Genomic DNA, 288358 nt, shown 5'->3' on the forward strand with positions numbered 1-288358 from the left:
CCAAATCAAATCTTTTTATAATTATGACTGACCTTGTAGCTGGCTGGCTTTGTTCAAAGCTTAAAACCATTTTTTTCATAAACATCAGTGTAGAAAATAAATGGGAAATCCACTTCAAAGCCCTTGAAAGGTGGATGGTCACTGTTGCACTTTAGGAAACAGAAATTATAGACTATAAAAGGACATCATCGCCATAGAAGCACTTTGCCATTCCCCTATTTTTGTGTCAAAGAGCAACATTCTGTCAAAGCTGCTAACGCACAACGTATCCTTTGGTGACAGTCCCGTGAAGAACCAGGTTAATGTAAAGGACCTCTGTGAGGTTTCTTATGATAGATTAATCTTTTGAAAGTGTATATCAAGACTTAAGATACAAAAACTTCTAAGTCAGTCTGACTATTTCGGTGTCACATGATCTGGTTTGCATCTTTTCATTAGAGGTGCTGTAGTGGCTTTTCCTGACAAATGCTAGTGGCATTTAGAGTTAATTGGTGATGTTTGAATGAAAAGCATCTGATTACTGTATACTTCCACTTGATATTTTTTTCTGATTTTTGACAGAGGTGGAGTTCAGAGGATTTTACATCTGAAGTCTTTATATTGTAATCTAACCCTACATCGTTATCTAAACCTCTCCAAGTAGTTTTTGGGAACCTAAACAGCCAGTGAAAGCTGGAGAAATGGGAATTTACAGCAAGTGTGGTTTATTCTCTAATCATACTATCACCGAGGCTACAATGGAGACATTCTCTGTTACTGGAATAGGATAAGCACCTTTTCATATCATCCAACACAATTTCAGAGTGTTTTGCATTTGATTAATCTGATAAAATATTTTATTTAATGATTTTTGTGATACCCGAAGAAGGGCACCAGTCTGATGTTCAGGTTTTCACTACATCAAAAGGTTTTCTTCTTCTTTTTCTTCCACTTGTCTCTTTCCCCAGGGCAATTTGGTCATTAAGGTGAACTAAAGGAGATGCAGACTATAAAGTCTTTGTGGCAGTGTTGACAGGGAGAATCTTTATGACAAAACAAGGTTTATATCTGCATAATAAAACACAATCTTCTCGTCCTGAATTCCTAAGAACAAAAATTAGAAAACCGAGAAAAACAACTAGCATGTTGGAATAATGTACATTTAACCATAAGATGTAAACATCTGTTAAAAAACAACCATCTCAGCTATCTGATGAACTTTTAAATGATTAAAATCATTCCTGTTTTTAATCATCCGAAGCTTAATGGCATGAATTCATCATCTCTGTCATTGTCTGTCCTTCCAGATGTGCTGTAGCTGTGCTTTGATGATAACTTTGTGGGATTAAAATAAATCTTTAAATTGTCTGTAATTTCTGGCAACTTGAATCAATCTAAATAACACAAAAACGAATCTCATTCAGCAGCCAAATGGCATAATAAGCCAGATGTGGAAAAAGTATTCAGACCTAGTAAAATGTAGTAAAAAAAGTTTAACATAGTTCATCACAAAAATCTAGTTACCTCATGGCCATAACCATAAGATAACTGAGGTTTGAACCTTGGTACATTTTTAATTAGTTTTAAAACAAGACAGTACAAAGGGACACAAATGTGTGACATTGAAGCTGGTTTGATTTGGACATGACACAAAAGGAATAATTAGTTGTTTTGCTCACAAGCAGTGAATCAGAGGCACAGTAAGGCCAGAGCTCTTAAGTAAGTAAGGTTTTCTCTTGTGCAATTTTCATTAAGTATCTAAGTAAATGAACAATTTTATATTTAGTTTTATTTCATGCGCTATATTTTATATACACAATACTTCTGCAAAAAAAAAAAAGCTAAACTGTACAAAATGAAGTGTTTCACCATTTACAAAATTTGGTTTCAATTTTATTCCAATGTCTTCACGTGTAGCCTTTGCAACTGCTTATTGAAGCAGAGATGGCAAAGGGAGAAAAAAAAAAAGCTTGACTTCACTCATTTCTAAATCTTAGTTACAGCACCGGCAAGAGCTGAAATGTATATGTAAGAAGAAAAAAGCAAGGTAAAATACACATGTGGAATGAAAAAATTGCACATAAAAATTACAACCCAAGAAGAAACCTCCAGAACTGAAAAAAATGTGTGAGTGCCCAATTGTAGCTGGCTCCAAGTGAGTGAGACACACATTGCAAAAATGCCGAACTTTACCAAAAACAGAACAACAACTGTAGTTCAGTAAGGACAGATCATTAGAAAGAATGAACATGATTGATGAACAGAATATAGATAGGTGTTTGGCGGTTAGACCCTGATGGCCCGTTTCGGCAGAATAGAACCCCAGCTGTGAAAGGGATTAGAGCAGGACCCCCCTGGAGCCTAGACGCTGGTGGTGGAGATGAAGGTGGCTTGAACGGAACTTGAGTTATGAGAGGAGGAGATGGGGAGGAGGTGGGTTGCAAAACAGAGTCTGCAAAGGAGACAGATGCGCAGTGAGATTTAAAGTACGCGGCATGAATGCTGATTGGCCTGGAGAAAGCCGGAAGAAGGTGATTGGACTAGACCAGTGATGACACAAACAGCTTAACAGCGTTGGAAAGTGGCTTAGGCTTCATTAGGTTAATAACTGATAGTAGAAACTAGCAGGCTGCTAGACCCAACCTTGACCAACTCAAACTTTTGAAGTGGACCATGAGCTGGTGATGGCTTGTTGGTGTCTTTTGGAGAATTTTTAAGATAATTACCTGAAAAATAATAAGTGTGTCCAAAAACCATTGAAGTGAAGTCTATGTACTTTTTGTGCGTTTGCATCAATAAGTATTTATTTGAAGTTGTGCAATAGATACAGCTTGCCAATCAAGCTGGTTAATGTTAGTTGATAATTTTCTTGTCCAACTGTGCTCACTTCTGACGAGCATGGTTGTGGCAGAAATGCTACAAGCTTGTAAATATACTCTGTGATACAAATACACGTACACTTACATACATTATGTAAATGTAGTACATTAGCATACATCTGGCTTGTGATCTGAAAATGTAAGGATCTGGCTGAGAGCTTCATACTCTCCGATGCATCCAGTCTGCCTTTTTTAATAAAAATCATTCTTGTTCATATTTTAGTAAATCTCGAGTTTCATCAACTTTTCTTTTCTTCACTTTTAAAGTAGATCACGAACCAGCAGGCAACGAACCATTTTCTTCTTCTTCTGTTCTTTATAGCAAAATCTTCATATCATTCTGTGTTTTCTCTTTTGCTTTTCTCTCTTTTCCTCCATCTTCCCTCGGTTTGGTTAAATGTATTCCCATGATGAGGTCTGCAGCTTCAAATGCGCTGACTTCAGCATCTGATCTGAGTGCAGCTCTTGTGATCAGGCAGGATTTTTACTTGTCAGGATCGCCTACTGCTACAGTACTCTTTCTTTCTACCCCCTCTTATTTATATCACATCCTCTTTCTTCTCTCTCTCAGCATCATTTCCTTTCATTCTGAAGCAGCTCGCCTGCAGTCTGTTCTGTCTGCCTCTTCTTTGGCTTTATTAATACTTCTGAGTATTATAACACGAGCTTCAAACTTTTCAAGATGGCTAAGCCTTTCGGAAAATTGCCCAACTTAAATTTAGTGGTATAAAGAGCATATGTGAAACTGACTATAGAACTGATAACTCCTGTTTTTATCTTATGTTTTAATTCGGACAGTACTGTATTTTCATACCAAACAAAAGAGACAAATAAATAATCATATTTTCTTCTTTCAAGGGTTAAAAATAAAATTAGTTTAAGTTAATACATTCAATAATTTCCATGTTTTAATAATTTGGGCTACAACATAATCAGCTCAGTCATGCATTAGTCTAACTCAGACATTTAAAGAATTATGAATGACTCCACAGAGGATAAAGTGGGAGACATTGGCCTGTGTAACCCAGATCTATGTGGACATGACAAAAGCTAAGTGGTTGGACTGTCACCTCATATTAGGAATCACTATCACTTGCCACCACAATGCTTTCATGTGGCGATCACATATTCTCCATCTTGGCCTTGTGTTCCAGTTTCCTCCCAGTCTCACAGGCATACAAGACAACTGGAGATCCAGAATGACTTTGAATATCAATGTTTCCCATATTCCAAATGGTTTGTTCAAACTGGAGTCCTTCTCTCACGCACTGGTTGCTTGAGAAATAAGCAGATACTATATAAGCTTCACTGCACCTCAGGACTTAACAAAGCTGAGCAAAAATTAGCTGTCGACCCCCCACCTACCACCATCTGTCACTGCAAAACCATGTATGCCGTATACTCACCAATGAATATCAAGTTCTTAACCTTGCTAACGTGTCCATATGGTGTTTTTGTATGTGGCAGAAGACATGTATTGAACAAAATAAGTAGCGAAAATCCCGGTTAGGCATTTTACCTTTGAAATGCTGTGTAGACCAGTGATGGTTGTTTCACAATCAAAGTCTTCAGAAATGCACACGCTACAAGAGGCACATCACAGGTAAGGGAATTAGAAACAATATGTAGAAACTGTGGCAGGATATCTAGGGTTCAAAAGTAAAATAACAAACAGAGCAAATTATAGGGCATGAAAAGGAACCAAACAAAAGAAACAAGCATGAGACAGGAGGGACCGGCACGGAGAAGAAGACAAAAGCACAAAGACTCTGGAAAAATGGTATCTATAGCTAAAAATGTAGAATGGTGTGAAACATTTGCTGGGTGTGTCAGAAGCATAACCATTCACCAGTAATGTGTATATACACATGCCACTGTAGTGAAAAGACAATAACATATGCACAATGCTGCCACAGACAGCAGTTACTCTCGGGTAATAACTGGGTGTCATTGATGCTGTTTAAAAAAATGTTTTGCTTTCTTTATTGGGGCTGAGCACAGCTGAGACTATCAGCACTCCAGGGAGAAGAGTAATAAGACACAGGTAAACTTAATTAGAGAACAAAGACAGCAGGGAAATTGAGGGGGGGGTAGTGTGGGGCGTGGGGGTACACAAAGAAATAACCTTCAAAATAAAACAAGTACTTGAAAGAAGGACAAAGAAAAACTGACACAAAAAAGACCCAGATGAGAGAGTTAGAAAAAAATATTGAAAAGAAAAATCACTCAGGGACATAAAAGGCAAGGCAAAAAAAGAAGAAGAATAAAAACTAAGGATTGTGATGGAGACCGTGACACAGAGCCCAAGGAACCGACTCCATCAGCTTGCACAGGGAAATTTTTGTCATGATCGGGAACAAGCTTTATCAGGCATTGTTAGCTGTTTGATAATGTAATCAATGTTATCTGTTACACTTACATTTTGAACCTTAAAGATAGCTGAAAATAAAATAGAGACCATTCTCACACATCAACTAGAATACAAATGAGGGGCATTTGCTCAACTTCTTTTTCATGTATGGCTGAAGTACTCCAGCATTAAATCTTGCCAGTAAGTGAGTAGTTTTACAGAGTAAAGACATCCCATTTCCATATTCTTAGTCATGCATACTCAGTTTTGCAAAGGTGCAAAGGTACGTCTACACCATTTTCATGGAAAGAACTTCTTAATGTGCACTTTTGTATAACAGACACGTTTTTAGATGTTAGTTTATTCACTGCAGTGAGGAAGCACAGATTCTACTGTGTTTAAACAATGCATAGCTTGTCTTTATTTGAGGTCATTTGATTGGACATGCTTCTGCAGGAATGCACATCAAGCCAACAGTCTGCGAGCACAAAGTAAACTAAAATAATCCACCTCTTCAGGCCAGATTTTAATGCAGATTGTAGATGAATGAAATCATCAAACTAATTCAAATGCAGCAAACATGGGGCTTTTTGGTGCCCACAGTGCACTTTTCTCATTTTCCCAGTTGGAACAAACTCTTGCCTCCACACAGCGATAGGCAGAGGAACTGTAAAAGCATCCTGAAAAGGATGGTTCAGTATTCTTTTTTGTTAGCAACATACTTTTACTTAACAGCTACAGCCTTGATTCTTGTTGCTGGGCCATTTGACAGTTCCATTTTGAGACTGCTGCTCAGGTGAACAAAACAGTGTGATGAATGTTACCTGACATTAAATGTTATTTTGGGCAATTTGTTCAGGGAATGGACTTCTATAATCTTCAAAAACTCTATGAAAATGTGCTTGTTTACTTCAGGAACCATAGATTCACCTCTGAGTAAGAATAAATGCTGCTAGAGAACACATCAAGATTTTTAGCATATAAGGAAATCATAATGGTCATAACGGCCATTTGATTTTTGTCCAGAATTAACGGGACATGGACTCCAAATAGTCTCTGTGTACTTCTCTGTAAACATCTTCGCGAGGACCAGAAATTAGTATGTCACCATACTTGTGGGGACCAACAGTCACCTGTGGGGACCAAATGCTGGGCCTCACAAATTTTAAGTCATTTATGAGGCTCAAAATGTGGTTTTAGGGTTTGGTGTGTGTGTGTGTAGGTGTGTGTGTGTTAGAGAGAGTCAAAATCAGAAGGCCATTTTAGTCTGGAGAATCTTTTTTATGTTTTTTTTTGCTTTGAATAGGATTTTAATCTCCAAACCTGCACTTATTCCCAAAATCTCAAATGATCCTCCAGACTGAGGGCAGCTTGTATAATGCAGTATAAGCTTTGGGAAATCAATAACATATTTTAAAAACTAAGCCTCTTCTACTGTGTGGGATACTTTCTAAAAAGCTTTGATTTACAAACAATCCCCTGAAGGCAGCTGCTGATGTAATGTAAACCTACACAACTTTTAGGGATTAACATTGCAAACTGTAATATAAATTATGATTTTTTTTAAATAAATGGAATAAATAACATCATTTTAAACAGACAGTGATCTTAACAAAATGCTGTGACAATTAAAATGCAGCTAATGTGTGACCACCACTGATTCCCACTGGTAGGAAGCAGAGATTTTTTTTTCCAAATTGATAACTGCACATCCAAGGTGTATTTGGTCTGTTTATAAGTAATTAAAAAATAAAAATGTAAACAAAGAAACTGTGAATATTTGAAATTAAACAAGAAAAGCAAAAGGTATCATGCCGACTAGTGGTTAAGCACAGACATAAGGACTGGTCAGCAACATCCAGCTTCTAGGGAGAATTGTTTTTTTTTTTGGTGATTGGTTGCTGGAGGTTGTTGGTAGTCACCAAGCAATAGTGAAACTTCACTACCACTCAGTACATGCAAAGTATGGGTGGCATGCATGCAAGCAACCAAAGCAACCAAGTTTTGTTCGCAAGGTTTGCAGTCCAGCAACCAATTTTACAGTCCTCAAATAATCCAAAACAATTCAACTCAAGATTTGCATAATCCTCTGAAGGGTTTATTGTATGATTTATGCCTGTTATGCATTATCTGCACTAAATTTTGCTAAATGGAGAAGCATTAAGCTGACTTCATGATGCAGGATGCATAATACAAATTTGGATTTAGAAAGCCCAGCCATAATAGCATTCTCCATCTGTAGACCAGAAAACAAAGCACAGACTCATGAGACCAGGAGGAAAACAGCCTACAAACTATACTCTGGTGTTGGTGAAATGAAGCCAGTAAGAGAAAGATGGAATGTCTGAGATGAATCTCCTGGAGGAAATGCTGGTGTTGGGCTCTGCAATAACAAATACATTGGTTTATGGGAACATGAAAGAGAAGAGTTAAGGTCAGATGTGCTGCTGCCAGAATTTGTAAACGTAAAGACTTTGACAGCCTGGAAGAGCAGGAGTGATTGGGAATAGCTGAAATAAATTGGAGGGATTCACTTGTAAAGGAGTAACAGTCAAACTTAAGAAAAAACTATATTCTTCATTGAACTTTCCTTCTCTCGATTTTAGTGCCATGTTCAGTGGGTGCATTTATACATTTCTGATAAAATAACAGTTTTACATCTTTTGTGTGGTTTTGTGTGTGTGTAAGAGAAATGAAAGGCTACTGACCAACTGTAAAACTGTGATTCATCCTAAAACATATTTTTTATGGTCCTGATCTATTTAAATTAAATATTATGCTGCAGACTAAAGTACATTCACAGTAATTGAATGCATTTTATGGCACAAGGCACAAGCCAGATAATGTCGTTCTCCTCCGCCCACAGCTGGCAGAGTAACAATATTCAGTTTTTAAACATAACCTCCCCCTTTACTCTGAGCATGTTCCAGAAAGCACTGTACGAATTAAGCATAATTTTGTGTATGCACTGAATGTTTCTGTTTTTATGCCCAAATAAGCTTGTTCTACATAACTGCCTTTAGTTTTGCACTTATAATGCACGCTCACTGTTTGTAAACTGTTCTGCACAAGCTCATTCTCAGCTTTTAGTTTCTGTATTTTTCGTAAAGATGATCAGAGAGCAATATTGTCTTTGTTTTCTATCCCATTTACATCTACATATAACCACATGTACAAATCACAGCTCTGTAAAGGCCAATGAACCTATTTCAGTATCGCCAAACGTGACACTTGTGAAGTTGCCTACATTAAAATAAATAAAAATTGCGTGATTGAACAAACGTAGAAGTCTGTGTCGTTTTAGGAGTGAAAAATCTCAAGTGGCTTGCTTCTAAAGACTGTCCCCTGTGAAACTTTATGTTTAAAATAGCGCTCTGCTATGACCCAACCTAATTTTTAGCCCTGCTGATGCCATTTAGAGATCCTATCTAAAGATATTTTCAGGGCATTTTCTATCCATAAAATGATTCACAGTGTTTCATATTTGCAGAAAACAGCATGCTGGTCCAGAAAACAACACAGCATGAGATCACTTAAAAAAGGAAAATGGAGAAGCTGATTTTGTAACTGTCTCAACATGTTATGGGACTGAGTATAAAAAGCGTGCAGACACGTATCCTATGTCACGTCAGTGATCATTTTACGCTTTTCTCATGTTGTTAAAAAGAAAACCGTTACATGTTTTGTGTCAGGTTTAGTGTGTCATTCATCAAGACTACATGGCGTGAAATGACGTATGAAAAGCCAAAAATGAGTAGTGATAACCCTACAAAAGGATTTGTCACTTGCAACTACACAAATAAATATTTGGGAGAAACATAATAACACCCAGGTTTGTATTTTTTTATATAATACTTGCAATAGTCTTGAGTCTTGAGCCACCCCCCATTTTTTTTTTTTACATTTTGGCAGGAAAACGGAAATAGTGTCATGGTTCGGGTGAGTGCGGGGTTTTTCCACTCTGCTGGGCTCCACCTTCAGGCAGAGACTCCAATCAGCTTTCACACCTGATTCCAATCAAGTCACCAGCATATAAGACCGGCACTCACAACAGACCTCTGCCAGATTTACTGCTGACTCACATTAGTGCTAGGCAGCCAAGCCCTTGTGAGAGCCCTTAACAATTGCATTTCTCCTCACCTGTGTTTTCTTTGTCATAGGACCCACCTGGCAGTCACGCTTCCCAAGCTGAACTACTCACATCTCCGCCTGGACGCTGGTTCTGTCATCTGGTTGCTTCCTTTTCATCATAAGACTCCACCTGCCTGCCTCCCTGCCAAGTCCCTTGCTCCAAATATGTTCTGGACCCTCTCTGGACACTCTTCACCCGGACCCCCTTGGACACCCCCTCCTCGCATGACACTTTCACCTGCAACGCGTAAGCCCTAACCACCACAGTCTAATCCTTCGGCTATGATTCACTAGACTGCCACTGACTGCTTGTCTTCTCTCATTATAGTGACTGTGTACCTCCATCCAAGCCGCTGCCCCTTTTTCCATTCCCAGGATCCGTCCATGAAATCTTGCACCTAGTCATACCACTCAGTCAGAGTTTCATGTTCATAGTTTGGCCTCATAGTTCTCAGTTCATAGCTTCCACAGTTCATAGCACTCTCCGTTCATAGCATTCATAGTTTCCTGTTTTGTAAGTTAACTAGGCACTGTAAATAAAGCACTGTGTTCACGCCCGTTTTGCCTCCCACTGTGTCTGCATTTGAGTCCACACCCACAGCCTGGCCCTCTCGGCCGTAACAAATAGATGCAAAAATATGTGGAAATACAGCATATCTATCAATCAATCAAGGCTTTATTCACCACATGCAGGTTGCTCTGCAGTGAAATAGGAACCCCCCCCCGACCTTACACACACAACACAGACATCACATGGGGATACAGGTCGGAGATCGGCATATGAGACAAAAACAGAGTTTGTACAGTCTAATGAGCCAGTATTTGGTATGACCATCTTTATTCTTTAGAAATCCTTTTAGAAAAGCTTTCTTGTCATTTCTTTAAGTAGTCTTCAGGAATAGTTCTCCAGGCTTCTTGAAGGACTTTCAAAACTGTTCTCTGGATGATGATGATGATGATAACACTGCAGTTTTTGCTTAAATTCATCCACAATTTTTTGCAGGTTTTGTCTTTAACTTTCATCAACCTGAAATACCTGACTTCCAAATAAATTAGTGTAAGGAGCAAATATAAGAGTGAAACTTATTTATTCTCACAAAATTATTAGTTACATAATCTAAAGGAAAAATTATTTTTATTACTAATGCAAAGTTACAGTAAATTTTTGCGTATTTCATGAATGAAAAATACAAATTACAGTTTTTAACTATTTGATTCCAATGTAAAACAATCAAATTCACCACAATAAACATCAGAGATATAATCTCTCCCATGTTCCAGGTTTGCTCCTGCACCTCCTGCGTGTAGGTTATGTCCGAAACACCTCCTCTAGGAAGCATTCCTGTTGGTACAACCTCAACTGTCTACTTTCGATGAAGCAGCTCTGACTCCCTTCCGAAAAACCACCTTTTAACAGGTATCACGGTTTCAACGGTAGCGCGTTTTCATGAGCAGCGCAGTTTCACAGGCAGCACGGTTTCAAGGGTAGCGCAGTTTTCCACACCTGTCACACTGCGCTGCTTGACATAACACTGCACTGTTTATGAAGGGGTATGTTGTTCGTGAACTGACCATGTGAGATCCTCGTGTAGAGTGAATACACGAGAGTTCAGTATACACCCCTGACGTAACACCACGCAGCCATTTGCGAAGGCTGCATGACCTTACACCGAGCCACACCAGTCGAAAACCAGTCACACAGGTCACACAGGTCACACCGCGCTGTCATCACACCCGTCACATCAGTTGCACCGTGCTCCTGTCACATCCGGATTTCACCTTTGGTGATAAAACACACCACTGTAGTATTGTCGGCAAACTTCATTAATGAAATCTGTAACCGGATGGTCGCCGGTTCGATCCCCGGGCTCTCTGTCCTGGTCGTTGTGTCCGTCGGCAAGACACTTTACCCTACCGCCTACTGGTGCTGGCCAGAGGGGCCGATGGCGCGATATGGCAGCCTCGCTTCTGTCAGTCTGCCCCAGGGCAGCTGTGGCTACAACTGTAGCTGCCTCCACCAGTGAGTGAATGAATAGTGGCACTGTAAAGTGCTTTGGGTGCCTTGAAAAGCGCTATATAAATCCAATCCATTATTATCATTAGAAGTCCACTATCATCTCTTCTGTTTTTGTGACATTGAGGGTGATATGGTTCTCTTAGCAATAAAGTTTAAAGGCACTGAGATCCTCCTTCACAATAAAATAAGAGATACTAGTGGCCGTGCAGTCGTAGGTGCAGAGTGAGGACAGGAGCGAGCTCAGTATACACCCCTCACGTAACAACGCGCTGCCATCTGCAAAGGCTGCGTAACATCACACCAGTGACATCGGATACACAGGTCACACCTCGCTGCGGTCATACCCGTCACACTGCGCTGCGTGACGTAACACTGTGCTGTCTATGAAGGTGTATGCTGTTTGTGTGAACTGACCATGACTGGCAGCGCGGTTTAAGGGAGAACAGACGCTTTTTGAGGAAAACAAATTTCTAGTGCTTGTGTTCACAATCTACTTACAACATACAAATTTGACTCGTGCTTCGCTCGAGGCATGTTGGCGTATGACAGGAGGGGCAAACAGTTGCTACCTTCCTGTCTTAGTTCCCATAGCAAAGGTAACACCTTTTTCAAGTAGGTTCTGGACAGTCACATCAACCGGTGGGGTTTTCCTCACTCTTGGAAGTCTCATTGCTGCTCAGTTTGGGGCTTTCACTGTAGTATAATGTTACGATTCGGTGTTGTCAGTGTTTTGTTTTAGGCGTGATGGTTGTGTTTCCTGCTTTACTTTGAAAGTCTGTCTTATCTCAGTGTGTTTAGTTTACGCTTCCTTGTCTCGTCAGTTCTGATTTGCCCCAGTTGTGTTTCCCTCCTGTTGTCCATTCCGTGATTGTCATGGTCGCGATCTTCCCCCCCCGGTTGTAAATAGTTTGGTGTTGTGATGTAAATAAATGTCTTATTTTGCTTTGATGTAAATAGTTGTCGATACTTGCGTTTTGGGATTTTTTTGTGGAGACCCGTAGTAGTTTTTTTTTGTTTTGTTTTTTTTTCCTTATTTTTATTTTTTCTGTGTTGCACGCCGGTTGCCTAGGCCGGGGTGTAACATAATGGGGGCTCGTCCGGGATCCGCTGGAGGGTCCGAGGGACCGCTCCAGCCTTCGTCTGCCTTCGCTGGAGGGTCCGAGGGACCGCTCCAGCCTTCGTTTGTCTTCGCTGGAGGGTCCGAGAGACCGCTTCAGCCTTCCATCTTCGCTGGAGGGTCCGAGGGACCGCTTCAGCCTTCCGTCGTCGCTGGAGGGTCCGAGGGACCGCTCCAGCCTTCGTTTGTCTTCGCTGGAGGGTCCGAGGGACCGCTCCAGCCTTCATTTGTCTTCGCTGGAGGGTCCGAGAGACTGCTTCAGCCTTCCATCTTCGCTGGAGGGTCCGAGGGACCGCTTCAGCATTCCGTCTGTCTCCGCTGGAGGGTCCGAGGGACCGCTCCAGCCTTCCGTCTGTCTTCGCTGGAGGGTCCGAGGGACCGCTCCAGCCTCCGTCTACCTTCGCTGGAGGGTCCAAGGGACCGCTCCAGCCTTCGTCGTCTTCGCTGGAGGGTCCGAGGGACCGCTCCAGCCTTCGTTTGTCTTTGCTGGAGGGTCCGAGGGACCGCTCCAGCCTTCGTCCGTCTTCGCTGGAGGGTCCGAGGGACCGCTCCAGCCTTCGTCCGCCTTCGCTGGAGGGTCCGAGGGACCGCTCCAGCCTTCCGTTTCCACTGGAGGATCCAAGGGGCCCGTCCAGCCATCAGCGTCGCCTGCAGAACAGCAGCCGGTGCCGTATGCGCTGGGCATATACAAGACGTATAGAAGTTCAGAATACACCTTTGACGTAACACCACTCTGCCGTCTGCGAAGGCAGAATGGTGCTACACCGCAACATAGCATTCACACCGGTCACACCAGTTGCACCTTGCTGCTGTCTGCGAAGGTTGTATGACGCCACATCAGTCACACAGATTAGAAACGCGCTGCCGTCACACCCGTCACGCTGCCCGTCACACCGTGCTGCCTGCACGTTTTAACTGGCAGCTCGGTTTAATGGGTATCACAGTTTCATGGGTATCACGGTTTCACGGGTAGCGCCGTTTTACGGGTAGCGCGGTTTCACGGGCAGCGCGGTTTCACGGGCAGCACGGTTTCACGGGCAGCGCGGTTTCATGGGCAGCATGGTTTCACGGGTACCACACTGTCATGGGTAGCGCGGTTTGTCAAACCCGTCAAACTGCGCTGTCTATGAAGGGGTATTGTCAAAGGAGCTTGCAAAGAAAAGCGTCTGGACTTCTTTAAGTTACTTGAAGACGTTTCACCTCTCATCCGAGAAGCTTCTTCAGTTCTAAGGTCAAATGGTGGAGAGTCCCAGATATAAACCTAGTGGGAGTATCCCCCCACAGAGGGACAAAAGGACCCCCTGATGATCCTCTAATCGCCTGAGCCAAGGTGTGAAACTGGGTGTGGGTCCCAATCCGCCAGAGTTTCGAGTGAGTTCATTGTGAAACCTGGCCCCACCTTATCATGCGAATTCCTGAGGTCAGATGGCCCGGGATGTGAGTGGGCGTTAAGGCGTCTGGGGAGGGAACTCAAAACTGGATTATAGATGGCAGAGAGTTGAACCACCGCCTCTGTTCAAAGATGGTCGCTCACAGTGGACATAGATGGCTTCTTTCATTCCTCTTTCAAACCATTTGTCCTCTCTGTCCAAAATGTGAACATTGGCATCCTCGAAAGAGTGTCCTTTATCCTTAAGATGCAGATGGACTGCTGAGTCTTGTCCTGTGGAGGTGGCTCTTCTATGTTGTGCCATGCGCTTGTGAAGTGGCTGTTTGGTTTCTCCAATGTAGAGGTCTGGGCATTCCTCGCTGCACTGTACAGCATACACCACATTGTTAAGTCTGTGTTTTGGCGTTTTTTTCTTTCGGGTGAACCAGTTTTTGTCTGAGCGTGTTGCTGGGTCTGAAATGAACCGGGATGTCATGCTTGGAGAAAACCCTCCTGAGTTTTTCTGATACACCGGCTACATAGGGGATGACAATGTTGTGGTGTCTGATCTTCTTTTCTGTGCCTCTTTGCTGACTTTAAGAACGCCCATTTAGGATAGCCGCACGTTTTGAGTGCTTCCTTTACATGTGTGTGTTCCTTCTTTTTTCCTTCAGGCTTAGAGGGAACATGTTCTGCCCGGTGGTGTAGGGTCCTAATTACTCCAAGTTTGTGTTCCAGAGGGTGATGGGAGTCAAACAGGAGGTACTGGTCCGTGTGTGTGGGCTTCCGGTAAACTTCGATGTTGAGGTTGCCATTCTCTTCAATGTGCACAGCGCAGTCCAGGAAAGGCAAACAGTCGTCCTTTGTGTCTTCCCTGGTGAACTTGATGTTTTTATCCACAGCGTTAATGTGCGCAGTGAAGGATTCCACTTCTTGTGTCTTGATTTTGACCCAGGTGTTGTCTATATATCTGTACCAGTGGCTGGGTATTCTTCTTTTGAAAGAGCCAAGAGCCTTCCTTTCCACTTCCTCCATGTAAAGGTTGGCTACAATAGGTGACACGGGGGAGCCCATGGCACAGCCATGTTTTTGTCCGTAAAAGCCTTCGTTGTATTTGAAGTATGTGGTGGTGAGGCAGAGGTCTAACAGTGTGCAAATCTGATCGGGTGTGAAGTTGGTCCTGTCTTCCAAGGAGCTGTCTTCTTGTAGTCATTTTCTGACGGTCTCCACTGCCTCCGTGGTGGGTATGCAAGTGAAGAGAGAGACTACATCAAAGGACACCATGGTTTCATCTGGATCCAGGGTAAGTTTCTGGACCTTGTCAGTGAAGTCGGTGGAGTTCTTGATGTGGTGTGGGGTGTTCCCCACGAGAGGAGCAAGGATGGTAGCATGAAGGGGTATGTTGTTCGTGTGAACTGACCATGTGAGATCCTCCGCCAGATGTACAGCTAGGAAACGGAAGCTGTTCAATCTTTCAACAGCAGCGCTGTTGATGGTGATCGGGGTTATGGTTTACTACACCTCTAGAAGTCCACTATCATCTCTTCTGTTTTTGTGACATTGAGGGTGAGATGGTACACCCCTGACATAACACCGCACTGCCGTCTGCTAAGGCTGAATGACTTAACACCGCGCCACCTTCTGTGAAGGCTGCGTGACTTCGCACCGGTCACACCGCACTGCCGTCACACCGGTCGCACTGTCCGTCACACCCATCACACCGTGCTGCCTGCGCGGTTTGACTGGCAGCGCGGTTTAAGGGAGAACAGACGCTTTTTGAGGAAAACAAATTTCTAGTGCTTGTGTTCACAATCTACATACAACATACAAATTTGACTCGTGCTTTGCTCGAGGCATGTTGGCGTATGACAGGAGGGGCAAACAGTTGCTACCTTCCTGTCTTAGTTCCCATAGCAAAGGTAACACCTTTTTCAAGTAGGTGTTGGACAGTCACATCAACCGGTGGGGTTTTCCTCACTCTTGGAAGTCTCATTGCTGCTCAGTTTGGGGCTTTCACTGTAGTATAAGCTCTGTCTTTCATGTGTAGCATAAACCCAGAGGTCTCAGGTAGATGTAGTGAAGTCTCCAAAGTTTGGATAACTTCCAAGCTGGGAAGCTTCCTATCAACATGACAAATAGAGTCTGGGCATTCCTCGCTGCACTTTACAGCATACACCACATTGTTAAGTCTGTGTTTTGGCGTTTTGTCTTTCGGGTGAACCAGTTTTTGTCTGAGCGTGTTGCTTGGTCTGAAATGCACCGGGATGTCATGCTTGGAGAAAACCCTCCTGAGTTTTTCTGATACACCGGCTACATAGGGGATGACAATGTTGTTGCGTCTGTCCTTCTTATCCTCCCTCGCTGGTGTCTGATCTTCTTTTCTGTGCCTCTTTGCTGACTTTAAGAACGCCCATTTAGGATAGCCGCACGTTTTGAGTGCTTCCTTTACATGTGTGTGTTCCTTCTTTTTTCCTTCAGGCTTAGAGGGAACATGTTCTGCCCGGTGGTGTAGGGTCCTAATTACTCCAAGTTTGTGTTCCAGAGGGTGATGGGAGTCAAACAGGAGGTACTGGTCCGTGTGTGTGGGCTTCCGGTAAACTTCGATGTTGAGGTTGCCATTCTCTTCAATGTGCACAGCGCAGTCCAGGAAAGGCAAACAGTCGTCCTTTGTGTCTTCCCTGGTGAACTTGATGTTTTTATCCACAGCGTTAATGTGCGCAGTGAAGGATTCCACTTCTTGTGTCTTGATTTTGACCCAGGTGTTGTCTATATATCTGTACCAGTGGCTGGGTATTCTTCCTTTGAAAGAGCCAAGAGTGTTCCTTTCCACTTCCTCCATGTAAAGGTTGGCTACAATAGGTGACACGGGGGAGCCCATGGCACAGCCTTGTTTTTGTCCGTAAAAGCCTTCGTTGTATTTGAAGTATGTGGTGGTGAGGCAGAGGTCTAACAGTGTGCAAATCTGATCGGGTGTGAAGTTGGTCCTGTCTTCCAAGGAGCTGTCTTCTTGTAGTCGTTTTCTGACAGTCTCCACTGCCTCCGTGGTGGGTATGCAAGTGAAGAGAGAGACTACATCAAAGGACACCATGGTTTCATCTGGATCCAGGGTAAGTTTCTGGACCTTGTCAGTGAAGTCGGTGGAGTTCTTGATGTGGTGTGGGGTGTTCCCCACGAGAGGAGCAAGGATGGTAGCATGAAGGGGTATGTTGTTCGTGTGAACTGACCATGTGAGATCCTCCGCCAGATGTACAGCTAGGAAATGGAAGCTGTTCAATCTTTCCACTGCAGCGCCATTGATGGTGATCGGGGTTATGGTTTACTACACCTCTAGAAGTCCACTATCATCTCTTCTGTTTTTGTGAGGGTGATTGAGGGTGAGATGGTACACCCCTGACATAACACCGCACTGCCGTCTGCTAAGGCTGAATGACTTAACACCGCGCCACCTTCTGTGAAGGCTGCGTGACTTCACACCGGTCACACCGCACTGCCGTCACACCGGTCGCACCCTTCATACCACTCAGCCTGACGTAACAATAGAATAGAATAGAATAGAATTCAACTTTATTGTCATTGCACATGCACAGGTACAGGGCAACGAAATGCAGTTTGCATCCATCCAGAAGTGCTTTAGTGATATAGATATATTACAATATATATTAGCAATAATATAGATATGTGAGTATATTACAGAAATGGGTCTATTATGGTATGTTATAATGTACACGGTATGAAGTATGTTGTGAATATTCTATAACTATAAGTATGTACAGGCTGTAGTGAGTACAAGCTATGTACAGGCTATGAACAGGATATAAATATGAAAAACTATACAGAATATGAAATAAATAACTTTACAGAATCTGAGATATACAGCTATACAGAAATGGGAACTATGCAAGTTGTAAACAGTTGTAGGATTAAAGATTATCGAATGTACAGAATGATTATTTACACAGAGCTATACAGTAGTGCAGTTAAGATAAGTGAGGGTGTAGATAGTTTCTACAGAGGCTATATAAAGTGCTAGTGGTTGTGAGTGGTGGTTCAGTCCATGTTATTATTGTGTGTTTGAGGGTACAGTTGTCCATTGTGGGTGTGTGTATGTTCAGTCCATGAGTTTAACGTGGGTCAGATGTCAGGAGGCAGAGTTCAGGAGTCTGACAGCTGTGGGGAAGAAGCTGTTCCGGTACCTGGTGGTCTTAGTCCGGAGGCTCCTGTGGCGCCTCCCAGAGGGCAGGAGGGTGAAGAGTCCATGTGATGGGTGACTGGGGTCTTTGATGATTTTCCCAGCCCTTTTCAGACACCGCTTCCTGTAGATGTCTTTTATGGCAGGAAGTGGTGCTCCGGCGATGCGCTGGGCAGTTTTCATGACCCTCTGCAACGCCTTCCGGTCCGAGGCAGAGCAGTTCCCGTACCAGACTGTTATACAGTTGGTCAGGATGCTCTCGATGGTGCAGCGATAGAAGTTCACCAGGATGTCTGAGGACAGGTGGTTCTTCCTCAGAGTCCTCAAGAAGAAGAGGCGCTGGTGAGCCTTCTTGACCAGCTTGGAGCAGTTGGTCATCCAGGTGAGATCCTCGGAGATGTGGACTCCCAGGAACTTGAAGCTCCTCACACGCTCCACAGCCGTCCCCTTAATGTGGATGGGTGGATGTGGGTCAGCATTCCTCCTGTAGTCCACGATGAGCTCCTTGGTCTTCTCGGTGTTAGCAGCAGGTTGTTTGTGTCGCACCACTCAGCCAGACGATCCACCTCCTCCCTGTAGGCGGCCTCATCGTTGTCACTGATGAGGCCAATCACCGTGGTGTCATCTGCAAACTTAATGATGGTGTTGGAACCATCAGCAGGTCTGCAGTCGTGGGTGAAGAGGGAGTAGAGGAAAGGGCTCATCACACAGCCTTGTGGTACACCGGTGTTCATCGTGATTGTAGATGAGCAGCGGTTATCCAGCTGGACATGTTGGGGGCGGTTGGTCAGGAAGTCCAGTAACCATTTGCAGATGAGGGAATTGATGCCCAGGTCTGTCAGTTTCCTGATGAGTTGTGAGGGGTGGATTGTATTGAACGCTGAACTGAAGTCTATAAACAGTATTTTGGCGTAGGTGTTGTTGTTGTCCAGGTGTGAGAGGACAGAGTGCAGTGCGATGGAGACTGCATCCTCTGTGCTCCTGTTCTGGCGGTATGCGAATTGGTGGGGGTCCAGGGTGGGGGGGAGACAGGATTTGAAGTGTGCTAGGACCAGCTGCTCTAAGCACTTAGTGATGATGGGGGTGAGTGCTACTGGGTGGTAATCATTGAGGCAAGATGGGTTGGAGTTTTTGGGTATTGGGACGATGGAGGTGTATTTGAAGCAGGCCGGTACCACAGCGTGGGCCAAGGACAGATTGAATATGTCTGTGAGCACTCCTGCAAGCTCCCCAGAACACGCTCTGAGAACACGCCCGGGGATGCCATCAGGGCCTGCAGCCTTGTGGACATTGATCCTGCTCAGCACCGCTCCTACATCGGTGGGGGAGAGAGTCAGAGGTTGGTGGTCTGGCGTCATGTCTGCTTTGGTTGTGGTTGTGGGGTTCCCTCGCTCAAAACGAGCATAAAAGTTGTTGAGCTCGTTGAGGAAGGAGACATCAGAGGATGCGGGGGAGGGTTTGGTGGTCCTGTAGTCTGTAATGGTCTGGAGTCCTTGCCACATGCGTCGGGGGTTGGAGTTGGAGAAGTGTTCTTCTACCTTCTTTTTGTAATGGTGTTTGGCTTTTTTGATGCCCTTCTTTAGATTAGCCCTGGCTGTGCTGTAGGCGTGTGCATCTCCTGACCTAAAGGCAGTGTTGCGGGCCTTCAGGAGGAGACGAACATCCCGGTTCATCCAAGGCTTCTGGTTGGGGTACATGGTGATCCGTTTCTGGGTGGTGACACTGTCTGTGGTTTCGGAGATGTAATCCAGTACAGATGAGGCGTACTGGTCCAGGTCTGTGTGGGTGAACGTATTCCAGTCTGTGTTTTTAAATCTGTCCTGGAGCACTGCGTCTGTCCCCTCTGGCCACACTTTAATTGTCCTCACAGCAGGTTTCACACGTTGGATGAGTGGTGAATACCTAGGTGTGAGGAACAGAGAGAGATGGTCCGATTGTCCAATGTGGGGGAGGGGTGTGGCTTTGTAGGCTCCAGCCAGGTTGGAATACACATGGTCTAAAGTCTTGTCTCCTCTGGTGTGGCAGGAGACATGTTGGTGGAATCTGGGGAGGATTGTCTTTAAGTTGGTGTGGTTGAAGTCGCCAGCAACAATAAAAGCAGCCTCGGGGTGTTTATTCTGGTGTTTGTTAATGGCTGCAGAAAGTTCTTTCATGGCCAACCTAGCATTAGCGTCGGGGTGTATATACACGGCAGTGAGTATGATCGAAGTGAGTTCTCTGGGGAGATAATAAGGTCTGCATTTGACCATTAAAAACTCCGCATTAGGTGAGCAGTGACTCTCAGTAGTAGTGGAGTTCATGCACCAAGCATTGTTAATATAAATGCACAAACCTCCACCTCTGGTCTTGCCGGAGTCATCTGCTAGCCTGTCGGCTCGGTGTGTGTGGCGTCCTGCTAACTCGATAGCATTGTCCGGGCAGCTGTTGTTCAGCCATGTTTCGGTGAAAAACATGACATTTGAGTCCATAATCCGTCTGTTGTTAGTGATGGAGAGCCGTATCTCATCCATTTTGTTGGCCCAAGATGGCGGCGCGTGAACAACGCGAGGCTCAGTGTCTCTCCAGAATCTGCTATTTAGCGGTTTTTTATCTACTTTTAACCGGATTATTCGTCCAGAATTGCTGTGCATTGCTGACCTACAGCAGACAAGAGCTTCTGGACATCTGGACTCACAACTCCAACAGTTTTATCGCCGATCTCCGACTCATCCCAGAAATCTCCAGAACACCGGAGGCTGCCCACTCTCCCCGGCCGGACGGAAGTGCACGCAGACGGCGCCGAGATCGTAAACAAAGGCGAGGTAGGCGCGGAGGGCTACGGGCTAAGCTAAAGCTAACACCACACCGGCTGCCTTTACCCAGTATTTTTCTCGCCAATGTCCGTTCTCTGGCAAACAAAACAAGGTGTTACACCGCAACATAGCATTCACACCGGTCACCCAGTTCACACTGCGCTGCCTCACACCCGTCACACCAGTTGCACCTTGCTGCTGTCTGCGAAGGTTTTATGATGCCACATCAGTCACACAGATTAGAAACGCGCTGCCATCACACCCATCACGCTGTCCGTCACACCGGTCACACCGTGCTGCCTGCACGTTTTAACTGGCAGCTTGGTTTAACGGGTATCACAGTTTCATGCGCGGTTAGCGCGGTTTAACGGGTAGCGCGGTTTAACGGGCAGCGCGGTTTAACGGGTAGCGCGGTTTCATGGGTAGCGCGGTTTCACGTGCAGCATGGTTTCACGGGTACCACACTGTCATGGGTAGCGCGGTTTGTCACACCCGTCAAACTGCGCTGTCTATGAAGGGGTATGTTGTTCGTGTGAACTGACCACGTGAGATCCTCCGCCAGATGTACAGCTAGGAAACGGAAGCTGTTCAATCTTTCCACAGCAGCGCTGTTGATGGTGATCGGGGTTATGCTTTACTACACCTCTAGAAGTCCACTATTATCTCTTCTGTTTTTGTGACATTGAGGGTGAGATGGTACACCCCTGACATAACACCGCACTGCCGTCTGCTAAGGCTGAATGACTTAACACCGCGCCACCTTCTGTGAAGGCTGCGTGACTTCGCACCGGTCACACCGCACTGCCGTCACACCGGTCGCACCCTTCATACCACTCAGCCTGACGTAACAAGGTGCTGCTGTCTGCGAAGGTTGCATGACGTCACATCTGTCATACAGATTAGAAACACCCTGCCATCACACCCGTCACACTGTCCGTCACACCCATCACACCGTGCTGCCTGTGCGGTTTGACTGGCAGCGCGGTTTAAGGGAGAACAGACGCTTTTTGAGGAAAACAAATTTCTAGTGCTTGTGTTCACAATCTACATACAACATACAAATTTGACTCGTGCTTCGCTCGAGGCATGTTGGCGTATGACAGGAGGGGCAAACAGTTGCTACCTTCCTGTCTTAGTTCCCATAGCAAAGGTAACACCTTTTTCAAGTAGGTGTTGGACAGTCACATCAGCCGGTGGGGTTTTCCTCACTCTTGGAATTCTCATTGCTGCTCAGTTTGGGGCTTTCACTGTAGTATAAGCTCTCTCTTTTATGTGTAGCATAAACCCAGAGGTCTCAGGTAGATGTATTGAAGTCTCCAAAGTTTGGATAACTTCCAAGCTGGGAAGCTTCCTATCAACATGACAAATAGAGTCTGGGCATTCCTCGCTGCACTTTACAGCATACACCACATTGTTAAGTCTGTGTTTTGGCGTTTTGTCTTTCGGGTGAACCAGTTTTTGTCTGAGTGTGTTGCTGGGTCTGAAATGCACCGGGATGTCATGCTTGGAGAAAACCCTCCTGAGTTTTTCTGATACACCGGCTATATAGGGGATGACAATGTTGTTGCGTCTGTCCTTCTTATCCTCCCTCGCTGGTGTCTGATCTTCTTTTCTGTGCCTCTTTGCTGACTTTAAGAACGCCCATTTAGGATAGCCGCACGTTTTGAGTGCTTCCTTTACATGTGTGTGTTCCTTCTTTTTGCCTTCAGGCTTAGAGGGAACATGTTCTGCCCGGTGGTGTAGGGTCCTAATTACTCCAAGTTTGTGTTCCAGAGGGTGATGGGAGTCAAACAGGAGGTACTCGTCCGTGTGTGTGGGCTTCCGGTAAACTTCGATGTTGAGGTTGCCATTCTCTTCAATGTGCACAGCGCAGTCCAGGAAAGGCAAACAGTCGTCCTTTGTGTCTTCCCTGGTGAACTTAATGTTTTTATCCACAGCGTTAATGTGCGCAGTGAAGGATTCCACTTCTTGTGTCTTGATTTTGACCCAGGTGTTGTCTATATATCTGTACCAGTGGCTGGGTATTCTTCCTTTGAAAGAGCCAAGAGCCTTCCTTTCCACTTCCTCCATGTAAAGGTTGGCTACAATAGGTGACACGGGGGAGCCCATGGCACAGCCTTGTTTTTGTCCGTAAAAGCCTTCGTTGTATTTGAAGTATGTGGTGGTGAGGCAGAGGTCTAACAGTGTGCAAATCTGATCGGGTGTGAAGTTGGTCCTGTCTTCCAAGGAGCTGTCTTCTTGTAGTCGTTTTCTGACGGTCTCCACTGCCTCCGTGGTGGGTATGCAAGTGAAGAGAGAGACTACATCAAAGGACACCATGGTTTCATCTGGATCCAGGGTAAGTTTCTGGACCTTGTCAGTGAAGTCGGTGGAGTTCTTGATGTGGTGTGGGGTGTTCCCCACGAGAGGAGCAAGGATGGTAGCATGAAGGGGTATGTTGTTCGTGTGAACTGACCATGTGAGATCCTCCGCCAGATGTACAGCTAGGAAACGGAAGCTGTTCAATCTTTCCACTGCAGCGCCATTGATGGTGATCGGGTATGTGCTTTACTACACCTCTAGAAGGTCATGGGCGACCGTGGCTCATGGGGTTGAGAAGCGCATCTGTAACCGGAAGGTCGCCGGTTCGATCCCTGGCCTCTCTGTCCTGGTTGTTGTGTCCTTGGGCAGACAATTTACAGTGCTGGTGGTGCTAGCGCAATATGGCAGCCTCGCTTCTGTCAGTCTGCCCCAGGGCAGCTGTGGCTACAACTGTAGCTACCTCCACCAGTGTGTGAATGCAAGAGTGAATGAATAGTGGCATTGTAAAGTGCTTTGGGTGCCTTGAAAAGCGCTATACAAATCCAATCCATTATTATTATCATTAGAAGTCCACTATCATCTCTTCTGTTTTTGTGACATTGAGGGTGAGATGGTTCTCTTAGCAATAAAGTTTAAAGGCACTGAGATCCTCCTTCACAATAAAATAAGAGATACTAGTGGCCGTGCAGTCGTAGGTGTAGAGTGAGGACAGGAGAGAGTTTAGTATACGGCCCTGACGTAACACCGCGCTGCCCTCTGCTAAAGCTGCGTGACTTCGCACTGGTCACACCGCACTGCCGTCACACCGGTCTCACTCTTGGAAGTCTCATTGCTGCTCAGTTTGGGGCTTTCACTGTAGTATAAGCTCTCTCTTTCATGTGTAGCATAACCCCAGAGGTCTCAGGTAGATCTAGTGAAGTCTCCAAAGTTTGGATAACTTCCAAGCTGGGAAGCTTCCTATCGACATGACAAATAGAGTCTTTATTCTTAAAGATGACTGACAGTGGCCCTACTCCCTTTGATGCTGTATGATACCCGAATTTAGATACCCATGGTAAACATGACCGAATAAATAGTTCCATTAATGAAAACTGCACAGGTCAAACTGGATGCTTTTAACAGGGGTCCCCTATGATGAAAAAACATTTGTATTTTTAAAAACACTTATTAAAGTAGAAATAGAAAACAATGATGTGAGACCATTAGGAAATTGAATGAAAAAGTAGGATGCAGGACAAGGGTTCAAACCTCACGTACGGAGTATTTCTTCTGGTTTTTGTTTTACCTGTACGCTCCTATCTTTGCATCTTGTTTTTCTTTTGCTATTGCCTTCAGCTGCCATCATTTGTAACTCGCCAGTCGTGAGTAAGAACTACAGATTACAGGCTGACGATTAATGAAACAATGGAGAACATTTCTTACACAGTGTGAGATAGTTCTTCATTGTGCTCTTTCCCAATAAACCACAAAGACACTCAGAAAGCACAAAAGGCTGTCTGGAGGGTAAAGAACAAGCCACTGTATTTCCTCCCCGCAGGCTGCTCAATACAATGTGTAATGGAAGATCAGAGTCTGGAGCCTGCTGGGGGATTACTGCAACCTCTGGCTGAACCACACACAAACAAATGAGCTTGAGGAATTATGTGCAACCAAAATCTCTATTTTGGAAAGGCAAAATCTATGTTTTCCTTTACATGTGGTATGTGTAATTATGGACTTTTAATTTCGTGTAAATCCAGGTTAAGCTTGGAAAACTGTAAAGAGTGGTTTATATTGTTTTGATAAGTGTTTTAAAAATATTTTCAATATATTAAAGTCAATTAAGTGATTTTTGTGGGTAATTTGGAATTCATGCCCCTTTTATACATAATGTAAGGTAGTTTTCTTTTGAGTTAAAGGAAAATAGTCTCATTAATTGACATCTAACTGGAAATGGAGATTCTCTAACATGTGTTAGGTTTATTAAATGCCATCAATTGTTGAATGAATACCTACCAACAGCCTTAAAAGAGTGCAGAGGACGCTTTAATAGAAAGACTTCATTATGTGATTTTTTTGAGCCGGTCTTATGTCAACTTGGCAACAAAAAAAAAGAAAGAAAAATAGCCCTGTCCTGCATCTGTACTCAACTCTTACCCTTATGATTCCTGAAAACACAACACAGCTTTTTTGGCAGAATAAATTTTTGTCCTTTTTTTTGTCCTTTCTCCTTTTTAGGACTAATTAGCATTACTGTGTCAGACGGATACATCAAGAGACTGACAAACAAATCCTTGGAATGCAGATCCTCAGATTGAGAGGAAAACTTTGTTTACAGAGGAAATCAGTTAGACGAGAATATTGTTTTGTCTCAACACAGTTTGAAGGACTACATGATTTATGTAAAGCAGCAATCACCATGCAGTGTGGAGTGCCAAATTCTCGACCCGGTGTGGTTGTGACCTTTCATGCTAATCCGCAGCTCTTCATTACAAACAAAAAGACTTGCATCTAAACAAGACGGACTGATTTCCATATGCAACACTTAACCATTTATCATTTAATTGTGATCTGACTATTCTTCATCGGTGGAAATGAATAGAGGCTCTCAGGAAGCCCGGCAAAGTCAAGAGAATTCCTTTACATAATCAAATATGCTAATTATAAGAAAAGTGGATGAATCTGCAGCAATACACGAGCCCTGGATTAGTGCTGCAGAACAATAGGCTGAGGATGCCAGAGTTTACTAGTGTTTGGTTGACACTTACTGAAACAAGCCATTCTGTTCTTTCTGCAAATGTTTGCATCTGCATGAGTTGCTGTTTTCTTTAATGACATGAGGAGGAAATCAGTCCAAACTGGTCCCCAAAGAGTAAAAACATTTTAACTGGGAAATGCTCTAAGGAAATGTCCATAGGGATTCAACATGTTGAAAGCTGTAGGAAATCACTATTTTGAGTAGAGTAGAGCAAATATGTTGCTGAAGAATAAATTTTATTCATGTGTGACTTGACCTTGTATGGGAGAAAAACAGAGGTATTAGCAAATATTTGCTTCACAATAGGGATCGTTTATGTTTTGATGTTAATGCATAAATCTTTCATTGACATTCCTAGATGGCTCAACGGATAATGTGCAGATTCAATTATTTTCAAACCTCTTGAAATAAAGCTGTAGTTAAACAAAAACTGATGTATTTGTTTGATTATTTAAACGTCACTAAAGTGCCAATAATATTCATTTCATTTTTGATGACTGTACTGTTACTATGTTACTATGGATTCTCCTACTTGACATGACCCAGGTTTCATGAGGTCAGAAAGATCAGCATGTGTACAAGAAGTTGCAGAGATACCTCAGTTTTTCATGTCTGCATAGGAAATTTCTTACATTTGTTGCACAGTGAAAGCAAAAGTAAATTGATGTGTATTAAAAGGGAAATTTGATAACCGTAAAAAAATCTCACAGTATGTAATGTCAAAAAGAGCTTTTAAGGCATTTTGAGTATCTGGTAAGTATAGGTCTTTGGTGTCTCCACGCAATCTCCAACTAGGAGGATATGTCTAGATAGATGCAGAACCCCCTGTAGTTATTATACAGTATATCTATCTCAGAAATATTACTGGAAAGAAGGACATTTCGAATACTCACTTAGTTTCCTTTCACAACAATTAAGCAGAAAACAATAGGTAGCTGGATGGATTGATGGATGACATGATGTTTGACACAAGCCGGTCTTCCAATTCTTTTGTGCCATGTCCCCCTTCTCCACTCCCCGGTGGCCTGCATTGTGTTTAACGATCCAGCCCCAAGTACGTGCACACGCTTTTGAAGAGCATTTTTGCAGAGGACAATAAGGTTCACAACTTTATGTATTTTGTGGCTTAATTGGGGCCGTCTTGGCGACACTGTCCTCTCACATTGATTATAGATTTCTTAATTACTTAACACAATGATTTTCACAGAGGCAGCTTTGAGAAAACATTGGAGTTAACGATCACACCGAGCCCAAGTGAACTGTGCCTGGGACACCCTCTGCAAGTCGACCAGAGCAAGGTACACTGGGCATGGTACACAGCAATCACAGCACAGTCAAAGGAAATGGACTTTTGGGGGTCAAACGTGCTCAGGCATAGTATGGCTCGCCTAGTGTGAGTAGATCCTTAATCACTTAGTCACATATTGACAGAAGTGGTTTCAGATTTTACCATTTAAACAGCCCGAGCTGTAAATGCCTTTAAGCCACATTCCTTTTCTCTTTGGAGATTTTAAATCATTAATATCACATTATTTGTGATGAGTCTTTAGTTCGCTCTCTGACCTTATTTGTGTTGTTTATGTATGCTTGTTGTGTAGTTGTCAGACTGTGAATGTTTTCAAGCCTCTGTTGATTTTATTCGTCTGTTGCACACATAAATGTGGCTATTTTCTCTGTTATTTTTCATTTTATGTGACCAATGTGCAAAAAGAAATGCAAAACCCATGTCACCATTAATACTGCTCCAAGAGCAAATCTCCCTCCTCGTGCATTGTATCAATAAATACACACAAAAATGAATAAAGGACATTTTGTGCAAAATACGTTTTGCTCATCCAAGAATGTCCTCTGAAGGAAACATTTGCAAACATGATAATGAATCAGCTCTGTAACACATATTTACACGCAGACATTAGGGCACAGAGGTCAATTTAATAGTCCTCTAAATTGCCACAGGGCACACTTTGTTTTTCCATTTTCCTCTCCAAAAGCGCTTTTCTATTCAAGCCCACTGTGGTGGAGAAGCGATCGCAGCTATTCTTCTTATTTCTTATCAATATTCACAAGTTCCCTGACCTTTAAATACAGAAAATAACCCAATGAGAATAATGATGACTAACTGCAAACGTTTCAGTAATTAATGAAAATTACCAGAGAATCCATAGTTAATGAGGAAGAGCGAGAAAACTCTTGATATGTGACTAAAACTGGAAAGAGAAACCTTATCTGTGGAAAATGAACTTTTTGAGAAAACATGTCTCAGTTTTGAAATTTTGAATGTAAAATGCAAGGTTCCCGATTCTGTGTAAGAGCATGAAGAGTCTTCTTCTGTATGTTAAATCCCATAAATGACACCATAAAATATAATTCTTACTTCCTGAGACCCTTTCTCCTCATACAGGAACATTACATTTTGGCTTTTATGCATTTTATACTGTATTAGTACATGGCCATGTTACAGTATCGTTTGGTCTTTTCATGCTGTTGGGTATAATAGATTTCAATAAAGGTAGTTTTTATTTGTATGCTAAAAATTGGTCGTTTTTAGTCCATTGCTAATGTATTTGTCAAACTTTCAGCGTTTATGAACATAGTTAAAAGTTGCCTTCATGACACTGAGGCAGTAGGATTCTTTCATAAGGTGCTGTCGGTGCAAAAAGGCTAAAAACTGGTTTCTAGACCTGTTGCTAGGTTATTGATGGGCAGTGTGATGATCATTATATATCATGCATAAATCAATTTGGGTGGTTATAAATATGGAAAAAAGATGTTTTATAAATTATTGTAGGTGCATAAATCCTAAAAATGGGTTATTTTAGCTTTTTCCTAGGTGGTCACGAGGCAACATGATGTCATAATATCTTATTGATTTCCACATCTTCAGAGACCAAGGATGTACCTGTGCGCCAGTTGCTCAGTTCCTGATGTTCAAACCAGACCCATTGGTGAATTTTGTCCATCTTTTATATACAGTATATGCACGTTACACATACAAATGCAAATACTACAGAAAACTCAGTGCAAGGTGGTAAAATGAAAATATAAGTTAAATGCAGTAATTAAATTTAAGGAAGGACATCACATAAACTATACGTTGGTGTAGCAAAGAGCAGAAAAATCATATAGATACAGTCAGGGGGCAGAGCTTCCAATGATGTGTGCGGCCATTCAAACCCTCCTGTTTTACATTTCTTTTCATTTGTGTCAAGAGTTGCCCCAATTTATTTTTGTCCTCTTGTTGGCAGGATTTGTTGCCTTCACAGACAGCTGAGCTGAATCCCAACTAATTAGGAAGACAACAACAGCAAAAATTACACAGAGGTGAAGAGAATTAAACCAGGAGAAGTTTGATTTGATATTGTTTCACCCAAAATGAACTCTTGTTTACGGGAATGTCAGAGAAGGTAAAATATATATATAATAAAAAAAACTAGAACCAGCTGAGTAATCTAGATGGATTTACAGAAAACAGGGAGGCCCTGCAGAATGATTTTCAATAAGAAGGAGATGGATGAATATGGTGAATGGCAATCGGCTGCTGGAGCCATTTGTTTCGAATCCTTTCTGTGAAATTAAATCCTCAACTGATTATAAGAGAATGGTATTACATGGATGAGGAGGCAGAGATAGAAATATGAAACAATTCCGAATGTAGAGGAGCACAAGTGTTTTCTCTTACCCAACGAAAATAATGCTCCATGCTGATGCCACTGAGCAGAATTGGCTCTCGCTGATAGGAATCATCCAAGAAATGGCTTTCATGATTGCAGCTAATGTTTGCATTCAGCTGTTTGCCAGTTTGAAAATATTCCCCGCTGCTCGTTTATGCATTTGTTGGAATCAAGTTTAAGTTCTTTTTAGATAAAATGTACCTGCATTCTGGATACTTGAAATCTGGACCATGGTTGTTTTTTTGGCTTACAGAAAACACAAATTGAACACTAAAAGCTGCTGTAATTGCTTTCTTATCAATGAAATCTGGTGTTATTTTGACAAAGTTCCCAACAGACTAGCAATTTAAAGACAGCCTTCTTGCTCTCCTTCTGTGGCAATGCTGGCAGCATCTTAGAACTCCAAATCCTGACCAGGAGGTGTGTGTACATAGATGGTATTCAGTGTTAATCTGATTAGAGTGAGGAGATAGGGATGCCTGGACTATATGTCATCTGAGAACAACATCACCGCTATTGATTAACTGAGCAAACATCAGATGGAGACACCAAACATTTACACGGAGATACACACACATACACACAAACATAGCTTCTCTGCGCTATGGCAGATGGTGGTCAGATAGACTCACATACAGTATATGGGTTCATTTTCCTGTGTATTTCCTGCCAAGCCAATGCTGTCTGTCCACTCTAGCAACAGGCTGTTGGTGATAATGCATTGGATCTGAGATAGATGTCTCTCAACAACCATCTCATTCATGATAGAGCGAAAATTATAACCCTAGGCAGCTGTTACAGGAAATGGTGCTAAGGGTGAGTGTCTTAAATCCATACTAGGCCTTAAACATGCCAAAGAACTGCCAATATCTCATCAAATATTGATGATCTATTAACATATTTTAGAGGCATTGTGCCAGCAAAACTCATATCAGCTCGTTTTCTGTTTAAAACGGCATCACTTTGGAGAGGGGAAGCATCCATCTGTTATGCTGAGTGGAGCCATGTGTGTTTGGACTAAGTTTTGTTTGTGTAAACACCGCAATGCTTATTTGTCCCTGAGAGCTGTGAGAGAGAGCAACGACTGGGATTACTGACGAGAAAACACAAATAATAGGAAGTAATCTGTCAAGTGGGGAACAAAGTCCTGCCCCGAGGGCTAAATGTCCTGACTCCGTATGCTTTATGCGAGTAACAATTAGGATTCATATCCCCTCGTAATTACCAACTGTTGTTGACTCCCAGACAGTACATGGCTTCAAAGCCGTTCCAGACGATTTGAAATGTGTGCTGATGAGAGGGGTTGATATTACCCACACTGCATAAGTTTCTACAGTCCATAACTTTTTAGCTGCATTATGGTGTGTTTTCATAGGCAGTGTTTTGGTGCTGGCAGGGTCTATTTTCTGTGCAAATTCTATGAAGTTCTGCAGCAACAACACAGAAAGTCTGCAGAACAAAGTGCCCTCAGCATGCAGCTTTTCCCCCTGTTGTACTCACGGTGCTTTCAGCTGAAAATAGTTCAACTCATTTCTCCCTAACAGACTAATAGCAAACAAGAGTGGGTGAAATTTATGACATAAACACTGCAGCCATCCTGTTGTCATACACAACCCAGTTATTTTATTTAGCACTGGATTTTTAAAACCTAGCATAATTTTTAAACCTATTTGTAACAAGCACTTGAGGAGGACTCAGAAAATGAAGCAATACTCACTCTACTTTTTCTCTTTCTATTATTTTTAATCATTTTTAAATTAGTGTTTTATTTTTTTTTATTTAAATGATAAGCAGAGGATAATGCTTCCTGACTGCAGGCAGCAGGCAACTGGTGGGCCTCAATGAGACATAGGCACAGGTGATACTAATTAAGAACAACACAAAGGAAGTACAAAAAATGCAAAAACAGTAGATGTTGAACAACAAAATGAAGAATGAAGTACTGTAACTTCACAAGAAACAAACTAACACAAATCTAGACTTAAGAAGAAGAAACATGAAGATACCAAGGACGCTAGACTGAAAAAATGAATGACCTGACAGACTATAATCAAACAGAATGCCAAATAAACAAGAACTGAAAGTCCAAAACACAAAAGTCAGGCTCCAAAACCAAAGGCTATGACACTAATTCGTGGGCTATGATAGTCAAAGTTCTTTCTTTCTTTCTTTCTTTCTTTCTTTAAAAAAAATAAGCTAGAACCCGATGCGGACCAAGTCATTTTTGAAGTCTCAAGTAGTCTCAAGTCATCCTAAGTCAAAGCAGTTCGTTGTCAGCAAGTCAGAGTCGAGTCTCAGTCATTGTAAAAGTCTTCAGTCACAAAAATTTGAATCAAGTCCTTTCGAGTCTTTAAAAAAACAACAACGAAAAAAGCATGTTGCAGTTATGCTAAATGTAAATATTAGACCATGTAATTTTTAAATCTGTGTTTTTCTCAACACATGACAAAATAGTGAACTTAGAAAATATACACAAATTGTGAAATTGCACCTCTTTAAAATGCAGCTCAATTAAACCTAGCTCCAAGAATAATTTTCACCGACAGTTCTGAGATAAGCTGCATGTTATTCTTGGATGCGGTTGTAGGACCGGCTTTAAAATCGCATGACAAAAATATCATACACATTAAAAAAAACTGCATCACCAACGTAGCCTGGACAACATTTGCTAGTTAGATGAAGTCAGCTATCTCATCGTAGCATATTTATATGCATATTTATAATTATACGGTTCTTGGAATGAGTGCACACACTCATGAAGTTTAGTAACTTCAGGTCACTGCAACAAGCCCAGGTACAGTTTACCGACGGATGGGTGCAGGACCTTGAAATGCACCGTGTAGAAAGTAAAGACCATCGTACGTATCATAAGTTTACCAGTCTCACAAATCGTCGTCATAAATACACATTCGTTAACCGTTTATTAATAGGACCTTTGAGCTCAACGGTAATTAATTAGTAGTGGAAATAATTTCTGGTAGCATCACACAAATGTAGCAGTGACAATAATATTGTATGCTGTAATCGCACTGGACAATTAGTGATACAAAAAACCTGTTTTATCCTGTGAATAAAAGTATATGTTTTTGTCAATGTACCATAATAACAGAAGCGAAACACAATATTGTGTCAGGACAATTCACTATTTATGCACAATAAATAAAGGAGCATAGCGCGACAATTTCTGTTCAGCGCCAGACTTGCTTGTAACCTATATCACCAATTATGTTAAGAAAATGACGCATTAACTACAACAGCAGACTGACCTTTGTGGAATGCTTGAGCAGACTAACCTGTGAGCTGGAGTGTTCTGTGACGTTATATTTGGTCTTTGAATGGCTGCAATCCAGTCGCCTTTGTTACTTCGGAAACATGGCTGAACAATTTCTCTTCAACGACGTAATCCGATAACAACCGATCTCTTTACCCGTCAGCTTCCCGTAGCTGTCATGCGACCGGCTATTGCAGTTAATAATACAACAGCTTCTTGACATTTTTGTGTTTCTTTTTATCGCTGTGTGACTGATTTCAATTGAAAGCCTGCGTGCGCTAGTACCGCTTGCCACGAGTTCCCAGAATCCTTTGCGGTTCTACCCGTGAATGACGTCACATTTTCAATCTCTATATAATATGCATGTTAAATTTTATATTTGGGGTAAAATATCAAGTCTTTCCAAGTAAACCGGTTCAAGTCCAATTCAAGTCCCAGGTCATTGGTGTTAAAGTCCAAGTCAAGTCACAAGTCTTAGAACATTTTTTCAAGTCAAGTCTAAAGTCATAAAATTAATGACTCGAGTCTGACTCGAGTCCAAGTCATGTGACTCGAGTCAGTCCTTAACCGTAGCTTGAAGAGATCACTGGGGAGCAAGAAGGCAGAGAGGCAAGGCAGACTTTAGGCCAAGTAGCAGGTGGACAGGCTGGATTGGTCAGCACATGAGGAGGTATGTGGAGTACAAGAAGGTTAGTACACTGGAAAGGATAAATAGAAAACTAATAACTGATGTGACAGTGATTCCACTACCTGTAAGGTTACCCAGCACAAGCACTAAATTAGACTTAATGCAAACCAATTTTCATATTTGTGCTTACATACCATATAAACAACATAAACACAGACTAATAAATGGCCCAGTGGATTTGCAGTAGCTTTGTCGATCAAGCTGCCCCAACACTGCTCCCTAAACAGCTCTGTCCCACCTCTGCAGGTGAGCATAAATAACACCGCTACAGCAACTGGAGTTGAGCCTCAAGGAAAACGCCACTACGACTATCAGAATAATCTGGGAAAGAGCAGAGTGACAGGTGGAAGAAAATACTTAAAAACTGCAGGCAGGTGATTAGTTGATGCTCACCTGGTGCACTAGCTAGTGATCTTGTGGTAAGAAGACAGGCCTCAAGAATCCACCACTCGATGGATTACAGTGATTTTTTTTAAACAAAAACCTTCCAATAAAATTCAATAACTGCCGATGTTTGAGTGCATTTGAAGGAAAATATTAAAAACAGATACTTTTTAGTAATGCAGCCTTGAGATTTTGGGGTTATTTTGATTCCAAAACATGTCTTCTTTCAAAGTAATTTGAGTAAAAGTCCCAAATCCAAATGTAGATATTTCGACAAACTGATACAAGAGTGTATTCAATTATATGTTTTCTTTTTTTTACCACATTGTTTTATAACATAGAGTTTCAAAGGATTTGTGACACTGAAGTTATCTTCTTAATTCAAGTAGTCAGCTTGGGAAGTCTCATAGTGATGTCTAATACCCAACTATGATATTTCCCCCTTTAGAAAGCCAGATTGTTGGTTTTACTATTACGATTACAAATGAAAAATTTCAGCTATTTTAAAATGTACCCAGTGGTCATTCAAATGAGCCTCAGATGTAATTTGCTTTCAGCCATAACTAGCATGCCAACACAACACTTTATGTTCTCAAGGTTTGTTTATCGATGACGTTAAAAAATTCCCCGTCAGGGGTATTTGAGTAAGGTAAAGAATTGTAATTGGAGTGCTAACTAGAAGTGCTGAAAAGTGCCCCCGGGAATAGCCAGGGCTTTGGTACAGGAAAGAAAAACTCAGAAATAAAAAATAAAGGTTAGAGTGCAAGGGGATTGAAACTCTTAAGAGTCCAAAGGGAATTCTGATTGCACGCGAGCATTTAAAAACCATTAGGAAAAGGGCAAATGGCACTTTATTTTTGTCTTTACCTGCATAGATGTAATATTGCTGCTGACTCACTTTTTTCAGGTACAGGAGCAGAGACACTGCTTCTTTAATGTTCATATTGCTGAATTTGTGACAAAAAAAAAAATGAGGATATCAAATAAAGTTTTAATGATTTCTCCTTTTCTGTGTCAGCTAAGATGGATGTGCTGTAGATAAAGAAGTGGTGGATAGAGCCAGGCCTGAATGGAAGACTGGCTATCAGATAGAGATTCACTTTCTTCTCTAAGGGAGGGGAAGTGGCCATTAGTCAGGGAAGTAATCTAATCAATGTTGTTGTGCACAACAGTGCAGACAGCTGCAGCGCATCACTGAACACTATTATTCTTAGTCATGTTCTCATTGAAAGAAAAAAATGCTGGCCCACGATGCCCCAAATCTCCTTTCGTCCCTGTGTGCGGGTCCTGCGGAGGCTGCTGGAAGCTGGTTACATCCCAAACTGTACACGAAAAAAAGTGAGGAGGAAGGTGAGAACCGGCTCTCAACTCGAGGAGCCAGACAGACTTTTAATATCATAGGGTTTTAATGCATATGAAACATTAATATAAATGAGGGAGGTAGCAGTATATTATCAGCATCCACTCCTGCACAGATTGTATTCAGCCTCGCTTTCCTGCTGTGCTAGTTTATGTTCCAGTGCCCTGCGCATGTGGTGATAATCTCTGACCAGGCTGCAGGAAAGATAGGTGAGATGAAAGAGGAGAAGAGTGGAGAGCGGTGCTTTGATGGCCAACTGCCACGAGTTCAGAGAGGGTCAGACCGCAGCACACTTCATAAACTTTTGGAGCCACGAAGCCGGAGGGAGTATGAGAATTAGACAATAAAGTTTAGTGGCAAAAGGTGTAAATAGTTCATCTGAATTCTCACATTTAATGGAATACATCATCAGCTATTATAGTCTCTAGTTTCTTCCTTGAACACCTTTCTGCCTTTTATTTGCTTTTTCTGTTACATTTATGTAGAAGGGAAAAAAGCTCCATTATTTAATGCAGACAATATAACCAAAGTTACAAATAACAAGGTCAGTGTGTGTTCATGTAAGTCAAAAAAATCATGCTTCAGCTTCCACCTGTTACCCAAACCAATCATAAGAAGGTTGTCTTCACCTGTTTATGCTTTTTTTGTCATTACATCTAATTAGTTGTACAACATATTTTTATGCTATTTAAATTTTTGTACAGGTGCTACAGATTGTTGTACACTGAGGTTGTTTGTGGTTATCTGACCCGTATGTGTTCAGGTGGATTTCAGAACCACCAGAGTTTTAGGGAATCTTGAAACTGTGAAGCTGTACATGTCATGTCTGTATGTGTTAGAGTTAAAGGGGGACCTTGACACTGTCAGGAGAACTGTCTGTGTTCCCACCACATTTGCCCAGCTTCCTGCAGAGAAAGGCACCTGCTGGTCTTTGAAGGGTAAACAGTGAAATAGTACAACAACGTAGGAGTGATAACCCATGGTGCACAGCAAGAAGGTTCCTGGTTCACATGCCAGCTGGGGCCTTTCTGTGGGGAGTTTATATATTCGCCCTGTCCCTACTTGGGCTTACTTCATTGTATTGCGGTCTGCTACCACAGTTCAAGACCATAGATGTTGGTTACACTGGCCACGGATGTGAGGAAGATGCAGTGCTTGAAGTGTATAGAAAAAGTGCCATATGAATGTATGATTCAAATGTGACTTGAAGTTAAATGTTGTTTGAGTGTTATATAAATTTGAATCCAGTACACTTGCCCCTAAAAGCATCATGAATGTAACAACATAATATAAAATGAAACAAATTAGAATCCAATTATTCTAAGCTACCTGAGATTGAACTAAAAAAACTATAACTAAACTGGGGAAAACTGAACTAAACACAAAGAACACAGAACATGTTAGCTGGACATGGAGAAAACCTGAAACCTGAATATCAAAACATAAAGCATGGAGAACAGACAACCTAACAAAGAGTGAATGACAACTCACACCATAAATGTGCAAGAGGGTGACAAGGAAAAAGGAAACGCACGGGGAACACGGCTGGGGCGAATAAACATAATGACACAGGAGGAAACAAAACTGAACGCACTGAACACAGGATGCAAACTACCAAAATAAAACAGGAAACACGCAGACTAAGACACACGGACTTGACACTGGGACCAGCGGAGAAAAGGACACAGGAACATGGAAGCTAAAGTGGGAGACGAAAACAATGACATGACTGGAAGCCGAGAAGAAGGGAATAAGAGACACAGAGGGAAGAGAGGGAGCGAAAGAGAGAGAGGGAAGGCAAGGGACATGGACAGAAAGGGAGGGAGATATGACAGGCTGGGGAGAACATACATGAATGCACATGACAGACAGGGGAGACATGGAATGAGACACAAAGAGGGGAACATGTTAACTGAAAGAGGAGATGAGACATCGACAAGAAAAAATGGAAACAGACTAACAACTAAACATTGAAGCAAAACCGGGACTAAACTCAATACTAAATAATAGAAAACTAAAACTCAAAGAAATCACAAAACACCATGAACTCAAAATGCTGGTACAAATGACCCAGAACCATAACAGGATAGACTAGTTCACAATAACGTTTTTTGTATTTGAATTAATATTTATAATTATATATAGTAGTTAAGAGGGTTGTTTTAAGTTAAAGCAATGGAGACAGTGTTTAATAATTGTAATATTGTACCTGGTTACTTAATAAAATTATTATATTATTATATTATAAATATAGAGATTCTTGGCCCAGGTCAAAACTGACCCAAACCACTCTTTGAAAAATGAAATATGAACACTGTGTAACGCTTCAAGGGAGAGAAGCTAAAAAAGAGAGAAGATAAAATAAAAAATGTTTCATACGGTGGCTGAACTGTGCGACTGCACAAGGCAGAGGTTTAAAAAGACAGATTATTTAGAACTGTGAATCAAGCAAAGCTATGCTAATAGAGTACAGAAATGAAAAAAAAGAGCTGGAAAATATCTTAATAGCACTTTTAAATGGAATGTAGCATTTTTAAATTTTATTTTATACTGTGTTTATTATTTCAAATATTGTTTCTGCTTTAAAAGCAAAAACTGACTATGTATAAGGTTTTCATTCTTAATACATTTCATGGGTAGAATAAAATTGAAATTGCCACTGAAGATCTGTGGTTTTAATATGGCAACAAGCCAGTTCCACCTATCAGCCCATATACTTAGATAGCTCACTGGCTGCACACACCAGCCTGATCTTTATCACAGTTTCGGCTCTCACCCGGTTGAATGATCTTTTTGATAAACAATTCATTTGAAATGTGTGCTGCTCTAAATTTCTCTGAGCTCTGCAATATCACTGAAAGCACATTTATAGGAAGAGTAAATCATCTGGGGCTCTATTATAAAAGCATATTCCGCCATTGATTTGGTGCCCGCTGAGCCTGGGCCGTGTTAATGGCACACCAATTTCTTATCCTTCACAGTGCACTTGGCCTGATGAAAAGGTCATCCTCACTATCGTGAGCAGGGATGCAGCATGTGACTGACAGCAATTGATGTTAACAATGGCAGTACCTGTTTACAACACCCCTGTTGTCTATAAAGGATGGACTTTGCCGCTGTGATGTCACCCACTGTGTCATGAAGTCCTGTTATGAAGCCCGGAGCTGATGTTAAACACAATCTTGCTGTTTTAAATAGCTAACTACGATACAACTGGAAGTCAGCTGTTACCAGAAGAGAAGAGATGCCTCCTGCTGGCCTTTAAACAGAATGTAGTTCGAAGCTCACAGTCCACTGAAAATTCTCTAGAAGGTGTCTTTAAGGAATAATCCACTGTTTTTTTTTTTCTTAAAGGGAAGGGGGTTGTCTGTGATTGCCACTTTGAGGCACTACTATAGGGTAAAGTTTGTGAGCCCATGGGGTCCCAGTTGGGACTCTTTTTTTCTATAAAGCTGTTGGCCTTGACTGTTGCAAAAGCTTAAGCTTGAGCAACTTTTAGCCAGTAAGAGGGCTGTTCACATTGGTTACTTTGAAGTTGAAACTACTTCAAAGGCAGTGCTTCATTTTCGTGGGTTCTTTTTGAACGATCAGGCAGATCAAGTAAAGCAAAAGCGATACAGACACACATATACATAAAGAGAGAGATTCACGTCCTGGAAAAACAGGGAGCACAATCGAATCAAAGGTAGCAAAGTTTTCTAGCCACAGTCTGGTTAACAACAATAAAATATGAAACTCCTAAAAGCCTTATTAATGAAAGAGAATAAACCCGTGAAATTGACTTGAAAGTGCCATGGATCTTTTGCATTCAGTACAGTAGTAAAATGTTCAGCCTTTTTTAGCAAGTAAAACAAAACTGGCCGGTTCTCGTGTCATTGACAGGAGTGTTCACAGTTGGAGCAACTCCTTCAAATGCAGGCCACCGACAGCCATGTAGACCCATGGCTCTACATGCCACAACCCATTCCCGCTGGATATTTCCTCACGGTCCACTTGACCCACGCTGGAATTACTGCCACTGTGCGTTCAACTCTGACGCTTGCTCAAATAAAATGCTTCTCCACAGCTCTCTTTGCTTTTGTCGTCTTTTTTTTTCACCGCCTTTAAAAGTTTGGCTTTGAATGTGTTGCTCTTTGATTTGGTTAAGTATTCAAGCATTAAAAACAGTCCAAAAAAAGCATGCAAAATAAAATCAAACTCTAAAACAAATAACACTGCCCAAAAATTGCTAGTGAGGGTGATATTAGGGATATCAGATATTAACTTTGACTATGTGATGAAGCCACATCATATCTAGCCAGCTATAAAAATAACATTTTACACCCACAGAAACTATCCAGCTCTGTGAGTCTTTTTGTATTTGGTGCTGCACATAAAGTCGTGATTTTCAAATGGATTTTAGAAACAAGAAATCTGAAAATAATACAGAAGAATAAACCAAACAGGACAGCATTAAAAACAAGGTTTAAATGAAATAGAAGCTGCTACTTGGGACTTGACTCCAAGTGATTCAGAATATTACAGAGACAAAATCAGAAGGTATAAGACTCAGATATAAGCCAGTAAAGCATTGCTACAAGAGCTTCTATCTTGGAAAACAAAGTAAACTTGAAAGCTCTCAAGAAAGGGAATGTGATTGAGGCTAATGCTCCTGATGGTGCTCAGTGATGCAATGAGCTTGTTCACAGTGCTGTCATTGACAGAAGCGATCAAATCATTTTCTCGACTAATGGGTACTTCCCCTCCCTAAGGAGAAAATGGGAGCATGGCTAATGCATGTGCAGTTTCTATTGCCAGGGACGCGACTTTGATCTGTTAAATTTATTCAAACAGGACAACTGTCTGGTGATAATCATGAAATGGCCTTAGAATGAATATCCATCAATGTAAAACCTAATCAAAGTGATGAAAATGTTCTATTCATTGAAACAGGCCTGTACAAAAGTGTTGGCATAATAATTTAATTGTAACTGATCTGTATGCGAAGAAGATTTGTAGTGTCTTTATTCGTTAGATAAGTGCCATGTGTGCATTTTCCCATTAAAATGGTCGTTTTTAATGGACAACAATCTTTACTTCTTTCTCTTTGCTACATATTCGTATAAAATTTTAAATCGACTGATTAATTTCAGAAAGGAAAAAAGAAAGGAAATTCATTCAATCCCAAATTTACTGAAGTCTAAGCATGCAGTGTTTTTATATCACAAGTGGATCACATTTAGAGTTGGAGTATGTTGGGGCTCAGTACTGGTGAGGCACTTGAGGATTCCTGAATGGCCGCTTTGCTGTTCACCCTGGAACAGAAGGGGTAATTATACTTTGCACGTCTCTGGAGAATTTATCTGAGTCACAGACGGCTGCTGAAGTAGTTTTACTGAAGCTGTAGCATGGAGAATCGTCAAAGGACAGAATGCATCATTTGCTGTTATTTTTAAAGGAGAAAACATGACAATTTCATATCTAAAATGTTTGTTGCAGAAACTAATCCGGCTTTAATAATGTGAGGTCATAGTTCATTGAGATGTTCATGTTTTATGAAGAAAAAATGGGAAGAAAGGTCAGTTGATCAGCCAGTAACAATACAGTTAGCAGTACCTTTACACATTCCACATGAGTGCCTCATCAGTCTATGATAAAAAGAATAGAAAATGATATTTTAATGGTATTTGCAGACTGGAGAGTGACTGCTGAAGGTTGCTGGTTGTCACTAGATGAAAATGTTGGACCAAAAAGCTGCTTGTGGTTGCTTTGGTCTATTCTATTCTTATTACTGTGTGTAACAAGTGTAACAAGCTGCATTACCCTTTTCACGCATATTCATAAATTACTTCATTTCATGCACTATAGCCTGTCTACCTTGCATATAAAGCTATGGCCAATACAGAGTCACCAGTTGACCTAACATAACACATAACACGAGGATAACGTGCAAACGTCACACATAAACACCCCCTGATAACCAGGAGATTTGGATTTAAAGGAACCTTCTTGTTGAATGTGTTACTATCAAGCTTTTTACATAGTAACAACACACTTATACAGAAGTTACAAGTTATAACAACTTCAGTACTAAGGTGTATCATTTCTTGTGAAACACAGAAAGAGCATACATTTTATAACAAACTATTTCAATATTGCTTATAGCATCTGTATAGCTGCATCAGTCTCATCCAAGCTTGTCCACACTGGTTACATTTATATTTCTGTTTTTCTGGCACATGACATCTCCATAATCCTGCCAACAAAACTCTGATGGGCTCAGCTGCTTTTCCAGCTGCAGAACCAGCTCACAATGAGCCCATTGGAATTTTTCTATTTTTTTAAATCGATGAAATCATTTTAGATGTGGATGACAATTCAGAGATCTGACACCACCGTATTAATTTGTGACCCTTTTCTATGAAGCTTTTTCCCCTTCATTCAGGGCCTGATTGGAATTCACGAGATTTGATTTCCAGCTACTAGACACCTGAAATGTTCAAATCATCTGAGCAAGCTGTGCTTTGTTCTGCAGCAGTATCCAAGAGCTGCTCAGACGCAGAAGAAAAAGAAGCCTGAAGCTCAACTCTCACCTCCAAAATATTGTAGTATGAATTTCAGTATTAATATTGCATGTGTTTTGGTTTTTAGTTTGGAGAAAATCTGTATATTGGCTAATAGTCATGTTGAGAACCTTCATACAGTAGCAGCTAATTTTCTTCAGCACATTCATTGTTCTGAAGGATTGAGGCCTTTTCTTGACCTACCAAACAGCATTTCTTCTCAAAATCCCTCGGCAGAGTCTTTTAATTAGAGGTCATGACAGCTAAAATTATTTACTGTAATAGACTGCATATTTTTAACTTTAATTCTGCTTATTTTCCAGTCACAGCAGTATCCAAGCGCCTCATATTTTGGATTACCTCTCCGTAGAGCAGATTGTTGATAAATATATAAATATCCACTTTTTTAAAAACAAGCCTCTACCAGAATTATAAAGTCTAACATCTATTAAAAACTTTTTTTAACATGGACTTTGATGTGCTTTAGTAGATCTAAGAGCAAGCAGAGCCTATCCTGTGGAGTGATGAGAAAGTGAGGAACACCAGATTAAATGGGCTCAGGGTTCAGCCTGAGGGTACTGTGGTGCTCATTGGTCACTGTCATCCACTAAGTCTTCTTTCTCTTTACTGCCTTTTGTTTAGTGCATTTGGCCCCAGGGATCTGTCTGGCAGACAGAATGATTCTGAAATGCTGTGATGAATGTGATGCCACATGATCTTCAGTAAGGCTGGTTACCAAATCTTTTTTTTTTTTTTAATTTCCTTTGATTAGGAGACATTGATGGGAATTTAAAGGCTCCATTCAGACAAAGATACAAAGCAACTTCCCAGGATTGAAATAAGATCTATTCGTGTTCTATGTGTATCTTATCAAAAGAGAGAAAATGTTGGACAGGAAAAGTGGTTGGATGACAGAGATGTTAGTCCACTTGTTACCTAGCTGGAAGTTGTGGAAAGGCAGCTGTAAAAATCTTTTAAATGTGTCATGTTAAAGTGCAGATCTCTACTACACAGCTGTAAAGAGAGCATAAATTTGACCTGTATTACTTGCAGCAAAACTAGTTTTTGATTGTGAACATATAGAAAAATGCCAGAAGCTTCATTTCAAAATGTTGCATATACAAAAAGCAAGTGGGAAAGATCCCTCCCCATGCAAAATTTGGAACCTAAAACTTTGACAGGACAATGCGTGCATCACTATGGAGGCCTTGCATAATCCACGTGTTCAAACATCTTGAAGATGGGGGAAGCTGGTGAGTTGTCAAATCTCTTTGGAGCAGATCAAAGAGTGTTTTTAGGAGAACAATCTCATAGCATCTGTAAGGCATAATAGGGGAATGTAGTGTTTTGGTCTTGCATTGCTGCCTCGGGGAAAGGGAAGTTTGCAGTCACCGATCCAACAATGAATTCTTCTTCAGCAAATGAGCGAATGGAGAAAATGTGAGGCCATCTGTCTAAAGTTGAACTGGAAAATGATCCCACAAATGAAAGCTGTGGGAAGGCCTTGTCAAATGCTTGATTTCTGAAATGTTGTGATAGGGTTTAACACAGGCAACACATCCAAGAAAGCCTTCTTGCATTCTTTTATATATGAGGCCTAGGATCTACATACTTTTACGTCTTACATCTGTTGATAATTTGCTGAATAAATTACTGGGAAGGTTATTTTTTTCTTAGTGGTGCTGTCTAACATATTATAAAGAGCAACTACATCTGTCAGTTCACTAGATTTGTTATTTGGAGCACTTTAAATTCTAAAGAAAAGTTTTGGTCTTGGTTAAATTATCACAAAAACAAAAAATCAAAATGTTAAAATGTTAAAATGCCAACTTACACCTTTCCTGCCCTGACTGAATGTTATAAATAAAAAGCACATGCAACACACTGTATCAGACATCAGACAGCCTGGCTAATGTCCAATCCAACAGTACAGAAGTTCAGGGCTCTAGTGCATGTGTGAAAAAAGGCTACTGAGACATTTCTGCTGAGTATTATGTAAGTGCACATTGTAACAGCTTTAAAGTATATAAATCGTAGTGACATTTGGAGCTGCTAAGGTTTTTTGGCTGGAGTATGATGTTTAAATACATCTTTGCTTTCTTCTACATGATGCACAACTGTGGGAGGGAAGCTATGTGGAGTGACTTTCCTGAGCTTCTAGCTTAGCTTAGCTCCCACATGAGGCCATTTAATAATCAGAAGGCTGGTGGTTTGAGCCTTGCCCGCTTCAGTCTCCAGTGCTGCCCAGTTTTGGGCAAGATACTGAAACCAAGTTGCTTTCTGATGCGTTCACTGGAGTATGAAGTATGAAATGTTAGCTAGAAAGCACTTACAGTAGGTGTAGCAAAATGTACTTGTGTGAATGAGGCAAGTTCAGTAGAGTATATACAAACCAGTCCATTTACCACTGGTGTGTCACACGGTTTATAGCAATAGTGAGATGGTCTTGGATTCAAATGTACAGACTAAGTGCCATTTTTCAACATGTGCATTTATTTTAGTGAAGATATATAATTCAACCAATCGTTGGTGGCTAAAACTAACCAGCAAGTGAAAGCAAAATATATGCACATGTTTATTATGTAAATTTTTACACTAGTTTCAGTAGTTTTAGTTCTAGCAGAGGAGGAAGTTGCTATTTTTCCTTGATTTTTCCTAGAGACAAATAGCCTAAGCTGATATTAGCAGATTCACCAACAGCATAAATATATGTAAAATCACATAAAACTTTCCAGCATTCAAAAACAAAGTGCAAAAAGTCCCAACAAACTAGTCTCCTGGCTGACAAAGTGCCTTAATCCAGGTCACAAATGCGAACTGTGTTACTCTTTAAAAGAGTATTATCTCTCAGATTCCAGTATTGCTACAACAGGTGCATAAAGGTACCAGTGCCATAGGACACCCTGTGTCTATCTGTATGATGCCAACATCATCTGACAGAGCTGCAGTCATTGATGCCCTGGGATGTGAACTGGATATTGGTGAAAAAATAAATCTAAATAGATAGATTTTTATAAGAAATGAACAGAACTTGATTTGAATCTAATTGTCATGCATGCATGTGTTTTCATAAATCCTCATTTAATGAACAATTGGGTCAAGCTAACATTCTGAATTTAACAATTGTTAGAGGCGTTGAGGGAAAATAAAAATGAAAAAGTCTGTGGTAATGAGTTAATAACTAAAAAAAAGAATGAGGCTGGAGACTTTCCCCCCAAGAATATGCCTGTTTATCTGTTATAGCCTTATGTACTCTTACGTATTCACAACCTGTCCAGAGTATTTCCCTGACTTCGCCCATTACATACTGGGACAGCCTCCAGCCCTACAGCACCGTGAAAAAAGGATTAGAGGAAATAAATGTGCTCTCCCGCACGCGCCTGTATGAGGATGTGAGTAGGGTCTGAAAGATCAGAGAGTGACATCAAATTCATTGAGTTGCTTTTCTGTCAGGCTCTAAACAGTCTTCTCTCAGCATCCCACTGTGTTATTAGAAGCAGTCAGAAAGACAGAGAGGAAGGAAATAGGAAAGCACTATAACTCAAATTGCCACCCAGAGAATGCATCTCAAAACGAACGTGATCAGATAGAGGGAGGACATTACCATTTCTATTACAGCTATTTTGCCTCCAGCAAAGCAGTCCATCGTCCGTCTCTGTGGAAATAATCTTTTTTTTTTTTTACCATTAAAAAGGATGCTTTGTCAAAGCTTTGTAAAAAAAAAAAAATGAAATACATTTCTAATTCATAGAAAATGTGTGATTTTCAAGAAGTTGTTTGCATGGATGTTTTTGTCTCTGCGGCAAAAAATGAGTCAGAGATGCAGCGGTGAAACCAACAGTGAATGGGAGGTCCACCTCAGTCTTATGCTCCATTAGCAGTCAGTGTGTAATAGCACGGGTGGACATGTGTTCAGTACAGATAACAGAGACGTGGCTGAGACTGTGACAGAGAGAGACAGCCCTAACAGACTGGCCCTGATGTTCCAGCACCAGCGACATGTCTGCCTCAGTCTCACCCACTCTCTCCCTCTCCCTTTGAGAGCATTTTGAAAAACCTGTAGGTACAACAGAGCCAAAGAGAAAGATGGAGAAAGAGCAAGGAGAACTCTCTGGCCTGAAAATTATCTGGCTATATTGCAATTATTAAGGCAGACTCTGACTAATTGATTTGCAGATCTTTACCTCATTCAACTCAGAGCAGCTTCTGGGACTACTGGAATATGCAGACTGTACTGGAGCCTTTGCTGCTCCTTTATTCATACTGAGTCATATTCACATTACATATCTGTTGTGCCATTGCTTTTGACAACACGCCCACATGGACACACTTAAACAAATTTGGGGTTGAAATATTTATAGTGTGGATATTAAATCAGGAAAATCATAAAATTGAAAACACAGGTTCATTGGAGGGGCAAATACATAGATAATTTGCAATTCAGATTTTTATTTTTATTGCTGAATAAACTGTATTCATAAGATGTTCCCACATCCACTCAGTTCATTCTGTATGAAAAGAAAATGTGGCCTACACTGTAGACAGTGCAAAAAAAGAAAAAAGAGCTAATCTAGGTGGATACAAAAGGTGTCACACCAGGTTTTAAGCAACAAAGACCACTTATATTTTTCCAGAATTTAATTGGAATCTATTATTCTAACAAAAAAAAACGAATAATCAGTAAGGATAGAGTAAAATAGGAGGCCAACTTCCTTGCAAGCAAGAAAAATCTGTGGTTACCTGGTAACTGTACTGATTTTTTATGTATTTGACAGTTGACTGCAGGTAGCTGTGGTTGCCCAGAGGTCAAGCATGCAACATTAGGTGGACACATTTCAATCAGAAGGCCATTGCGCAGGTCGCCTGGTGGGTTGCAACCTGTTTCCAAAGAAATGAGGACTTGGACTGTCTGCAATCACTGCCAGATTTGCAAAGGTTGTTAAATAATTGCAGCGATATAAACACAGACAGCTTGCTAACACAGTGCAGTCAATGTCAGCCTGCACTGATGAGTGCAACTTTTTTGTGAAGAGTCTCTTTAAAGTACAGGACTCAACTTAACTGGTTAAGTTGGTTCACCAGGGCTGGTGAGCGCAGGTGTCTTTTTGCTGTTAAATTGTTGTCCTGCAGCAACTGCGTCACTATTTGTGGGGAAGTTTGTTTCAAATATGTGAAGTTTTGGGTGGATTCTAATACTAAGTACTTCATGTAAAATTCTGTTATATGTGAATTTGTGTGCATACAGACAGCAACAGGTTTGTGATTGTGATTTACATGCAACTGGAACCTGTTCAATTGCAACTGAGAGCAAACTGAGTGTCTGACAGTCGTTCGATCACCTTCGATACTTCAAAGCCATTTCGAGTACATCAGCTGACTGCTAGTAGTTGTAGACTTGATCTCTAGCCTTGAAGTAACTATTTCAAAGGCAACAACACTGCAAGCTTGTTGCACAAAATCAAAATAATTTTGGTCTTGCCACGGTCACCAACTGCTGTTTTTCCTTGTGTGACTGTAAAATGCTTGCTGTTAATCCTGCTGAGAATCAGCAACATGACGTGTGCCACTTCACAGTTCTCATCTTTTTGTTTGCCAGTCCATATGGTTGTGTATCAGTGGCTCTTAACATGTGAAGCTCTAGCCCATGAGCAACCACGCTGATAGTTGCCAAGACAATGTAAAGAGCCAAAAGCAGCATCAAGTGTGGGAAGAAAAACTAATGAGGCACAGATATTTTTTTCAGGAAATGATGGACCAAACTAGGAGGAAGAAGTAGGGAACATTTTGATTTTTAAAAAGTTATTTTTTTCCAAAGAAAATGAAATAGTAAACAAACCTCGTTAATAGTGTTTTGTGCATTTACTGAACATGTGTTATTTTTTACAAGGCCTGCTACTGACATTAGTCTGTTGGTGAGTTAAATAGTGGTCAGCATCAGACTATTTTATTTTTTATCCCATAAATAGTGTTTAAATACATCTGACCTGATTTCCTGATAACCTGATTGCTTTTTAAGTGTAATGCCGTTAAGGAGAAGACATAATTCCTCAAACTTTCATTAAGGAGATCAGGGTTCAACTATTTTCTCACTTAGCTTTGTTGTATTTCACATTAAACGTTCATTTTCTTTTAAGTTTATTTTTCTCTTGCTGCTTGGCTGGGTTTAGACACCAAATCTACCTGATTAAGTTTAGGAAAAGATCACTGACTGATCTAATGGAGACCGTCATCATGGCCGCCTTTTTGCTCTTTTTATAGGGTTGCAGGGTGCTCACTAATGCCCTGTTTGATATGTGATTGAATACAGAAAAAGTGGTGAAAGCAGAAAAGCAAGAACATAAATGGCAAAGAGATACTGACAAATGTCACAAACAGCAGTGATCTGGAGATACAATCAGTTTCTCATCAAAAATACCAGAGGTTATGGTTTAATTGTATGAGCAAACTCATTCTTGGGGGACAGTGCTCGCTATATATAATCTATTACTGAAATTAAACTTCATTATATTAAAGCACAAAACAATTGCTCACAAGGTATAACTAGATATGCACCTACCATTGCAATAATAATGGGTGTTTAGTCACTGATTGCCTGTGGCGATTTTCTCACTGAACCTGACAAGAAGATTACCCTGTAAAATTGCTCTCATTAATGGCAAATTATCCATTTAAAGCCCCGTGGCACAAAGTTTTTGCCCTCTCAGTCATAATTCTATTTTCTGCAAAAGTAACCAGCTGAACCGTTTTTCACTTTTCAGGAAGGGTGCATGCTTCATAAAAAAGGTGATTTTTCTGTCCATATTTATTGTGGCTGTATGTCAGAAGGAGATCAAAACAACTGGTGAACACTTTTTCCAGGAACCTTGGCAGGCAGTTGGCTTTTTGTGAGACACTTTGAGATCTCAGATACCATCCATAAATGCACTGCTCTCTGCTGCTCCATGAAAAATTCTATGTTGATGCCATCCATAAAATCCACTGTACAAAAAAAATCCAGACTTTAAAGTTTCTAGTTTTGAGGTTATATAGGAACAAAGGAATTCTTGGGAAAATGCACATTTGTTATTTTACAAACATGTGACAACCATTGGCATTTTAAACTTTCAAAGCCTTCTCCTAGGCTGATCTAAAATAATACTCTTTTGTTGCTCTTTGCACATGTAAGACATATATTCAATTATTTATTTATCTTAGAAACCACTGTTCTATAAAAGACTTTTCTATCTGCTTTATCAGGATGTCTTAAAAACTCCCTGAAAAACCTTCAGTTGACCCAAAATACTGCAGGAACAGTACTGACAGGGACTAGGAAGAGCATAGTTCTCCTATGTTGGCTTCTCTTCATTGGCTCCCTGTTGAATCCACAATCAAATGCAAAAATCCTTCTCATCTCTTATAAAGTCTTGAATAATCAGTCCCCTTCTTATCTTAAATTCCTCATAGTACCGTATCATCCCAATAGATCACTTCGTTCTCACATTAGGTTTACTTGTGGCTCCTTAGTTAGAGTATTTAAAAGTAGAATGGGAGACAGAGTCTTCAGCTTCTAAGTCGCTGTTCTGTGGAACCTGCTCCTGGTTTGGATTTGGGAGACATTTTGGTTAAGATTAGGCTTAAAACTTTCATTTTTGATAAAGTGTATAGTTAAGGCTGGAACAGGCTGGAACAGGCAACACTAAATCCTCCCTTAGTTATCCTGCAATAGACCTATTGCAGGATAACTGCTGGGGGCTGTATAAACAGGAAACGCTCCTGTTTATACAGGAAACACTCAGTGTATAAACAGTATGTGTCTATACAACACCCTACGTTTAATCATTAGTTATTATTAATGTCTACCTCTGTTCCACAGTGTGTCTTTGTAGGGTCCTTACCTAGCAATCTAAAGCGCCTTCAGGTGACTGCAGTTGTGATTTGGAAATATAAAAATAATATTCAACTAAATTGAATTAATCTGCTTTCTTTTTCAACAGCCTGATATTTTCTTGGAAACTGATAAGCTATTCTCATACTGTGAGGGCAATAAACTCACCTATGATTTACATTTGTGATGTACATGAGTAAAAGCTACATTAGTTCTACAGTTTACCTGGGTTTCTGTTTACCCATCCCTTTTGTTTGCCTTTTGTTCTTCACTGCAAACACAAGCAGTGAGCCAAGAAAGGTTTTCACAGAGATGGAACACCTAGCAGGTGCACAAATGAAGACTCATGAGACTGTTTCATGTAGATGTTTTTTTTTTTTTTTTTTATTATACCAAATAAACCAGGAGATTAATTCGTTCTGTAAAGAATCACTGCGTTGGAGTTCATACAAAGAGACAAACAGAATGAGATGAGGCAACCGCTTAATCACTCCAATGATTTTCTTTAAATGCTCTTATTTAGTCATTCAAGGCAGGAACATACGCAGGTCTTCTGACTGAGCTTGTGCAGTACGTCTCTTCTGCAGAGCAACACCGAGATGCTGCATGGAAACTGACCAAGACACCTGCAGGTGGATTTTTTAATTTTTAATTTTTTTGCTATGAGAGCTTTGACTGCTTCTCAGTGACCAGCAGATGTTATTCAGAGCTGTCCAGACCCCTATCATTCAGTACAGTCTATGTATGGATTCAGTATATTCATCTGAAAAATGTAAAATAAATGGTGATAAGACATGTAGATTGGTGAATTCTTTGATATGTGGGTTATAATTGGCAATAAAGTTTTGTATGTTTACCAAAGCATGCTTTTTGTATCCTGTTTTTGTCACCATTAAGGATCTATCCAGACAATCAAATTACTTTTACCACTAATTAACACTTTTAAATATGATCAATTTAGCTTTCTTAATAGGTTTAAGTACCCCAGGCTTTTGAGGTGGCTGTAATTAAACATAATTGCACCGTAGCTAATTATAGACCAATTTCCAAACTGCCTTTTACGTTTTAAAAAGAACATAACAATTGTAGTAAATCAGTTAAGTTATCATCTGATGAGAAGTTGTTTATTTGAAGAAATGTAGTCAGGATTTAGTGGTCATCATATCATATTATTTACATATTAACATTAGTAAAAGATACTAATGATCTTATGGCTTCTGGTAATGGATTTGTTTCTTTGCTTAGTTCTGTTCAGACACCAGTGAAACACTGAGTACCACTCATTACAACATTTTACCTCAAAGACTAGAATACACAAATAGCCTCACATTTGATGCTGGAATACTTTGATATACAGAGAAGTATATGTTCGACTGCAAGGCGCTCAGGTCCAGTGGCTGCAAAACCAGTCCAAATCATCACCATCACCTTCCTTGACAATTGGTATAATGTGTTGAGCTGATATGCTGGGTTTAGTTTTTACTAAATGTGGTGCTGTGCATTATGGCCAAACATCTCCACTTTAATATTGTCTGCCCAGAGGACATTGTTCCACAAGTCTCTGGGTTTGTTCAGGTGCAACTTTGCAAAGCTAGCAGTGTGCTGCCATGTTCTTTTTAGAGAGAAGAGGGTTTCTCCTGGCAACCCTTCCAAATAAGCCATACTCGTTCAGTCTCTTTCTAATTGTACTGTCAAGAACTTTAACATTTAACATGCTGAGGCCTGTAGGACCTCAGATGCTTTTATAGAGATGATACACTTACTGATAACTAGAACATCAAGCAATTTGGAGCTCTAAAGACTCAATGAGTCTTGAGAGTCTTAAGAGAATCCTTCACAAACATCAAAACTGCCATTTTTGAAAATGGTGGCAAAAAATCAACCTTGAGCTATAGACCAAGGAACAAATCTGCTATTACCTTGGCATCTTCCACTGCTATGTTGTGTTTGTGTTGCATACATACAAATGATGTCATGTGGCTTTCAGTCACATGCTATAACAACCCCATGCACACTGGGGTGGTGTTCAATTGAAATGGAAGACTACCAAAAACCGATTTGATTTAAGTCAAGTTGGTCCAAGTGTGTGCAAATGGAAAAGAGGCATAAGTGTCATCTATCAGCCATCAGGCCCCTCTCCTGTAGAGCCAGCACCCAGTTTGGAATCAGGGAGCAGACCACAACCGTCTCCACTTTTAAAATTAGGGTTACATTTAACTTTTTGTTAAAGCTTATAGTTACCACAATGTAAACTGCCAAAGTATCTAAATATAATCAAAATAAATTGAATGTAATCCATGCTGAAAATGATAATGGGCACTGAATAACTGACCATTGTTCATTTTAATGCCACTTATCAAGAAGTTTAATTGATTACCTTTTTGTAACGGTTGATGTATTGCTCTAACTAAATTGTTCCCATTGAGGTTTCTTCCTGTTATATTCAATATAAGTTACACAATGAAATGTGTCAGTTTAATCAAGGGCTGCTAATCTACTTTATGTTCATCACCACTTCAAATCTAATTAGACGTTTGTAAAGAAACTAGCAATCTCAACATTGCATAATACAGGTTTGTGTTCTGTTTTTTTTTTCTTTTTTTTAAATATATATTTAGGATTTCTAGCAGACTGCATTAATACTTTGTTCTTAATGCAATGTAAAATTGCAAGGTTAACCTTTTTTTGCATGTTATTTCAGAATCTTGGGACATGGAAAAGCACTTAAAATTAAAGTGTTGTTCAGTCAGGTATTGTGATTCATAACAGTTTTTTTTCTCCAGCTATTTTCACTTTGTGAGGCGCACAGTGACGCCCCGGCTGTTAAATTCCTAATTTTATCTGAAATGCTGAATCAGTGAACATAACAGTATTAAATCAGATTCACAGTTTAGCTCATAATTCAGTTCATGAACAATGAGCAAGAAAATAAAAGGTGGTGAGATAATTAATGCCATTCACATATACACAAGTGCTTTTTGATGGTGTGTCTGATTAGAATATGCATTAAACATTTTCTGTAAAGCTGTTGCTCACACAACAAGCACGAGATTTTTCAATGTTTCTCTTGTAACTCTGTCTGCTTCATACATTTCTCCTTTCAACACTTTACTCACATAGGTTCAAGGACCAACCCTAAGCAAGCTGGCAACCGGGGTTGCAAGCTAAAAATATGCATTCCTCCACCGGTTGATGAATGGTTACTGGAATTTGTTGGCAGACACTAGGAGAAATTGGAAAACTGAAAACTAGAGATGTGTTGTTTGGATTTTTCTTGGTCATTCCCAATGTTTTTCTTCTTTTTCTTTTTTTAAAGTGTGACCATACTAATGCCGTTTTCTTGACAACTCCAATTATCTTTCTAAGAACTCATGGTGTGTTGAAGCATAAAAAAGTCATTTCTTCAATGCAAAACATTATTTTCATATTAAAATAAATAAATGCATTTTAAAGGTTGCAGTTTCTCCCAGACTGCAGTAAGTTACAGGATCTTTGTTCATACAGACAGCTGAAAATGAAACACCCTGCTAAGTACACATAATTCAATGGAAAGGAGTAACTGTACATCCACCTTTACTTGAAATATTTTACCTTTAAAACAAAAACATATAACAACATAAATGTCAGGTACTTGGATTATTTTCTATATATACACAATTTTAGCAGATAACAGGACACGGACTTTGTTTCTCTTTTTACTCATCTCCATAATTTTCCTTGTGAATGCCTCAAAACTTTGACTCCTCTTACTAAGACTCATATGTTTGTTAGCTTCTTTAATCAGAATTAAACCCTTTTTTAAGAATTAATTTAATTATTGGATTCTGATTAGATTTGTTGTTATGAACGTTTGTGAGCACTGTCACTAACTACATGATATCATGTGGCTGTAATTGTGTGTCGAACTATTTGACTATGCCACTGTGTGCAAGTTGGGCATGTATGAAACTGAGACCTTTCTGGGAAGACAAATCTGCATAAATTCAAAACCAAGTAGAACTGCAGATAATGTCACGGTTTGCCAGGGCAAGCCGTGGGGATGTGGGGGAAAAGGAGGACCCAGAACGCTGGACTCTTCACTGCAAGCGGTGCGTTTATTTACAGTGCGAAAATGACAATAAATCCCCGTGCTCTCCCTTTACTCCCGTGCCGTGGCTTCTTCCCAAAAAGTCCCTGTTTAGTGCTCTCTGCTCCTGTGTCTCTGCACTCCCCGTGCTCACTGCTCTCTCTCGTCCCACACTCATTCTGAGGAAAACAATAGAGACAGCCGTTAAAACACTTAAACCCAGCAGACATACACTCACTGACTTTTAAACTAAACTAGAAGACTGCCGTGAAGTCTAACGCAATAATCCCGTGTCGGTGGAAGCTCCATCACTCTCCTAAATAGCTCCCCCGATGAGCCCAGATCAGCAGCAGGTGTGTGGCAAGGACTTCGGGTGGGGCCAGTCCCCTAGCAGGGCCACACCCACCACGCCTGAAGGTGGCTGTGACTTGGCCACAGAAAACAGCTACACATCACGTGCACACACACACCTGCCTACATACAAATGTGTACAGAGAATAGTAGCAGTGCAGATGACACACACACCAAATAACAATAATAATAATAATAATAGTCCACACTGCTCACGGACCCCGAGTCCCCAGAGCCGGGTCCGTGACAGATAATAGGTAAAAAACTAGACATTTAGAGATTAATGTTTGGCTGTTGCACTTTATCTTCTTTGTGGCAATGTTGTAACTATAGCAAGATCAGCTAACACTACATTGTAAAGTAATATCTCAATACCACTTTTGGATGGTACCAGCACAATGCAGAGTAACATACATGCAGGCAGGTGCAGCAGGTGGTCACCTAAACCTGCTATTAGGTAATTATCAGCTTATTCAATTTTAGCCCTTCCGTCCTGCTGAAGAGAAGTAATGGGTGGTGTGTGTTCAATTTAGAACAACAACAAGATTTCACATCAGCTGGCAGAGCCGGTGGTGGAGGTAAAATTGTTTTGATTCTCAGCCGTGACAATAATTTAAAAAACTAAAAACACCACTACTATTATGTACCCTGTTACAACGGGGTTTTTTTTATACTTTGGTATTCGTGTATATCTTGGGTTATGACAAAAAACATATATCCATATCGGTTAAATCTAAATATACATGCGCTTCAAATGAAAGTGCTTTCAAGGGGATTAAGATTTCTGAAAAGGCTAGCCAATTCACGCGCTTTAAAACATAAAAAAGCTTACACGGTCTTAAGATGCATGGACGTATGTTTGCACAATGGAATAAACCACCGTACACGTCCCTTATCCAGATGGAAGGATTTAAACGTATGGGAAGAAAATGAAACAAAACATGGGGAAGACATTTATGTCAGTGTTGGAGACGGCTGATAGGATAGGATTTCTGGATGGAGAGCCTGCTGGCACAAATGCAAGTGATGAACAGGTGTAGGGAAGACAGGACAAAGAAATGGAATTATTTTGCTTATGAATAAGAATAGGTTATTTTCTTTTAGATGTAAGCTGTCAGCGTTATTTCTTTCATGGCACATGGGAAGACTTCTTGATGTTTAATTAGACTCTCACAGGGCTCCTGTTTTCATCATGTACTCTTCTCTTCCGATGTTTTATTTCCAACTTTTTTCAGCAATTTATGTGGTAAGATTGGTTCTAATGTGTGGTCGGGACTAAAGTGTGCGTGAAGCATATTAGCATTCAGTGTGGCACACAGTGCTGTCTCATCAGCTTGTCAAACTAAATTACAGGTGCAGAATACACAGTGAATCATTCATCACCTCACTCTGTCCTCCCTAGTCTCCAACTGCTTCCTCTTTGTTTAGCCACGGTGCTCCATTGGAGATTCATCCAATCAATGTAATTGTGGATGATTGTTTGACTCAATCCAGTGGCTCCTTACAATCACAGCTATGATCAATGGCCGTTGCTCTCGTCTTCCTGCTGTCACGCTGAAGGATTATCCAGGCACGGTACAACAAGAGAAATTGTTTTGTGTGAAGACTTATCTGATTATTTCTGAGGGATTAAGCATTTTTATACCTGCAGGCAGCAGTCCATCCCTGCGGTGTGTTACTTCCGTTACATTTTCTTTGTTATGCAATGACTCGGCCACATAGTAACACGACATACACAAAAATGCTGAATGACACCAGAAGTTAAAATGTCTCCACTGTATTTTCATTCAGGATTGTTTCAGCTTCATAAAAGGAACCTTTCTTTTACAAAAGTGTGAATTAAATGTTACGTTTGTCTGTTTAGCTTAACTACTTTTTAATGATTCGGTCTTGTACAGTTGGTGACAGAGCTCAGAAACAAAAGATCTGACTGCTCGGCATCACTAAAAACTTTAGATACATGTAGCTTTGTAATAATCACCAGGAGTTGGGCTATTTATGGGCAAGTGATTGTGATCAATGAAAGTTTGAATTCCTCTGAATTTAAAAAAAATGGACTTTAGAAAGTCCATCGTATTTCTAGTTTAGGGCTGTGACTAAAATCCGCATATTTCTTTGTTAAATGATAAAAGAAAACAAGTCTGTGTCTGCCACAGCGATCATGTCTGATTTATTGGATGTTGTATTTCCAAATCTTCTCATTAGATTCTTTAATAAAGATGAACTTTGATGTTGCAGACAGCAACATAGGCACGACTGTGTCTGAATCCCCCTCCAGTATCCTGACAGCCTGTTAATCCTCGCTCATATCAGCTTCTTCTGAAATCGCAGCTTAGTTTTCATCAAGCTGGACCCGTCGATGATAATGAGCTTGGCATTTTCACACGGCTTGTAGTACCATACTGTAAGACTGAGAGACTCGTTTCTACTGTAAGTAAAATATTGGAAAATACAGATCTTATCCACATTTTGAATCAGTGGCAACTATAAATTTAGACCTCTCTACTGGATTTGCAAACTGCTAATGGATTGAGTAACCAGCAATGAAAACATCTATTAATCTAAGGGGAGATAAGTAATTGCAGCTATTTTTGGAGCATATTGAAATGTCAGGATATAATGCATCTGGCTGTGTCTGTGCATCGTTCCCGCTCTGCCTCTATTCTCGCCTTCTGAATGCTGCTCTTAGATAATGAAACTCAACATGTAGTATATAAGTGCAATTTGTCTCTGTATTTCCAGCCAGAGCAGTGTGTGTCAGCCCGCGCCTCTGCCATGGTGCTGAGCAGTAGCAATGGCCTAAGCTGTGCTGATAGATGGCATGGCTGCAGGCTGCCAGGCGCTGGTGCTCGCCTCAGCTCCCATCGACGCAACGAGACCCTTTAGCCCAGGGGTATGACTTAGAATGCAGCTATTAGAGCAGTGTAGAAGATTTCCCAAGCTCATTATAGTCAAGTGTTGGGCACACATGCACGCAGACACATAGGCAGCTTCACGAATGTGCACACAAACACAGTAGTCGCTCAGAATGCAGGTCCATGAGCAGCGAGAACAAGATTCACTGGAGCATTGAAAAAAAAAAAGAAAGAAAGGAGCTAAAAGCATGAGATTGGGCTTTGTCACTGCAGTCTGTTTGGAAAGATTTGCAGGAAATTGCTTGTATTTTACACTAAAACTGAGAGGGTGAAACAATTTTACAATTTTAGAATGGCAGCATCATTATAGACAAGGCACACATCTTCAGCAGATTTACTCCTCAGGCAGGAGGTGCTTTAGGACTATAACAGGTGCACTATCAAATTCTGTGCATGTTAATTTTGTTTGCTTCCTGCAGTGGCATTCGCAGCATCGTTTGCATTCACTTAAGTAGAAAAATTTGTCAGTGCTGAAAAACAAGACAGTATTGCTCTAGGTCCTTTTACCAAAAGTTATGTAGGTCAGTATCAAGCTTCTAGCCAAGGCTGGGTCTAATGTCTTTGTAATGATACACAGTCACTGTGAAAAGAAAGTACACTCCCAGTCAATTCCAAGGTTTTATGTTTCTGGACAAATTCATCTGGGCCTTACTAAATGTAAACTTATTTAAAATGCAAACATGTATGAACAGCAACATGACAGATTACATGAAGTTATTGTATTGATGTAAAAAAGACTAAACCAAAGGCAAAATTAGTGTGTGAAAAAAAAGGGACATTGTGTGATTCAAGAGCTCTTTTAAACACTTTGGTCTCATATGTCTCATAAGGACATATTCCAGAACTAGTACATTTGCAGTTGCATTTACCTATATATAAGAGCCCGTAAGCACCAGATTATTTGTACATAAAGCCCTATAATGAAAAGAGGGCATACTTTTTACCATGACTGTACCAGCTGCTTATTTTGCTATCTTTTGAAATTGTGGTTTGTTGACCTGTGTTAAACCGGGCTTCACCAACGATTATCATGCCATATTTAAAACAGGTAAACTGCAATACTTGTGAACATATGCCTTAGGGACATATTATGAATACATATTTATAAATGTCACCAGAGAATGGCCTGGAAGCACAGGAGCACAGAGCAATTAAGGGTTTAGTGTCTTCCTCAAGGAGACTGAGAAGACTTGACACTCACAAGGGAATGAGGGACCGCCTTTAACACTAAGCTTGTCCCAGTTATAGCCATTACCAGAAAAAAAAAAATCCAACATGGTGATGCTGTACAGTGTTCACTGCCTATTTTGTAGGCATCGTTGTTCTATTACTAATATAATGTTTTTGTTTTGGGGTTTGGTTTCTGTTGTACAGGGAAAAAAAGAAACATGGCAACACACGCTAACATGTATACATACCAGGCCATCAAAAAACAGCAGAGCAGCAAAATTAGCGACTAGCTAATAAGCACATTTCAAAGGACAGTTATTTGAAAGTGTTTTGGAGATTAAAACAAGCACCCATTTTTTTTCAATTCATCCAATTCACGGTTGGAGGGGCTATCCAAGCTGTCACAAGGCAAGATAAGGGGCACACCCTGGAAAGGTTACCAATCTATTACAGAAGTAATAATACTGAAAGAGAAAACCATCATGCTCATATTCAGACCTATGGCCAATTTAGACCTATGGCATATATCATTTTTCAACAAGCATGTCTTTGAACTGAAGGAAGTAGCCATAGTGAACCCACACAGACACAGGGAGAACATGTAATCTGCCCCCACTCAGCCAGTGGGTTCAACCACAGCCCTCTTGCTGTGAAATGACAGTGCTAACCTCTGCACTACTGTGCTGCCCTGGCCAGAAATTCCTATAGCAAAAATGTCCTCCAAAATTCCTCCATTCTGCAGCTGCTTGCTAAAGTGTTGCCCATATCAACTCTATAAGCTAGTAACATGTTGGCCTAAGGGAACCACAAACAACTGTAGCATTTAGTGTTGAAAGTCAGACTTATTTGCTGCCGTGGATGGTGCACATTCAGTTTTTAAACTCCAACCATCGAACATCAAGGCAACAGTTCCAAATCATAATTAGTTATAACTATTTATTTATTTATAGGTAAGGTTACTCTAACATGAAAGGAAGAGATGATTTTACTAGCAAATTATTAACCAGCTCACACAAAAATGTGGTGCTACACCCACTGTCTTAGAGGCAATCATAATCTGCACTGGGCAACAGCTGGTTGATAAGCAAAGGTCATCAGCTTGTTTAGCACACCTGGAGCAATATTTGAACCTGAAAACACAGTGCAACGTTTTGTTGTGGTTACTGGTTTGAATGACGTATTTGAAACAAACTACAGTAGTGTGCAGCAGGCAGCGGACTTTGAAGTACATTGGCTAAGCGGCAGTGCACACAACCATTGAGCACACAACCTTTGGCGTAACACTACATCAAGGTGCTCCACATAAAACCATTTTTGTTTAAGCATTTCACTATGTTTGCCCTTTGCAGTACGCTGGAGTTGCAGTACGAAAACAATGGTTAGTGGCACAGTCAAAAATTCACATTAAATTCTCCTATTTCATGAATCTGAATTTCCTAGATTTAAAGCAGAAATTCAGATATTCTCCCCAGATATTGACATAATTGCTGCAGGATGGCAACTTGACTGCAAAATGACCTAGGCACTTGGATACATTGCTTTCATATGAGAACATTTTATTTTGTATATTTAATTCATTGTGGTTGTAAGGCAATTGTTTTCTAGCACTGATGTGGGACAGTACTCCAATTTAGTTTATTCCATTGTATAGAAGTATCATTCAGCAATGGCAATAAAGAGTTTAAGAGTTTCAGAATTAGTACATCCAGTTGTCAACCTGTTGAGTTGAGTCCCCTATTGCAAAGAGACACTGTCACCTGATTCTTGGATATTGAGGATAAGAACAAACCAACACTGGCCCAGAAGAGTTCAGTCAAACGATGATTTTATTGAAGACACGCGTGGGAAGATGTATACTGTAACACATCAGCGTAGATCTCCGCTAAAAAGCACACTTCAAAATGGTTTTAATATGTCAGGGTTCAGCCCCTTCTCGCGTCAGCAAAGAGTATAACATGCATAAGTTACAGTTAATGACAGTTAGACAAATTTCCGTTATCAGCAACATTTTACCGTACATGGTTGTTTGTTTCAACCGTCTCACCCTCCAGATGTTTCCTGTTGACTTGTCCAGTTCATACCTATTTTTTTTAACACCTTTTCATCAACTGTTGCTATGCAGGCACAAATGCAGTTTTAAGCAGAATGTATTCCTGGCCTTTGGCCTAGACTATCTTCTATAATTATTTGTGTTTTTAAGCATGTATGCATTAACCTTCTACTGCTCGAAGTCACTTACACAATATATCGTCGGGACCGTCACGCCAGACGAAGCTTAAGACCTTAAATGGACTGAGCATCAGCTCTCCATGGGCACAATTTGTGTATATAAAATAACTACAACTACATCTTTAATAAAACTTTTAATAAAATGTCAGTAATGCAAGCCATGTTTAGCAAGAATATATTTTCTTTTATTCCCACAACACATCACAAACAAGTTTTGCTCATCGGCGCAAACTGACACAGATCGATTGCAATATGTTGGCAATCTGAGTTTATAAATTAGATGTGAATTATTTGCAGACCTTTGCCAATCTGGGAGTGACTGCTGTTAATCAGAGTTGGACCATGATTGTTTGGAGACTGGTTGCCAAAGCACAGCAGGTTTAGCTGAATCACTAAATCCCCGCTGCTGTTAGTCCAAACCTAGTTTGGACATTAAATCTGAGTCAGATTTCACTGTTGGGACAAATCTTATGTTAGTGTTGACACATTGTGGAAAATACACAAATCAAGCAAAGTGAGGAATCTGTCATAAAGTTGCTTGCTACCTCAAATGTGTAGATTATTCCTTGACCCATCTCCAAGCTGTCACTCAACCCTTTGTTGACTTTTCCTACAGTAATGAGAAACACTCAGCCATGGCCACCCAGTGAGTCCAGTTAGCGTTTTGATTTATTGAAATCCATTGCTGGCCAGTGCTGAGTCACCAGCTCTGTGCTGAAAGCTAGACTGATACTTCACAGTTCCTTCCACTGCTTTCTTTCTGCTTAGTATCATCACACTGTCTGACATTTTTCTCTGGCCCTCCTATAGAAGAGAGTATAATCATTCAACCAGTAAAGCCACAAATGAAAGAAGACACTCAAGTTGGGCACATGATGTATGAACCTCAAACTGCTACCCATAGAAATCTATTGCTTTTACACACATACCGTACCTATTCTGTCAGTCGGCCAGTCTCCCATCATTTAAAAATATTATATTTAATGAAAAGCAAAGATTTGCTTGTCTTATTTTTTTTTAGTCATACACTGCCATCACTTTTAAATGTTATGCAAATGGAGGTTGAGTATAGACTAAACCTGTCTACTATGAATCATATTCATTTGAAGTGCAATGCAAGCTTTGCGAACGACTGTTTTGACCTGTGTAGGATGTACACTGTCTTATGACAGCTGGGATAAACAAAACCTCCACTCATGACCCTGAACTGGATATGCGTAAGAAGATGGATGGATGGATGGATAGATGTTGAATTGCATGTTTATAATTCAATAGCTTTATATACATATACAACATACAGGCATAGAGTGTGTTGATATATATTATTTAAATGTTTCATCGTGTTTTGAAAGTGTCATCCATCTAAAATTCTGTCCTATCATTTGTGGTCATGAATAAAACAATATTCTGGAAATAAACCATACAACAACAGTCTTTGAAGTCTCCATTTCTGACATATTTCACTTACCACACTGACTCTGACTGAAAGCACTGATAAGTCTGTCATTTAGACTAAAGCATCCCACTGGTGAGCACAGTTGTCTCAAGGAAAAGTATATAAAAATTATTTGCGACTGAAAACCTTTTTTTAATAATTATTCAAACTCTATCTCCAATCCAATTACTTTCATGTTCTACATTTCCTAAGACTGCAATTTGTTTGGTGTTTTAAGTCTTAATAGCTGCACTGGTGAGACTGATAGTCCCATTTTGTTGTTGCTGCAGGAATAAAAGCATGATTATTTTCATAGCTTATCTTTTCTTGTCTGTTTTGATTCAATTTTCACCACAGTACAAGTCCTGGCAAAGACTTATACGTTTTTAAGCCTTATCAGGGCTTCCCTTCAGTCCTTCTAGGCCTTTGTAGAAAAATCTCTCTTCACTTGCCGCTTCTACGCGTTCCATCTTCTTTTAGCTTGCATCTCTGGAATTCTGATGATAATCACTTAAACCGGCGGTTCTCAAACTGCAGGGTGAACCCCGCTATAGGGCTCAGAGCCACTGCAGGCAGGGCATGGGTGACAAGGAGGAAAATGTTTTTCTTCTTCTAAAGTGGTGAATGCCAAAAAAGTTTGAGAACCACTGACTTGAACACGTCTGTACTCTTGCAATACCTAAACACCCTATTTTCCAGTGTCCAAGGTCTGTTTAATGCAGACCTTTGACATGAATATCAACACGTTAATAAATGTGTTTAGTCAAGATATTTTAAAGCTCTCATTTACTATAAATGATCCCAGGCAATTATTCACTGTTGCATATGGGACAATGAGCAGTCCGTAATCAAGCAGCTCAGAGAAACTCTTTGTGATTGATCGCAAGTTGTCATTAATGGCAAAATAATAAAGCCTCAGAATGCCACAGGGATATCTGATATGCCATCAAATTGAAGTAATTTAATTTAATTATGCATCTTCTTAACAAGGAAATCTATGAGTTTTATTGAGTTTTGTTGAATTACACCACTGAAAATTATTAAAGTTGAAACCATGCTCAGCTGAAATTTGCAAAAGTGTTATGGTCAGAGGAAGCAAAGAAAAAAAGAAATATATGTGGAGGAGCAAAGATGAGGCTTTAAAACATAAGAAGATCTGTATTTGTACATTTCCTGTCATGCATCTTAAGGCTGCTAGTGTACTCTTTGCGTCACTTCCACTTTTCCATGCTGTCAAACTGAGGACTGCCATCATTACTGTAGTTCAACCGGTCTTCTATGAGCCAATCAACCTCTGTTCGGTTGACTTTTATATGCTGTCATTCTGCCGCTACGATTCATGTTGATACAATCTTCCTCATCCCCATCTTCTCGTCTCCCTGATCTCTCAGATCCCCTCCCAAGCATCTCTAACACCACCAGGGAATTCCATCTTAATTCCAATCATTGCTGAATGTGGTTCTGGTGTGAACCACACACTTTTTTAATTCTGGTGGCTGCAGATTTCCCAGCTCCTCTCCATATTGACATTGTACTGGTTTGAGTAATCGGGTGCTTCAATGTTTGTCTCAATTTCTAGTGTGACGTTGCTCCTAACATTGTTTCTCTCTTTGCCTCTCAGTGATTCTCTAAGTCGGCTGACGCTCTTTCCCTGAAGCAATAGTTCTCTGGAATCCAAAGCTGATATGTTACTGTGGAATGAAGAATTGTGTTTCCACTTATGGCTTCCTTACTTCCTGGAAAAAAACCTCTAGCATGCTTCTCCCTCTCACTCCACCTGCTTTGCAAAAAGACTCAAGTAAGAAGTCAAATCAAAATCACAGCACAATATCCCTTGGTGCAACTCTGGTCAAAACTAATTTATTTCTCCTCTCTGGCAACACCATTCCTGCTCAGTGAATAGACACTCACCTGAGATTCTCCCTGCTCCTATTTCTCCCCCTGCTGATTTAAATTCCAGTAAAATAAACTTCTTTTTTTTTTTAAACTGAACACTGTGATCTCTGTCTTGTTAGAGTGTCTTTTCAAAAAGTTACCATTATTGGTCATGACTATGGTACACACAGACAGAGACACAGGAGATGTACCCACATATTTGATTTGGTGCATATTTTACACTGAATGCCCTTTCTCATGCATTCATCCAGGCTCAAGACCACCACTGGGAGCATGTACACTAGCTTGTGATGCCTTGAGGCTTTGTTTGTGTCTCCCCCTTTCTCAAATTGGGGAACTTCTTCATGTAAGGTGAATGTATGTAAACCACTATACACTGGAGTTACATTACCTGATTTACTTTTATTATCTAAGGCATAAAAATAAATTTTGCGCTGAAACAAATGCTTGTAATTAAGCTGACAAAATCTGATTTAATGACATGCAATTTTATATCGGCTGTTATAGTTTTTCTGTTTTAATTGGATTAGTACATACACCACTGCCCAATATATTTTGGGTAGGCTAAACAGTGGAAATGGAGACACAGAAAAGGGATTGTATCAGCAGCCATATTTGTTATGCTATAACTTGTTAATTAATAGCAGCATATTTTTAATTAGCTTATTGGTGGATGCAGGTTCAGTTTTTGTTTTTAATGTTGAAGACTTAATTAAGTACGGCCAGAAACTGGACAATCTAAAAGTGTGTTAAATGCTGCACCATTTTTGGTTGGTGTCATGTCTGATAAAAGACAAAGCTACTCTGTTCAAGTTTAAATACTGCGCAAGTAAACATAATTACCTGAATTGAGCCTGAATATGTTTTAGGATAGATAATAATGTCTTGTCATATGAATTTGCCATTTCCATTGAAACTGCAGGTTCAGTGGACAGTAATTACAGAACAAAGCTAAAAGAAAGCAAAATTAAACAAGTTATTTTTTTAAATTAAACTGAATTTAGCTCAATTACACTGTAAATAATCCATAAAAAAGTTGAAGTGTTTATGTGGTATTTTCACTGTCCTACCAGACACTCTATAATGAGCATCGGACATTTAAGGAAAGCCTTGGTTTTCCAAGAAAAAAATTCAACGGAAATGACAGAGAGTTTACACAAAGTTCAGCATGCACCTCATCATCGTGACTTGACAAATAACTGAGGCACAACAGGGGGTATGTCAGGAAGAAGTGCACAGAGGAATACAAAGCAGGCTCGGAGCAAAGATTTGTGAAAGGAAAGAGGTAGAAGGAAATCTACTTCAGTTACGCCGAGAAAGGTCAACTGTTGTGATGACAGATTGCTAAACATGCAATGAGAGAGAACATTATTAATAATCCATAGGCTGATAGACTGAACAATCATGAACACTAATTGTTAAAAATAAAACATACTTTGTGATTTTATTATTTATTACATTATCTGTTCTTTCTAGGTGATTCCCTTGCTATGAAATACAACACTACCAGTTATTTTGACTCAACTTGTTAGAAAGAAATAGGTTATTGCAGTGTTTTATGGATGGGCTGGTTTGATATTATTCAGTGTGACCAGTACTTCCTCTCACTGGACTATGTAGTCTGCTCAAATTCATTCATTCACAGCTCTCTTAAATTCCCACCACAACATTTCAGTCAGGTTAAGGTAGGGATTTTGACGACTTTCGACCACTGAAACACATTGATTCTTTTCTTTTTCCACTATTCTGTGTGCTTGGGGTCATTGTCCTTTTGCATGATCCAGTTTTGGCCACACTTTAGCTGTTGCAAAGACGTCCTCACATTTGACTCCAGAATATTTTGGTATACAGAGGAGTTTGTGATCAAGCCAATGACTGCAAGGCGCCCAAGCCCTGTGGCTGCAAAGCAAGGCCAAATTATCACCCCTTCACCACCTTGTGTAACAGCTGGTATAAAGTATTTGTGCTGATATGCTGTGTTTGGTTTTCACCAAACTGGTGCTGTGCATTATGGTCAGTGTTCTTTGTAGAGATAAGAGACTTTCTTCTGGCAACTCTTCCAAACAAGCCATGTCTGTTCAATCCTTTTCTAACTGTGCAGTTATAAACTTTAACATTTAAATGGTAACTGAGGCCTGTAGAGTCTGAGATGTAGCTCTTGGATTGGTTTGCAATTTCTCTGAGCATTGCAGTGTCAGATCATGGGGTAAATCTGCTGGGACATCCACTCCTGGGAAGACTGTGGCATTGTGTTTAAAAAACAACTGAATGCTCCAGGCCTGCAAACTGCCAAAACTTTTGCTTTTAAATACGTGATAACGTTAATCAAGTCCATTTGAATAATAGCAGTTGGCTGCATCTTACTCTCTTAATTCCTATGGAACAAATAAGGGAGTTTGTAGTTTTTCACAACATCTTTTTCACATGATTGTAGTTTTTTCTCAGTTTTGATTCTTTTCACTGCCACAACTGCACAACAAACTTTATAAAGTTTTTTGCTGTTGATCTTTTTTAGTCATGTTGTTTTCTTTCCCCTATGATTCAATCGATCATATCCCTGGAGTATACTGACATCCAAAGCATGTTAAATACCTCACATTTACACAAAGGGTTTACACTTACATAATTATATTTCAACTAACTTCAATCACTTTCTCTACTATGACACAAAAACCCACACAAATGCAAAGGAGTTACGGGCATCTGATGAATTTGTACATTTCAGATCATATTCCAATAAGCTGCTAATTAATTAGTCTCGTATGTCATATTATTGCTATGCTGTGGGACCAGGCAAAATCTTCACATTTGTTAATTAGTTTTGTTTGGAAGCATTTCTTGCAACAGTTTACAAAAAAGTTGGCTAATTGGAAGAAAAATGATGATATTGCTGTCTTTATCCCTGTCCTCATTCCTGCCTGGAGAACTGTGCATGTGAGTTGTCAGTGATACCAATGGGTAGTTTTGTATTGTAAATATTGTAATATCTTCAGCTTAGCATCCCAAACTGCACAAGAATGCTAAAACAAACTGGAAACAATGATATCACAATTACCCACCTGGGTGATAATAGGTTAAACATTTAGGAGGAAATGATGAACTGCAGTATTGATACATTTTACACATGAAAGTACATCTCAAGGGACTTTCATGCTTTGAAGTATGAACATGTATATTAATGGTGACAGGATAGCTCTACTTCTTGGATGTCCCTTTGTGAATGAGCATGTGAAATAAAGATGAATATATATATATATATATATATATATATATATGTGTGTGTGTGTGTGTGTGTGTGTGTGTGTATACCATTCATGTTAAAAGTAGCCAAAGTGAGTAAACAGGCGAATGCTGCAGTTTTCTGGCGACTTTAGAAAGTACCGCGTGGAGCTAAACTGTTAGCCTTCATTAGCTCTAGTTGTTATCAACTGCCTGGAAGTTCATCTCAATCTGCTTCCAGAAGTAAGAGCCCTGCATTTTCCGACCGAGAGACACCATGCCATTGTCTTCGGCCGTGATGCACTGAGATCGGTCAGGTTTTTTTTGTATGCTGAATTATTCCTGAGGTGGATTCCTCCAGTGAATTAGATGGCGAGCCTTCCCACCTGGACTTAGAGAAACTGAGATTCGCTTCTTTTCCACTTGATGATCTGCTGCACCTTGTGGTGTGGTAGGACTGTATCACTCACACTTTCACACACAGCTGGTTATACATGAGACCACTGACTGACATTCTCTCACCCCTATTTTCTTTCACACCCTGGGAATTTTTTGGACTTTACCCCTTGGACGTTTTATTTGGGACTTTGAAAAATAAGCTGTTATGTAGAACATTCTCCACATGTGAAAGGAATGTGAGATTTTCATTTGAATGTATATTGGATTTGTGTAATCTGTTTCTATAAAAGTTAAGGAGTCAGGTTACTAGGGTGCACCCAGCAATGAAACCCAACTTTGAAACCAAACATTGAAAACCAAAAGTAACACTTGGCCAAGTCATTATCTTAGTAGTTTATGTGTTTTACTTTTCTTTCATTTTTTGTAAGTTTCCTTTTCCACAGTTTTAAAGTGCCTTAACCTGTGCTTGTCAACCTTAAGGTTTATTTCTCTAAAGTCGGCTGGTTCTTTTGAGGTACATTCTTGTCTCTGTGTCTCATTTAAACACACCCCTGTGCTCCTATAGTCGAACCTATTGGCCCATTTATATATTCTTTTCAACAATTCCCCTTACTGTGTTACATGATGCAGTTTTGAGATGCATCCATAGAGTTACACTTGCATCAAAAACTGATGTGAAGCACTCAGTAATTACCGCATAATCAGCACTTATGTAATCAGGTCAATATACAGTGGCCTACATATAAGGCTATGTGAAAAAAGTACACTCAGTCTTTAAACTAAGTACACTCTTATTGCTTCCATGGTAATTAAGAAGGCAAATGGCAGGCATCTGCTGCTAATCAAACGAACATGAATAATTGATCATCAGTAAGTGTGACAACCTCTATAAAAGCAGTTTCCTGGTCTTGAGTACAAGGCAAACAGAGAAAGAAAAACATTCATTCATTCAAATCACTCATAATACATGTCTTTGGTCTCTTGATTACACTCTGTTGTTAACATAGACACAGACAGCTGGAGACCTGATGGTTGAGTAGTCATTCGTTTATACTTTTTTAACTTCTTTGATGTCCACTTGAAGTTCACCACTTGGCAGGCATGCATAGTTGGTGCATTAGAGCCTAAAGTAATTTTTCCACAAACAAGTCAATGTAGTCACAAGATAAGATTTATATTTTGAATATGTTATGAAAGTTTTAACACAATATATATATTTTTTAATTATTAATTAGGATTTTGTACCTTTTTGGTACGAGATGATTTGATATTATACCTTCTTGTCCAATAGTTATTTCAGTTCTTCTCTGTCATTGTCTTACAGGGTATTATGAGTAAAATAGCTTCAGAGTAAAATGTAAAGCAGTGGAATAGGTGTTAGTCTACAGTGACAAAAGTTCTGTGAGCTAATAACTCATCTGCCATGTCGATGTCAGGAGGTTGATTAAAAATAGAGAAACTGTTGCCCAGAGAGATCAGTGAATGACACTCCAGAAGAAATCAAGGTAAATAACTGGATGAAGAGCATTAGAGCATTTATAGCGTATCTTTTTACTTTTAGGTGAATAACTAACATGTTGACATAGGCACAGATAAAATAAATGAATTGATAAAAATAAAACCACAGCAACAGAGACATGCTGTTACTGGCTAAAGGATGTCGACCTTAAAAAGTTTTTAAATGTGTTCTTCTTTCATGGTTGTGTTGCTTTGATCTTTGCTCTGACATTTTCCTTAATGCTCTATGTCATATTACCCTCAGGCAACAATTCGAAATGTGCCCCTTAAAATTGTTTTTTATTTATGCATTTTTTTGTTTATTTACTTTTTAAATTTCATATGACACATTTGGGATTCAAGCAAATAAGAAGTAGAAGAGGGTCTGACCTTTGACCTTGGAGTTCAGCAATTGTTTCAGTAACCAAAACTACACAGGCCACAGGGCCAACAACTGCTAAACATAAACTGACATAAATATATTAGCAAAATAAAAGTGCATGAATGTGTAAAAATGTAAAGATGATTTGGTCATTTAGACTGATTTTAATTTCTGGATGTAAGGTACCAGGATACAACAGTATTCTAAAAGTCAAATGACTCAAATGTAATATTCTCCTCGTGCATGTGCGAACACACACATATACATACACCCACATGCAGTTATTTGCTTGTTGAACTTGATGTTTGTTAAAATAAAATTAAAACGTGAAATACATTTTTACTACTACAGGAGTATTTAGGCAAGGCAAGTTTATTTATATAGCACAATTAAACAACAAGGTGATTCAAAGTGCTTTACAGAGACATTAAACACAAAAACAAATAAAAAGCATGATTTAAAATTGATTAAAAAAAACTGATAAAATCAGAACAGTAGATAAAATCAGTAGTTAAAATTTAAGTTTTGAAATGTTAACTAGTAATGATTTCATGAACTTCTTCACAAATAAAATTTTTATCATTAGAGGAAAAATTACCAATAATCATCCCACAGATGTAATATTATCTACAGCTACTCTTAGTACCATTGATGTTAAGTTAGACTCTTTTTCTCCAATTGATCTTTCTGAGTTAACTTCAATAATTACTTCCTCCAAACCATCAACGTGTCTTTTAGACCCCATTCCTACAAAACTGCTCAAAGAAGTCCTGCCATTAATTAATTCTTCGATCTTAAATATGATCAACCTATCTCTAATAATCGGCTATGTACCACAGGCCTTCAAGCTGGCTGTAGTTAAACCTTTACTCAAAAAGCCATCTCTAGACCCAGCAGTCTTAGCTAATTATAGGCCAATCTCCAACCTTCCTTTCATATCAAAAATCCTTGAAAGAGTAGTTGTCAAACAGCTAACAGATCATCTGCAGAGGAATGGTTTATTTGAAGAGTTTCAGTCAGGTTTCAGAGTTCATCACAGCACAGAAACAGCTTTAGTGAAGGTTACAAATGATCTTCTTATGGCCTCTGACAGTGGACTCATCTCTGTGCTTGTCCTGCTAGACCTTAGTGCAGCGTTCGATACTGTTGACCATAATATCCTATTAGAGCGATTAGAACATGCTGTAGGTATTACAGGTACTGTGCTGCAGTGGTTTGTATCATATCTATCTAATAGACTCCAATTTGTGCATGTAAATGGAGAGTCCTCTTCACACACTGAGGTTAATTATGGAGTTCCACAGGATTCAGTGCTAGGACCAATTCTGTTTACATTATACATGCTTCCCTTAGGCAGCATCATTAGAAGACATAGCATACATTTTCACTGCTATGCAGATGACACCCAGCTCTATCTGTCCATGAAGCCAGATAACACACACCAATTAGTTAAACTGCAGGAATGTCTTAAAGACATAAAGACCTGGATGGCCGCTAACGTTTTGCTTCTTAATTCAGATAAAACTGAGGTTATTGTACTCGGCCCTGAAAAGCTTAGAAATATGGTATCTAACCAGATTCTTACTCTGGATGGCATTACCTTGGCCTCCAGTAACGCTGTGAGGAACCTTGGAGTCATTTTTGACCAAGACATGTCCTTCAACGCACATATTAAACAAATATGTAAGACTGCGTTCTTCCATTTGCGCAACATCTCTAAAATTAGAAATATCCTGTCTCAGAGTGACGCTGAAAAACTAGTTCATGCATTTATTACTTCCAGGCTGGACTACTGTAATTCATTATTATCAGGATGTCCAAAAAACTCACTGAAAAGCCTTCAGCTAATCCAAAATGCTGCAGCAAGAGTGCTGACAGGGACTAGAAAGAGAGAGCATATTTCTCCTGTTTTGGCTTCCCTTCATTGGCTTCTTGTTAAATCCAGAATTGAATTCAAAATCCTGCTCCTCACATACAAGGTCTTAAATAATCAGGCCCCATCATATCTTAATGACCTTGTAGTACCATATCACCCTATTAGAGCACTTCGCTCTCGCTCTGCAGGCCTACTTGTTGTTCCTAGAGTATTTAAAAGTAGAATGGGAGGGAGAGGCTTCAGTTTTCAGGCCCCTCTTCTGTGGAACCAGCTTCCAGTTTGGATTCGGGAGACAGACACTATCTCTACTTTTAAGATTAGGCTTAAAACTTTCCTTTTTGCTAAAGCATATAGTTAGGGCTGGACCAGGTGACCCTGAATCCTCCCTTAGTTATGCTGCAATAGACGTAGGCTGCCGGGGGATTCCCATGATGCATTGAGTTTTTCCTTTCCAGTCACCTTTCTCACTCACTATGTATTAATAGACCTCTCTGCATTGAATCATATCTGTTATTAACCTCTGTCTCTCTTCCACAGCATGTCTTTTATCCTGTCTTCCTTCTCTCACCCCAACCGGTCGCAGCAGATGGCCGCCCCTCCCTGAGCCTGGTTCTGCCGGAGGTTTCTTCCTGTTAAAAGGGTGTTTTTCCTTCCCACTGTCGCCAAAGTGCTTGCTCATAGGGGGTCATATGATTGTTGGGTTTTTCTCTGTATCTATGAAGCGCCTTGAGGCGACTTTTGTTGTGATTTGGCACTATATAAATAAAATTGAATTGAATTGAATTGAAATTTAAGCTTAAAAGTGTGGATTTGGTGTTTTATTCAAATGCAGCTGAGAATAGGTGAGTCTTCAACCTGGATTTAAATAAACTGAGTGTTTCAGCTGATTTGAGGCTTTCTGGGAGTTTGTTTTCCCAGGGAGGGGTTACCTGCCCCTCCCTTCCTTCCCTCCCCATCTCCAGCTGCCTCCCTCTTCCCGCTCCTCCACAACCACCCACACATGCAGGGCCTTGGAGTAGGGGTATGTCACCAGGGTGCAGAGGAGGCTACCCCCCCCTCTGTCCCCTTCTGGCTGCCTCTGCCTCAATTTTATCCCACAACTTAGACATTCACATTATTCACACTCTCATTACACATACATATAGGATCTTGGGGGTGGGCACAATCACAGAGTCCAAATTACCATCAGGGTGTATACCTCACCCCTGACGTCGTTGCCCACCTCTCAATTTTAAATACACTTAGTCATTGAGGGCTAGCAGGAGGGACTATGCGCTTACCTGCTGCTCCTTGGCAGGTAGCTCCATGCCCTCCTGGGTTTTAATTGCACCTTAGAACACATATGCATCAACACTACAATGAGCGGGTGGAGGGAGGTTTGGAGTCTTCTCCCACCCCCATTCTCTGCGGCCTGCTGGAGCGGGAGGGCTAGTAGGAGGAGTTGGCCGTCCGACTGCGGTCTGGGGTGTGGGGCCTCCCTGCTGCTGCGGAGTCGGGGTGGTCTGCCTCTCCCCACCGCAGGGAAAAGGGTAACACCACCTGGGTCTGGGTGCAATTCCCCCCTCCAGGGGCAAGGGTACCTAGACCCGGTTCGTAGAGTACGCTTGGGGAGTGTGATTGTGTGTACAGCGTCTCTTTATGTCTGTCTCCACGTTGGTTGAGTGTGGAGTGAGTGCATATGAGAGCATGAGGGTGGGAATGGATGTTTGTGTCTGTGTGTGCCTGTATGTCTGTGTCTATATGTCAGGTTGGGTATCAGACGCCACCTCTCTGGGGACACCTCAGGCCCTCCAAGGTATGGAGGCCTATCTCCACCCACCACCACTTCCCCTGCCGGTGGCGGACTCCCTCAGGTGTCGGTGTGTTGGTGGTTCTTTGTGTCTGGGGGTGGGCGTCCGGGTACACACCGGCTCACTCCTTGGCGGCCGCTTGTCGGGGCCTGGGGCCTGGGGCTCGCTCGGGCCCCTTTGGAGATGGGGTGCCCCCGGCCTCTCGGCCTGGGGCTCGGTCACTCAGGCACAGCTGGGGGCCGGCGGAGCTCACGGGCGCGTCACTGCAACTCCCCCTGGCTTCTGCTCCGCGGCTGCTGGGCGAGCCCTCATCTGGGACTCTCCTCAGCTCTTACTGGAACAGTGGCGCGGCTGCCCCTCTGTTGGTCTTCCATGGTCTCTTGTGTTCTGGGGGCCTCTGGATGTCTGGAGTTTTGATCTCCTCCATACCCGCTTCACACCCTGGAGGACGGGGCTGTGGCCCCCCCACACTCCCTAGCAGATCATTACATGGAGAAACCTTTGGAATGCAAGCATGCTGATCCACACAGGTATGCACACAGGTGTACACATGGGTATTCACAGACGCGGACTAAAGCTTTCTTGGCTGCTGCCTCAAAGCACACTGTGCGCTGTCTATCTTGCGTGCTGCACAATATCGTTTATTATTTAGTATCTACTGATATCTATGACTAGCTAGTTTATTGTGATGGTGCTTTGTTTTCTCTATTATTATGTTGCTCTTTGTTGTTTGCTGTCTCCTCTGTTTGTTTGTTTTTTTTGTTTGTTTTTTTTTTTCTCCATACAGGTGACCCAGGAGTTTTTTTTTTTTTTTTTTTTTTTTTTCTCTCTCTTCCCCCCCCTTCTCACCATCTCTTCTCCCCTTTGGTTTTCTTTCTTTCTCTCCCCCTCTTTCTCTCATTCATTCCCCCTGTCCTATTTATTAAAAAAATAAATAAATTAAAAATTAAAAAAAATTAAAAAAAAAAAAAAAAAAAATGACAAAGGATGAACTGAAGCTCTGCCATCACGTAATGTCGCATACTGCTGTTTCTGATGTCATTTATAAAAAAAAAAAAAAAAAAAAAAAAAAAAAAAAAAAAAAAAAAAGGGAGTTTTTCCTTCCCACTGTCGCCAAAGTGCTTGCTCATAGGGGGTCATATGATTGTTGGGTTTTTCTCTGTATCTATGAAGCGCCTTGAGGCGACTTTTGTTGTGATTTGGCGCTATATAAATAAAATTGAATTGAATTGAATTGAAATTTAAGCTTAAAAGTGTGGATTTGGTGTTTTATTCAAATGCAGCTGAGAATAGGTGAGTCTTCAACCTGGATTTAAATAAACTGAGTGTTTCAGCTGATTTGAGGCTTTCTGGGAGTTTGTTCCAGATATATGGAGCATAAAATCTGAATGCAGCTTCTCCGTGTCTGGTTCTGACTCTGGGAACTGAAAAAAAACTGGATCTAGATGACCTGAGGGATCTGGAAGGTTCATACTGGGTCAGGAGGTCACTGATGTATTTTGGTCCTAATCCATTCAGAGCTTTATAGACCAGCATCAGAACTTTAAAGTCTATCCTCTGATGGACAGGCAGCCAGTGTAAAGACCTCAGAGCTGGACTGATGTGGCCCACTTTTTTGGTCTTGGTGAGGACTCAAGCAGCAGAGTTCTGAATGAGCTGTAGTTGTCTGACTGATTTTTTAGGTAGACCTGTAAAGATGCTGTTACAGTAATCAAGCCTACTAAAGATGAATGCATGGACTAGTTTTTCCAGGTCCTGTTGAGACATCAGATCTTTTATCCTTGAAATATTCTTGAGGTGATAGTAAGCTGATTTTGTTATTGTCTTAATGTGTTTTTCTAAGTTTAGGTCTGCATCCATCACTACACCCAAATTTCTCGCCTGGTTTGTGGTTTTTAGGTGTATAGATTGAAGTACTCTGGTGACCTGTAATCATTTCTCTTTGGCACCAAAGACTATTACTTCAGTTTTGTTTTTGTTTAGCTGGAGAAAATTGTGGCACAACCAGTCATTAATTTCCTCAATGCATTTACCAAGAGCCTGTACAGGGCCTCGGTCTCCTGGTGACATTGTGATATATACTTGTGTGTCATCTGCATAGCTATGATAGTTTATTTTGTTGTTCTTTATGATCTGTGCCAGTGGGAGCATGTAAATGTTAAACAGAGGGGGTCCCAAGATGGAACCTTGGGGAACTCCACATGTGATACTCATCTGCTCAGATGTGAAGTTACCTATTGATACAAAGTATTTCCTGTTTTCTAAGTATGTTTTGAACCAGTTTAGTACAGTTCCTGAAAGACCTGCCCAGTTCTCCAGTCGTTTGAGTAATATGTTGTGGTCAAATGTATCAAATGCTGCACTGAGATCCAGTAAAACTAAGACTGACATTTTTCCACTGTCTGTATTCAGACACATGTCATTAAACACTTTGGTCAGAGCGGTTTCAGTGCTGTGGTTCTGTCTAAAATTACAGAAAACAAATTGTTGCCTTGAGGCAACAAACCAGTTTCTGGCACGGTGGGTCAAATTTCTTGACTGCTATATCAACTGGAACCCCCAATCACCCAAAAACACACATATATATATATATATAGAGAAGCTTCTCGGATGAGAGGTGAAACGTCTTCAAGCAACTAAAAGAAGTCCAGACGCTTTTCTTTGCAAGCTCCTTTGACTACGATGACCTGGATGACTGAGAACCTTCACAGACACTTGTAGATCACCAGTTTCCGATACTCACACCAGCCCATCTGGCACCAACAAACATGTCCAGGTCAAAGCATCTGAAGCCACATTCCTTCCCCACTCTGATGCAGGTCAAATTGACCACGTTAGCATGTCTGCCATTTGATTGGATGATATGTTAACCTTGTGAGAGGAAGTCAAGACGAAACTGTCTTTGGAAGAATCAGAATCAGACAGCATACTCTATTAATTTGTGAGTATACACATATATATGGTATTCTGTAAGTGATTGTGTGCTCACAGATTTGTTTGTCAATCATGGCCAATAATAAACTGAACCTTGTTGAGAACCATTATTAATGATTGTAGGAGCCATTCTTGGGTTAATACCTTATGTGGTCACTGGAGGTCACCTTTTTGTTTTGATTATATAATGTAAAGGTATTTAAGGTAGACGCACGTAATCGGCGTCAGGTGTGTCATTAAGAAGGCAAACAGTTTGTGACCGTTGCGCTGTTATGCTAAGTCGATACAGAATAAAGACCAAAAAGGACAAGATACTTACTGCTGGATTTATTGGACTGTTAACTTAATTCATGCATACCAGTGACATCGCGTCACCCCCGTTAACGACCACCTCAGTGGCTTCAAGCGTAGGCTTAGCCTCTACAATAGAGTCACAAACTGCTTTTCTTTGGGGAAAAGTTTGTGCCAACTTTGCCGCGGTGTTTTTGGGGACTCGGCGCAAACAGGACAATTAAAGTCTGAGTGATCGATCGCCGCGGAGAGCTGAATGCCGTTTGGAAAAAGTTACCATGGAGGGTTCACGAGGAGCGGACAGCTGGACTAGCGGTCTGTCAGCTGATGACGTGGAATGCTTGGCGATTGTTCCGTGGATGTTGGAAAGGACTCAGAATTCTTCATCGGAATCAGTACGGCACCCAACGCAAGGTATGAATAACACTACTAATAAATGGCCATTTATAAAAGTGTGCACACTTATTTAAGAAGACATAATTCCAATGCATTGGTGGTCAACCCAAATAAAACTGATTTTTATAAACAAACTTTCGCATGTGCGCATAAACCCTCAATACTTGATAAATATTTGAGTTTTGGAACATTTGAACTATGGACACAAATAAAGCTGCTGACAGGCCCCCGGAGCCTGCTGCAGAATCAGCTGTGCAAAGTAGCCACGCCAGCAAGGCTGGGACACATCCAGAAAAGGAAAAACGAGTGGTGAAATTGACTGCTAAGGCACTTGCAGAGAGACTAGACAGACTGCAACGTGATAGAAAAGCTAAATCTTGTGGGCAAAAGAACTCACTTCCTGTTACAAACAATGGGTCAAGAAAAGGTCGTCTCTGCCCACTCACTTACTGGTCTTGAAGTTTCTGGTTTAGGCAGCAATGCCTTCTATGAACTTCCAGAAATCCTAACACAGGAAAGGATGCCTGTCACCACGGATAACTTTGTAAAGGAAGAAGATCTGATCAGGTGGCCATATCTGTCAAAGGTTCAAATTCCCCACATAATGGCTAATGTGGACCTGTTGATTGGATGCAACACTCCCAAGTTATTGGAACCATGGGAGGTCATTCATAGCCAGGGGAATGGCCCATATGCTATAAGAACAGCATTGGGTTGGGTCATAAATGGGCCCATGGAAGATGGTAAAAGCAACTTGGACAGCGAGCACCCACCAACAGTTGTAAATAGGATATCTGTTTGTAAGCTGGAGGAAACGTTGAAAAGTCAATATAACTATGACTTTAATGAAAGGGTTACAGAGGAAAAGGGTTTGTCAAGGGAGGACCTTAAGTTCATGAAGATCATGGAAAAATCTGCAACAATGGAAGATGGACACTACTGTTTGAAGTTACCTTTTAAAAAGGATAACATAAAGATGCCAAACAATTTCTCCATAGTTAAACAAAGATTGCAAAGTCTACAACGAAAACTTCTCAACAATGAACAATTGCATAAAGAATATAAAAACTTTATGGACGAGATGATAGGTAATGGATATGCAGAGCAAATACCTTCACAGCAGCTGTCTTGCGAAAATGGAAAGAAGTGGTACATTCCTCATCACGCAGTTTACCATCCCAGAAAACGATCTATAAGAATTGTATTTGACTGTGGGGCATCATTCCAGGGGACATCATTAAACAAGCAGCTCTTACAAGGTCCTAATCTCACAAGCACATTGCTTGGGGTTTTGCTTAGATTTCGACAGGATCCAGTCGCATTTATGGGTGACATAAAGGCAATGTTTTATCAAGTTAAGGTTGCCAAAGAGGACAGAGACTTTCTGCGTTTTTTATGGTGGCCAGATGGAGATCTGAGCAAGGACATAATTGAGTTTCGCATGACTGTTCATCTGTTCGGTGCAGTATCTTCCCCGAGCTGCGCCAGTTTTGCTTTGAGAAAAACAGCTGAGGACAATCAAACTGAATTCCTAGACAAGGTATGTGAAACGCTAAAAGACAACTTCTATGTGGACGACTGTTTAAAGAGTGTGGCCTCCACCTCAGATGCTGTTGATTTGGTCAAAGATCTTTCAGCACTCTGTCAAAGGGGAGGATTTACACTGACCAAGTGGGTCAGTAACAATCGCACCCTGTTGCAAAGTATCTCTGAGGAGCAAAGGGCTAAAGACTTGAAAGAATTAAATCTTGACAGAGGCAAACTTCCGGTAGAAAGAGCTCTGGGCTTGCAGTGGTGTGTGGAAACTGATACATTCAACTTGAAAATGGATGTTCCTCAAAAATCCTGTACTAGGCGTGGAATTTTATCAATATCAGGTTCCATTTACGATCCATTGGGATTTCTTGCACCAGTCCTGCTGCCTGCCAAAGGAATGCAGTAGGAGCTTTGCAAAAGGAAACTGGGATGGGATGAACCAATACCCCAAACCATGTTGCAAAGGTGGAAAGGTTGGCTCAGTGATTTGCAAATGCTTTCCCATTTCAAGGTTAAAAGGTGTATACAACCAAGAGAGTTTGGACCTCTCTCACATGCACAGCTACACCATTTTTCAGATGCTGGTGAATCTGGATATGGAACCGTGTCATATCTGCGCATGCAAGACAATAGGAAATCCATCCACGTAGCATTCTTGATGGGCAAGGCAAGAGTAACACCTCTAAAACCTGTCACTATTCCACGTCTGGAACTTACAGCAACTGTAGTTGCCGTCCGAGTGGATCTCATGTTAAGGGCTCATTTAAGAATGAATCTCGAGCAATCTATATTTTGGACAGATAGTACATCTGTACTCAAATATATAATGAATGAGGATAAACGATTCCTTACCTTTGTGGCAAACAGAGTCTCATTCATTACAACTGCAACTAAACAATCACAATGGAGATATGTAAGCTCAAAGGAAAATCCAGCAGATGATGCTACAAGAGGGCTCAAGGCTGGGAACGTTGTTCATAGCAGCCGCTGGATCGAAGGACCAAGCTTTCTGCAGAAGCCAGAAAGTGATTGGCCAACCAATTTAATGGAATGCTCCTTAGAACCAGAGGACCCTGAAGTCAAAGGTGAGGCCACAGTAAATGTTACTCAAGTAAAAGACTTGCTTGATGCTACATGTCAATTGATGGTGTACTTCTCAGACTGGAGAAGGCTCAAGGTTGCTGTTGCTTGGTTCCTTAGACTGAAGGCAATCCTTCGTTCAATGAGAGATAAGAAAAGAAGACCGCAACCTTACTCAGATAACCCAATTTGTAAAGGTACTACAAAGGAGAAAGTAAAGAAAACGCAACTGTACAGACTATCTTCAAAGGATCTTCTGGAAGATGAGCTTGCCATTATTAGATTTTACCAGCAACAAAGATTTGGAGAGGAGATTGCTACGTTGTCAAATGGGAAAGGTTCTGTGAGCAGGCACAGCTCAATTTATAGATTAGATCCTTATCTTGACGATGAAGGCCTCTTAAGAGTTGGGGGACAACTGACAAAGGGCTCCTTACCAGAAGAAATAAAGCATCCCTTTGTTCTTGCAAAGGATCAACATGTAGCAAGTCTCATCCTAAAGCACATTCATCAACAGCTTGGTCATAGCGGTCGTAACCACACCTTATCCACACTAAGGAGAAAATACTGGATCACAAAGGCCAACTCAGCTGTAAGGAAGGTTATCGCAGAATGTAATTTTTGCAGAAAATATCATGGAAAAGCCTTGGAGCAAAAGATGGCAAATTTACTCAAGGAAAGAATTTTGCCAGATAACCCACCATTCACCAATGTCGGAGTTGATTACTTTGGACCTATTGAAGTGAAAAGAGGACGAGGTACAGCTAAACGCTATGGAGTCATTTTCACCTGTTTAGCCAGCCGAGCAGTGCACTTGGAAGTGGTTAGCTCTCTAAGCACAGATGCCTGCATTAATGCTTTGCGCCGTTTTGTGAGTCGAAGAGGTCAAGTCGCTCACATCCAATCGGACAATGGAACCAACTTTGTCGGAGCAGACGGAGAGTTAAGGGAGGCTCTTGAATTGCTGAAACATACCCAAATAGCGGATGCTTTGCGACACATTGGAATAAGATGGAGTTTTAATCTGCCTGGAGCATCACATCATGTATTAGTGGCTCCTTATTTTCTTTGTGATTAGAATTGCCATGTCTGATAGCCATTGCAATTAGGGGCCAGGGTGTAGGAGCCATTCTTGGGTTAATACCTTATGTGGTCACTAGAGGTCACCTTTTTGTTTTGATTATGTAATGTAAAGGTATTTAAGGTAGACGCACGTAATCGGCGTCAGGTGTGTCATTAAGAAGGCAAACAGTTTGTGACCGTTGCGCTGTTATGCTAAGTCGATACAGAATAAAGACCAAAAAGGACAAGATACATACTGCTGGATTTATTGGACTGTTAACTTAATTCATGCATACCAGTGACATCGCGTCACCCCCCGTTAACGACCACCTCAGTGGCTTCAAGCGTAGGCTTAGCCTCTACAATGATATTTAGTTAAAAATGTAATTTGATTCGTTTAGACGTTTTTCCCCTGGTTTATAACTGCGTTAATGAAGAGCCTGAGGTAGCACCGGTATAATCATCACATTTATGATTATTAATTGCATGAATAATTCATAGTTGACTTTTTAAATTGCTTTGGTGAAATTGCTCCCATAAACCACAAATTTAAAAAAATGCTTCAGAATTTTTTTAAGGATTCAAATGGGTGACCTGAACTTAACCTGAGCTCTGCAAACAAAGAAGAAGAAAAAAACCGAGTGCTCCCATCGAGTTCCCACAATCTGTTTACATATTATTTTGCATTTGTTATTACTTTCATTATTTTTATCATGAAATTAACTCTAAATTTAAGGAATAGCTGCTTTGAACCCTCCAAAAATGTAATATGTAGATTGATAGAATTGGAGGCAGTGGGTGCCATATTTTGATGAATGTCATTACACACTCTGCGCACTAATGAGAAAAACTACTCCCCCAATAGGATTCAACTGTGGTTTTGAAAACTGATAAGATTTTCCCTTTCCAGAGCTAGAAGTACTAACTTCATGCAGTGCTACAAGACCAAGTGAACTGTATCCAAGTCACAAGGTTTTCAAATAAATCATCCATCCATAAACAAACAAAATAAAAATAAAGACAAAAATATTATTTTTTACCATCACTATTTGAAGTCTTTATAAATCATCTAACTGAAACACAAACTGCATTAATACTATTCTTGTTTATATAGATTTCTTCCTTTAGATAGTGCAGTTTGTGAAATTAAAAATCCTGTTAGTGCAGTCTGATCCTCCAGGTCTGCATGGCCTTGCAGCAAAACTGCAGCATTATGGGCTGTGCATTTTAAAGCCAAAAGGTTTGAGGCAGAAAGCTGGGGCTGGAAGCTGCTCAACTAGCTGCAAGCATCACATGCCAAAGACATCAGAAAGCCATTCACTACCACTGAGAGGTTCCACGGGAAGAAACAATAGTGGGCAAACAGACTCTCTTGCCCTCTGCTTTGTGCAAGATTTGTATAAGGCCAGCCTGCATGACTGCCAGAGTATTACTGGCCATTGGAAAGCTTTTTTTCCATCACTATCAGCTTTTGCAGAATCTGATTAAGAAGGATTTACATTTCTTCTACTGTGACCAGGAGTCATTCCCCTGGGTACACCTGTACGCCTAAACCACAGACCCTCTGGTTTTGATGAAGGAAGACAGTATGTAACCTGGAAATAGGTCTTTGAGCACACAAACAAGCGCAGCATATCCAGCACACATTTCCCCATTTTTTTTGCTGGTTCACCTTTTTCTCTTTCCATTTCTGCACCCAAGTAAAGCATACTTTAAAATCAGGAAAAACTGTGTATATAGAAATGGTAGAACAAAATGTTAAACGTGTGAATGCTCTGTAAGCACTGAAAATTTAATAGTAATATGACTGAATGTTTTGGGATATCTGCACTGTATCATAGCTCTTCTGATGTGAAATCATTATCCATCCATTCATTCATTCTTCTGTTTATCCGATTCAGGGTTGCAGTCTGGACTAGAGCCTTTTTCACGGGTGTCATAGGGGAAGAGGCGGGGTAAACGCTGGACAGGTGACCAGTATATTGTACGGTTAACACAGAGACACAGAAAGGCTTTCACACACACATTTAGACCTAGAGCCAATTTAGAATTTGCATTTACCTAACATGCATATCTTTGAACTGTGGGAGGAAGCAGGGGTACCTGAAGAGAGAACATAGTAACCCCACACAGAGAGGTGGATGTTCTTTCTGTCAGGTGACAGTGCTGACCACATATAACCAAACTTTTACACATTATCTATATTAGCATTATAATGGCAAGGTGAAGTCCATCATTCTACAATGAAAAAGACTATTCGCAGATAGAAAATATTGAAGACAGTTGGCAACCATCACAGGAATGGCTATCCCAGCAAATTCGTCTAAGCACAGCAGCAAATCTACAACAAAATAACTGAAACGGAAAAGACTCATGGTTTTGCAGTGTCCCAGCCAAAGTCCAGACCTAAACCTGACTGAAATGCTGTGACAGGACCTTGAAAGGGCTGTGCATGAATAAACGCCAGCAAACGTCCCTGAAACGAAGCAACAATGTAAAGAAGTGTGAGCCAATCTTTCTCCACAGTGACATGAGAAATTGAAAGTCATACAGAAAATGGTCACTCCAAGTTATTGCTGCTAAAGGTGCTTCTACAAGCTACTGAATCATGGGCTCTACTTTTTTTTTTTACACACTACTTCGTCTTTTTCGCAAAGTATAAAATGCTATTTGATGTTCATCTGAAGTTGGACCTGGTAAGGACTACATCTTTTTCAATCATGTAATGAGCTGTAAAACCTAGGCTAGACTTCAGTTTATTTTATTTGAATATTATTTTATTTTTACCATGACTCTAGATTTGAGTTTCTAGTGTCTAAAAACAGATTCCACACAGGTCCCTGAATCCCAGATTCAATTACTGTTTTTGGTAATGAAGGCGAAAATACATCGAAGTCTTTGGCCATAATAAACTTGCATTAGGTAGCATTACGTAAGACATTTAGCCGTTTGAATAGAGATGTGGTAGTTGTTGAAAATCCTCTCTTCACCTACATAGATTTTACATTAAAATATGCAAAGGACAGTTATTTTTTATTTCATTGAAATTTTATCTATTTAATGTTACAATAAGTAGAACAAATGTGTTTTTTCTTTTGAAAATGAGGATTTTTCAGAGTAACTGTTGTTAATAAACTATAATCAAAACAGACTTTAGGCATTTGTGAACAATAGGCAAGAAAATTGAAAAGTTATGTTAAGTTTATTTTAAACAACTTCCAGTGTTCTCAGACAATTTTAGAGACTTCCTGCAGTTGACAGTCCATTTAATTTTTCACTGTAGAAGTGTAAAAAAAACACAACTTAAGATTTTAGATGGTTTGCTACACAAACATAAAGCAAATATAAATGTTGCTAAGCTAAAACAAGACATTTAGTCCAGGCCACCCAATTCTATAGTGATACTGTACAACATTTACATATAGAGGAAGACATGAGTTTAAATGGATTCTTAAAAAGAAAAACAATAACAGACTTGTTTGTAACTCCACTCAACTGTGAAATTAAGAGTAAGCACTCTAATGAAGGAGTTTTGTTTCCAAATTTAGATTATGGCTACAACATGTTTACCACGATGACTCCCTTCATCAAATTCAGTTCTATCCATAGAAACTAAACTTTCAACATAACACAATTTATCAGAACAGATGAGAATAGCCTTTGAAAGCTTTTTAATTACTTCTTGGGGTGTTATGTTTTACCTGCCATTTGCAAAAAATAAAATTAATCTGAGAAAAAATATATCCAGAGAAACTACTAGCGACTGTTTATATAGCGCCAGTCACAGCAGCCTTGGAGCATCAAGTGCCTTGAGGCACTTGATGCTCCAAGGTAAAGACCCTGCAGTATTCTGGAGAAAACCCCAAAAATCAGATGAACCGATGAGCTGACATTTTGCAATGGCAGGAAGAAAAACTCTCATTTAAGAGGAAGAAACCTCCTTCAGAACTGGGATCAGGGAATGACATCTGTTACGACTGTTTGGGTGATGAGGGGAAAGAGAAAAGGAGGAAAAAAGAGAGAGCATAGGGAGACAGGGCAAAAAAATAGACTAATTAAGAGAGAAGATAAAATTTAATGACATGATGCAATGGTGTATAAACAGTTCGGGGTTGAAAAGAGGTGAGTGGGTCATTTGACCGAGCATTTTGAGTTTTTTATGTTTTGGTTTATTTTCTGATGCTCTTGTGCTTTGTTGATTATTATTAGAATTCTATGTTTCTGTTTATTCGTGTTCAGGGATTAGTTCTTAGGTTTTGTGTATCATGTTTAGTGTAGGTTCAGTTCTGTGTCTGGTCTGCATCTTTGTGTAGTGGTTCTTGTTTCCTGTTTTATTGTGACGGTCTGTGTCTCATGTGAGTGTATTCAGTTTACCTCCCTTGTCTTGTCTTGTTAATTACTTCCAGCTGTGTTTCCCACCTGTGTGTAATCTCCCTGTGTTCTTCTGCGTGTATTTAAGTCGTGTCTTCTTACGTTGTAGTCGCTGGTCCGTCCGTCTTCCTGTGCCTCCATTTATCCTTCGTGCTCAGGTTTGCTGTTCAGTAGTTTAGTTTGTCCCAGTATAGTTTAGCTTTTGTTCGGTTTTGCTGTTTTTCACCTTGTACTTTATTTTCAATAAACCTCCTTTACATCTCAGCGAGTGTCTGCATTTGGATCCTTTATTTTTCCCCACACGGCTCATCCCACTCGCCATGACAGGAGAAGACTTGCTCAGTGCATCACATGAAGTCCTCCGGCAGTCTGAGCCTACAGCAGCCTAACAAAGGGACGATTCAGGATCACCTGATCCTGCCTTAACTATCATAAAGCGAAGTTTAGACTCTAATCTTAAAACTAGAAATGGTGTCTGTCTTCTGAATGCAAGCTGGGAGCTGAGTTTATTCTGTCTTACTGTCAGGGCACAATCTCCAACTCCTGTTGCCAGCTGAGTTAATTTGTCCTTTTTTGGCTAATAGAGAGGCATCAGCACTAAGAAAGACTTATACAGACGTCTTTAATATATCTAATTCAAAGACATCCAAGACGGGTTTTTTTTTCCTTACATAAAAGCAACATAGAAATGGGAAACACGCTGAGAATGAATATCAATTCATTCTGTCCATTTCACAAAATGACCTAAAAAGTCTTGGAGACAAATTGACAATTTTTCTCCACATCCAATGCCGACAGATAATGATGGTGGCCATTACATAATCTCACTTTGTGCCATGTGTTCAGTTGCACGTAGCAGCGCTTTTTCCATCAGTATATGTTTATCATGTGTTCTCATCTAAAAGTTGCTCTTTGGAAATTAAAAAAAATGGCCCATGCATATTTTGGAGTCCTGGGGCTGATCCAGGACTTGCTGGAAAGATTATATATCTCATCTGACCTGGGACATAAGAAAAAGGAAGTCTGGAATACCCTGATTTGCTTGTTGCCACCACGTCCCGATCATTGTAGGAAATGGATTTATTGGAATACTGGGAAAAAAACCATCAGGGTAGCAAAATAACTGAGACATAAGAAGGTAAGGAAGAAAACAAAGCTTCGGGGATTTAAAAGGGCACCCAGTTAAGTTTTAGACCACTGGTTGCACCTGGTGTCACATTATTCCAGTTTATCATTATGGTGCTTTATTTTTAGGTAGTGCTTATGTGCCAAGAAAGAGCACTACGTGTGCAAAAACAGAGGCAACTGCTCACTCGTAAAACTGCTTACTGGGAAAATTGGCTTTGCAGGTGTATTTTAATAAGAAAGTACATTAATCATGTGCGTTAAAACCTTAAGTATACAAAATTTAATTTTGATAAATAGTAATGTATTTAAGTAAGCCTTTTTTTCTTTGCAAAGAAATTTGCAACTTTGGCCGGGAACTTTAAGAAAAAAAAAAGTTGTCATTTTGAGAAATCTGGTGACCAGCTCTGCACAAATAACCACATTAAAATCCAGTTAAGTCATACCACTTTAGCCACATGCAATTTAGTCCCCACAGTCACAGTTAGGCTAATTTCATGCTCCTGTGATTGTACAAAGTTGTGAAATGGTTTAACATGTGCAACAAAACCTCCAGTGAGATGACCATAATTACAAATCCAAAACAAGCCTGTCCCCACCTGTATCATATCTCCACCATAAGCTCCAATGAGCAATTGACGAACGTCATGGAGAAAGGTTGCACAGACAAACAGTAACGCTGCATGAAAATAAATTAACTGTCATGTACTTATGTTAATTAACTACCAAAAGGGTACCCGCAACACACAGCACAATAAACCTGCCCCACGGTGCTCCTGGCCGTGTAGTGGCCTGGGGAATCCTTCCACTTCATAGTGTAAAGGTCATCCTGTCTCAGTCTCTCTGGGTGCAGTCGCACTGAAAAGGAAATGTCCCTGCACGATGTGACAATTAATCTGACAGCTGTTAACAAGGTTAATACATCGTGTGTGTGCATTCTTTCAGAAGGACCTCTCGTCTTCATCTTCTTTCTTCTTCCACTTCTACCTTCAGGATTTGCTGGTCTGGAGCTGCGACACTGCTCACTTACCTTTTCAAAGTCAATTATTTTGTTCATCAGAATGCAACGACGTGAGTTATTTTTTCCAGCTCCTTGTCGCAACATTCTCTCAAGATGTCTCTTTCACTAAACTTAATTGGAAGCGTAAATGCTTTTTAAGATGGCAGCACACTGTCAGAAAATTGGCAAACTCCAGTTTAGTGCTAAAGTGTCCATGAGTGTCTTTGCGTGTCTGACAGCTATTTGACTGTCTGTGAGCGTCCAAACCTTTGACCTGCCAGTTCATACTTTTGTTTACCTCCCTTGACAAGACATCAGATTGAGTCTTACTTAAAAGGCGAAAAACAGTGTGAATAAAAATATATTATTTCAACGCCAGACAACACAGAGGAGTGCTTTGTTTTGCATCAGAATTAAAACAACTGTTGCCTTTTATTTTGATGAGAATGACTTTGACGATTCAAGTCTAGTGCATATAGGAAGAGAGAACAAATGAGCAAGGAGACAAACAGCCCAGCACAGTCGGTCCACAGGGGCGTTAGTAAAGCATCTTGGTTTCTCTTATAGAATATCAAACAGAGTTTGGGATGAGTGGGGAAACTATCATTTGACTCTAGTTAAAGCAATGGCAAGTCCTCAAAACTAAAGTTTAATTCCGGGAGAAATTATACAACTTAAATTATTATTATTATTTTTAATCTTTGTATTATCATCATAATTGCTATGATTGTGGCTGTGCTTGATAAAAGATAATGATAAGTTTTCACATACCACCTCTGTTGTGCAGGTTAGAAAATTATACAGGTGTTTGTGGCTTCCAAATACACTTATCTTTTTGTCTGTACAATGACCACAAAGGGAGAAATGTGTTCATTACAGAGTAGTAACTCGGTTTTAAGCAATCCAGGAAAGACATCATATAGCTTGTTCCCACATATGCAGTAGTTCACTCCATAAACTGTAAACTGACAATGAAAACTGTGCATTTTGAAGGAAAAACCCGAGAACAGATGATAAAGAGATAACATATTCATGACACAGATCTATTGCAAATAGTAAAAGTAAACCCCTGAAGTGAATAGGACAAAATATTTTAACTCTAAAAGACATTACTGTGCAAAGGTCTTCAGCCACCCCTCATTCTATACTTGTGAAATATATTATGTGAAATAAGTACAGCCATTTATTAAAACATAAAAATAACAATTGAAATTCAGTATATAAGTAATGACCGAGAATATATACCCATATATTTGGCATGACTATCTTTATTCTTCAACACAGACAAAACTTTCTTAGACTAGTGTTCTTGTTCTTTCTCTAAGTAGCCTTCAGTTATAGTTATTCAGACTTCTTGAAGGTAACTCAGTGTCAATGTGTATGCCTAGAGACTCTAAAGAAAGGCCCAATAAAAAAGAAGTTAACATGTCTCAAGCTTTTATTGAACACAATGAGTGAAACATTTCTGGAAGGGACACTAGTTTGCTTGTGTGTTTGCTTGGAGGTCACAGGAGGGAGGGCAGGCAGGTGTTCTACTGAAGGTTTCCAATGAGAATGAACCAGTTCAGGTAGCATCTCCACCCAAATGTGGGACCATGCCTGCCCAAGCTAGCCTCAGACAGATGTTACAGAAGCAGAGAAACTGAAGATCTATCTTGGATGTTCCCTGCCTTTTATTCTGTTTTCTGTCAAGATGACACACTGCTTCATTAATGTTGATGGCCGGGGGACACCAATTCATGACTGATAGTGTGTGTTTGTTTGTGATCAAACTGGGATGATAGCCAGCTGCAGACCATTTCTGGGGCTTCAGTGAACAGTAGATGGATCAACTGAGGGGCCAGATGCATCTCTTCGGTCCTGTCGTTCATTTCTTAAGGTCATGACTTTCAGATACTGTTCATCTGCAGTAGATTGGGCTTTTTAGGCTGCCACTTTTGCCTTTGTCCCCCCACTATGACCAGTTTCCTCATATTTTTTAAGATCACATAATTATTGTTATTATTTTATTTCGTTTTGAAATATATTGTATTTTTATAACAGGTTGCTGGTAACAAAGCACCTAAAAATACAGTTACAAATTAGTTATTTGAAGAAAATGGTCAGGTACAAAGATTGAACTGATAATGAGTAAAGAAACAATTTCCTAAAAATAAAGGGGAAAAAGATGTGACCAAATGCTGCAAAAAAAGAGTTTGAAATTTGTACTGATTCTAATATCAGCTGCATTTTTTTAAACTTCCCTGTTCAGTGTATGAGTACAGCTACATAGTATAGACACGCTCTCTAAAGCTCTTCCACATAAGAATAAAATAAGCATCCCACTGTTCTATAACTGTGTCTCATTATAAAAAGAACATCATCTTGTTATAATGAGTTGCTTTTATCACAAGACTATAAGCACTGGATCTCATAAGCCAGTGCTGAATGTTAGAAGAACAAAGATAGCGGAACATGCTGTCCCGTAAAGAATAGTGCAGCTCTCAAATTTCACTTTGCTCCTCTCTCTGATAGTCATTTGTAGTATCTGCATACAAATGACAATCCCATTAAAAATTATATTGCTTAGAGAGAGCACAGTTTCTTTGTGTGCTAGGTCTGAAAGGGATAAAAACCTGACTTGTTAATTAGTGTTCTCTTTCTGATTTGTGTTGAATTGTAATTGAACCTCATGGTAGAACTATAAAATGCAGCACACCATATGGGGGAAATGTGCCAGTCAGGCTTGTTGCCTGACTTAGTTGTTCCTTAAAAAAATCTGAATTTGTTAAAGTTAATTTAGCAAATACTTTTCATATGTTAACCTAAAGGGAAATGTTTCAACTCTACTGAAACACACCCATAAACTCAAAGACAGTCAGCTAGCTTGAAAACAGAGCAGTCAAAGCAGACGCCACTATCCAGCCACTGTAATTTATATAGCACCATTTCACAACAACAGGTAACTCAAGCCACTTTGTATCACAAGGTAAAGAGCCTATGACATTAGAGAGAAAGCCCCACCAATCAGATTTTCCCTCATGAGAAGGACATGGCGACAGTGGGAAGAAAGAACTCCCTTTTAATAGGAAGAGGCCAACCTCTGGTAGAACAAAGCTCAGTGAGGGGCAGCCATCTGCTGTGATTAGTTGGTGGTAAGGGGATAGAGAATAGGGGGATATTTTATTCTTTATTATTTCTTTATTACTTTTTAGCACAACAGCTGCCAATTACCTTGTGTTATACTGAAGAGAAGGGAAGCATCACTATAACCAGCATCTCCAAAACTGGTCAACTCACACAAAATACAATTTAAAAATAATCTGGATGGATGAACATCACTACAGACCAGACGGAAATGTGTAAATTAGATTCAGGGGGGTGTGCTGTTTTAAACATAGATTCAACAAATCTGCATGTTTTCTTTTATTATTCTATTTTTTGATGGGCAAATAACTTCTATTTTCTCTTACACCTTCTTAATAAAATCTATCTTGTAATGTAAAGTATGCACAGTTGGAAATGTTGGTCAAGTTTGCATTAGAAAGTCTTCTAATACACCTCTCATGTGATTGTAGGAGTGCGATCTCTAGCTTACAGGCTTGCCTTGTTCCCTGCTAATCTGAATATGTGAAAGTTTTTTAAGTCCTCTGCAAAAATCCCAACCCCACCAGAAACTATAAAAACTACCATAGGTCACTGAATTTGTAGCAGAAAAAGTGGTAATTTGGGTAAGATTTCATACAAAACGCCAGTTAACCTTCTGCTGTAGATCGTAAAATCTAAATGGTAAGACTTAGATGGTGCTGAAGGGTGATGGGTCTCAGTGTAGCTGTAGAAGTGTCAAAAATAAGGATGCTCTGCAGAGTGACTACTATAACATGTCAGTAAGCCTGCCTTCTGTCTCAACAAGGTGATGTGGATCCGTCATCTTGGAGAGAATGAAGCCATTGAGGTTGATACAATTAATGCACTGGTTAACATTTCACTGAGTGACCCAGCCCACACACATACATTTTCAGCCTTTAAAACATGCACAATGGTGGAAAAAAAGCATTTCCTGTAGTGATTTTACTAAACCCATATTCTAAGGCTGTTATTGGCAAACACAGGCAATGTGAAAAGGCTTTCAAGAATATTATTCATTTTGACTTATTTGATATAATCCTTCCACCTCAAGCTGTAGATTTGTAAATGTAACCCATTTATGGTAATGAGCATTAAATCCCCTTACAGTTATGTGTGCATACTCCATTTATTTTTGATTAAAATATCCCACATAATTTCTGCCTACTTCTTGACAAAATGGTAATTAAAGAATACAATTCCTTTTATAAAGGAAATTAATTCAGTCTATAGTTTTTGTGTATTGCCACAGAAATGCACAAACGAGCTACCGCCACGTATTGGAGTGGACCTCAGCTGCGTGAGGCAGGGATAGGTATCCTATGACTATATTATAGAAAGTTCATTCTATTTAACACAAAAATAGGGCAGGGAACTGAAAAAGCTGTGTTTTGTTTTCGTCTTGAAATATACTGTACATCCAGTCACATAGGGCATTTTTGTAATTTATTACATAGAGGGGATGTGGATTTTGGGCAATAAATGTTTCCTAACACAAGAGGTGGCTGTGAAACTGGATCCAACAAAAAAAAAAGAGAGAGAGAGAGAAAAAATCACAGCCTCATTTTCAATGTTGCTGCATGTTGCACACATCCTATAAATAATGTACTAACAAATATTGATTAATGTACCTCAAGAAGAACCACAAGGCCCAAAAGCCCCGATGTTTTGAGCTTTGCCTCTGACTGAATGTTTATGGCCTGAGGCGATGTGTGGTCCTTGCACTGTACTTTACTAATGGGGATTTCATTCTGGGCAATGAATTATGATTCTGCTTAGCTTCATTTCTTATTTAATTTGCAAATCTACCAACTGCAAATGCATCAGCATGTAAATGAATCCAGGCTACCATGGAATCAAACTTGAAAATGCGTGTTTTTGTTGAGCCTCTGGCCAAAATAGACCCCTCTCATGTCAAAAGGTTGGTATGATTGATAGTTCTTGTTCCAGATATTCATGAAGGTCGTGCCTCGCAAGTGTCTTTGAGATGCGACAGCATTGTGGATAATATCACGATCCAGAAACCTGCGAGTGCATTATAGTAAACATGACAGTATCTCCACTGTTTATGGTCACATATGCGTAAATCATGTGGAGTGAGGCATGAGCCGTATATTTTCCACAGCAGGCATTAAAAGTTGTGCACCATTAAAGTGGGAGAAAAGGGGTGATTTTGAGCCAAATGACTGGTAATAACCTCATGTCAATAGCAATGTCATGCATTAGTCATAGTTTATTATAGAGTGTGGTATTGGATTAGAAGGAATTAGACTGGCTGTGGTTTAATTGGTCCATTTTCTTGTCACCCGTGCTCTGCCCACATGTTGGAAGCTATCTGGATCTATTTACTGCCTAATTCTTAAATCCGACCTGTGCATCTTAGTGAATCACCTAGTTTACAGTGAATTAGGTCATGAGCACCCCCAGGCATTGATAATTATGGTGTGACATGCCCTGCACAGCAACACGCTGACCGTCACTTTTACTTTAAAGGCCCAACAACCAATATGCTATGACACTGTTGACATATCACACCAAATGAAGAAAAAAAAAAGAAAAAAGGGGAAAAACACAGTGTTTTACAGTATTCTTCCAAAACGACTTAAGAGGCTCTGATGTCCAAATGGAAGAAGAGGTGAAAACACTCTGCGATAAAGGTGCTAGAATTTGCTCTAAGGAAAGTTTGATCACCGTTCTTAGACACCCAATATATCCTTTAGACACTGTAAAGGATTTTACACTGTGCCTCCCAAAGGCTTGGATGTTATCTGAAAAGTGAATTACATTAGACAGTGCTTAAGGTGGAAACAGTGCACCAACCACAGTTGTGATGAATGAATGGTGACAGTTGTCTCCAGCCCTGTGTGTTGCATGAACTTGTACTGAATTTCGTCTGACAACTGCAGTCAGACACTAATGCATCAATAACACATTATTACTTTCCTGTCTGGCACAATCAGCAATAACCTACATTTCTCAGGTGTATTTATTCAACAAATGAGAGAAAGAGAGAGAGAGAGTGGGTGTCTGCAGGATGTCATGTAGGTACGATAAATCCAAATAGCATGAAAACCAATCTTAAGAGTCACCTGTTTGTCTACTTGGCTTCTTGATCTTAAAAAACACGAGTAAACGGCTAAAAATATAGAATTAATCCATGCAGTGTCTCTCTCAATATCATACTTAAACAGGAAGTACTACAGACATCAACTACACGATGAAGGCAACCCAGTTTCGGCTCCATGTACAGTCTTTATACAGCTGTTTGCCCCAAATATGCTATACTCAGTCAGTTTCAGGACCATGGACAGGGCTTAGAGACATTAAAAGAGTATAATTTCAAAACCCATTCATCTATACCGCTTTAGGACCATAGACAGAGATGAATTATATTAAGGACACTGCTGAATCTAATATCACTCATTCATTCACTCAGTCTATATATACCCTGTAGTCACTCAGAAGCCATCATTTGTGTCCGAATGTGCAATGCTTCACTATCCAGTTGACTATCCAAGAAAATATATACATTTTTAAAAATGATGCGAGATAATGGATTTGATTAGGATTTGTTCAAATTCTGTGTTTAATTTAAAATCAAAAACCAACAATGAATTTCAGTTTCTGTTTTGGTGCAGCAGACATTTTTTTATTTTTCCTCAATATGTACTTGCTTTCAGCAACAGCAACATGGCTGCGTATTATTGAGACCACAGCCACAAATCATGTACTCTGTTTAGAAGACTTTCCATTATACACTGTGTCTGTCTAAGAATTTCTTACTCTATATAGGGAGTGTGGTAAAACTGCTGTGCTGAGCTAAAAAAGCAGTATACAATCCATACTCTGTAACAAAGACCTGCTTTATTTTTTTAATATGGTTGGTGATGGTGTTGTGTGTTTGACAGTTGTCTTAGTCACAGTTCACGAGCATAGGCAGTCTAAACCAGGCTTTGGGCTACATAATGTATAAGATGACAAAATCATTGGAACGAGTACAAACACCATTGTTTTGCTTCAGCAACACACACAAACACACACAAACACACACACACACACACGGCTTGAAAAAAAGGCTCTTCTATCATTTCTTTGTCCAAGAAGTGTTCCCTTTCTTATTTTCAATCACACAACCAGGGGTGTGCAATACTGAATGCACAGTTAAGGCTCTGTGCCATACTATACTTTAGTTGCATGCATGATAAATTATACTTGCTATAATAAAGAAAAAGAAATCTTGTTCACACGTGTTTTACCCCAATTCTCCAAAACGTAGAAACATCTATTTATCTATAGTAGTGCACAGCTGAAGATAATAAATGCTTTAAATTGGCTTAATATCTACAACACTCAAAGTTCCAGCACCGTGGACGGGTCTTGGTGATATTACAGTTCAAGTATAATGCATTATTTTTGTTTGCCGGTCCCGGGTGTATTACATCGTGCTGAGCACCAGGGACACATCTGCTCTCGCCAATTTCAGCACCATGGTCAGCGCTGGTTTCCCGTTAACGGTGTGTTGTTCGGTGTGCTGCACTTTCACAGTTTAAGCACTGAGAACAGGGCTGCATGCTATTGCGATGCAGCTTTACGTTGACCCCCACCCCCCTCGCTGTAATAACACACACCCCTGTTCATTCTCCCCCAGTAAGAAAAACCGTGCTCTTTATCCCAGCCAGTGCTTGCAGTGAATGAAATGAAAGCATGCCTGGATCGTGACGTGGCGCTGACACCGCGTGAGCTCTGCATCTTTAAAACAGAAGGACAAAAAGCAGAAAAAAAGAAACCGAAAGAAAAACAGACAAGCTGCTCAGTCATAACTGTGGGATGATAAGGACTACCTCTTTTTACTTTTGGAGAGAGTCGAGCCGTTAGGAGAGCATTCAGCATCAGCTGTTCAACACTGGTCTCTCATTGCTGGAAGTCGGGGCTGAATCAGTCACATGACAGAACTGGAGGCAGAGATCTAGAGAAAAGGCACAGCATTTCGGCTAGCACCGCCATACTGTATTTTGAGCCATATCACATTTTTATTGCAACATTTTACTCCCGCTCGGTGAGTACATTTCCAATGGCTTTTTTGTAAGCATTTTTTGTCTTTTTAATTGCCCCCCCTTTTTTTGTTATTTTTCCTCCTTTTGCTGATGGTTGAATTGAGCATTGACATGGTGGTTTTGAGCGTTTTTCCACATCCAGGCTTCAAGTTTTTAGCATGCAGTTATTCTGATCGAGAGTGCCAAGAGGGTAAACGGGTGCGTTATCGGGATTGAGAAAGCCTTTACTTGCTTGCAGTTTTGTTTCGAGGGTCGAAACCAAGCAGGTTTTGTCAGTATTGAGATTTTTCGAACATTTATTGGTGGTTTTGAAACATTTTTAATTTTTTTCTCTTTTTTTTTCTTTTTTGTTTCTGTCGACTTTTGCTGTTGCTATGCTTTGGTTTGCATTTTGCAGTGTTGTTTGTTGCCTTCGAGTTTTGTGATTTTGATGTCTCGGTGAAATCACCACCGATCCGATCCTTGCTTTTACTTTGCTCCTCTTTTCTTTATGGAAAAAAAGAGGGGGAATCATTTTTAAAGCCCGATGACATTTTAACGTGCTACTTTTCTTGCAGCTGAGCTCACAGGTTTGTGGTTTTTGTTTTTGGTTTTTTGTGTTCCTCTCTTTTTCCGATTTCATTATACTTTTGCTGGTGGCAGTGTCAAGTATTTTTTGGATGTTATTTTTTTGACTAGATGATGCTGGGTGGACGAGGGGAGTTTTGATTCTTGGGGGAGTTCAATGCGTTCTTGTTTTCAACGAGGATGAACAGACATTTTCCCTCTTGCAGGTATATAACGTGAGCGGATGAGTGACACGCTTCTGTATTTACAATAAAGAATGAGGTGACAGAAATATGCACCTGTGGCTGACGTGTTATTTTGTAAGGGCTGCTCAAATTGTTGATTAGAAAAGGCATTCTTCATCAATGTTACCTGAAGGTTACCTGCTGTGATCGATCTGTACCTAATGCTTCATAAAATAAAATGCAAAAAAAATCTAATGTCGTGGTCAATAATTCAAGAACACGGATTGGAAATCACACGCAGTTCGTTCGAACAGTGTTTTCTTTGTCGTGAGTTCAACAATCTTCACGCCGTTCAAGCTGAAGACTAAATGTAAGTAGATACAGCCAAGGACGGATACACTGCAATAAATGCAAGTATCGAAAGTCTATCCATATATCGATTTGGAGGAGCGGAAATAACAAAATTCCTTTACTGCAGCAGACGCTTCTTTAAACTGCAGCTGGCTACCAACTTGAGGGAAATAATTAGGTTACATTTTCCATTGCAGTATGTCATGGGCAAATATCTTCCCACACTTAAGTGCCCCTCTTAGTCCTTCACAAACTCAAATCCGCTTTTTGTGGGCCTGGATGCATAAATACTTTTTTTCTAATCTGATTTTGCAGGAAATGAACTAAAAGAGGACTTAGAGTGAAATAATCCTTTCAAGAGGTAGTTTAACCTCAGATTATTAGTGCTGCAGGAAATGCAAAAATAAAAGCGAAAACAGATATCATGGAGTCTTAGAAAAGAGCAAGGCTTGCAATCAGTTACTGGAATTATTTGCTCTGTGTGTGTGTGTGTGTGTGTGTGGGTTCATAGCCAAAAAGTCATGGTACTCAGCAGAAATCCACCATCTCTACTTGACTTACTCTTCACTTTTTCCCGGGCTGATCTAAATCATTTCTGCCTTTGGAGTTTCCATTTTTAAAGAAAGGAGTCAAGCTTGTGCATCAGATCTCATCAGTTTGCTCCATTTAACTCATATGTGTTCAGTTTAACAGAACAGAGGTTTCGTCGGCATAATACTGCAGGCCAATAAAACACAGGGGAGTGGACCATTAAGTCTGAGTGTAGACTGTTAAGTCCCGGTGTCATTAAACAGGCTTGCATAGTTGATCAGAATCCAAATAATTTAATGTGGTGAAATGAAACATTAATAACTACTGGATGAAAAACGCAGTTGGTAAACTAGGATTGTTAAGAAGGCAAACTGACTAGAGCAATTAAGATGAAACATGTTGCAGAGAATTGAAAGGCTGTTATTAAGTATTGATTTCTCTGTCTTCAGTTAGATCTATGCAGACCATAAAGGAGATGTAGATAAAGAGCATGAGGAGATTTTAATGGGGTCCAATTTGCGAGCCAATTTAGAAACGGCTTTAAGAGTCTAGGAAGAGAGTAAGTGTTTGCTTGTAGACACATAGTAAATATATTATAGGCTATGGTGTTGGAGTAGGTGTGAATTTGCCACAGAGTCTGTCAGTGATTGAAAAAGAAGAATTACAATTGAATCCAACAATTAGATTCAGATACAAGTAATCAGTGTACCGTCAGTTCTTGCACTGCAGCCACGATTTAATTACATTTTCCTTCAAAAATTTCTAAAAGTCACTGAACTCATTTAAGCCATGAACACATTAAACTCTTACACCGAGTAATTAGGTGAAAGAATGACTTTAATTTTCAAGGCCTGTATTTTAGCCTGAAGCCAGGGCATTTCACATGTGTCTAGATAATATTTTCAGTAACTTCTTCAAGGTGTCACACTGTCCTCCAGTTTATCTATGCAGAATTACACACAAGTCCATTTTTAGCTGCATAAAATAGCTGTCTTATGTAAACGTTCCAAAGAAATTGTCTTCATTATCTTCGGTGCACAAAGGTTTTAATCAGCCCACTCCCTCAAAATCAATCCATCTGTTGGCTTTCAAACCTCAAACCACAACATCACAAGACATCAACATGTCTTCACGCCCTGAGTTGAGAGTTGTTTCTGCCACGCCGCCACAGTGTGAGCTCCACAGACATCTCTCCTGCTAAGCATTATGATAGTTTCTATTACGTCCTGCAGTGTTGTGTCTGCGCTCCAGGCAGGTTTTCTGTTATCTGGGCCAAGCCAGAACCGCACAGGAGTCTCACAGAGAAGTATGATAGCTAATGTGTGGTTATATCTCTGCTACCATGAATAAAACATCACGCAAGAGTCAGCTATGTGCACTAAGCATGTGCTTAACTAGGGGATGCATGAAAGTGAATGCAGGTTTGGTGGTGGTGGTGGTGTGTGTGTGTGCAGATATATGTTGCTTTAGTATCATCTTTCAATAGAAGAAACAATAAGCAACATTAAAGGAGGACAAAACCCGAGCAGACTGAGACGTTTTATGTTTTGCCCTTTAAAGTGTTGAAAAGGGACCATGAAACAAGTTTTATCATTTTCAAGAAGCAGCAGTAGCTCTTTACTTAAATTATGTTTTTTTAACCATAAAGGCACTCATATAGTATGACTTGCCACTGTCTGAAAATATGGCAGCTACAAAGCTGGTCTGAATTTTGCTCTCATCTTAACATTTTTTTTTTTTTGCCAGTCAGTGAAGCTCTCAATTAATCTCTGCATTGTTTTAATTGGATTTCCACATGTCATTACTCACATAGGAAAGAGTTTGGTTGCTGTTTTCCATCTTTATAAATCAATCTAGAAAATGAGCCTGACAGAAATAGTTATTGTCTTTCTGATAATTATTGTACTATAACAATAAATAATGATTTGCTCCATTCAAGTAGATACAAAAAATCCCGTTTCTCCTTCTTGACTAATAAGCATACGGCAAAGAGCACCACTCCTTACCGCATTAGTGTAATGTTATTTTGACAGCGTGATTAAGTGTGAGCAATACCTTAATTCTTCTTAGGCTTTACCACAAAGAAGAAAGGCCAGTTTTTATGTTACCTGAAAGAAAAAATGTCTGCAAGGCAAACTTGTGCAAGTCACAAGTTAGATTTTTTTTTAGTAACCGCATGGTTGTAAAGGCAACTCGCAGAAGTGCATCCATATTATTATCAACTCAAAGCGTCTTTCATCTGCATTTTGGCAGCTAGTCAACCATATCAACATAACATGAAGTACCAAAGTGAAAAGAGTGTTTTACGATGTGTTTTATTTCTTTCAATGAGGCATTCGCTTCCTTCTCCCCTCCTTTTAACAGATAAACAGCTTACCTTTGCCATGACTCATTCTACTGAGACTACTGTTAAGTACTTTACTGTCCTTTTCTGAGCTGTTAATTTGATAAGTGAGGGGATCTTGCACTTCATATTCTGGGCAATTAAACCCATATCTGAAGAATAGGGTCAGGCTGAATGACTTTCCAGTGTCTATTATGGGAACCATCTGAGTTACTGTGCATCACTGAAATCAGACTTCTGCACCGACATGCTGAGACCTGATTGTAACTTTAAAATTTCATATGAAAGCAAAGTTTTGTTTTAGTTACATGTAACTGACATTCGGTCTTGAGGGCGTGCGCTCTTTTAACTTGATGCTTATGAAGACAATGGGATCAGTCGCAAAACAGTGATATTTTTTTCCTTTGATTAAATACACGAAACTAGACATAGACTGAGACTTGGTGTGTGTTTCGGATTTGTAAAGCGAATTGAATTTTTCTATTTTTAGGGAGGAAATAAGTTTAGAGCTGTGGGATTAGGACAAACCTCACAAAAGGACATGGAGCTAAGATGGTGTAAAGGTCAGTGTTTGGAAGATCCGCTCATGAGGAAAGTACAGTTTATACTGCTTTCCCAGCGCTGTCCAGTTATTGATCCAGCCTACATGATTGCTTATAGGTCACATGAGGTCAAGCTTAAAAATTCAGTACAATTTTCTAATTAGTATGTGTTAAATTCCATTCGGCAGGAGTATCACGTAAGAGCAAAACATTCAAAATTAGGCTTTAAATTAGATATGGATGAAGCATTGCTGCTTCTAATATACATAAGTATTACCGGTATGTCTTTAGACGAAAATGTCACAGAGTTTCCTGCAGCAGCATCTTCTCCCCCACCCCCTCCTAATTAAACTGTAATTTCAGAAAATTGTTGGTCTCATTGTAGATACATAAGCCTGTTTCATCACACTTAACTTTTTGGCATTTTAATACATGTTTTTCACATCAGTGTGCCAAACATCATCATTAAAATTTAACCCTCAGGCAGAAGGATGACCGAGCCAAGGATGATTAGTCTGTGCTTCTTTTCTGGAAATAACAGAAGGTCTCAGTTTGGATACATATAGAATTATGGAAATGTGGCTGGAATATTTTGGCAGGACACGCAAAAAAAAGAACAATACACATGACCTCAATCTGCACATACACAAATTTAGACATACATTTGTAAAGAAAGAGCAGGAGAAGGAATCTGATACATAAAGTTTCACCTATTTTTTGGTCCTTTTAAGAGCAGGCAGTTTAAGAGGAGCAAGATTTTAGCTTTTATTTCTTGCTTGTGTGCATTTATTATACTTTCATTATGCAGAAATTCTTCTCTTCAGCCCTCCTGATAACCTGCTTCCCCTGATCGGGCTAGCCAATCCACATCAAGTTGAGTAGTATCAAACTAGAACAGTGGCACAGGAAAAGACAAGCTGATCAAATATTTAGAAAAGCGCTCAACGTTTCTCTGTCCTACGAAGATGAAGTATTTTCTTTACCTCTCTGAAACATTAAAAAAAAGCAGAAAACACTGCAGATTAAATAAACATAAGACTCTCCCAAAATGCCACTATAAAATATTAAAAGCAGCATTAAAAAGATAAACACAGAAATACCAGAGACTAAGGGCTCCCAGGTCAATTTATAGAGGTTAAAATCAAAATGCATAGTGAAATTCAAAGACTTGAGTTGCCATAGGCAACATCTAAGGCTCAACTAATTGATTTATCATTAGTATGCAAAAGCAAGTGCTTTCTTGCAATCTAAAGATGACCTGGGCATGAAAATATTAAGCGTAGGAACATTATGCATGGGAAACATCTAACTGGGAAGAACTTCTTTTTCCTACTGTATAAGCAGTGGAGCATTGCCCACGGCAATGAATTCAAAGAGCGGCATAGTTTACTGGTAAGAGTGAATCTTGGAAAAGCTGTTTCAGTTAAGAGACGAGGTTATAAAGTTGACAACTTGATCCATGAGTTCTGGCATGTCTAAGTGACTGTGTGCTCTTTGATGCTGAGTGCGTGACAGAAAAATAAACAAATGAAAAGCAACAAAAAAAAAAAGAGGCAGAGGAGTGGTATGAACCCTTCCAAAGCAGGTGGCAGAGCCCTCCAGATGCTGCAGAGAAGCAACGATGCAGATAATGTCTTGCCTAGATTACCTCAGGGACTCCGATTACAGTGGAGAGTCCTCATCTGGGTCAGCTCTGAGCTGGTTCTGCAGGGATCAGCTGTTCTCGCTGTTGTCCTGCTGGCCTCAGCTGTCTCTCACCTGCTTGTGACCAGTCGCGGATGTATTGGCAGTCTAAACACAACAGAGTCGACATACATGATACGTTGCACTGTGCCGTACCTACACTGTCACGACAGGCTTATTTGCACTGAATATTATTTTGATAAGGTCTGCATGAAACTTTTTCTTTTTTTTTTAATTGATCTAATTGAATTAATCAATTCACTGTTGTCATCTCTGGGAACTTTCAATTGTAAGGGAAAGATTTTACCATAACAGTGCAATAATAGTAGAATAGCTGGAAATAGGAGGGTGAAAAATCTCCCTCTTACAAAGAAGAAATCTCCAGGAGTGGGGATCTCAGGGACCAATTGGGGTAAGCAGAAAGTGAAGAGAGAAAAGAAGAGCATAGAGAGACAACAAAAAATATAACATATGCATGGATAAATTGGTGAACAGGCCTTCAGAGCACAATCCCTAGGGGCAAGCGGTCAGAGCTCTCCTGGGGCTAAAGTGTTGGTTTGAAGGAATTTTTCTTGGGATGTCAATCAAATAACTTTAAAGAGACTGAAAATGGACAAAAAAGAATCGCAAATAACTGCAAAGAGGCATAAATCAACCATAAATAATCCAAAAAGACAGAAAGAAATTGCAAACCAACCTCAAAGAGACACAAAACAACCAAAGAGGAACAGAATTATAACAAAAAGACACAAACTGACCACGGAGACGCAAAACCACTACAAAGACAGACAAATTAACAGGAAAAAAACAACCACAAATAACTCAAAGCATTCTGCATTTCTTTCATTTTGGATGTCTTCATCTTATGTTTTGAGGCACTGGGGGCCTTTTCGCATGCCTCGGGGCACATTGACAAGGGAGGGAGGGAGTTCCAAACAGGAGTCAGAGGTTTCAAATCTTTGAAGTTTATATCCAAATATAGAATAGACAGTGAAAAACTGTGATCACTTTATACAACAGGCACTAAAGGGTAGAGAAAAATAAAATGATCATAAAGTGATTATACTTTTTCTGTGATTTGTTGCTCTGACAACAAATCTTCATCTTTGCTTTTGCAGCTTGTTTTTTTAAATTTGGTCAGATACACTCTTGCATAGGGCATAGCACAGCTCATTCACTCAAACCAATTAATTTTTTTAATGTTTATCAAATTATTGGCTTATATATTCTAATATACTCATTTGTGTCTTTTGCAGACAATAATGAACAATGCATGTGTTTGAAAAAAAAAAAAAAGGAATCTGTAGTTTTACATAAGTTGCTAATAGACTCTACAACCATCATATGTAGTTCAAGATTTTCAATTTAGAGATATAAATTTAAGGCTAGATAATTTTTAAGTGAGGCAATAATGCAGATCTACACAAGAGTTGAAAGTCAGCTTTGAAAAATGGGTTGCAAATGCTCACGTACGGTTTACCCTTCAAATGTATGTATGCACAAATGTGTGTATGCCCTCTATAAGAGAAAGAATGTACACGGGAATTCCAGATAGATATTTTCGAGGAGATATAAACTGAAAAAGAGAAAAGAAAGAGAGATATTCCAACATAGAGGCATCTTGACTCACATAGTCGTGGGGATCATGACCTCAATTTTCAGTGTGTGCCACTAGGAAAGCACAGGTGCACTCAAGAAGAGATGGCTAGCTAGCTAGCTAGCTATTGAGTTTGTGTACCCCTGAGGGCAAAAACATGTCCACCGAGCAAACCTTTTATGTTTCTCTCAACAAACGGTTCAGTCAGAGGTATCAGGGGGACTGCTGGTGATGGTGAAAATGTATGATTGCTCCACATTCAAAGTCTGATTCAGGCTGACAGATAATTCTTAACTGACAACAACACATGGACAGACTTGGGGCTTTTTACACGTAAGCACTCACATTGTTATTTAAAGGATGTTAAGTTATGCAGAACTTTTACTAACTAGGAGAAGCAAAAGGGAAGAAATGCAGAAATCAGCTTGGTTTCATTGCAAAGAATAGCTGTCATCGTGAGCCCCGCCCATGAGTGATAATCCCACGCGCACATGTCCCTGCAAATATGCATCCTGAACACAACTGCATCCTCTTCGGATTGAGGTTAACTAAAAAAAAAATTTAAAAAAACACAAACACATCTGTCTTCCTAAAATGTTGCCCTATTCACTGATGGGTTTATGATTAAAAATAGAACTGCTGTCATTTAATTCCCCACTTAGCCACAAAAACAAAAAAAGCAATCATCTCCTGAAACATTAATGGCCCGTTGACATCTTGCAGCGAGCCAGAGTCTATCAGGTATCGTGTGTAAATAAGGCTTCATTCTTCATATTGATTTTCTCCCCAGGTTTTGACATCAGAGGAAATCAAGAAGCACATTGCTGTATGTTCTCTGCAATAACAGCAGTTATTATAGCCATTACTTCCTTTTCCATCCATTTTCTCTAATATACACCCTGCGCCTACATCCATCAGTGTGCAAAGATGTGGTTTGGATATTTGTCTTGATGGAAAGGTAAATGAAATCTTCAGTCGAATAGCCTGCTCTGGCATTATTAGTGGATATAAATGTGCTTACTTACAAATTCCGCTGTTTCGTAAGAGTAACACGATTCTCTGGATTATATTTACGTCCCATTTGCTGCCCAGTTAGTGTTTTACTGCACAGGAAACGATAGCATATAGCAATGTGGAAAAACCAAAAGAGAACGTTTAAAGCCCCATCAAGAGACTTTAAAGTGCATTTGCATGTCCTGTAAGCCAGTGCTTCTCAACTTTTAAAGCAAAGTCTACTTGTGACACATCATCCATCCCTAATCAGCAAGATGCTTTAAAAATAATGCCTTGATTATACTCTGTTGTGAATACAGACATGGACAACTGAAGACAGGATAACAGAATAGTCATTCTTGTTATAATTTTTTGAAGTCTGCTACCTGGGCCGCATGTGTAGTTGGTGCATTGTGATATAAATTCTTTGCAGACTGGTCCATGCAGTCAAAAAAAGACAGGCAGGTATGTGGACTACTATTAAATTTACATTGCTGTGACCTGAGCGAACTCTAGCAGACTCTAGTGGACAAGGTTTAAGTCATTCAAAATTTGTTTTAATCAAAGTTGATGTTGTCTGAATAACAGATAATAAAGAAATCAGAGGGATTTTAAGATCTATTTATTTTAAATTTTTTGTTGGGCAAGTGTATTTTCTTGGTTTGGTGCCCTGGATGCAGGGCTACCAGCACTAAATTCAGAATAACTGTCATAAACTACAGAAAAGTTTCCTTTTTTGTTCATAAGCACAGCCAGAAAACCCCACTTGTGAGGGCCTGTACAACATTTAAATTCTCAGGGCTTGTCTGACAGACCCCATCGCCCCTGGCATTTTGCCCTGTACCAGCCCACCACAATCGATAACATGCCACCCATGTTTGTGCTCCCCTGAATATGCATGCCATCCAGGCCACCCTTTAAAAGCACTAAAGGTGTGTATTGAATAAGAGAAGACTAAGATTTAGATAAAGGAAACGTTTTTTGAAAGTGACTCTGCTAATACCTGTACAGTACTGAGAGAATTTTAAAAGAAGTGATGATCTGTCTGTAATAAACAATTGATCAGATAATTGTTCTTTTCAGGTTGAAGTACAGTATGTTTCACTAACTCATAGCATTTCCTGCTTGGGTAAGTCCTTAAAAAGCAGGAAAAAAAATAAAGTGAATAAACTGTCAACATAAAAGTCAAATAAAAATGCGGGGGACTTGTTTGATAAATCCATAAAAAAGTGGTGCGATCATGTCAGAGAGTCACACTGACATGACAATGTATGTAAAGACAATGCACAAATAGTTGTTTAGGGAATAAATAAAGACAAGAATGTCTCAATTTTACTCCCATATAATGTCCATCACTGCCACACAAAATCTTGCGTCCTAAGAGGTTTTTTTCATATCCCAAAACATCACTGGGAACAGCAAGCTGCCAGCTGGCCCACTGCTAATGCTGATAAATGGTGGTTAACAAAATTGTGGCATCCTTTTTACACTAGCAAGTGCTTACTAATTGTCTTAGCCACTTTGAACAGTGTGTTAGCTAGCATACTCTGACATCCACACAAACACATTATGACCAGAAAACTACTTATTTGCAAAAGTGGCAAGCTAGCCAAATTGAAGTTGTGGAGAGAGTGCATATTTGGTTGTACTGTTATGTAATTAACACAACTTTGCAAAAACCAGCCACTTCGTTCACCAATAGAGCTTAAGCTTAAATTTTCTGACACTCCAGACAAGTATCACCCTGCTAATCATCCTAGTCTCATCTCTCCTGACATACAGTGTTGTTGATCCAGGCAGACAGCCCATTACCTTCTGCTTTACTTAACCCCCTCTAAGTTCTCCGTTTCTCTGTCCTTCTAACTGTGTACAGCACCACTGCCAGCACCTCCCTAGTCTTATCCATTTTGGCACTCTGACATTTTTGTTGACAGCTGTGTTGGCCCGAAAAGTCACGTTAGGCCCACTGGGGGAGTTCCAGTATGCCAGATGGCCAGTCGAGCACAGGTAAAAGGTGATAACAGAGAGTAAAAACAAGCCAGAATAATATCATGTCCTGTCCTTACTCCTCTGTCTTTCTTTTCTCTCTCCGCCTATCACAAATTGCAAATAGATAAACTGTTTGATGGTATACTGGCTGTTCTAAGCTAGTAACAAATTGAATGTAGAATTATAGAAAAAAGAAAACAGCGTGTGCGTGACAAGTGGCTCGCTGCCACAACAGAAGCAGCGAGCAATGCAGATGCTTGCTGTTGAAAAATGGGTTAGGGTCTCGGGCCCTCAAACAGCAGGCTGCTTTTCTTAGTTTGTAATGCAGCCCTATCTTTTAGCATGGTTGTACTGTGGGAATACTGATCATTTAAATGGATAGCTTATCATCTTCTGAAATACTCTTGAAGTATGGGATGCAGACTTTGCTATTTTAGATTAAGATTAAAAGTTCAGCAGAATGCCGGCTCATTTCTCCATCAAATATAGGACCGTGGTTCTCAGCTAGCTGCCAGTTAGCATTCTTTAGCATAGTTAGCATAAATACTAAAAATAGGTGATAAGAGTCACTCTAAAGCACTAACTAATTATATCGTTTGAGAACTAGGGGTTTACTGGGTGTTTTTAGCTGGGCTAACTTGTGTATATTCAGGGGTTAAAATGAGTGGGAGTTCCAGAACCTTTCAGTTGCTCAGTAATTAAACCTAATCAAAATTTTAATGCATAATTTTATCAAGCAGCCTGGCTTTGCTTCCAGGTTAGGCCACAGAGAAATGAATATCACCCCTGGTCCTGTCCACATGTACAGACGTCAGAAAAGTTGCCATGTTGTACTTCACTACCTACTGCTACAATAAGCATAAACAAAGTTACCATTTCTGTGAATGGCAGATAATTTCAAACTCGACACACAAAACTGCATCTGTGCAGTTTGGATTATAGTCTGTCTGCTAGCTAAGTGTCCAGTCACTGTATTTCCTAAGAGGGGGGAAAAATGTGTGAACGATCTAAAATAGACAGAACATTAAAGGAAAATGAGAGATAATGACTACTCGGCAAGTGACATTAGCTAGAGGGGGAAAACTTACATGTCATGTCCAAATAAATGTTACTTTATTATTAAAATATCAGATTCTGGATCTGCATGTAATAATTTGCTGAAGTTATTTGGTTATTTGTGAATTGTGTCTTTCACAACAAATTGAATTATATTTTTTGTTGGAATATTATACTAGTATGCAAATTCATGCTGAGCTGAGTAGCAGTATTATGGTACAATCTACAGTGCTGCATTGTGTTGCACTCGTGAAACGTAGTATGATAGCTCTGTGGTGTCCATGCTGACTGTTTGATAATTCTGCAACCTGTATAGATGCTAGTAAACGTATGAGCAAAAGATTTGCTAAAATACTTTCTTAGGGGGCAAAGTAGCATTTTGTAGCACCTTCTTTATGTCCTGTTTACCATTGGCGTTAAAGGTAATTGTTATTTAAAAATAACTGTCTAAATAAATACCTAGAGACATTTAAGAGGACTTGCTCTAAGGCAGGTATGGTTCTAGGAGGAGTTTGCCAGTCATCATTTTTGGATCTAAACTGATGATGCTCTTTAGTATGACTTACCAAATTCTACCTTTATAGTAGTAATAGTTCATATAACATACAACAATCTGACTGAAGAGCAGTAAACCTCTAGAGCAGCAGCATCTGGTCAAAGGCTGTCCATAAAGAAAATGGGACATCAATTTATTTTGTGACTTATTTCTAAGAGAGTCATTTCCCTGCACTGCACCCAATCTCAGCGCACTCAAGTAGCCAAATTCCACTTTATCCCCTGGGTGTTGTGATTTTGTGCTAAGCTAAGCGAAGTGTATGTGACAGACAAACATCAGCGGCATCAATCCTTTTTCTATTTAATGCAAAAAGAAAAATAAGAAGCAAATGTTATTACCCCACAGAGATAACTCTTAATTTTAGAGTCCCCGTGGAAGCAGGATTGCTTCTTGCAAAGTGGTGTTGAACATAGCCTGCTTGTAATTCAACTAAAATCTTTCAGATCATTTCAAGTCAAACCTTTCTCCCAAAAAAAATCCAGTGAACCGGCAAGTCAGATATTTACTTACTGGAAGTTACATGATATGATTATTAGGAAGTCACAATATTAGCTGAAGTCTAAAATGCCTTCTGCACTATCTTTCAGTTTTACTCCAAAACTGACACAGCGGCTTTTCAAAATTTTTGTGACCAGATGGCTAAACTAGAAGAAAAAGGTTCTGTGTATTATTTTATCCTTTTTTTTCCCCCATCTTTTTAGACCCATGGGGAGCTAACTGCAAGGAAAATCAATTTCTGTCATTCTCCAGCGAGTCTGCAGATGACAGTGAATAAATTTGTCGGGGGTAGATGTAAAGTTGTTGCAAGCCACAGGAACTCGACAGCTCTGTAATGCAGGTAGTTGCAGCTCCTGCAAGACAAACTAGTTGAATGAAGTGGGACATCTGGATTTTGCATTATTTTTGCTATACTCTAAAGACACCTGTCAGTGACATCGTCAGGGAATACAAACATAATTAAGTAATCAAACAGACACATTACATATGTAAATTACATTAATTGCAGAAATGGGCTTAAAATATTCATTCAAATTAGCCCCATCATTTAGGCAGGGATCTCTTCCTGGTGAGTGTAATCATTGAACTAATTAGGTCAGTCAATGCAAGTTGAAACATTTCGAAAAGCAATTTCACTTTCCAATTAATTATAGGCTCAGAGATTGAAAGCAATATGGAAATCTGTGGAGCAATAGCAAGGATAGAAATAACCCTTCAGAAAATCATCATCATGAGACCAGACTTATAGAAACGGGCCGACAGACTGAGAAATTTCACTGTGCAGCTTGAGCCTGAACTGTTATTATTTTTCATGGTTTATGGGTCTGAATGTGTATTTGCCGAGATGACTTGTCTGTATGGATTTTGGAAGTATCTCAGCAAGACAATTCAGTGCTGTAGAGCTGAATAGCGTTAGATGAAAGTGGAACACTCATTCACCTTTCTAGTACAAAGCAAACCACTTTGGAGAGTTCATAACCGGCTGCAGAGTGCGTGGCTTTTTCAGAAACACACAAAACAAATATCCACCCTGGTCTGAACAGTTCCATTCGACAGTCTTATTTGTTTTGTTATGGCACTTTTATTTAATTCAGAAGCAACAATATAATTGCACTCTATTCTAATTCTTTTTATAGTCCTGAGTGAAACAGCATTCATGGCAGCCATAAACACGAGGATTGCAGGGAATTGTTCTCCAATCTGCTCCTACAAACAGGGAGTGCATGACGCGGTGGACAAAAATATTGGTCCACCTACACATTACACCTACAGCAGCTGGCCAGCCATGGAGACCCAACAGGGTGATCTCCCAGTGCACAGCTTTTGAGTTGATGTTAATGCCAGAGGAGTTTTGGAGCTCAGCAGTTATTGAGTCAGGAGAGGATTGGCGAGTGTTACGCACCACGTGCCTCAGCACTCGGCGACTCCACTGTGTAACTTCACTGGGTCTGACACTTTGCGGCTGACTTGCTGTGGTTACTAAACACTTCTATTTTGCAAGAGTATCACTTACAGTTTACGGTGGGATGTCTAGGAGGGAAGACATTTTTTCAGCTGACTTGTTGGGAATTCTTTCACAGTCACCATGTCACAGATCATGTGCTTGATTTTATACAACTGTGGCAATGAAACTGAAAAAAACCCGAATTCAAAGATTAAGAAGCGTGGAATGTTTTTGTCCAAGCCTCAGAACAATGAAGACAATACAAAAGGTGCATAAGCTGTGATTTCTTTAGTGGATAATTGAGGTTAAAATCTCCCAATTAAAAGAATAAAAAACATTTACAACCTGATTTTAATATATATATATATATATATATATATATATATATATATATATATATATATATATATATATATATATATATATATATATATATATATATATATATATATATATAAAATTAATAGTTTCCCCCTTAATAATTCCACCCAGTGACGTGTTTTACAACTCCTCTACTTGGATACAGGATTCAGTCGGTGTTGCCATGTTTAAGCAGTGTAAATGAGGCTCTACAAAGGGAGTACGTTTTATTTCTTTTATTCAGTATTCAAGTATGTTCATTATTGCTTAACCCTCATTAAGATACTAAAAAAGTGTTGTATAAAGGAAATGCTGCAAGTGTTAGTATGCCATAATGGAGCTGTAGTAACCCAGTGTTTCTTCTAGAGCTTTAAAAGTTTTCAGGTATTATTTACATTCTGTACAAGACTGGGGAGAAACCACAAGGTTATACTATTTAAATCCCAAACTACATTTGCTACATTGTATGGAGTTTTATTTTGAAATCCCCTCATTAGTCATCATTAGTGAGTCTTTTGCCTCGTAAAGGTAGCAATAGTGTCAAAAAGCACATCGCCACGTGATTTTCTAAGCTGTGGTACAAAAATGTTTTCCATTTGTAGCATCAGCAGATGAGGATGCTAAACTTTTGCTTAAGACATGTTTGCATATGGCATGCAGCCTGTCTCTTTAAGGGTTGTATAATGATATAATATGAATATTTGACTTTTTAAGATCATTTTTGAAACAAATCACCTGGAAACTTTAATAGTTTACGCTCCTGGAGTTAAAGATCAAGATACCTCTAACTAGTTACATTCATTTTAGCCAGCAAACATGACAACAGTTGAAGAGATGAAAAGCTGGCTTGTTTGCGTTTGTGTGAAATTGAATAACCATTGTTTCAAGAAATAAAATATAAAATATTTTTGAGTGACAAATCTTTCACCATTACCTGGTGCGATGCTAAATTCAAAAGGCTGGCATGCAAATCAATAGCGAGCAAATTTCTTTCTCTTTTTTTCTTCAAGATAAAAATATTGACGTATGACTTTTTGCTATTTTGTAAAATTATAAGCTACATAACTTAGCTTTTTACGAGTGCAGCCCAAACTGTGTGCAGCTTGTTCTTGTACACCTAAAACAAGACAGATGATGAGACTACAGCATGTGATAGGACATGCCCTCGGAGGTCCCCTGCACCTCTTTTGCCCTTCGTTTCCTCACCTTTCCCATCACATTATCCTCAATCTTACTTTGCTCCTCCCCACAATGCTGCCTCCCTTCCCATCCTCAGAGATCTCACCAGAAGCCTCCAGAAAGACAGATGCTTTGTCCATTCATTCAGTAATTACATTCCACTGCCAGGTCTTGCAGGCTGATTATTTAGCTGTCTGTCTCATCTACTGCCAAGCCACTTCTCCCATGTAAGCTCCGATTCAGGACCCCAGGACAGCATCCGCAGATAAGGCTCACCCTGACTGTGTTAAACAATGAGAAGAGTTCAAAATGATTAGCCTGCCAGATTTTAGGTTTATTTTAGGTCCCATTTATGAAGGGGGAATGAATGTAATGAACATGCAACAAAACAAAATGTAACAAATCTAGACAGTAACATACAGTATGGGAGATGCTTTTGGTGAATCTAACCAATGAATCAGCTTAAACTGCGATACGAATGTAAACAGCAAATTAGTTCTCAGAGAAATGAGAACGACTGCCTTTGGGCTCGCCTATGTTTTTTTTCTTGCTCCCTTTTATATTAGAGCATCACCAGCTGTTATGGCAGATGGGCAAGGTAGCAACCAATTTAACTCCATCCATTTCTATGCAAGCACAGAAGAAACAATCTGTCTCTGTCACTGACTGTCTCACTCGCTCTCTCCTCTAAGCTTCTTTTTTTTCTGAAGGGATCTAGCTTTATTGCTCTCATTTTGACATACAGATTTTTACCAGCATCAACTAAAAAACTGTGATGGGATAATATAAACTGTACGTGCTTATGATTAAATGAGTATTTGCAATACTTTTACTTTAATTTTATATGTAAGCAAAAACAATAGATGAGCTTCCCATTGTCCTTGCCAATTCCTGAGAAAAACTAGGAAAGGTTTTCCAAGAAGTAGGCTGACAAGTTCATGATACAAATATTTTCTTTTTTCAATCCCAAAGGCACAAACTCTCACCAGCCACTTTATTAGGTACACCTTCCTAATGGTGTGTTAGAACCTTTTGCCCTCAAAACCTTGTTAATTCTTTGTGGCATTAAATCAATAAAAGGTGCTGAAAACATTCCTCAGAGTTTTTGGTCAGTATTGACATGGGAGAATCACACAGTTGCTTGTCATGCCAATGTCTCCCTTCAACCACATCACAAAATGCTCTATTGGATTGAGATCTGGTCACTGTATAAGATATTCAAGAAACCCGAGCTTTGTCACACACACACACACTATCCTACAGGAAGCAGCTAGGCGATGAGTATATTGTGGTCAAAAAGCGATGGACATACTCAAGTAGCCTTTGGCACTTAAATGGTGCTTAGTTAGTATAAAGGACCTAAAGTGAGTCAAGAAAGTATCTCTTACACCTTTACACCATGCTGATGATGCTTTCATGTTGGATAGCAGGGATCATTTGGCCCAACCATCACAGCAGAGATTGAGACTCAACAGACCAAAGAATGTTTTTTTCCAGTCTTCTACTCTCTAAGCTTGTGGGAAATTTAGCCTTAGTTTCCTGCTGTTAGCTGATAGGAGTGTTATCTGGATAAGAGCTGCTCTTCTGCATACTGTACCTTGATTGTAACAAGCAGTTATTTGAGCTACTGTTGTTTCCTGGAAGCTTGAAGCAATTTGTCCTTTAAAATCAGCAAGACATTTTCATCCAGAGAATGGACACTGGATATTTTGTCTTTTTTAGACCACTCTCTGCAAACCCTATAGATGGGTGTGTGGCTTAGATCCTTGAGATGAAGTGTATGCAGCTGATGTGTGTAGAAACACACGCCAGGATGTGCTCCTAAATTTACACTGGTCATTTTAATCATGGTTAACAATTACCATTGGAATTTTTTTAGATTCAGCAGCAATCATAAGCAGATTTCTCCATACAACAATCGTTATTAGTTGAAGTGCTCTAAAATATAAAAACATAATTAAAAATTAACATAATCCATTTTATTCTATACCCTTAATATATTCAGAATATTTTCCTGATTCTAATTAAATTTTTACTGGAGTCTTATTTGAAAATGCAGGGCTTTTTAGGTGAAAGAGAATGTTTTTACAGTGTGATACAGCGTTCGTTAGTTTACTTAAGCAAAGGCTCCGAACTATTCGTCCACTATAAGTCTATTAATAAGCAGTGACACAAAGAGCAAAGAGGAGCAGTGAGGTTGAAAGATGCTATTAAAGCCATAACAAGAGTTAATGACAGGGCAAAAAAAAAAAAAAAAAGTTGAAGGTAATGGTGCTGCGAGTCTCAAATTGTCCAGATCAATGTTTAGAGAGCACATGGTGCAATTAGTGAGTCTTTTGTGCTTCTAAAATCTTTTTTGCATATTCTATCAAAGAACGCATGGGCATTAAACACCCAATTGCCCAAGCAATAACTATAAAACAGCTGCACTACATCAGAAAGCTTGGGCATTAAATTGCATTGTTCTTTGCTTCTGCACTAATACAAGGATAGAAAAGCTGGCCAGAGATGAAAATTTAGCCCAGTAGTAGCAACACTCGTCTAAGTGGGGCATCTATTTGCTCTCAAAACCACCTGAACTATCAGTGTCACACAATCCACGAGACACTGTAAACATTCATCTGATCCATGCTGAAATAATTGCATCACATAATAATTCATTCCCCAAATCCTCTGTTTGACAGCATGCCAAAGGTGGTGATTAAATTCAAATCTGAATACCGAGGAGGCCGTTGAAGTCCTCTATTCTCTTGTCATGTTCATGAAACCAGTCACCATAAGAAGATGGATAATTTGTGGCCTTAAAGCGACGCTTACAGCGAGTGATAATGCTTTCACAGAGTGACATACAAATGATAATGGATCAGTGTAAAAAGGAGAAGTCCATTTTAAAATTCACTCCAGTGTGCAGCTGAATGTTGCAGTGATCGGATCAGCTTATAAATTCCCCCAGATTAGTCATTTCCCTAAATTCCGTGAGTGGAGGTCAAGAGTGCAAAATTTATATGACACCCAGAATCATAAGCAAGGTTAAAATAAAGCAGAATTCTACAGCAAGAGCCCAAAGTCTGCCAAGAAACATCCCACACACCATTAAAACACCACCATCCTAGACTACTGAAACAAGGCATTTGGCTTCTAACCTGTGCGGGCTTTAGCTGTCCAGATTGGTGTACCAGGTGTACCAGAGCACCACCACATCTCACATTTCTCGTCTGACAGATGTGAAGCCCAGTATGATCTTAAAGCCCATCTTCCTCAAAGCTGGAGGTGTTGTTCATTCTGAGAGACACAGTTGTAATAACTGGTATCTGTGGTACTTCTTACCTTCCTGTCAGCTCCAACCAGTATGGCCAGTCACCGCTGACCCTCACACCGGATGTTTTTCTGTTTTTTGTATCATTCCGAGCAAAGCAACAGGTTTAGAAACGTTCTAGCCACACTTAGCTGTATCTGCATAGATTTATAAATTACACTGCTGGTGCATTTCATGATTGGTGATGCATGCTTCAACACCTTACTGACTACAGCTTCTTACTAGCAAAAAACCACACACACACACACACACACACACACACACACACACACACACACACACACACACACACACACACACACACACACACAGAGAGAGAGAAAACACTCCAAATCCAACAAAGTTGTTATAATCAATTCCAGGTCAGAGGCACTGTGGGACACCTCCAAGCTGTCAGCTGATGGAAAGCTGTTGATTATGGTTTTAATAAGGAGCAGAAAGTGTGACCATGAAGACTACAGTGGTGCAAACTGCAGTACAATACAACAGTTCTTACAATGTGTAATAGATAATATTCTTCCTTCGCTTTTTTCACTCAAAGCAAAAGTGTAGCTCTTCTTTTAGACTTCATTTAAGGGGAGACTCGATAGATCTGTGATGAATGTCCAATTGTGTAGGTTTTTAGATCATTCATTTGTCATTCAGATGAATGTACTGCTTCAATTAGTGAATAAGAGCTGGAGATTGGATCTATTATCAGTGTTACACTTTTGTCTACTTCTTAGAGGTTTTTGAAGAAAAAAAATAACTTGAGGAAAAATATATTAACTTTCTTGCTGAATGTTTGATAAGACCGATATATGTTTGTCATGTTTGTACCATTTAACTCTGTAACAACTAGATGTTATAACTTAACATAAACCAAAGAAGGACTTAGTTAGACTTATGCGATGTGTCATTCTCACAAACGGGACATAAATGCTGCCATTCTTTTGGTTACCTTTGGCACACAACTTTTCCTTGTTTCACCTTTATTGTTGAACCTTTTAAGAGCAAGACACTGTGCATTAACAGGGAGGAAGGAGGGTATCATGAGTCATTAGTATGAGAGGGAGACCCTGGTTTATGTACCATTTTGCAGTGTTGTGTTTTCCACTTTATACTTTGTTTTGACTCACAGTTTATGCTTAGATGCTGAAAGTACTTGTTTATTAATTGAAAAACACTATATTTAGGTGATTAAGTTTTGAATTAGCTGCTCTGACTTCTGACTGTGCAGAAGTCTTGAGCTCCCCTCCACCATTTATTTATTTTTTGCTTCCAAGAAGCCAGACTGCCTTGCAATTTCAAACTATGTTCTTTGCACACTGGCTTTTTTTTCCTTGCACCTGACCATTTTCAGAGGAAGGCTTCTTTTTGAGTCGCTTAACACTGACCTATGAATGATTCAAGCATAAAAAGATGTCGAAATCAATTCCATTCCATTTTAATTCTGTCCATTAAAAAAAATGAGAAAATTGGACACTTGGTGAAAAAAGAGGGAAGTGACCAAAGCCTCATCGGAAATGATCTCAGTGTGGCTACAAAGCCATTTTTAAGGATGGGAGGATGTCTGGAGGAGGACAGGGAAGAGGCCATGTCTAAAACATAGAGGTGGCTCTGTCATGGTTTGGGGCTGCGTTTCAGCTAGTGGTGTTGGGAATCTTCTTGAAACTGATGGAATTATGAAAAGTAGGAAAGTACTATAAATACCATGGAAAGCATCTGTCTGGCAACTGCTTCGGATTTCAGCATGACTATAAATGTAGCAAAAACATTCCTGGATAGTTAAAAACAACAACAACAACAACAACAACAACAACAACAACTACAACAAAACAGTGGAACACTATGAGTCATGGACTGGCCTCACCAGAGCCCTGTCCACCACATTATAGGAGCAGTGTGGAATCATCTTGACAGAGAATGGAACAAAAGACAGCTAACATCCAAAGAAGACTTGGATGTCCTTTAAGAAGCCTGGAGGACTATTCCTGAACACTACTTAAAGTACAGGAAAACTTGTTTACAAGGGTTCAGACTGTGTGGTCATACCAAATATTGACTTTCCAGCTCGATGAAAATGTATAGACTCAGTTTTTTTTTTTTCTTATACACTGTATTTCCATGTATGTTTTCACATTTCACTGTAGCTATTTCCCGTTTTCCTAGCAAAAGACTTAGAATAGTGCATTCCCATAAAACCACGTTTTATTTTGCAAATAAAAAATAACAGGAAGTTATTTAACAACCCTTTGAATTCTAAACTATCATATTAGTACTCTAATTTGATATTTTGGAAAAGAAAAATGTGAAAAGTCATTGATGTGTGCAAGGATGATTACTTTCACTGTTTGACAAGACTTGTGAGAAGTATTTTTTTAAAAAGTTACATATTCTCAGAGGGCTAATTATGAGCTAAAGGTGCTTGTTGCTATATTTGATGATAGATGATAAGGTCTATTACAACACCTACAATATATTAGTTCCAGTGAGAAACCCTGACATATTACAGAGTTTTGTCTTGCTATGACAGTAATGCACTGAAGTGTAAAAAACAGTACTGCAAATGAGACAGTAAGGGGTAAAGGTTAAAAGAGGCAGCTTCGTCAAGATGAACTTTTTTGACCAGTTTTATTAAGATGTGACAATAAAAATCAGCTTGAAAGCCCTTAAATGAAGAGCTTTGAAAGTTGAAGACTCAAGGAATACTTCACTTCAACATGGAGGGTCATTATAGTTTCTGAGTGGTGTGCTACAACCCAGAGGAGTGAAATATAGCCAAGAGCAGGTCTAACATGTGCCAGAGGGGTTACTGGGATTGGCCTTTCCTTCTAGATATCCACGGCTGAACCTCTGTGGCTCCAAATATTAAATTAAATAGGTATTCTGACCTCTCTGCAAAATCATGTTTTCTCAGCTTTTAAGCCAGTAAATTAGCAGAGAAGAACACATTTTAAAATAAAAATGGTCAATATATTTAATGATTTTTCTGGGGTTTTTTGGTCTAAATCAGACAATCTGGACTGTGAAAGTATTGGTTTCCATTTATGTCTTGGCAAGCCTGGTAATGACCCTATAAAATTAATTTTGTTTATCTTAATCACCTCATTCTTATAAAATCTAATGATTTTTACCTCGGCTCATTTCTTATTTGATGCCTGGTGCAACTACATTGTTTTATTATGTTTATTATTTTATTATGTTTTGTTTCTCTTGCACCCAGTTCTGGTTTGTCAAGTCAATGAAATTGTCAGGGCTCTGTGTGCAGGCAGGTGGAGATGTGGATCCAAGTGCAGGACTCTCAGACGGAAATATAACTGAAAACCACAGCTTTATTGCTGGCACCAACAAAACAGAAAACAAAACATGAAAACACTAACTGGACCACACAGGCAGGATCTGAGGGTACGACGCAACACCGAGCATGAGAAAACACAGGGCTTATATACACAGGGTAGTAACGGGGGAATCGGCAACAGGAGGGAGACACAGCTGGGAGAGATCAGGGCTAATGAGACAGGGGGAACAAAGCTGCACACACTAACATAAGACAAAGACTTTCACAATAAAACAGGAAACATGAATCACAACTCAGAGACACGGACTCAACACAGAGAGACAGAAAATGCCACATGGAACTGAACTACACATGAAACCACAATTCCTAAAACATGGATAACAGAAACATGAAACTCTAATAATAATGATCACAACCACAACAAGAGAACAAGAAAACAATCCATGATGCAAAATTAAACCAAAACATAAACTCAAAATACTGGGTCCAACGGACCCAGAACCGTGACAGAAATTATCTGCTGTTTCTATCAGACCTGTTCGGTATTGACTAAAATTTTTAAATTACAGCATGCACTGCATTTAGCTTTAAACTACAGAAAAACTTATAGCTGCAGTTAAATAAAATGCAATGAAATGGTGACAGTTAGATGGTGTCAGAGGCATTTGGTGACAAGCATATCAATGGGTGTAAATTATAAAGGCTATATATAATATACAGGCTTTTGCACATTTTTTTCTTGCAGATTAAATTGAGAGATTGTGTCAGCAATTAACTGATTCATGACAATAACTATGCCAATTAACAAAGACAACATTTGATACAGGAAGTTGCTGTATGTCATTATTTATCGAATTATAAAAACTCTCTTTAGGAAAGGAAAATGTAAAAATGTGAGTCTTTGGATCAGTATTCTCTCCCGGTGACAACACTATTCATGACAATTACAATAATGTAATTAGGAATTAAGACTTCAGTATCTGACTGATTACTGATAGAAATATATTTGTAAAACTTTTCCCACTTAACATCTGTGTGCAACTGCCCAGTCCAATCTAAAATCCATCCTGCAAATGCACCACATAAAAACTCTCTTATAGAGCTTTTACATATGCAGTATCCAAAGGCACGTCAATATAGACAAAATATGTGGTCCTTTTATGTTTACTGATGCATTTTTTTTACCTTTCCGATAACAACTTGCGATTTTAAAATCCACCTTCGGTAGTATATTTCATTTCATTTCAAACTGTCTGCTTAGCCAGAAAAAAAAAAAGTCCAAAAGGTTTTGAAGCAGTGCTGAATCGTGCTCTCTTATATGGTAAATCAACATTAAAAGCAACAGAAAATCTCCATGTAAACTCTCAAGATGGTTTTTCATGGCCTTGTTGTGCTTTCAAGTCTCGTCTGCCGCTTTGGATCGTTGCCAGTGTCATAGTAACGTGGCAGGATGTGTCATCGTCTCATCCAGGCAACACTTTTCAACAGAATATGTTAAGGGCTCCTTTTTTTCTGTGGGGCTGCTGGAGTGTGGCACAAACCATCAGGAGCCTGCTTATTTTTAGACAGTCCTCACGCTGATTGTATTGTGACTGATTTAATAAGTATCGAGAAATTTGAAGAAACTTTACTGGGTTAGAGACATCACTTTGGAAAGGTCAGCAGAAATTAGTGGAGTAGGAGGGAAACTTAACCTTTCCCTTGGGTTGACTGACAGAGAGACAGAAGTGGCTTGATTGCAGCCATTGTGTACTCTTGTGTTTGATGATAATTACATATCCTGTTGTTTGCTCGGATCCATAAATATTTCATGAGCTCCTGTCTTGGATTTCGAAAGACTAGAAGATTTCCACTATCCTATAGTGAAAAATGACTACAATAGTGATTCAAAAGGGTGTTACTAACTTATTATACAACACTAATGAATTCTCTCGGTGCTGATTTTTGTAGCTTTCTGTCCTGACACTTAGCCATCTTTAAAAGTTGTCTAAATGTTACTAAATTTTCATTACTGCACATACAGTTGATATTATGTCAAGTTCAATCTTCACAGTGTGTGGGAGATCATGCATTGCATATTTCTCATAAAAAGCTAAAGTTGAAGTGAATCTTTGCATAAAGGTTTAAAGACAGCACAAAGCTAATGAAGCATGGCTAGTTAATCATGTTGGTTTTTCAGTACAAAACAAAGATGTTTGATTAGAAATGATTAGTTGTATCAACAGAACCACATGCTGTATTTATTGCTATTATCAACAGCATGGTGCACTTACTTCCTGGAACACGCCTCGTTGCTTGGCAAGACTTAAGGAAAATCAAAGACAACCTTTATACCACCAAAAGACCCCAACCTGTCAGTTTTATACTTTGGTCTGAATAGAGATTAGATAAATGAGCTCATTATAAGCTTTAGAGTTGCTAGCAGATTTGGACAAAGGCATCCTTGCTGTTTTCTCTTGTTTGTAATCTTTTAGTAAAAATTAATTAGCAAAAAAAAAAAGAAGAAGAAAAAATATGAAAGCAACTTTAGCTTAATACACAAAAATGTATTTGTCCCAATCTTGTTTATTACATAAAGCTATTGTGTATGCATAGTTACATCTTAGGACCCTGAATGTTCTTATCTATATGGGATATTATGATGTCATCATGTTGCCCAGCGGCCACCTACCGATGGTGCCGCAATAACCTTGCATTTAGACAACGGTACCAACTCATAAAGGCGTAGTATAATTTAATATATATGTAATATATTCATTTGTGATACAGATTTTTTGATATTTCCAGATTGTGATATTTACTATGAATATGAATATTTATTGAATATTTATTTACATAATTTCACACATTAACTTACAAAGTCAGGTTTACTGTATTCAGAGAATTCAGGAAAACTTTAATATAAAAGCAATGGGCTGTTGCGTCATGTGAATGAGTCCACCGTAAAGAAATCACCATTTTTCCAGGATGCCATTATATCCATTTTGTTGAGGTGCATGTTATTGACATGTATACATAAATTATAACAACCATAATTAAAGTTACATTCTGAGATCCTCTTTTACTCTGAGGGTTCACATTCAAACAAACTCTTGCATTTTTTTTCTTATACACTTAACCGGGGTGGTAAGTGTCTGAATGATGAGTGTAGCAGTATACTTATTTTGTACAACAGATGGCTCACATATTCCCTTAATCATACATAGAGCTAAATACATTTTCCTGCACAACCGCACAATGAGTCCCTTATTTATCTTTATTCATATAAACATTTACAGCTCCTATATTTTCAGTTTTTTCACTCTTGGTAACGTGATTAAGTATATCTTTTTGCCAACAAAGCAACAAGCAGAGCAAACAATGCTACAGGATGAGCATGTTCTTGTAAATTAAACAAGTAGCATGAGTGTATAATAACGCAAATAAACCTATGGGGTTTTAAAGATATACACTTAATTATATAAGTGCTATCAGTGGAAATGTCCACATGTAATTTCATAGTCATCAAGTGTTATATAATCTGATTATATGACATTATCATGTCATTCAACTGCATGCGTTTCCTCTGAACACAGGACAGATGTGGTACTTACAGAAACACAAAGCTGCGTACCAGCAGCAGTTTCTGTCTGCTTCGTGTTATTTTGAGAGAATTCTTTACGCCAGCAAATAGAATTCTGTGTCTGCCATACACTGCATGGTAAACATGACCCAGCAGCACAAACCAGCACACTTCAGCACTCATATTGATTACCAGCATAAGTGTAAAGATTGCGGCATCTGGAGACACAGTTGGGTGTTGATGAATATATCCCCTTTGGACACAAGCAAGAAAATCCAGCCGAATTTCAAGAATCTCTTTTGTGATTCCCTACACAGAACAAATGAAGTGTTTCAAAACATCCCCGTGAAGAAAAGGTTTCATTTTAATCCATTTTATATAAATAACCCACTTTGGCATTTTGTTTGACACAAAAAACAATTCTGTCATTAACTATGTGTTTGATTTAAGTGTGATAGTCCAAAACATCTGTTTCACAGTCAGACTCCTGCAGACGTGTGTAAAGTCATGGTGAAAAAGAAAGTACACCTCTTTTAAATTCTAATGTTTTATGTAAGAGAACATAACAAAAAAATAATCTATTCCTCTGCAGGACTTCAAATTAGGTAAATACAACCTCAGATGAATGACCAAATATCATATAATTTATTGTGTCGCTATTTATTTAATAAAAATTAAGCCAAAATATAAAAGCAGTATGTGAAACACCCTCCCTGCTTCTAGAGGAGTTAGCAGCAAGGCGCTGATAATCAAAATACACTGACTGATCATCAGCAAGTGTGAGCACCTCTACAAAAGCAGTTGTTTGGGGAGTTTGTTGGTCTGGGGCATTGAGCGTGTGTTTTAATACAATGCAAAAGAGGAAAGACGTGGAGTTATCTTAGAGAAAGAGCTATTGCTATAATGCAGTTTGGCCATGATGTTACTTTTTTAGTTAGTGCAATGTTAAAATAAGTTGTTTAAAAGGAAAAAAAAATATTTATCAAGGCAATATGAGCAGAGAGTACAAATATGTTGAGGGATGTTCACTAGCAGTCAAAAACTAATGTGTATATATGTCTGCATTTTTATTTTGTTGAATATGACTGTGATGGCCAAACCCGTGGCCACACTCTAAAGTCGGTAACTTTTGTATTTTCATTCTTCATTTGAACATAGTAATACATTTTAGTTGCCAATAACTTCATTGATTGGTTTGGATACATTTGTTCTATTTGTAAGCACGCACATTTAGTTTACTTATGTATTCATACTTCTTCATTTCTTTGCTTTCTGACTAACTTTTGTCTTTTTATTTCTTACCTGCCATCATCCCTGGGAGTTGCTGGACAAAAGATGGTAGCCAGGGTTTGAAACCATTAAATATGAAGGAAGATAATTGGACCACACCACCACTTCCTGCTGAAGGGGGGGAATGTGTGTTTTCTTTACTTTAAAAACAAAGTATTTGTATTTAATTAAATATTTGAGTTTAGGGTTTAATGGGGTTTTGATTTTCTTCTTTAGTGTTTAGTTTATTAACAAACTAGATTGTACTGCATCGTTTGTGATTTATGATTGTGTTTGTTTGTTACCCCCTTATGTGTCACAATGGTCTGATCAGCCATTATATATACCCTTGTATGTCATTTCATGTTTAGGTCAATTATGTATGTTTGGGCAGTCATTTGGTTTGTTAAGTTTGCAGTCTTTGCCTGAGTTCAGTTTTGTTTCTTTGACCTCTTTTATGAGCTCAACATTTATTAGTCTTGTAAATATAATTTTTGGGGGTTAAATAAATGGAAACTATATTTTTCTAATAATTCCTGGGCTCCTCCTGTTTTTCAACTCGGTCCATCACAATGACCAAAATTATAGAAGAAGTGCTGCCATATGTTTGACCAAAGGCTTCAGTTAGCATGTCTGATGTAAAGTGAGAAGTGTCTCCTTATACAGTACTTGAAATTTAAAAAAAACAAACAAAAAACACATTTTTGCTAATATTTGTGGGTGTTTTCTTGTTTATTTGTTTGTTTTTTTGTACTATTTAAACACTAAAGTGGCCCTCCAACGAGACAACGGTGCTAGCAGTGGTCCACAGCTCATTTAAGTTTGAGACCCCTGAGTTATATGTTAAAGTTTGTAACAGTACACTGAAGACTGAACAGGCAGAGCCCTCTTCTCCTTTAGAAGAACATGGCAGTTTGACTTAGCTTTATAAAGCTGGATGTGAACAAACCACAGTACTGGAACCACGTCCTTTGGAGAGTTTAGAGCAAAGTGGAAATGTTTGGCCGTAATGCACAGCACAACATTTGGAGAAAACTAAACACAGCATATTACCACAAACATGTTATACCAATGAAAAAAAAAAACAACAAAAATCATCCAAATTCTTTTATGTTATCACTGCTGATAAGTGGCTCCAATAGTTATCAAATATATGCATTATTTCAGACATTGCTTCTGCATTTTGGCTTAGTTTTTGTTAAAAAAAAAAACATGACAACAGAGTTTAATATGGCATGTGTTGTTGTTCATCTGAGGTTGTATTTACTTAATTTTAAGGCTTGATAAGAACATTTTTAGTATGTCGTAATATATAAAAACTTAGATTTGACAGAGGGCGCATTGCCATGACTTCACCTTGACTACTCATACATATTGTCAGTGACTATCTGTGACTTAAAATTCATATAGAATGAGTATTGGCATACATGGCTATACCATTTAAAAAATCTGGTTATTGTAAGAATTTACCTTGTATTGATCTTACATTACATAAGTGTTAAAGGCAACATTATGCTGGAGTAACACACTTTTCTGAATCCATAAAAATCTTTTCAGTGAAATGAATAGCCATTATGCTTATTTGCCCACTTTCATTTACAATACAAAGACGCTGACATGAATACCATTTTACATCTGAACAAAGCGAGTCTTGATACTGAGGTGTTAACACGTTTGCGTGTTTTAACTTCTGGTCCTTTTTTATGCAAACCTTCCATTACAAGAGGCCTTTATGGGCAAACTCAATAGCTAAAATGAAAAACACAAGCACATAAAAGTTTAAAATATCTGGGCTACAAACAAGGTCAACAGGGGAAAAAAAACATATCCAAAATACAACTGGATAACACATCTGAAGCCACCCTTCCTTTATTTCTTTCCCCTAATTGGCTGGTGTGTTTTGAAACATATAAAGCTAAGTAAGGGGATTTGAAGAGTTCTCGAACCAGGCAACAAGGTATAACAATAAAGGCTGCATAATTTATCAACAGCCAGGCAGCGCTGCTTGTACTTAATATTGTGCAAGCAATTTGTCCCAGAGAGAAGTTAAATCTATTAGAACGGGACTCTGTGGAACCATTGGAAGAGTAAAAAAAAAAAAGCACATTACAATGAAAACAATTTAGAAAAATGCTTAAGAGTCCATACTGTATGTCAAGCCTGAGGGTGAATGGGAGCTGCAACTGTAGTCTGCTGCTTACAAATCTGTTACAACTCTCACAACTGCCATAAAATCAATACCCTGGCATTTGGCCAACACGTATGCTGCCCTAGTTTGAGGGAATAGGGTAAGACTTGGAAATGGGACCCCACATGCAGAAAATGAGCAAGTGTCCTTCACTGCATCTTGAACAAGCAGGAGTTGTGGCCTCTTTAGGGAACTTCCCACCCGACGTGAGATTATTTTTAACATTTATTTTGCTTGTCTATCCTCCATGCACTGACTAATTTCCCATCTGATATGATGCCACAGCAAATCTTTAAACTTCAAATGATTTTTATAAAAGGAAGGCAAGTCCAACACACCGTCAAGGTTTCTGATGAAATCTAACACTTATAACTTGCTTACCTTTTCTAATATGCTCACTGCCCTGTTTTGAGAGACCAGGCTATGACCTGGAAAGAGGCATCTCTTCTAGAGAGTGAGCAAGTCTCGTTCACTCCTTCTTAAGTTGGAAATATGACCTCTTTACAACTTCAACCTCTTTAGAGATTTTCCCACATGATAAGAAACTAAGCCATTTAGATGGAACTGTCCTACATAAGGACGTCCAGGGGATTGTTTCTATTTGTTTTACATCCTTTTTTCATTGATGCCTGAATCCATTCTACCATAGCCAAACCTGTGGACCTGTCAACATGAAAAAGTTAGTGTTTGATTGAGTAGCTTGCCTACAAATAAGCCTAAAAAACTCTGTTTTTCATTTTACTGCAACCATTTATATTTGTTAGGTAATTTGAGTAGTGGTAGTTTTGGTGTACAGTGGTGTGCAGTTAACATACTGGGCACATTTGTTACACATGCAAACATTTTTTGTCTTGTATATTAATTCACAACAAGCACAGAATAAATACTGCAAATGAAGAAGCAAAATAGAAGCTCGAATAAAGGATGTGACGAATGTGATGTTTAATATTAATAATAAAAAAGCTGTGCAGTTGTCTGGTGGTAGGAAGGGCTTAGAACAGATAATAGATAAAGTAAAGCTGCAGGAGGAGGGTTGTTTTCAAGTTCTTGTGATTTTATGTGTGTGTTTGTGCCCACTACTGTTACTACTGGAGCTTTAAGCTATTAATTATGACTGCAGAAAGCTGCAGTGTGACCTGAGTGTCATCAGGTAAATTCTGTTTACCAGTGACTATTCATAACTCTGCAGTAATTGCTAATTTAGCAGCATAGGTTTTTTACTGCACTGTGAGAAAACGTGCCAGCAACTGAAATAAAAGCAGGCAAACGAAACCAATCATAGAGGAAGGGAAACATTTTTGTTATGTTTGTAATCTTGTGCAAATAAAAGTGACATTTAAGTACTTTTCATCATATTCTCTTTCATTGCTTGTCTATTACACCTGAATGCTCTTTCATCAGTGCTCTTCTGGGTGAGTCATTAGTAGGAGAAAGTTATTACATGCCTTCTGCATATAAATGTCGCCTTTGTTATTATAATGCTCATAACCAAGATTTACCATTGCCAAGTGTGTTGAGGGGAAAAAAACACTTACAGTTATTGCTTCATAACCCAAATTATTATTATCAGTGAAGACTGCTGACAACCAGGCAGGATAGCAGAATTGGTGCTCACACTTTGTTTTGGACGACAGTCGACATCTTTTAGGTGGTAATCTGAACTGACAGTGGCGTCAAAAGCAGCATAGCCATATTTACAGCAATGCACAGCTGTTTTTATAACTTTGACAATATTGTTTTTGTGTTTCCAAGCTTTAATCATTCTAAATCATTCTTTCCTCTTGTTGGATTGCAGACAAAGTACCAGTTTATGAGGAAGGCTAGAACCAAAATTAATTTTCACAATATACCAAATTTAGATAAAGCAAAGGACCTTTTTTTTTTTAATTCATTCCCTAAGAGTCATTAGAAATGATTACAATTATTACATTTTGTTACAGGAAAGTTGCTGTTGTGAGTGGTTGACTTGAAAATATGTGACATGTAACTAACTTGGAAGACAGAGAATAAAACATATCTCAGGCCAGTTGTATTTTAAAATTAAGGGGTGCATAAATAATCAGCGGAGATTTTGTGTATCTTACTTGTAAAACCAAGAAAAGCAGTTCTAATATTTGCTTTCATAATATCACACCCATTCATCTCACTTCAAAGTAGCTTTTCTCTTCTTTGTGATTCAATAATTTTCTCACCAAAAATTAACTGAAGAACTCTCTGTAAGCCACATGCCCAGGAGAGAACAGCAGACAGACACAACTAGTGGTTATCCAGCGAGCACAAGGGCATTTAGCAGCAAAAAGGACAGAAATGTCACTCAGCACTTGGATGAGGATAAAACAGGGATAAAAGGCTGCAAACATGTCTCCTAATGCATACAAATGGTGGGCCATTTCTGATGAGATTTTTAGCCTTGCTAATAGGTTCAAAAAAGTAATTCCATCTTTGGCTAAAAATATATTCAAGTACACTTTTAAACAGTGTTTCATCCTCATTCAATGAGCTTGCTAAAATGATTCCTTCCTTAAAAAATTGCAATGCAGATTTTTAACTTCTATTTATTGAATTTCATATTTAAATTGTATATTATAATTTTCAGTGACCTAATAGTTGAGATTGTTGACAACGAGCTGTTTCTTTATACATAGCACCCATTGAGTGTAAATACTGATTTTATTTTTTGATGTCACTAATTTGGGAATCTATCGACTATCGTTTGATGATTCATGCTATGTCTCAAATCTTGGCCAAACTTTTTTACAGTTGTATTTCCTGACTCATTGGTGAATAGTTCTGCTAGCATGAAAGTGGTTGCAAAGAGGGTGGAGGTTAGCAAGTTGCCACAGCCACCAGCAGTTGGTGTGGAAGATGCTAACTTGTCTCCAAACACTTGCACACTACTTCCCAAGTGAAATGGAAATGGAAGTTCAACGCAAACCAGAAACAGAAACTGTTCACATTGAAAGTAAAAGTTTGCCAGGAAGTCACTCAGCTTGTGACTGAGGTCTAAGTGAGTTCACAATGATAAGTATGGCCACATGCATTGCACTACATGCCCCAGTGTGGCGTGGCTTACTTTTTACCCACAGTGATAACAACTTTGGCATTTTAATGGCAATGATAGAAACTACCATACAACTTTAAGCTAGTGTAAGGGAAGTACAATAACAGTTGTCATGATAACTCAAATTAACGCTAGCAAGTTAAGATCAGCTGATTTTTTTTCCATTAGCCACTAACATTATGTGTTGTGACTAATACATGTGGCTAATAAATGTTGCAACAAACATGGTCAAACGATGCAGCAACTTCTCATTTTTGCTTTCAGACAAAAACTACCATGGAATACAACCTTTATATACTGTATTTATATAGTGCAACTTCACAACAAGCATTGTAGGTAAACCTACTCAACTGTACATTAATGCAAAGTCACATGGCGCTAGCTCAGTGCATTTAAGCATGCAAACATGGTCAAGAGGACCTGCTGAAGTTCAAATTTAGCATCAGAATGGGAAAGAGAAATTATTTTAGTGAATCGGAATATGACATGAATGTTGGTACCAAAAAAGCTGGTCTGTGGACTTCTGAAACTACTGATGGGATTTACCAATAAATGATCCAAAAACAGAGAAAATATCCAGTGAGTGGCAGTTCTCTAAATAAAAATTCCCCGTTGATGTCAGAGGTAAGAGGAAAATGGCTGCTTTAAGCAGCAGTAACTGCAGCAGAAAAAAATGCTAGATGCTGCTCCTGTCAACAAAGAAGGTAACTGAAGGCTAGAATTCCAAAGGGCAAGTTTGATGCACACAACATGAAAGCGTGTATCCATCTTGCTTCATATCAATGTTTGAAGTTGGCTGTCTTGGTGAGCATCATTTAAAATCCACAGACTACCTGAGGTTTTTTCTGATCATGCCTTTTCCCCTGATTTTCTTGAACATGTCAATGAGGTCACTCAAAAGACCTCTACAATCACAAGATCTCAATGCAATAGAGCACTTCTGGGATGTGTGGATTTGCACAAACCTACTACAACTGTATGATGCTGTCATGTTAATATGGATCAAAATCTCAGAGCAATGCTTTTTAGCACCTTTTTGAATCTATGCCAGTTCTGAAGGCAAACAGGGTTCAACCAGTGAATACATATCACTGTATAAGTTTTAAACCCTGCAATATTCAAGAGACAATTTAGTCTATGATTGCAAGGTTGCATTTTAGGAAACACTTCATACAATAAAAACACTTCTCAAATATAACTGGTTAAAACTACTTGGATTATAACTACACAAACCTAAACCAGCTTTTGTTGTTAAAAATATAGTCTTTTGCCTACACATTCTGCATGTTTATATGCAGATATCTTTACATAGAGATTATACAGACACTAAAGATTCCAAGATTTTATCTTATTGGTAAAGAAGTGCTACTGAGTTTATTCTTTTTTCCCCTTACATTAAGTCCATTACAGATATGGAGTTTACTGAGCTGCACTCACATGTGTTCAGTCCTTAATAAAGCTTTCTGGACAAATCAGTTGAAGAGTTAGACCATCATTCAGCCTGGGCTGAATGATAAATCTCACATGGTGAGCAGATTATTTCGAGATTATTAAAAATTCTTGCCCACAGGCAAGTTTTCTAACAGTGACTTTTATGGAAACCAAACTGTATCTAAGCTAAAGCATGTAGCATGTTTGCCACATGCTACATTTTATGAAGCACACCAGTCAGTCGGTGGTGCAGTCAGAAAGAGAGGCAGAGAATGAAGGAGGGGTGCAGTGCAGTAGGTATCAGGGATTTAACTGGAGAAGGAGCAAAGGTGATTGAGAGAAAAACATCAGGTCTGTCAATGCTGTACTTGGCGCTCCTCTGAGAAATGTGAGGCAGTAAACACTAAGCCGCCTGCAGCTCTGTCATACATGTTATTAGGTTAGCTAAGGAAACCCAGGCCTAATCCCCTTCAGCTCTGCAAGGCAAAGTAGGGAATTATCGCACGGTGATTATCACATGACAGTGTTTATAGTATTTCTAAAGTATATCGAGAACTTTGCAACCAGGGAAATAATAACAGCGTGTGATAAGTAGGAGTTTGATTTTTAGGGTGATTCACTTTATCCTGATTACAGGATTGTAAAAAACACTTCAGGTGGCAAAAAATGAAAGCACATTGGGAAACCTATTATTGTGTAATACTTGTTATTACTCTCCCACCACCACAAATTAACAGGATTCACTCTTCCATGAAAAAGCTGTTTATCTATGTGGTTTAAGCGCTCCGGGCTTGGTGTTGCGAGGCAAAAAAGGACCCCATCTGTCATCCATTTCCCCTCAATTCTTTGATCATTTTGTGACCTCTTCCGCCCTTTTGTAGCACGTATTTTATTCGTATGACGATTCATCCGGCACTCTATCGGCAGTAATAATGCAATGTGACAGACATTGTTTAGGGCGTACGAGTTGTCTCTCACGGCAACAAACAAGTGACGAAAGGGATGATGTGATAAAGCATGAGAAGGTGACAGAGAGCACAATATCAAAGGTTTAGCAGTTTAATTCACCTTAACTTATGCAAGCGTTTTCTAAGTATTAAGTGTCAAATTTTCTTGGGTAAGATTCCATGCATCAACATTTTTCTCAGTGTGCACTGATTTCTGCTTTTGTTTTTTAATCCACTAATATATATGTATATATATTTGCAGAAGTCATGTAAGTAACCTTTGCTCTGTCTGAATATGGCGATGGATTTCATTTTGACAGTGGGAAATATTTGTCCCATGGGCCGATGACAGTTGAAAAACAGCCCCAGTGGTGTTTCCATTTAAAGGTGGCCCATCTCCCTCAAAGCAACGTTCCCCTCATAAGAACTTATGCCATTTCAGCGTCTCAGTTCATGTATTGCTGCTAAGAGGATGTGAGCGTTCATCCACAGCTAGAATGTCATTATGTGGCCAGGCTTTTGCACAGTGCTTTAAGGCTTACATGTCATCCAGTGTGCTGCTAAAAGGATCTGAAGTCTTTCAGTCACTACAAGTGCTTCAAAGGCTGTTTTACATGTAATTATTTCTAACGGGAGTGATACTTTGCTTAGATATAAATAAATCCTTAGATGGGAGATTTTAAACCTTTTAGTAACATCTGAGCCTTTTTTGTGACAGCAGTCACTCTGAGCGAGTATAGGTGTCATTTTACCCCATGCATGACTGATGTCTTACTTTGAAAAGAAACCCTTCAAATGCATATGGCATTGCTGCTTTTTGAAGCGAGCTACTAAGATGGTAGTTTTTTTTATGTCTATTTTTGTGTATTGTTTATTTTGTCTGATGCAAGTGAAGTTTCTCACGCTCGTCGGCGTTGTGCATAAAGACATATGGTGCATTTTATTTCATTAATGCAAGAGGAGAAGAAGTGTTGAGGGTAGCAGCCAGACTCCATAAGCCTCCTCTGCTACACAAAAGACAGAATATGCTGTCAAACTGTCAAAACTTATACTTCGAGGCCTGTGATCGTCTTGCTGTGTGAGGCTCTCCGTTGCTTTTATGTCTGCGGTGTTTGTGTACAAGTGTGTGATTGACTTTATGCACGTGAGTCTGTGTATGCCCATGTCCTCGTGTTTGCGTACTATTTGGGGGTACACACATTTCAGAAAGCATGCATGATTGTGTGTGCATATTCAATATGTCTCCCTCTCTTTGAAAGCCCTTACACTCTGATCCATTTTGCTGAAGTGTGTGGCTCTTACACTGCGCATCAGTAGACGTGATAAATGGAAATATGCCGGAGCAAGACGAGAAAAGAAACTGCTACACCTCATGAAGCATGATGACGGCTTCATTGCCCGGGGAGGCCCTTAAGGGTTCCCTTGGGCTCCAAGTAACAAATGTTTTAAAAATCTGCATCTGTGGCTTCAGTTACTGGCTGGGGTAATCGAGCTGTCTGTTTCAGAGTAGAAAGAATTAAAAGCAAATTACTACCTGCTGAAACTGTGTTTGCATTGCCCATTTGTAAGAGACATTAATCTCTAAGTAAGGTATCACTGCCTTTATCTTATTGTCTTTGCAGTTCTTCTTTATTCTCAATTGTTTAGATAGCCAGTGAACTCTTAAAGACTATAGCTGTCAGCAAACACTGAGACGGTTTTAATTGTGCTTTACTGTTATGGTACAAATGCAGTACAGGCTTGTGGGGGTGTGATGAAGTGTCTAATTACAGATGGAGAGGGTGGGAGCCAATTTCAGTGGCGACACCACATGCAGCCAGCCAATTAAATATAGATGTTGAAGATTCAGTTTTCTCAATACATATCCATTTGCTTTCTGTTTTTGTTTATGTTTGCTTGTTTTTGCTTTTGTCTGTGTTTACATGAGTGTTCTCTTTTTTATTTTCTTCTGCCATACACTCCTTTGCATTGCATTTAATTTCATTACAGGCATTAGTGAGTCTATGAAATGCATCATGTCAGTTGTAGTAGAAATGTGGCTTTTTGGGGACCCCTGGATTATCTAGGTTCAGATTTAAATTCAGGATCTACTAAGTGTCCTTTGATTGAGGGTGGAGACGGTGTCTTTCACAAGAGGCCTCTCACTAAATGAGGCTACTTTGATGTGCATATTTTAGAATGACTTTGCGAATCATCTTTGCAAAAATGCACAAAGGTCCACATTTCTCAGGGCAGTGTACCTAGATTTTGCTTGGTTTATGGAAACCTAATGGTGAATATACAAACACGTGATTTTCTAAACTCATTGTGAATATGTCTTCTGTTTCTGTGTGACGATCTTTGCATAACTTTGTTTGAAAGGATGATTGATGATAACTGCAATAAAGCATTGTATAGGAAAACAGTGTTAATGTTGCAGAGTGCATATTGCTCTGATGGAGAGCAATTTCATCAGAACTCACTGCACAGTGAGCTTCAATTTCCATGTATGAAACCCAAGTGGCAACCTCCAAGCCTTAAGTGGCCACTTCAGACGTTCTCCAAAAACAAGTCAGTCCCAGCAGACTCCCGTGTTAAAATGACTAAATTTACCACAGAAAAAATGTGTGTGTTCACAGCCGGCTACAAAACTAGCTAATTTACCCTTTCAGAAAACCTGCACAGGAGCTGGTTTTATATATAACTCGTCTTTTTTAACTTTGGCAGCATTGCAACTTGTTGTGTAACTTGTGTGAGCTTTTGAAGCATTTCTTTTATAGAATTATTTGATAAATAATTTGGTGTGCTATGTGGTACAGACAACCTTAGAAGTCTAAACTCATCCTTAATAGTCTTTCTGATATTCATGTTCAAACATGGCCTCCAATTTCAAAGTGTGACAAAAGCATGCTGAAAGTGGGTCGATGCTTCATTTTCCAATATATATCTTGAAAAGTGTTGGATAAATGAGGGTAAAATTTCACAGCAGTCATTATATATTTCCAAATTTTGGACCATGACATTTTTAAGGAAATCAAAGATGACTGAGCAGAAGGCCCACGCTGATTTGATATTAAATGACCCAAATGTTAACACTCCCACTTCAACATGTTGGTGACCTATGTGCTATGCAATGGGGCTTCACAAACCATTGTGTGACATTTTTGTGGCTACCTCTGTTTTTAATAAGCAGTCTGACAAAAACATTTTTAATGTAATGTTACAAATCACAAACCCTTAAAGAGCTTTACAATCTACAGTATTAGTGAAAGAACTACCTCTCAGTTCACTAGCTTTTATACTGACTAATACTATTATGCAATGATCATGGGGGGCTTACAGAAAAGTAGGCATGGATGTGACACCAACAAAAGACATATTTTGTCACAAAACGCCTCTCATATGAGCAACTCACATGAACAGTTTGTTTTAAGGTGGGATGAGTCATCAGGACTTTATGGCATTTAACCATTTTTCTCATATTTACAGTCTTTTATATGCACCAATTAGACACATGAGTGATTTTTTTTCTCGTCATTTGAAAGAAGCCTGCAAGGATGCAGTAATGAAATATTCTAACTCTTACACCCAAGTTTTCTCTCCATTCTTCCATACTGTTACTGGCAATATTTCATTATTTTCACGATTCTGCCGCACAAAGACGAAATAGGAAGCCTGTGTGAGAATGAAGCAGTTGACACATGTGGTGTTAATTAGTAGGGGAATATTGATTTAACAGGTGCAGGTAGAGAGACTGTAGAAGTCCCTAATGAACATTTCCCTAAAGATGTGTCATTCAACAAGATTTTCATCCCAACTATTTCTTGAGATCTCTCTGACGCACAAGTAGTAAAAAGATAACATAGATCTACTGTAAGCTCTCCAATGACTGCGATGAACCTCTGGAATTACTAATAATTCCCTATTTTAGCTAAATGTCTGACTACGTTTGACTGATCTCAACCAGCTGTAATTACCAAATGTCTGCAGCCAGAAGCTTTGTATTTCACACAGGCGAGGGACAGACTTTGTCTCAATTAGCTTCCGGCATTATCTCCTCTCCCTTTCTCTACACCTCACACCTCAGTGGCACTGACAAGGATGTTTGTACCTGCTATACACAGCGGCACTATCAGTTCAATCCTTGGCATGACTTTGAAGATTAGTCACCGAACCGTGAAGAAGCTTTTGAAGTGTTGGGGGGTTCTTTGAAGTTTGCGATACAAGTTTTTTTTTTTCTTACTTTCTCGCTTTACCTTGTCAATGAGTTACACAAAGTTTCTGCTACCTTTGAACATTTAGCCTGGCAATGAGAGGATGGTGCCGGCGCAGGCATAAACATGACAACTATGAAGATTTGTATCATCAAAGTCCATCTGAGGAGTGTTTCAAACTGTCTTCAGTGTACATATCCTACAGGTCCCTTCATGCTGAACTGTCAGGGTTATTCTCACTGATTAGTATCTCCTTCTTTGGGAGACCACAGGAAATGGAACAATGTGACAACTTGCTCAGGCTGTATTTACTCATGTTCTCATTTCATGCATGTTAAAAGGTCCGATTTAACAAACAACTAGTTTAGCAAACTTTGGTTGTACCAATAGTTTTGAAATATTTATTCTTGTCATGCGGACAGTGATAAGTGACTAGAATAAACTTTGCATCCATTCTGCACTTGGCAGGCAGAGAGATTATGAATAAAAATGAAGTTGACACTGGAAACAGTGAAGACATAAAACCTGCCCGTTGAAGCTTGATGAACACATAAAGGAAAAACATGGCCAAATTTTCTTGGCCCACTCTCCACATCTAGGCTGAATGTCTCTGGCTGCTTACCTCAATACGAAACTAATGAATTTCCGGTGATTTGATTGATTGTGTTGCTTGCGGTGTGAACGTACGGTTGAGCCAGCTGCACTTCACAGCCGATGGAGAGCAGGACTTTGCCTCTCAGTGCCTCCAAAACATCACACTCTGTTTACCGCCAGCAGAAATATGTAAACAAATCCAAGGAAGGGCAACAGCCAAGCATCTTCTTTATGCAACAGTTTCAGCACCAGGCGGTGCTATAGGGAAAGGCAGATGATACCAGAAAGGACCTGACACATCGGTCATAGCTAGATTGCAGATGGCTGACCAGCAGCTCTGTAGCACCACCGGAGAAGAGGCGATGCCAAATATATCTTCCTTATCACCCTTTGGAGTTTGGCTCAAGAACAAAGGACACTGTATATTCAAATGCAAGGCCAACAATGAGAGCAAAGTGCATAAAAGGTGAAAAATTTGCTTATTCTGATGACATTATACAGATAATATCCCTTCCTTTCTGCATAGTAATTCTGTAAATGAAACCCATGAATTTTAAGGTCATTTAAATTCTACTGAGCTGTTGCCAAGCCTTTGAAGCTCAGAAATTGCCTGTCATCCTCTTACAATACCGACTATTGAGCTTGTGCAGTGCATAGGGACGCCTATAAATAAGAAATATCCTTCTGCAAACTGTTAATTGTAGCAAGTCAAGAACAAGATTCAGTGAACTACTCTCTTTCAGACAAAACATACTGCTTTATGGCTACATGACGGCAGTACTAAAACCCAGGCTGCACTTTGTATTTTCATTACAGTCAAACCAAACACCATTAAAAAAATAAGATTAATTCTGCTAATGAAGAGTTGGGACTTTGTTTTACTTCTCCTGCAGAGTAGATGTTAACAAATGCTAATTTGCCCCATTAAAAATTTGTCCCAGCTGCAGCTACAACCTGGAGAGCTAATGATGACACATCCAGATTTAATGAGGGAAACAGAACGGTCATCGGGCCAAATAGGTTAGATCCACCAAATCAAAGAGTAGCTTTACAATATTTGAGCATTTTTACACTCTCTGGGTTAATGTCAGTTGGAATTTTATTAGCTTACCCTTATGAATGTTAATGCAGTATAGCAATAGTTAAAATGCAGTTGCACATAAAAAGATAATTAGCAAAGCACAACCAACACAATAGTCGTTAAATGCCAATGTGTCTTCTCTACAGTAATTCCAAAGGAAGTGCTAAAGTGAAATGCAGATTTGAGCAGATTCCACAGTTTCTCTGTCAGCCCTTTCAGTACCCGTTAGTGTAAACCAGAAACAATCGTCTTTCTTAAATTAACATTGGATAATATCGTGGTTGCCTGCAGTGGTGAATTCACAGAGGAGTATCTCCAGAGCCTGCAGTTTCCCGCAGCTCTGCTGATTTTTATGTCATCCTCCAGTTGCAGGTTTTATGAGCCACAGCTTTATTGTTTTGGTTCACTTTCACATCTCTCATAGGAGACAGCGTTCTCATTTGAAAAATCTACTGTACAATACCTGTTCATATCAACAGCAAACATGCAAAGTTTAAGACAACAAAGAGCCGCATATTTCATTTGGTAAAGGAAAAAGTAGGAAATGTAAAAGGACAATACATATTGTACCCATTTTTCCCCAAAGCTGTGTGTACGGACAACTGTTTGTCTGAATTTCTTAAAGTTGATAATCAATTTAATTCAGCTCATTTCCATGTTTGTCCAAAAGTGGACAAAAGTCAGAGAACAGTTGGTGTTCACTGTGCTGAGTGTGGTTGGATATATGAAACTGTCTTCTCTATTTTTATTTTTTTTTTTTAGAGTAGGTGAATTTATTGTAATGATAATAACTGCTATAGTTCCACATGGCATGAATATTGGTCGTTGCATCACACAGTGGTACCCTAAATGATGATGCCCAGAGGATATAGGGATCCAGCCCACATTAAGTAAAGTGTGGCATTGCTAATATCCTCATTTTTTTAATCACTAAATGCAACTAGTGCAAATATTTCCCAAGTTTGAATGCCACTTTATTAAAATCACTCAGAGCAGAAAGTTTATTTAAGCTTATTTTAATGTTTGCTCCCTGCTTAACGTACTTAAGTGTACTTACATACTGCACTGCTGTCTTTCTATTTCTGTTATGTAAAGCTTAACATTCCACTGCACGTAACAGATAGAAATTTCCATTCACAAGCACATCAGACTTGATGAATTCCTCTGGTTTGTAAACAATAATGTATGTATGTATATGCAAGTAGTTAGTTCCACCTGTGATTGATTTCTTTTGTTATTTTGCTTCTTGTATTAAAGTGAATGATTTCGGCTCTTTCCCACCCCTTCTGAAACGTGTTGATTTTTGATGTTATTTTTCTGCTTGCCCATTTTGAGGAGGTGGAAACATCCAACTGCACTGTGGATAGAAAGCTTTTAGATATCCCGTGGAGCTATGTTCCATAGTGGAGAGGAAGCTTTCAAAACAATCATGCAGAGTGGGTTTTATATCACCCCGATGCTATTCTTACCAATCAGATTGGATTAAGAGCAGACAGAGATTGATCTATGCTGCGCTCGAGAGCTCACTGTGTATGACCAGATTAGTTTTAACTCTGTGCAGCTGTATACTACCATGGAAAGAAATGAAATCTTGTCAGTGCAATTGAGGTGTTCCCCTGTCAGTCACAAACAGCAGACTCCCCCTGGATAATAAGAAATTCCACTTGTATATCATCCAATGTTTGCTATGCCCCGGCACACGGGAGTTTTTCCCATCACATTTTACCCATCACTCTCGTGCAGGTGAATGAGAGCCAACTGAGAAATGACTCCATTTGCATGTTAGCTAATTGTATCGTTCCTTCAGGCTTTCTAATAGTCAATGAATTTTCTGAGAACAGAGTTCAGGGGAATAAAAATGGTTGGCGCTGCGACGCATATAGCCACTATTTGTAGTGAAATGAGGTTTGCTGCAGGTAAGAGGAAAAGGGGCCCGATGTGAAGGGTTGTGGTATTGAAGTTAGACAAGATGTATGAGGTACATAGTCTTTCTTCCAAGGCTATAACCACCCAAGAAAGAAAGAAATGCTCAAGCATAAACTGAACAAAAAAAGTAATAAAAATTAGTAAGCACAGTCTGCTTTTTTTTTTTTTTTAAATAGCATGCTGTGCCACATAAATTACACACAGGAGTATTGTATCATTACTGTCATTGCTTGTATTTAAAACTCATTTCACAAGTAAAAGCACACTAGAGGAAAAGTTCAGTAATTTATTAAACACGGGTTGCATAACAGACGTCATTATTGATGAAATTTTGTCCATGAGCAGAGAGCTAATGGATGCACTTCATCCATTAGAATGGGGTTCAATTAAGAGCTGTGATTTTTAGGCCATGTCTTGGGACTGTAACACCTATTTAACGTATTAGGAGGTGGTGAACGTGAGTAAAACAACAACGATCCTTTTGGCTCTGCTTTGGTCTCCACCACCTTCTCAGTGTCATGACAAACAGGTTTTGTCTCTGCGTTTTAAGCTTAATATTCTTTATTATTTAGATTCAGGAAATAGTTTATTCTTTCTTGTTATTAGTTCAAGCTTAATTTTGAGTCCTGCTTTTCTGTACCTTCAGGGATTTTCAGTTTCTTTTGAATTCTGCAGCTCAATGCAACAATGTTACATTTCCTGGTTGCTTTATCTTTATGCTCCCAGTTTAGTCTTCTGGGATCCCTAGCCTTCAGCTCTCTGTCACTGGAAACCTAGCTCCTCTTTGTGTCTATAGTTTGTTATTTGTGTCTTGCTGTTCATATTTTGTTAGTGTCATACTGTGCTTCTGACCCTCTTCCCCAACTGCACCACCTGAAAGAGGTCTTTTGTGTCTGAAATTGACATAACATTGAGGGGAAAATCTGGTTGATGGGGTTAAGACAAGGCTACAGTAGTGTTTTTTGTTTTGTTTTTTTACATCATCCTCCAATTTTAGTTAAAAAGCTAAGGGCAGCTTTGAAGATGAGATTATAATGATTATAATGATTTAGCAGCCTCTGAAAACAGTAATTAAATATTTAAAACCATAAATCCCATTCATGGTTTAGGTTAGCAGTCAAAAACATCTCTTACCTTAAGAGATGTTGCTCTCTTACCCCATGCAATTAACTGCTCAGAGAACAAAAAACAATGACTTGTGATAGTCATAAACAGTGAGGTTGTGTAAATGTCCCATTGAACAAAATTTATCTCACATTTATAGCACTTCAAACACCCTATGCCAGCAAAGTTAGAATGGCTCCTCCTCCTCCTCCTTTTTATAGGTCCACTTTGCAGTGGTGTAGCAGAGTTGAAGCTGAGGCCGGCACTGTGTACCTTGACTCATAAAGCCAAAGGGCAGCAGCTGATTGAAAATGTGGAGAGAATTAGTTTTATGGCTTCCTATCTTGGAGACTGGAGTCCTTTTTTTTTAGATGCAAATAGAATAGTGGAAAGTGCTGTATAGCATTAAATGTGTTTACGGCCTTTATTCTGTTCATATTAAATTTAATTTCCGTAACTGTTCCTTCACCTTTAAATCAGGCGAAATGTTGGGAGTGCTGTTTCTCTTTGGATCACAATCGTTTCAGCCTCTGACCACACTTCACAAAAGTGCACATATTTATGGCTGGCTGCACGACTGAGATACTCTGCGGCCTATAATACAAATAGAGCTGTTGATTTACAAATAGGATTTTTTTTCACAGTTGTTGCTGTTGCTTTCACGGGCAGAAAGACACATTTTAAGTCAAGATATAAATGGAAGAAATCTTTGAAGCAATTATTCTAACTTTGCGGTACACGGTGGCAACGCTTTTGGAAAAGGTGTATCGGGTTACCTTTCTCTGTTCTGTTTCAGCGAGCAGCTTCTTCGGCCTTTCCTCAGCCCGTCGAGCTGCCTAGGCAACAATCAGAGCAGAGAGGCTGAGGCATCGTGAAGAGAAATGTACAGTGGTGGAGTGGTAGGAAATTACAAAAGGAATCAATTCAATGAGTTCCCTCCATGAAAAAAATGTCTATAAATCAGGCAGGTGGCCAGAGCCAAACAACAACCTTTTAAGAGCCTGTCTACCGAGGCACAATGCATTACAGAGCAAGAGAGAGCTCAGTAATATGGCTACTTCTGCACGAAACCCTTACTTTTATCACTCAACCGCTAACCCAACACAGCAGTGCTGTCAACTACATAACCTTGATGCTTTTTCTACTGACCTTATTTGTAAGTCTTTATCATTGGCATGATATTGGGCTTCTCTTACAAAACATATTAGAGGCAAAGCATGCTGCGCTTCTCTGTAATGCCAGAACATCAAAGTGTTTTTTTCCCCAAAGGAGACGTCCACCTTTTGAAAAATGTGGCACTTATTCTGACACGACCACGCCGGCATGAAAGTGAAAATGAAGACTTATCTGTCTTCACCTCTTAACTGTCAAAAGGCAGTACAGTTGAAGCTGTAATCATTTTTAAAGAGTGGGCTTTGAACACCAGGTCGTTACTTTTCCTCTAAAAGCAGTTTGCAGAGCACGTTTCTGTGTTTTTTTGATAACAAATATCAGGTCCTCTAAAACAATTCTTTTTCCAATTACATTCCTGGTTGAATATCACTTCCTGCGCTGTTTTCCCATGGGTCTCCCTGTGACGCTATCACCTCAGAGGACAAGAAGCTTAATGGAGGTTGTAAATATACTAAAAGGCAAGGTCAGCAGGAAAACCACTGATGGAATAAATTAGTGTCCCGTTCTAAAGAAAACAACAGAGAAGACAACATGAAATATAACAGTAAGAAGGGGTAAAGTGGTCCGAAGGCCAGTATCCACTCCTGATTTATTAAACTAGAGAGGCAACCTAACCCTTCTCCACTGATGTGTCATGTTCCCTGTGACCTGTCCATGAACATCCATATGGCAGGAGTGTCAGACTGGGGTTTTGAACTAGCATTAGGTGGTCACTGTGGTGCTCGTTTGAGTTAAGACATGCATATCTGTGTGCCTGCACCACATCAATTTTCAGTGTCTGCCACTGATAAATGACAAGGCCACTTGAGGGCTGGTGAGCAGGAGTTTATTCCCACATGTGGCAACGTGCAGAAACAGCACATCCATGCAACACTGTAAACCCGAGCTGCTGTGCAACCACAGTAGGTGCAAATAGTCAAAGAAATAACATGAGACGTTAGGTGATATAACACATAAAACATGTGTTGCCAAGTGAAAGAGTGGCGGTAGTGTGTGTTGCCTGATCCCAGACTCAGGTGTAATGGATGCATGACACAGAATATTTCCTCTGTAAATCGCACGGCTGTTCCACTTTCCTGGTTGACTGGGCAGCTTTCTTCTTTATCTACTGTGGGTTCAGTGTGTGAATTGCATCCTTTTCAGAATTATTCTCCTGCCACATACAGCCAATTGCTGAACAAAGTTATTATGGGACAGCACATCACAATAAAACTACACTGTGTAATTGTGCAGAGATTGACGCTACGCAGTGGGCAATCAAAGCTGCGGCGCCGTAGGAGTCTACAGCCGTTTGCATTGGAAATTATGTTTGGTAAAGGGAAAGAGACTGCCAGTCAGAAATGTGCACGTGTGTGCGCTTGTGCGTTCATGCACGATATTCCAAGAACATCAGCGTTACCTTGGTTACTAATCCTATTTACTGAGGATTGGATCCATTATTCAGGTTCTTCGTCTCAAAGCTGAATAGTTGTTATCACAGTGTGTCAGGGACAGAGACTCAGAGCAGGCAAATATTAAATATGCAGTGTTTTCTTCACAATATTTCACAGTATTTAATGGACTAACTGTAATCCATTTTGGAACATAAACTGTAATGAAAACCAGGATTTTTCCAGCTATAAAAAAACAAAACGACATGCTTGCAGTGAAAAGAAAATCAAAGGAAAAACTGGTGGAAAATTTTGGGGGGGATCAATTTACCTATCTGCTGTTTGATAACCGTAATTAAACATACAACAATGATCGCTCAATAGTGCATCCTTTCATTGGGTAGGCATAATTGCCCCGATGCTGCGACCAATCATCTTTCGTGAAAACTAACATTCAAGCCGTGAAAAGGTCATTTAGGAATAATTGCAGAGGAGGCCTACAAAAGCTGAGGCTAATGTACGTTGATAACTTGACAGCACAGAAAAGTCTGAATAAAACTGTAACACGAATTACAGCCCACGTTTTATGTGATCAGTGAAATGGCACACAAAGCATTAGGGATGCAACAATATGGGTATTGAGATAGCAAAGCTTTTTCACTGACAGCTACTGTATTTGGTTTCTCACAAAGCGGAGAGAACTGCTGTGACATTCACATATTGTTGCTTCTTCTTATGCTCCTCAGTGGTAGCATTTCAACCGTGCAAAATGTGGCTTAGGTAAGCAGTTGACTGGCCAGTGACATTGTACTTTACATACAGAGAAGGAAACCTTCAACAACAACAACAACAACAGTCTTTTCAACAAAAAGGTGCATTAAAAAAGTAGAACCCAACTAGGAAAAAGGGTAAAACTTTAAAAGTTTAGTAAGCTTTAAGAAAATGATATGTTGCTATCAAACAAGTCATTTAGGTTTATGATTTACTAAAAACTAGCTATAATTTGAATTTAATATGATAACATTGGTACATATAATAACACACAGCATTGGACCCGTGCCACAACAACAGTAAGGCCAATCTCACTCCCTTCTTGGTGTCATTTAACCAAAACCACAATTTTTGTTTATAGATGATCTACATAGTATTTATTAACCATTTGCAGAGCTTAGAAACATCAATCCAGCTCCACCTGTCAGAATGAATGTGGAATGGGTAAAGATCATGCATTCTGACTGATTCAGGCCCGGCTCCAATTCCTATCCTGTCATCTCCCAGCGCCCTCTGCCCTGATCCGCTCAGAGTGGCTTATTTTGTCCAACACAACCTGTGTTCCTCATTCAAAAGTGCTCATCCTTCCAAAATTACACTGAAAGATCTAAAATCTAATTAAACAACATGTAGATAGTTCTGTAAAAGTTGACATGGTTGCCTTTACATTTATGAAAGAATTGGAAAGTTGCCCTACTTTTTTGAGTTAAACGTGAAGTACTTATAGTCGCTTAACTCTAAATATTAACAGAGGCCGTCATTCATCAGTTACAGAACAATTATTATTAAAAGATGTGTAAGCATTAAATAATGGTGCAAATTCATTAACAGTAAAAGCTTTATTTTTATTAAAAATGAATTTTCCATTCATTAACTATGGTTAATATAAAGTATTACTGGAAAAAAGTAATTATCCTGCGTTTCATGGAGCTCCAGTGTGTAATATGAGTAAATAAATGTCAAATGATTCAAGTTAAATTGAAGTAATTTTAAGTGTATGTAAAATATCTGTTTCAAAATCTCCTTTCCAGAAGTCTGACTTTTACTTCATCTTTTTTTCTTCATCTAGTTATATTTCATGTCACATTTCATGACAGTGGATTTGTCACCAGCCAATCACATGCCCCCAGCTGGGTCAGTAAAACATCCATTCACAGCAATGCTGTCAGTTGCTGGAGGAACCACAGAGAGACTCTGTGTGTGTGTTTTACTCTTTAAAGTAGTAGACTGAGAAACATCTTGAAAAAACCATGATGCCATGTTAGCCAAGGTCACAAACCAGCACACCGAGCTGGCTGGGTAAGTAAGTAAGAAGCACATGTATGTGATGAAGAAGCAATGATCATCATTCAGAATTGGTTAAATTTAGTGTTGTTGCAGCTCAAGAAAGGTCAGTTGTTAAACAGTTATATTTTTTCTTTCCTTTTTTTTAAACTTGCAGTGTTTTTGATTTCTCTAAGCAGCAGTTAGGTAACTGGTGACAACTCTGCAATCATGAAATGACTTCTTTAAGAGTATTATTAGATATTTTACTGATTCTGAATTAGTTCCTGAAGTTCTTCGACAACGGTTCCATCTATAATTGTGCTTATTTATTTGACTATCTGTGTCATTATGTTATGTTAAAAAAATAATATTAAACACTTCCTTTGGAGCAGAATTAGCTGGAGTTGGCCTGCCCGTCCTCTAAAGCTTTCCCCCTCCCCTCCCCCTCTGTCTGTGTCCCAGGAGGGCAACTGGAGGAGAATGACTGGTAAAACTCAGACCAGCAACGTGACCAACAAGAATGACCCTCGTTCCCTCAACTCCAGAGTCTTTATTGGCAACCTCAACACAGCCATCGTCAAGAAGACCGACATAGAGGTCATCTTCGCCAAGTATGGCAAGATAGTGGGTTGCTCTGTGCACAAGGGTTACGCCTTTGTACAATACATGAACGAAAGGAACGCCCGAGCAGCGGTGGCGGGGGAAAACGCCCGTATCATTGCTGGACAGCCTCTTGGTGAGTCTTTGCTTTGTTTTTGTTTTGTTCTTTTCCTCTTTGCTCTCAGGTATCTATCATTTGCTATGCAGATTTTATTAGTATGAAAGCCCAGTGAAATATAGCCTATACTGTACTTCACGAACACTTTCCTCTTGAAATACAGAGGCTTGATCTTTGCTGGAGGAATGGATTGTCTCTCTCGGGAACAAAAACTGCCTTAGGCATCTTTCAGGCTTTTAGTTTAGAGCCTCTCTTGGCTCCTAAATGCTGAAATGTCTGTGTTTGTTGTCATGCTGTTTTTGAGAAAATCCCTGCTGAATCATTTAACTGATCCACTAGTGGATGTAAGCACAGTTTGATTTTAACATTTACTAAACATCAACTTGCAGAAAGTGTGTCAAAGGTCTTGTGACATACTATTTAGAGCGGAATGGAATTTATTATATGGCATGGGATGCACCTCCAATATGCTGTGCAAGCACTGCTACTCTACTGTGCGTGCACTTTTTGTGTTTTATGTTGTTGTTGTTGTTGTTTGTGGATCGTGAGTGGGAAAACTTTTCATATTTGGAATTGTTTTGTTCCTGGCTGGCAGGCAAAATGTTTAAGCAATCAAAAGACGTGAGTCAAAAGTTAACTTTTTAGACAAATGGAAACAAATTAGAAAAATACAGAAGAATCATTGTTATACGGTTTTGTGTGTCTTCACTCCAGAAGCAAACAAAGCTACAATTTAAGTTTCAGTGTTGAATTAAGTTTTGTCTCTGAAGGGCATTGTCTGGGGCCTTATCTTGTTAAAACATCTTTGCGAAGCCTAGGGGTGAATTGCAAAGATACAGCGGAGCACATTCCTAGACACTACTGCTATCAAACATAATTTTAAAATGATCATGACCAGATAATGCTGTGCATGCAGGCAGGCGAGCAAGAGACCTTTTGATTAAATTCTCTGCAGCAAGTTTAGTGTTTCAACTAGGGAGCCTGGGCTCTGCAGTGAGTGCAATGTGCAGGTTTTACTGAGTGTTAGTCATAATGCAATAACAGTAAAAAGAAATTAAAGCTTCTTTCAGTTCTAAGGACCAAATAAACCATTTGGTCCTTAGCACATCTTAAAATTAACTAAATGCAATCTCAGATGAATTCCAAAACATGGTATATTACACTGTGTCATTATTTATATAACAAAAGTCAGAAGCAGTTTGCAGAAAGCAAAATACATTCTTACAGCTTCCTTAAGAGACTTTAAGAGACTAAGTAGCAGTCAGGTGCTGCTAACCAATGCACTTGATAATTACATCAGGAAGTGTGAGCACCTTATAAATGCAGACGTTTTAGTGGTTTGCAGGTCTGGAGCATTCCAGTGTGGGTTAAAACATTACCAAGGAGGAAAGACATCAGAAACGATCTTAAAGAAAGAATCGTTGGTGCCAGTCTGGTAAGGGAAGTGTTGCAGGACAATTTCCAAACAATTAGAAATGCTTCATTCTGCAGTGAGAAAGAATACTCACATGTGGAAAACATACCAATTACCAATCTTCCAGTGAATGTACCACCCCAAGGTCAGACTGTGCAGTCCTCAGACTGCTCAATGAGCTACATCTCAGGCTCTACAGGCCTCACTTAGCATGTTAAATGCTGAAGTTTATGACAGCACAATTAGCAAAAGATGGAGAAAGTATAGCTCATTTCAGGGCTGCCAGGAGAAAGCCTGTTCTACTCTTGTGTCTAGAAAGAAATTAGCAGCGTGGCTTAGGTTTGAAAAGTTGCAGCTGAATCAACTTTCTTGATGAATATCTTTTGGACAAAGTGGTGTTTGCCAAACATGATGCTGTCCATTATGGCCAAACACCAAATACTGCATTTCAGCACAAACACATCATACTAAGTGTTAAGCACAGTAATGGAGAGGTGATGATTCGGCTTGTTTTATATACCAAAGTAATCTAGAGTCAAATGTGAGGCCATCTAACCAACAGCCAAAGTTTGTACAAAATTGGGACAAATTAACAGGACAATGATCTCTCTCCTTCACTCAGACTCAGCGCATTGTACAGCTAATAACAATGAACTAAAAATGACTGGACAGGTATGGCGTGGCTGGAAGGGTTTCCAGGAGAAAGCCTCTTCTCTATAAAATGAGATATTTGTCATTTAGGCTCTTATTTCATTGCAAAGAAACACGAGGCTCCCTACGGAAAGATTGAAGAGGTACAATAATAGCTGAACCCATAAAAGAACATAGATACAAAGCCAAGACATGGACATAATAGTGGATAATAAGGTAGACCTACAGGATCACTTTGGTTACCTTGCAGTTTTGTGTCTTTATGATGTTGTATCATAAAGACACAAAACTTTTGGTTCCACCATGATTTTTCTGTGACTATGGAGTAAAGAAGGACACAGCTTGATTGTCAGCTTGGACTTGAAAGTGATCTTTCTAATCTTTTTGAAAAGGGAACATTTAATGAAAGAAAATGCAGAGCTCATTTAAAAGTTGTCTCTTCTGCATCAACCAGACAAGTTATTGATCTGCCTCCTTTCGACACAGCTTATATCTACCAAAACACCAATAATCTGACACCGGTAGTCTGACTTGACTCTCACACCCTCCTATAAAAGTCTATTTATGTGGTTCTTTCAGCTGCTTTTCTCTTGTTAAGATGTTGAGCTGTTCATGAAAGTGTTTCCTCTTTGCCAATTATTGGATATTTCCCCTGCACGCTTAACAAATGAGATGTTCCTCCTGAAAACTGATTGTGTGATTGGAGCTTTCTAAAACAAATAAGAAGAAGAAGAAGAAGGTTTTTTTTTTAATTATACTATTTCTCTATCAAGATAAAACATCAGTATCAAGCACTGATGATCTCTCGTTGACTGGTTAATGTGAGCTAATGTGTTTTTGCTCTTGAGGATGTGCATTAGTTTGATATTTATTGTTATGGATGTTACAATCAAATTCAAATTCAAATTCAAATTTTATTTGTCACGTACACAGTCATACACAGTACGATATGCAGTGAAATGCTTGGACAACTGCTCGTGACCCAAAGAAAACAAAAAAAGGAAAGGCTATGAATAAGATAGGAAATAAATATGAAAAATTAAAAAGAAAAATTAAAAAGGGTAAATTTAACTAGGAAGGAATAAAATATAAATTAAGGTTAAAAATGAAATAACTGTACAACACAAATTAGAATGAAGGGTAAATTTAACTGGGAAGAATAAGATAAAATATATAAATTAAAGTTGAAAATAAAATAACTGTACAACAAAATACACAATACACAATATAGAACTATATAAGAATGTATGAAGAAATCTAAATATAAATATATATACACAATAACAGCAGCTGTACAAGTATTACCGGAAATGAAGAATATAGTGACCAGTGTTGTGCAAAAACAAAGTCCAGAAAGTCCAGTGTGTGTGTAAGAACCATATGTGTGGGTCAGTACTGTGTGGTGGTGTGATTGAGAGACCGTATCGCCTGCGGGAAGAAGCTCCTCCTCAGTCTCTCTGTGTTGGTCTTCAGGGAGCGGAATCGCTTTCCTGACCTCAACAGAGAGAACAGTCTGTTGTTGGGATGGCTGAGGTCCTTCACGATCTTCCTGGCCTTGGTCCAGCACCGCCTGCTGTAGATTGAGTGCAGGTCAGGGAGCTCGGAACGGATGGTGCGCTCAGCTGACCGCACAACCCTCTGTAGAGCTCGTCTGTCCTGCATGGTGCTGTTCCCGAACCAGGTTAAGATGTTTCCCGCCAGGATGCTCTCTATGGTGCACGAGTAAAAGTTCCTGAGCACCTTGGAGGGCAGTTGGAAGTCTCTCAAGCGTCTGAGGTGGTAGAGACGCTGTCGGGCCTTTTTCACCACGGTGTTGATGTGACAGGACCATGACAGGTCCTGCGTGATGTGAACTCCGAGGTATTTGAAGCTGTCCACTCTCTCCACTGGGCACTCGTTGATGACAGGGGTCTGGTAGTTCCTCTCCTGCTTAGTGCTGAAGTCCACTATCAGCTCCTTTGTCTTACTGACGTTTAGAAGGAGGTTGTTCCTCTGGCACCAGTTCTCCAGATTCCTAATCTCCTTCAGGTAGGCCGTCTCGTTGTTATCAGAGATCAGGCCCACCACGACGGTGTCGTCAGCAAACTTGATGATGGTGGTGGAGCTGGTAGTGGCCACACAGTCATATGTGTACAAAGAGTACAGCAGGGGGCTCAGAACACACCCCTGGGGTGCTCCAGTGCTGAGAGTGGTGGAGGCTGAGACATGTCCGCCCATCCTTACTGCCTGTGGTCTGCCAGTTAGGAAGTTGGAGATCCACTGACACATAGATGAGCTGAGTCCCAGATGCTCCAGCTTGGTGGTGAGTGTGGAGGGAATTATGGTGTTAAATGCAGAGCTGTAGTCTATGAAGAGCATTTTAACATAATTCCCCCTTCTAGTGTCCAAGTGAGTGAGTGATGTGTGGAGGAGATGAGAGATGGCATCGTCTGTGGAACGATTTGGACGGTAAGCGAACTGTAGTGGGTCCAGTGTGTCTGGTAGTGAAGAAATGATGAAGTCTCTGACCAGGCGTTCAAAGCACTTCATCACTACTGAGGTGAGGGCTACAGGGCGATAGTCATTGAGAGAAGCAGGGTGGGGTTTCTTCGGGACAGGAACAATGATGGACTCTTTGAAGCATGTGGGGATCACCGACTGAGATAAAGAGATGTTGAATATCTCAGTGAACACAGGAGCTAGCTGGTATGCGCAGTCTCTGAGGATACGACCTGGGATGCCGTCTGGTCCTGCTGCTTTCCTGGTGTTCACTCTCTTGAAGGCTCTCCTTACTTCATGCTCGGAGATGACGAGCACGTTTCCGGTGCTGGCAGTATCTTCCTGTCTGCAGCCGTTAGCGCCGCCAACACTAGCATTGTTGGAGACCTTAGCTGCAGCCTCGAAGCGAGCATAGAAAGTGTTCAGCTCGTCTGCCAGAGTCACGGCCGCGTTCGTCATACCGGTTGTTGGTGCTTTATAGTCCGTTATTGTCCTTAGTCCCCGCCACAGGCTCCTAGAGTCACTCTGTTGGAGTTGTGACTCTAGTTTCCTCCCGTAGCGCTGCTTCGCCTCTTTCACCGCCCTCCGCACGTTATATGACGCGGCTTTGTACGGGTCCATGTCCCCCGTCATGAGTCCCGTGTTGTAGGCAGCGGTGCGGGATCTCAGAGCGTCGCGGATGGTTTTATCCACCCACGGCTTCTGGTTGGGAAACGTTGTGATAGTCTTTGTCTCCACGGTATCATCCGCTAGTTTCCCGATGAATCCCACAACCGCTTCCGTAAACACGTTGACGTCATCGTCGGAGCTGTTCCTGAACATGTCCCAGTCTGCGTCATCGAGTGCGTCCTGTAACGCGGCCACCGATTGGTCCGTCCAGCGCGCGACCTTCCTCTGAACCGGAACTTCCTGTTTCAGCCTTTGTTTGTATTTTGGCATGAGGAAAATGGCGGCGTGATCAGATTTGCCAAACGGGGGGCGGGATTGTGCCTTGTAGCCGTCCTTGACCGTAGTGTAGCAGTGGTCCAGTGTCCTTTCACCTCTGGTGGGGCAGGTGATGTGTTGATAAAAGTTCGGCGCTGCGCGTTTGAGGTTGGCGCTATTAAAGTCCCCCGTCACAATAAGCGCAGCGTCCCGGTGTTGTGTCTGGTGCTGTGTGAGTGCCTCATGCAGCTCGCATAAGGCGGTGACCGTGTCCGCTTGTGGTGGAATATAAACGGCACTTACAATGACCGATGTAAATTCCCGAGGTAGATAAAAAGGACGACACATGATGGACAGTAGTTCCAGATTTGGTGTGCAGGAGCGTGTGAGAGGAACAACGTTCGCACTGTTGCACCAGTTGTTGTTCACCATTAAACACACGCCGCCTCCCCTTGACTTCCCCGAGTCCCGTGTCCTGTCCATGCGGTGAACCGAGAAGAACTCGGCCGGCTGGATGGCGTGGTCCGGCACCGCTGGGTTCAGCCATGTCTCGGTGAAGCAGAGGAGATTGCAGTCCCGAATGTCTCTCTGGAACTTTATCCTGGCCCTGAGGTCGTCAAGCTTGTTCTCCAGTGACTGGACGTTGGCGAGCAGGATGCTAGGCAGAGGTGTGCGGTGTGCACGAGCTCTCAGCCTGTTCCTGACGCCGGCTCGCTTCCCTCTAGGCCGCCTCCGCTTCCCTTTGTTCTCCCTCGAGATCTCACTCGGCCAGCTCGGATCCGGAGTTAAAAACTTCGAATTGTGAGTACATTGTAAACCAATAGAAACAAGAGTGTCACTGTCATACCTAATGTACCCAATGGTGATGATTCAGTGAATTAGCAGGAAAAAAAACTGTTATTAAAACCATTCACGAGAAGGTTGATCAGCCGACGGAGCCAAAACCATATGTGAGCAATCCACCGAAGGCCTAATAAGAGTTAAACTGATTCATTTGTGACTTTAATGCTAGACAGGTGACTCTTTTTCATGTGTGGTTGCTTGTTTTTGGTTGAGAAAACAATTATAACTAAAAGTATTTTCATTACTACAGAGTTCATTTCACACGAAGCAAGACAATCCAGCCTTCACTGCTATCAGTCAGTCTGCAAGTCATGTGGCGTAAGTAAGACTGGAAGATAGATCTTTAATTGACAATTTAGACCACCCTTCTTCTCATCCTGCCAAGCTGATGCTTTTTATATTAACGTGGCAGAGAAATGAATCAGCCCCGTAATGATTTTGTGATGAAGGATGACCTCCCCAAAGCATCCGGCTTCCTGTGCAAAAACATTTCATTAAAGGGTTATTACCTGCAAGTTGATTGCACGTCAGCTTCACAGGTACGCTAACATTGCTCTGTTACTAAAGGACCGGCATTCATGTGTGTTGCTGTTTGAGCCACTGTTGACAATGTCTGTTGTTATCATTGACCGCCCGCGCAAGACGAATCAACAAATCTTTGTGTGGGGGGAGAGGAATGTTTGAAAAAGCACAGTTTTGAAGTGGGAAAAGAGGTCAGTGGAATAATCACATCATACTTCGACTGCACAGCTCCACTTCAGTTGTGCAGACCCAGGGTGATGACTAATCTGTGCACTCGCTGATACACAAGTGTCAGAGGTCATAGCCTGCTGCCACCACTGCAGATGAGACTGTCACTGTATATGTGCTATATGTTTGTGTGTCTGTGTCTGTGTGTGTGTGTGTGTGTGTGTGTGTGTGTGTGTGTGTAGCTAAAAAACCGCAGATGAGCAAATGCAAAAATTCTAAAATTGCAAAGCTGGCAGCACCGTCCTCCCCTCGCCTGCAGAATGAAAAATGGATGCTCCATTACTCTATCAAATATGAGTAGGAGTTCGTGAGATCGTAGCTAGGATTCTGAGCACAGCAATCATTACCAAATAATAGTACGTGTGATGCTATTTTGAGTGGAGCGCTGTATCTCTGTGCAATTCGCAGATACAAGCTTGAAGAAATTTCTCGTTTTTGCACGAGCGCAGATGTTTAATATAGCATCACATCAGACACGAAGACGCTTTCCTCTGTTCCTCTGTTGGTGAAACATTGAAAAAAAAAGCCCCAGTACATACTAGACAGTAAAGAAACCTCCCTTGCCACAGTGTTGGCAGTATTTAAAGCAAAGGATTCTTGATTTGTGGATATCAAACGTGCAACGGTGGAGCTCTAATGCCAAAATCAAAAGTAGAAAATATACAGTGCTGTGAAAAAGTGTGCGTTTCCTTCCTGATTTCCTATTCTTTGACATATTTATCATTTACCCTATGTGAAAGTAAGTGACCACCCCCAAATCATGATTTTCCACACCCAGCCCTGATTACTGCCAGACTTGTTAAATCAAGAGACCACTTAAACAGAACCTGTCTGACAAAGTAAAGCAGGCTTTAATATCACAAAAAGCCACACATCATGCCACAATCTAAAGAAACAGCTGAGAAAGAAAGTCAATGAGATCTATCGGTTTGGAAAAGGTTGCAAAGACACTTCTACGGCTTTGGGACTCCGGTGAACCACAGTGAGAGCCATTATCCACACAAGGAAAAAACTTGAAACGGGGGTGAACGTGTCCTGGTTCAACAGTTTTTTTTTAAAAACAAAACAGTGTTGGAGTGGTCTGTTCATAATCAGGACTTAAATCTGATTGAGATGCTTTGGCATGACCTTAAACAGGCTGTACGTGCTGAAAAACTCTCCAGTGTGGCTGAATTAAAAATTCCTCCACACTGAGTTGAAAGATTTATTGCCAATTATCACAAATGGTTGATTGCAGTTCTTATTGCCAAGGGTGGCGCAACCAGTTATTATGTTTAGGAGGCAATCACTTTTTCACACAGGTAGGTTTGAATGATAAAAGAACAATAAATGAAATCACCATTTAAAAATACAGTTTTGTATTTACTCGGTTTATCTTTTGTCTAAAATCTGTCTAAAATGTGTTTGATCATCTGAAACATTAAAGAGTGATAAATGAAAAATATGCAAAAAAGAAAAAGAAAAAAGAAAAGAAAGACATTGTTTTTCAATTTATATATATCACAGTATCCTTGATTTGTTTTGCTTTGTGTGTCTCTCTCCATGGAGCTGAAACAATTAAACCTCGCAGTTTTTACCAAGCCAGTTGCTAGCTGTGCCTTTCTTCTTCCTGGCGCTGGCAATGGTAGTGTGCTGGAACTTTAACTGAATGCAAATGAGAATGAAGAGACTAAACAAAGCAATAAATTTGTTATCAAAGACTCAGTAGCACTCAAAACAACTGCGGGAAACTTGTCAGTATTAGCAGCTCCTTTTACAAAAACACATTTCATCTGTTGAATGCATAACAGAAATGCTGAATTGTATGAACTCGGAACACTTTTTCGCTCATTTTTCTGAAAGATGCAAACTATTCTCCGCGATGACAATAAAATCCCTCGTAGGACAATCGCTCAAGTATTTAGAGTTATCTGAGGTCAGCTGCTCTACATGTACTGTAAAGTACAAATGTCTCTTCCTTTCACTTCTGGTGCCTTCCCTGCCCTCTGGCTAAAAGTTGACTGGAAGAATTTCTTGTGGCTCAGTGACATGATGATTGCTGGCATCCATGAACCTCAAATGCATCTGAGCAGTTGCCTTCCTCACCCATTGAGAGGTATCAGCTCTATCTGTATGGCCTCACTCTTCTCTGGGCTCAGGGGGCTGCCATGGAGACGACGAACGACAGATTTTTTCAGCATCCCCGGAGCCTCCACATCGTTGCAGTGCCGAGTTTCAATATGGCACGCTGAAAATAACCCTTACGCTACCTTAACATTAAGTGGAAGGACTCGCAAGGAGTTAACATCAAACTTGGGTCTTTGAAACTTTTCAGAGATTTCATAAAAAAGCTGATTATATAAAACTCCTTTGAAGTATTCGCATCAAATGTTTGCGATGCATATCACACTTGCCCTTTATGTGGTAAGCTGAATATCTATCATTTCTTGTTTTTCTCATCTACAGAGGTGGTTGTTTCAACCGTGTCCTGACGTGGCACGGTGAGCTTAAGTGCGTGCCTGGAAGCAGCAGACGTGTGTGATTGGCAGGTGGTGATTGAAGCCCTGATGGAAAAAGGGCAATGAAAGAATAACATCCTATATTTTTCTAAGCAAGGCCATGTATGAAGATACAAGCTGCTGCGTGAGCTGGGAGCGAAGGAGTGGAGGAGAGAGAGGTAGATAGCGGAGAGAGGGCAGGCTAACAACATCTCTGGAGAGCCTGCCTGGTAGCGAGTACACCTGATAATCTTTCTTCTGTTGACTCCTGTTTTAAGTAGCTTGACCCTCCCTGAAGAGATTCGCATTCCACCTGGAAGTTTCATGTTGAAGGTCCATCCCATTACAATATTAATGACCAAAGTGAAGGATAATGTTTGATGGATCACCAATCATACCGCCTCCAAATGGCATTGGCAAGAGTTAGGCACATAAATAATAAAGTGATTTAGATGCAAAATCCATCCTAAGCGGATTACAAAAGCAGTGGCACTGCAATCAATCGTCATTTTGGGCCAACATGATGCATAGCAAGCAGCACCGGACACAGAGGGTAAACTACAGCGGGGAGAAGAGTGAGGAGAGACAGGTAGAAGGAGAACATGCAGGGAGTAGTGCTTACAGTGGCTACAGATACACTTACTGGAGCTGTACGTTGCTTTTTTCTGGGTTTATTTTTATACTTAGAGATTAATAGACAAATACAGGTGACGTTATTTTATTTTTGATTATTACTGACTTCTTTTAAAGGAATTTTACAATGTATTATTTTAATCAAGGGGCGAGACTGCTGTGAGGTCAGAACAGGACACTGGTGGCCAGTTGAAAGCTCCTGACATGATAAAAAGCATCAAAACTGCCTTTAAGTTAGAATCTGTTATGTGAGTGTAGCTATGAGACACATGCAGAAACAGACCAATTAAAATCCAACATGAGGCAGAAGAGCATAACAGCAACATTTGAAATATTGGCATTGCATCAAATACTATGTTTTTCACAATCAATTTTACAATGCCCTCCTTCATTATGCTTGACAGAGTGCAGCGGCTGAAGTTTTAGTAGTGTTTCATTCCACAGAATAAAAACTATGGAAACATGAGATTGAATTGAATTAAGAATTAAGAATATACCAGGCTAAATTCAAACACACTGCCATTGAATTTTGCATTATAATGCAACTGTAGTGAGACTGCATTATTTACAGGGACACAGCATTAAATGTAAGAACATAAGTAGCCTAGGTAGTGTTTTCCCTGGAAGCTGTAAGTGAAAAGTAAAACAAAACTAAACTCGCTTCAAGCTAAAAGCCAAGGAGGCCTCCACATGATAAAATTTGATGATAAACATATTTTTTTTACCTGGGATATTGTATCTACTGTAGGGCTGAGTTTTTTAACCAGTCGCTTAAAGCATTTCTACCATCTAAGCACATTAGTGATTTCCTGCAACATGGAATGCAACTAGCGATTGCTCCAGCCATACTCAGATGAGTCATTTGTTTATTTTGGGGTTGCACATCAACAACTGCTCGTATCTCCTCTTTGCGAGCCCTTCGTGGCCTTGTTGCACTCAATGATATATTTTTGCTTCAAGTGGTGAAACAAGTCTGTTGCTTCCACCTTTAGCAGGAGTAGTTTCCTTGTATATTTTGGAGAGTACTGTGCTGTGAGTACCTCCCTTTATCCCTTTATAGGTACTAAATCGTCATTGGAGACTGACATGCATCTGTTGTTCACATATCTTGGGGTTTGTCTCATTGTCCTGCATACTTGCTGTAGCATGATGTGATGCTTTGAAATGGCAAAGCCCTAACAGACAGCAGAAGGATTTAACTTCATATCCATTTTATTTATTTACTTTTAGAGCTCTTTTGCATTGATGTTACTGGTGCAGCCACGATGAAATTAATCTAGAACCGTGAACTAGCATGAATTTGGCTCACTTTTTCTTAGCCTTATTTGTATGTTGTGTTTAATGTTAATTAGCAAACTCTACTGTGTGTTGTGTTAATAAAAAAATAAACATGCTTAAACGCTAACCCCCCCCCAAAAACAATTAGCAATTGTAAACATTAGCATGTTAGCATTTTCACTGTTAGCATTTAAGGCCATCCATGCAAGAGCTAGCATGGTTAATGTTGCTTTTTTTATTTACACTTTAGCACTCACTTATCACACAGCACATGCTTTAAAACTGATTTAATACAGTCTACACTAATCTCATGCAGTTCACCTAAATTGGATTTGTTAGATTATTGCTCATCTGTAAGCAGCCTATTCAATATTTGGTGTCTGTCCTCCAGCATTGAAATAGCTTTTCTCTTCACTCATTGTCTAACAGAGAGATTCAAAGCTGGCATACTACAAAACAAAAATGGGGGAAAAAAAGGAAATTTAATTAACACACAAAAGTAAAACTGATTAATTTAAAACATTTCAACACTTTTACACAAAATGCATGTGACCCCTTCATTGCGCTGCATATTACAGGCTTACCACTGTAAGTGAAAATCCAGGAGGGATTTCTTTTTCCTTTAATATCTATCCAAACCAATCCTGTATGTTACCCACCTGGCTGCTGTAATTCTTTCCATCATTCACTATTAGCATTCAGGAGGCTCAGTCTTGCTTTGAAATTTGCATAGATAATTCCAGCTATGTCTACAATAACTGCACAGTTCACTAACTTTATTTTGAGAGCCAGGTTTAGAAGCATGAACAGTCATGAGTGAGAGGCCCTTTGGGTATTGCAGTATGCAACGAGATGGGCCAATTTCTCCTGATCCACTGGACTGAGTCTTGCCAAATCAAACCCCATAAGGCATTTCCTGTATCCTTCATCTCCTTATGTTTGCTTCTGAGGCTGTAAGAATATTCAGTTCATGTGCATGTGTTAATATGTGAGTTATGTATGTGCTTGCAGATAGAAGCTATTCATCTGTGCTTCTTTCAGTAAAATGTTTTAATTTGAATATACCTATTTAACAGACATTGCAATATCAATGTAAAATCCATTTCTCGTAGCCCCTCTTGTAGCCCCTCTCTGCCTTTCTTTTTGGTATTTTTCCTTGTCCTTGTATGTGATTAGAATGCAATGCACCGCCGTCATCTGTCTCCTCTCTCATTAATCACGCACTGAGAGACTGGACCGGACATTGAATGCGCAGTTAGGCTGACCCAACGCTTGACAAAATACCAGGTACAAAGCGTACGGGCTCACATTCATACATTATCCAAGCTGGAATGCAGTCAAAGTATAAGAAATTTAAAGTTGTAATCGTGCACCTAATAGGCTTCTACTAAAGCCACCCAAGAAACGAGGAAATCGCATTTCCCCCAGCTGCCAGGATCTCTTTCTATCTATTTGTTTGTCCCCCTTCTCCATCCCTTTCCCTCGTTCATACAGACTGACAAATGCTTTAGTGGGGCATGAGCCATAGTGTGGACAAAGTGAGATGGATTACTGTGTGGATTTTGGCAGAGGAAACTGCAGCTAATTCTCTGATTAGAAATCTGGGTTCAGAAGGCAGAGAAACACTGAGCTGTGAATCAGAGTGAGAGAATGGGGCTCAGTGGGCTTCAGCAAGCTGTGAGTGAGAATTTGTGTGTGGGAAAGTATGTGTGTGGTCCAGGCACTTATTGACATATGTACAGGTTAGAAACCAGGCTAGTTTTAACACTTCTGCTTTGACTATTGTGGTCGTATTAATTTAATCATTAATATGGGCAAAATTATTCATTTTTACTTTTGAAGTTTCATTTTTCTTCACCAGAGATCAGCGAACCAGCTCAGATATATCTATATCTATATATATTATCTATCTATCTATCTATCTATCTATCTATATTATCTAACTATATATATATATTATCTATCTATCTATCTATCTATCTATCTATCTAACTATATATATATATATATATATATATATATATATATATATATATATATATATATATATATATATATGTATGTATCTGAGCTGGTTCGCTGATCTCTGGTGAAGAAAAATGAAACTTCTGTTTTTGGTTGAGAAAACAATTATAACTAAAAGTAGTGGTGTGCTGACAAGTTTGGGGTTTGGGTTTTCATTCTACACCCCATTTGTTAAAGTGCTCTTGAGCAAAACAAAGAGAACTGCTACCTCAGCACAAGTAGAATGCCCACAATGAAAAATGCAGTATGTGCTCAGCTATTAGCTAATTGCAAAACTGGCAAATATAACAAAAATCCTATTTTTAAAAAAGAAGATTAAAGAAAAATCAGAAATGACATTAAAGAAACTGCTGATCCACTGGGGTTTTCTAGCACAAGCACCTCTGGGGTTTACAAAGAAGGGTCCAAAAAAGAGAAAATATCCAGTGAGCGGCAGTTCTCTGGGTGAAAATACCTTGTTGATGCCAGAGGTAAAGGGATAAAGGCTGGACTGTTTTGAGCTGATAGGAAGGGAGCAGTAACAAAATTAACCACTCATTACAACCAAAGTATGCAGAAGAGCATCTCTGAAAGCACAGCACATCGAATCTTGAAGCAAAAGCTTTGGCTTAGGCTACAGTAACAGAAGACCACACTGGTTGTAGTGTGGTCCTACTTCAATATGGACCAAAAGCACTGTGCAAAAGCATTAAGAATTCTGTCCAAAGTGCTGACTAATTTAAATACATGTAAATTTTCCATCCAATTTTGTTAGATAAGTATAACGTACAATGTTGAAGTTGATGGATTATGGCCAAATAATCTCACCCCAAAGGGTCGCGGCAGATGGCCGCCCCTCCCTGATTCTGCCGGAGGTTTCTTCCTGTTAAAAGGGAGTTTTTCCTCCCCACTGTCGCCAAAGTGCTTGCTCATAGGGAGTCATATGATTGTTGGGTTTTTCTCTGTATGTATTATGGTAGGGTCTACCTCACAATATGAAGCAACTAGAGGCGACTGTTGTTGTGATTTGACGCTGTATAAATAAAATTGAATTGAAACTGAACTGAAATTTAATGATTGGTATACATTCAGTTTATATCAAGCATATTTTCCTTAATGAATAATTATTGGAAAAGCTAAACCTTTGATTTTATATATTTACATTGCATTTCACTCAAAATTACTGCTTCATGTTTATTAAGGGTTAAAGTTAACAGAATATTGGTATTCTGTATTTATTTTTTTATATATTAAGCATTTTTATGGTGATTACAAACAAAATGAGACATATGAATAAAAATGCATCATATTAATTCAGCTTTGTTGTTAGAGAAAGTCTACCACTTAAGAAGAAGACTGACAATAAGAGAGCAAGTGTCAACAAAGCACAAGCGTTGGAGAAACACTCCAGTGACCACTGGTCACGAGAGGCTCTGAAGTATACCCCCGATGTTGACATGAGTCAGTAGAAGGCACGTCAGTGTACATTTCTATCTTAATATCTTCCAGCTGACCAACCAGCCACCTTAGATTGTGACTCTCTATATCATCCTTCTGTTGGCTGGGGTTCTTTTAAGCATGTGTACTTAAAAAAAAATAGCTGATAGCAGTTAGTAAATAAACCTCTGTGAGTTAATTCTGTTCCTTACTCCACAGAAGAGTGAAGAACAGGATTAACTTCAAGCCTAACAAGCATCCTGGATGCTTTCATTAATATTGCATCCATCTGCAGAGAACAAGAGAGAGAAGACAGCAAGGGGGAGTAGCTTTGGACCGAAGAAGAAAAAAAGCACTGTCGGGTAATTGTTTCCTATGCGTAATCAAAAATGCCCGTGTGCTGTTGAATTTGGGTTCACATTTAGGGCATGCCGATGCAGACAGGATGGTCATGAATGAACGAGTCATTGGCTGAAACTGAGTGCTGGAATTTCACATAAGAACATAACGTAATAAAATGCAATTTTATAGGATTAGATGACATGTTTAGAAGAAACGTGCTAATGTAAAGAGTCTTGACTTTACCCAGATAGCTACAGGAGTTTTAGCCATGTGCAATAAAAGCTGTGTTGTGTGTGGGATTAGTGCTCTTACAGATGCTCTTTTTGCGAAAGCTGAGAGATAATACCTCAATAAGGCAAGTGCGTCCTTGCAGCAGGTCTTGCTGACAGAGACCACTGCAGTGCAACCTTTCCACAGAGCATCAGCTAAACAGACGGCTTCCCATAACAGATGTGACACAGACCCCAGGAATGGAAAATCTGCCCTTTAACACTTCATAATAATTGATCCAGTCAGTCATGTCTGTTTCTTAATTCATGCCTTAATTGTCAATGTGCACCTCGGGCGGAATGACAAAAGAGTAATCCAGGCGACAAAAAGGTGACGTATTGTGTGAGTAATGGTTCACGACTTGTGATTATACATGCAGTGATAATTACTGCGACCCCGGAGGGTTTCTGTGGTCCTGTGCTCACAGGACTCTGCAGCATGACCCCGCTGACTCCCCCTGCTTAGTGCATGAATTAAAAATCACACTGACAGATTTGCTGGGGACTTCGCCCCCTGAATGAAGATGGACAGTATAAACAAAATAACATAAAAAAACAGCCCAGAACCTCACCCCGAGCAATATCTTGCTCTCTCATGTGTTTACTTCTCCTCTCACATTTCCTTATTTGACTTAGCATTCATTCTCCCTCCATCTCCTCGCTCTCTCGCCCTTCCTTATTCCTTCATCCTAATTACACTGCAAAGCTGAGGGCCCGTGACTCATGGCATCCAGTTGTTAGCGTGGAATTCTTGCTCACAGCTGGAGGACGGGACCCAGCCTTGGGCTCCACTGTCCAGTAAAGGTCACACCGAGCATGATGGCGGTTAACTACGTCAAGTTTACAGCACTCAAAGCATCGCATCGGCTGCAGCCAGGAGTAACCTCTGACACCATCCAGCCACAGTTTACAGTCAGACCGCAACCACCCAAGGTACTCGGAGCCATTGTTCAGAGCAGTGGTGCATAACAAAATCGGCCACTTAGCCTTCTTAGACCTGAACCCTGTGCTATTTTAAGGGGCACAGCTCAAAGGATTATTGTGCAACTGAGAGAGCTCGGATTTGTTCCCAACAAAAGATTCATTCACAAACATTTGTCTAATTCAATATACAGTGATCAACCAAAACATCTGGTACTTCCGTCTGGTATTTTTGAACCCCCCCTCCCCCTCTTTTTGGTGCACAGCCTTACTTATCTTTAAGCTTTAACGTCTTTTCTCCAGCTCAGCTTCTTTTCCTTTATCGGTGCGTCCTCCTTTGTGACTGGTATGGATTTAATTAAGGAAATCAGTACGGGATAATGACTTCTACCTGAACTGACCTCTTTGTTAAAAGTGTCCTGAATATTTTGCATAATCACTGTAGATTGGATTAAGACGCTGAACGGCTTCCTCGCTCACTGAAACTCATTTCGGATAAGGGGTTCAGCTCCTGGAACCAAAGACATACTCATTAATAGTTGCACACTGCTCTGAGCTTACAGGATGACCAAACGTCTCTTCCATCTGTTGAGGGGGCGGAAGCATAACACCGAGATGTTTGCGCTGTGTCTCCAAGGAAAAATTGACAAACGCTTTATACACGCGATGGGGGGGCAGGGCTGTTTTCAATAGATAGCAGCTGGTTTGAAGAGCAATCCTGACCTTGACTACTCCTTGTAGCTTGTTTACACATCCTTATTAGCCTGTAGCCTTGGTGGAAATGCAAGAAGTGGTGAAGTTACAACGATAATGACTGCATGAAAGCAGGGACAGTTTTTAAAACTGAAAGGATATGATTATGCAGTGAATGTTCATATAAGCAGGTTAGAATTCATATGTAATGCATGATCAGAGCATAAGAATGACTAAAAAGCAGCAGCTCTCATGTGCAAACTTCATGTTCAAGTCAAGTGTCTTTGTTTTCCCATTCAAGTATGCAAACATATTTAAGTGGGCCTTGTCACAGATGGGTTTTGGACTTGAGCTGTAAAGTGTGTCACTGTTTCCTCTGTAGCCTACCTGTGTGACAGAATTATTAATGAGCTGTGTCTGTATTTATGCACCTCATCTAACAGGGGAAGATGGGCTGCTTTCATTACTTTGAGTTGTGGGAGCCATCCTGTCAAATGAAATTTGAGCGCTGGCCAAGATGAGCGCTTGTTATAAGAAAAAGGGGAAATTCATCAAGTGTTAATTTGGTTTGAAATGATGGGTCAGGACAGCGTCAGCCTCATCTCCTCGTATGTCGAGTACATGAAGAACATGGAATCGGGAGTATCTGTCTAAAAAGGCACGTTGTCAGTCTGTGGTCACTGAGCACCACACTGTGGAACTCGGCGGTTATTACCGTTTGGGACTAGCATCCTTATTTATAAAGATGCAATCTCGTCTCACGCATTGATCTACAGTGTCAACTTTTCTGTAGGTTTAAGGTTTTATGTCATTATTATTTTAAATGTCATTATAATCAGAGGATTTTTTAAATGGGTCTTCAAAATTTCACTGCACTCCTGTGGCGTTGTCAGATCAGCCTGACACTGAGTCAAACATCTGCGCACGTGAAGCGTATATAGTGATAAGCCACAACATTAAAAGAATTGACAGGAGACAGGTGAAGTGAAAAACACTGAGAATCTTGTGAGAATGTCATCATCTGCTGGGAGACTTTGGGGACTAATTTAATGCCGATGTTACTCTAACTAGTACCACGAAACACTGCTGCAGATCAGGATCCTGTACTGTGAAGCAACTTCACTGTACCCAGGATATCTTTCCATTATCTGGCCTCTTGTATCCTACCGCTGGAAATCGGGCTAAGCCGTCACACGAAGGCAGTGGATAGGTCCACTTGTAGAAGAGTAAGAAAGGTAAAACTAAAATATTTTTTAAAACAACAACAAGAAGGTAATCACATAGGAGGAGATACGCATTAAAAGCACTGTGAATATGTGTGCTTTTTAAGCACTTTGGTCAATAGGACTGTAAAAGATAGTAATAAATTTAGTGTGCTTGAATGCAAACTAAGTCAACTAAGTAACTAAGATATTATATAAAATTAATGTTTAGATGTGTTTAAGACTGTATAGCTTTTAATCTTTCAGCCGCACCTCCAGTGGTGTTTAGAGGTCTCAGAAAGGTGTAGAATAAAAATAAAAACAGAATAAAAACAGAGGCTTAACCTACTTGCAATTTAAAAATAGGGTCAAGAAATACAAATAGGTTCCCTAATTTTAAATGTAGAATCATAAAATCTAAGCATGAATATTATTTCCTAATATTCATCAGGGAAAGACAAAGAAACATTTTTAAAACTTCCTAATATCTATGTACAGGGGTCCAAGAGATCTTCTAGGAATGGCATTTGAGTCACTGGTCAGTGGGTGTTGATTTTGTACCTGTTGATCTCTAATAGAGAATATAATTTGCTCTGGAGCAGGTTGGGTCTTCAGCTTGAGTTACCATGAACCACATTTATAATACTACAAACCCAGAGTTAAACCTGGAGTTTCTACAATTCCACTTTGTAGTACAGGCCTTTGTATGCTCCAACATGGCAAGGGCTTTCCCCAAAGAGCAGCAGTCTCCTGCAGCAGCATGACACACTCTGCAAAGGACAGGCTTCAGAGCCCAAAGTAGGAAAGGTGTTGACCTTAAAACCTCCCAGATCCAATCAGATTGAATCCACAAAAGCCTGACATCCCAACCCACAGGATTTGCTGCCAGTGTCCTGTGCCAAATGCCACAGGACAGCCCCATAGGGACCATGTCCATTACCAAAAGGTCAGAACTGAGTTGGTGGCACCAGCGAGACCAGCAAAATAGTTCTGATGTTTCAGTGTGGATAGTCATTGTAAGTATACAAATACCGAGGCATGTTTTTGTTGTGTGTGTCTGTGTTAATGACAAAAAACCTAAACCATATATGTAGCCTCCTTTATGTATGTAGGCTACATCATTTATACAATAAACCACCTTTTTGGTATTTATTAGCAGCTATTAATATTTAGGCTAAAACTATTGTTCCACTGTATTGAAGGAGTTGTAGTCATAAAGATTAATAATGCATATCTGCTCACAGATTTGTTATCATTTGAAATGCTTACTTTGTTATTTCAATTACCAAGATAATTTCAAGTTCATTATTATAGTTATGAATTGCATTTTTAGCGTACTTTATAGTTTTTACAAGGGCTGCAGTAATGACTACTTTGTATGAGTAGCTTTTCTTGTACTTATAATCAGTTTTTCTTAGTGAGCATTTTAAGAAATTAGATTTTTGCTGCCTTTCTTTGCATAATTCAGACTTAAGATTTTGTTTTTTTGTTGCCCACTGGGGAAAATAAAACAGAAACAACAAAGAAAACCATTTTATTTGCCTCAGAAATAAAATTTTGAATTAATAGGTAAAAAAAAAAAAAAAAAAAGGTAATCATGCCAGGCAGTTTTAACTTCAGGTCACAATTGCTGTTGTTGTCACAGTTAGACACAGAAACAAACCAAGTCACAGCACCTGTGAGTGCAGTTCATTGTACTCACAGTTTGAGTCTCATCTAAACAAGTGTAAGAGTAAGAATGACTAAATAGAGTGCACCTGTGTGTAATCTAATGTCAGTACAAATACAGCTGCCCTGTGACGGCCTCAGAGGTTGTCTAAGAGAATATTGGGAGCAACAACACCATGAAGTTCAAAGAACACACCAGACAGGTCAGGGATAAAGTTATTGAGAAATTTAAAGCAGGCTTAGGCTGCAAAAAGATTTCCCAAGCCTTGAACATCCCACGGAGCAATCATTCAGAAATGGAAGGAGTATGGCACAACTGTAAACCTACCAAGTCAAGGCCGTCCACCTAAACTCACAGGCCGAGCTGGACAAGTTGCAGAGATCTACAGCTCAGGTGGGGGAATCTATTAGTCGTGTACTGCACAAAGTTGGCCTTTATGGAAGAGCAGCAAGAAGAAAGCGTGGTCAGAGTTGATGGGAAGATGGATGGAGCCAAATACAGGGCAATATTGGAAGAAAACCTCTTGGAGTCTGCAAAAGACTTGAGACTGGGGTGGAGCTTCACCTTCCAGCAGGACAACGACCCTAAACATAAAGCCAGGGCAACAATGCAATGGTTTCAAACAAAACATATCCATGTGTTAGAATGGCCCAGTCAAAGTCCAGATCTAAATCCAATCGAGAATCTGTGGCAAGATCTGAAAACTGCTGTTCACAAACGCTGTCCATCTAATCTGACTGAGCTGGAGCTGTTTTACAAAGAAGAATTTTTGTTCCACTTCTCACGTGTACACCACTTTGTGTTGGTCTTTCACGTGGAATTCCAATAAAATTGATTCATGTTTGTGGCTCTAATGTGACAAAATGTGGAAAAGGTCAAGGGGGCCGAATACTTTTGCAAGCCTGTATGTATGTATGTATGTATGTATGTATGTATGTATGTATGTATGTATGTATGTATGACATTGTGTATTTGAGATGCTCTACAGTTCTATCAGGGCATTAAACTACTGAGATGTTCTCATAAATTACTGTTTTATGTCATTGGATATATTTTTATTTTTACTGTATTCAATGTTATCACTTTGATTCCATTTTTTTTATGTATTTCTTCGTTTATTTATTAACACCCGCGGAAGTTTGTGAATATGCAGTCATGTGTCACCCCATGTTTCAGTAGCTTGTAGAATCACCTTTAGCAGCAAAAACTGAAGTAATTGTTTCCTCTATGACTTTATCAGTGTCTTGTATTATTCTGGAGGAATTTTGGTCATCTGTTCTTTACATTGTTGCTTCAGTTCATCAAGGCTGGCGGGCATTAGTTTATATACAGCATTTCAATAAAGAAATCAATTCTGACTGTGGCACTGTAGATTTGCAGCTTTGCTTTGGATCCCTTTTCACCGCATGACCCAGTTTAGGCCAAACGAGCAGTTGGACAGATGGCTTCCTATTTGACTCTAGAATACTTGAGTATACAAAGGAGTTGATGGTCAGCTCAATGGCTGCAAAGCAAGCCCAAATCAACACCCCTGTACAATGACAATAACAAGCTATTCTACTGTATTCAGTTGGTTTGAGGTATTTGTGCTGATATGCTTTGTTTGGTTTTCTCCAAATGTGACCCTGTGCATTGTGACCAAACATCTCCACTCCGGACTTGTTTGTCCAAAGGACATTGTTCCAGAAGTTTTGTGGTTTGTTCAGATGCAAACCTAAGCTTTAGCGAGAAACAACTGTTCCAAACAAACCAGGCTTGTTCAGGTTTTTTCTTCTTCTACTGTCATAAACTTCAACTTTTAACATGCTTCAGTTTGCAGTTTCTCTGAGCGTTGCATGGTTTGTTCTTAGGTTGAATTTGTTGGAAAGCCCACTCCTGAGGAAATTGTAGCATTGTGTTTACACACACCTGAATGCCTCAGACCAGCAAACTGCCAAAACTTCTGGTTTTATAGATGTGCTCACACTTGCTGATGATTGGTTAATCCACTGCATTTGAATAGCAGCACCTGGCCAGTCTGGTTTTTGTTGTTGTGTCGTGGTAACAGTTCATCTGCTTGTACAGTAAAAATGTTTTGACAAGTGCTGTCTGGGTAATTTTTTCCAACAACAGATCTGTGTATTTTATTAGCAGTGACAATGGATGTGTTAACAAGAGCACTTACAGTTAGTCTTCTGAAAAGTTACGTTCCAGACGTAGCGCACCTTCATACTTTCAGTTTCAGTTTGAGTCTACAAGTCCTAGAGCTCTTCTGAAGTGTACTTGTGAAGGTCTTTTACTAAAAAGCAAACCTGACAATCTGCCATTTATCATCCTTGGGACATTAATCACTCTATTCTTTACGAGCACCACTTTCCAACTCATGTCAAAGAATTTACAGCCTTGTTAATCTCAGCTGCAGTAGGTAGAATAAGAAATGAAGTGAAATTCACCCCTTCTACCCGCTTTGCCCAAAATAATTCTGTAGGCAATGGTTCAGACAGTTTTGGCTCCATTACATCCAGGAGACATTATTGTCTTTGTATTGGATTTTTCTAACCCTCTCCACCCTGTGGGGTTTGCATTATCTCCACTGACTGGGTGAATATCTGTGGCGCTGATAGCGTCAGAGCCGAATTAGATTTGGCAGTCTTTAATGCTTGTATGAATACCAATTGCAACTAGTTCAACATTTGAATACTTCTTAATGTGATTCTTTGCACTCTGCTGACCCTGACAGATGGAGAGAGAGAGAGCAGGAAGCAGGAAAAAAGAGACTTAACCGAGTGGGTGAGCGAGGGAGTGAGAATAAAAGCGAAGGGATCATGCAGATTAGAGCCTAAATAAAAGCCAAATGAGGTCTTACTTGAGAAGATGTAGCCTAGATAGATGTAAATCACGTGAATAGATTAATCTATGTATGATTAAATGAAGGTAGATGAGAGCATGGGTGGAACAGTTTTGCTCTATAAAAGCCTCAATTTAGCAAATAATTTAATAAAACAGGGTGTTTAAATGTGCTTCTGTTGATGACTTAAAAGATTTACTCACACTTAATCAAGTATTAGAATCAAATTCTTTGCAAATGAAATTAAGTAAAAATGTTTGTTGTACAAAAACTGTTTGGTTTCTTCTTTATTATTTTTAGTTATTAGTTACTGTCACCAAATGCAAGATTTCTTGGATATTTGTTGTTGGTTTTGGCTTGAATATTTTCTCGTCTTACATTACTTGAATTTTCTTGAATTGATTGTATTATTCTGCCATACAGTGTTTGTATTAACTTTGGCTTGTGGTTTCCTGGGATAAAATCCAAACTCCGCATAATCCTTAATACAATGGGAAATAAAATAATGGATGACTCATATTTGTTCATTGTTTTAGCAATGTCATAATATTTAGCTCAGAATGGATTTTCAAATGTCATTATGTCCAAACAAAGACTATTATCACTAGTAAACTGAAAGAGCAAAATATCAGGTGAAAATCTGGTCCAAGGCATGCTGGGATAGTGTCCAGCACCCAGCCTGCTGTTACCCAGATTAAGAAAAAAAATCAAAAGTGAGCACATAAATGAATAAATTGTACTTTTAATCCAAGAAAGGCACCAATACTGAAAGCTACAGTACAGTGCAAAAGTTTTAAGCTTCAATTTTCTCCAAAACCACTGGCTGAAATGCAGCCGAAACCATGACAGCGCCGCCTCTATGCTTTACAGATGGCTGTAGACACTGCTATTCCTCTCTACTCGACTTTTTTGAACTAACAATTTCAAATTTGGATGAATCGCTCTATGTGACCTGTTGCCACTGATTTTCAGTATTTGGCATACCTCAGCATTTTGTCCCAGTAGATGTTATAATTCTTTATTTAAAAGGGACAGTGCAGTTTAACATAGTCCAAGTATAAAACGTGAAACTGATGTACTGCACAGAAGTTTATAGCTATTGCTAATTTCCAACTATTGTCCCTTGTTGGCCTTACATTCACAATACACAGAGTTAAAACATACATTTTCATGAAACCAAAATACACCATGAGTACTGCTACAATTAACAGACAATTTAAAAACAAACAAACAAACAAAAAGATTAATTAAAATGACTACAGCTCTGATTTCCCTTTAACCAACCTTTGACCTTCAATGTAAAGAAACTAATATCTATAATCAGTCAGATTTCAGTTGGAAGTGTGTTCCACAGATGGCGAGCCTTTATGGAAAACACAGATTGTCCAAATTTAGATCTGCGATATGATATTTTGCAGTTGCCGTTCACCATATTCCTAGTAATGCGATTACTATCTTGTCTTTGGATGTAGGTGTCAGGGTTCCTGGGTCGGTGACCCAGTGTTTTCAGTTTTGTTCACGTTCAGTTTATTTTGCCACTTCCATGTTTTCACTTCCTGCTTTTCCTGTGTCAGCTCGTCTCGTGTCATTAGCCAGATTATGTTCAGCTGTGTACTCACCGGTCTCTCATTATCATCCTCATCAGTCTGTGTATTTAAGCCCTCTGTTTCTACTCGTTCACTGTCGTGTCATTGATGTTATGTTGTCATTTCCGCCTGCGTTCAGCCAGCCAGCCAGCCAGCCAGCCAGCCTTCTACCTCTGTTCTGTTCATCCACGCCTTATAATAAACCTTCACCAGTCTTCACCTACCTGCGAGTCCTGCGTTTGGGTTCCTTCTTCCTCGCCTCCACACAACGCCTGACAGTAGGACTCTCTGGGATCAGCCTATTAATACAATTGTAGACTCATTTAAGAAAACACAAATGATTAATACTCTTAAAACTAAGTAAATTATATTTCTTTAAAATGTGACAATGATGCAGTCGAACAGATTTTTTTATCCATTATTTTCAAAGATTGATTATATAAGGATATCACATGCTGAATTGTAGATGGTGCTGCTTGAGTCCAACGTGTCATACAATATGAAAAATGAGAAAATATCATGAAATGCATGAATAACTGAGCTGTTGAAGTGGGTATGTGATGCCAAATTAACTTAAAGCAATTTAGATTAACCTTAACTGTCGTTGATGGATCAGCTGAAGGGCCAGATGCATTACTCAGGTCCTTTGTCAGATCTTTGCCTAATTTTTACCTCTTATGACACAACTTTGAGAGACTGTTCACCTTTCTGTACATACTTTAATGTTTTGGTCTAATACTTGTCCTTCACAGTTTCCTCAAACACACTGTACACCATGCAGAGGTATGCCACGTTTTTGTCTACATAGCTCCTTGGAAATCACTTTGTTGGAGCAAAGAACACTATTTTATGCCTGTCACACTGTTTTTATAGATCCAACTGAGAAAAGCAAAATAATGTGTTTTTTCTGACAGGCTGCTAGTAGCATAGGTCCTAAAGATACCATTTAAAATTACTTCTTGGTGACGTTGTCTGTTATGTGTAGACACAACGCAGGTTCATGCGTTCTTTTATGCTTGAGTGATTCATAGGTAAATGTTAAGTGACTTAATGAGCATAAAAAAATTTAAATAGAAAACATTGTTTTTTTTTAAATATTAGGTATAAAGCAGCCAACGCCCAAAGACAAATTTTGAAAGTCCTTCAGACAGCCTGGAAAATTGATTTGGCTCCTTGAAAGCAAAATATAAAGAAATGAAGGGTGGCTCTTGACTTTTGCAGTCTTGTCTTTCCCCTAATAAAGAATAAATTATATCATACTGTTCAAATGATTTGGGTCAGTAATATTGTACAAATATAGATTTCTGTTTACTTAGACTGAAATTATAGGAAAGCAGAATTTGGCCATGGTGTGCGCCCATTAACACTGAGCGCCTAAGGACATGTTACTGAAGGCAGGTTTATTTGCATGTACCATAACCAAAAATGATACACGCTCATATTTACAAAATCATCACGATTGTGTGATCATTACTTTCATTACCAGATAAAAGCTGCCTGTTGATAACACTGGTCTGATACTCAGCTAAAGAATTTCCACAAAAATCCACACACAGTACAGAAACATATGTCATTTCCATTTTTAACATGGAAATGTGTTTTTCCTTCAAATCTCTTTGTGAGAAGCAGCCATCGCTGTTATGCTGTGTATTCTCCACTAGAGTGTGCAATTTTCCTTCTCAGGATTGGGTTACAATCAGCACTTGAACTGGAGGGATGCTCTCGTTTAGTTGAGACATTTTGTTCTTGTTTCTGCTTCTAAAGATATAACACAATATGTAGTATAGGATCCTGTTTCCTTATACAGTGAGTTTTAAAGTATATCTCACTGCAAATAATCCTCCATTAATCCTCCCAGTATAAATCCCCTTTGAGTATGCTGGCCCTTTGAGTAAAAGGAGGTTAATCTGCATGCCTAAACTTGGAGAAGGAAAGTTAGGATGTGTTGAAATGTATATAAAAGCACTGCTAACAATGCAGAAATATAGCAGTCCTTTTTTTAATTGTAAATTTTCATTTTCATCTCTCCTGCTTTTTTTCGGGGGGGTTTGTCTGAGGGGTTTGTCGATCTGGACTGAATCCAAACAAGTGAGGTGTTCAAGCCATGTAAACACACTGTTAGCACAAAGAGATAATTTCTCGTCACAGACTGCTAGGCAGTTGCAGCAGTTGACACACTAGATACGTTTGCAATTACTCAGTAGTGCCAAAAGCAGTAGCTGTCTAATGAGCTAAGAGAGGTTGTAAGTCACAGGCCAATGAGATGTGATGGCTTGAGCAGATTTGTATCCATCATGTAGACAATCTCCCCCCTGGGCATCCTCCGTCTCAGCCATAAATGAGGGTCATTTGTTAACAGGCGGTGTGCTTCAAATGCCAGCGGAGATTGTCTCAGAATCCAGAGCACTTTAGATTAGGTTGATGCATGTACATATTCTACTGAGCTCTTTGTGTCTTAAAAAGGGTAATGATGTGCTAAGTGCTATGAAGACTTTATGAGTTTCCTGCAAACTGGGTATATTCGTCTTCTTTAGGAAATCACCCAATTTCAGTTGCTGGTAATTGCATTTATCTTTCCCTTATATACAGAAATGTTATTAAATTAGTTTAACTGGATTTAAACTGCACTAAGGTGCAATATTGCTAACAGCACTGCAGCTTAACATTTAAAAAGACAGATAGTCCCTATGAAGGGTTTGGCAGCTCTCTGGTCCTGTGTACACATGTGTATATAATAAAGTTGTGTCCTTTTTCAGATAAAAGTGTAATCCAGTTGCCTTGAATGGTGTTTTCTATATTCTTCTTCTTTGGCTTATTTAAACATGCAGCAAATAGGCTGCAAGGTGAACATCGTTTTTAAAAAGCTGGGGCAATATTCACTCTCCTAGTCCTTTTCAGTTGACCCTGAAATAAATATCTCATTCAGCCAGTTAATGCTCAGCTATATCCAGTTAAAAGTGACCCTACAATTAAATTCAACTTGGTGGCTGAAAAACCAAAACAGTTAGAAAGACAATGGAAAAAATATAAAAGGCAACAGAAAGGAGGACAGAAGCAGAAGATTTTATCTGAACTCCTTTCAGAAATACATTAGTTCCTTTGTTAATACATGATAGATTGGCGGCTTTGCGAACTTTATAGAAATCTTAGGCATTTTGTTTAAACCTTCTAAGGTCTTCAACTTGTTGAGCTTGCTATTCAAACTTTAGTTACTAAACAGGTTCAGAGTGCTGCAGTTTTGACGTATTCAACATAAAACTTCAAACATCAAATGTGAATGTTCATGACTGCTCTAAAAAGGGGAATGCTGCTGTTTTCACCACTCACAAGGTTGCTGAAGTGTGCTTGACAAAGACGCATTTAATAAAATAAAAAAAAAGGTATTTTGTAAAATAAAAAAACTAAAGAAAAGCATTAAATGTGGAATTTAGCCTTGCCCAGATATTTATCCTTCCTAAAGCTCGATGAAAAGACCTTGAGTCAAGTAGGAGTGCATTTCTAGTGCTTGCCTTCTGTATTTAAAAAAATCTCATTTTATTACCCGTTTGATTAGCCGAGTTTTCAGGTTGTACTCTCGTTGTATTAATCCATCATGGACAGCAGATGTCCCCGCTGCCCTATCTGGTTCTCTCATCACTAGCTGCAGTTGAATGGAAATGGTTTATAATCTTATTTTTTTTAAACATTTTACCATAAAAAAGGTTCACAGGGCTGAAGGTTTCCCAACAAATGACTTTGACCTACAGCTCAGTGTGAACCACTAATCACAGCCTGTATTGATTTATTTGATTTGCCCATTTTCACAAGATCTACTTTGAGGGTCTTCATCATTTCTAGGTTTCAAAGTGAAAATATAAAGAAGACCATTTGTCACCGGGGGCACGTTAGGGCAGCAGCAGTTTCAGAGTGGAGCAATATTGATTGAATTTCTGTTTCTTCCATGATCTTAGTTTTCAGAGTGTTTTCTTTTTTTCTCTCTCTCACTGAACAATTCAGCCAAAAACGAGGGGGCACGTAGTGCTTTTTTACCCCACACAACAATAAAGTAATATATTGGAATAAATCACACAAAATCAACATCCATCCTGCTTCCTTCCCCTTGTCTCCTTAGCAACACAATCCCCTTTGCAAGTAAGATGAGATGCACCTTTTTCAAGCTTGCCTAGAGGCTGTGGAGGGAGTGTATTATTATTTTTATGTCAGTGTCAGTAAATGCACATGTGTAAGATAACTATCAGAGTGAATATTACTTGTTGTGCTAAATCAAAAAGGATGTACCATGGCAACATTGTGCCCTTTGAATGAATGACAATCCAGTTATTTCCAGCATACGGACAAACCTGAAGCATTTTAAAGGCTCATAAGTTTAAGTAATGCCAGCAATGTGGACATCAATGTGAGTCTGTTACTTAGCCGGGTTAACTCCATAAGCTGATGAGCTCGAGAAGGCACATAAATGTACCTATCTCAGCAGATAAATAACATATGACGGCGGTCTAATCCCATGAATTAAGAAAAATGAATAAGCAAAGCTGCAAATATCCTCGATTCTCTCAACACAAATGCTAGACCTATACATCTACACAAAGCTAACTGTTTACATGGCAGCTGTGTTACTTTAGTATTCTTCTGTACAGAAAAAAGACATGGTCTTCCCTAACTAGGCATCTTCAAATCCTGGAGCCATTCCCCTGATGCTCGCTGCACTGCCTTTTGAACTTCAAGTATTGGCAACACATAACAAACTCAAATCTGACTTCCTGAAGCTTTCCAAGTGTTCGACTGCAGTTAGGACAAAGTGGTTACACTTGCTAAGCTACATCTGCTGGATGGATTGTGGCAGAACAGACGAGCTGGTATTCAGCAAACTGGCAAAGGGACAAGGTCACGAGGACGCCCCAAAAGGTTTGACCAATAATGGTATAAATAGTAGCAGATCACAGTACTTCAGTCTGGTTAAAGGTCCATGGAAACATTACTTCTTGGCTCCCTTTATCTAAAACCTAAATAAGCCCTTTGCTGATTAGTTTATGGCTTCACTGACCTTTTTAGTACAACATTATACTACTTTTGTAAATGATGGTCTCAGTTAAAGTGAAAAAGGGTACAGATGAATATACCTTTGATATGTTTTGGTTTCAAAACATCAGGATAGCAGTGGTGGACGTCCTGGTAGCTACGTACATACACAGTCTTTAGGTCCGCTTTTGGTCCTGACTGCAGTGGATTGCTATGAACATTTGTACAGGCACTTATGGCCCAGCACAATATCAGTTCCTAATCAGCAGATTTTCCCTGCATAGTGCCAATAGGAAAATTGTCTGGACATCTGTCAAATGGCTTACCATGAAATCGCCTCAGGGGAAATGTCCAGGACCTACAGTAGTACCATCACAATGTCAAATCCAAAACGGAAGTGTTAAGCATACAGCCACTGCTAAAATATAATTTACCACATGGCCACAGTGCCCAAGTAGCTTCACCCCTACAGTTTTGCTAACATGACAGTTTTGATGAATCCTCCTCTATGGTGACAATAAAAAGGCTAGTTTGACACAATATCTGAAATATTCCCATCTCCAAATCTTTCAGTAATACATAGATAGCTTGAAAGAAACAAAAAAAAAAACAAAAACAACAAACATTAGAAACAAAAGCTTAATATACTGGCAACAAATTATGTTCACATCTTCACAAATAATTTATATATTAGTGTGGTATCTCTGTAGAACAGTTAATGTGAAAGCCCACCTGGAAACCTATCTTATTAAATCAGGTCTGCTATGTTCAGTCTTATCTTGGAAACGTTTGGAAAACTTACCAAAAATGTTAAAAATGTTCCCCCTAAGGAGGACACTTTCATTATTAAGGGATAATTAATAAGGCTTTTAATTTTACATGCCTTTTGCCACAATATTTAAACTGGGTACCCAATATTTTGTACTGTGGGATCTCCTAAAGCAGCTCTGCTCCAATGAGCAATGGACATAGTCTTGTTTGGGGGGGGTTACCACCCACTGAGATTGTTATCAGTTTTTAGTGGGATGCCTTGTCTTGCTGGTGAGGTTGCTGCTGTTGTCTTGGTGATCTGGCACGTCCCAGAATATCGTTCACACGAAATCAGCAGAACATTACATTTTAAGGAGATACGCAGTGTTTTTCCCACTTGTTAGTGTTTTAATGTTATCTTATTGGCTAAACAGAGCAACGAAAAATACAGCTTGTATTACATATATATGTATGTATTATGTATGATGTCAAATTTGAATTTTAAATGACTAAACAATAAACGATTTTATTTTTGTGACTCAAAAATCTAGTCAAAATACCGAAGACTCGGCACAACTGGAAGATTTACTTGCGTATTTAGTGAATCTAAAGGTTGCATTTTATTCTATAGCCATATAAACTAAAGGAGTTTATCAGAATCTGTCTTCCCGGCTGTTTTCTCCTAATTTACTTTGTTTGACCGGCTCTGATGTCTGTATGGGGGAGAGTGCACTGTAGCCCGCTCCCCCCCCTCCCGTCTCTAAGCATGGTACGGTCCTCGCTCTAGAAGTGCCTCCAATTCTCCGTCTGAAGGGCTAATTTATTTCCAGTCAGAAAGTATCGCAGCACGCTGAAGTCTTACGCCCTCTGCCTCTCAAGTATCTGAAAGAGCGCAAAGCTGGACCGGTACATAATGACCATGTACAAGGGGAAGCGTCGCAATCATCGATGTAAGTTTACACAGATCGTTCGGGCTTCGTGATACACCGAGGACATTTTCTTTATGCTGATGTCGCTCTGTGCTTGGCATAAAAATACAAGTTGCAAATACTAAGCCGTGACTCGCGCATGCCAAGATGCAACCCGATGGCTTTAAAGCGAGCGCAGGGCCTTTTTTTAAGTAGTTGAAATATGCGTGAAATGTAATCGTACATAGAAAATTTCAGATTTGTCAGCGAGCAATTATCGGCTCTGTAATATTGCATTCTGTTGTTGATCCTGTGATGATGAAGTGTTAAATCAAGTCACCTGCTGAGCCCTGGCTGCTTCTTTCAAAACCATCTTTGCACCTGCTCTGCTGCTCTGTCTGTTGAAATACAGCCTATTAATTCTGCTGAAGTTTGCTCACACTGCCAAGAAATGTGTTATCAAGGATATGAGCTTCGGCGGTTCTTTTCACATACAGTTATAATTATATACCAGTGAGTTATTGCAGTTGCAACAAACACCATTTGTGTTCCAGAGTGCACAAATTCATGTGAATTTTGTCTTGCTGGTGTTTTGCATATTAACACGCAGATTTCTGTTGTGCGCACGCAGTATGATCTCCGTTCATTTCTGCATCCGTGAGGTGAGAAAAGAAAATATTTGAGCTCATTCACAGTATGATGTCTAAACTCACTGAGTAATTTTGCTTCGGAATCAAGCTCTACTTATGGGCAAACAATTTACAAATGGAAAACTGTCTGGGTAATTAGGGGTTTGTCTTCTCTTCTCTTAGTCTTTTTTTTATTTCAAGCAACAATGTCATTCATTATCCAGTGTGAGTTTTTTAATTACCTCAATTTGCTGCTTTTCTGTATCTCATGTGACAGTAGAGTGAATATCCGTGGGTCTCTGTGGGTCAGGGGAAAAGAAACATCCTGATTAGAGGATTAGACTGAATGGTTATCTGAGGAAATAATCAGCAGATTAAATAATAATTAGCGGCTGTTATTATGCTGTAACAGAATAATAGAGTTGGTATTATACATCCTGAAGCGAGGCTCTCCGAGCTGTGTGCGCACTCATACTCTGCCACAGAGCAACGCTGCCTCAGTCAAGAAACTGGAAAGATGACTTAACAAGTAATTAAGTACAAGGTGGCAAACCAGTGGTTCACTAATTACCAGTTGGCACTTCTTGACACAAGTGCACACAGTCAGTTATACCGTGATCTCCCCCCCCCCTTCCTTGTCTCCTAGACATCTGTGGAGTGCGATAAAGGTTTTAAAGTGCTGCTTTGTGGCTGGTGTGCACTGTATAGAAAGACCACGTTATGCTCTTTTTTTTTTCCCTCTTCAACAGAGAAAATGGAAATGTATATTGTGCAGTGGCTGGAAATAGATCTCGCTGTATAACTTTCGTGTTAGCTTGCGTGTAGACAGTGTGGGAGGGAAGCCAAATTTGGACACAGAGCACAAAGGCGTAAGTGTCAAGAGACAGAACACGCAAAGAAATCCAGGTGCACAAAGAGCAGGAGACAGTTAAGAAAAAAAAGACAGCGAGTCTATACGTGGGCTCATATTGTTGAAGAGCTTGTTTAAGGGCTCCGGACTGTATCTGCCAGCTATTAGGCCAGGGAGTCCGTGAGAGACTGCCAGCGGCTGTGGACTTACAGGATGGATTTTTTTTTTTTTTTTGTGCTGCTATATTTGAGTTTAGTCTTTGGAAAAGTCAGACAGAAGAAAAAGATGTTCTTATATGAGAAAAATGAGTTTTCTCAGGGAAAGGTAGTCCAGTATCCTTCCTTTTTTTGTTCAGTACCTGCAGCCTTATCAGACCTTTCTGCAGAAATGGGAACTCCAAAAACTGCAAATTCACACGCTCAGTGTGCTGAGCCGTGATCACTTGCAAGCACTAGTGGCTGAGAGAGATGATCAAAAAAATATACTGGAGGGATGCTTTAACTTATTGATGCAGATGTGACTGTAAAAAGGATGTCGTGCATTTTTGTTATGATTTTTTTCTTCTAAAAAGCAACATATACCACAGATTCAGCAACAATGCAAGAGCGACTGGCACATAGTTGTGAAGAAGTTGTGCAGATTTTGGAATGTGTTAGCTTGAAATTATAGCAGGTTATTATTCATTTATTGGCGTCAGCAGCTTTAATTTTGAAAATATAAAAGCTTTAAAAACAGGGATTTGTGTATTGATCATTTTATTAAAAAGACATCGTCCCTTTCTTTATCAAAAAGGGATCTCTGTGTCTGCGGTGTTGCCTATTGTGATTAATTTGATTAGGAAAAGAAAGCATCTCAGGCACTTTTTGGTGAGTGTGGGCAACAGCAGGAGTATTTGAGTTGGAGTCCATAAATATTTAAGGTCTTGCAGGCCAGGAATCTTCGGAGATCAAATGGGGTTCGAGCTCTCTAAACCTCGGGGATTTGTTTTCTGTGCGCTTGTATGTATTAAACATTTATTTTTGTACTACACGCTCCATAAAGGTAGTGGGAAACTTTGATATGTGATACATGGAAATGAATATTGATAAATACAAAAGCAAACTTCTTCTAGACTTTCCTCTCCTCCTTTTTTTTTATGTCTGGACTTGAGATGTTCTTGTGTTTGTTGCGATTTTTGAACATGACTCAAGGCTGAAGCGTACGACCAAGAAATGTGTTTTCATGCGCTCCAGATGTTACTCTGTTCCTTTATGCGTGTGCCGTGCTGCTGATGCTGGGGAGGAGGAGGAGGAGGAGGGGGGACGAGTGAGGCAGGCTGTTACATCTTCTGTCAGATGTCCTCCATGTATCTCAAACCATGTGTCAAGGATAGCAGTTTTTTTTTTCTACTTGTGCGTGTCAAGAGTTTGTGTGTGAGAGAGTCTTTTTTTTCCTGCCTTCCAGACTAGACTTCTTTTCAGTTTATCTCCATTTTACCCAGAATTTCAGTTTGCGTGTCCATGGGAAGGAATACAAATCATGCACAACACAATCCTTGGTGGGGCTGTTAAGCGTCCGCTGCTCTGCTTCTCTTGAATAAATCACAAGCAATTACAGAATATAATCCGTTCCAGATACTTTATTTGCTGCCTTGGATGCAAGTTTAAAAATTCACCAGCTGTGCCTCCACACCTTTCTTTATATATAGGAACCGCATCACACGGCGCTGTGCTGGAGATGTGATTTTATCTGTCAGAAAGGACCTAATGAGTCTCCTCTGTGGCTGATGAAATAATGTGACAGAGATGTCAAAAGATGTCACCCCCCACCACACACACACACAAACACACATCCCCCAACCCCCCACCCCCGAGCCCTCGTCTCTCTCACCAGCAGCACCACGCCTGTTTAGTGGAGGAAAGGCTGTTCGGACTGTTGCCAGGAAAAGCACCAATCAGTGTCACACAAAGACAAGCACGAGACATTTGCAAGAGTGCTGATGTACAGAGAAAACACCAACATTCACAAGAAAATCCTACTAATTATTGTCTATTCCTAATAGGCTCTGGAGGGAGGGGGGGGGGGGGTGATGCCAAATGCCTCTATTTTTCTTAGTGTGAAGAAAACGACTTAGAAAAACACACTTTGATGAATGGTGTTTAATGAAGGGGCACTGTTTGTTTTCATTACTTTGTGTTATAAAGCACTGCAAAAAAATTTAAGCCACCCCTCATTTCTTTATATTTTGCCTCCGAGGGGACTGTTTGTAACTTTTTAAAGTGGTGTTTAACAGTAATTCTTCAGGCTTTCGGAAGGTCTTCCAGAGTTTAGTCCCATCCTTGCACCTGACCTTTTTCAGATGAATGTTTTCTTTATTTGTTAAGCCACTTAACACTGATCTATTAAGGATTCTGGCATAAGAAAAAGACTCTTGGCTCAAGGGGTGAACCAGTGTCGTGTCCACAAGTAACACCAAATTAGCAAAGATGCAGTTTTAAAGTGTAACTTTAGGCCTTATTATTATTATTGCACCAACATTTAATTTCCTGAGAGTTATTAGTAGAAAACCTGGCATCGTGTGAAGTGTGTCCTTCAAAAAAACTTGAGGAAACAAGTAAAGGATGAAGGAAGAAGTGGCAGATGAACAACATCTAAAAGTCATGTTCTTAAGAAACAGGGGAAAAAATCCAGCAAAGACCTGACACAGGACCTCTGACATCCATCTGATCCTTCAGTTGATCCATGTACCGTTCACTGAAGCCTCATCAGAAATGCTGGCTGTCAAGAAGCCACTCTTAACAAAAGGAAACAGGGAGAAAAAGGTGAGGTGCGCCAAAGTGCATACGAAAATCAGTGGCAGCAGGTCTTAGAGAGCGATGAATCTCAATTTGCAATATTTGGTTTAAATCACCGAATCTGTATGTATGAAGAAGGACGTACGGTGAGTGTCTACAGCTACCTGTAAACCATGGTGGAGACTTCGTCATGGTTTGGAGCTACATTTCACAAAGTGATGTTGGGAATCCTGTCAAGATTAATGGAATTATGAACGCAAAAAAGTACCTTCAGATTTTTGATCCACCGTGCAATACAATCTGGAAAACATCTCATGGAGAACAGCTTCATTCTTCTGAATGTCAATGTTCCCAAACACACTGTTAATGCAGCACATGGAAAAAAAATAAAAGAAACAATAAAACATCAACAGTGTTGAAGCAGTGTGGGATTATCATTGAGACAAAACAGAACAAAGGGCAGCAAATATCCAAAGAAAAGCTTTTTATAGCCCTCAAGAAGCTTGGAGAGCTATCCATGAAGACTACTCATTTTTTTTCTATATCTCATTTTCCTGTAAAATTGTAACAAATGAGGGATGGCCAAAGACTTTTGCACAGTGCTGTACATATACTGTTACAATAGTGGATGTTTATTCAAAACATGGGCAAAGTTTCAATCAATGAGATCAGTAAATGTGCCGGTAACACCAAATGAAAATAGCCTCTTAAACGTCTTTGCAAGGGCAACCAATCACAATAACTAGCAATTAGCTGAAAGGCTGCACCAAGGTCCAGCATAACAAAAGATTTTGAATCATGCAAAGCTACAGTAATAGATGTCACCGAATAATATGCAGCTAGAAATTAGTGTCTCCCTGTTCAGGTCTATTGCATGCTACCTGCACAACGCATGTGCAAGTGCCTTTTTACCTTAAAGGTTTATAGTGGTCTTTACATTCTTTTGGCTCTCATCCACCCACTCGTGCTAGCACAAGAGCTGTTCAGCTGATGTATTGTAGTGAAACCCAGCAAGCAGAAGAAGAATAAAAGAGCCAGAAAAAATGATGGAGGAGAAAGTGTGCACAGTAGGTCCCATTTAATACTGGATCAAATGTACAGTGACAGCTATGACTCCAGCCTGTATGTACCAGTGTGACGAATGGCGAAATTAATGTCTGTCAAGTGTCATTGCAAATGCTCTGAAGTAATTAGAGGACTCTCGCTCTGTCATCCATCGGCAGGGAGCGCTTGTAGTACCTATGCAGGGATGAGCAACATGGGTTTTGAAAATTACATCATATTTTCACGCCTGTAGGCCAGCAATGAGCCTGTCAAACTTCCCCAAATCAGTAATTCACTTTATTTCTTGGTTAAAAATGAAATATGAATGTCGTACTGGGAATTTGAAAGCAGCACCTCAAAGATTTCTGTTCTAGATTTAACACTAAAGAGCTAAAAGTCCCTATTTTTAGTCGCAGGGAAAGTCAGTGGCGATGTCCCGATTATTAACAGCTGCCGTGAATGTTTCTCAAAAGAAATACTTGTTCTGCTGTGAATATCAGCTTGGTGTTTGTTTTCATGCCTCGCTTTTCATCTCTAAGCTCCCTCGTTGTGCCATGTTCATGTATCCAGCAGCCTGGATCGTCCGCTTTTTGAAGTGTATCATTGTTGACTTGCATGAGACAGCTCACTAGGTTTACAGGTCACACAGAGGGATGTGATCTCAAACCAATGCCATGCCTTTATCTGTTCTGCGGGTGCCTCAAGGGGCTGGGGATTATGAGCTGATCTCCTCGGACTTTGGTCCATGCAGCAGCAGACACGGGCGGCGAGGCGGTGAAGCAGGCTGGAAGTCACACATGAGAGTTTACAGGAGAACAGACGACTGCATTTGTAATGGGATGTCCACAAAAATCCTCTAATCAGTCATGATCAAATGAGCGTTTTGTGAATGGCAGCATGTATTATAAAAGGTAGAGGATGGAATGATTCCTGTTTGGATCTGTACTCACAAAATTCAAAGAAATGTAATCTGACCTATATAATATACCTATATAACGATATATATCGGATGACGATATAAAAACGTCTATCGTTTCATTTTACACTATCGTTTGTTTCGTGGTGTCGCAAAATAAACTGTTTACGGCAATATTTTTTCATCGTTTTGATGGTCACTGTAGTGGCTATATTAATTTCTTAAAGTTCTCTCTTTCTCTTATATTTATTATAACCACACTACGGACGGACAAGCGCCTGTTTTTATGCGTTTTGGTTAGCAACAATGACGGTAACACCATCACGTGTTCCACATAAACCTTTCACAATAAAGCTCAAGATCCTGTTGAGACTTTTCAAAATAAACTGAATGAGAAGTAAAAAAAAGTAAAAAAAAAAACGTAAAAAAGAGCCGCCAGGTGCTAAAAAATAAACCTTAGACTCAAACGTTAGAACAGGCTTTTCCCCGCAGCACGCCGTGTAATAAATACCCACAAAGAAAACGGCGGCCGTTAAAACCTATGTCTAAAAATGTATAGTTTCATGCATCTGTTAAAACACTCAACTTCAGGTACATGAGGCGCAGCTTGAAACACTTCCCGCAAATCGAGCTGCCCGTGATTCACAGAATTTACAGAAAATGTTACATTTTTGTGATTTATATCGTTATCGGGACGACAAAATTCTTATATCGGGATATGAGATTTTGGTCATATCGCACAGCCCTAATCTGACCCTATTAGCAACAAAATAAGGGAGTGATTTTATGACTTGCTGGGTCATAAAATGAAGTAGAAACCTGGACAAAATTTTCACATTTTTTCTAATGAATTTCTAACAGTTTAATAATTTCTTACTTAAGTGTGGCTAAACAGAGGCGTCACTAGAAATTTAATAACCAGCTCTGATAGCAATAGATTCTCGATACCTAATGTGATGCTACAATTAAAAATAAAGAAAGAAAGAAATTAGGACATAAACTGAAATGTTTTAGCCCACTAATGCTACTACTAGATATAACATTATTACATTATGTGAAGAAGCCATTCTTAAGGAAGCGAAACAGGGAGAAAAGGCTGAGGTATAGTTATTTTATTTTAATTTGTTAGTCATTTTTATTTTTTACATTACATTATTACATTAAGTTACATTACGTTAGCTTAAGCATTTATAGAGTTATTCACTGCAAACATTTTAGCCCGTGGTGCAGATTTGATTTGACGATAGCAATAGTCTTCCATACCCAATTCTTTCTGCCGTTCTTATCGACGAGTCGGGGCGCAGCTATCGCGGCAGTGACACTATTCGCCATCTTCCATGTATAGTTTTTTCTTGAGCTTGTAGGCATTCTTCTTAAGCATGTAAGGATAGATGAGCACGTGCATAGGCATGTGCTGCCCCCATCAATCAATTCTGGAAAACTGCAGCCTTGGTGCATGCACTGTCAGAGGTACTGATGGCACTAAAGAAAAAATTTAGTGAGTAACATTTTCTGAATTTTAGATTCAAAAGCAAAATTAAGCTCTGGTTACCTCTCTGGGGCTAAATATGTACAATGAAGCCATTTATCAGGCAAGCAATCCACTTTAAACTTTAATGCAGTATGAATTTTAGCTTCTTTAGAGAATAAAATTTGTCTACTGGGAGAAAGACGGATTTCATCACTTTGCCCCTGTGATGAAGCTAGTGTCACATTAAAAGTTGTGAAGGAGCAATGGAAACTCAATTTCGCACTTTCCAATTCTTGCCATACATTTAAAAATTGCAAATTGAGATCCAGTCAGCAAGTTTTAACCCATGCTTGAAGGGGGGCAACTAATGAAACTTAAATCCTCTTTTGGTATGTGTGAATTACTATATTTAAATGACACGTGATAATTTATAAGAGTACAGTTTGCCAAATGCCAAATTCAAACAGAAAAATGTAGAGTCACATCACCTCACCTTGAACCTGGCTTCATGGTTCTCCTGAAGAGCCCTGCTCAGTGTTTGATCTTCAAAGGTTCCTAGAACAGCACCTTTGATATGCAGATTGTCCCTCAGTCTCCTCTCTACTCTTTTTTCCATGTAATTAGACAACACTACTGCCTGCTGCGTCTTTCGTTCTGCTGAGAGGTGTCTGTAAACATGTTTTTTTTTTATTTTTTTTTATTTGCAGTTCTTAAAATCTTCCCTGCCTAGAAAAAAAGGTAAAGGGTTATTTCCGTTTGAGGGGACAGCAGCATCTTGTGACCTTGATTGATGGATCCACGGGCAGCACAGAAAAATAAGAATGCAGCTAATATGTGAGAGCTACAGTAAGATAAAGATATATGAGGTCTGTGTCTGAAAGGAGCTGCTAGACCTTTGTGAAAATCAAAGACTGTCAGGGCACATTGTTCATCCACTGCAGTGACAAATTTGACTGTAATTCACTCTGAAATTTTCTGGAAATCTTGTACCTGTAATGTGGCCTGTGTCAGTTCTTTTGTCTTTGCTCGTCTGAAAAACGTCCTTGGAGTATTTGTAGATTTATTATGCCTGCAACTGACAGGACCTCACCTACTGGTTACGGAGACACAGATTTGGTACTTAGTACAGCACTTTTATATCTCAGCCCTCCTGCCTTCCTTTCCTTTGAGTTGGACTCACTGAATAGTGAAGTTGGACCAAAGACAGCTAGATGTAATCTGCTGGAAACATGAATTTCCCACATACCCACCTATTCCTTTTGCTCGTCCATCACCTGCTAAATTCAGCTCCCTCATTTTTGCCATTGTCTTTGTTTCTGTCTCTCCTGCCGAGACACAATTTGCATGATTAGTTACTTTGTTCAATTAATTGAGTCATTGGGGAGATAGGCGCCAGAGTTTCTTAATCCGTGAGAAGATGATCGGCAGCTCCTTCCGTGTCCTGCTCTCTCTTTTTTTTTTTTTCTCTCTCGCCTCTGCCTTTAATTTTTATCTCATCAAATAGACAGTTGCCGTTGCAAGAAGAGGAAAGTGAAATAAAATAACTCACGAATGAGGGGGAAAAAAAGGCCAGATGTGATGTAGAACCATCAGCCCTGGCATGTGGGGAATTTTATCATCAGTTTTTTTGGGGGAAAGTCCACATTTCTCATTTCTTGTAGGTCCTTGCTGATATGCGCGCATTGTATTCAGCCTGTGTTACACATCTGCGCTGTAACTCAAAGGGGACAGCAAAGGTTTTTTTGGTAATGAGAAGGAAAAAAGGCTTTTTTGTCCCTCAATGGCAGCAGGATGCTGGGTCAGAGAGAGCTCTACAATTTTCGCAAAACTGATTTGATCCTTGCAACAGAGCATAGTGACAAAGCACAATGATTTATATTTCGTGGCTTCTGCATAATCCTACAGATTTATGTTATGGGCTTCGGTTTCTGTTTACTTCAACTTGGAGAAGTCACATTACTTCCATTAGTTTGCCATAGTCTTCATCTCTAAATGCTACACTCTCTCTCTTATTCACTATAATTTAATGCAAGTATTAGTTGTGCTGTTGTCACCAAATTGGCATCAGACATGAAGACTTTGAGCAAATTGCAGCCAGTTTTTACACCCATTAAATGTAGTTCTAAGACAATATTTGCAGAACTTGAAGATTTTTAAAAAACACAATGTTCAAAGACTGAACATTTGCTTCAGACTCATATCTACTTTTTGGTGCTAATTGGAAAGTGATAGCATGCAGTGTGACTGAGATGGTAACTGAGCATGTAATCATTGTCATTGTGAGCCTGGCATTACCATTTAGCTCGAACATTAATCCCAAAATGCAACAGCACTGCTGTAATCTCTTAGTTTTCTTTCTTTGCTTTTGTTTGCAAAGCTCTTTTTTGGGCATTTTTAATAGAATGCTACTTGGGAGATGCATTTCATTTCCTCTGTTCTTCACTCTTCACACTTTGCTTGTACCAGCCATTGCTCAGGTAGAATTTAATGACAAATGAAGCCTTGGAGCATCGTTAATGCAGAAAGCCGATTTAATTTTGAATGCCCGATTTACAGCTGTAGTGACAGTATCTGAAGGTTCTTATGGGTAATGGCGCCAGTTGTTAGGCCAAAAATACGGGCTCTTTATCAAGATGCTCTCTTGAAATTATATCTTGTCAAAAAAACAAAATAATAAGCAGCTTTACTTGAACAGCTACTAAATAGGATGTTTGCGAATCTCTGAATCTCTGCCTGTTTATTTTCAGTCTTTGTATAGAAGCCCACACATGTAATGACTGCTTCATCAATTGTTGTTTTCTCAATTATAGCTTCTGTGCCGCACCACAGCAGGCGTCCAAACAGGTCATTTGCAGCTACGGAAACCGACAAAATCAGCTGTGTTTTGGTTGCTGGGTTTTCTCTTAGTGCTGAAAGGACATTTTGCCCAAGCACAAGGTAGTTTGACATGCAAATTACCACTTTGTTGCTGTGTTTGTGTGTGCGCGCTTTAAAAGGCATGACTCACTTCAAGTGCATTTTGGTCAAAGGAGCTTGTGCCATATTTCTGCTCTCATTAAGGCTGTAAGCTTAATGAGTAGCTGGGATGCAGGTTTATCTTAATTAGCACTGATCACACTGATGGATGTGACTAATCATATATTTAGACAATAGTATTTACCCCCCTTTTTTTAAAGAAAAACCTGTACCAAATGAGCTGTTGAAGGCTGGAGGGCTGAATCGTCACCATACCGATAGCACACAGAGACGGCTGATGAGAGCAGTACATCGCAAAAGGCAGTTTTCAGGAATCTGCCAATCTTCCAGCACTCTTCCCACAGTAATACAGAAAGGTTCTTTGCCTCACTAAGACACACTCTTGTCTCTGCCTCTCCAAGACCTTGTGTTGACCCCTGCTACCCATGCCTGTTAGCTCTCCTCTTCCTGAAGCCTGAGGCTATTAGCTGGTTTTCTCCTCGAAGAAGAAACGGTACACTGTCTCATTTTTTACGACGCAACAGAAAGCTAGAGAGGCAGAAAGATTAAAGTCTGATTTGCTGGCTTCAACAGGACGAGCAGATTTTCGTCTGTTCCAGTAGTACATTAATATTCTTCTCCTTATGTTTTTTGGGTCTTGTCAGTTTTCGCAGGAGTGCTTTCTCATTCCCAGTCATTCCTGTACAATATGCTGCCATATGGCTTAGTTTATAGCTGTGATTTATTCAGCGCCTTGACTTCCATTGCTCTGCGCTTATTCATCCCTTGCTAATGAAAGAAGGGGAAGAAATAAGACTTGTGAAGCTTTCGTTGGCGGCACAGGTGTCAAATAGAAAGGGCCCCACAGGTGATGCTCAGCACTGAAATGTCTCATAATGAGCTTCCTCGCAGTGCGCAGAGACACAGGAAGAAATATGGGCTGTGAGAGAAAGTGACGGATGGCGAGGTGGGTTAGATATCATCTTGTGCGAGTTCGTGTGGAAGGAAAGGGAAGGTGATAGAGGGAGGGAAAGCGAGGGGGATGGGAACAGACGAAGAGACACATTGAGTGATAGGGTGAGACCGAGGGCGGAACAGGAGGCATGAGCAAGAGTAGTCTGAGGGAGACAGAGATGTAAGGCAGCAAATGAGACCAATAAAACACATGGGCATGTTCCTTCAGGGAGTCACGGATCCTTGTTTTCTTGACAGAGGAACACAAGTCTGTCTTCGGCGATTACTTATGCTTCGTGCCTCTGTCTTTCCATTGCAGTTTACACCCAGAGCCCTGTTTTCCCCCCAATTCCTAGTCAGTAAAATTGTAGCATTAAATTGTTATTCATACCTGGGTTATGCTTGTTTTAGTATCTACAGACAGACAGGCACGCGCCGTCTCTTAGAGATAGAGAATTGGAGGCTAGCTTAAATATATCTACAATTAATTTCAGCACTGAAAGACTGAAATTGCATTATGTGTACATTTGCACAGCTGCAAGGTCAGACCCTTTTTTTTAAATTGTTGCGCAGGCTGAGCAGACCTTCTTTTTAAGTCTTTCAGCACCACGGAGAGCTCCACCTCCAACCATGGATGACCAAGCTGCAGACTGAGCAAGTGAGCAACCCGAAACTAAGGAAAAGAGAAGAACAGAAAAAAGCACTGAGCATCTCATTCCTACTAAAATGACTTTTTAGTCCTACACAAACTCAAAGTGTTCTGCTAAAAGTGGATGATCTTGGCTCATGGATTGCAATCAGTTCCCTTCAAGTCCACTTCCCACATACAGAAGTGACGATGCAAACATGAAAATATGTCATTTTGCCTGCTTATAGGATCCCAACCGAAGCTTGAAACAGTTTTTACAGCATTCTTACAAGATGTCAAAACAAATGTTGTCCTTAAAGCAAGACCACATTATTATATTTGAATAATCAATATCTTTTGACAAACATTTTTATAATCAAGATCTTTAAAAAAAAATTAGTGCAACTGGGCAACTGTGGCTAACAAGCAAGTTGTCAAACAAACGGAACGTCAAAGGTTTGTCATGTCTCCGATTTCCAGATCACTACAGAAATGTGCACACTAAGCTTAATTTTTTAGGAAATACATCAATAAAAATGTCTGGCATTTTTTCCATGTCTTCCTCCCCTCACCCTAACTGGTCACAGTGTCTGCCCCTCCCTGAGCCTGGTTCTGCTGGAGGTTTCTTCCTGTTAAAAGGGAGCTTTTCCTTCCTACTGTTATCAAAGTGCTTGCTCATAGAAGTTCATATTATTGTTGGGATTTTCTCTGTCCTTCAGTGCACAGATTTGTTATATAATTTATAATTCAGCCTCTAAATTATTGCATTATTTATCAGTTTACACATAAAGAATTTCTCTTTACTTACCTAGTACTGATACTGCAAATAAAAACCCCAAAGTGGAAACTCATTGCAATAAACCCAAATACCATTGTTATCACAGACATCCATGTGAGAAAACCTGTGATCAGTGAAATGCATTTGAGTGCACCAGTAATTTTTTTTATTTGCCCCACTGCATAACCGCAGTTATAAAATGAGCTGTGAATTGTCCACGAATGAAGGAATTGGCAGAGAAATTGAAGAATTGTTTTAATTCGTAAAGATTAAATTACAAAGAACACATGATGATTAAACTAAATAACTAAAAGTCGATTAAAACACAGCTGCAGCAGTACAAGGGCCTACAAATAACCTTTGAACTACTAATCAGGCGTCATCCTAGAATCTAGATGTGAAACACAGACAGGCAAGAGGAAACTTGGCACAAGGGTTATCAGTGAGAATCAGAGTTACTGTGACAGTTTGAAAAGCAGAAAGGACATTGCATAACATCAACCATACTGGACAGCATCCAAGAAAAAAAAATCCCTGGCTTGCTCTTTGGCACAAAACTATAAGATTAAACTTCAATTAAAGATTAAAGCCTGATAAATATTCAGAATCTCTGCTTTAGTCAGATCGGACTAAGATGAATTTCTGAGTCTCAGATGAGGTAGAACATGTTTGACGTAAATCTGGCCAAGGACTACTGCAGTGAATTCATAACCCTGATAGGCACAGAGGTGGGAGTGTGACCAGACGGAGAACCATAAGGACAGAAGGTGTTTCTGAGATGGCATTTCCACATTGCACCATGAATGCCTGTGGATGTACCAAAGGTCTGGCTAACAAAATGACTTGGCAGAAGACGAATGCTCTAGCATAATAACCATCCAAAAACACAATGCCAAAACTACACCAGAGTTCACAATGAAGAAAAAAAGTGTGGAAAAAAGGGGGAAAAAAAGAATTATGACCTACCAAGAATGTTGCTTTACTTGAACCCAATGAAACACATTTAAGGTATTTATAGTAGAAAAATACAACCTTCCAAGAAAAAGGAGCTGAAATTGTCTGAAATGTACAAGGTTGAGTTTATTGTCAAAAAACAAATGTGAACATTTCAAGTATTTGAAAAAATGAAACATATAAATTCTGGCAGGAGAAGTATGGATCTTTGATGAATTGCAGTGTTTAACACTGATATAATAATTCTGAGCCATTAACTGTTAACTCTACATATGAACAAATGCTTCAATATTAATGACATTACTGTAAGTCGATAACATATCCCTAAGACGAAGAACAGATGGGATGTATGAAGATTTAGTTGGTTGCTATTTTCTTGAAAGAAGGTCCTGAACTTGATGAGATCCTAAAGAACATGGTTCTCTCACCGATACAGGTAGGTTTAATCCTGGGAGAGTCATTGTCAGAATAACCGATTGTTGTGTTAATGAAACACCTGAATAGATGTACAAGTGTTTATATCTATTCCCAAACATGTCTTCAAATGCCATGTTTTGGTTCCACAAACAGATCATATTAAAAAGATGTTAAATTCACTAAAAAATGTATTACATTCCAAAAGGTTGATTATAACAATGGTATGTATCCATGAAAAGAGCCTTAAAATGTTGAATCAAAGAGTGTGCAGTTTTTGTGTTAGTTAACAGCTGAAGTTCTACCCTACTGAAAATGTGGTTTTGATTGCTCCACTGGACTCTGCTTGAACCACACATGTACTGACAGCTTCAGTCGAAATAGGCTAAGGCTCTTTTAGCCTCCAGCAGTGGCGATACCTGTCAGGGACTGAACAGCATGGATTTGACTGTACTGCATATAAACCATACTGAATCAAAAATAATGGCTCACAAAAACAGAGCTGTCAGAGATTTTTTTTTTTTTTTTATCACTTCAGGTTTTAGATGCCAATTATATTTAGTTGGGCTGTTGGGGGCTAATTAAAGGTTTGGACCTGATCTCTTTGTAAGTCAACCTTTCAGGTTGATGAGCAAAAGTGTAATTATCTCCAAAGGTTACCATCATGGTCAATCCTTGCATACTCTGTCAAGTATGCACACTCACACACACACTCACACTCATTTGGTCATGCAGCTTTCTGTAAAAAGTCTGTGTTTTAGCATGTCTAAGTAGGCAGCATACAAACAGACCAGGCTTTAATCCTATTTCTCATGAGAGCAGCCTCTGGGAGAAGGAGGCAAGAGTTTGCCAGCAGCTTATTTTCACCCCAGTGCAATTCCACTCCTGGGGATTGGGGTGCTTCCACTTGTTTGGTGTTGGGAAGAAGGGGGGCAGAGCAGATGCATAAATTATTTAGGCAAATGTGTGTTGCTGGAGGGGACAAAGTGATAGTGAGAACACGGCCGCATGCAAAAAACAACAATTTGTCAGAAAGTGCCTTTAAAGTGATCTATGTACCTACAAGGCACTTAGCCAAGGCTCTTCACAATGGGGTGTGGGTTTATCCTCTCAAGGGCGTTTGCTGATTGGTGCATTGTTCTCAGTCGTAAACTTGTTGTGTCCTGCCAGTTAGGAAATGGCCTTTCTAATGCGTTGCTACTGCTGAGCATGCTGATGCTCATGAACAGTTGTGTGATATCAAGGACAATATTTAAAAAAGCACTTGATGGGATTTTTTGTTCCGCCTTTGGTTAGACTATGGAAATTTTTTTTCACTTTTCGCCTCAAGTGATCTATTTGCTTCACCCTCCTTTATGTTTTTTTTATTCATTTTTAGAAGAATAATAACCTCAAAGTGGGATGAGATTCTGGAAAGCTACTTTTTATACTAGACCTCACATGAAAGTGTTACGTTAAGGTGTTGTAGCCTCCCTCACCTCAGAAATATCACCTCATATCTGCATCCATAAAGTTCCTGGACTGTTTTCCTCATCTTTCCGGTGTTTTACTTTGACCAACTGGCTCGTCTCCCAGAAGCCACTCAGACTTCACAAAATATGAGGACCTTGCAGCACCCTTGGCAATGCACAGATAGTGATATGGAAATGTCTGCATCACTGACTGGCTGGATCACAAAACCTCTACGCCTGATAGTAAAAAGAATTTTTTACGGAAAGCACGAACAGCCGGCTATAAATCAAAGCCCTCCTAACTTTCTGCTTTTGTTTTAGTTCTTCTTTTAATGTTTACTTATTTTTATTGTTTGTATGTTTTCAAGGATTTTCTTGTGCCTTGCAACGACAATTTTGTTTTGTAATCTTTCCAGTGCACGGCAGCAAGGTCTCCAGTCTTGCCTTTAGAAAATTGGCTCTCGCAGTGCACCTCGAATTTAGTGAGTCTACTCGACGGTACTGCAGCTTTTTTTAAATGTCGCATGAAAAGTTCAGTTTTGCAGCGGAAACAGCACAAAGCTTCCAAAGAGCTTAAATTGATTTTTTAAATCTCTGTATTATGAAGTACTTTTATGCTCCCTTGAGCTCAGCCATGGCTTTGAACTGTGTGCCACCATCACAAGCCGTTGCTCGATGTGAGGATGTTTGAAGAAAGGAAGTTATTTCACTTTCATGGGCACAGTTTTTGGCTTTTAAATTAGGTTACACCGCAGCGTAGGAAACACCGACACTGAATGAATTTCTGTGATATCCCGTATACTGCATGATAATATTCAGAAGCGAATATTGATTTATTCATACAGAGAGTAAGATAACCTCCTTTTCAACAGTTATGAGCAGATAGCAAAACAGTATCTGACACAGTATAATTAAGTTGCCAGCAAGTATAAGCACAAAATTAAAGGTTTTCATATAAGATAGTATCCCACCGAATACAGATACAGACATAATGGAGTAGTTGCTTTCTTAGGAGAGAAAGAAATCACACTTCTACCATTTGTGCTGTAATCTGGCCTTATGTCCTGTATGTTTTCATAGCTGGGCTTGCCACATAGAGACAGACTACAATTAAGTCTGGCCCACACCTGAGGGGAAGCAATACACAGCATTTCACTGACTTTGTGTTGTATGAAGGTGCCTGTTCATCTTTTCTGTCTGCAAGCAACAAACTGAAAAGTGCCTGAGATTTGCAGTGTAGTGGAATGCACTACCAAGAGGGTAAACAATCCAGAACTAAGTTTTTATGAACTGCTGAAACCACACAAACTTTTCTGGAGATTGGCGTATGGGGGGGGGGAAATGTGGACTCCTGTCAGTCAGTATTCTTACTTGTGCTGCAAGCTATTGTCAAGTCAAATACACCAATGCAAGTTTTAAGCCATTATATTGTTGTAAGTTAGGCTAAAGCATCTTATCTGTATCATATTGTGATTTTGATAAAGTCAGAAAGCTGTGAGCCACGCAGTTATTTTTTGCTGTTGCTTTAGCTATAGCACAAAGCACAAAGCTCACTTTAGCACATAGCTAACTAGACATGTAGTGCTAAAGTAATCCCCTGATAGAATAAAACCTAATGTTTGTAGGTATTTTTTGTGCAGCTGTATTTCAGTTCGCATTGTTTTCAAAGTATGACATGTTACAACAGACCAGAGTGAACACAATAGCAAAAATGAAATCATGAGATTCTTTTGAGGTTTACAGGACATGTGCTCGCTAACCATGTGGCGTTAACTTGTTTGCCATTTTGAACGCGTGACAATCATGTTGGCAATTTCGGCCTAGACACTGGTTCATTACACTATGTCAACCATTAATTAAATGTTTGTTCCCCCACCGGTTGGTGAGTAGTTGCTGGAGGTTAATGGCAGTTGCTGGGAAATCAGTTGCAAAAGCACCATCCATACAGGCCATAGAGAGAAGTCAGCCACCACCTAGCAACCATCAGTCACTAGGAGAAAAATGTGCATATTTCCTAACTAGTTGGCAAAAACGTCCTTGGATTTGCTTTAACTTTCCAAGTTTTATTGCGAGTCGGTTAGTAGTGATTGAGTATTTGCAGTGTGTGCACAATGTCATGCAAGAAATGTGTATAGTTAAGTTCTGTACAATCGGTCGAGACCCCAAATAACAGAGCTTTAAAACATTTTTATTTGCTGTTGTTAATTAATTTGTTTGGTCGTGTTTCATTTAAGCTCAGTGTGAGAGTCTCTGCTGTTGTTTTGTTGTGTGTCCTCTGCTGCAGAGGAAGAGGACGAGGCAGCCCACACACAGCGTGTTCTGACCTAAAATGCCTGCAAAGAAAATTTGGACCACACATCGCCAGACAAAGAAACAGATGGATAGTTGTTTTTGTTTTTTTTTAAGAAAAATACTTAAAAATAAAATAAAAATAAAATAAAAATACTTAAATTACACAGTTACAATAGGTGTTCTGTATGTTATTTTAATCCACAGTAAAAACGCCCCTTTATGACTGATGACTGAAGACTTTCGCTTTGTCTTTTTACAGACATAAACATGGCCGGGGAGCCCAAGCCATACAGGCCCAAAGCGGGCTCCAAACGGCCGCTCTCAGCTGTCTACAGGTAAGATTTGCCCTTCTTCCAGCATGCTCCTCCACTGGAAAAGTTTCTTATCATTAATATTAATCATCTTTCACATCCTGCTGCTCCAGCTGATGTAAATGTGCAGTAATATTAAAAATATGAGGATCCCTATTATGTTCGCTTTTTTCCCCCTCGTTCTAATTGAGTTTTAAAACGTCGACTGAAGTTTTTTCAGCACAAGTCTGTAAATCTCGAAGGAGAAACTGTTGTGTAAGCTTCATTAAGCATGACCCTGATTCTCTGCCCCGCACACATCTCCTGGTCACAAACAGATCAAAGCTGCGCTTGTTTACTGCAGTCTAATGTGATAGAGGTTTAGGCATGTTTTTTCTGGGAAAGTGTCACTGGGACGCTTTCATTGGCAAAGCTTATACCTTACACTTTTGTGAATTGTTGGTTAGTTTGTTTTGGGGTTTTTTTGGTTTTTTTTTACAGTATTATTACACTAATTTTATTAGTCTTTGCATTGTTTTATCATAGAACCTCATTTGCAATTTATATCTGCAGTAGAAATGAGTCGGGTGTAATATGGTAATTATGGAGCAGGATCCGGAGAAGCAAAAACCAACACTACACTGTTCTAAATCGAAATAGTAATGCATTAATCATTAATACATTAAAATTCCTGCGAGAATAGCAGCATTTCAAAACAACTCCTTTTCATCGCTGCTTCTCTTTATTTTATTGCTCTCCCTGAATTCTAAATCAGTTGTCATCCTGAGCGTGCCACATCGATTTTCAGCTCTAGGGTCTAAAAAACTTTTTTTCTTTTTGACTCTGACTGTATTGGCTCTCTCAAACTTTTTGTTGATCTTTTCTCGATCTGTGGTCTTTGCATGCCAGCGTAGCTTAGGCTTACTGCTTAACCTGTGATGGGCTGTAGGCGTCAACTAGAGCATGTCCGTTCGACTCGGAACAGTTTGTGTTTTATCTGCTTACTTTTGACAGGCTTGAAATGGCTCCTCTTATCATAATCCATCGCATTCTCTCTTTCTCTGTCTTTCTCTGTGCCTTCCTCCCCTTCTGTCTTTCTAATAGTGGTTATGAATTTGATTACGAGTACTACAGGGATGATTTCTACAGCAGGTAGGTACCATTCTTTTTTTTTTTTTTTTTTACCAATATGTGATCAGATATAACATTTCAGAACATTATACATCACATTAAAATTTCTATAGACTCAGTTTAATTGTAACATCTGTCAAGCTTTGCATTCTCACATTAGAAAGTAAAATCTGTGACAGTAGCAGGATTACCTTCTGAAACTGTAAATTCCCCACCTTATTTAATCAGCTATAGCTAGCTAGCAGTCCTGTGACTATTTTGATGTTGGTCTTTAGCTGTGCACATGTTGGCTACACCACGAAAACTGCATTGCTCTGTTACATTGTAGAGGTATTTACATTTTCAGTTTGAAATGCATTCATTGGTCACTTTTAGGTACACCTGTTTAACTACTTATCAAAGCAACTTTCTGACCTGGGTTCAAGCTATGCTTTTCTTTCACCCTAAATACTGTATTATCGAATAAAGGCTAAAACTTCCAAAAATAAATCTTAAAAAAATTGTATGGTTGTTGGTGCCAGATGGGCTGGTGCATGTAATCCCTGTAGATATGCTGATCTCCTGGGATTTTCCCAAACAACCGACCCTAGGGTTTACGGAGAAGGGCCAGAAAAAGAGAAAATATCCAGTGAACAGAAATTCTCTGAAAATGCTTTGTTGTAAAAAGCAACAAAGCTTCAGGCTCACTGGAAGGCAACGTTAACTCAAATAAACCCTATTTACAACCAAGATATGCAGAAGAGCATCTCTGAATGTACAGCACATTGAACCTAGATGCAGGTGCACTACAGCAGCAGAAGACCACACTGGGTGCCACTCCTAAGATCAGGAAACTGAGGATACGGTTCTAACACACCCGCAAAAACTGGGTTGTAGAAGATTGGAAAGTTGTTGCCTGGTCTGATGTCTTGATTTCTGCTGCAACATTTGAATGGTAGGGTTAGAATCTGGCATGAACAATGTTCAACCCATGAGTCCATCCTGCCTTTCTCGTCATACTTTAGGCCTGAGCATCACTTAAATGCCACAGCCTACTTGAGTATTGTTTATGACCATATAAATGTGTAGAATTCAAAGCTTTGCACAACTTGTTTTTCTGTGATAATAATTACTATTCACATCTCTTCTGGGTCTTAGCAAATGGGTAGTAAAACAGACTTTGAGACACTTGTCCTGCCTATTAAATTCTATTCACGTTCCCAGACAGGTACACTGAAATAGTCGACTTGTCGTGCAGACTGAACAGATCAACATGCTGATGAAGAAACACTTGTTTTGTCTCACATTTATCCACCAATGATCAGAGTGCTTATCTGCAGAGACAGTTTCTATTTTCTAAATGTCAAACTTCACATTGAGAGCTGTGACAATCTGGTGTCACCAGGAACAGTCAAAGCTGACACTTTTATTTGACATTAAGCACCCTCTCAATTTCATCCTCTTATATATGTGAAGGGATTATTTCCATGCATGCAACACACCCTTTAGTGGAACAGAAATGGGGATCTCAGGAAAATTGAACTGGAACATCTGTCTTTTGTTTTACCTGTGCTGTTTGAGAGAAGGAACTCGAGTAATCCATAGCAAATCTGCCTTCTGATTCAATACTGGAAATAGCGAGAGGGCTTTGGAAAGAAGCAGTGGTGAAATAAATCAAATAACCCTTTAGATGAACATTTGCTGACTGCTATAGGGCCTATGGAAAATGCGTAAGAAGTCAAGTGTAATATTATAGGTTTTTCTTCTCTTGAGGCTTTTTGACTACCATGGCAGAGTGGCCCCCCCACCCAGAGCTGTGATCCCGCTGAAACGCTCCAGGGTGCTCGCTCCCTCCTCCCGCCGTGGGAAGACCTCCTTCCCCATCAAAACATCCTCCTCTTCCTCGTCTTCATCCTCCAGACCTCCCACATCATCCTCCGCCGGAGTGAAATGTACGTAACAAAGGTGCTTTATTGCTCGTCTTGTGTTTACACTGGACCCGTCAGATTTTACTTTATTTTTTATTATTATTTTTTTTTACAGAGCACAGCCTAATTACGCTAATGGTATTCTGTCCCTTCTGAATCTGACGGCTTAATGCACATCTCAAAACCACGGCTCAGAGAATAAAGAGCAGTGGCATAATTCAGCTGTGCTCCTTGCGAAGCGCCTCTATAAACAGCTATTTAATTTCACTCTAGCAGCTCAGAGCGAGCCACGCTGCAATGTAGAGCAAAACGCAAATATAATCCCAGCTTTCCAAGCAGTACCCATTCAGCAAACAGTGCTATTCCTGTCACCCAGCATCCATCTGGATCCCGTTTGGTGCTCTGATTAACTGGTGATGCACTATAACGTCCTAAATGTAATTAAAGTGAGATTGGGGCCATCTCTGTGGAGCTGTGGTCAGCTGTGTTTCTCTAAACGTTTGTCTCTATCCGCAGCCTGTGTAATTGGTTACAGTGTTTGTTTCATTGTTGCCTGTCTAGCCAGTGTTATCAGCGAGAGCAGCTTGGTAAGGCCTGTCAGGAGGACCCAGCTGCAGTTGGTATTACAGAGAAGAGCAAAAAAAGAGCATCTCCCATCCTCTTTTTGGACGGAGTCAATGAATTCTCTTCTCTGTCTAAGCAGTGGTGCTGTATGTTTGGGAGACTAATTTGCCCCTGCCAGGACCATGAAAAATCACTGTTTGTATTGATTGTGGCCCAGATAGATTGGACAGAAAAATAAGGTTAGGCTGTCCAGGCAAAAGGGTGGGCTAGTGTGGGCAGCTTGAACCACTTGGGCTACACAAGCAGTAATTTACTCGGGGTGGGTTGGGGTGGGAGACAGTCATCAGATGACTGGATCATGAGGATACATGTGTTTTAGCGAGGTTTTTTTCACACTTTTTTTTCACTAATTCCATAACAGAAATCGCAATCTCAAGTGAAAAGTTTAGCTTTAAAATATTTTGTATTTCATACTTTAATAACTATTTAATTATTGGTATTTTTCTAGTATTTATTAAAAAAAAATTAATCCATTTAATTTTTTTGTTATTTTTCGTATTGAAAATGGTATTGATTATTTTTCTGGGTAGTGGTATCGAGTTTATTTATGTATAATAATAATAATCCTAGTTTGTGCAAATAAATCTAAATGAAATTTGCAAATCCTGATAATAAAAAAACATGTAGCAGCCTGGTAGCTTTTAAAATAGTAACTGAAAAAAATAGTAAGCTTCATATTTCAATCAAGTATACCAAAGATCAAGAGAGTGGTGAATACCATGATTTTGACTTTTCTACTTTTTGGATTTGAAGTCCATAGCTGGGGAAGCTCAAATCAAGCCCTTTATTTGTATAAATCCATGTTCACCACCAGTGTTGGTCAAGTTACTTGAAAAAAGTAATCAGTAACTAATTACTGATTACCTCCCCAAAAAAGTAATCCCGTTACTTTACTGATTACTTATTTTCAAAAGTAATTAATTACTTAGTTACTTTTTAAAAACACGATTTACAACCTGAATAGGTAATAAAGCGATAGATCTTTCAGCCCAATTCTGCTTTTTCTGCATAATCTATCATACAAAATGTAATCAAATGGAAAAGTCCCTTTTTAAAACTTGTTTTATTAGTTTTAATCTTTTAACTTTATGCATCAAGCAAAAATTTAATTATATGCAACATTCACTGACTGGAAGAAATTTGTTTAATATTTAAACCTTTTTTCTGCACATTCCAGCACATAATTTTTGTTTTGTGTGTTTACACTCACTCTTTCAAATAGATGCAGGTAAAACACAGCAGAAAATAAATAAAATCAAAGACTAGCGGTCCTTTTGCTCTATTTTCACCTGTAAAGCAGGACTAGGGTAGGCGGAGGTTTACCCTGGTGCAGTTGTGCTGCGGCGGTCAGTGGAAGAATCCACGAGTTTCTCTGTGAATTACCCATTACGTCGTAGCGCACTCAGTGCTTGCTTAGAAGTTTGGGGGGGGGGGGTTTTTCGCTGTAAAAAGAAGTTTTCTTCCCACGCACAACGGACGCTAATGTTTTTGTCACTTTTTATGGAATCAAAGTTAAAGTAAGGTCAGTACTTCCACGCTTTAAACGCTGCACGCTCATACTCTCTCCCACACTCGATATATTATCCACTGTTGATCTGCAGACAGCTGTTGTCACAAACGTCGCACTTGCTGACGTCACTGTCATGAGACATTCTCGCAAAAAAATCACGGTTTTAGTAACGCAGTAACACAGCGTTCCTACGGGAAAGTAACGGTAATCTAATTACCATTTTTGCAATAGTAATCCCTTACTTTACTCGTTACTTGAAAAAAGTAATCGGATTACAGTAATGCGTTACAAGTAACGCGTTACTGCCCATCTCTGTTCACCACTGCCACAAGGTTCAGCAAAACAGTGTTGGACTGTTGGATGAGTGAAAATGACCACAAAAGGCACGGCGCTGCCCTGAAAACCTTGCGATTGCTTTTGTGATTGACAGATTTCCACGGTCACCCGTAGTTTGCACAGAAGATGCCAACTTCTCTACAAACACTAGCTAATTACCCTGTTAGCAAAGTGAAATTTAAAACGGAAAGTGTTCAACTTCACAGTAAAAGTTGTGCCTTTCGTTTGCAACCAACACCTTTCAAACTACAGATAACCATGAGAATCTGCTAGTGACCAAAACAATCTTACAATTTTACCTATTGACAGTCAGCAACCTTCAGAAACTACTCACCTGGTCTATAGACCTGTATGACTGAGGCTTAAGAGGATAAGGCATGAGGTGAGATAAATATTAAAGCATCTGGATTTAAATTCTGTGTATATGCTCTTCAATTTTACAGTTAAAGGATGTAAAGAATCACTTATAGCTGTCTCACAGTAGGCTGTGTGGCTGGCAGAAGTACGACCCAAACTCGACGGGGTATACTAAAAGGTGGTTTTATTAAACTAAAACAAAGTACGAAATACAAGAATACCAAAACTAGGAAAATCAAACATTTGTTTCAGTGAGGGACACAACCACAAGAGACGACACAACAAAGAACAAAAGGAGACTCCGACAATGTATACGCACCAGGTAATTAGAGAGATGGGAAACACCGGGGAACACAGATGAATGGAATCAGACTAACGAGACGAGGGGAAGCAAAACTTAACACAAGAGACAAGAGATGAAGGACTATCAAAATAAAACAGGAAGTAACAAACACTCAGACCAGGACTAAGACATGGGTGTCACTAACCGATTCGTACCGGAAACCCGATCGGTACCCCGCATGCGCGAAAGGTTTCTACTTCCGGTCGTAGCGTTTTACGATAGTTATGGGTCAGAGTATCTGTTAAGATGTTAAGAATAACAAGTATATCTTAAAATGTTTGCAATAATGAAGCATTTCAGTACAATGTAGACAAAAATTAAAAATAAAAAGATAGTTACGGATCAGGACTCCCCGATCCTTACTGCGCATGTGTAAAGTCTGACCGTACAAATCGGGTCTACCCGATCCGTACCGCGCATGTGTAGATGTTTTCTTCTTCTTCTGTTCGTTTAATGGCAGTGTACTCCCCAGTGTACGAGGATACCGCCACCTGCTGACCGAGCGAATAAACCCTATTATAAACTGAATTAGCGTCATTACAAACGTGTGTTAAATTTGATTTAGCGATAGTCGAGTGTGTTTATGCTTGTCTGTGTGGAGAGGATTGACTGGAATAGTGATGATGATGTCCGCTATCACTGTCAATTGTCAGTAAACACTTCATCTGGCTGATGAATCTACACGTGAGATATTACAAAGTCTGCATTATTAACTCTGTAATTAGGCGCCATTCTTCTTATTTTAAGGCGCTGTTGCTCAATCGGGGGACACTCTCTGTTGAGGAGAAAAGCATGAATTTCTTTGTATACGGATTATCCATTGTTTAAATGTCCCGGGCAGTCGAAAAGGAGGCAGAGCTGTTGAGAAATGCTAGGAGCTAACTGGGCGCTAACCGTATCATTCAAATATATTGAATGTCGCAATATTGGCAAAGAGAGGAAGTGACGTAAGATTTGCGCATGCGGGGTACCGATCGGGTTTCCGGTACGGATCGGGTAGTGACAATGGGAACTTGACACAGTGACAGGAGATAAACATGGAGACATTAAACACTGACTGAGGAGACAGAAAGGAAACACAAATGATGCTAACTAAAGGTTACACACCCTGATGAGGAATACAGACTGGAAACAAACAATCAGAATGAACGTAATCAGACAAGAAACATTGAACAATAAATCTAGATAACAAAACTCAGATGCACCACAGATAAAAAAAACTCAATAGCAATGATACAAAAACCAAATGTTACAAAAATAACCTTGTTGTTAAGTGTTTGGAGTGTACTGATCAAAGCAGGCCAGTACAGCAACAATGTAATCAATACAAAAACTTCAGCAATCCTGTTCACTACAAGTCACATTATCATTGCATTACATTGCGAGAGCACATTGCAGATTTTCCTAACATCCCATAGACACATGAACCAAATAATCTAACATTTTAAACTATATTCCTGCTGTTTCATTTTTTATCACAATGCGTTTTGCACAAACAAATCCCCAAGAAACTGGAGCTGCTGTCACTGGAGGAAATCGTGTAATCACTATAATAAACCTTATGTTGTCATGTAGCGTGTGTTGTCTGCGTTAAGAAGATATTTATAATATTTAATAGGCACAGACATTTGAAGGATTAAGGCTTGATTGGCTGTGCTGGCGACAACTTGAATGAATGAAGCCTTTGGATTCTGCACTGTGTTCATCTTCCACTCTCAGCCCTCTCTTCTAAAGCCACTCTTTCTTTCACTGAATCCAGCTCCTCCAATGGGAATAATTTCAGGTTTTCCTACCCTTTTATAATAACACACTAAAAATCTTTGGGTTTCAGACTGTCATTCTGCCTGAGCAAGACATTTCAGAATGTCACCGCGGTTTCTAGTATCAGGGTTTTTAATTAATTCTTCTTTGTGTTCTATTTTGCATGTAAAACTAAGGTTAAAAAAAACAGCTAGTCTAAGAGTGACAGTGGGAACTTACACTGCCGAGCACAGCCAAAATTGTGACACTTTCAAACTGAACACTTTGGGTGAGGATTTAACTGGATACCATCCTAAATAATTAAACAAACCAAGCACCAAGTCCATGTGGGAATGTACACTAGTGAGTCAAAGGAGCTTGCAAAGAAAAGCGTCTGGACTTCTTTAAGTTACTTGAAGACGTTTCACCTCTAGTGAAACACTACACTAGTGAGCTTACTTCAGTTTTACTGAATACTTACAAATATGTGGTTAAAAAGAGGTACATGTGTTCCAGAAAAATCACTGTTTTCCAGTATTAAAAGTAACGGATTATGTCCTAAAACCCAGTAAATGACATCAGCATCACCAGCCCTAAAACTCTTTGTCCAGTTTAATCTTCATAGACCAGTGATTCAAGAGAGTCTCACTATCCCCAAGATAAAACGTCTGCCGTTCATCATGAGGTCCTAAAATTAGACCCATTACTCATTCCCTAAATCTTTCCTGATGCTTATTAAATAACAATGGCTTTTTTCCCCAGCCTTTTCCTTTAACTCCAGCTATCTAAAGATGCTGCGCTGATGATACAATGTTGGATTAGGACGGGCATGTTTTCTCTCTGCAGCTTATGCGCCTGATAGCACAAAAGGAAAAAAGGCCTGGAGGCCGCGATAAATTAGAAACTGTTCCACATTTTCTTATCATCAAAGGACGACGAGGAAGCTGCCCAGAGTGAGCTCAGATAACGTTGGAATAGGGAAGTGGGTGGTATATGTGTGTCTAGTCATCGATGTTGGTTTGCACAAATGGAAGGAGGTAAAGCCGAGAAGGAGATAGAGATACCTCAGTTTGTGCCCTGTAGAGATATGATTGCGTATCTACTGTTCCCCCTTTTTTTACCTTCAGAAAGATCAATTTTCTGCTCTTTCACAGATTTTAGGTTGCTTTACAAAACAAGATGAGAATAGGTGTTGGGATTTCCTGACACATTACTTATTTAATGCTTCCAATGTGTTACCATGGGCTCTCACTCTTTTTCATGGACACATTAATCATACCGCTTCGATTCAAAGAAAGCACACATTGACAAATATTGTGTAGTGTGAATTGGATCCTACTGGAGGGAGAGTTGTAGTGTTTGTTTTTCAGCACGAATTCTGGTGACAGATTAAAAAGTCTTTTTTGGGGGGAATCTAGTTTACCACGAGGTAAAATGTCAGGATTTTGTATTTTTTGTTATTATCACGCACTGACATCTTCTCTAAGTGTAGGTGTTTATGTTTTATGCATTAGTTCAGATCGTTCAAAGTAGCTCGTAGACTGGATGGGCTTCGCGTTGTGATGGCATGTGGGCGTAAATGTACATCACAGGAGCCAACTTAAAGAGCCACATGCAGACAATGATAACCAGACAAGCTACTTTTTGATTTAGCGTGCCTCTCCTGTCTCTGGTTTTTCCAGCTGAAGCTTTACAGGAATTCGTGGGTGTGTTTACAGAGCGCTCATCCGTCCTCTTTCCAGCCCTGACAGAATCTGATAGGTGTCAAAAAGAATTTTATGTTTTCTTCTCAACTTCTGGTGTCTGTTTTTTTTCCCCACCCTCCTCTCAAAAGATGACACATTTCAGCTTCAGAGGGGTAAGGAATGAGATTATCTTATTACTGTTTGGTCTAAATTCTTTAATCTGCTCAGTTCAAGCTGCTGAGGAGTACACCCTCATTTCAGCAGCCGTGAGACGGACCAGATTGAATTGGTTATGACGTTGAGTTTTTATTTATTTATTTTTATTCGGCAGTTGTTATTTCCATATGACATATCAAGGTTGAGACTCAAACTTTGACATGATAGAGTTACACTTCATTTACTCCAACGTCAGCTGTGTATTGTGGAGCGAACGCTTAGACCCCGGGCGAAGCAGGTAGGGGAGAGCAATTATTTATAAGGCAGTAAACAGAAGCTGTGGGAGGGAAAATTGTGCCGCCTGTTTCTCATGCGCCTCTATAAGTGAAGCAACGATCACGCAACTGTGAGTGTGTGAAATGCAAAAGTGGCTTTGAAACACACTGATATCGTTTGAAGGCTTTTTTGTTTGTTTACCTTACGAGCAGAAGTATTCATTTTAGCCTACTTAATCATTCAAAAGTACAGTTTCGTGTTATGACACAGGCCTCTGACTGTTTATGAAATAATGTGAAGTTGTGCGCATGCATAAACTAAACTTGTATGGATTCAACTGTGAATAAGTTGCAGTTTTACTAATGAATCTGTAGTAAGATAAAATACATGAATGCAATTATTCTAGTGTTCCAACTTTGGGATCATTTTACACAACTCTAAGCTACATTTTTACTGGGAAGGTAAAATCTTTTTCTTTTCATCTATTCTCTATTCCTCTGTTGGAAGCTGTTAATGCTTAATGTGAATGAGGTGCAAAGTCTCAGTTGATTGGGTTGAGTTAGATTTGTTGAATTTATAAGAACTGTCGATTTTCAGTACTTTCCTGGAAAGAGAGACAGAGAATTTAATTAAATGTGTTTAATATTCTTGACACGCGTAGCTGCTAATGGATGTCTAAGAGTTGTTGTAGAAACAGTGCGATGCGTCTCAGCTCGTGGCCTTCATCGGGGTCGTTGATGGCTCCTTTTTTGTCTCCGAATTTTTCTCACTCTTTGAAAAGCAATTAGTCTATCTGTTATAGACATGCAGTCAGCTCCTTAAATGTTTGGGCAATTACTTGATTTTTGTGATTTCACGTCTGTTACACCACCAGAGTGGATTGAAACTCAAAGAGTCAAGAAATGCAAACTTTTAGCTTCAATTCAAAGGGTTTAATAAAAGTATTACATTAACTTTTTTCTCAGGCTCAAAAGTAATTTGACAGTAGACTGACAAGCGGTTTTATTGCCAGGTGAGGTCTGTTCCCTTGTCGTTCAGCAATAAAAATAGGCTGATAAACAACCTAGAGTTTATACAAAGTGTTGAATTTGCTTTTGGTAGCTGTTCACTGGAGCTCTCAATATGAGGTACAAAGGGTTGTCAGTCAAAGTGAAGGAGGCCATCATCAGGCTAACAAACACAAACCAATCACAGTGACAGCAAAAACTTTAGCAGTGGCCAAAAGCACTAGCCAGCTCATCAACACCAAAGCTCCTCAAGTACAAGAATGGAAATGTGTCTTTGATTGCCATGAGGGGTCCAATCCTTGTGTGAGAAAATTACTTCGCTTGATCCTCAGTAATTATTTTCCTTAAGAGTTTATGGTATCAATATGTCTGGGGATGTGTATTGATAAGATTTTCACGATTCCGATTCCATTTTCGATTCTGTTTAAAGATTAGATTCTTTATCGATTCTCTTATCGATTCTTTTTTTAAATTAAAAGGAGAACACTAAGGTCGAATAGCTTAGAGCTTTGTTTTATATCTTCTCTTTGAACAAGATAGAAATTTAGGAGTAACATGGCCTTACAAACCCAGCAGTGAGATCTTAAGAGATCCACAGCTTCTTCAATGGGGTGTCACAGGGGTCCACAGGGAAAAAAAATTGTAAATGTAAAACAATAAAATAAATATTCTTCTGTAGCAATAACAAAGTATAACATAAATTATTCTGTAGCAATTACACAAGAATATCCAGTAATGTCCCTGCCTACAATTAAACACATTCAATTACCGAAAATCGGGACATCTGCTGTGGCAAATGGGTGCAAGGCTTTTACCACAAACTTAGTCACTGCTCGGTGACATTCGTCTATCCTGGCCTGAAAGGAGACGCTACCAGTAGACTGCAGCCAGAACTGCCAGCATCTGAGCCAGACTGTGTCTGTCTCTCTCATCATGGTCACCTAAATGCAGAGTAATAGCAGGTTTTGTAATAAGGCAGATCGCACTAACATGATATGCACTGTTAGTTGATTATTTACCTGCCACATTAACGGGAGAGGACGTGCAAACGTTACTGCTGCTGCTGGGTTGAGATTCACGAGTCCGGAGCGGAATTAAAAACACGACATTCATTTAAGGTCATCGCGTGTTTTGTGAGCAAATGCTTTTGCATATTCGTAGTGTTTCCTCCCTTAAATGAAATATCTACTTTGCAAGTATTGCACGTTGCCCTGTTGTCATCCGGTCTCGTAAAGTATAACCAAACTTTTGAGCGTTTGAGCCGCTTAGGCGCCATGTTTCCTGCCAGGTAAATGACGCTCCGCAGCGTGGTGACGTCATTCGGGGCGACTGGAATCGATAAGGGAATCGTTTGCAAAAATGGCAAACAATTCCAAGGAATTGAAACAGTGGGAACCGGTTCTCAACAAGAACCGGATTTGGGGATTGGGGAGACGTGGATAAAACACAGAGAGGAACATGGGAACAGGTGAGGGAGATAAAACACACAGACATGACTAAGAGAAACAGAGAGACACAAAGAGAAAGAGGGACACAGAGAGAGTGAGACGTGGAGAGAGGGGGAGCGACACAAGGGGGTACAGACAAAAAACTGAGGACAAGATAGAGAAGGAAAAGCTGAAGGAAACTCATCAACTTAAAATAAACCTGAATCACCAGGGATAAACAACATAATCAGAAACTCATAAGCACAAGAAAACTAAACCAGGAAACATAACCCACTATTCATGATCAAAACAATAATAAAAAAACAGGAATCACAAGCCCAGAACATAAAACACTGGGTCAAAGACCAAATACCGTGACTACCACAGTCAAAAGACATGCTAATTGGATGGATGGATGGATGGACGGATGGATCTATTTCTTTGTGACAAGACTTCTAGTTGTCATGGCTGCAAAACAGCCTGGTTGGTACTGGTAGTGTCCATCTTTCATTTACAGTCTATGCTAACAGCATAGATACAAATACAGCCCATTTGGCTGCTTCATGCTGTGAACACTTAAGCCATTTCAAACAGCAGGAAATGATGAATTTTCAATATCACTAACCAAATGTACAATATGCACTCAGCCAAGCAGGTACTGCCCTAAGGTGCACGCCATCTCCATGCTCAATAACGTGATCTAATATCTGCTGAGCGATCGCACACAGTTTGTTCAGATATTGGCACTGCTGAGTAAAACTCGAGCAGCGCTGCACAGCATGGTGGGCGTAAGCCGTGCACTAATCTTCAAATTGAAAGCAGCAGGTCCATAGTCTTAACAGGGTAGCTTTCAGTTGGCCAGATTGAGATGTTCTTCCCTGAGGAAAGTGTGAGTCAGATGATGTTATGACATCCAAAACTCGAGACTAAGAGTATTAATATGATGGAGGCAGGCAACCTGTGTATCATTACAATGAGTATGCAAATTAAATCATTTTTGTATTTCTGTGCCTCAGTAGTGAAAACGGACCAACTTCAGACCATTAAACGAGAGCTCACTCAGATCAAGATGAAGATTGACTCTTTGCTGGGACGCCTGGAGAAGATTGAGAAGCAGCAGAGAGCTGAAACCGGTGAGAAGCAGACGGCAGAATCTGAGCTAGACGGGAACAAAAGGGAAAAGGGACACCACCCACTAAGGGAGGGAAATTAAGAGCATAGACTGGTCATAAGTCTTAGTGACATTGTGGGAGATAAGAGCAGCAGAGCTCTCTGTCATAACCGCAGACAGGCGTCAACACCATGCTGACTCAGTGTATATGAGAGGTCTTCACCAGTGCCCTTCACTACAGGACAGCCTCAGAGTGCAGCCCAGTGTGAAGGTCATTTAAATTACATGCCATAAAGTGCATGTTGCACATTTGTCACCATGTGTGGCTTTTTTTCAACTTCTCTCTTATACTTCCACGGCACTTGAAGACCGAGTAAATCAACCCGGCTCCCGGCTGTGTTCTAGGCAAACTGCTGTGGAGCTTGTTAGCAGTGAGAATGAAAAATTAATGCGGATAAATGAAAAACCGGAGGCAATTTACTACAAAATGTACCCATCTTTTTTGCTATAAAATAGCCTTAATTTTTTATTACAGATCATCTTTTGTCTGTCTCACTTGTTCTGTTTTTGAATAGAAGTTCAGACTGCCTCAATTAAGGTTTTAAAAGATTTTATAATGAATTCAAAAAGCAACAGGTAGCCAGTCTTAAAACGGATATCAAGAAGTCACGGCTCGCCAGGTGTTTAATCTTTGAAGTTCTTTTTCTTAAGGTGACAAAAAACTGGCTGCAGTCAGAGACAACACACGGATGTTGATTTCTCTGTGCTCTCCGGGAATAAAGTTCTGCAGTTAACATCAAGATTAAAAGTCATAAAGCATAATAAACTGTGACATGAGGAGAATATTGGGGCTGTGGTCTTAAAACATTTGTGTAAAACGTTTTAAACTAGGCTACACAGACATTTTGGCTATTCAGTATAAAGCAGCGTACATAAATAAAGCTACTTCGGATTGATCCCTTATTCATAAAGGGCCGCTTACTCACAGCAGGGCAGCTCTACATGTTGGATCTGGCAAACTCTTTGCACTGGATGTGCTTCCCGACTTAATCCTGATCTGTGTCTCCTCCCAGGATCAAACCAGGGATCTCTGATTTGTTCAGGAAAAGTGTTAACCACTACACTGAAGAGCCATTATGATTTTTTAACATAAAAATAAATCAAAATAAGATATAAAATGTGTTTTCACAGATACATCTTGAAAAAAAAATACAATTTGTGTAATAAATAATCCTAATGTTAAGTGGCCTGGATAATTTAATGCAGACATGTGACACTGTAACCTAAATATGCACATATAGCGGAGCTTTAAATGAACTGGCTTCATAAATAAAGAAAAGATGAAAATGGAGGCAAATAGTAGGAAGCCTAAGCTATATGCAAATCCAGGGGTTGACACATCTGTTGGTAGCTAGCTAGCAAAAGTGGATTTTGTATATTTGAGCTTGTTTTAAATAACACAAACTATACAAAATTTAAATCTAAATCCTTTTCCATCTAAATGCAAATCAGGTGTGCTGTCTCAGTGCAGTTACATCCCTTAAATTTAATATGATCTCTTTAAGAAGCTATTTATGGAGTACCAACACCTTGTCTGGACCCTTGCACAATAAAAACATGTTACCAGCAGTGCCTTTCAGCATGTAGAGTACTAAACAGATTAATTGTAACATCACCCAGTTTAAGGGGAATCCCACAGTTGTTCTAAATTAACAGTTTCTGTAATTACCAAAACTCATTTTTTTGTGTCTCTGTAATCATTAATCCACGTGTATATGCGAGATCTTTACTCAAAATGATATTTTTAATGTTAAAATTATATTATTATTTTTAGATTCATTAATTTTTTCCAATATAGTAAAAAAAAAATAGTAAAGCACTTGTAAAGCTTTTGTTTGTTTGTTTTTAAGTTTTGAAATGATTTACATTCCTGAGCAGATATAATTTGAGTGGTTTAACGTTACTCTTGATTCATTTCTGACTTCTCAGAGAAGTCCAGTGTTCAAATAGAAATGTGAATTCAATTTGCTGTTAAAAATGATAAAAGTGATATAATTTTTTAACAGTTTTTGAAAAATTTGTTGTCAAAACGTATGTGCATTCCTGCTTTTTTTTTTTTTTTATGTAACAGGAGGTCTTGTAAATTTGCTAAGAACTGTACACACGTGTGTTAATTGGGGAAAAAAAGTGAAACATGTCACGCTTGTAAAAGAATAAACACAGTAAAATGCTAGAATTTTGATCCTAATTTGATGCTTTGCTACTTCAAATAAAAAAAGTAGTGTTAGTCACCCGGTTGCTTGCTGAGGACAAACTACTTCACTCCAGTTGAGTGTAAGGAGAACCATGGCCTGTTTCTGCACAACTGGGAAAACAGCAAAAAAGCAGCCTACTACTATTATTATCAAAGAAAAATACAGGCCCTGCTTACACTCTCACTTCATTCACTGTGGCCTCCTTTCTCTCTCTCAGAGGCTCAGAGAAAATATGAGGACAACTGTGACTCCCTGCATGAGGAGTCTGTGTCAGAGACGGCAGAAAACTCTGGAGAGGAGGCCGGCGAGGGGGCGCTGGACGTAGAGGCGGGCGAGATGACCGATGGAGGCGAGGATGACTATGACGAGGAGGGTAGCCACCATCTGGTAAGAGAAACGGTTGACAGGCCTGACAGGGGGGAAGAAAGCAAGGCACTTTGGGAGATCTCAAGTGGGCAGACAGTCTTCGCCTTCTGAAAGTTAATTTTCCAGAATTATTCATGGCCACAGATCTAAGAGAGCGGTTGCTTCACATGAGTGAATGGTGAGGGCGTCCGGACTGACAGTTTCTCCCTGTCGACCCTGGCTGAAACAGTGGAAGTAAGCCTCTTCTCAGGCCCACACACAGGCACAGGCTCACACACATACACATGCTTGCAGGCTATAATTAAAGCAGTGGGTTCAATACACATAGGAGAGCTTTTAAGACAGACTTGACATGAAGTGGTGTGGGTCCAACCGTGAAGTGAAGGTTCAGTTTGGAGGTTTTCTTTCACAAGGTCAGTAGAAGCAGCCAACAAAAGATGATCCCTCAAAGAGATTCAATTATTAGGATTATTTAAAAATAATAATAATTTAGTGGAAAATGTCAAATTCTCAGCTGGGTTCATATAAAAACATGAATTTATTTGACTAAAGAGAACTTATTATTTTTATCAGTTTTGTATAATTATATATTACACTATGTGTTATACTATATAGATGTACATAGATTTCTGCTTGTTAACACAGTAAAACAGCCAATAATCAGTGCATTTAGGCATGTAGAAATAGTCAAGACCACCTGCTGAAGTAAAGACCGAAAGTCAAAATTGGGAAAGAAAGGTGATTAGAGGTGGGCAGATCAGTTCAAATACCAATAGTACTAACACCAGCATTGGTATCAGTAATGGATCAATCCTTTGTTTCTATCCTCGTAGTTCAGTATGTAGCCCATTTAAACAACAGAAGCTGTCCCAAAGTCCATTAGAGACATTTTAGGTCTCAAAAAATCATTTCAAAATAGGTGAAAAGCAGAAAAGTGTGTTTTGTTGTCTATATTCTCTAATGTACAGTGTACATTGTTGTATTAATTATTATAGAAAGCAAAAATCACAGTGATTTGGAGGTCATTCAAATGTGTGATTTTCAGACTGATGACGATTAATCTCAGAAGTCATCGCACACTGTTCTCCTCTACATAAACTGCCTTTATAAGTTTAAAGTGTCAATATCGATGTTGGTATCAGCAGTTCACTAAAAGTGATGTTAGTGAGTCTGAATGTGATATGGTTGTTGTTGCCAGACTTTTGAGTATTGTACACTGTTTATCTACTGGGATTTTCCCACACAACCATCACTAGGGTTTACAGAGAATGATCTGAAAAATAGAAAATATCAGCAGAGTGTCAGTTCTCTAGGTGAAAATAGCAAGACTGCTTCAAGCTGATAGGAAGCCGACAGTAACAGATAACCACTTTGAAAACCAAGGTATGAAGAAGAGCATCTCTGAATGTACAACAAATCGAACCTAGACGTAGACATATGTAGTCTGTTGAGCAAAATAATTTTCACCTTCATTTTAATGCACTGCTTAAATACTTGACATTAGCCAGTGACGGCGTAATTTAGTTATCAGCCTAACAGAAGGATTACTTAATGAAACAATACAGTACATCTTTTGTGTAGTTACAGCAATCTTTTCATTAAAATATCATAAAAACACCATAACTGGTCAAAACCCCTAGAACCAGTGAGGAAGGTGGTGGAAAGTAAGGAAGGCATTTATATGTTTATGTTTCAAACTACCAACAATTCAAAAAGATTACTATTTCCAATCAAGGAAAATCTAAAACTGAAATTAATCAGTCTTTCCGCTGACGCGATAGTTCCCACAATGCTTATATTGATTGTATTCACTCAGCCAGTTGATCTCAGTCAGCTGTGGCTTAGACGCACATTTATTACGCCAGTGATTTCAGCTGAAAAATAGACTGCTGTTAAGTAAAAGAGACTGATGTATGGTGAAGGTCCCGGGGAACAAAACCAAAATGCATGTTGGCTTCACCTATTCAAAACATCCTCAATACTTCAACGTTTTAAATAGGTTTTCCATTTCACAATCGTCAAGTTCAAGTAGTGGCATGGAAACAGTTGATACTGGTTTTATCTGTATTTCACTGGCCTTGTTTTCTTTATTATGCTTTATTTATTAGCCATTACCCAGCAGGTGAACATGGCCATGCTATCCTAGATGAAAGCTCCGTGTCCTCACTAATGGAAGAGATTATTTTTCAGAGGCATGGTGGAAGAGATTTATTTGTTTCCTGAAGGTCACATTGATCACACTTTGTGATAATGTGCTACAAAGACTGTTCTGCGGGTTGGCATGGCTGCTCTTGTTGAGCGTATATCACCAGTGACCTTTAGAAAAGATTAAATACAACCTCTGTTTTCAGTTAAAAAGGCTGTATCATGTCTGTGATGTTAACCTCCTCTATGTGCTCTCCTTTACAGATAGAAAACCACGTATCGGATATTGACAACTGAGATCAGGTAAGAGCTTTAGATTTGTATTTGATCTAAGCATCCATTATAGCGGCTGTGAAGTCGTAATAAAAGACTGCAAAAGGTTCTGGGGGGGTCTTGCAGCCTGCCCTCATTAAAGACCTTACATCCAGTCCTCATTAGAAACCGTAGCTGCTGAACTGTGTCCTGAGCTTCTCTAAACATTCGTTAATCATCTCCTAAGTCATAAGCTCCGTGACATTTGGAAGACCAGCTTCACTGAAGGGCATCTAATACCGAATTCGACAGACGGAGCAATAATGACATTCCAATGGGCCAGAACTGCCCATAAACAACATTCATCTAATTGAATTTTGTGAAAGGCCTCACCATTCATATCCCCTAAGGTAAAGAGTTCCCTGCTTCTCGCCTCTCAGGGTGTGGGTAACGATGCAGCCACATCATCAGTTGGCTTGGTGCTGGCTAGCTCTTCACAGCATGCGTGCGGGGCAGTGTTTACGAGTAGCTCAGTGTAGACGTAGCACTGAGTTAAACTCTGTTAGTCTTCTGTTGGTGTTGGATGACTTAAGGCAAACTCACTTCATTAGAGGCTGCAGAGCTCTGTTGGTTTTTGTACCCAATTTTGATTTATTCGTTGTAAAATTATATCATTTTGTACGTAGCATAAGCCTACATTTGAATTCCGCTTTTCGATTTAATCTTTAGAGTAATCCCAGCTACCGCTACCAAGGGCTGCAGCTGAAAGAATATAAACTATAACGGTCTTATGAACATTTAAATATTAATTTAGTGGAATAATAGATGGTGTGATTCGTCCATGTCTTAATGACAGAGCACTGATACCCTGTTACTCTAACATAGCTGGGGTTTTTGACAGAGGACCTGTCCATGTTTCTGATGGTCACATGCTGCCAGAGCTTCAGCTTTCATGTAAACTAGCTCATAGCTAGATTGTTAAACCTCCGGTTGAGCTGATAGCCACTTTTGTGTGACCGCTTAGCATGATTGCTGATGTTAGGGTAGATGAAACCAGATAACAGAGGGACATGCCGCATACGCTGGACTTGCTGTGTAGCACAGTGCTGTTTGTGATTCTGTTGTTATTTTAGTCTCACCGGTGTTTTTCTTCTCGCTTGTTGTCTTCACCTGCCATTGACTCTTTTTACCTTATTCACTTATATCTGCCATTGTTTAATTAGTTCCCACTGTGTTCATAGCCCGCCTCCTCTTTGAGATACCGGTTGTTATGCTGCATGTCTTCCTGGTTTTCTAACTTTTTACTAGTGCTGTCAGCATTAATCTCGTTAAGATGACGTTAACGCCATAACCGCATTAACGCAGCAAATCTCCGTTAGCAAGCTAGTGCGGATCGCCCCGTGCGTGTGGCTGCACGGAGCTAATGCATTAATGAGCTAACCGCGCTAACGTGTTGACGGCGTGCAGCGGTTATGGCGTCAACGTCATTTTAACAAGATTAATGCTGACAGCACTACTTTTTACCTTTCCGGACTTTGTGCTTACATGAGCTTATATCATTTGCCAATAAAGGCCCCTTGATTCCTCTCATTGCCATTTATGACAAGACTAGCTATTTCCCTCTGTTCTCCATCTTTATGCTCAATGAAGCTAATCATTTGTGTGCTTTTGCATTTTTTTTTTGTTTGATTTCTAGTGGGATTTTGTACAAAATGAGCATATGCTATGTGGTTGCTATGTAGCTACAGTTTCTTAATGTACAGGCAAAAATGTTCAGTTTAGGCAACAGCTTATTCCCCCCTCCACCTCTTATGAAACCACGTTACACTTGAGTTTTCCATTTTCTTTCTGCCTTTTTGAAATTCCATCAGTGGCCAATTCACCGAACCCCCTCACAGCACATACATTTAAAAACCTGAAAATCCCACTCGAGGATCGAGAGAATATATGAATGTGTAGCTTGCAGGCCCACCAAGGATTGAAAATCACAGTGAGAAGAACCTCAATAAGTCATGTCCAGAAGGATTAGCGAGGCAGCTCCAGCTACCAGGAAATATTTCTGCACTTCCCGAGATATTTCTGAGGCCATTCAGAATGGACAAGCCTTAAAATTCAGCTTAATCCTCATCAGATTTACAGCATTATAAGCATTCACCATGTTTGAGGAGGAGACGCAGTTCTGTAATGTATTTTCATAAGTTTTCTTCTTTATCTCTTCAGGGTGAGGAAGCAGACGCTCCTGGTCGGTGGTATTAGAATTCATCATCACCTTCAAGAGACAGGAAATGATCTGTAAGGGATCAAGACACCCATTCAGGACTGTAAGTTGTGTATGAGAGACGCCGAATCACATTTAGATGCCTGACTGTGCAGCTCAAACAAAATGTGATGTGATGATCTCTAAAGAAAATATATTCAAGACCCATTTTAATTCAGTGGCCCGAGTTTACTTCATGTGCAACTTATATTTCATTGGAAGAACTCGCACTCTTATCCTGAAACTGAAAAAAATCAAACCGAAGTCAAAGGAATAAAAGGATTTATTTGGATTTCTAAATGAAATTATGTTCAAAGATGGAAATGTTTTTGATCTATTGTTATTGCTCTTCTGAAATGTCCTTGTGCTGTAATTTCTGTTTTTCAAAGAATTTTTGTTTATGCTGAAATATCAAATGAATAAATGACAGAACAATCTGTGACCGTGGTAGGAAATTCAGCAAAAGAATGAAACATCGCTGCCGTCTGCTTCGGATTTGACTCATACATAAGCCAATAGCTGTGAGCATAACTTTATCCAGCTTTATCCATTTATCACACAAATGCCCTGTGGGGCTGTTCCATCATATATTCCAACTCCTGCCAAGTTTCAGAAGCAGAAAGGGCTTCCTGTGGTAGAGAGCCAACACTGGCACAGGCCTCCTGCCAGGGAGCAGTGCCCTAACGTCTCAGTGCACTCCTCCCCGCTCAGCTTGTGCATCCCAACATGGACTGCTGCTGTTCAGGAGCCAGCGCCTTTCTCCTTCACCCTCTCCTTCTGCATCCTGCATTGATTCCATTTTATCTAGTTGAGCCAGCAAAGTAAGGTTTTTTGAAATGGTGGAACTTGTTATGATTTTAAATTAAACATTGGCAGGCTTTGATACTATCTCAGGATGAGATCTTTGATTCAGAACCCCGAAATTTCTGGAATAATCGAACTTGAAATAAAGCGTAGTGCTTTATTAAAGCAACTTCACTAGGCACTGAGATCATTTGACCGTTCACTCGGTGCAGCTTACGAACAGTAAAAAAGAAAACATTGGAATTTCTTCAGCTGTTTATGTGGATTGCGTAACAATCTACATATAGTTTCAGCTTTAGCTGAGCAATTATAATTTACCTGATTATACATAAATTGTTGCAAATTGAATTACGTCGCAAGTGAATGGATGTCAGCGCGTTCAACGTGTTCGTTATTCAAATCAAATTTACTCTGGTATTTTTCCGCCATTCATATTTAACCACCGCAGTGTTAATTCAAACAATAAGAAGCTGATGCTGTTCCAAGCCTGCTGAGAGGAGGTTGTTGTTGGGACCCAGGTGTCTCGGCTCATCGCTGTGTAGCATTGATGAAGATGCATATCGGCTAAAATTCTGTTTACGCCTTCATTACAGTAAAAACTGTCAGTGTTTTAGTGTTTGACTGAAAAGTTTCACCATTTGTGTTCTTGCATTTGAGTCGATTGCCTGTGTCTGAAGGGGAAATCACGAGACAGAGAATATTACACATATTAATTTTACCATTAATATCCTCGTAAATGTCGTGTTTTAAATGGATGATTGTCGTTATTCTATGAACATTACATTGACAGCAGTACTGAATATTCTAACTGGCCTCAGAGTATATAGGACCACTGTGATACATTCATTATTTTCATGGGGAAAGAAAACAACTCCCACACCTCTGTTTGGTTTCATAAATCATACCTGGACTCCAGGTTTCAAAATACTGTAGTTTAAATTATAAAAATATAAAAGCCTTAAACTGGAATTTGGATACCGACAAGTTCTTGCTACGCATCGCAACACAAACAACAGAATGATGGGATAACACAATCTTTCCATTCTTCTTCCACATGTTGTATTGTTGGCATCCCTATTTTTTTTCTCATTAAGGTTTAGTTTTCATCTTATAAAAACTTTGTGGGACATTTTGCATGCTGGGAGGATATCCGATCCACAGGAGCTTTTATTTTGCAGTTTTTTTGCTAGCAGACACAATTAACAGTCCTTGGTGAGTCCACTGAATTAAAAATACATTTTTTTGTGAGTTCATGAAAACTTTGTTTTTTTAGAATTACAGGACGGCATGGGCAGTGAACTGCCAGAACCTCTCCTGTAATTTTATACATTTATAATGTAGTTTCACTGGTCCAGCCCAATTCAAGTGTATGTGGCCCGCAATGTAAAATACGTTTAAAAACCCAGAATTAAACCGTCTGATTGGTGCTGAACCTCTGAATTATCAAAGGTATTAATAAGAACTTCCCTATTCTTAGATATGTTTATGATATAGTTAATGTTAGTAAGAAGGAAACAGGCCAGTTTCAGCCCCCTGTATTTATATTAAATGGTATGTTATATACATATTTGAGATTGTTGAAGTTCTTATTAGTAGTTGAACTATAATAACTAACAATGCCATGTAGCTAGTTAGCACCATCTTGCTCCATCAGCTGATTGATGGAACAAAGTAATCAGCTGGTATGTATTCTTTTAAAGCTATTAGCATAGTTTAAAGGTTCCCTAATGAAGAAGGATTATTGTTTGGAGTAACGCTACTAAAAAGGTGCATCCTGGATACATAAGAAGGCTATATAAGACATTTTTAATTATGTGATTCAGTCTTGATGAAAGTTTCACAGGTTGTTTCACTCAAAATACCAAATTAGAAACTGGTTATAAATCATTCATATTGTTAATAATACAAAAGACTTTCTCAATAAATTCCTGATAAAGCTGAAACCCTGTTTTTAAGTTGGTGTTCCTTGAATTGTTAAAGGTTTGATCCACCCTGGTGTAACCAAGATAAAATATAAATTCATCACTCAGCATTCTTTTGAAAAACAGTGTCGTAATTGATCTAAAAAATACACTCATCTGTGGTGTTTTTTAAATTGTTTTTTGACTGTGGAGAAAATAATTGTTCTCAAAAACTATGAATACCAGTTAATGTGTTGGTTGTATTCGAATCGATTCTAATTGTTCAGTGATTTGAAAAGCATAAACAAAAATTATTGTAGCTTGAAAGTACCAAACCAAGGCTGTCAAAATTCCATGCCACCAAGAGTAGGTAAGCAAATATTTCTTTGTGATTTGGTTGAATAAACTCCCTTCAGCAGAAGATTTCGAAAATGGAAAGTCACTTTGCACAATATTATAAATACACTACTCAGTCCTGGCAGGGCTACTTGGGGAAAAACATGCATAAAATCAAAAAAAGATTATCCTGAAGCTCATTCAAAATAAGCATCTGGTGAATGATGATAATGTGTAATATTTAGCACTATTTTTGTATCCCGAACATGTTTAAAGGAAATGGCTTTGCAACATGTTTATTGTTTTTGGTTTGTTTGTTTTGGGGGAGGGGTTTTTGTCTGGGTTCTTTTTTTGCTGGTAGCCTGTTTTTTGATGGACAGTATGGTGACGTGTCAAATATTCTGCAAAAACACAGAAAAAAACCCTCATTGCTTTTAACTGTCGTAATTTATCTGGGTCACTTTAGAACACTTTTGGCTCAACTCGATTTTCTTTCCGCTGTAAATAGCCCTTACCATGTTTATTTCAAAAAGGCTAGATGAATTTTAAAAGTTAAAAATAATAAAAAATAATACACTGACAGTTTGTTGGAGTACTTGCAGGTTTAAACCAGAATCGTGGGACTTGTAGAGATGTGTAACTGATAACTGTTGTATAGAAATGTACATTTTTTTGTAAAAATATTTTTATCAAAAGGCATGTTTACTGTAACTTTGTATTTTCAGTTCATGTATAAAACGTTATATTATAACTGTTGTATGAATAGAAACTTCATTGTCATTGTAGATAAAAATTTGTGTTATCAAACAATAAAAAAAACTGTTTGTGTCATTTAACTAGTCAAATGTTTCAATGAGCACCTGTTTCCTTTTACAAATAAATATGAACTTAAGGACAAAGAAAGCTTTTGCGTTTATTGTAAACAGATGTGATAATTACTTGCAGATGGTTTACAGATGTCTGTAAATATTTGGTGCATCATTAAGATTTGTCTCTTTCGTATTCCTTCTCTGCGTTCATTACCATGTCCTTCTCCATTTCAGACTTCTCATTTAATCGTGATTTGTGGTTGATTATGCAGCGTATGTGCCGCACTTGTCACCACAATGACATTTTAACAAGTCATACAGCGCACTGTTTGAATGCATGTCAAATTAATGTCAGTCAACAGAAAACTGGACACTATTATGGCAGTTTGTCATCATGTATTTCACTAATGGCACCGGTCTTGCTGGCTGCCAGTTGAAATTACTCTGTGCCTTCAACTGGGAGCTTTTTACAAATGCAATTTAACTGTGGCTCCATATTCCTCGCTGGCAGGTCATTTGAATTCTGGTGCAGAGGGTTTAAAAACAGGTGACGATAAGAGTGTAAGACCCGTGTCAAATTAATTTCCGATCTAAAATTTTAGTTCAGAATTAAATATAAACTTGATTCACATCTAAACTGAACTATGTTTTGGATTCCCTAACTCTAGAGATGTCTCACAGGCAGGATTCCAAAATGCCAAATGCATTTGCATTAGTATAGAACTGGTAAAAATGAATGGTGATGAAGCATGTACTACAGGCATGTGAACGAAAGTGTTTTTTTTATAGGACTCTTTGCAGGAAGACTGTGGCCCTACTGACGCAGTTTTCCTGAGCCTGCATAGACTGGCATTCAAGCAAATTCACCCCAAAGTCAGGACATGCAATACACAGAGAAAATGCAAAAAATCCATGAACTGCATCTTCTACTCAACAAACCTCAGTTAGCACGTTAAATGGCACAATTAGAAAAAGACTGAACAAGTATGGCTTGTTTGAAAGGGTTGCAAGGAGAAAACATCTTTTCTCTACAAAGAACGGCACAGCTTACATTAAGTTTGCAAAGCTGCATCTGAACAAACCACAAGACTTAGGGAACAAGGCAGATGAGACCAAAGTTGAGATGTTTTGACACAATGTGGAAGAAAATATCAGGTAAAAACTAAATCAAATATATCAGCACAATTGCCAACTCTGAAGCACGATAGTGGAGTAGTGATGGTTTTGGCTTGTTTTACAGCCACAGGACTAGAGCATCAAGACAACCATCAACTCCTCCATATACCAAAAATATTCTAGAGTCAAATCTGAGGCTCTCTGTCTGGCAGAAAAAGCTTGGCCCAAGTTGGTCAATGAGCACAGAAGCAAATCTGCAACAGAATGACTAAACATGAAAAGAATTACAAGATGTTGTAATGGCCGAGTCAAACTTGGCCGAGCTCAGTGAACTGAAACAATGTTATAAAGGCGAGTGGGGCAAAATTCTTTCAGTGACTAAAACAGAAAATGATTACTTCAAGTTATTGCTGCTAAATGTGGTTCAGCGAGGTACCAAAGGGTCCTGAGGAACCTCTTTTTTTCCACATAACTGTATATGGGTGTGAAAAAAAAAAAAACACCTACTCATAGCTGAATAAAAACCATACATATGTTACATATTGATGCTTGCTGATTTTGATACTTAGACATGGATGGGTAACTAAAATGGGGAGTTTGTTTTTTTAGTTTTTTTAAAAGAACTAAAAAGTTATCTGACATTTGGGAAATGATGGAGATGTATTCAGGATCTGTAAAGTAAACGATGAATTTATGAGATAGGGAATATATGTCTTTGTTTAGGAAAATGTTTTTAGCTCAGAGTTCAGGGAAACAGAAAAAAGTGTTTCTAGGGGTGCTGAAAAATCCCATCCAATCTCAAGGACACTTCAGCTGGGCATACGAGACTTAAACTTGTGTCCTGCGGTCGAGCAGCAGTCTCCAAACTCATTACACTTGCCCTCACTCAGATTAATAAACAGTCCAGTTCTTGGGGTTCACTTGGGAACATACAACGTGATTCCAAGGCTGATTATGACCCTGATTTGGCCTTGTTTTTAACAAGAGTCAACACTGTGTGACTGCAGAACTCAGCAGGGCAAAACAGAAAACTGGCTGACATTATCACATTGCTCATCCTCCAACTGTGAAAAGTCATACCCGGAATACACTTTCTTATTTTTTCTTATTTTTCTTTTGGAGGAAACAGCAGCGTCTACTAAAATCTATAGGTTCCGCAAGACAACCTTTTCACAGTTGAATAAGGTTTTTAGTCCATATGGAGTTTCTTCTTTGATTGTGCCTACTCCCCCAAATCATTTTTTCCCATCCCTTGTGTTGCTCAAATCAAACCAGCAACAGTCATGCTGCATTCATCACCTCACAAGGGGCGTCTCTCTAAAAATAAGCCTTGCAATTAGTAAAAAATCAACATCTGCTGCAATAAAAGCAAATTCTTCCATAAGGGAGCAATGTGAGATAAAAGATGTTAAGAATCAACCAGCTTGAGCTCTGCAGGGTTGTTGTGTCTGATTAAAGCTCCCTTCCTTGTTAGTCTACAACACTAATGTCCTTGAAAGGTTCGGGTATGTCACTTCCACTCTGGCGAGGTAGCTGGGCAGCAACAGATGGCTGATTTAAAGCCCTCCATTTATCCACAGTAAAAGGTAATGCAGTAAGGTTAATGAGGGCCAGCTTCAACGCCACACACAATTACCCCGCTGTACCAAGTCTACAGCACCAGCGGTTGGCATGAATACACACAGCTGTTTCTGTTTAACCTATATATGAGAAAACTTTTCACCCCAGCTTAATGCACTAGAGTTTATTCATTTATACACAAACGACAGCAGTGTCTGCCGTGGAGAGAAAGGCGATATTCAGCTATGATAGTGAGCCTTGGGATAAAACTGACTACACAGTTTTAATTCCAGTGGAGCTGTTAAGCTTCTGCAATATTGAATTTTTTATTTTCACAGCTGGGGAAATAAAAAATAGATTAAAATTAATGGTGGTGGTGTTGCTGCTGCTGCTGGAGAGTTGCCTGTTAGGCATCTCTGGAAATGTGTGTGTGTGTGGTACGTGCATATATATTTTTAAGTTAAACAAATCTGTTACCGAGTCCGGTTTAACCGTCAGCTCACGTGTATTCATAGCTGCCGACAGATTAATTTCACTTGTTCAAACTGGTCGCTCGCTGTTTGGGAAGAAAGCAGCTGACCAGCTCACTTCAGTATAAAATTCAATCTTTAAATTATCTCAGCCGCCAAAGTGATTACTGCACTGGAAGAAGGGCCTGTTTAGAAGCAGCACTTCACTGATAACTCGTGCTCCATCCTAATTATATATTTTCATTTGTCTAAATGTGTTTTCTCAGTTAGTGTACTGTAAATGTACAGCACAGAAGAAGCCAATACTGTATTGCATTTCAAAAGTTGGAGAGCATTTGCTTTATTGCAAATATCCATTTTCTCAGCTCACTGCACAAATCTCAATTAACATTTATATTATGTTAGCTTAGAGGGGGGAATGACGAGCATATTTTCACTTTTTGATTCAGAAAACATTTAAATTAATCTGCGTGCGTTGCCAATAATGTGTCAGGCTGCAAAGGCAGAATGAAGAGTCCCAGTTTTAATCTCTGCAGGGGCTTTAATGAAATCAGTAAAAGTTATGACAGCAGTGACAGATGAGGTGTTGCAAAGTCATTAGGTTCAGTTAGAGGGTAGAAAGATAACCAGGCCAGCCTGAGCGGGGGATTAATGTCTGCCATTTTGACAGTGTACACAATTAACCCTTTTCTCCTAGCTGATTCATCAAAGCCAGATCATTTTTTTAATGGTTGCCAAGCAATTCTACTTCCCTTATGTGTGAACAGGCATTTACCACATGTAGATGTAGCACCGCTGTCAAGATTAGAAGCATTTCAGGGCTACACTATATCTTTCCAAACTGTTTTATTACCATTGCAATTTTAAGCCTATTGGATGAAATTACATTGATTCAATAACAAAGAACACCAATCATTCCTCCCAGCCCTGAACGGAAAAGTCATCAAGTTCTTTAGATGAAATCAATCACGGAGTAATTTAAGACAGAAAACATGACAAGGTGATGCATTGTCAGAGAATATTGCAGAGCAAGTTGAATTGTAATGGTCAGGGTAAGACAGCCGTGTTAGAGAATACACTTCATGTCTAGGCTGGAGTTGCAGTTTCAGCAGGCACAATTGTTGCATGAGAACAGGAAGTCAAAGATGAAATAAAAAGCTCATTTGAATCAACACAGATATAACAATTTATGTAAAAATGCTTTGTAGATTTGTGATTTACTTCAGTGATATAGACAACATATATCATTCATATTTGAACTTTATTTCTGTTAGATCACATTTTATGAATAAACTGCAATTTGTTTTTTGTCATTAAAATCATATGACATGGATGGAAAATCTTTTTTTACCTTGAACAAATAGAAATTAAAGTTTTTCACCATAAATGATGTTTATTTCTTTGAACTGTCTTCCTTGGCAAGAAGACCTTTCAATTTGACCATTGCTGGCATCAATATGTATTTCTCTCCAATATGCAGCTGAGATAGAGTGTGAGGAAACTATGGAATGGTTCTTGCAAGATGGAGGGTAAAACATGTGGTAATGTAACAGGTGCAGGTGCTTGAAATGTAATAATGCTGCAGATTTCTGCAGGAATAGCAGGAGCAGAAAGACAAAACACGTGCACACATGTGCAAACCAACACACACACACACACTAACAACAGGCCAAGGTAGAACAGGGTAGAGTGAATGTAAACAGTACTACAATTTCCACACTTATTACCCCGAGTGGACCCAAACACCACACGTGTAATGTAAATATGTAGGAGAGTGGGTGGCTACGGTGTGCATTCATTGAAAATGTGTTTTTGTCACGTTCTTCACAGAAAGTGAGCCAAGGCCGATGAATCTGATGGTGAAAAACTGACTAAATGAGTCATATAGATTCATTTTCAATTTTCACTAAAATACAAGGCTTAAGAACTTTGATAAAATAAACTTAATAAACTTTAATCACAGTGAAACTTTAGATGCACCTACTCACCATTAACTAAGAGCTAATAAATATGAATGTATGTTAATTGCAGCTACTTGGCTGAGTGGTTTTCCCTTAAAAGTCTTGTAATTACTGCTTTTTGACAGTGAGTAGGAAAGCCATCTGTGAATTTTAACCTAATATGTTTTGCACAACATGGGGCCTCATGGCATGGTAGTACCACAAGAATGGGAACTATTTAACTTTCTTCCAGAAGCTAATTCATCAGGTAACACACTCATGTTGGACAAAAAGGCCTGGCTTGCAGTCTCCACTGTGATACATCCCAAAGGTGTTCTTTCAGGTTCAGGTCAGGACTCTGTGCAGGCGAGTCAAGTTCTTCCACACCAAACTCATCCATGTCTTTATGGACTTTGCTTTGTGCACTGTTGCACAGTCATGTTGGAACAAGAAGAAGCAAACCCTGCAATCACAAAATTGGAAGCAAATAATTAAGAGTTACTGTCACTTGAAGTAAGGGGGCAAGTCCAACTCCTGAAAAACAATCACACTTTGCACTTGGCACAAAGCAGTCAGACAAGTACCATCCTTCAGGCAACTCCCAAACCCAGACTCCTCTATGGGATTCCCAGATGAAGAAGCATGATTCATCACTCTAGAGAACACATCTGTGCTACTGCTCTATAGTCCACTGGCAGTATGCTTTAGACCAGGCAACTCCAGGCCTCAAGTGCTGGTGTCCTGCAGGTTTTAGATGTGTCCTTGATCCAACACAGCTGGTTCAAATGGCTAAATTACCTCCTCAACATGTCTTGAAGGAGTCCAGAGGCCTGATAATGAACTAATTGTTTGATTAAGGTGTGTTCATCCAGGGTGATATCTAAAACCTGCAGGACCCCAGCACTCAAGGCCTGTAGTTGCCTACCCCTGCTTTAGACCATTGCCCTTGGTGATGTAGGCCTTTGATGCAGGTGCTTGGCCATGGACACTCATCCCATGAAGCTCCTTTACACAACTGCCTTGACCTAATCTGAAGGCCACATAAAGTTTGGACATCATTCTTTTACAAATGTTTGCAGAAGCTGTCTGCATGCCTAGGTGCTTGATTTTATACACCTGTGGTCATGGAAGTGACTGGAACACCAGAATTCAACGATATAGACGAGTATGTGAGTATTTGAAGTCTCACAACATGCAGTAAAAGCAAATCTTTGTGAAAGTGGAAATAGGACTTAATCATCACAACACTGGTATGATCCGGAACATAATCAAGCCTGCATGGAAGATAATTAATGGACATAACTATAATAGTTATTGACAAAACCTTATTCAAGAAAGGAGAAATATTTATTTAGGAATATAAAACAGGAGACTTGAGGTAGAAGTCAGTATAAGTCATTCACATAGTTTGTAGATATATGTGCTAAAAGGGTTATATCTAAGGAGATTGTTGAGAAGAGTTTTGATGTTGATTTGATGTTAATTGTGCACCTTTACTATTTTTGAGGCTGCAGGCTTGAAGTTTATACCCTGTGAGCTTAAAAGGTGCCCCAAGGTATTATTCTGTAAACAAACAAAAGTTGTGTTTACGCTCTGTGTTCCTCGCTAAAATGCATTTATTTTCTCATTAAAATTTATAAGCCAAGTTATTTTAATATTTAAGATGTTTGTATTGTATCTCTTTCTGTTTACTTAGTGGCAGGCCTCTCTTTCACTGCTGTTGATGGTGCTATCACCGCTAAATGTAGACCAACAGAAGGGCATAAAAAATTAGCAACTGATGTGAATTGCACACAATATCACTGGGAGCAGAGGGGCTGCAAACGCAAGTAGGTCATCTTTAGGTTATAAAGACTGTCTGGCCTACATTGCACCTGTATGAGAGACCCTTTTAACAAAACATCCCTATTAAACTTTCTCAAACTGCTAACTACTCGAGTATGTACTGTTATGAATCGCATATCTATCTTTGTGGCTTTTGTCATTTCTTTTTCTTTCTTATCATATTTGTGTTGGTTGGTTTTGTTGTTATGATTTTTTTCTGTCTAAGACACCTGTTACACAACTGGCCACAGAAGAGCAGAAGAGCCACAGAAGAGCAGTTGGCAACTGCCTGATAACCACCCGTTGCTAGGGAAAAATAGGAAAAAATGAAAGCTGGCAATGATGTGTCAATGTGAAGTCAGTGAAATCATGCAGTTCCTGAGATTGTTGAGTGATCCTTGGTTCCACCAGTCACCAGGGAAATGTATATATTTCTGCCCCGGTTGACAAGTGGTTGCAGGAGTTTGCTTGCTGTTGTGTTTAATGTGATGACTGTACTCAGTCTAATAAAGCTTTCAGCAATTTTGGGCACACATGTTATTTTCAGCTCTCTCTTTCTCTCTACCACAACAGACTAATGCAGCACCCGCATCAAAGCAGCCACAGCCCCAGTCCATCTGTCAATCTCCCGCTCCCTTCTCCTCTCACTCATAAAAAAGACCCCAAGATAGTTAAACTCTTGCGGCATGAGGTCATCCCTAACCCAGAGTAGGCACCCCACCCTTTTCTGGTCTGGGTAGTGACAAAAAGAATGAGATTGCAGATGCAATCGGTGGAAATTAGCTTTTTCTGAAGAGTTCAGCCATCAAAGAGACGCTCAGAGTAGCACTGTTAGTCTTCCACATCGAAAGGAGCCAGTGAACTGGTTCGGGCATCTCCATCTCAAAAACCCTCCAATGTGGCTGAATTACAACAATTCTGCAAAGGGGCCAGAATTCCTCCACTGTGCCGTAAAAGACTCATTACAAGTTATTGCTAACACTTGATGGGAGTTGTTGCTGTTAGGTTTAGGGGCCATTAATAATAAACACTTTCATTTTGAAACTGCAGTTTGTGTCTAATATTTAAATTTGTTTGATGATCTGAAACATTTATGTGTGACAAACATACAAAAAATAGGAAATCGAGAAGTGGCAAACACTTTACTCTATATTTTGTTTGTTTTTTAAAACATCACTGTTCCCACATCAACTGTTTGTACCCACTCATATCTGTGTAAAGTTAGTGTTTTTGCATGCATTTATGCGTTCAGCCAACACAGAAAAATATCTTCTTTGTTTATGACCTTTTGCTTGAGGTATAGTAAGAGTGTAAAAAGCAGTGAAAATATGGGCTTTAAAAGCAAACAGAATTAGCTGAAAGACTCTAAAAGGGGAACTGCAGGCTCAGGTATTACCCCATGTGACTTTGCCATTATAAACATCGCTATATGCATTTAGTCAGTGTAAATACCATTTATACATCTAAACAAAGAATGGCAACATTAATTTTGTTACTCTATGTTTCTATGTTTTAAGTAGTTGATGCCAGTATGTAAATTCAATGCAGAATACTAAATAAGTAAAACAAGCGATAAAAAGTGAAAAAATGGCAACCAGCCAGTGTACAGAGTGGAAAAAAGGCTAAAACACATCTCTCAATGCAGTGAACATATCTGACTGCTGGAAACAAGAAGGGAGTAATCCTCATTACCTATGCAGCTGTGTGGGCTGAGTTATCCCTTCGGTTCTGCACTAATTGCTCTGAATCAATAAAACTGTTTAATCCAAAGGAAAGGTTCCCTGTCACATTCAGGGAACGATGACCTTGGGAGCCCTTTGCGTCTGAGTGATGAGACACACGTGTTTTTTCCTCCTTTTTTTATTCTATAGGAATCACTGACTTGAGAGAGACAGGGGTGAGACAGGAAGACAGACAGGAGATAAAGAGGGAGGATACATTTTAAGTGATCTCCTTCGAAGCAGCATGCTTTTGTTACATGCCTCAAGGTGTCACTTCATAATTGAATCCACCCTTTTGTTCTGTGGCGAGGCCGAGGAGGCTCGAGGACAGCCTGAGGAGGAAGACGTGAACACCTCAAACGCCTGCAGGCCATGGTTTTCTCCCCACTGATAACTCTGTATATGAGCAATATCACCCCCAGATAACTCTCCACGGAGACAGGCTCCTAATGGAAACAAGTTAATATGCATCTCAATGGGAAAATTATAACATAGTAGAGAGAATTGTCACATTATAATTATGAGCAGTGAATGGGTAGAAAAGGAACCCTTCAGGTTTCGTGACTGAATCCGCTCCTGCTCCAATTACATTCTCGAGAGGCTGCTGTCCATTCATGCACAACCACAAATTATTGTCATTTTAGTCCCAACTGCTATAATTACAATTCACATTGTGACGAAACTTTAAAATAGGATGAGACAGGCAATGATGGTGTTTCCAAAGAGAGCGAGAAATGTGGACTGAACACATAATTATTTGTTTGTATATAGAAGGGAAAATCAATACCAGTGTTAAAGAACTGCATTAAAATTCTTACTTAGGGAAGAAAGCACAACTGTTTCCAGTAAAATGTATGTAAAGTATTAGAAGTGATAGGGGGGAAACGAGAAACCCGAGTCATCTGAGAGCATTAATGAGTTCTGGGAACAAGGATCTGTATTAGTTGCTGTTTCTTTATATGAAACATTGGCTACTTTTAACTCTTTTGGGCTGAGAGAAAGAAAAAACGTAGAATTGAACATGCTGTTATCGGCTTGGCCAGCTGTATGGAGGCAATGCTGTATGCAGGATTTACACCCATCTCTCAAGCTCTTTATTCATTTACGACAACTGTTACAATTTCTGCCTGAATTATGTCCTTCAGGAGAAACCTGATAGCTTGAGAGAGCTGAAAATTTCTGATCCTCGAAAACAACCATTACATGCTGTCCCTCTGTGTATCAACCAGTTTTACATTATGGCACAACATCGTGGACAAAAATGATACTATTGATAAGCTGGATGAGGCTATATCCCTCGTGAAGCCAGCTACTGATTTGACCAATGAGACGCTGATAGGCCTGCTGGACGCCACCATGCCGAGTTATCGATTAGCATACACCTATTAGCTTAGCTTGTCATTGGAATGATAATAGCTAATTATATTAAGTAAAAAAGTAAAGGGTGCTCTTCTTGTTTTGTGTTCTACTGGCACATTAAAGCCAATACGCTACCACCAGCTGTGCCTTATGTTTCTATGGAAACTCATTTGCTCTCTTTTCATTCTCCTTCCTGGGGTTTTCTTTTAATATTGTAGGGTCTATATAAAGTTGGAAGTCCATGAGATGAACCTGAAGAAGATGGAAAATAATAAATGTAAACTAAAAAAAATGAGATCACAAAGAAGGTTTGTTTCAGATGGAAAAAGAGTGTGATTTTATAAAAATGCAAAATGAATTTTTTTTTCAAGTAAGCTCAAAAAATAACATTAAATACACTACTTGAGTAAATGTATTCAGTTACTTTCCAGGCTTAACTTTTGCATTGCTTTTGGTGAAAATGAGCAAATCTGGATTCAGTAAAGGCAACAAAAGAAAACAGAAGAAACATACTCTATGTATTAAAATCCTTGTCATTTTCTTGGCACATTATATATGCCACATACAAAAACCTCAGATCAAAAATTCAGTCTTGACTTTGCTTTCAAGGTTATCCGTACTCAAACAGATGAATGATTCACTTCTTTAGTGTACAGGTCGTGAATATTCGTCATATTTTACCCGACTTCTTCAGAATAAAAAGGGGATAAGAAAATGAATTTTCCTTGATCCAGTCCAGCCTCATTCCAAGGCCAAATTGGCTATTGATCTCCGTCTCTTTGTCTATTAAGGGAAAGCCTTGCATGCCAAAATTGGTCACCACCGTGACGGCTGCCCATATCTCAGTGCTGATTGATTCTGTGCAGGCTGTGGCTGGCCGAGCCAAACCAAGGTTGATGGGAGAGGGGATGAGGTTGATGGGAGAGGGGATGAGGATGATTGTCTGCGGTTACTGTCAGCCTGGCACTCAGTGCACATGATCAGTAGAGCGGGAATCCACACAGACCAATCCTTTTGCCTAGTTTCCTTGGCCCAGCGTTCCCCACACCCTCTGTGTTTCTGCCATCAGTTTAAAGGAAATGGATACAGAGAGGAAGGTTATTCCATTCATTCTTTTGGGGGGACTTGATGCAATCAATAGTGCCAGAGTGGAATGATGGCGCAGTGACTAAGGCAGTGCAAGGACTTAGGCTGTGGTATTGTATAAGGAGGCAGAAGAAAAGAAAATCCCCCACTGTGAGTCAGTAAGAGACCAACAGTCACTATGATTGCTCTTTTCTTTGAAAACTCTTCATCTGTGCCTTGTGGCTTTCACTGGTTTGAATAAGAGGTGATTGATTTCAAAATCCCTCTGAACTTAAAGCTATTTCACACAAGACCTGCATTTTTATCTGAGTTCTGACATGCAGGTGTCTTCCAGGACCCTGTATCGCACTGCTTTTTGGATTTGGTGATCGGTAACTGCAAAGCACGCCCACCAAGGAAGCTGGGTGTGCCAAGAGATATAATGGGATTAAAACATTTTACCCAGATAAGGTTTTTGCCCTGCAGTTAAGCAAATTTTTTGAGTTACTTCAATCTAAGCACTAATGAGAAGAAAAATAATCTCATCTCATGCGACTGATGACTTACTAAATTCTCAAATATAAAACCATCAAATGAAATTAGCTCATGTTTCTACGATATGCCTAATGATGTTGAATAACAACATCAGATCTCAATTTAACTTAAAATGTGATATGGTTTTTGTTTTATGTTTTTGGTTAATGCAACATGACTCGATTATTAAGTCTGTTATGGAAAATCCATTTGGGAATGTGACTAACCAGGCACATTGTTTCAAGTAAAATCCTGAGATGCTTTTTATTTTATTTCTACAGTCTCTTACATCATTTTAGAGCAATTTTTGTCTGCTCTTCTTTACTTCAATGACTTTAATGACTTGAGTTCATTGAGGTTTGAATGTACTCATTTACCCACAGCTCTCTTAAGATTTTGCAAAAGCTTTTCAACGTGGTTAAAGTCTAGACTTTGAAAAAGGCTCACTTATCCATTCTGCTGTATATTTTCTAGAGATCATTGTCCTATTTAATAACCCAGTTTCAGACAAGCTTTGGCTGTGACAGATCGTATTACTTCAGACTCTAGAAAACTTCGGTATACAGAGGAGTTCATGACTGACTCATTGACTACAAGGTGCCCAGGTCCTCTGGCTCTAAAATAAACCCAAATCATAACCCCCCCACCACCGTGCTTGACAGTTGGTATGAATGTACCTTCACTGACATTAACATTTGACATTAACATATGATAAATGGGGCCTTTAAATGTTACATTTTTGATTAAAACAGTAGAATGATGGATTTGAAATGGTTTGGAAATTACCTTATGAAGAGCAATGAGCACCAAGAGTTCTTTGTCGAAGACTTCTGCAGTCTTTCCTCATCAGCATTGCGTTAACAAACACCTGAATGCCCCAGACCTACAAACTGTCAAAACTTCTGCTTTTATAGAGGTTTTATTAGCAGCACCTGGCAGGTGCCTTCCATTTAAATTCTTTTTAAGCATTAAGGATGTACTTAGTTGTTTACATTCTGCTTCTGCATTTTGACTTATCTTTGGTTAAATAATGACACAATGTGATGTCACATGTTACTGTTCATCTTACATTTAAAGGCTATATGCTTTTGTATTATGTTTTGATACTTTAAACCCCAATGATACAAATCGCATTAGGAAACATAATTGATAATAATAAATATAAAATATTAGCTGAGTTACAAGATTCTAAAAGTAATTAATTACTTGAAAAGTAACTATTGCGTTACTTTAAAAAAAATGTTTAACCCTCTGGGGTTCAGGGTATAATTGGCCATTTTTGACTACTTTTGATTTGTCCTCTGCATTTTGCCTTTAAAAACTATTTATTTGCCTTGCTTGGTATCATTCTTTTCAGCACAACCTCACGTGTTTGAATTTACAGTTATGTTTTCATTTTGACATACTGTATTAACGCAATTGATCTAAAATCAGCCAAAAAAACATAAAATCCTTGCAGAAAAAGTTATATTTTTTACTTTTTCAACCACAAACTTGTTTATTGAATCATATTTCATAACTTTGTTTGCACATTGTTTTGTGTGACTTCTCCTTTCCAGGAGATAAACCAGAGTTGCATTTTAAATGGTGATCTTGATTGACTACAACTGACAGTTTAAAAAAAAAAAAAGCCCAAAATTGTCATGACATTCATGGCCATGATGAGTGTATGTAAACTTCTCACCACAACTATGCATGTGGTGTGCAGATAGTATGCAGCATGCTTGTCTCTGCTGCTGGAAACAATGCAGGTGAGAGTGAAATGGAAATTAAAGTGGGTCTATTATGTTCAATTAAATCACCATATGTTTGTACTACTACCACTGTGGTAGCTTTGCATGATTCATTTGTTCAATAATAATCCTTCTTTTTCTTATACTGGGACTCAGTGCAGCTCTTTGGTTAAGCTATTTCTGCTCTTCTCCCTTTAAGAAACCCCCCATTTACACCCAACTTCTAATATGCTGCTACTGGGTTTCCTGACCATATTAAGGATACCTTTGCATATTCTTACATATTTAGAAGACAGAATTAGTTTAATTCTTTACTTTCCATTTTTTATTGGGTTGTCCAAAAGTGTTTTCAAAAGAAAACTTCACTGTCAAATTATAGGTGTAGCCTTACTAACGAGTAATACTACTTCATTGACTGGCTACCCTCCTAGTAAATTCTTGCACTATTTTATTAAATTTATAAAGAACGTTAGTCATGAAATATCATTAAATGACTTAACTGTCATGGAAAACCAGCGAACCACATAATGTTTGGGGGTTTAGGTTTAGCAGTAGTTCAGAGAAAATTAATTCTGTCATTTGGTGATGGCGTGCCTGTCAAGGCAAATGGTCTGTTTCTGAAATGTCAAATGAAACACTGCAACCTTTTGAAAGGTTAGGCATAACAAGGGAAGCCCTACTGTACAACCCCCCAAATGTCTGACAAACAGTTTGGTTCCAACACAAGATTAACCTCCCTGCAGACTGAAGGGCATATAATAAAGACATCAAAATGGGTGCAGATCATAAACCGAGTCAGATGAGTCTTAATCACAACTACAATATTAATGCCTGCTCCTAGGTATCAATAAATCACGGGTAACAGTGATGGTGGCTGCTGAATTTAAATGATATCTCTGTGCATAATTTGATTTTCCCAAACAGCTGCTCAGGGTAATGTGGAGGACTTTGTGGGAAGGTGATGGAGTGAGCTCTGGAGAATCCAGCAGCGGAGGAGAAGGCATCCATGAGATGGCCTACAGCTTTATGAGAATGACTAGAATACTGGTCTGATTTAATAACTTTTTTGAATTAGGGGATGTGGTATAATCAATTTGGGCTCCATGTGAGATGGCTTCTTTTGTTTTGATGGAAAAGGGGAGCTTTAAATGAGATGAGATTAAGACTGTGTAGCTGGAATTACTGAGTACTGCAGGTCAAATCCTCACATTACCCTCCCCATCTCACGAAAACAAACACACCTGCAGTCGCTTTGCAGTGTCACGGGGCATAATGAGGTTTGTTTTCAACTTCCATCTCTGCAGTGCCGTGTTTGCAAAACACCTAGTGGAAAAAATCAATTGATGAGGTTGGTTCTAAAGTGAGATGATCTCTCATTAAAAAACAAATCATGGATTTCTCCAAAATGAAGGTGGGCTTAGGCTTATTTTGTATATATATATATATATATATATATATATATATATATTATATGACAGCGGCTTTAAAGCTACACTGAACACTAAACATTGGGGTGGATAAATTCTGTATTGCTAATGGAAAATGAGTCACTCATAACCAGTTAACACTGAGGTGATAGTGACAACGGCTGAAGCTGTTGTGGTTATAAGAAGGACAGCCAGAGGGGATGCTGTTTTGCTTTCCAATTAGTGGTCCAAAAGTACAAACCAAAAAGTACAGATCACATATCAGCTTTATGTAAGAAAAAGACAATGAACATTTAAAAAACAAAAAACAAAAAAAAACATGGCTACGACATTCAGAGACAGTGCTTTACAAATTTAATAGACCACCAATCCTAAAATGTAAACAATCTGTTTGAAACCATAAATATTATTTTTGCTTTTTATTAGGCAAATAACAAACTGAATTTTAAACATTTTTATCCCCAAATTTGAGCTAACACACCGAACTTCTCTGAGAAGCCAGAAATTCATCAAGAATAGTTTCCAACCGGTAAACTACATTTTCTGTTCGGTTTCTGTTATAGTAAATAACTATAATTTGCCATCTTAATAACAAAAAATAATAATTCAATTTACTTTTTTTCTTTTGTGTTTTGTAAAACAATTTTTAAAGTTTTAGCGTAAGCTTTTATGTCCTCTGTCCTATTGTCCCTTTCACTTAAAATATTAATTTTAAGCATGATGGGTGATTAGTTCAGTAGGATGAAATGTAGTGCTATGAAAAGGATTTTTTTGAGTGTGATCCCACCTTATGATATAACTCAAATTTACAAGTTTTGTATTTTTCTCTCCAATATCCACGCATCACTTTCTATAACAGAGTGATTCAGCTCTGCTAGCACAAGGACAGATATAGGAAAGCTTTCATAACACATGCAGTGATTCTTTGCAACACAATGGAGCCGCTTGGCAGAGTCTCATAAGCTCTTTAATTTGAAAAATTCTGCTTTGTTGATTTCGAAATATTCAGTTTTACTTGCTGTATATCATTATCGTCATTGCTGTAACAAAAGCTTATCCTATCTTCAATGGTAAACTACCTCCCTGATGTAGGTGTACTGCAAAGCAAGTTCAATATATCAGGTGTTCCTTGAATCAGCTGGCTTAAAGACAGTCAGAGATAACAGATGTTACTTGTCAAAGTATCCCTGAACCCCTAGTTGACCCTGATCCATCCATTGGGGTGTGAGTGTGTGAATCACATGTATGAATGTGTATGTGAATGAGGCTTAGAAAAGCACTTTAAGTGGTCAAATCAAGTAGAAAAGCACGATTTAGATACAATTTATTCTAAAATGAGCTCTGAATCTTTCAACTTAAGTATTAATTAACATGGTGATCTAGCCAAATAAATGGAAAGCCACCATTGTGACACTTTATTTAAGGAAAGCACAGCTCTAGAACTTTCTGCATGCACAATCATCCAGGTATAGAAAGCTTAAATTGGACTAGTGACAAAACATTTCTCCCACATCTTGGACATTGGCACAAGATATTTTTTCAAACATGGCTTGAATGAATGTCACAGCAATGGTCATTCATTGTCCAAATGTTTGTTGGCTAGTTAAAAGCTGTTATCACCTAAATCTGCAGTCTCTGTATACAGTAGTGTTCTTGAATCTTAAAGCTCATTTTTGTTTGTTTGTTTGGTTTGTTTGTGGGGGTTTGTAGACAATGCTAACATGCTAAACACATATTTAAAGCATCAGTCTGTTTCTGGTTTATCAAATAGCTGAGTGAAATGTACATTTCACTGTCTGCAAAGCACCAAATGTTGCCAGACAGATGGCAGACAGTGAAGTTTGAGCTTTCTCAAATCAAATGCTAAAATCAAATACCGAAAACTGGAGTTATCTTCATTGAGTGGAAGAAAACACTACACCAAATAAATGGTCATGTTCTTTTGTTTGTGTCAGATGTTTGGAAAAAAAAATAGAGAAAAAAAATACCATGACAATTTTATAAGTGTTTATGTTTTTTTCAATACACAGTTTAAAAAAAACCCCATAAACACTGCTTTTTGCCAATTATATTTCTATTATATTTGGAGTACTTTAAATTTATTTTGTCATTTCTTCAAAAAAAATAATTATCCTATAACAGCTCTGGGCGCTTAGTTTGAGATACACAAAATCTTAATTATGTTTTTTCTTCTTTGCATGAAGAATTGATTATCTGCCTTCATTAAAGATCAAATTTAACTGTATCACCTCACTCGATCCAGTTGGAGATAAACAGATCAATAACAGGCAGTCGACTCTGGATAATTTTCAGCAGCCTCAACATATTTAGTGTGCTTCACTAACATACCCACAGCCATGTTTTAGTTTCTTTTAGAATTGAGTTTCTTTATGAAGCACTCTTTACTTTACAAGCTGTGGTTGTAACTATTGCTGCTAATACCACACTGCTATAAAAAACAAACAAATAAAACAGTTTTGCCGCCTCTACAAAAAGGCATAATTTCTGAAAATAATTTTACGCCTTGGATCTTTTATTTTTTGACGATATCATCTTGAAAACCTCTTTTTTTTTCCGCTGGGAAATGTAGCTATTTAAAACACATTTTTGCTTTAAGAACTAATGATTTCATTGTTTTTCAGTCTTTTCATTGTGTGTGAAAAATGGCTTCTAAATGTCCTGTTCATGAAGATATTACGCCGCACTCAACTTTATTCCAAATCCAATCTCGTGATTCAACATATCGATAAGTTGTGTGTGCTGCTGCGGAAAGATGCAACAAAGCAAATCACATTGCATACAAACATGTCTGCAAGATCATTAATAGCACTGCAGATGCGCCAAATTGAAAATGGAATACAGATGGGTTTTCGCACAGTTCATTACTTAGATTGCCTTCTGAGAGCAGAATTGTGGAAATACAGTCTGCGTGCATTGATGAAACTTGTACTGTACGGCCAAAAGAAACTACCTTCTGCTGTGGCTCTGAGGACCACAGATGGGGCTGAGAGGCAGTGTAATGTAGAGGTTCTTTTTCTTATTGTTGCATGTTCATAGATTAATTTACATGGTTAAAGAAATGAGTTATGTTTGCTGTGATTCTATGTTAGATATCCCACTGATCCGTGGAGTGTTGATCAGTAACTACTGTATATAGCATTTATACCGAAAATCAAAAATGCATTACAGTATGCATTATGCAATGATTTCAACGTCAGCATTTGTGCATTTCAGAGTTTGAAAAATACAAATAATTAATATATTACATAACATATTATTCTTGAGCTGCTTGTTTTATTTGGAAAGGATTTTGCCCCACATACCCCTCCTGATGCAACTCTCCCATTTATCTAGCACTGGGACCAGAACCAGGAGTACACAAGCATGCTTCAACACTGCAGGGTTGGGTTGACCCCAAAAGATCTGCTCTGAGCTAACAGCGGTGATGGACAGGTTAAGAGATGAAGTCAGGCAGAGGTCTATGATATTTGCAGACAACACCAATTTGTAGTCAGCGTAGTGGCCAGGCGGAAGAGAGCCTGGAGAGGTGGAGGTATGGTCTGGAGAGAAAAGGAATGAAAGTTAGCAAAAGTAACACAGAATACATCTGTCCGAATCACAGGGAGATAAAACTGAAGATGCAAGAATTGAAGTAAAGGTAGCGAATAAGAGGAGCTGTAGATACTGATGATTTTCACTGGTACTGACCAGAATGGCCGTGATTAGAATTAAGTACATCTGAGGAAACAGCTCACATGTGAAGAGGAGGTATAGTGGGTATATCGCAAAGGATGCTGAAAACGTTCATGGATTTAATGAAGGAGGACATGCAGAGGGTTGGTGTGGCAGAGGAAATTGCTAGAAAAAGGTTCAGATAAATGCAGGTATGACACCAATACTGAACAGAGAGTGCCACATAACGGAAATAGTCTAAAATACGGAAAGAAATCATAGAGTAAAGCTTTTAGTATCAAGAGCTTCTCACAAAACTACCAATTTTTATAATTAGTGCAAACTTCCATTTACAGAATAAAGAGAAAATTAATTTATCACAGCCAGTTTAAATTTCTTGGATAATGTTGAAAATTAGGTTGACACTTCAGTCTCTTCAGTGGGGCTCTAAGTTTTGTATCATCCTTTGCAGGGAGAAGGTAAAGTCAAGCACCTTAACGCTTTCACACTGCATGTAACAAATTATCTTCTGTTACCTAATGATCAGTGTCCATTTACAAATGAGTGCAACTTACACTAACTAAGCACATTTGTTTTTGAAAACTGAACTGCTCGTTCAGAACTGAACTGTTGAACATCAGCTTTAAGAAGATTCACATTTCTTCTGAGTGAGAAGCTGCCATTCATAAAAGCAAACATTAGTTATTTCACTGCGGCACAGTTTATCCAGACGTTTCCTTTTTATCAAAATGTAAGTCACAGGAATCATCGCGTTACAGCTCTGACCCTGAATTGAAGTAAGAGCATTGAGGGCTTTAGCTTTTTTTTTTTTTTTTAATTCAAAATTTAGTGCAATTCATGCTTTGTAATGAGTTGTTATTCTCCAGTGCTGTGATAAATGGCTCAAAAAAAAACTTGAATACCTGGTCAGCATTGAAACCAGCCTAGTGGTTGCTTGTCGTTGTTGTTTTGCAAAGTGTTAAAGGGGTTAATTTCAAGGGATAAATCTGTATCTGCAATAAAGAGCAGGGACTCTTGCTCCAAAGACATCAGTTTTCAAGCTTTACACAGCATTTTTGGCCCCGCTCTTTAATGAGTATTCAGAGGAAGTCCTTGAGGGTTTTCTTGTGCAGCGGAGGGATGATTACTGGCCAATATGAGCACTGAGCGCAAGGAGGAAAAGAGCAGAGTCCAAAGAAAATAAAACAGCAGCTGAGAAGATCTGATTATGATGATGCATCTCATCAATTAGGTCTGCTGTTTTCTGTGTTTTAATATCTCTAACATTTATATGCTTCACCTGGAAGATCAACCTCAAGTCTATAGTCAGTGATTGATGAGTAAAGTTTGCAGTAAATAATAGTTACACTTAGCTGAGCTGTGCATCAACTTTGAATGTTGCGCCTCCAGCGTGTTATGGGATGACATTTTCTCCTTTCCCTTCTTAAAGGATGGCCCAATGTATCTGCTAAAGGAATGAAAAGGAACCCACTAGAGTGTATTTCCTCAGCATTTAAAGATTTACTCATTTCACTCAGTGAGGAACTTCCTTCAATAGCAAAATGTCTCTCTGGTTCTCCTACAGCCAAAACCATTACTTTACATTATGAGCTTGTTAAATGGATAAAAGGGTCTTCTGATGTAAAATGAAGCACTGTGCTTCAACCAAAGAGTGAGTGCACTTTACAGAATAAATATTTATCTGCCTTTACTGCTGTAGAATACTTCCTTTGACTGGCACTCTGGTTTGAGTCATAAATAAAGCCATAATGTCATAAAACTGCGCTCGGTGAGTACAAACCTAACTTTGGAGGAAAAGTCTTATTAAAGTGCATTTGGAGACAAAGTCACCAAACTTTTATATGAATGCTTTTATCAACTCTGTGTGCCATCTTGTGCCCCAGTGACCACTGAGTAGGTTATGGCTTTCTCCCAATTTACTTAAGCTGGGGAATGTTTTTAGCCCAGAATGGCTGCCATAAGGGATGCCAAGAACTAAGACTTACTTCCAAAAGGACCTCATTAATAAGGTGTTGTTTAAGTTGTTGTTTTGGTTTTTGGTTTTTCATTCATACCAACACTGATTTAGAACCACAGATTCTATATATGTTTTAGACTGTGAGAGGAAAACAGAGTACATGAAGAGAACATGCAAACCTTACACTGAAAGGCCACAGTCAGCATGTGGATTCAAGCCCAGAACCGTCTTGCACCACCATGCTTGCTTTCTTTGTCCATTTAAAGCTAATGGCTGGATGTATGGTGTACATTTAGCTAATCAGTAATGCAATGTTTTAGATTAATTTGAGATGCTATTTTATTATCTTATTTGGCTTAAGTGGGGGCATTTCTGATGTTCAATTTCCTTGATACTTAAAAGTGTAAATTATCAATATCACATATCAATTTATCTGATTGAGTTAATTGGCCACCACCATCGCTAAGCAGCATAACAAAGACATTACATTCATGGAAATAAATTGTACGCTGTGTGGCCAAATGGTTGTGCCATTTGGACGTGTTTCCCATCTTTGTTGTGATTAGTGTTGGGGTCGATACTTAAAAAAAAAAAAGTCATTATTACACACATTACACAGAACACTTTCCTTAAAGTATTGTAGCTGTTTATTTAATTATGACCAGAAAAAAGTAATTTATTATACTACTTGTTACATTACTTTCGCATTTCTCCGTAAAATGACCTGAAAATGTATTGTCTCATAATTAGCATCTAAGGATAAAAAAAACAGATTACAGTCCCACACACTAACACAAGTCCCTATCCTAATGAAGACACAGATATGAGTTTTCTCTTAGTTTTTAAGTAAGAACACAATGCTGACAAAGATGAAAACCAGCGCAAAGAGACTTTAAAGTGATCGTTGCAGTGAGTTTACTGTAGAAACATGAACAGGTAGAAATGGAGGCTCCAACCTAACTTTTCATCGGTTTGTTACTATTCACTCAGCTCTAACGTCACTCTGGAATCTTAGCTAGCTTAATGTTAGCATGCACCATAGCAAAGTTAGCATGCTGTTTGTGCAGCTGCTTTCGAAGAGCCAAAGTTGTGATGGCAGGAACTGAACTACTGGAAACCAGGTAACTATAAGTACCAGTTCTTAATTCCCATCCTATGTGCAACACTCCGTACATTCTTCAGAGTCTTGGAAGTGAGGAGGAAAAAATATATACAAATAATTCAGACATGGTAAAAATTATGTAAATGTTTTAATTCAAAAAAGACTTTTAGGTTCAAGTTGTTTTACATTATCATTGATAACCTCGGGGAAAATATTACCACTGTGTATGTCAGCAGTAAACAAACAACTGGAATCATGTTAGTTTTCAAAAGAAGTTGAAAGTTTACATCGTACTTTTGTGTAGGAGCTCTGTAACGGTCAGTGGAAATTATCAAGCTAGTCTTATATGGTGGAAACCATTTACAATACATACACTATTTGATCACAGCAGGAAATTGTTTCCAACAAAATAACCTTGAATAATACACTCTGCACAGCACCTGCTGAGCACCAAATAATGGATATCGCTCTCAAGAGCTCGTCGAGGAGAAGAACACAGAGTTTAAAAGGATAGATGAAGCTACTTTCAGCTGCTCCTTTGTCCCGAGGAGTCATCAGCAGCAGAGCGTCCTGCACATTTGACTTGGCAGTTTTACATCAGATGGCCTCTTGCATCCAAGAGGGATTTGTGAATCTTACTGAAACTAAACCAGCTACCTTTGGCTTCCCAAGTAAACGTGTAAACCACTACACTTTGAGGCACACACATACTTTAAAAGGATGAAATTAAATATTTAATTTCCATATATCGACAGACTGGCGAACATATTTGAATCATCATAAAGATGAATGCAACAATACCTGTGCGCTCAGGGTTGTTGCATTTTTGTGTATAAATATGACACTTTATTGCTTTATATTCTATGTTCAACCTAAATGTTTATCTCCTATTTTCATCGTTCAATACCTCTATTCTTCTTCTCTCTGCTGACAACCAGTATTGATCTTTAGACTTTCTCCACCTGTGCCTCCCATTTTGTCTTGCAGTGTTTACCACTGTGTGCCTTCGCTTTCCTCCATTTTGGTCCTCTCGGTGCACAGCCGTGTTCCTAAAATCCATTTCTTCACAACACCTCTGGGCTACTCACCTCCCTGGGGTGAGGTGAGCCCTGCTGTCATCATCCTCTCTCTACTTGTAATGCGGCTGAAAACTTCCCTCTCTTATCGGCAGGGTCTGAAGAGGCCTAAACACCAGGCAGAAAGATGGGATTTTAAATCGCACTCATTGAGGCATTCATCCAACACAGATTTACCACTCGGTGTACAAGTGTCTGCCTTCGTCTGGCAGCCCTGTAAAACAGTGGTAGCAACATATGTGCTAAAAATCATGCCAGTTACAAGCCTAAAGCCTTTAAGACAGGAGATTCCTATTTATAACATTTATTTTGGTGACAACTTGGTCTCAAAGCAGCCAAGTAATCCATTTTCAGGTATTGCCTGTCAGTCAAATGGTGTGTGCAATGCTTTGCAAACTTCCCTCAGTTTTTCTGTCACTCAACGATTTTTTAGGTTGCTATGACTGCTCGTGCTTCTCTTCCATTTATTCCATATAAACAATGCTTCTGCTTCTGATAACATAAAAAGAAATTCTTTCTGTGAGCCAGGAGGGTGTTTTTTTTCCCCTTTTTAAACAGAAAAGATCTCTCCAGCAGTAAATATAAAGGCTTTCATGTAGTGCCTCTAGCAGACAAGCTCTGTCCATAGATTTATTAATCAAAAATATGATAGATTTTTATCTCAAGAACAATGTTTAGCACTATTCCCAAATGAGATTAGTTTACAATGGCATTTTTCATTTAGTGCAAAATTAGAGTTTGGGGGTTTGTTATACATGTAATGCAGTTTCTTCACATTGGCTGTTTACTTATCTTTTGGGGAAATTGTTATTCTTGTGGAAAGCAAGGATTTTTTTTTACAGCTAAATAATTTCAATCACGCAGTTCACTGCTGTGGCTTATTAAAGATAAAGATATTTTTATTTTCCTTATTTTCTGTCGTGTTTATACTGCTGTGATGGTGGATTCTCGTATTAAACAAAGCCAACGTTTCAGATATTGATGCTAGCATATGTATTCTTGCTATGAGCAGCAATACTGCCAAGAGAGTGGTGTGATGCTCATAGCAACAGATTGTTGTGTTGACTGTTTGATGTCAGTGAGATCTCGTAACCTTTTACAGTCACAGGAGTACTGTGAAAACTTTAAGAACCACCTATAGCAGCAATAAGTGGAAGTAACTGTTCTCTGTATGACTTTATCAGTGTCTCACATCATTGTGGAGTAATTGTGGCCAATTCTTTACAATGTTGCTTCAGTTCACTGAGGTATTTGCTATTTTGTACAGCTCTCCTAAGGACCCAACACTTTTAGTCTTTTCTTTTTCAGCCATATTGGGAACATTACCCTGTTATGTAACCCATTTGAGGTCAATTTGCCTCACTTTTAATTTTAAAATACTTTGGTATACAGAGGAGTTAATGTCTAGCTCAATGACTGCAAGCAATCCATGTCCCGTGGCTGCAAAACAACCCAAAATCATCACCCCTCTGCTACCGTGCTGACAGTTGGTATGATGTGTTTGTGCTGATATGCTGTGTTTGGCTTTCTCCAAATGTGGTGCTGGGCATTATGGCCAAACAAACAAGACTCCGGTCTTGTTTGTCCAAAGGACATTGTTCCAGAAGTCTTGTGGTTTGTTCAGATGCATCTTTGCAAACCTAAATCATGCTGCCATGTTCTTTTTAGAAAGAAGAGCCTTTGTCCTGGAAGCCCTTCCAGACAAACCATACAAGTTCAGTCTATTTCTAATTTTATTGTCATGAACTTTGACATTTAAAGTTTTTTGACCTAAGTCCTGTAGAATCTGAGATATAGTTTTTTTTTGTTGTTCCCTTTAGCAGTGCATTCTCTGAGGGTTCAAAATGTATAATGAGAGATCCTCGTCATTCCTGTAGAAATGGTAGGTGTATTTGGTAATGTGCAAAAATATGAAAAATGACTGTATATGGTCATCACAGGCGCACAGCTTAGACTGTAGAGGTGGGGGGGGAAATCGATACTGTGTAGTATCGTGATATTTTGTTTGCTAATAATGTATCGATACAGGGACAGCAGAAATCGATATTTTGTTACAAAAAAGTTTTTGCTCTGACTTCAGAGCATGTTGATCCTTTTTCTGAGCAAGAATCCTTCACTGTCCAAATGTGTTTAACTTTTTTTTTTTTGGCAGCAATAAACATGACAGTTTACTTATTTTAATTTAAGACACGTTTTATTTTAATTAAGTTTAAAACTTTTTTATTTAATGTAAAATTATATTTTGTTTTAATTTACTTTCAAATTCTTCAGTTGCTGAAGGGGCTGCATAGTTTTCATATTGCATAGTTCAGAATAGCTATAATTGTACCAGACGGTTGCATTCAGTTAAGTTGGACTAGACTGTAATACAAACCGTTCAGTTTGTCAACAATAAAACTGACTGAAATGAGAGAAAGACTGACTGTGAGACTTTGATATTAGATAAAATGAATATTGATAAAGTTTACCTTTATGTGCAGAATCTGAATATCACAAAATATTTTAAAAAATTGCAATAATATCGTATCGTGCGTTAAGTATTGTGATAATATCGTATCGTGGGATGTATGGTGATTCCCACCTCTATTAGACTGTCAACATGGAATCTTCCTTCTGTTTGCTGTTCAAACCGTCTGTACAAGGAGCAGCCAGTCAGAACAAAGATGGCTTCAAGTGTTTAAGCACCTTGTTTCAAACAATGAACTATGAATCGTCATAAAACTGTATTATTGCCAGGATCTTTACCTTATAATATAAAACACCTTGAGGCCACTGTTGTTGGGATTTAGTGCTATATAAATAAAATTGAATTGAATAATGCAAAGCTATTCTAGTAGAGGCCAAGAATAAAAACACTGAGCTGAAAATTAGCGAAATAACTTCCCTTTAAAACCAGCAGTTTCTTGCAGACATTGTTTTATGTTCTAAGCGCTGGCCTTCATTTCAGTAACACTGCACTAAATAAACTTGAGCACTGTGCCACCAAAGTTTGTTACCTAACAAATGTTAGAGGTTTAACAAATATGAGCTTCAGATGAACTTTAATGATCTGTTTGGATCTGGACAACCTCTGAGTGGCTACCAATTTATTTGAAGCTAAAAAAAAAATGAAATTGAGGACAACTACAGTGATCCAATCTTATGTCCTTGTGGGGAACCTATGTGGCCTGGCGGTTGAAAAGCAACCTGTGTGCAAGACATTCTTGGTTTGATGCCAACTGGAGAATTTTGTTGAACATTATTTCACCTCTCTTTCCTCATTTTCTATTACCTCTGTTCAGCCTTGGAACAAAATGCTCTCAAAGACACTCCTGAAATACCACAAGTACATATGGTTATGCCAAGAAGCTGTACGCTAATTCAACAAAGATTTTGATGAACTCTTAGCCTTTCTTTTTTTTTTTAACCCTTTAAAGCCGGTTGGAGCAGGCACACTCTGTTTTGCGTAACTATTTTTAAATCCCGGTAGCACTGCAACCACATAAGCTAGCGCAATAATTATTTTTACATATGAAACCACAGGAGTTGTACTTACATCTTATGCCATCAGCTTGTCCTCGGTCACAGTTTCCTTCCACTTATAGCTTTGCAAAAACTGCATAAAAAGCACTTGCAGGAACAAAAACACAATATTCCAGAAACACACTTTGCCGATCCGATCAGCTGTTCATAACACTTCCTAGTTGGAATAAACTTCAGCGCGAACTATCGCATGTCCCCCATTACCTGCCCAAAACAGGAAGTGACGTCATTTCGCGGAAATGTAGTTTTTTACCTTCCGGGCCTATACAGGCATATACTGGTGTTTGTAAAGGTTATGTTTGACTTTATGATTTTCTGTGTCATTTCTGGGATGCTTAGAAGTCAAATTGCACTGCTGGAAATAGTTTATTTTGATGCACATGCTGTTTTTTTGCAAATTTGCATTATAATATTTATTTTCGTTTTTCCTGCAGTATATAAAAATTGGTGTATTTAAAAAATAAAACTATGAAGACACTCAAAATAAGTTTCCTGTGGTGGGAAACTATTTTGTGCAACTTTTTTGTATTTACAGTTTTGAGGGATAAGCCTCTTAAATTTCTCTAACTAGAAATATATGTTAAAAAAACAAAAACGATTTTAAATTTTTTTGTAGTTTATTGCACTTTTTTGCAATTTATGTAATCACTATGCACTTAATGCATACATATTAAAATTTGGGCTATAATGGTTGTATTGATGTATAGCAACTTGAAATGCTCCCAAAAATGGCACTACAGCATGTAAAAATATAAAGATAAGCTCTGGCGGACTTGGTTCTATGGTAGGTCTTAAAGGGTTAATATATATTCTATTGTTTTGTTTTCAAGCAGTACAACATATTCATTGTTCTGCACTAAGATCCAAGAAAATATTTAAAATAGTACAAACTAAGAAAAGCCAATAAAGTTTGTTACCAGTTAGAATTTACATAAAGTTTAAACATCTAGCTTCTGCACCTGCCATTTTCAAAAAAGGAGAGAAGAATGCTTTCCTGAAAAAAATGTCTCTTAGAAACTGAATGATTCAGCAAATGCTGCAAAAATGTCAGTGAGTCCATATTCCTTTATCTTCATATTTCCACCTCATTGTTCAGGATATTGGAATATGAGCAAAAAGGCAACATAAAATAAATCAGTACAGTTTAAAAGCTTAAAGCAGCACCGCATCACCTGCTGGCTACAGCCCAGGTTTGTTGCTGCTTGTCATCCCCACGGATCCTAAAGAGCCTCAGCTCCTGCACCTTCCATCCAGTATGATCCATCCACTGATCTGCTCACCCCAATCCTGACAGCAGGGTGTCCCCTCCTACCAGCAGAGTTTAAAGTGGGCCAGAACAATCCAGAACCTTCTCTTAATGAGCATTTAAATATGATAAGCAGATTAACGCATATTACTGTCAAATTAATTATGTTTTTGCCTGCTGCAGCCTGGCAGTTGCTTCCAATGACAGCATGGAGATACTTGCTCAGTAACAAGAAACTAATGAAAACATCCTACAGCCCACTCACACCCTTTTTTCCATCTCATCACCATTCATGGTGCAGATGCAAATAAAATGGCTCGCAGTACTTCAGCATTTAGCTAGCGTCACATAAGAGGAGCAAGCGTAAGCTGAGTAAAGGGGGTTTTTTTTAGAGCCAGGTCATTTCTGATTCTGCTCAGTTTAGCACAAAATGAGTGTGTGAGCTCCATGTAAAGTTAGTCTATTTCTCAGAGAGAGAGAAAAAAATTAATGTGACAAAATCAGAAATGAGAAAGATGTAGGTAAGAGAGGACAGAAGAGGAAGATGAAAGATGATTTTCAAAGGTAAGGAGTGCTCTGCAAGTGAAATTGGCTAAACTGGAATTTTAAATCTTACATGTAACATCCTCGTTTGAGAGGTTTTAAATCAGATGGCGCTATACATGATGAGTAGCTGAATGCGTTTGTGAAACTTCCTTGCAAAACAAACTGAATTATACTAATTTTGTATTATTTTAAGGTTAACATACCAGGCTGTTCAGTGCAGGCTACACTGGTTAGATCACAATGCTGTGGTGAAGTTCACAGTGATTCATTATGCTGGGCTGGTACAGAGCAGGCTATTCATGGTCACTGTTAGGTTACATCAATTAATTGAGGCAATGATTTTAATTAGATTGAGATGACACATTGTATCTTGCTGAGTTAATTTGGAGCCTTAAACCCACAAAGAGCAGTGAATACTGGAGAAGCAGCAAAGGTCGGGTCATCGCTGCTTGTACAAAGGAGAAAAATCAGCTGGACCTCACAAAGCAGATTACTGTGTGACTTCTTTCTGAGTAATTACTTTGCCCATGTTGATCTTAGTGTGACCCTACCTGCTAAATCCCACCTTAACGCCTGCCTAGAACTCAGACCTCCTCTCATAAACAAGAACTTCAAATCTGTCTTTTTCTCTGCTGCTGACTTCCAGTCACCCTCGCCTGCTGGGCTGAATCTTGTTTCTTCCCTGTTACAGAAATGTATCATTAGGATGTTGCTTATCATTGCTCTTATCATAAATTCTTAATCATCCTATAACTACAGTTGACTAACTGTGCTTTTATCTGCAACTTGAAATATGAAGTTAAGGAGTTCTGCTCCTTTTCTTTGTAAGCACCTCCGGCCTGTTTGGAATTTTGTTTGGAATTTCAAGTCTGACTTCAAATATCTACTTCAAAATACCCTGCAAAAAGATAGCAGATAGTATGAGAGTGATTGTTTTTGAATAGTGTATCAGAAACTGATAAAAAGAATTTTAAAAATCAGAAGGACTTTTCGTATGAACACTCTTCTTCAGCATATTCACATTCACATGCTTATGTTGTATTTGTATATTGCCCAGGGTGCTAGCTGCTGACTGCCAGTGAAAAGATCTGCCAGCTCCAACTTTCATGACATTTGCCAGTTTGATTTCCTCCCTTCCAAAAACTGAGCAAACTGACTATAACTTGTTTATGAATAGTACCAAACAGAAAATCTTTTTAGATAAAAAAAAAAAAACATTTCACTAAAAGTTTAAGTTTTCAGGTGGGGAAGGGAGGAGTCGGGGGTGGGGGGTCATTTTATTAGCTGATTAAAACCGATGATGCGGCAGCGGTTTAGACAGATTTGGCTCACAACTGAGGCAACACGAGGCAAGGACAAGCACAGAGCTGCAGACATCCTAAAAAAAAATGTATTTTTTAGGTTGAAGACTGTGTGACCTTGTGTGTTTTCAGGGCGCTTAAATTAAAAATTTCAAACTCCAAACGAGATTTATTTTTTTATTTTTTTGAGAATTTCAAAAGCAATGCTGAAGGACCATGAACATTTTGCTCTCGAAACTATAGGTGAAAGCTGCTTGTACATTTGTAGCACCCTTTAGACGCATACAAATGAAGTTAAGCTTTTAAAAACTACAAAGTAAAACCACTGAACTATGAAATGTGATGAATTGGTGCAAAAATTGTGCAACTAAAGTTACAATAACCTCTTTATTTTGAGTGTGTGGTAAAGCAGTTTAATTCCAAATTAATTTTTACAGCCTTAATTTAGCCGTAGAATAAAATTGCTGCTTTGAGTGGCTTACATTAAAAAACAAGTTTAAAGCATTTTTAGAAAACAGTTGCGTTATATGATAAGAGTTCTCAGAGATCTCAGTTTTTGTGCCCCATACACAATACAGTTGGAGGAACACCAGTTTTATTAACAACTGAGAACATAAACACTTACTGGGAGTCCTTAATTGCTACACAAGGCTCAGACATGGTGACCTGCTAAAAGCTAAACCTTAACGCCGAATTTTAACTTAAACATTACTAGTCACTGAAGTCCTTGTGGACTATTCTGTACATGTAGGCAAAAAGTAGAGCTTTAATAAATCAGTATAATTTAAGATCTTTTAAGTTAAATGCTCATCTTCTTCTCTCAGAAGAAGATGCTACAGGTTGCTCTAGCATCCTCTTCTGTTACACCCTCTGCATGTCCTTCTTTACTACATCTCATGACCTCCTCTAAGGTGTTCCTCTGGACTGACAATGACATATTCAGCATCCTATGCCTAATATAGCCACTATCTCTCCTCTGCACATGTTCAAACCATCAGCCTTGCTTTTCTAACTTTGACTCCAAACCACTAAACCTGCGCTGTGCATCTGATATATTCATTTCTAATCTTATCCATCCTGGTTACTCCCACTGAACACATCTTTTTGTCAGTGTCACCCTTTCTAAACCTTACACAGCACATCTCAGTACCACCTTGTAAACCCTTCCTTTCACTCTTGCTGCTATTCTTCTGTCACACCTGTCTCCACCCACCCCACCCTGCCGTCAATGTCTTCTTTATCTCTCTTTTCTACTATCTATTGCTTTAAATGGTTTACTACTTGTACTCCTCGCCTACTCTTCACCTTTCCACCTGTCTTCCACTCAGTCAAACACATAATCTGTGTTGCTTCCACTGACTTTCATTCGTTTTCTCTATGGTGCATACCTCCACCGTTCCAGGCTTTCTTAGACCTGCTACTACTACTCTCACCACAGTTCAGTGTTATCTGCAAATATCATAGTCCACAGAGACTCCTCCCCCATTTCATCCGTCAATATTTAATCAATAATGAATGAAATCATTTTAATTAAATGAGGGCTCTGCCTGTATTCACATAGTGAAACAGAAAATGAACTGGTATTTTTCCAGTGATTTTCTTGTCTTATAGACCTCCAAAAGCAGCTTTTATACTATAACCCACATTTACATATTATGTGTACTATTTATCACACACACTCATAAGGACAAACTGGGGGACTGCGACTCAGCACATTTCAAAGAACATCAAGAGGAAAACTGGTAAAATGATCCAATTACACAAAACAACACTGTTTTTCACCAGTTGTAAATGGGACTATAAATTGGATATATAATTCTGTATGTACCCTTAACTTCTATATTCTCAACCAAGTACTGTATTTCAAACTCTGACAACAAATTCTCTTTTTACACTAATAAGCTGTAGGGAGGTTTACAGTAAACAGTAAATTGGACATTTTAAACCCAAACAAATCTGAGGGTGAAGACAATTTAGATTCCTCCCTCCTATTCCTGAGTGCTGATCTAATCGTTGCTTCTGCAGCTCATATTTTTAATTTATAGCTTGCTTCAGGTAAAATTTCAAAAATCTGGAAGGCTGCACAGGTTCTCCCGCAGCATAAAGCTGGTCACCCAGGTGAATTAAATAATTACCATCCCAACTCAAAATTGTCTTGCAAAAACCTTAAAGTGCCTAGTAAACGTTCCACTGACGCTGTGTCTTGAGTCAAATAACATTTTACAGTCAGAGCAGTCAGGATTTAGATCATGTATCAGCGCAACATCAGCAGAAATTTGTCTTCAATATTATAAAAGCCCTTAGTAATTCTGAATATCACTTTACACTTTGCACAATGTAGCAAATAGAATTTAGACAGGACTCTCTAAAGCTTTCAGGTCAAGTCTCTTTGCCATCAGTGCAGGCGTTCCTCAGGGATCCATTCTTGGACCTCTTTTAATTCCCCAATAAAAGTAAATATCATCTTTGCATTTTTATGCAGATTACAATACTTTATATCCCATTGGCTGTTCCATTGATCTGGCCATTGCAAATTTCAGTGTTCTTTAGTTACATTTCAGAATAAAATTGACTTTCGGCTGCTCACTTATTCACAAGGTGTCGCCACAGCAGGTAGCTCCGCATGTTTGATCTAACAGATTTTTTATATCCGTTGCCGTTCTTGATGCAACTCCAAAGCATTGGTGTTGTTTTGCAGCTACACCCTCTGATTTCACTAGCACACCATATATATAATATATATATATACATACACACACATACACACACACACACATATATATATATCCCTCAGAACAGCAGCTGAGAGGGATGAGGGAGGGATTTGGACAGCGATAGCTAAAATCTATAATGCTGGTGTTGTATTTTACAGGCTGTGTTTGCATTGTGGCATTTCTGCTCTAAACCCATTTGCATCTCTTCCTCTTTGTCTGTGTATGTATGTGTGTGTGCGCTCATATTTGTGTGAAAAAACAAAGAGGCAGTGTGACAGAGGCTGGCATAAATAAGTGTGCTGTGTTTTCAGAAAGCCCTGTTTTTAGACTGTGACATCTGACGAAGGAGGAGGGGATGAACAGATGTACTTTGCTCATGCGTCTGACAGGTGTACCAGAAAGCTCTCTCCCCTCTCCTGACAAGCAAAGCTTGCATTCCTTTTTCCAGATCTCCTCTGAGCCGTACTCTCTCTCCTTCCTTTCCTGTCCCTCAGACACAGACCGGCCCACAGTACCTGCAGGTGGGACCTCACTGGTGACTTGAGCAACGTGCCTGGGATCCTATTAAAAAAAGCAACTCAGTGCGCTGTGTTCTCTCAAGTGTAAAGCCTATTTCATTCCCTACGAGCCAAACAGCTTGCAGTCGCTTGACGCTCTGGTGGTTTGTTGCAGATGGAAAATAGAACTGCAGAAGCCTGGGTTTGTTTGTTTTTGCCATTTGGTTGTGATCGAGATACAGTTTGTGGCATGGAGTTGACTTGGCTAAGAACCAAGGCTTTGCACCCTATAAGCTTTTTGTGGACACACCCAAACTTTGGACAGACCAAATTTAAGAGTTTTATCAATTTAGGAGTAATTTATGCAGTTTTTAAAAATTTAAAAGCTTACTCCAGCAAAACTTTGTTTCTCCATTTCAAAATTCTCCCAAATGGCTCACAACTGAGAATCAAAGATTGCATATTTTGGCCTTGGAGTCTTTCAGCTGTACTGATCCAATTTTGGGATGTTTTTTTGGATTTAAACCTCTCTCTGGAAAAAAAAAAAAAAACAACCTTGGGTTTTATTGTGTATTTAAATGCTCTTTGATAATCACACTTTGTTTGTATTTTGGAAAAGTCATTTGAACAAAACTGCCCAGAAAGTCAATGAAACTTTTGGTTCAAAAGTACTCTTGACACACACAAAACAAAAAACAAGAGCTGAAGGTAAACATTTATCTGAATGAAGTTTTGCTTAAGGGTGCAAATTCATGTACTGCATTTTCCTATTAAAAACCCCCACTTCATTTCCAGTTTGGTATTGGGTTGCAATTAAACCATCAATGGATCTATCTGTTATCCTCACATTCTGAATAACTTCGCAGCTTCTGGACTGGGACTACCTGACCAGTACATAAATGTGGGATGCAGAGTGAGACCCTGTTTGCATAAAAATGATAAAATAATCGGCAACTGCTGCTGTAAACACGCCAAGTTCTGGTTTCCCACTCCATCACGTTTCAGTCAGCAGTAACTCAACATCTACCAATTCCTCCAACTGGTTGTCGCCTCAGCTGCTTGCCTCAAAGTTCAGATTCATGTAAGTGGGCTACTTGTTTGTTCCCTGTCATTGCTACAATTAACAATTACAATTAATGCTAAACTGCTACATCACTTTTCTCATAAAATTAATCTTTTTGTCTTTTTTTTAAATCCTATTTGTTTATTTATCAGGGCCAGTCAATATTAATGGATATGAGACTATAATATATGATGCAAATAGCCAGATTCTAGCGAAAGTCACCCATATGGAAAATATATATATATAAATCTTATAAAGTTTGTATCTGTCTTGTGTGAAACTTGTATGAAAAGCACACAAGAGTGAAAACAGATATAAGATCCCTTGAAAAATTATATAAATGAAACTTGTATGTTTTGGATACTTACTAAAACAATATATGTAATGAGAAAGTGGCCACTTTCATGAGTAAATCATATGAATCTTATATGATTCACTATATGAAGTAGGCCACATCTTATGCAAGTCTTTTATAAGTTTTTACTATTTCTTTTCCATTCGAATAGGTAACATAAAATTATACAAAGCACAACTGAGAGTATATACAACAGGACACATAATAAAATACAATTACAATGATGTATACAGAGGATTTACCATAATAACTCTATTTCCTTTGCCTTAAAAGAAATGAGAAGTTATTCCAATATTTATTTCCCTTTAGTCACAGCACAATTTGTTCAAAAGTAGTTTCACCTGTGACGAATGTCACAATTTCTTTTAGTGATGTTGCCAGTACCAATCCCACTGACAGTCCTTTGGCAGGGCAACCCTATATATAAAACAAAAATACCATGTTTACAAATCTCAGATCTCTAAAGGTGTTTTTAATCAAAATATGGCTGTCTTCAAAAGTGATTCTGTTGTATTGATTATTGTTCGATCTGTTAATGACCAGGTAGTACAACAATCATCAATGTGCTTCATATATAATGAAAAGATTCAGACAGAATTGGCTATCAGAAATAATAATTTGCTTGAAATGTAGCCATTTAAATGTTTAAACCGTGTGGCAGGAATTAAAGAGAATTATTTAATTGACGTTAGCTCAATGATTTAAGGGTTAGAACTGGAACATCAAGAAGGTTTTAATCCGGTGGCTGCAGACTCTCTACATGGAGTTTGCATGCTTTCCCTGTGCATGCGTGGGTTGTTCCAGCTTTTTCCCCACAGTCCAAATACATGCTCATTAGCTTAATTGCTAATCCTAAATCAACCGTACATGGTAACCTAACAGCCTAAGATCAATAAGCAGCTGAGAAAATTGATGGATGATTTTCATAAATTGATTCTTCAAATCTGCACAACAATCAAAACTAGAGATTGCTAACATATAACCAGTCCAAATCATCATCAGCATACATAAAACAGTACATCTTCCATCTATGAACTTTTTCTCTTGTTTTATAAAGGCAATGACCTGTCAGGAAGTGGGCTTGGATCTGTATAGTGTTAAAAATTCCCTTTCTTCCCTGACCTTGATGCAAAGGCTTTGTTCTTTATATATATTTCTACAGAAGGAACTGCAGAATGCCAATTTATTTCTGTGTGTCTAAGTTTTAAGGAGGTGGTACAAAACAGCAGGCTAAATGGACTTTCCTAAAAGAAAATTAAGACCATTAATTTAGTCACAGCTAAAACTTAAATACTTTGATTAACACAGTGAGAAATCCTTTTAATAAAGACTTCAAATATACCCAAGGCGATACGGAAAACACGAGGAATTTAAATCACAACTGTTCCATAAAGTTTTTGCAAAGCCTTCTTCGGTCCTTGCAGAAATCGAATACAAGCTAAATTCAGCATCCCCAAGACAATGTTAGTCGGATACTCAAGTTAAAACACGGCAAAGGCATTTGTCCATTAATCAAACGTATCTTTCCTTCTCTTCTCTTTATTGATTAATGAAAGATCCAACATGAATGAAATCACAGTACCGGCTCTATCTTTATCATATCTGTCAGTGATGGTAGTGGTGTATCTGCAGCATGGGTTTAATCTTTCCTTTGGAGGCACAGACTCTCGATCAAACAGCAAATCACACTGAGGGCACAGCAGCAGCCCCAAATCCCTGACTTCAACACTGAAAAACGAGGCAAAATATACAGATTCACATGAGATAAGTCTGCAAGCACGAGTGCATGATGGGAATATTTAGTTACTGTGAGGACACAGTAGAGACATTGCTCTGCCCTGGTCTGAATAGCAAACTTTAATCATTATGTGAATCTTGGCTGTCGAACTTGCTGGCAAAATGCCGTTAAAGACATTAAAGGGAGATTCAAACAACCGAGTAAAGGGATTAGTTTCTGAAGGGTAGTCAATGACAAACTGCTCTTCATTAATGGAAATTTCTTGGGTAAATATACATTTTAGAAAAAGTGTGGCTCATTACATTGGCCTAATAGACGTGTCAGATATATATTTTTATAATTTCATCGTGACTAATGTTTTAATTTGACTGGCATTTTGACCTTTCGAGTAACATAATTGTTCCTGTTTCATATTTCAGAGTTGATTGCTTTGCTTTAAATAGCTCGCTGTGTTCTCTTTAAAGAGACCGAATCAGTCCAATTATTTTAAAAGCATATTTCATATGGCCATCAGAGCTTACAATGTGCAGCACATCCTTGATGCATTTGTTCTTTTTAAAAGTGGAATTAGAAAGAAATTAAAAGCAAAGTGTATCCGCCATCATGGCTTTGGAAGACTGATGCCTGGGTTGTGGCAACCGCTGCGATCCGAAAATGGCTGTGAAAAGCAAATCTGCATAGGCAAACACAAGCAGAGAACACAGACACACACACCGAGTCTGTCTCTCTCTTGAACAGACAAACACGATGATTCTTATTTCTCTCACAGGGAGAAGTCCAGGTGCTGTAACCTTTTGCTGCTAGTCCTGTCAGAGTGAAAAACCCAGCTGTGTGCTGGGAATGACATACTGCAAATAGGCCTTCAGCTTCTTATTGGCATTCAGCGAGCCCAACACTTCTCTTTTTCTCTTTCTCGATCTCTGTGTCGCTGACTCTCCTCTCTCTCACACACACACACACCTACAGATCCACTTCCCCGCTTGTCACCGTGCATAATGATAAGCCCATCCAGAGCACCATCTTGTGGACATCTCCAACTCTGGTGGTTGTCTAAAACGTCCCTTTTGATTACATTCAATTAAGCAACTGACTAATCAGCTTCAATCAAACGTCTCCGGGTGCTCTTTCTTTAATGGCACAATAGGAGTACCTCAAGAAAAGCAAAAGCTTGTTTAATTTTAACTTTAACACATACCATCATTAGCACCGTCTTTCACAGGGTTCACCGAGACAGACGGAGACGAGGTCTTACATAAATAGATGGTTTTAAAGTTTTAAAGTTACATCAAAGGAATAAGTTTTCAAGCAAGAGCAGAACTCTGCAGGACTTTTTGCATGACTAGCAGCACTAAACGTGACTAACAACACACTGTGCCATGACAAACAGAGCTCTGGTCCTCTCACCCACAGATCCAGCTACCCCCCACCAGTGCATATAAATGTTTAAAAAAAATCCAATGAGTGTACGTATGTGTGCGCTGCCATGATCTCTGTCCCCAGGGTGTGTAGCAGCGCAAACCCCACTGCCTGTGCTCTGGTGCAGCCATCTGGATCACAGTGGGAAGCACCTGCTCGCAGGCTAACACTTTAACACTGCATCTGCTATGCTCCCCTCGCCAATCATTTCCACCTGAAAACCTTTTCCTCTGTATTAGGAATAAATGTTTTCCCCCAAAAGGCATCAAGTGAATGGATTTCAGAGCAAATGTGTCCTACTTGTTAAGCTTTTCCCCAGATTTTGCTGTCACTTTAATTCAGTTGAAGAAAAAAGGGAGAAGACTTCCTGCTCATACTCAGTTTTACAAATATAATTCTTTAAAGCTGACCTTAATCAATACTTCTAGATAGAAAGTGGATCAAAATAATTAGCATAATATGAAAGGGGTCAATCATGGTGCCAATTCTTATCATTTCGTTCACTGTGACCAGTCTTGCTTTTAGGGAGGTAGCTGTATTGATCAGAGGCGCTATATCATATCAAACAACTAGCTATGAAAACAGTGAAGATTGAAGTTGCTAAAAAAGACATATTTTACCCAGTAGAGACCAAAACAAGAATTAAAACCAGTGAATTGTAATGTTATTGTCATTTCCATGTGAAAACAAGAACAAGTCATTGTTCAAAACCTTGCCATATCAACTCAAGAAGTGAGGTCAGTATTTACAGCTTCTTTCTGTTGCCCCCATGTGGCCAAAAATCTCATTGCAACCTTTTCCAAATACTTCCACTCTTATCTATTCATTTCAACTCAATTCTATTTTATTCATTTTGTTTTTTAAATCAAATCACAAAGCAGTCAAGGCACTCAAGGCACTTTATAAAACCCCTACAATATTACAATGACAAAACAACAATCACACAACCTTCTTTGGGCAAGGACTTGGTGACAGTGGGAAGAAAAAACTCCTTTTTAATAGGAAGAAACCTTTGGCAGAACCAGGCTCGTGGAGGGGCAGCAATCTCCTGCCATCGGCTGAGATGGCTGGGAGCTACCCAACTTCATCATAGGTGGTGAAAGCCATCACTCAGGCCAGTATTTCTATCATGTCATCTTCACCTTGAAAATCTAATCTGCCAGGTTATTTATGTCAACACAGCCAAGTGCCGATTTGTTTACCAGCCTCACTTGTGCTCTTACCTCACCCCAGATTTATTGACCAACTAACTCAGTCAGAGGTTGCCACCGAGACAAGCAATCATGCTCGTACACCCGTGACCTCTGATGTCAAGTTGCTACAGCGGGATGCAGCAGCAGCAGCATACTGATAACGGCTCTCTGCTTGCAGGTGGAGGCAAAAAATCTATAATTCATTTTCAGCTGCCCTTCTGATAGAAATGACGGTGTGAGGCCAAGAAATAGAGTTTGTACATTATTAGCTGATGAAATCGCACAGACGCCAAACAACATAATGCAGTCCACAGAAACAGCAAAACCCAGCTTGATACGACTTGACAAAAATATCACTGTATTCTTTCACTGCAGAACGTTTGTAAAATAAGTAACGGACCGGTGTGTTTGCCTTAGTGGCATGTAGCAATGAGATTGCAATTGCAGCTAACTGATTCTCTCCAGGTGTGTACCTAGGTTGCCAGTAATACCTCTTTACCACCGATGTTCTGCCAGTTCCTAATCTAGAATCAATTTCATGTTTTTCCCACCTATAAATATCTGGTGCTGGTGCCAACACAGCATCAGAACCACTATGGGTTTCCAGAAGTTGAGCAATAATTTCCACTCAGTAACATTAGGTTATAAATTCTAATGGCACTATAACTGGCTTCACACCAGCAACACATTAAAAAACAAACAAAACATGAAAAGCCATCTCTAGAGCAGGGGTGTCAAACTCAGTCTTATGAAGAGTGGCAGCTGGAAGCTGAGATCACATTCAGGGTCACGCATGAAATCACTGAGACGTTTTAATATATCAAAAGCATACGTAATGCTACCAGTTCATTTTTATAAGTATAGTTTGGTCCATATGAAAGTCAAATCAATAGAAGTCAACAAGTTGTCATGCTAATATAAATTTAATCAAGTACTGGTAGGAGTTAGAAGTTACTGAAATACCTGCAAGCACACATGGGAATACAGTATATAAGGGGGGAAATTGAGTTTGTAGTTCAAACAAACTTAAAAGTTAATATTTGGTTTGGTAACCTTTATTCTCCAACACAGCCTGAACTCTTTTAAGGCGAGCTTTTCTGTAATTTCTTGAAGTAATCTTCAGGAATAGTTCTTTGGGATTTTTGAAGGACAATCCAAAATTCTTTTAATGTTGGCTGCCTTTTGTTCTGTTCTGTCAAGATGATCCCACACTGCTTCAATGATGGTGAGGTCCAAGCTCCAAAGCAAAAACTTTGAAAGACGTTCAGAAACCCTGGAGTACTGCTCAAGACCATTTTACAAACAGTTACAAGAAAGTCTGGCTGCCTAGAACCAAAACATCAAGAAATAATCAGAAAAGTCTCCAGATTCTTCCACAGTACTGTATTTCTTAAAAGTTTGAAAATTAAAACTAAAGGACTATAGGGAATGCGAGTTTTGATAATGTATATCACTCTCACCTTCCAACGTGAGATAAAATAAAACTTTCGAATTGGATTTTTCAGTTTTTCATCTAATTTGATATAAGATATAAAAATGTTTTTCAAGGGCAGCAAAAGCCCAAATATTCTTATTGTTAGGTCATTCTAAACGAATAAAAACACATAGGCCTTACTCGCACTGGAGCACTAAATTTGGCAGGTCACATTTTATATAAGAACCACTCGTACCGAAACTCAGAGGCGAGCATTTCCATCTTCACAAATAGAAGTCACAGTGATCTCCTCTGTGTCTTCATTTGTGCTAAATGAGACACCAAAACATGTCAAAGGGGGTTGAAACCTTGAACTACAAAGAAAAACAAAAATCAAAGAGGGTAGGATGAAATTCATGTAGTTGGGAGAATTCTTTTGAAAAGTTTATTGAAAAATGACTACAAGGCACACAAAGAGTTTTAAAGAGAATCGGTTAATGAAAAGATGAGTCATCTGACATATCAACACTTTATTTTGTTTCATTTAACTTATTGTTCGTGCCATATATAACATTACAGTTTGAATCTCATTTTCTGAGAATCAATAATGACAATAACGTGTATTCAAAGTCTAAAAGATATTAATAAAATACACCAAGGTGCATAATCTGAAAGAACATTACAATTGACAGTGTTCAAGTCAATAATTGGATTTGATTTCTTTGTGCACATAATACGCAAAAACCTTGAGTTGCACATGAGATTTCACTCCCATATCAATGCAGCAGGTTCTTGGCAGCTCATCTGTAGTCCTCATTTCAAAGAGAAATGACAAAATGCTGTGAGAGCATATTCAGTCCATCATCTTTGTTCGTGGTAATCACTTATTTTTATACCATTATAGCTGAGAGAAGAGTTGAGCGGCATTGTCGATATTTACAGATTCCTTTGGTGGCTCTCTGACAACCTAAGAAATTTAAAAGTATATATGTTGATAGAAATAGAATTGTTTTAAAAACACAGGTAAAAGAATGTTAAAAGTCCATGATTTCCTCCTTTACCTGTATTTGTTTCTTTGGTTCAGGAGCGACTGACTTTGAAATGCTCTTAACATCCCTCTGGACTTCTGTGAAGATTTGATTTAGACTCTCCACTTTCTCCTTTTTCACTGTATTGATCTGTGATACCGCAATCATGTTAGAGCAGATGCAACAAACACCACGAACAAGGGAGGATACATAATACATGTACAAAAACAAAACCCAATAAGCCAAAGAAAACAAAACTGGGAGTAAGAGATGAAAGAGATCTTACATGTTTGAGTGTTGTTGTGACGGGTTTCGCTTTGGTCTTGTTCTTCAAGTGCTTGTTTGCCACTTGAAAGACGTTCTTCTGTTTTTTCCCCTTTTGTTTATTCTTTGCCATTTCACCTGTGGAAAGAACGGCAATCAGCATGGATGCATTTGTGGAAATTATTTACTTTCTCTACCATGTTATTCCTCCAGTGATTCCCTGTGTTTGTCTGGCAGTCTCTGCGCTGATCACACACTCACAGATCCATAGCTTGCTCCTGATTCTAGACGTGCCTAGAAAGCCACCTGATTATCAACACCTCTTTTTACCCCAAAAAGCTCAGTTATGGCCATGGGCCTTAAAACAGTGGTCAAAAAGGTGTAGATGATATCAGGAAATGCTGTAAGTCAAATGAAAACGCACTAATTCAGTCAAGTTTTATAGTGTTATAACTTTTTATATTAACATTTTCCTGCACAACCTGCTCAAAGAACAAAAAAAGCCCTCTCAGTACACAGAGGGCTGATGTTGGAGTTTGATTTATAAACTACATAAATTCACAAATTCTTCCTGCCCAGTGAAGGTGACACACACAACTGCAGATTCTACAAGAGGCATAATAAGCAATAAACACGGCACAACTGAAATCTGCAAAAGGTAAAGACAACAGCAAAAGTATAACCTCCAGGGGGGAAAATATATTGCTTTGTCATTTACATTTTTTTTTTTTATTTTAACCTTATTTGGGGACAATGATTTCGCCCAGTTTAACTGGTGAGTCTGTACATGCAGATTTCATGGTCTGGTGAAAAATGGAATCAAAGTGGATAAGGAGTCATAATGTGGCTGAAGAGCTGGGTGGAAAAAAAAACAAGCATATCTGTAGCTAAAGGCCTTTGCTGATATTATATGTGTTTTATTTATTTGTTGTTTTTTCTTTTTCTTTTCTGGTAGCATATTTAGCCTTCATTTTTGACAGGACAGTAGAGTAGGGCGGTGGTATCGACTTGAGCATGGGCCCCCACAGTAGCATTTCAGCATTTGTATCACCTGCTCAAACCATCTCTTCATATATTCAGACTCTGGGAGGCAGCCAGAATACCTGAAGTAAACCTGCAGGCACATGCTAAGGAGAGGGGAACCAGCTTTATGCTGTGAGGCTACAGAGCTAACCACTACATTACCCAGTCACTCCAACCTCATCCTTTTTATTGCCTGCACTTCTGGATATACAGCTTATCTGGGTTTGAGTCACGGGGGCAGCAATCTAAGCAGAGAAGCCCAAGCCACCTCTTCCAGCTCATTCTAGGGGGACACCTAGTCCCTCCCAAGCCAGGTGACAGCTACAGCCTCCACAGTGAGTCCTGGGTCTCCCCCATGTCCAAAACATCTCGCCTAGGAGGCATCCAGGAGGTATCCAAGTCAGATGCCGGAATGACTTTAATGAAGCTATTATCTGGGTCTCTGGTGGAAATATGGAACTTTTCATGCTGTAAGTATGTAAAATCTTTATCTTGTGTACATGGGCACAAACTAGCACGTCTGAGACCAGCCAGGGAAAAAACAAAGATCTTGCTCAGGAAGATAAAAACGCTTCCATTTAGCTGGGCTCGGGACTGGCACTGGGAGTGCACTAGTCTGTGACCTGTGGTAACGTTATAGGAATTTCCAAAGAAACTGTAAAGCTTAAAGACTAAAATTTATCATCAGTTTGTTGCATTTACACGGAAGGACAGCAAATAGACAACGTGAGAGGGAGACATTGTAAATACCTGATACACATACAGCAGTGCATAGAAAACAGTTAAGACAAACAGCCAAGAAGAATACCATCAGGAATATAATAATAATAATAACAATAATAATAACAATAATAATATGTATTACGGTCTTTAACGACATGTAATAATATTTCAGGCAAACTGAAATCCAGTGCGGTAACCAGCTAGTTAGCTGAGTGCCTCACATGTTAGCCTGTGTTATAGTAAACATAACGACGATGAAACTAAGCGACTTATTTGAGGCTACTTATGTTGGTATAACAGTTCGTAAGTGTACGGCTGTAAGATGTTTATACGCCACTTACCGAACTTCCTCGAAGAGTGGCGTTAAAATCCTCGTGCTACTTGAAAACACCACCGTGCCTTCTTGGTGACGTCATTTGCCTGCGACAGAAACGTAACGTTAACGCCCCTGTCACCTGTTTCGAGAGAGTAGCTGACTTTCTTTCTAGGACAAATGAGATAAACGATTATTTAATTTCTTTATATTGTACTGTGAATTAGATAACTAATTCACAGAAACTAAACTTATATATTTATACTCACACCACCATAACTTGTTTTTGCCTGAGATGCATTTCTTCTTTTTTGCTCGCTTTTAGGAACTCCACAGCAGAATATCGGCATCCCCCGTCACACCAACCCACTGCATGTTCTACATGTCTTCTCTAAGATCTTCCTCTTTTCCTCCTGCTGGTAGCTCCATCTTTCAATATATCCGTATTCTGATTTAAAAAAAAAAAAAAAAAACATCCCAGCCTTGCTTTTTTTTTTACCTAATCTGTCCCTCTGGTGTACTCATTTCCCATTCTGGTCATTCCCAATGAAACTTTTAACATCTCAATTTCCGCCTCCTGTCTTTTTGTTAGTCCCGCCATCTCCAAACCATACATCATAGCAGGTCTCACTACCATCTTGTAAATCTTCCCTTCACTCTTGGTGCTATACTGCTGTCACAAATCACCCCTGACCCTCGTCTCCAACCGTTTCATCCCGCCTGCACTCCCTTCTTCACGTCTCTTGTGCAGTGACCATTTTTTATTTTGGTTTGTGCAGTCTATTATTATGTCCTCTTGCACAGTCCAGTTTTCGTTTTTTCCTTTGGACCAGTTCATACGCACCTGTTCATTATCGGTGAATACTGTCTCATTTGACTTTGATTTGTAGGCTAAATATTTATATGTATTATAGTCTGAAATAATAATAAAGCAAACTGGCCTTTAGTTTCTGTTTTGCGCCTTGATGAACTGCGCATATCAGATATATGTCCTATCATTTCTTGCTCCTGAGGCAGAAGGGGCGAGATAATCAGTGAAGCAGAGGTTAAGCCAGTCGCCCCAACCACTGAGCAAACTCATCAGTTCGTTTTAAAGCTTCACGGATCAGGTCCCTGTACCGGTAACACGTTGCTGTGCTGCCTGGGAAGCAACAGCAGGTGGCACCATAATACCACCGCAGCGCTTATCATTACCTGCATGTTTTTTGTTTTTTTGTTGTTGGGGTTTTTTTTTTTTTCTGAAAAACCTTATTATGTCATTGTACTCTGAGTTGCAACGGGAAAGCAAGCGTTTATTGAAGATTATGAAGGAAGACGTATTTGGAGGAAGACGTAACACCCCCCCCCCATCATCACTGACAGCCATCATGCAAATCATGCAGCAAATTGACCTATTAGTTTTTACTTTGTTTTTTTATGAAAATCTTACCAGACAAGCTCTAAAGTTCATATTCCAGACCCCCCACCCCCATTTCACACGCGATTTAACGATTGCTTTGTGCGTTTGCAGACATTTGTACTAACTGGTGTTTGCGACAACTTTTTGTGTAATTATTCGAAATCCATCTACCTCTCTATCGATATCTGGTGATTGTTTGCGCGTTACTGCCGCAATATCTCCACTGTCGTGACTGTAGCCCGTTTAACTGTCCGTCTGAATGTGTCACTGGGCTACGTGTCTTCTTCACTTCCTCACATGACAGACGCGTAAAATCCGTTAGATGAAAGGTGAGCACGCGCTCGTCGCGCTCGAGAGATAGGCTATTAAAGCTTCATCGCTGCTGGCCGATGAAACGTTTAAACCACCGCAGATTCAGTGAGAGAGAGAAAGACAGAGAGAGAGAGAGAGAGAGAGAGATCCATTGATCCGACGTGTTGCAGCGTTGCGGTGCATCTAAACTCCTCCCGGGCTGCCGGACGGACACGCCGCACACTGGGACCCTATATAAGCTTTGCAGCTGTCAGGTGGAGGACACTAGCTGCTCTGCACTGGGGGACGAGTCGCTTTAGCTTTAGGGGATTACAGCTCTGCCTGCACGCTCATACATCCAAACTGTCACCATGTCTTGGGGATACAAACCAAACAATGGTGAGCCGCTGATTGCACTATATATATATATATATATATATATATATATATATATATATATATATATATATATATTACCAGTCCTACCAGCAAGCGGGCTGCTAAATGAACGAAGGACAGTGCATTCACGGATCACTGCGGAGATTTTTTTTTTTTTTTTTTTTACATTGATTTATTTAGCCTACTATGCATATTTGGAGACGCACTCACACCTTCAGCTCCCAAATACACAAATAATTAAAATTTTAAAAGAATATATTTATAGATTGATATTAAATACAATGTTATTATTATTATGTAATTTCCAGGACCTCAGAAATGGGTTGAAAATTTCCCTATTGCCGATGGAGTCCGTCAGTCTCCTATTGACATCGTACCGGGCCAAGCATCATATGACGCGGCGCTGAAGCCGCTCACCCTGAAGTACGACCCGTCCACCTGCCTCGATATTCTCAACAACGGGCATTCCGTCCAAGTGACCTTCGCGGACGACACCGACAGCTCAAGTGAGTGTTAATACTACCCGCACTAATAAATTTACAACCGTCCAGGTACTGATTCAGATTTCTCGGAGAAAACACATTCTCTTACATTCATATTACTCACAGTAACCGAGAAGCTATAAGATTCTTGGATCCAGGTTTGCGGACAATAAAAATCAGGCTCCTGAGGATGATTTATACAATGCAGTCATCTCCACAGCTGCCACAGACTCAAGCTTTAGACTAGAAAGACATTAATACTGTGCTTATAATATAGATGCGCCCCAGATTCCTTAACACCACGCCATTAGCGATGGCACAGATTTTATGTTGTTTTTGAAAAATGAAATATGTCGTTTTTACAATGAATACATTTGCTTAAGGTGCAGAGGTCTCGTTGAAAAGGCAAGCACAAAGCGCGATTGAATTGGTAATCTAACCCTTGGTAAACCTTTCCCACGCCAGCTCTGCTAACAGTGAGGTCAAAAGCACAAAAAAAGGGAAGGTTACTCATACATGAGCTTTGTTAATTATTAATGTCCCCATGTGTGCACAGAAACAGTTACTATGAAATTAATGCTAATATCTTTCTCTTTCAGTAAAATATTATTTATTTGTTTATTTATTTTATGTGTGTTTCCATTCTGGTCATATTAAAACTTTTAAAAGATAAACAAAACATAAAAAAGGACATGTCCTCCACTTTTGTTTAGGATTCCTTAGGATTTCAGAGTGATGAGTGTTTTCTTTTGTTTTTCTTTAGTAGCTCTGATAGGGGATAATCGAGACTATGGTTGCATAATCAACTTAGTCACAGGGATAAAATCTCTACTGCTCACACAAAGTGGTTTCTTATGTTTTCTTAGAATCTTACTGTACCTGTTTTAGGCCCGGCACTTCTAAGAAAGGTGTCTGTGTAACACATTCATGTTATACTCCACTAATTCTTCATTTTTCATGTAGACACAGATTACTTTTTTATCATTCAAGACCAACAGCTGCCAAATAAATATCCTGTTTTGGGAGGCTCCATATGATGTTGCACCAGAAATAGAACAATATACAGGATTAATTGCTGCTGTTTGAACTACTTTGTATTCTTTAAATAGATACATTACACAACAGTGGAAAGAGGTCTGGTGTTTACAATACCTGGACATTACTTTGAACTGAATGTAGCGATATGTTCTAGCTGGGTTTACACAACAGGAACTGAGACTGCTTCCATGGAAGTGTGTCACAGTCACAGTGTCTACATGTGTGTATCACATCTTATTCCATTTCCTTTTGTTCGCAAATACAGCGCTTTTGAAGTGTTTTTCCTGCAGGTCAGATCTTTTTATGTCAGTGCTGAACAGTGAAGCACTTTTATCCACATTCTGCCATTTTTCTCTCTTTCTGCAGGTTTAACGGATGGACCAATCTCAGGGTTATACAGACTCAAGCAGTTTCATTTCCACTGGGGAGCTTCTGATAGCAAGGGCTCTGAACATACTGTGGCTGGGACCAAATATCCCGCTGAGGTAGGGAATCTCTGGATCATTATGATAATACCGAGATGGCTGATTAATGTTGATGTACAGCAACAAAGAGATCGGGGGGGGGGGGCAAATTAGAGGCCATTAAAATTTGTCAGTGGCAAATCTTGTCTAAAACAGAAATCTCATTGGTTGAATTATAAAGGATCAAAGGAGAAAGGCCGCCTGGGAGGAAAATATGAGCAATTAGGGAGCTGGCCTCTTTTCCCATCATGTTTGGCAGCATGTGTGGTTGCAATTTGATGTGTTTTGCCACAAATAGTTGCCTTTTCCTTATCTACTGTTTGCTCACCCAGCCATTGCTTAACCTCAGAGAAGCATATGATTGCACTCCCTAAACAGAACTTTAATTGCGTGCGGGGGGGGCATTTAGAGACTCCAGGCCTGTTAATCCATGATTTAGGTGGTTTGGTCAAATAGTATCCATGGACACTAGCTAGCTAGCTGGCTAATTAACCAAGCTATGCAGCGGAAGGAGGCTGTTGAAAAAAGTGAATCCCTTTATGGCAGAGTGACGTGATGTTTTTTGTATGTATCCGTGTTTGTTGGTGCAGAAATAAATAGTATAGATGTACTTTTTAATGATGTAACGCAAGAGTATTATTAGTTTACTACTTTCCTTGCAGACCTCTTGGGGTCACTGGACCTCATCTGGAGTATTATTGCCTCAATTTTCCCAACATCTGCTTTACGTTATCAAAAATAGAAATAATTAAACTATTGTTTCATCTACAGTTTAGGAATAAAGTTTCCTGTAAGGATTTTTTTTTTTTAATGTAAATATAATTTTATTTCTAGCTTCATCTGGTGCATTGGAACACCAAATATACAAGTTTCAGCGAGGCTGCTAGCAAGCCCGATGGACTCGCTGTGGTTGGAGTTTTCCTGAAGGTGAGCAGAAATGGTTAAAGTATCATTATATGCAGTATTACAATAAAACATGATAAACATTTAACCGCAGTGCATCATTTGTTCTTTTTCAGATTGGTGGTGAAAATCCAAATCTCCAGAAGCTTCTTGATGCCTTTGACACCATCAAGTCCAAAGTGTGTTTCTGTAAAAATAAGAGATTTTTTTTTTTTTTTTAGATTTGTTTCCTGATAGTTTTCTTACAATGTTCTTCTCTCCCTGTGTTTTTTAAAGGGCAAGCAGACCTCTTTTGAAAATTTCGACCCCTCTACTTTGCTCCCTGGTTGCCTAGACTACTGGACTTATGATGGCTCTCTGACCACACCCCCTCTGTATGAGAGCGTTACCTGGATTGTCTGCAAAGAACCAATCAGCACCAGCTCTGCACAGGTATGTTTGCTGCAAACAGAGCCCATTCAGCTACAGCAGAAGGATTGGCTTTATGCCCACGGTCTAGAATAGCTCTGTCTGCAAATCCTCTCTTGTACTACAATCTAAATAAAGGGCTTAATTGTTCAGATTAACTGTGGGGTGAAACAAGAAGAAGAAACCTCTGTAGCAGACAGAAATGCAATACAGCAGCACTTGGCCAACTGGGGCAATGAGTGAGAACAAGAGTTCACACAGATACTAGGCGCTTTACCACAGCATTATCAGTCACCATGTGGGCAGTCAACAGGAAATATTCATCCCGCAAATGCAGCACATTTTGTAGATGAAACACTGTGACTGTGTTGTGTTTGTAATTTCAGCTACCTAAACACATCTTACCTAGATTTATGCTTATTTGTAAAATTACAGCTGATGCTGTCACTGAAATGAGTATTTGCCTCTTAACCACCCATTCCTCTAAACGAACAGCCCCCCGGCTGCTTTGTCCCAGTGAATGGAGCCTCGAGTCCATGTGAAGGTTAAGTCTTCGTGGTCACGTGATTATTTCACGGTGGTGAGAATGTATCTCAGGGGTAAACATATGAGTTGTGTGGATATAACCTTCATATGAAGGGTTATATATAGCTGGTTCTGCAGATAATAACACAGAACTTATTATTTATCAGCTAATTATAAGAGGGTACACCCACCAGATGAAATGGTTTGTCTTAGTAGTGAAGAAACACACTGTGTTCATTATCCTATGTTAATAAATCAAAAGCAATCATATGTTACTATGATGAAGCCACTCACTTGTTGTTTTTTTTTAGTTTCATGTTCATACAAAATATTTTAGCCAAGAGCTGAGATTGATTATGCCCCTCTCACATATGTACTGCATGAAAGCTAATGCCTGTAGCTTTTAGCTTAGCTTAGACCAAGTATTGGCAATCGATTTTTCCAAGGGACCACTTGAGAAATTGGGACTGTTGTGAAGGGTTGAACCAAAAAGCTGAATTCAGTTCTGCTCAGTATTAGTTTAATCACTTTATAAGCTCATTTGTGCAGCCGTCCACAACTGTCCCAGTTTCTCATGTGGCCCTTTGGGAAAATGGCACAAGCAAGCCCAGGCTCCACCAGTCAAGCTGACCATTCAACCTTTTACACAATAGCCAAAATCACTTCTTTTTACCAAGGGGTGCAAAAGATGTATTTATATTCATGCATACTTTATATTTTATTCTGGTAGCCAATATTTATTTTGAAAGACATTACTGAAAACTGCTCTTTCTTTACACTGTGTTTTTGCTGGCTTGACTTGACCAGGTAGCAGCTAATATATGCTTAGTACAAAGACAAGATGCTGTAGCATTGACCCCTCTTTTATGAAAAACCCACCAAACATTTTAATTTTTAAGCATCTCATGTGCTCAAATGGGGAATTTGTGTTGTATGTGTTACCTCAGGCTTCTGCTCTATGCTAAGCCAAGCTGACAACAGCTGGCTGTAGCATCACATTTATACTTTCAAACATGGGAATGCTATAAAGTTTCTCATGTCATGTAACTAGGAGCAAGGAAGTAAATAAGCATATAAGAAATGTCAACAATAACATAACTGCAAAGCTCAGTTCCCCCGTGAAAAGCTCTCAGTGACTGAGCAGGGAGAAGCCAGTGTTTTGTGAGTGACAGTCACAGCAGGAATGATTAACGCTACGACCGTCGTCTCCTTTTTCACAGATGGCCAAATTCCGCACCCTGCTCTTCTCCGCTGATGGGGCGGCTCAGGACTGCATGGTGGACAACTACCGCCCACCCCAGCCACTCAAGGGTCGCACCGTCCGTGCTTCCTTCAAGTAGTAACCCCTCCCCCTCTTGTGACCTTTTCTGCCCTCTTGCCCTTTCCCTTCCCCTCCCCTTCAGCCTGACACCCAGGATTACCTCTCTTGTAGTAAGCCACGAAGCACACATATCTCTCTCCATCCAGTTTCAGAAGGATGTTAAATTTCTGTGGCCCATGGCTTTCCGTGCTTGACAGTCTAACTGTGAAATGGAGCACTAGAAGGATTTGCATCTCTGTTTCTATATGCAGAACAAGCAAGCATAATTGATTTTAAAGGACAAACATTTAACAGTGGTTGCAACATATTTACAAGGCTTCTGCATTTGCTCTTGCTGTTTTTTTAGAAGCATTACACAAGAATGTGCAGGTCTCTTTTTATTTTACCCTCAGAAAGCCACAAGGGTGAAAAATGAAGATGAATTACTATCGAAATGGTGCTCTTCCTCTAGCAGGAAGCAGAAAGAACAAGCTAGTTTCTGCATGGCAAAGGGAGGAAATGTGAGGAGCATGAGGTGCACATACAAGACCTGGCACACAGGACCGTGCTGCTCCTGGTCTGTCTGTAATCTCTGACAGACTGCCAGCCTCTGCATCACAGCGGCTTAGTGTGACGATGCAGCCTCCTCCATCACATCCTATTGACTCAGAAAAATCCCCCTCTGGCACAAATACACACACATCACTGGCGCAGTCTCTGCAGACATGATGCCCATAACTCTGACCTGCTTATCAATCTGAATTGCAGAACAGCATGCAGCAACAAAGGGCACGACAGCACAAAGCTGCTAGGGTCGGCTAAATTGAACACCATAGCAGTGATTTATTTCTCTGCTTTTACATCCAGCTCTGCGAGTCTTTCATGTCTGTGTCATCCCAAGATGTGTGAGTTTTTTGATCCTGAGAGCTTATGCAAAATGAGTCTTTACTGATTCCTAAATTTATATTTATAACCAAAAAGCCTGTTTCCTCTTGATGCCCTCATAACACCGCGATAGACAAATATAGTGCTTCTTTTAAAAATGAAATGAAATCCCCTTGTGTGTATTTTTCATTCTTTTTTTAAATTTTATTTCTTCAATTCTCATTGTGTAGAGTGCTAATGCTTAAAACGCACAGTAATGTTCGGTCGTCCTGTGGGCGATGTCACAGTGGCAAACGCACAACGCCAAGGAAGAAATTATCCTAAAGCCAAGAAAGAGGAGAACCTGCCAACAGACAAGACTATAGTGTCAGCCTGGGGGTCAAGCCCTGTGTAGGAGAACAATTAGCAATAGGGTATTTATTCTCAAAAGCCTCCTTTAGACCAGTGTACATTTCTGAAGCACTGCAGATGTTTGACTAAGCCAGAAAAGAGATGCCAGAAAGATTGTAATTACTGTAGGAAAACAAGCCTTATGCCAATAATTTGTAGGGCCTTCCTGGAAGTTTGTGCTATTGCCATTCTATTTTGGAAGTGGATATTTTAATAGTGAAATAAATGTATATTTACAACTTAAATGTGCTTTTTGATTTGTGTGTTTATTTATTTCATCATTATTAATGTTAATGTCTCTTCTTATTCACTCATGCAGCATAGGCTAGCAACATGACAGCTAATATCATAATTGTGAACATGCAGCTTTAGTGAACTTTGCTGTTTATACAAATGGAAAGCAATGTGTGACGGCAAAAACTGAGATTTAATCAAACTTCCTACATATATGCAATACACAATGTAAAGTGTGCAAGTGTTAATTTAAGTATTCTATCTAACACATCAAGCTTCAGGCTAAAATCCTACCTGAAGAAAAATCACCAAATTTATTCAGTAACAGCAGCAAAACTATGATCCCCCAAAAAAAGAACAGGGGTTTTCATGAACAGGAGACTCTTGAAAGACATTTGAAATACAAAATCATCAAACTACTGTTTACTCTCAGACCTACAAATTCTTCCCTGAAGATCTGCTAAAATCTGATATGCTATATTTTCCTACCTTTGTTCTGTTTTTACACCAGATACTGCCTGTTTTTTTAAATCAAGACTTAAAAACCCAACAAAGAACCACATCATACTAAATAATGAGAAATAAAGATATGTAGTCAGTCAAAGGTACACCCTCTTTACTTTTGAGGGTTTATGTATCATGACATAATAAAATGTCATTGGTCCTGTACCAGATGAGCTATAGTATATGATGTATGACACTGTGAATTTAGTGAACATTAAGCCAAAATGCAAATTGCTTCCACTGGAAATAAGAATTCTTAATTAAAAGAGTAAAGAGAAGTCAGCTGCTGCAAATCAAAAGCATCTGATTAACTTAATTAAATGGTTGGCAAATGTGAGCTCGTCGACAAAAGCAGACGTTTTGTCATTTTGCTGGTGTGAAGCATTCAGTTGTGTCAGCACAACGCCAAAGAGGAAAGACGTCTGCAATGATCTTACAGAAGCAGTTGCTGCTGCCTGTAAATCTGGGAAGGGTTACAAAGCCATTTCTAAACAATCTGAAATCCATCATTCTACAGTGAAAAAGTTTATTCACAAGTGAAAAGCATTCAAGACTGCAGTCAGCCTTCCCATCTGTGGACTCCCAGCAAATTCACACCAACCTGTGCAATGCTCAGAGAAATTAAATGTTAGGGTTATGACCCTACAGTTAGAAAAAGGCTGAACAAGTATGTCCTGTTTGGTAGGGCTTCCAGGAGAACGCTTCTTCTTTCTAAAAGGAACATAGGTTTGCAAAGTTGCAAGTCTTTAAACCACAAGACTTTGGGCCAAAGCCACAAAATGTCAGTCTTTTAATACTAAACTACTGCACAGCACTTATTCCTTTCACATGCATTCATGTTGCTGCTTTGTCCGCAGCCGTCTGGATTCTGTTTAACTTCTTTGTATTTTCCTAATATTACATTTTCTCTTTTTTTCTAAAATCGGTCGCTTTGTTAGAAGAGGATCTCTCCATGTTTGTAGTTGGTCACATGAGGGGAGACCCCACGTTAACTTCGCGAGTTGATAACCAGGTTTGTGTGAGCATTTATCTTTGCCAATGTCAGAGTGAATCCAAATAATGGAATAGTACCGTGAGTATGAAGAACTCATTTTGTAATCTAGAGTCAACCTGAATTTACTGATCTTTTTTCATCAGCATGGGTATGTTCCAGGGTGACAATGCTATTATTCATTGCACTCAGACTGTGAAAGAGTGGTTCATGGAGTTTCGTTTTACACATCGGTTGGCCATTTCAGAGTTTAGACCTTTGTATACAATTTATTTATGCAGTGGAACATTATCTTGCATTATCCAACCATATCTTATGAGCTAATGTTACAAAGAGAACCAGAGAGGGTGTGGTAGACAGGCCAGGACTGCTGGCTTAGTGAAGTAGAACCGATCAAATCTCGCTGTGGTGGCAGCTTTACACTCGGTATGACCCAGGTTGATAGAGGGTGCCCAGTCTGGATCACATTCCAGCATTTTGTAGGCTGGTTTTCCTATAAAACACAACAAACATTAGCCCGCAAAGCCGCAGTGAACAAAGCAGCGTAGCGCACCGAATTAAATTCAAATCAATATAAGACTTATTTGTAACCTACATCAATAATTATGTTATGATAAATTACGTAATAACTACAAAAGAAGACTTTGTGGAAATGCTTGGAGCAGACTAACATGTAAACTGGAGTGTTCTGGAGCGTTATATTTGGTCTTGGAATGGCTGCAATCCAGGCCATCCATCGGCTCTTTGTTACTTCGGAAACATGGCTTAAACGATTTCTCCTCCACGACGTAATCCGATAACAGCCGATCTCTTTACCCGTAGGCTTCCCGTGGCTGTCATGCAACCGGCTACTGCAGTTAATAATAATACAACAGCTTCTTGCCATTTTTTTGTGTTTCTTTTTATCACTGTGTGACTGTTTTCATTTGAAAGCCTGCGTGCGCTAGTACCGTTTGCAACTCGTTCCCAGAATCCTTTGTGGTTTTACCCCTGAATGACATCACATTTTCAGTCTCTATCCTGTCGTTAAGTCTGACGTCACTAGCCGTGTCTGGGCCTAAACTCCGCTGCAGGTTCATATATCAAACGATTACTATGGCATTACTGAGAGTTGAAAAATTGTCTAAAGTCTTTCATCTTTAATAAAATTATCAGCGTTCTGCTCTACCAGGTGTAACAATTGAGTTTAACATCCAGGCATCCATGAAAACGGAATTTATGACATTTAACGGAGTTAGAAGTTAGCAGGAAGTTAGCTCGCTAGCTTCTATCTAAATGCAATATAGCATGTCCTGACTGCGGGGTTTTGGAAACAAATTAAAACGTACAGCTCTGTTATCACTTCCAACATAAATGAAGACAGAAAACTAAACAGCAGTGACGTTTGTAGGCTTACTGAAGTTTGGCTAGCTGGTATATAATGATGTGCTACGTGTCCACTAGCGACACAGCTATGTTAGCATAATATAAACAAGCTAACTTTTTTTCCACTCGATAAAAGTTAACATGAGTGTTCTCGGTGGTCAGGAACAAATGTAATCACATGGCAGGATGCTGTAAAAGGACCAAACTTCAGCCAGGAGAACAACTGAGATAATCCATCCACAATACGAGGTTAGTCATTCATATACTGCTGCATGGGCTGGGCTGTAGTTACATCCTAAGGTTTTAAAAACTGAGCTTAAATAAACGATTAGCGGTAATAAAAGCCGAGGGAGGTCAACAGTGATCACTGACTGTTTTAGGAGCTTTTTGAGATTAAATAGAAGAAAATACAAAACATTAAACATGTTAACAACACAAAAGCCATATTAAACGCAGACTACTTTAGGCCCAGAAGTAGGATTCGTCACGTCATCACTTAACGACCGGATTGGAGAAAAGAAAACCAGTAGCTGTGGTGTAATCTGTTTGAGTATAACCTGTTTTATTGTGAAAGGGGGTTCTGAAACAGGAAGTAAACAATAAAGGTCGGAGTTTGAGTGCTCTACAAGGTGTCGCTTGAATCCTTGCCTAAAACCACGACAGTAGCCTGTCTATTGTCCATAAGTGTTGGTCAGCTTCCACGCTGCAGTGCACTGTTTCAATCAGTAATGGAATTTCACCCTCTGTGGAAATGTGAGAAACTCCTACCTCCTCACAGCTCTTACAAACCCTCAGCAGGAAAATGTGACAGACTACTGGGAGCCGAGCTCTTCTGCCAAGCCTTTCTCAGCTCTTCTTGAGGCTCCGGGAAAAAGTAAGCCTGTGTAACATGTACAGAAAAAAATGAGCTTGACCACACAGAGTTTTGCATAGAGCTGGACTTGTAAACATTATATGTGCAGTCCACAGTATGTTCTTAGTGACCCCAGTGTAGCATGTGTCTGCCATAAAAATCAATTTAAAAGAGTGACTGCTGAAAAGTCTGTCTCACTAACACACACACAGACTGAATGATAAATCAGGGAATAACAAAACAAATCTTTGGCACAAACCTAAATTGTAAAGTATCTTTAGGACCATGAGTGAAAACTTTTATACGCTGTCATCTGCAGGAGTGATATTCTAGTTCAGCGAGTGATATCCAGAGATAATCAGATTCAAGTTTTTATCTTGAAGCAGTGAAGAGCATGTCTGTTTTGTTATGCCATGATTGTGAGGTATGTGGAGCTGCCATAGGTTCTCTTGGATTTTGGCTTTTTTTCCTGGTACTGGGTGTCTACTTCTGTTCCCATTGTTATTGCACCCGTTAAGAAGGGTTTTTAAAAGTGATGGTTGTAAAGTCATTTAAAACAGCAATTCATTTTCTAAAAAAAGGTTGGATAATGCATCATTATGATTCTGGTTACCAATTATGTTTACAGTCCTGTGAAAAACTAGGTTCACACCATGATTCAGTAACTTGCAGAACCACCTTTAGCAGCAATACATCAAAGTAAACTTTTTCTTTATGACTTTAACAGTCCCTCACATCATCACTGAGGTCTGGACGTTGACAGGGCTTTTGGGATGATTTGTTTTTCAGCCATTCTGTTGTAGATTTGCGGCTGTGCTTCTGATCACTGTCCTAGAGTTGCATGACCTAGCTTTAGCTGTCAGATGGCTTCACATTTGAGTTTGTTATACAGAAGAGTTCATGATTGACTTAATGAACTGGCATGAGGTGTCTGTTCTGTCCAAAGAAAATGTTTGAGAAGTTTTGTGTGTTAGATGCAGTTTTGCAAAGCTAACTTGTACTGCCATGTTCTTTTTATTCTCTTGTATTGTGAATTTTTTTCCTGGAATTGGAATTTCCATGATTAGACAACCTGTCAAACAAAAGGTTGTAATTCAAAGTAATTTTTAAAACAGCTGTTCCTCTTCTAATAGAAATAGGTAAAGCAACAATACAAATTAATTAACTAGTAATTTTGCTGATAATATATTTCTCTTTTTACATGTTTCAGTCATTTTTCCCAACAATAGCTAGCTAGCTTGTTTAGCTAGCAGCAGAAAATTTTTAATATTAAAAAATAAATTTAAAATAAAAATAAATAAATAAATAAAAAGACACACAAACTGCATAAAGGATCAGCTAAACACTACAAATTCTCCACTTAGTCAGCTGTTTTCTTACTCAACTAACATTAACTGCTGCAAACTGTTTGTTTTCACTGGTTTCAACCACCAACACAAACCATAAACCTAAAAACAAATACAGTCATGTCAGAATGAAAGTTTTACAGCCGTACTTATAGCCCTATGAAAAACTATTAACTTTGACTGGACTCACATTTGACTCCAGAATACTTTGGTTATCTAGACATTGTTCCAGAAGCCTTGTGGCTTGTTCAGATTTGGTTCTGTTCATCTGGATGTAGTGTTTTCAGTGGGAGAAACCTTTCATCACTCATCCAGCTGACTTCTTCAGTAACTGACCTGACAGCCCGTTGTTCGTCAGTGGTGCTAGTTTCACTCATTGTGCAAATGTACTGTTTATAAGGTTGTTTAAACCTGCAGTCAGCTGAGACTCAAGAAGTCCCTTGGATAAGTGACAAAACATTTCCCCCACTGAAAACGCTACGTCCAGATGAACACAATCAACTTTTTGGGATTTCCTTACCTGGATGATTGGTAATTATCAAGACATAACTCATGTATCATTTTCATTTTAGAGAAAATAGCCTTTCTCCTGGCAACCCTTCCAAATGAGACCTACCTGTTCAGTCTTCTTCTAATTGTACAGTAATGAGCTTTAACATTTAACGTGCTTACTGAGGCATGTAAAAGCTGTGATGTAGCTCTGGGGGTTTCGCAGTTTCTCTGAATATTGCATTTTTTGACCTTGGGGCAAACTTGCTAAATCACCCACTCCTGGGAAGATTGTGCTATTGTGTTAAAACACACCTGAATGCATCAGACCAGCAAACTGGTCTGATAAATTCAAGCTTTGACTGCCCCTCTGTTAAAAGCCAACTGTACTGGATAGAATCCTATGAAAACTTCCTTTTTCACATGACTGAAATAAAGGTTAATATAGCTGATAAGTCTATGTGTATGGCTCTCCTGTACTAGCAGGAAAGCCATACATGCTAGAAAATGTGGCTCACACTTTTAGAAAGCTTAACCTGTTAAAATCACTAGGAAAACCATATTATCAAAGCTTAATTATCTTTTGAGCTACACCCCACAAAATATCCGAACCCATTCTATGAATGAAACTAGAGTATTTCCATCCGTCTTGCTATATATAAATAATATGCACGATCACCTCAATCCTTCTCTTTCTTTACAGCTTCCTTTTTCCTTGTTCCTTCACCAGCTCTCCTTTTGTGTTGCTTCTTTTCATCTCACTTAGTATTGTGACAGCTGGGCGAGAGGAAAAGTCCTGCTGTGTGCCATCATGCAGTACAGATGTTACCACACTTATTTGTTTGCCTCTTTCAACACATACCTTCATAAACTGATGAGACTTGAACACAAGGCCTGATCACTGAGTGTGCAACATGAGTGGCTGTGAAGGTCAGAAACTCCAATGTCATAACAGATTTCCATTACTTACACTGGCTTGAGCACTGTTAAATGGATGAGACCATGATAGCGTACTGGGGTTTAAATAGATTTTATTGAATTTGTAAGGTGGAGAAAAACAAATTAAGGCTAATTCTTTATGGTCAGTGAATACCGTAGATTTGGCACATGCCACTGTCAGCATGTCACGCTTTTCCCTTCCAGGTTTCTGACAAGTGGTGCAGGTTGTTGCATAATCAAGTATAGCAGGCAGGTGACATACATTAAGTACACAGGATATAAATAGTCATGCATAATCTCTGAGAAGAGAGGATAAGAGCTTCCAAGGAGAAAGATCTCTAAATGAACAATACTGCAGTCAAGTCAGTAGATCCGACATAGCACTTCTGCGTGATTGTCATTTCAATTTCACTTGATTTTATTCAGTCAGGGGTCGTAAACAAGACCCAACCTTTTCTGGTTTAATGTAATCTGGTTGTCCTTGCTTTCACAGTACTGTAGCATCTGCCAGATGGCAGGAGTGTGAACAGTGTGTGCTGTGTTTTGGGTGCGGTCCTTGATGATGTTGTGTGCCCCTTTTCTGACCCGAGTGTTGTAAATGTCCTGTAGTGGTGGGAAGGGTACTCCGCAGATGAACTGTGCTGTTTTAATGACACGCTGGATAGCCTTCCTATCCTGAGTGGTGCTTTTCCCCTACCACACTCTGATGGAGTTTGTCAGAATATTCTCCACTGTGCATCTGTAAAAGTTGCTGAGCAGTTTGGAGGTTAATCCAAATTTAACAACTTGAGAATGTCTGTCTGTAAACAACTCAGCCAGCTCTGAAGAGCGGACTCTCAAAGCACGGCCGGGGATGTTGTCAGGGCCGGCTGCTTTTCGGGGTTAGTCCTCCTCAGACCCTTGCATACCTCAGTTGACGTCACAGTGAGTGAAGAACTCCGTGCTGCCTGTGCTGGTAGAATCCCTCTGTGTTGGTTGGTGTTGAGGTTGTCAAAGCTAGCGTAGAACTCATTCAGCTCGTCTGGTAGCGCGTCGCAGCTGACTGTGACCCTGCTGCTAATCTGCTGGTAATCAGTGATGTGTTGCAAGCCTTGCCACATGCATTGAGAATCTGAGTTGTTGTAGTATCCTTCCAGTTTCAATCTGTGCTGCCTCTTGACTTCCCTGATGGATCAACATAGGGCAAATCTTGCTTTTTGTAGTCCTCTGCGTCACCAGAGGCAAATGCAGTGGAGCGTGGATGCAGCATGGAACGCACCTCACAGTTCAACCATGGTTTCTGATTTGGATATGTTTTATAGGACTTAGTGGGGACAATATTGTCAATGCAGGCGCTGATGTAACTGGTAACCACTGATGCATATTCCTCTAAATCCACAGAGCAGTCATCTCTCAAGGCAGCAGTCTAAAACACACCCCAGTTTGTAGCATCAAAGGAAGCACTGAATCATTTTCTTCACTTGAAACTTTAATAATTCTTCTAACTGGGAAGGAATGTTTGACGAACTGCCTGCATGCTGGATAGAGGAACACAGAAATGTGGTCAGACTGTCCAAAATGGGGGTGGGGCAATGCCTTGTATGCGCCCCTTACCTTGCTGTAGATGTGTTCCAGGATGTTGTTATTCCTTGTTGGAAAGCTGATGAAACTTTGGGAGCACAGTCCCGAGGTTACAGTCATTCAAATCCCTGGCATAAAGGCACATCTTTAGGAATTTATTTAAAATTCTAGCAATTCCTTCATATTAAGGTGTCTGCAGCAAGTTTCATCTCTTGAAGTTGTGATGGGTGAATTGTTTTCCTTTATGAAGTCCTCAGTGTTCAGAGACAGTATCTCGTCTGGGGCTCTCCTCAGCTCTTCCCAGGAGGGTGGCACAGATGCCCCTCCGGTGGTCCTCCTTGGGCTCTCGCACTCTGGGGCCTCTGGATGTCTGGAGCCTGGATCTCCTCAATGCCTGCTTCATGCCCTGGGGGACGGGGCTATGGCTCTCTACACCCTCTAGCAGACCGTTACATGGGGAAACCTTTTGAATACAAGCGCGCTGATCCACACAGGTGTGTACATGGGTGTTCACTGTTCATCGACATAAACTACACCTTTCTTGGCTGTGACTTCAAAGCACATTATGCGCTGTCGGTCCTGCATGCTGCACAACAACATTCAATATTTAGTATTTACTGCTATTTACACTTAGCTAGATTAATGCGATGGTGTTGTGTTTAGTATGTTGCTCTGTTTTGTTTTGTTTTTTTGCTTGTTTTCTCTTCTTTTTCTCTCAACAGGTGATCCAGGAGATTTTTTTTCTTCTCTCTCTTTTTAAGTGCCCTTTCTCACTGTCCCTCTTCCCTTCTGTTTTTCTTTTCCTTCATCTTTCTTTCTCCCTTTCCTATCTCTCAGTCATGTCTGTCCCGTCTGTAACAACTGAAAATAAAATAAATAATAACAACAAAGGTCAATCAAATGGACCAATACGGCAAGGCCGCGATCATCCATTTGGCAAAGTAAATCCATTGGGTATCCTTGTTGGTCTTCAGACAACAATTCTGACGGCTAAAGAACCAAATGGGACAGGCAAAAAAAGAAAAAAAGAAAAAGAAAAGAAAGAAAAAAAGAGACAATATCGATTGATTATCCAGAAAAAAAGAATTTAAAAAAATAGAAGTTTTTGGGGGGTTTTTTCAAAATAACCACAGGTCTCTGCAATATATAAGTATGTATTGTCACTACAATGAAAATTGGATTAGGTCAGATAACGTTTAGGGAAAGGTTATAGTTAGTTTTTTCATTGTGTGCTCACTATTGTAGTGCAAGTGCAGAAGGGAGAGAAGAAAGAAAAGTTTCAAAATGAAAGTCCTTACAACAAGGTTAGTGTTGAAAGCTGTTCCGTTTTGAGCAATTAAGTCATGAATTCAGGAAAGACTCGTCGTTTTAGTGTTTTTCAAGTGCGTTATTTATTTTTATGAACACCACCATTCAATTTATTTCAATTTTAATCAAGACCAAGTTTCACAGCAAGCCACATGAAAATGCATGTTTGACATCCTAAGATTCCCTCAAATCAGGATTAAGAGGTTTGTTAGATGTATAAAAATTGAAGTCATAGTGTAGCGTTGTTTTCGAAACTAAACTTTTTTACACATTTTAATGAATTGCCTTCACGTGCCTGTCTAAATTCTTGTTTCTTCCTGTTATATGCAGCTATTACTTTTGCTCCTTTCAAAGTGGCAACACAAAAGTGGTAATACAGAAAAGTAGCACGGCTGGCATGTTGATTTTATATGTGCTTCTGAACTGACTTCATACTCACTTGTGGAGAATCTGGATGCCATCAGTTCACAGACAGCCTTTAGGAAGCTATCCACTTAGCTTAGCATTTTTTTAAAGTGTCAATAACAATGATGGAGTCTAAAGATTCCAGCAGCAAATTTCCTCTGCAATTTCCTGCCTGCAGTCTTCAGTGTTGTTTTATATAAATAGCCACTTTTCAAGATATGCACTTCTCTGACATATCCGGATTTTTTTTTCCTGTTTAAAGGATCTGAGTTTGTCTAATTAGCATCTATAACTGTACAGTGCATCTGAAAAGTATCCACGGTGCTTCACTTGTTCCATATTTTGAAATTCTTCTAAATGCATTAAATGTATTAAAATAAAAACATAACTTGTTCAGTATGACAAATAAACTGAATTCACCACACTCTGACTCCAATCAAGTTGTAGAAACATCTGCAAGATCATCTTTGGAAACACAATGCACCTGAGCGCAATTTTAAAGGTCGTGACATATTTTATAATGTTTCATATTTTTGTTTTTTATTTACCCCACTACCCCATAATGACAAAGTGAAAAAGGTTATCTTGACATCCCTGCAAATTTATTAAAAATATAAATGTTTAAATTTCAAGCTAACTTTTTTTTTCGCTTTATCATTATGGGGTATTTTGTGTAGAATTTTGAATCCATGTGGAGTAAGGTTATAACATGACAAAACGTGGATTCGATGTAGTGCCTGGTTTCTTTAATCCGAGACACATTGAAGCATCTGGATCCGGGTTTATTAGAAAAAAATTGTGCGCACCAGATTGGATCACAAACATTTGTCTACATTTGTTATGGGATTCGATGTATGTGCCTGTTCTTCACGTTGGCCTGATCCTGTGTATGAGGGCGCACGATTACAAATTACATGGTGATTCTTTTCTTGCTCACGTTGCCTCTTATATGAGAAAGTAGGGCCGTCCTCCCAGCAAGCGCAGCGTTGTATGGTGTAATAGTCTGCGACTACTCTTGCACATGTTTTTTGTTTGTTTTTTTAAAATTAGTGATCATGGATAGAGTGTCTTTTAATATGTGGCTGTCTCAGTTTATATATCGTTGTGCGTCTTTCTTAAGAAAAAAAACCCTCAATCTCACTGAGATCATGTAATTTAATAAAGGATTGTATCAATTTATCTGGATTCCATGGTGACAAGAAGCCATATTGTTTGACCAGGAATAAATATTCCAGCACTTCGACCTTTAACCGGGCAGTGCAATTTCTAATATAAATAAATGCGTCACATCTCAGTCCCTAAGCGACTGTGCAAAGCACACGTGTTTACTTTAGTTCTAAGACATGCCAAGTGTAATTATTAGCAAACACTCACCCTGCAAATGACATGAAATGTCATTGGAGAAAGCATGAGAGTGAAACTTTACTCAGTAAGTTGAACCTAAATGAAAATAATTTTCCAGTAAAATGCTGTAAATTGTCAGGCAGCGCAATTTATAATTGAAACAAATGTGTCACATCACATCTCAATAGTTAAGCACTGAGTAAAGCACATATGTTTACTTTATTACTAAGTAATAAAGGGTGTTACTATTAGCAAACACACACCCCTTGTGTGATCTGAAATCTCCCCATGCACTGAGTGAGTGTGTAATTCATTCAGTGATTTGAAATGAAATGAAACTTTTTTTAAACAAAGTGCCATGTATTGTTGATATTGTGAATTATTAAGAAAATTTAATAACATAATCACAAATAGATCCTATAAATAGAACATTTGCTGCTCGAGCTGCATCCAAAACAAGCTGGGACAACAAGATATTTGCCTCCTACATCAGCGGCAGTGTTTTCACATGTTAATCCATGGGGACCAGAAAACATGCTCACTGCCAATAAACAAAAGGGAGAAAATACAAATATTTGTGAAGTGGAACGTCTGTCTTTAGTTTCTCATGAGGAAAAGCAAATAAACACAAACTGAACCTTAAAATGAAGCTGACCATATGGTCTCTCCTGTGGGCCTGACTGACTTCAACCACCAAACAAGCAGTTAAAGGTATGCTTCCCACCAGCTTCCGCAGGGGCTTGTTGTTGCATCTCCAGCCAGCAAGCAAACCTGTCTCCAACTAGTTCTGTGTGATGTAAACTTAATTTTTTTACCAACAATTTTTATTCAGTCCTGTGCCCCAGGGTATCATTCTGTTATTTGCCTTACCTTACTCTAAGATTAGCAATCATGATAAGCTGTCACATGAATGTCGTTATCAATTTGATAAGTCAACCCAGGGGTCAATGCAGCTATGAGTGTGGTCATATGAAAAGGGTGGAATCTGGCCAATCACACACAATGACAGGTCTACAGGGAGCAAAGCGGATGATCTTACACAGGAAGATAAAATAATTTAATTTTATCAGTATTACATTATAATACGTGTAATTAAGACATTGGTGAATTGATATTGTATTAACGTAAAAGATCAGATCAGGGATGTCACATTCATTTTACACTGAGGGTCACACACACCTCATTTTGAGCTCAAGTGGACAGGACAAGTGAAACTCCCATTTCTCTCAGTCTAAAGAAAGTTTAAATACACATTTAATTTGATGGATGTCTTAAAATAAGAAAAAGGAGTGCTATTTCACAACTATTTGGGCTTAAATCGTGAGAAATGAATGTGGAAAATTATGACGTAGACAGCTTTTGTCTTTTTTACTATGGACCCACTGTGAAAAAATCAGATATTTCAGTAGTTGATTGTAAAAAAAATAAATAAATAAAAATATTTCAGTTAATTAATCTATTACTTAATCAATATGGCATAGTATGAGTAGTCACGGGGAAAGTCGTTATCAGTAAGAAAAGTTATGAAACTTATGAGAACACAGTTAAAAGACCAAAATTCATGCCCTCCTTCACATTTTCCAAAGCCTTCCAGTGAACCTGATTGGAGTCTTTCCCTGGCTGAAGGAGTTTAGACTAAAAAATCCATGAGGGATATTCAAGGATCAATGATGCTATTTGGTGATTGGTTATTAGGTGGTGATTTCATGCCTTTCAATCTCTTATCTCATACATAACCTTCTCCAGATCACAATAAGTCAATAGCACACATTAGCATGTAGATGAACCCTGAAGTTAACTGGAAATACCCAAATCCTGCTTTTTGAAGTTAAAAGCTAAATAAAACTTGTAAAATGGTCAAAACAATTGTTATTGTTTTTTATTGGGGAGCCTGGGAATTCAACGGTGTACTAGGGCCTCCCCCAGTAATCGAGGAATTATGAAAACGTTTGATAGTGTATGAGACGTCCACGTACAGCAGCTCTATCTTTAATGAGATCATGGGATAATGCTGGTTAAATGCAGGGTCAGGCTCCTGCTGAGCCAAACTATCTCCAGTGATTACTCTGCAGTTCATTACAAACTGTTGTGACGTTAAAACCATCCACTCACACACAGCTGTTTACATTTCATTAGCTAACTATTCCCGTCATGGTCAGGCTGAATAACGATGATGGTGCACTTGGTGTGTACTCACTGCATCTGTAATGTGTCTGTGGTGAAACAGTAATCCACAGGATGCTTATTCATTTTGATTTAAACGGATTATCTCACCTGAGTTGCTAGTTTGTAGAAACATTTGTCTACCCAAAATTTAGATATTTTAAGAATTACTCTATCTTTGTAATATGTCCATTACACTTAAATATTAATGACAAAAATAAAATAATTCTTCTTTCAGCTGCTCCCTTTGAGGCAGATCATTTGCCTCAATCTCACCCTCCGCTTCCTGTACTGTCACATCAACTTCCTGCATGTTATCTTTCACCACATACATGAACTTTCCATGTGGTTTTCTGCTCTTCCTGCTCCTTGGAAGCTCCATATTTAAAATCCTTTACCCATTTCGTCCTCTTGACATGTCAAAACCATCTAAGACCTGCCTCTCTGACTTTGTCTCCAAACTCCTCGACTTGAGCTGTCCATCAGCAGTAGGGCTGCATGAGGAGGAGGATGTCGTGAAGGAGGACATTCAGATGGTTGATGTGACAGTCTGGAATTGTCTGGAACCTTTAAACACACTTTGCAATAATAATGCAATAATAATAATAATGATGATGATGCATTGGGGGCAACTCCTGGTGGGTATCCCAGAGTTCCCAAGGATACCTTGACATGTAGACTGGAGAAGCCTGTGATTGGTAGATGTCCCACACCACCACCTGACTCTTACTTTTGGCATTATGTGGAAAACATGTAGCAGCACATTAATTTAATGGATATTTGAGTGGCGTTACGATAAGTGAAGCCCGATAAGGAAATGATATCCTGGGTATATAAACTTGTTTCTTGCAATAAAATCAATGCTTCTCTGTTTAAGCAGCAGACACACCTCAGCATCAACTGCTCAAGAGGAGACTGTGTGAATCAGGCCTTTGTAGTTGTAACTCCGCTACTGCGACCAGTAAGAACTATTTGAATGGACAATAGTCCCTTATGTGAAACCCATTGGCGATGAATGAGGCTTTGTGAAGGCAAACAATAGGTGCACAGAATTTGTGGGATCTCCTTCAAAACCATTTAAAAGCTCCAAATAATTTTGGTTTTGAGGCCATAAAAAAGGAATCTAAAATTTGAAACACCTCTTTTTTTTTCACTATTACAGTATTATACATGCACTCTAAAAGGTTTTGTGCCTTCTGCAATAATCTACAACATAAAAGTATTATAAACCTTTGAGTAACAATCTAGACTTTTGCCTAGTACTATATGTGATTCAATTGTTTTGTGGTTGTTGTTTTTATTTTTGTTTTTTAACTTTGGATAATATAGTATGCGGGTGCACAAGCATCTAGTTCAAACTTGTAAGGGAAGAGTTAGCCTGACATTTTCTGAGAATATCAGCTTCTCTGAAATGACATTTTATGTCTAGTGGTGGCTACGGTTATATAGTGACACATTGTCTGAACAAGTTACAAAATATTTTTATTGCTCACGCCAGAGAAAAAGAGGCCTGAAAGTTTGGTATACCATTAGCAACAGGGAAGTGAAATGACAAATGTTTGTAGATGCAGTTTTTACAATTTGAACAAAATAAAACAAAATTATTGAGAAAAAATTTCTGTCTTTAAATTTATGAATGCATGCCACAAAAAATGTTCTCTTTGAGTGTAATGTAAAGTCATTATTGACGCTAGATAGGTCGATGATTGTTATAAGCATACAGCAGTGCACTCTAGTATACAAAGCGCCGAGGGAAGCCACTCATGTGCATGCACTTTACACTTTTTGAGTCAATCCTCTTTTTGGCAGTTGGTAAATATTGTAAGAAAACTGCAAAGAACATTTTGCAATGATTATCTTGAAATCGAATGCAACTGGCTTTGACGGTTTTTCTTGTTTGCTCAGTATGCCACAAGTGGTGCCCTGCAGGGTGTGAAATATAGACTGCTCGCTTAATTGACACGTCAGATCTAGACGTGGTATTTCATGAGAACAAAATGACGAAACAGCAGTCAGTAGAAACTAAAGCAATGAAATGTTTTATGAGTAGATTTAAAGTCGCACCAAAGCTCATAGTAAAATATTGAAATCACTGGTTGAGTGCTTAATAATGAACTCCAAAAAACTGGGGGAATTATTGTGTAGCACCTATGTGTAACATCCCAGAGGTTATTGGACTCTCGAGAACGTGACAACCGGTCAGGAACATCATTGCCTTCATGATCCTGTGTACACACTGGCCACATATGAAATATTAGAGGTAGCGTTCCTCTTGTTTCTCCTCACACAAAGGAGCAAATAGGCCTTGCTGCTGGGCAGATGCCCTTCTAAGCCCTTTGTCCAGCTCTCCTTTTGTAATATAGTATCTGTTCCACATTCTTGAGACTGTGCAGGGAGACGCAGCAAACTTTCTTGTGACTGAACCTGTGAATATGCCATTAGGTCTATGTTGTAGTGCTAAACCTAAAATAAGCAGGCCAAAGTCAACTGATGCTGGGCGAATGGAGAAAAACCAAGAGAGTCAGCTGTCAAATGCTCCGGGAGCGTGCTCAGGCACTCCCAGTTGCACTAATTAGGTTTTCTGAAAAAGATGTTTTGTTGTTGCCTCCCTAGTGCAACTGTTGTCACTTGCGTGAAACATGGTGACGTTCTGGGAATGCAAATGTCCTTGTTGTGCTGCGTGTTCAGGATTTTAGTGTGGGATTATAAACATAGCAGCAGAAATAAACCATGCAAAAGCCACCTTACGTAACATGCAATATTGATTATGGTCTGTTTTTAGCCCTACGTTTCATGCTGATGTCTCCGGATTTACGTGTCAGTGTTCACTGATAACCGTGAGAAGGTGGTTTGATATTAACGGGTGTATCACCTTTGTAGTCCACTCCACTGCTCTCATACAGCACAGCAATGGCCTTATCTAGGCCACCTACACCGAACCTCCCTCAGTGCCTCCACCTCCTCCTCTTGTTTGACTGGCCAAGCTGATAAATGAATGAAGTTATCAGGCTGGAAATTTGCTTAGTGAGTGTGCCAAACCTGTACCAAAGCCAGCCATTTCTTTGTCCTTTCTTCTTCATGATTTGACTTGCTTTCTTTCACCTTTTGTCTGCTACGATCTCTCACATGTTTAAGAAGGCTGACTCCTTCAGGTGGAGAGAAGTTTTTTATTTAGGTATGGACCGGATTTCTGTCCATGCTTCTGTACTCTGTGTCGGTGGTTTGCTGGCTAGTATTACCCATGGGAATAAGGTTTCTCGTACAACTGCCAAAGCTCAAGTCTATCATATTACCACCTGTTTGCTTGAGCATGTAATGGCAGAAAAGGGCAGCAGTGGGTCTGTTGTTTATGTACCCGTAAAGAAAGGTTTTTCAATACATAGATTAAAAGAGAAAGTATTTTCATCCATGAGAGTTATTTTAAGGGCAAGAGAGCCTGGCAAAACCATCTTTTTTCATGTATTGGACAGTTTTTGAGGTTTAAGGGCATTTTCAGTGTGTAGCTTGTCTCATTCTGACAAGTGGAAAGAAACTGTCCAAAATGCCCAACATCGCCAACAAGTTTGAACTCTTTGAGCTCAGGTTTGCCTGGGAAAAACATCCTAACAAGGAATGGTGAGCTGACGCTGAGTGGAATAAGGGAGAGGACTGGATACAGTTTGAAGTCTGTGGAAAGCCTTTGAGGAGACAGGAGCTGTTACTGCTGTTTTTAACCTTTTCACTATAGATGTACTGTCTTCGACTTGGAGTCCTGTGTTTGAGTCTTCCTTGTCACTAGGTCCCATTGACAGATTTTTCTAATAAATGGTAATAAAATTCATCAGGGTTGGGACATTAAAGGCGTGGTAGTTAGATTATGTATGCCATTAAGGAGTGAATTGCACTAACTATCAGTAGATCACTACAATCCATAATTTAGTAACAATTCTTTTATCTTTGTAAAGCATTTACTGACCTGTAACAGAGATATACTTTGACTCCATGTACAATATTGACACAAATATTTATTTGAAACAATTTGATGTAAATTAACATTTCTGTTCAGCATATTCCTCATTCCAATATCATCCGCTTAAAAGTACAATTTTATTTGAGACTAATCAGCACACGATGGTGAAAAAATGTTGGTGGCATTTTATTATTGCATTAGAGGCTTAAAATAGTAAAAACTGATTGATTTACCAACTTCAAAGTAGATCTGTTGTTTCACAATTTGGTGGCGAAAGAGAGATAATCAAGTACAAACAAGATTAACACTAATCAAACAGCATCGAAAATCTGTAATCATACTACCAGTGTGACACGACATTTTCACAGAACTTTATATTTCTGAAGATTGCTTGTTATTTAAAAAGTCCATCTGCCACCAGCCTTCTGGCGCCATACATATATAAGAGGAAATTCCTCCAGTGTAAACAGAAATGTTCTGATCACTCCCCACGGATCCTAAATAACTCCACTAAGGAAATGTGTCCTGAAGTGATTAAGAGCTGCAGCGCTGGCCCGCATCAGCTTTCATGGGGCTGGGGATGGCAAAGCATTAATGCTAGCTAATGCTGGCTATGTATTAGCCATCATGACGATTATTGACACTGCTCAAGAACTTCTGCGAAACTGCAACACTAAAAGTTGCCATTTGTCATTGTAACAATAGCAACTTGTTGTACTATTTTCAGAATACATAACTTGCAAATAACTCCATACCAAATAGAAAAACAAGATCGAATTAATAATGAATGAAGTTCTAAAGTTCTGTGACTGTGTACATAAAAAGCAAAAACAAAGACGTGGTTTCCATGTTCAAAGCAGCCATTTCAAGAGCAATGAGATCACAAGTTAACTGCGCAAGGTCGCAGTAATTCTGATTGTACCACCCTTTAACATAAGATTTCCCTGCTTAAAAGCAATTAAAAGGTTAAAAATTAACAACAAATTCAAATAGAATTTGCTAGAGGCAAGCTAACATAAAAGGAGACAAACAAGACAAACTGTCACAGAAGTGTATGGGTTTGAGATAAAATCAGTGTAAGATTCAGCGTGTAATCAATGTCATCTTTGATAGGTGATTTTTTTGTTTGGTTGGGGTTTTTTGTTTTGCTAAAACACTGCCGGAATGTATTTATCTGGACTGCAAAATCTTTGTTTATTCACAGTACCAGTGCAATAACTTACAGACACTTTGTGGCTCAGTGACGCTAGCTATGAGGAAGTTGAGCATTTGTTTTCTCAGGCATGTGGGCATGTGGGCACAGAAGGTTTCACTATGAGAAGTGCAAAAGAGAGATTTTGCTGTAGATGCAATGACA

At 39.3% G+C, this 288358-nt stretch overlaps 3 protein-coding genes and 1 long non-coding RNA gene across 7 annotated transcripts; 2 read left to right on the forward strand and 2 right to left on the reverse strand.

The window, feature by feature from the left end:
- Positions 1-94622: 94622 nt before the first annotated feature.
- LOC120741042 (RNA-binding Raly-like protein) lies at positions 94623-217737 on the forward strand. 4 transcript variants are annotated; one of them, XM_040043645.1, is made up of 10 exons: positions 95208-95389; positions 95499-95593; positions 143669-143942; positions 193369-193444; positions 194504-194551; positions 196283-196461; positions 206915-207031; positions 209482-209651; positions 212040-212078; positions 214248-217737. In XM_040043645.1, the coding sequence occupies exons 3-9, from the start codon at positions 143687-143689 to the stop codon at positions 212070-212072; spliced, it is 879 nt and encodes a 292-aa protein (XP_039899579.1). In that variant the 5' UTR covers positions 95208-95389; positions 95499-95593; positions 143669-143686; the 3' UTR covers positions 212073-212078; positions 214248-217737. The 4 variants fall into 4 exon arrangements, with proteins under 4 accessions (XP_039899578.1, XP_039899579.1, XP_039899577.1 ...); XM_040043644.1 differs by lacking the exons at positions 95208-95389; positions 95499-95593 and adding an exon at positions 94623-94822; XM_040043643.1 differs by having other exon boundaries at positions 95208-95593.
- LOC120741043 lies at positions 127271-151823 on the reverse strand. The gene is made up of 4 exons (XR_005697545.1): positions 151812-151823; positions 150843-150847; positions 145798-145805; positions 127271-128315 (listed from the first exon to the last, which is right to left on the reverse strand). It is a non-coding gene; the product is annotated as an uncharacterized LOC120741043 (long non-coding RNA).
- Positions 217738-257452: 39715 nt separating the features above from the next.
- On the reverse strand, positions 257453-261193 carry rbis (ribosomal biogenesis factor). The gene is made up of 4 exons (XM_040044035.1): positions 261096-261193; positions 259031-259146; positions 258778-258894; positions 257453-258683 (listed from the first exon to the last, which is right to left on the reverse strand). Exons 2-4 carry the CDS (start codon positions 259139-259141, stop codon positions 258615-258617), a joined length of 297 nt encoding a protein of 98 aa, XP_039899969.1. The 5' UTR covers positions 259142-259146; positions 261096-261193; the 3' UTR covers positions 257453-258614.
- Positions 261194-262854: 1661 nt separating this feature from the next.
- LOC120741258 (carbonic anhydrase 1-like) lies at positions 262855-269796 on the forward strand. Its single transcript, XM_040044034.1, has 7 exons — positions 262855-263156; positions 263465-263662; positions 265043-265161; positions 265975-266067; positions 266160-266222; positions 266320-266475; positions 268197-269796. The coding sequence occupies exons 1-7, from the start codon at positions 263129-263131 to the stop codon at positions 268314-268316; spliced, it is 777 nt and encodes a 258-aa protein (XP_039899968.1). The 5' UTR covers positions 262855-263128; the 3' UTR covers positions 268317-269796.
- The last annotated feature ends 18562 nt before the right edge of the window (positions 269797-288358 follow it).

Source organism: Simochromis diagramma, unplaced genomic scaffold, assembly GCF_900408965.1.
Source record: "Simochromis diagramma unplaced genomic scaffold, fSimDia1.1 OVJJ01000602.1, whole genome shotgun sequence".
Lineage (NCBI taxonomy): Eukaryota > Metazoa > Chordata > Actinopteri > Cichliformes > Cichlidae > Simochromis > Simochromis diagramma.

Coding starts and splice junctions, on each gene's coding strand:
- LOC120741042 (XM_040043644.1), top strand. CDS start 143,687: ATGACTGGTAAAACTCAGACCAGCAACGTGACCAACAAGAATGACCCT. Junction 143,943..193,368: donor CATTGCTGGACAGCCTCTTG/GTGAGTCTTTGC, acceptor GTCTTTTTACAG/ACATAAACATGGCCGGGGAG. Junction 209,652..212,039: donor AGGAGGGTAGCCACCATCTG/GTAAGAGAAACG, acceptor TCTCCTTTACAG/ATAGAAAACCACGTATCGGA.
- rbis (XM_040044035.1), bottom strand. CDS start 259,141: ATGGCAAAGAATAAACAAAAGGGGAAAAAACAGAAGAACGTCTTTCAA. Junction 258,895..259,030: donor TCACAACAACACTCAAACAT/GTAAGATCTCTT, acceptor GCGGTATCACAG/ATCAATACAGTGAAAAAGGA. Junction 258,684..258,777: donor AACCAAAGAAACAAATACAG/GTAAAGGAGGAA, acceptor TAAATTTCTTAG/GTTGTCAGAGAGCCACCAAA.
- LOC120741258 (XM_040044034.1), top strand. CDS start 263,129: ATGTCTTGGGGATACAAACCAAACAATG. Junction 263,157..263,464: donor GGGATACAAACCAAACAATG/GTGAGCCGCTGA, acceptor TGTAATTTCCAG/GACCTCAGAAATGGGTTGAA. Junction 265,162..265,974: donor GGACCAAATATCCCGCTGAG/GTAGGGAATCTC, acceptor TTTTATTTCTAG/CTTCATCTGGTGCATTGGAA.